This window comes from Nyctereutes procyonoides, unplaced genomic scaffold (genome assembly GCF_905146905.1).
Source record: "Nyctereutes procyonoides isolate TBG_1078 unplaced genomic scaffold, NYPRO_anot_genome, whole genome shotgun sequence".
In the NCBI taxonomy this organism is placed as follows: Eukaryota; Metazoa; Chordata; class Mammalia; order Carnivora; family Canidae; genus Nyctereutes; species Nyctereutes procyonoides.
In genome coordinates this window covers 73,886,156-74,136,316 of record NW_026575146.1, presented here as the reverse complement: position 1 = coordinate 74,136,316, position 250,161 = coordinate 73,886,156, and the positions used below count along the sequence as shown (strand labels likewise).

Here is a 250,161-nt window from a genome sequence, read left to right as displayed (position 1 = left end):
CCTATAAGGAAAGGGGATTGACTAATTTGTTCCCAGAAGTCTGTCCACCTGAGTCTTAAGACCAATGGCTGCATTAATAGTTCTTAAATGGCAGATAGAGAAGAGAGCTAAGGAGGGGAGAGGAGTCTTCCAGAACATCAAGATAGAGTCTGTATTACTCACCTTCCACAATGAAGTGAAGTGGGGTGGTTTTTCCGGTCAATGCATCATATACGTTGGAGGATTGCAAGGCTCTTGTCTCACAGGGTCCGAGAATGAATCTTGTGGACACAAAACAGTGAAGGAAAGTGAAGGTTGATTAAGTGAAAGTGAGAGCAGAAAGGAAAGAAAAAGCTCTGTAGAGTGAGAGTGGTCCCAAATGGCTTGCCACTGAGGATTTTTAGGGTCAGTCTTTTATTGAAAATTTGACCAGGAAGCTTCTGGCCTTGAGATTTTTGTGCCATCTTGGTTTGAGCAAGGGCTACTGATAACACCCTTAGTTACTTGCTTCTTTGAGATCTGGTATTTTCTGTGATTACAATGGAGCCATCAAGGAAAACTATTCTCTAACCTTCTGGGGCCAAGTGGTTTGGTCTATTCCCTAATCTCTTGTTCACTCTGGCTTAGGGCTTCTGCCAGCCAGGAATAGTTTCAGAACCTAATCAGGGACCACCTATCTCCGCCCCCCCCCAAGCTTTTAATTACTCAGCAACATCAAGGATCTCTCATCACAGGTCACCAGAACAAACATAATTCTAAGGGAAAAGGTGGAAATATTGTGAGAATACCCAAAATGTGACACAGAGACACAAAGTGAGCAAATGCTGTTGGAAAAGTAGCCCTGAAAGCCGTGCTCAAAGCCGGGTGGCCACAAATCTTCAGTTTGTAAAAAAAACTCATTATTTACAAATTGCACTTGTGAGATTTTTTTTCTCTTGATGCCCGTGGCTCTTGATCACACTGCTTTGAAGAATGAAGAGGCAGACTGGATGAAGATCAGAGGGCAGCAAAGTTTTTGGAGCAATAGTAAAGTTTATGAACAATAGTATAAACATCAGGAAGAGGAAGCAGACCTGAGAGTGCTGCCACGGTAGTAGCTCATGGGTTTGTTGGTGGGCTGTTCTAATCTGATTAACTCTCCAAGCCTCTGTCACCCAATCAGGATTTGTCCATGCACTTATCTACCTATCAGACAGTTGGTCAGGTAGGAAAGAGTGAGAGCTCCTTCTGGGGTGGTATAAAGTCCTTTTAAGAGTTGTTTCCTCTTAGGGTGGGGGCTCCTTGTTCCTGCCCCCTTTCTTTGAACTATCCTTCATTATAATAACACAAGGTGTGCGTATCTTAAAGATTCCTGTGTATTGAAAGGTCCATTTTATACAACATTAGAAATCTTTTAAACATTTCATGAAAAGTCTCTGGTGGAATAAAATTCATCATTCCCTGACATATTAAAGAAAAAAGCAACCAAGAAATGGACAGATGACATGGCTAAAGAACTCAGAAGGGAGAAAACACAAATGTCCTGAAAAGATTTTTTTTAAGTTTATTTACGTAATCTCTACACCCAACATGGGGCTCAAACTTACAACACGAAGACAAAGTCATATGCTCCCCTGACAGAGCCAGCCGGGTGCCACGGAAAATATTTTAGATTCATTACTGATCATAGAAACGCCCATAAAAGCTACTGTGAGACATCATTCTCGCCCACAATAGTGATGAAAAGAAGAACACAGGACAAACCCAAGGGTAAGTGAAGAGGTGAAGCAATGGAAACTCATAAACTGGTAAGTGAGAGGATTTGGAAGAAAACACAACCACTTTGGAAGATTATTTGGCTACATTTAGAGGAAAAAAAAAAAGATTCTAGCGTGGAATTGCTTTGAATCAGCAACCCCATTCCCTGAGTCTCATATGTGCCCCCAGAAATGAGCAGAATAAGTTGATCGTGTTATTGCCTGCTATGGGGAAGAAAGTGGTAGCTAGCTAAATGTCAGTCATCTGAAGAATGGATACATCGATCTTGATGCCATCGCTACATTAACCTGCTAGAGCAATTAACAGGAATCAATTAGGGTGCTTGGCAGGCTCAGTCAGTGGAGCACTAGAATCTTAATCTCAGGGTCATGAGCTCAAGCCCCACATTGGGAGTGGAATCTACTTAAAACAAAAACAAATAAACCCAGGGATTAATTAGAACCACACAGTAAACAAGGGCAGATGCAATTAAAAACCAAATTTCTTGAGAGATGTATCACAGCATAATACTAAGCAAATAAACATGTTTATATAATACACTTAGAAATCTATGCAGGAGGATTTAGGCCAGTTTTTGGACAGCAGTTACTGGTGAAGGGCTAGATGGATTCCAGAGGGAGTTCCACAGACAGCCTGGCTTTTATTTAAAGTATCTTATTGTTTCTGTAATCTACTCTATCCCATTTAAAAGAAAGGTTTGTATGGTGGCATAATATAAACTCTGCAAGAGTGAGTTTGATTTTGCTCTGTTCTGGCTCAGATGCCAGCTCTCGCTGTCTGAGATCTACCCATGACCAGCACAACTGCCAGAGGTCACCAAAGTCTACTTCCCCTGTGTTGTGAATTCAAAAGGAGCTTGCAAGTAGGCAATTTAAGAGCAGTCCCCCATTCGTCCCTCCCTCTCCTAAGGCCACACCACCTGCTCTTTTCATGCAGTGCTTACCAGCTAAATCTTGGTTTTCCCCAGGGTACAAAAAGGAGAAGGCAAGGCTGGTGGCTCAAACATCCCCAGGTTGCTCTAGGTTCTGTTCATTTGAGGAAGGAGTGCCCCAAAGGGAAAAGGCTGAGGTTGGGTGAGATGAGGAGTAGGGACTTCCTCTTTTTACAAAAAGCCTCATCTCCTGTTATTTATAACCTAATGCTCCTCGGATGGAGACCTGGCATCTGTATCCCTTCTCATCTGGAGTCTGCTTCTCCCTCTCCCTCTGCAGCATCCCCTGATTTTTCTCTCTGTCTCTCTCTTTGTCAAACAAATTTTTAAAAATCTTTTAAAAATTAAAATATATGTAATATTTTGATATCATAGTTTGACTAACTTTGTCAAACAACCTCAGTTTTCTTATATGTAAAATAGCAATAAAAGCAATCCAAATTTCAGCATTAGCTAGGATCTGGCTGTCATTGTCCTAATCGATGCCTGGCTTGCTGGCTTTCTTTCTTTCTTTCTTTCGTATATTTTTTATTGTAGTTCAATTTGCCAACATATAGCATAACACCCAGTGCTCATCCCATCAAGTGTCCCCCTCAGTGCCCATCACCCAGTCACCCCAACCCCCTTCCACCACCCCTCCCACTACCCCTTGTTCATTTCCCAGAGTTAGGAGTCTCTCATGTTCTGTCTCCCTCCCTGATATTTCCCACTCATTTTCTCTCCTTTCCCCTTCAGTCCCTTTCACTATTTTTTATATTCCCCAAATGAATGAGACCATATAATGTTTGTCCTCCTCCGATTGACTTATTTCACTCAGCATAATACCCTTCAGTTTCACCCACATTGAAGCAAATGGTGGGTATTCGTCATTTTTAATGGCTGAGTAATACTCCATTGTATACATAGGCCGCATATTCTTTATCCATTCATCTGTCGATGGACACTGAGGCTTCTTCCACAGTTTGGCTATTGTGGACATTGCTGCTATAAACATCGGGGTGCAGGTGTCCTGGCGTTTCACTGCATCTGTATCTTTGGGGTAAATCCCCAGTAGTGCAATTGCTCGGTCGTTGGGCAGATCTATTTTTAACCCTTTGAGGAACCTCCACACAGTTCTCCAGAGTGGCTGCACCAGGTCACATTCCCACCAACAGTACAAGAGAGTTCCCCTTTCTCCACATCCTCTCCAACATTTGTTGTTTCCTGTCTTGTTAATTTTCCCCATTCTCACTGGTGTGAGGTGGTATCTCATTGTGGTTTAGATTTCTATTTCCCTGATGGCCAGTGATGTGGAACATTTTCTCATGTGCTTGTTGGCCGTGTCTATGTCTTCCTCTGTGAGATTTCTCTTCATGTCTTTTGCCCATTTCATGATTGGATTGTTTGTTTCTTTGCTGTTGAATTTAATAAGTTCTTTATAGATCTTGGATACTAGCACTTTATCTGATATGTCATTTGCAAATATCTTCTCCCATTCTGTAGGTTGTCTTTTAGTTTTGTTGACTGTTTTGCTGTGCAGAAGGTTTTTATCTTGATGAAGTCCCAAGAGTTCATTTTTGCTTTTGTTTCTCTTGCCTTCATAGATGTATCTTGCAAGAAGTTGCTGTGGCCAAGTTCAAAAAGGGTATTGCCTGTGTTCTCCTCTAGGATCTGATGGAATCTTGTCTCACACTTAGATCTTTCATCCATTTTGAATTTATCTTTGTGTATGGTGTAAGAGAATGGTCTAGTTTCATTCTTCTGCATGTGGCTGCCCAATTTTCCCAGCACCATTTATTGAAGAGACTGTCCTTTTTCCAGTGGATCATCTTTCCTGCTTTGTCAAATATTAGTTGACCATAGAGTTGAGGGACCATTTCTGGATTCTCTATTCTGTTCCATTGATGTATGTGTCCGTTTTTGTGCCTGTACCACACTGTCTTGATGATCACGGCTTTGTAGTACAACCTGAAATCTGGCATTGTGATGCCCCTGGTTCTGGTTTTCTTTTTCAATATTCCCCCTGGCTATTCGGGGTCTTTTCTGATTCCACACAAATCTTAAGATGATTTGTTTCAACTTTCTGAAGAAAGTCCATGGTATTTTGATAAGGATTTAATTAAATGTGTAAATTGCCCTGGGTAGCATTGACATTTTCACAATATTAATTCTTCCAATCCATGAGCATGCAATATCTTTCCATCTTTTTGTGTCTTTGTCCATTTCTTTCAGAAGTGTTCTGTAGTTTTTAGGGTATAGATCCTTTACCTCTTTGGTTAGGTATAGTCCTAGGTATGTTATGCTTTTGGTTGCAACTGTAAATAGGATTGACTCCTTAATTTCTCTTTCTTCAGTCTCATTGTTAGTGTATAGAAATGCCACTGGTTTCTGTGCATTGGTTTTGTATCCTGCCACACTGCTGAATTGCTGTATGAGTTCTAGCAATCTTGGGGTGGAGTCTTTTGGGTTTTCTATGTACACTATCATGTCATCTGCAAAGAGGGAGAGTTTGACTTATTCTTTGCCAACTTCAATGCCTTTTATTCTTGTTTCCTGATTGCTGAGCCTAGGACTCCTAGTACCATGTTGAATAGCAGTGGTGAGAGTGGACATCCCTGTTGTGTTCCTGATCTTAGGGGAAAGGCTCCCAGTGTTTCCCCATTGAGATGATATTTGCTGTGGGCTTTTCGTAGATGGCTTTTAAGATGCTGAGAAATGTTTCCTCTATCCCTACATTCTGAAGAGTTTTGATCAGGAATGGATGCTGTATTTTGTCAAATGCTTTATCTGCATCTATTGAGAGGATCATATCGTTTTATTTTTTCTCTTGTTGATATGATCTATCACGTTGATTGCTTTACAAGTGTTGAACCAGCCTTGCATCCCAGGGATAAATCCCACTTGGTCATGGTGAATAATCCTCTTAATGTACTGTTGGATCCTATTGGCTAGTATCTTGTTTAGAATTTTTGAATCTGTGTTCATCAAGGATATTGGTCTATAATTCCCCTTTTTGGTGGGGTCTTTGGTTTTGGACTTAAGGCGATGCTGGCCTCATAGAATGAGGTTGGAAGTATCCCATCCCTTTCTATCTTTCCAAACAGCTTTAGTAGAATAGGTATTGTTTCTTCTTTAAACGTTTGATAGAATTCCCCTGGGAAGCCATCGGGCCCTGGACTTTTGTGTCTTGAGAGGTTTTTGATGGCTCCTTCAATTTCCTCCCTGGTTATTGGCCTGTTCAGGTTTTGTATTTCTTCCTGTTCCAGTTTTGGTAGTTTTGTGGTTTTCCAGAAATGCTTCCATTTCTTCTAGATTGCCTAATTTATTGGTGTATAGCTGCTCATAATATGTTTTTAAAATCGTTTGCATTTCCTGGGTATTGGTTGTGATCTCTCCTTTTTCATTCGTGATTTTATTAATTAGAGTCTTTTCTCTTTTGTTTTTAATAAGGCTGGCTAATGGTTTATCTATCTTATTAATTCTTTCAAAGAACCAACTCCTGGTTTTGTTGATCTGTTCTACAGTTCTTCTGGTCTCTATTTCATTGAGTTCTACTTGAATCTTTATTAGCTCTCTTCTTCTGCTGGGTGCAGGTTTTATTTGCTGTTCCTTCTCCAGTTCCTTTAGATGCAAGGTTAGCTTGTGTATTTGAGTTTTTCCCAGTTTTTTGAGGGATGCTTGTATTGCGATGTATTTCCCTCTCAGGACTGCTTTTGCTTTATCCCAAAGATTTGGAATGGTTGTATCTTCATTCTCATTAGTTTCTATGAATCTTCTTAATTCTTCTCTAATTTCCTGGTTGACCCTTTCATCTTCTAGCAGGATGGTCTTTAACCTCCACATGTTTGAATTTCTTCCAAATTTCTTCTTGTGATTGAGTTCAAGTTTCAAAGCATTATGGGCTGAAAATACGCAGGGGACAATCCCAATCTATTGGTTAAGACCTGATTTGTGAAAAGAATAAAAATTAAAAAAAAAATTTAAAAGACCCGATTTGTGACCCAGTATGTGGTCGATTCTGCAGAAAGTTGCATGTGCACTTGAGAAGAATGTGTATTCATTTGCGTTTGGATGTAAAGTTCTGTAAATGCATGTGAAATCCATCTGGTCCAGTGAATCATTTAAAGCTCTTGTTTCTTTGGAGATGTTGTGCTTAGAAGATCTGTCATTTGCAGAAAGTGCCATGTTGAAGATTCCCAGTATAAGTGTATTATTATCTAAGTATGTCTTTACTTTCGTTATTACTTGATTGATATACTTGGCAGCTCCAACATTAGGGGCATAAATATTCATGATTGTTAGGTCCTCTTGTTGGATAGATCCTTTAAGTATGATATAGTGTCCCTCTTCACCTCTTACTACAATCTTTGGGATAAACTTTAAGTTATCTGGTATGAGGACTGCTACCCCTGCTTTCTTTTGAGAACCATTTGAATAGTAAATGGTCCTCCAACCTTTCATTTTCAGGCTGTAGGTGTCCTTAGGTCTAAAATGAGTCTCTTGGGATCCCTGGGTGGTGCAGCGGTTTGGCGCCTGCCTTTGGCCCAGGGCGCGATCCTGGAGACCCGGGATCGAATCCCACGTCGGGCTCCAGGTGCATGGAGCCTGCTTCTCCCTCTGCCTGTGTCTCTGCCTCTCTCTCTGTGTGTGACTATCGTAAATAAATAAAAATTAAAAAAAAATAAAATAAAATGAGTCTCTTGTAGACAGGAAATAGATGGGTCTTGCTTTTTTATCCAGTCTGAAACCCTGCATCTTTTGATGGGATCATTAAACCCATTCACGTTCAGAGTTAACTATTGAAAGATATGAATTTAGTGTCTTCATAATACCTATTCAGTCCCTGTATTTTTTCTTATTTCTTTGGGCTTCCTCTTTCTTTTACAGAGTCCCCCTTAATATTTCTTGCAGAGCTGGTTTGGTGGTGACATATTCATTCGGTTTCTGCCTATCTTGGAAGCTGTTATCTCTCCTTCTATTCTGAATGAGAGCCTTGCTGGATAGAGTATTCTTGGCTGCATGTTCTTCTCATTTAGGACCCTGAATATATCCTGCCAGCCCTTTCTGGCCTGCCAGGTCTCTGTGGAGAGGTCTGCTGTTGATCTAATATTTATCCCCATATAAATTACATTTAAGTAATCTCTGTTCCCAGTGGGGAACTCGAACTAACAACCATGAGATCAAGAGTCAAGAGCTTTACCAACTCAGCCAGCCAGGTGCCTTAACAACCATCTTACTTTGCTCTCAGCAACTTTAGCTTCAATTCCTTTATGTGGTAATAATAATATGTTGATTATCACCATGCTTTGCTTGCAGATGAAAACTGCAAGCTGATATACAAGTTATTTTAAGTATAATGCATTTTATTGTAAACTGTGTTTAGATTTTCATCATATTTTCTCAAGTGCCAATTTGGTTTTTTTTATTAATTTATTTTTTATTGGTGTTCAATTTGTCAACATATAGAATAACAGTGCTCATCCCATCAAGTGCCCACCTCAGTGCCCATCACCCAGTCACTCCCACCTCCCGCCCACCTCCACTTCCACCACCCCTAGTTCGTTTCCCAGACTTAGGAGTCCTTCATGTCTGTCTCCCTTTCTGATATTTCCCACTTATTTTTTCTCCTTTCCCCTTTATTCCCTTTCACTATTTTTTATATTCCCCGAATGAATGAGACCATATAATGTTTGTCCTTCTCCGATTCACTTATTTCACTCAGCATAATGCCCTCCAGTTCCATCCACGTCAAAGCAAATGGTGGGTATTTGTCGTTTCTAATGGCTGAATAATATTCCATTGTATACATAAACCACATCTTCTTTATCCATTCATCTTTCGAGGGACACCAAGGCTAATTTGGCTTATGACAACTTTAAAGTTTATTTGAAAGACATGTAGAACATAATCATCTGCCTTCAGCTCAGGTCATAATGCCTAAATTCTGGGATTGAGCCCCACAATGGGCTACCTGTTCAGTGGGGAGTCTACTTGTCTTTCTCCCTCTCCCTCGCACTGCTCATTCTCACTCTCTCTCTCTCAAATAAATAAATAAAATCTTTAAATATAAAAATAAATAAAATAAAATTTTCCTTTATTACAAAATAATACATGTTTTTAGCCATGTGCTTTCCTTCTTAGAGGTAAACAAAATAAAACCTTTATTTTTCCCAATCTAATTGTCAAGGACTATCAGACTAGGAAATGTCCAAACTGTATATTTATCAAACAATATAATATGTGTGTCACTACTGTCATATTGTGATTTCTTTCTACCATAATTTTTGTGATTTCTATTTTGCCTTCTTATTTTAGGATTCTTTCTTTAACCTTTCTTACTTTATGTTTGATTGAGAATGTTTTCTTGTTCCCTTTTTTTCTTTCTTTCCTGGCTTTGATAATAATCTCATTCTCAATTTTTTATGATGACCTGAAAATTTTAGGACACATTTTTTTAATAAACCTTTTTTGCTGTTTTTAAAATAAGCTCATAGGGGATCCCTGGGTGGTGCAGCGGTTTAGCGCCTGCCTTTGGCCCAGGGCGCGATCCTGGAGACCCGGGATCCAATCCCACGTTGGGCTCCCGGCGCATGGAGCCTGCTTCCCCCTCTGCCTGTGTCTCTGCCTCTCTCTCTCTCTCTCTGTGTGTGTGACTGTCATAAATAAATTTTAAAAAATTAAAAAAAATAAAGTAAAATAAAATAAAATAAGCTCATAGCTCAATGTGGAACTCAAAATAATAACCTCAGGGTCAAGCATTACATGCTGTATAGACTGAGTTAGCCAGAAGCCCCAACACCTTTTTTTTTACTTTATTTTATTTTATATTATAGATTTTGATTATTTTATTTTGTGGGAAGGGGCAAAGAGAGAGACATTCTCAAGCAGATTCTGCACCAGGAGGCAAGCCCAACGTGGGGCTCCATCCCACTCCTGGAGATCATGACCTGAGCTGAAACCAAGAGTCAGACATTAATCAACTGAGCCACCCAGGTGCACTCTCAACACCTATTTTAAACTTAACAAATTCTCTATCCATCATAGGAAACAAACTAAGGGTTGCTGGAAGGGAGAGAGGGTGGGGGATGGGGTAACTGGGTGATGGACATTAAGGAGGGCACAAGATAGAATGAGTTCTGGGTGTTATATAAGACTGATTAATCCTGAACTCAACCTCTGAAACCAATATTACATTATAGGTTAATTGAATGGATTTAAATAACATAAAAAATTTTAAATGATATTAAGATACAGTAATAGGTATTTGCCAAGTTACAAATCAGTCCTCAATAAAACCTGTGTGATGGATAGGTGTAACTTGGACCCCTTTTGTCTTGGACACTGAACTCAAGATCACATATTCATCTATCCATTTTCTTTCTTTTTTAAAAAAGACTTATTCAAGTCATTTGAGAGAGAGAGAGAGAGAATGGGAAGAGGGGCAGAGGGAGAGATCTTAAGCAGACCAAGCTGTGCACTGAGCCCAATGTAGGGCTCAACATCATGACCCTGAGATCAACACCTGACCTGAAATCAAGAGTCAGATGCTTAATACACTGAGCCACCCAACCAACAAGCACCCCTGTTTGTTCATTTTCAGTGGAGAACAATGGATTCTCTCTTCGTGAGTATCTACCTGAGTCACTGTTGTAAACTCTACTGGCTGAGGTAGGACATCAGGTAAGGATCTCTTCTATGAAGGCTTTGAAAGAGAATCTCCAGGGCCTGGTGCCCTTTCTTCTCCACCATCCTTAGCAAGGTCTCATTCCTCCACTGCTGTGTAGGGCGCTGCTGCACCAGCTCCTTCTCTTCCTCAGTGAAGACCTCACTGTCCTGAAGGTCATCCAGTACTCCATTCAGGTCTCCCAGCCTGGCTTGCAGCTGCCGGCGGTGCTCCTTCAGAAAGGCCTTACCTGGGCAGAAGGAAGAGTTGAAGACTCAGAAAGGGATAGCACTCTTATAGAGTTCATGACCTATGCCCAGCTTAAAGACATATTTCCTTTTTTTTTTTTTCTGAAGTAAGCTCCATGCCCAGTGTGAAGTCTAACTCAGGGCTTGAACACATGACCCTAGATCAAACCCAGAACTGAGATCAGGAGCCAGATGCTTGACTGATTGGGCCACCCTGATGGCCTTTAAAGACATAATTCTCGGGGATCCCTGGGTGGCACAGTGGTTTGGCGCCTGCCTTTGGCCCAGGGCATGATCCTGGAGACCCGGGATCGAATCCCATGTCAGGCCCCTGGTGCATGGAGCCTGCTTCTCCCTCTGCCTGTGTCTCTGCCTCTCTCTCTCTCTCTCTGTGACTATCATAAATAAATAAAAAATTTTTGAAAAAAAAAGACATAATTCTCTGTGGAGATAGTGTTCATTCTCTTTTGCATGTTGCCCAGACAGACCTTACATGCACATCTTCAGGATTCCCAGTCCATTTTCAGGGGACTATGAATTTAGGGAAACTCAATGATTCCTCTACTTCAATCCTATCCCATCCCCTCCCTCCCGTCTTGGAGCGCCTCTCCTTCATCACTTTCCAGTTTTCATTGGAATCCTAGAGAGGCTCTATCTTGCTGTACACTCATCTATTCATCTTCTAACAATCTTCAAGTTCATACATTGATATGCATGATACCGGAGGTGCAGGTGGTCTAGACTAGCTCCCCACCCTCAGGGATCTTCTTAAAAAGTGTATAGAAAGAGATGTAAGTGGTTAAGTACAACACAGAAGGGACCAGGATCACTGGAGAGAAGAAGGTATTTTGCATCATACTGACTCAGGGTTCATGCTGATTCCCATATACAATACCTCTGTGACCTTGGCCAAATCGCATTGCTTTCTTGTTCTTCAGTTTCTTTAATAAAACCATGACTGTTTTTAGGCTTTCTTTTCTTTTCTTTTTTCTTTTTTAAGAGAGAGAGGCAGCACCAGCAGGGGGAGATGGGTAAAGGAAGAGAGAGAGAATCTTAAGCAGGCTCCATGCTCTGCTTGGAGCCCAACTCAGGGCTCCATTTCGTGACCCAGAGTTCATGACCTGAAGCCAAAATCAAGAGCTGTATAGTTAACCAACGGAACCACCTAGGCACCCAAAAGCATGATTGCTTTCTAAATTCACCTCTTGCCTCAAGAACTTTTAGTCTTAACATAGTGGTGCAAATCATTAATACCCAGTCATCTGAGGCTGTGATCAAACAGCTTAATTTAATGATGTGATTTCTTTGAATATTGGTGATTATATTGGAAACTAATTGGAAGTATATATTCAGTGGCTCCTGAATTTGAATGAATGAAGTTGCTGTTCACGGAAAGATTCTCAGCTTAATCTATTTTGCTGCCCAGATGCTTTCTACTCATCTATTTGTTTAGCAACTTCTACTCTATCTTCTTAGCTGGACATGAATTTCACTTTTTTTTCTCTCCTGGATGCACTCTGAAACATTTACCTCCCACAAGGTTAGATCTAAGCACCTGTCTTATCCTCTCCTAAATCCTTTTAATTTTCTTTGGGACATGTAAACAACTGCATTTTGATAAACACTGTGAAATCACCTTCATTGTTTTCATCTGCTGGAATAGAAATCCCAGAGTGTGGGTTGTGTGTCCATGTCAGGATACACTGTGAACAGGATTGTTACTTCAAAAGTCACTGTTAGCTCTGAAACTCCTCCGGAATTCTCTGGGAAACCAAGCCAAAATTTATTGACACGGATAGATGTAAGCGGAGTATATAAAGTACAAATATACATACCTGAATACTTAACATGCCACAGGCAATCAGTAAGCTGCATTTGTCATCATTATACTTTTAATTACCCTGATTTCATGAGGGAAAAATGCAACCAAAGCCTTTGGGTCAGAAAGGAAAGGATGACTAGACTTTAAAGCAAAGTCTTCATGGAAGAGTTAGTATCAGAAGAAGATCTGAAGGAGTAGGATCTTGTATGAAATACAAGATGCCACCAGGCCAAAAGGAAAAAAGAGGAAAAGAGATGTCATGCTTCACAGTGCATGGTGGCCAGAACGGGGATTTTGCTGGCAAAGATGTGGGCTGGCAGCAGCTTCTGAAGGGTCTTCTAGAGAGAAAAAACCAGGTTCAGCTTTATCTTGTGACAACGGGTGACAGATATCTCTTGCTCAAGAGCTTGCATAATAGGAAGGGTAGAGACCTTTTGCTGGTGCCACACACTCACAACCTGCATAAATCCTTTTCATTTTCTTTGTGAAATCATCCTTAGCTCATGCTTAACCAAGATCTGTGGTTGGTTTGGAACCCAATTGTGACTCCAGGTGTGGGGCCTGATTTTCTTTAGCTAGTCTGCCTCTCTGGACCTCCTGACACCACCACTAGCTGGCCAGGAAATGGGTCTATTGCCATTTCAAGCCAATGTGACACCTGAGGAGGAGTCTTCTCTTCACTGAGGGGCATCAGGAGATGCTATCTTTCTCCTCCTGGATGATCTGTTTTGAGATAGGAGGACTGTCACTTTTACTACGTGGAGCCTGACAGTCAAAGCCAACAACATGGAAGGCAGAAGGGAGTCCCTTGATCTTTATTCCTTATTTTATTTACTTATGTTAAAAAGGCTTTATTATTTTACTTTTTTAGTAATCTCTACTCCGAGCATGGGCTTGAACTCACAACCTCAAGATCAGGAATCACAAGTTCTTCCAACAGAGCCAGCAGCCAGGTGCCCCTTGACTCCTTACTTTGAATCATTTCTTTCTCTGCTACCTACCAACTCCAGGAACCTTAACCAATGCCCAGCTAATCCCTGTTCTTGATTTTTACAGCAGCCTCATAACCCGGTTCCCACTTCCTGTCCGTTCCTTGCCCACATTCATCCACACTCTTGAGAAAAGTGAATGCATTGCTACCTACCCTGCAAAAGTCCCCCGTTGGCCTTCAGCTTAATGTCCAAAAGATTTCAACCATCATCCTTATGCTTTCAACGTCTGTTTCTTCCCTGCCTCTCTGGTCTCATGGGGCCTCCCTCCCTCTAAAGTTTCATGTCCAGCCATATCAAACTACTTTCACCTATAGTTCATCAGGTGCAATGTGTGTTCCCCAATAAGATTGGTTGCATGCTCAGAGTCTCTGCATATTACACCCCCCCATGAATTTGTTCCCTGAAGTGGCTCAGGCTCCTTCTTTGTCTCTGACACCACTGAGTCTTTGTAAATGAAGAGAAGGTATGATCTCTCATTGAGCCACATCACACCATTCAAACACCTCCTGAAATCAGACACATCCTTTTGACTTTTGGTGGAAGCATTGCACTCACCTGAGAGAGGAGGAGGGGCTGCTGCAGAATGAAACTGGAGATCCACTAGGAAAGGAGGAGAAGTTGGAGAATGAAATGAACCATATACCTTCATCTAGGTGTTCTTTTCCTTTTTTGTAAGTGGTTTGTTCTTGTTTTATTCATTTAGTAATCTCTACAGCCAACATGGGGCTCAAACTCACAACCCCGAAATCAAGAGTCACACGTTCTTCTGACTGAGCCATTCAGGCAACCCTGTAGTTTCTCTGGTCTTTGATGTAACCCACTAAAATAATTTAACTCCACTTCCTAACTTGAAGATTCCATTGAAACATCATGTATCAATGGCACCCAATTAAGTAAATATCACTTACTGCCTATTAAGGAAATGCATCCAAGGAGGGAATTCATTTTTCCTTTCTATTTCTATTTCTATCTAGAAGTCAGTGTGAGGAAATGGAAAGGTACAGTAAAAATGATCATACTGTTTGTCATTATCCTCTAGGTAAATGTATTTTGACATGAAATACCATCATTGAGTGAGTACATTTGAACAATAAGTGTCGATATTCTTTAAACTCTAGAACACCGAAATTGTTGATAGTACAGAACTTGTAAGTTGAACACACTTGTAAGTCGGTGGGACATTTGCTGACTGGAGCAACCATTTGGGAAAATAACTAAACTGTTTATCATTAAGCCTTCAACATGGTCTTATGTTTTCTTTCTAAAAGTCCTGCTGTTGTTTAAAGTTCTGAGAAATTTTGTGTTCTTCTTCCTTCAGCAGCTGCTTAGTCTCCATTGATGCCAACAAGTATAAAATTGCCCAAAAGATAGAATTAAACCAACTTTATGCACCTTCTGATTCTTATAATTAGCATCTCCTGTGCAACATCTCCTAGGTAGGAGAGGTTCCAATTTTCAACACCAACAGCCACCCCTATCCCAGGCACACAAGACCAGTGCCAATGCTTTTGTTTCAATTCAACAGTCACTATAAACAGTGTGGGACCATACACAGACCTTCTCCTCTGACACACTTCACTACAACCAAGGGGAGAGAGGTGCATGATTTTTTTTCCTCCCCCCAAATTTTTGAGCCCATCAGACAATGTTCCCAGTGGCCCACTGTCTTCCCTCTTCCCTCCTTACCTGGGAGGGAGATGATGTGGGGGACGTGGATTTCAGCAATGACCTCCTCAGCCTCCACAGTTATCTCAAACAAAGGCCCTGCCACCATCCACTGCTCCTGGTGCTATAATGTCAGGCCCAGGTGGATTCCAAGAATTAAAAGCAATCTTCACAGTCACTGCTGCTGTTAGCAAGAAGCCTTGACTTCTAAGTAGGCCAAGCAGTAGGCTTACTAAGGCCTACTGCTGACCATAGATAGAAGCCAGCCACAGGAAAGTGGGCACTGAAAGGAACCAGAGTGATAGTCATGCTGGCCAACCCCAGAACTTTGATTGAAAGAACACAAGTGCAGAGAGATGTGGTATTTGGGTGGACCCAGGTTCAAGACCCATCTGTGATTTTCACAACTGCAGAAACCTCTGGGGACTTCATTAGGTTTTCTGGGCCCCAGTTTCTCTGTATTCTACATATGTTGAAATTAAAATACCAACTCAGTACATAGAATACAGAGAACACTGACAAAATTTCAGATGTCCATGGGGATGGATCATGTATCCTATCATGTAGGTGTATACGAGTAAATATCACACAGCATTTACTTCCTTTATAGTAGAATTCTTTGAAACAATTAGCATCTCCCATTCTTACCTGTATCTGTTTGCAGAGATACAGGAAATGAATATCCACATTTCCTTCAGGTCCCAGGAACTGATAACTTTTACAAACTCGTTCAAACCCAGCAGACAGTTGAGCAGCCTGGAGGGGCACTAGTTTCTCCACTCCTAATGTAGTATCGTCTGAAAAATAAACATTGCTGTGTCAAATGCAGACTCTTAGAAAAGGCATGATCTGAAGGAGTCCTGGAGGTTCAATGGCACACGTTTGGAATCTAGATGTCAGAGAGAAGGATGTGTGACAAGAACAGGGGAATTTGATCTTCAAACCCATACAAAGAAAAACACAAAAATGTTCCTTGTTACTACTGAAACTGCACCCCCAAATTTAAGAAGGGACCCAAGCTCAACACTTTTGGTGGGAGGCAGTTTCACTTCAGGCAGGCACCACAGTAGCTAAATTTCTACATGGTGCCAAGGAGCAGCTAATACCTGATGCTGGTAAGAGAACACAAGTCCATAAAAGGAACAAGCATGAAAGCAGAAGAAGCAAAGACACATTCATCACCCTAGTGCTTGCCACCATCTATCCTGAGGCACCCCAGACCATCTCTTGGTTCCCTAAGCATTTTACTTCCAGCTGGGAGAGCCTTTCCATCACCACTTGAAGACCCTCCGCACACATGCTGCAGAAATCCATTCTCACTGCTCAGGCTGTGGGCGAGGATGATAGCATAAAACAAACATCTGTATCTTGGACTATAAGTCTCTGATATACTGTACTCTGACAAATCAGTTTCTCAAGAATTATATATGATTGAATATCATTTTACCAAGAGTAGGGATTTTGTATAGGAAAAATGAAAAGACTCAAAGAGTAATATAACCTCTCCAAGCTTATTTCTCCTGTATAGAAGTCCTCTGAATCTTGGTACCTGGTTGTGTGGGTCCTTGAAAAAAAGCACACAATGTCAACTATTAATGTGAATACAGATGAGGTTACCCAATCACCACATGTCTGGTAAGCACAGGAGATCCATTGAGCATCAAGACACTGTCAACACCAGTGCCCTGCTCTTCCTGAATCTCACGTGGCTTTCAAACTACATCACACCTGTGGGACAGTTTCCAACCATGAGCACACAGAGGTGGAGCAAGTATTAACATGATGTAAAACAGTCAAAATGGGTAAAGCTTTCCAACCTAACACAGTGAGAATTGGGCCAGTCTAGGTGCTGAATTTGAAGATGGAGTCTATAAGAAAATCCTAGTGGTGAAATGAGGTCATAAGAAAGAACTCTTAATCCAACAGGACTGATGTCCTGGTATCCTTATATGAAGAGGAAGAGAGATGAGATCTTTCTGTCTGCCCATCTCCCTGTCTCCCAGTCTGTCAGTCTCTCTTGATACATAGAGGAAAGGCCATGTGAATCCCAGAAGAAGGTGGCCATCTACAAGTCAGGAAGACAGCCTTCACCAGAGACTGAATCTGTCACACCTGAACTGAGACTTCTAGCCTCCAGAAATATGACAAAATTAACTTTTATTGTTTAAGTCCCCTAGTCTGGGTATTTTATTAGGCAGCCCTAATAGACTCTTGCAATAGGAATGTTTCCTAGCCCAAAGCCATTCAGAATACAAATGACACAAAAGGTCAAGACCCCTAACCACACATTGCTCATTCTTTGAGGTTTTATCATGGATTAGGATGAAAGAAAATAGGCCCTTTTTAATGAACCTGGACACAATCCAATGCTGTCACACCTCATCTACTAGCTGGTATGCTCACCCCTAGGTATGCTTTCTTTGTCTTTGAAATAGAGACTATATGATCCACTAATAGAGTTTCTATGGATCATAAAAAGAGAATGTGTTTAATGTCTCTAATAGAGTGTTTGGAATATGGGATCCATTCCAGAAATAACATCCAAGATTAAAGCTACTTCATATTCCCATTTAAGTTGTGTTACAGGTAAGAAAAAATGCTTCTGATTGTCACAACCACAAAGGACTTCAAAACTGTCTTCTGCATGTAAATACACTGGAAATTTCCATCAGCCCAATACACACACCCCTGGTCATCTCTATATTAGACAATTACCTGATTCTTGTATTTGTAAAGACTCCTGGTCTTCTGATTCACTGTTGGGAAGGGCCCTTGAGAGTCAAGAATAAGGACAATATTAGAAATCAGTTCACAAGTGGTTCCTGACAGTCAGTGGAGCATGTGGCTCTTGATCTTGAGGTTGTGAGTCTGAGCCCCACACTGCGTGTAGAGATTACTTAATAAAATCTTAAAAACTAAGAAATAAATCAGTTCACCCAAAGAAATGAGGGGTATGTGATTACAAGCTAGAGCTGTTTTGCCCAAACATGGGCCACTATCTAGAAAAGGCCATTTAAACTTTCAATTAAATTAAATTGAATTAAATTAAATTATATTGTTAAAACTGAGCTCTCAGCTGTACTATCCACATTTCAATGCTTAATACCTACATGTAGCAAATAGCTACCATATTGGCTAACACAGGCAAGAACATTTCCATCATCACAGAACGTTCTCAGGGACAGTTCCATTAGACTCTCAAAAAAGAGATGATTTGGACAAAGAGAGATTTGTTAACCAGACATATGGAGAGTAGAGGGATCTAAGGGGATCTCTTTAAGCAAATGTGTCTTAACCGTCTACATCTTCTCTATTATACCAGCATCCAAAGTGGTCATATCTAACTTCTTTTGTTTAAATTGCTTGGATTGGGGACACCTGGATGGCACAGTGGTTGAGCATCTGCCTTTGGCTCAGGGTATGATCCCAGAGTCCCAGGATTAAGTCCCACATCGAGCTCCCTGCAGGGGAGCTCAAACTCACAGCCTCAAGACCAAGTCATATATTCCTCTCACTGAGCCAGCTGAGTGCTCCAGAAAAGATTTTTGACTCATTAGTGATCATGAAAGCATTCTTGCCCATAATAGCAATGAAAAGAAGAACATAGGACAAACACAAGGGTAAATGAAGAGGTGAAACAATGGAAACTCATAAACTGGTAAGTGAGCAGATTTGGAAGAAAACACAACCACTTTGGAGGATTATTTGGCTACATCTAGAAAAAAAATCAAGCATTTAATTGCTTTGGATCAGCAACCCCATTCCCTGTGCCCCCGGAAATGAGCAGAATAAGTTGATCATGTTATTGCTTGATTTGGGGAGGAAAGTGGTAACTAGCTAAATGTCAATCATCCAAAGAATGGATACATCGATCTTGATGCCATCACTACATTAACCTGATAGAGCAATTAACAGGAACTAATTAGGGTGCCTGGCAGGCTCAGTCAGTAGAGCACTCGACTCTTAATCTCAAGATCTTGAATTCAAGCCTCACATTGGACATGTAGCCTACTTAAAACAAAACAACAGGGATCCCTGGGTGGCGCAGCGGTTTGGCACCTGCCTTTGGCCCAGGGCGTGATCCTGGAGACCCGGGATCGAATCCCACATTGGGCTCCCAGTACATGGAGCCTGCTTCTCCCTCTGCCTGTGTCTCTGCCTCTCTCTCTCTCTCTCTCTCTCTCTCTCTCTCTCTCTCTCTCTCTCTCTGTGACTATCATAAATAAATAAATTAATTAATTAAAAAAAAAAACAAAAACAAAACAACAAACAAACCCCAAGAATTAATTAGAACCACAAGGTAGACATGGGTAGATATAAAAAGAAAAAAAAAACATAATACTGATTAAAAACCAAATTACTTAAGAAATGTATTACAGGGATCCCTGGGTGGCGCAGCGGTTTGGCGCCTGCCTTTGGCCCGGGGCGCGATCCTGGAGACCCGGGATCGAATCCCACGTCGGACTCCCGGTGCATGGAGCCTGCTTCTCCCTCTGCCTGTGTCTCTGCCTCTCTCTCTCTCTCTGTGACTATCATAAATAAATTAAAAATTTAAAAAAAAAAAAAAGAAAAAGAAATGTATTACAGCGCGATACCAAGCAAATAAAATTTTTCAAATAATACACTTGGAAATCTATAAATAGTGCAGGAGGATTTAAGCCAGTTTCTGGACAGCAGTTACATTCCAGAGGGAGTTCCACAGACAGCCTGGCTTTTATTTAAAGTATCTTATTGTTTGTGTAATCTACTCTACCCCATTTAAAAGAAAGGTTTGTGTGTTGGCATATAAACTTTGCAAAAGTGAGTTTGATTTTACTTTGTTCTGGCTCAGATGCCAGCTCTCGCTGTCTCAGATCTACCCAGGACCAGCACAACTGCCAGAGGTCACCAAAGTGCACTTCCCCTGTGTTGGGGATTCCAAAGGAGCTTGCAAGTAGCTAGTTAGCAGCTAACAGCATTCTCCATTCATCCCTCCCTCTCCTAAGGCCACACCACCTGCTCTTTTCATGCAGTGCTTACCAGCTAAATCTCAGTTTCCTTAGGGTACAGAGAGGAGAAGGCAGGGCTGGTGGCTCAGATATCTCCAGGCTGCTCTAGGTCCTGTTCATTTGAGGAAGGAGTACCCCAAAGGGAAAAAGCTAAGGCTCAGTCAGATAAGAAGTAGAGACCTTCTCTTTCTACAAGAAGAATCCCCACCTCCTGTTATTTATAACCTAATGCTTTCCCAAGGATGTGTGGTTATAAGAACAACAGTCAGAAGAATATGGGCAGGGACAAGGGGCCCCAATCTAGGCATTAATCAGATTTAAACAGCTCACCACAAGCCCATAAAAACCCCTAGACTTAGCAACTCCAGTGGCAACCCTCTCGGGTCTCCTCCCTCTTCATGTGCTTTGTGTTATTGCTCAATAAACGTTGCTATCCATTTCTCTTCATCTGGTATATCTCTTCATTCTTTGTAGCAGAGCGATCAAGACCCACAAGCACTTAAGAAATAGAAATCCTGCAACAGTTACTGATACTCAATTTTATTTTTATTTCTTAAAAGATTTTATTTCTAAGTAAACTCTATACCCAAGGTGGGGCTCAAACTCACAACCCTAAGATCAAGAGTCACATGCTCTACCAACTTAGGCAGCCAGGATCTCCACTGATACCAATTTTAAATATTTTATAATAACAATTTTATATTAATGTTTGTTTTTTACATTAAAAATTTTGAATTGTTCATGGAATACTATAATCATTAGAAGGAAACTATTTAAACTGAAATATCTAGGGAAGCCTGACTGGCTCAGCCTATAGAGCTTATGACTCTTGACGTTGAGGTCATGAATTCAAGCCCCATGTCGGCTACAGAGATTGCTTAAGCAAGTAAATAATTCTTTTTTTTTAAGACTTTATTTATTTATCCATGAGAGACAGAGAAAGAGAGGCAGAGACACAGGCGGAGGGAGAAGCAGGCTCCATGCAGGGAGCCCAACGCAGGATTCCATCCTGGGTCTCCAGGATCACGCCCTGGGCTGAAGGCAGCGCTAAACCGCTGAGCCACCCAGGCTGCCCAATAATTCTTTTTTTTTATTGAAATATATATACAGGGATCCCTGGGTGGTGCAGCGGTTTAGCGCCTGCCTTTGGCCCAGGGCACGATCCTGGAGACCCGGGATCGAATCCCACGTCGGGCTCCCGGTGCATGGAGCCTGCTTCTCCCTCTGCCTATGTCTCTGCCTCTCTCTCTCTCTCTCTCTCTCTCTCTCTCTCTGTGACTATCATAAATAAATAAATAAATAAATAATTAAATAATAAATAAATAAATTTAAACAGGAAATCCAGTTTAAAAAAAAAGAAAGAAATATATATACAATATTTTTATAGCATGGCTTGACTAACTTTGTCAAACAGCCTCAGTTTTCTTATATGTAAAATGGCAATAAAAGCAACCCAAACTTCATTGTTGGCTAGGATCTGGATGTCATTGTCCTAATTAATGCTTGTCCTTTTTTTTTAATGTTTAAGTAATCTCTGTACCCAATGCAGGGCTTGAATTCACAACCTTGAGATCAAGAGTCAAGGGCTCCACCAACTAAGCCAGCCAGGCACCCCAATGCCCATCTTACTTTTTTTCTCAAACTACACAGCTTCAGCAGCTTTAGCTTCAATTCTTTTATGTGCTAATAATGATAATACATTGATTATCTCCATGTCTTGTTTGCAAATGAAAACTGATACATAAATTATTTAAGTATATAACACATCTTATTGTAAACTGTGTTTAGATCATCACCAAATTTTCTCAAATGCCATTTTGCCTATGGCAACTTTATTTATGTAATTTATGTTTATTTATTTGAGAGAGAGAGAGCACAAACAGGAAAAGAAGCATAGGGAAAGGGACAAGCAGACTCCTCGCTGAGCTCAGAGCCCAAGGTGGGGCTTGATTCCACGACCTTGAGATCACAACCTGAGCAGAAGTACAATGCTCAACTGACTGAGCCACATGGGCCCTGGCTTTTTAACAACTTTAAAGTTTATTTGAAAAACATGTAGAGGGTGCAATTCCACCTGGGCAAAGATACCTGATAATCAGTGCAACAGGCTCCTACCCAGAAGACCAGCAGGAACTTCCAGCTAATACCAAGTTTACTGGTCATAAAAGTGTATAAAATTCCAGCTCTTGGGGAAATAAGTCTATAGAATTTGTGGCTTTTTCTTATTATGCTTTAGTCCTTCTATTAAATATATTATTTTCCTTTTCAGTTATTTTCTTATTTTATCAATGATTTGTTAAAGTCCTTTTTAATTTTCATTTTTACACTAACATTTTTTTTCATTTTTGGATACTTTCCATTGTATTCAACTTCATTTTCATCTATATATATATATATGTGTTGTGTTCTTTCTTTCCTATTTGGGGATATAGTTTCCTCTAACAAACAGACCAAAATACACCCAAGATCTAGTTTTTTGTTCTCTTCTATTCAACTTCTTTGATTTTATTTTCATTTTTATTCTTTTCCTTTTGGTTTCTGTTCTCTTCTTTTTTTTTTCTCTCTTTTTTTTTCTGTTCTCTTCTGATTTGTGTGGCGTATATTTTTCTGGTGCCATTGTTGTATTTTTGTATTTTTCTCTCTTTCGTTTATTCTTTTCTGGATATAATGACACGATAGAAGAACTCAGTCCCCCAAAAAGGAGAATAAGACGCAGTACTCATGCCAGGGAGTTAATAAATAGGCATATAAGCATGATGTTGGAACTAGATTCAAAACAATGATTACAAAGATACTAGCTGGCTTGAAAAAAGCATGGGGACACTAGATAATCCCTTCCTGGAAAAATAAAAGAACCAAAATCTAATCAGCTCAAAATCAAAAAAGGCTATTACTGAGCTGCAATAAAAAATGGAGGCCCTAACTAGGATAAATGAGGCAGAAGAGAGAGCCTGGGATATAGAAGACAAAATTATGGAGAATAAAAAAGCTGAGAAAAAGAGAGATAAACAACTACTGGGTCACCGGGGGAGGATTTTGAGAGATCCATGATACCACAAAGCAAAACAATATTAGAATAATTGGGGTTCCACAGGAAGATGAAAGGTGGGAGCAAAATGCTTATTTGAACAAATTATAGCTGAGAACTTCCCTAATCTGGGGCAGGAAACATGCATCCAAGTCCAGGTGGCACAGAGAACCCCCCTCAAAGTCAATAAAAATAGGTCAACACCTCAACATATAACAAGTGAAACTTGTAAATTTCAGAGATGATGCAGAAATCCTGAAAGCAGCTCTGGATAAGAGGTCCTTTACCTATAAATATAGAAACATACGGCTGGCAGCGACCTGTCTACAGAGACCAGGTAGGCGAGAAGACTGGCATGACATATTCAAGGTGCTAAGTGAGAAAAACGTACAGGCAAAAATATTTTATCCAGCAAAGGTGTCATTCAGAATAAAAGGAGAGATAAAAAGTTTCCAGGACAAACAGAAACTAAAATAATTTGTACTCACTAAACTGGCCCTGTAAGAAATATTAAAGGGGATCTTTTAAGGGAAGAGAGCCCAAAAGGAACAAAGACCAGAAAGGAACAGAAGAGTATACAGAAACAGTGACTTTACAGGTAATACAATGACACTAAATTCATATCTTTCAAAAGTTACTCTGAATGGAAATGGGCTAAATTACCCCAATCAAAAGACACAGGGTATCAGATTAGATTTTTTTAAAAAAGCAAGACCCATTGATATATGGGTCTTGAAGAGATTCATTTTAGGACCAAAGACACCTCCATATAGAAAGTGGAAGGGTGGGACCATTTATCATGCTAGTGCACATCAAAATGAACTGGGGTGGCAATCCTTATATCAGACAAACTAGATTTTAAACCAAAGGCTGTAATAAGAAATGAGGAAGGACACTAGATCATAATTAAAGGGCCTATCCAACAAGAAGATCTAACAATTATAAATATGTATGCCCCTATCTTGGGAACAGCCAATTAATAACAAAATAGAAGAAATACATTGATAATAATACAATAATAGTAGGGGACTTAAACACCCCACTCATGGCAATGGACTGATCATCTAAGCAGAAGATCAACAAAGAAACAAGGGCTTTGAATAACACACTGGACCAGGTGGGCTTCACAGATATATTCAGAATATTTCATCCTAAAGCAACAGAATACATATTCTTCTCAAGTGCACATGGATCATTCTCCAGAATAGATCACATACTGGGTCACAAATCATGTCTCAACTGGTACCAACCAAAAGACTGGGATTATTGCCTGTATACTCTCAGACCACAATGCTTTCAAACTGGAACTAAATCACAAGAGAAACTTTGGAAGGAACAAATACTTGGAAGTTATAGAGCATCCTACTAAAGAATGAATGGGTCAACCAGGAAATTAGAGAAGTATTTTAAAAATTCATGGAAGCAAATGAAAATTAAAACACAATAGTTCAGAACCTTTGGGATGCAGCAATGGTGGTCCTAAGAGGGAACTATATAGCAATATAAGCCTTTCTCTCAAGAAACAAAAAATATCTCAAATATAACCTAACCTTACACTTAAAGGAGCTGGAGAAAGAACAGCAAATAAAACCCAAACCAAGAAAGAGAAGAGAAATAATAAAGGTTAGAGGAGAAATCAATGAAAACCAAAAGAACAGTAAAACAGATCAATGAAACTAGGAGCTGGTTCTCTGAGAGAATTAATAAGATCAATAAACCCTAGTCAAACTTATCAAAAACAAAAGAGAAAGGACCCAAATAAATAAAATCATAAATTGAAAAAGAGAGATCACAACAAACACCAAAGAAATACAAAAAAATTACAAGAACATATTATGCACAACTATATGCCAATGAATTAGGCAATCTGGAAGAAATGGATGCATTCCTAGAAACATATAAACTAACAAAACTGAAACAGGAAAAATAGAAAAGCAGAACAGACTCATAACCAGCAAGGAAATTGAAGCAGTCATCAAAAATCTCCCAACAAACAAGAGTCCAGGACTAGATTATTTCCCAAGGGAATGATACTAAGCATTTAAAGAAGAATTAATACCTATTCTTCTGAAGATATTTCAAAAAATAGAAATGGAAGGAAAACTTCCAAATTCATTCTATGAGGCCAGGATTACCTTGATCCCAAAACCAAAGACCCCACAAAAAGGATAATTACAGACCAATATCCCTGATGAACATGGATGCAAAAATTCTCACCAAGATACTGACCAATAGGGTCCAACAGTACATTAAAAGGATTCTTCACCACGACCACGTAGGACTTATACCTGGGCTGCAAGGGTAGTTCAACATCCACAAATCAATCAGTGTGATACACTACATTAATAAAAGAAAGGACAGGAACCATATAATCCTCTCAATTGATGCAGAAAAAACATTTCACAAAATACAGCCTTTCTTGATTAAAACCCTCCACAGTGTAGGGATAGAGGGAACATACTTCAATATCATAAAAATCCATAAATGTAAAGCCCACAATGAATATTATTATCAATGGAGAAAAACTGAGAGCTTTTCCCCTAAGGTCAGGAACACAACAGTGATGTCCACACGCACCACTGCTTCCTAGCCTCAGCAATCAGACAACAAAAAGAAATAAAAGGAACCCAAATTGGCAAAGAATAAGTCAAACTCTCACTCTTTGCAGATGATAGGATACTCTATGTGTAAAATCCAAAAGACTCCACCCCAAAATTGCTAGAACTCATACAGGAATTCAGCAAAGTAGCAGGATATAAAATAAATGCACAGAAATCAGTCACATTTCTATACGCTAACAATGAGACAGAAGAAAGACAAATTAAGGGGTCGATCCCATCTACAATTGCACCAATAACCAGAAGATATCTAGGAATAAATCTAACCAAAGAGGTAAAGGATCTATACTCTGAAAGCTATAGAACACTTATGAAAGAAATTAAGGAGGACACAAAGAAATGGAAAAACATTCCATGCTCATGATTAGAAGAACAAATATTGTTAAAACGTCTATACTACCTAGAGCAATCTACACATTCAGTGCAATCTCTATCAAAGTACCATCAACATCTTTCACATGGCTGGAACAAAGAATCCTAAAATTTGTATGGAGACAGAAAATACCCCAAATACCCAGAGGAATGTCAAAAAAGAAAACCAAGCTGGGGGCATCACAATTCTGGACTTTAAGCTCTCTTACAAAGCTCTAAGCATCAAGACAGTATGGTACTGGCATAAAACAGACACATAGATCAAGGAACAGAATAGAGAACCCAGAAATAGACCCTCAACTGTATGGTCAACTAATCTTTAACAAGGCAAGAAAGAACACCCAATGGAAAAAAGACAGTCTCTTCAACAAATGGTGTTGTAAAATTTGGACAGCTACATGCAGAAGAATGAAACTGGACTATTTCTTTACACCATACACAAAACAGACTCAAAGTGGATGAAAGACCCAAATGTGAGACAGGAGTCCATCAAAATCCTAAAGGAGAACACAGGCAGCCACCGCTGTGACCTTGGCTGCAACTTCTTGCTAGACACATCTCCAAAACAAAAGCAAAAATGAACAATGAGGACTTCATCAAGATAAAAAGCTTTTGTACAGCAAAGGAAATGGCCAACAACCTACATAATGGAAGAAGGTATTCGCAATTGACTTACCAGACAAAAGGCTAGTATCCAAAATCTATAAAGAGCATATCAAACTCAACACTCAAACAAATAATCCAGTCAATAAATGGGCAGAGGACATGAACAGACATTTCTCAAAAGACATACAAATGGCCAACAGACACATGACAAAACATCACTCGGCATCAGGAAAATACAAATCAAAACCACAATGAGATATCACCTCACACGGTCAGAATGGCTAATTTTAACAAGTCAGGAAACAACAGATGTTAGTGAGGATGTGGAGAAATGGGAACCCTGTTAGTGGAAATGCAAACTGGAGCAGCCACTCTGGAAAACAGTAGGGAGTTTCCTCAAAAAGTTAAAAATAGAGCTTCCCTATGACCCAGCAATTGCACTACTGGGTATCTACCCCAAAGATATAAATGTAGTGATCCAAAGGGGCACCTGCACTCCAAAGTTTACAGCAGCAATGTCTACAATAGCCAAACTATGGAAGGAGCCCAAATGTCCATCAACAGGTGAATGGTTAAAGATGTGGTCTATATATATACAATGGAATATTACTTAATCATCAAAAAAAATGAAATCTTACCATTTGCAATGACATGGATGGAACTAGAGGTATTCTGCTAAGTCAAATAACTCAGTCAGAAAGACAATTATCATATGATTTTTCTTATATGTGGAATTTAAGAAACAAAACAGAGGATCATAGAGGAAGTGAGGGAAAAAATAAATAATAAGAAATCAGAGAGGGAGACAAACCATAAGAGACTCTTAACTATAGGAAACAAACCAAGGATTGCTGGAGGAGAGGAAGCTGGTGGGATTGGGTAACTAGGTGATAGACATTAAGGAGGGCAGGTGATGTAATGAACACTGGGTGTTATATAAAACTGATGAATCACTGAACTCTACCCCTGAAACTCATAATATGCTAAATGTTAATTAAGTGAATTTAAATTAAATTTTAAAAAGAAAGGCATGTAGAACGTAGAGTACCATTGTTAGTTCACCAGTGAGTGACATGGGTGGCAAACGATTTGCCCAGAGACTAGAGCCAACGGGCAAGATAGAATTGGTTGCTTTTCCTATTGGAACCTCAGTGTTTATGTAAGTTCTCTGCACAGTGGTTAGGTGTGGACAACCTCTTCCACCCTCTCTATAATCTCTAAGAATTTTCATTAGATATATGTGCATTCTTTGCACTATAACTGTATTTATTTTTATAAGTAGGCTCCACACCCAACTATGGAGCTTGGACTCATAACCCTGAGGTCAAGAATCGAAAGTCATATACTCTACCACCTAAGCCAATCAGACACCCCTGTATGTGTACAACACAATGATTTGACAACTCTATGCCATACTCAGTGCTCACCACGATGAGTGTCATCCCCAGCTGTCACTATAGAACATTATTACAATATTACTAACTGTAATCCCTATGCTATACTTTTCATCTCCTTAACTTTTTTTATAACTGAAGATCTGGACCTCTTATTCCCCTTCCTCTATTCTGCCCATGCCCCATCCCCTTCTCACTGGCAGCCTTGAGTCTGTTCTCTGTATTTGTCATATAATCTGTACACTCAAACCTTCATCTCCATTTCTGTCACTTCCTCCACTGCTTTTTGGATCTTTTCTTCAAATTGACCTTCCAGGCACTGATTATCTGTTCTGGTATTTTTTTTTCCTGAAATACATTGCTGAATCCACCTATTCAGATTTTACTGTCATGCTGTTCTTCAAAGATAATATTAGCTAATAATCGAAAAGCACAATGTTTTCTTGCGCTGGTGAAGAAATCTCTCCCTACGTCCATTTGTGAATTTCTTTTCCAACCAAGCTGCACCAAATCATAAGCCCACTGAGCTGTACATGTCTGTGTTTTCTTGTGAAACCATCTCTCCTTCTAGTATTTCTTCCTCCCCTCTCTGAGTGTTTCCCCACATTTCTTGTTGTCTCGTCTATTTCCGACATAATTAGAATTATGTGCATGCTGGTGCCAGGATGGTAGAAAAGTCGCTAACAGTGCAAACATTGCTGAACAAATCCACATCCTCAGACAACAATGCAGAGCTAGGCTACCTTGTGCAACATTTTACTGTAGTTTCAACATCCATCCACAGTACAAATGCAAGAGATACATGAACTAGTCTGGGGCTCTTTGACCCAGAGAAGAGAAGACACGGTCATGACTCTTGTTACCAAATCTTTGAATTAATATCCTGGGGAAGACTACATTTGTGTGTTCCCAGATGGAGTCTGAGGGGTAGCACATGGGCACTGAAATTTTTGGGAAGGGGGTGTTAATCAGCCACCATAAGCAATCCGCGCATAGTGGCTGTCAAAAATTCCAATCCGATTTAACTCGTTTCCACCAATACAGCTGATGGAAAGTAGTTCATGACAAAATTCAGTCCGTAGACATCATCTGCAGGCTCCGTAGGTAGGGAGATATACCATTCCAGTTGGTATGGTCCAGCAGAGTTTAAAAATTCACTGCCAGTGAAGCTGTCCTTGGTCAAGGATCCAATGTCCTGGAGTTGAAAATTTGGAGCACATGTGTGTCTATTCATTAAGAGAAGGAATCCTACTTTCTTCTGGGTCTCTAACTGGTATGCCATTCTCAAGACTTGACCTATCCCTGATCTGGCAGGAATGACTGGCGGAAGGGAACATGGAATTATATATTATTGAATTTAGCACTGGAATTGTATAAAGTTCTGTCTTTTGACTGCTGTGTAGTTTCCATTCTCAAAATCTTTCTCCACCACAACCATACTTCCCATTTCAGTGAGAACACAAGAAATAGCTTTCCCACTTTGTTTTAATTCTGTTGACAACTCATTATAACAGAGGCTCTTCCCTGAGGAGTGGAGACTGTGGATCTACTTGTACTTGCTTTGGCTCTTCTCACCATACTCTGTGACCCTCCTCTCTCAGACTCTCTCTGTCTCTTTCTCTCTCTCCTCATCTTTTGTGTTCATGCTTTCTCATACTTAGATGCCCCAGCATCTCCCAGACCCTAGTCCCATTCATTTCTTCAGATATTCTGAGTTGGAGTTGGGAAGATTTCATAATCTAGCCAGTATAGAACTCATAAAGAAGCTGAATTCTTGTAAAATAACTTTAGTTCCTAGAGGCAAAACCAGTGACTTGGAAGTCAGTGAGTTACATACGGACTTGGGACTCATGCCTAGGGTTCTATTCTTTTTTTAAGATTTTATTTATTCACGAGAGACACAGAGAGAGAGGCAGAGACATAGGCAGAGGGAGAAGCAGGCTTCCTGCAGGGAGCCTGATGTGGAACTCAATCCCAGGACCCTGGGATCACGACCTTAGCCAAAGGCAGGCGCTCAACCACTGAGCCACTCAGGTACCCCTCATGCCTAGGGTTCTACTCCTAATGGAGCTATATCCTCACTCTGCAAATAGGTCTATATGGGCTAATCCCTCTGGAGCAGGGGTGTGAGGAAAAAATGGGGATGAAGTGTGAAAAAGATTCACTGTAAAATATGACTAATTGCCATATTCATTGTTACTGCAGTAAGAAAGGAAAATCCAACTTTCAAAAATAGCTCATTGTCCAGGAAATTATTTCTCAAACTCTAATCCAAATCCTTTGCATTATAAACTCTCAGCACTCATCATATTGACACAAGAGACGAATCTGACATATCAGAGTACTCTGACTCACAGAAGGAAGGAATCTACCATAGATAAACAGCAAATCTATGAATAAAAAACAGAACCACGATGTTATCAATTACATCACAACTTTTTTTAAAATGGAAATACAGGCCACCTTCCCGGCTGCTGGTTGCTGACGGTGTAGGGCCCTGTGAAGTGAAGATTTAATTCCAAGGTCATGGCAAAATATCCGAAGTTCATTGCCAGGACTGTGATGGTACAGGAAGGGAACGTGGAAGGTGCATACAGGACCCTAAACAGAATCCTCACCATGGATGGGCTCATCCAGGACATTAAGCGACGATCGTACTATGAAAAGCCTTGTCGCAGAAGACAAAAAGAAAGCTATGAAACCTGCCAGCGTATGTACAACATGGAAATGGCTCACAAGATCAACTTCTTGTGAAAGAACCGGCCGGATCCATGGCAGGGCTACTGAGGCCTGTGGATAGTAGGCCCAGTATGAAAATGCCTATCCAGCTAATCTCCTTTCTTTCTCTGATCCCATTTTCTCTTATTTTTCTTGTACTAAATTCAGTCACATATATGTAAGAAAGCCTGCATATGTAGAGGCAGTCGCATAGTTAACAATGGACCCTGTCTTTCATTACATGAAAAAGAAAGTAAGTCAGAAAGTAGTCTAACCCAAAAAAAAAAGAAAAAAGAAAGTAGTCTAAGAGTAGAATGGTAGTTGCCAAGCACTGGCTGGGAGTGGGGCATGGGTAATTAGTGTTTAATGGGTACAGAATTTTAGTTGGGGAAGCTGAAAAACTTCCAGAGACAGATGATAGTGATAGTTGCACAACACTGTGAACATGCTTAATGCCTCTGAACTGTACATTAAATGGTTAAAATGGCAAATTTCCATATATTTAGCTATATTAAAAATGTATTAGGGAGGGAAAAGCGGGGGAGGGGAAAATTTATTAAATAGTCTAAGAGAGGTGAGGAACTTTTCTAAAATGTAGTGAAATTTCCTACCCAATTCTTATGAAACCCAAAGCAGGACATTATTGGAAAAGCATCTGTTACTCTTTACTGAACTGTCCCCTTCTACCAACTGTTAAATAAAAGGAGAGGAGGCATCTATGTATGTGGAATAAGTTGCCACTGAAACACCCCAAAAAAAATGGAAATACAGAGGAGATTACTTTCTCTTGTCTTGTTAAAGAGTACATTTTAGGTATGGTACCAGTTGTGTTCTGGAATCATTTTGAGAACAATAATTTAGAGTTTAAAGAAAAATTGACTATATATTAGTGTAGACATGATGAAGGTTTTTTAAAAGATTTTATTCACTTATTCATGAAAGACACAGGGCGGGGGCAGGCAGAAACACAGGCAGAGGGAGAAGTAGGCTCCCTCCTGGGAGCCCCATGTGGAACTTGATCCTGGAACCCAGGATCACACCCCAAGCTGAAGACAGACACTCAACCACTGGGCCACCCAGACATCCCTGATGAGTTCTTTAAGGCCAAAAATCCTTCCTTAGAATTTTTCAAACAAGACTAAAAGGCCACAGAAGCATCTCACAAGAGAAGTAATCATATTGCATATTGTGGCAAAGCTCACCAAAGAATAGCTGGAAAATTACTAAAGCCTAGAAGAGCTGACACTGCTGCATTTCTGCAGGGTATAAACTCAGCTCAGAAAAATAAAGCCATCATGTTGTGGAAATCACACAGAAACGAGATGGATCCCCACTTGAAATTTTGTCCAAATATTAAGAGTGATGATCCCCACCACACTCCCCCCACTCACATATACCCCAAAGAGACTATGAAAGCTTTGTTTATCACTCACATATCAAGAATCTTGGAGACAGCAGAGTGATTCCCAAGCAGGTCTAAAAATAGCATGAGAGAGCAAAGAAGGAAGACTGACTTGAAGGTTTCATGTCGTTAGTGAGTGGCTGGGGTGAGGATTCCCACTCACAGGAAGGGGCTCTTGTGCCTTGAACTCTCACAGGCAAACAAGCTTGCCCAGTTGAGCAGCAGAAGAGGAAGGTGTCCGCAGTCAGACATCAAAAAAATGGAAGGGGGATCAAGTGGCGCTTGGCTGGCTCAGCCAGTGGGATACGCGCCTGCTGATCTTGGGATTGTAAATCCAATCCCACATTGGGTGTAGAGATTACTTTAAAATAAAGTCTTAAAAAAAAGGGTCAAATTCTTTATCACACGCTGCCATTTTCCAACACTATGATAACTTGCTAAAATAGAGATTTTGCTTCAAACGTGAAGACCAAGTCAGTATCTGGAGAACTTTTGCCTTAAGGAAAATATATAGCCAAGGCTAATTATCAAAGGACATCTTATCTGCTCTTATAGACATGCTTGGTAACAGGCATTGCTAAAGTAACTATTTTGAATCTTCTGGTTTATCCTGAGCAACTACTATGGGCATTTGCACTGCTGGTACTGTAGCACAAATCAAGGCAGTGGTGCAAATAAACAAGGCCATTCCTTGTATTCTTCACCACCATGCACTTACAAAACAAAACAAGTCAGTTTCACTGAAGTCCTGGATGAAGCAAAATACACATTATCAGTCTTATTAAATATCACCCCCTGAATGCAACCCATGTACAATACATACATATACACCGAAAACTTTCGAGGAGGTATGCATAAAGTCTACCTGCTGCAGAGCAAAATATGCCATCCACTCAAAGAAAATTAACTTTGCTATTTAAAAAAAATCCTTGGGACACCTGAGTGGCTCAGCGGTTTGAGTGTCTGCCTTTGGCTCAGGGCATGATCCCAGGATCCGGGATCGAGTCCCACATCGGGCTCCTTGTGGGGAACCTGCTCTCCCTCTGCCTATATCTCTGCCTCTCTCTGTGTGTGTGTCTCTCATAAATAAATAAATAAATAAATAAATAAATAAATAAATAAATAAATAAATAAATAATATTTGTAAATCCTTTTTTAAAATTTTTTTAAAGATTTTATTTATTATATAACAGATAGACCAACTGTGGTTGTTCAGACCTGAGTATTTGGTGAATATTTTCTTGAAGATCAACAAAGCCTGTTGTTTCAAGGAAAATAACAAATAGCACACTTCGCCAATAATAAAATTTGAGGGGTGCCTGGGTGGCTCAGTCAGTTAAGCATCTAACTCTTGATTTCTACTCAGGTCATGATCTTAGGGTCATGAGATTGAGCCCCACATGGGCTCTGCACTGGGCATGGAGCCTGTTTGAGATTCTCTCTCTCTCCCCCTCTGCTCTTCCCCCTTGTGCTCTAAATAAATAAATAAAATCTTTTTAAAAAATTATCTTTATTTCTAGAAGTTGTATATTATGTGTGTTTCCAAGTTGTTTCTTGTTTATGCATCTTTAAAAAAACTCAATGTTTATGTCATTGAAGATCGACTTATTTATTTACCAAATTATTTTGTATTTCTCTTTTCAAAAAAAATATTTTATTTATTTATTCATGAGAGACACACAGAGAAAGGCAGAGACATAGGCAGAGGGCGAAGCAGGCTCCATGCAGGAAGCCCAATGTGAGACTTGATCCCAGAATTCCAGGATCATGACCTGAGCCAAAAGCAGATGCTCAACCACTGAGCCACCCAGGTGTCCCTATTTTGTATTTCTGATAATTTCAGAAGACATACAGCTTCAGGCTATTTTAACATCTGAAATTCCTAGGATTCTTTTTTTTTTTTTAAGATTTTATTTATTTGACACAGAGAGAGAGCACAAGCAGGGGGAGCAGCAGAGGAAGATGGAGAGGGAGAAGCAGGCTCTCCACTGAACAGAGAGCCCAACACAGGGGATCCTCTATGACCTGAGCTGAAGGCAGACGCTTAACTGACTGAGCCACCCAGTGCCCCTGGATTAAACTTAATTTAAACCATCTATTTTTTTTCCATGGATTCAGGCATCTATTCTTCCATGGTGTCATTGATTTAAGGAAACCTCCCTGAAAATAACTCTATACCAGGCTCTGAGCATAGTATGCTTTCTCAGATAAATCCTAGTCTAGTAGTAAATAAACTCTAGGTAGCAAATAATAATCAGCAAAATGAACTACAGAGAATTTGTCTAGAATTGTTTTTATATTTTTTAAAGATTTTAGTTACTCATTTGACAGAGAGCATAAGCAGGGGAAGCAGCAGAAGGAGAGGAAGAAGCAGGCTCCCTGCTGAGCAGAGTCCGATGAAGGGCTCCATTCCAGGAACCCAGGATCATGAGCCTAAAGGAAGGCAGATGCTTACCGGACTAAGCCACCGAGGTGCCCTAGAATTTACCTTGGACTGAGGCCCATGGTACTGACACAAACTTTTCTCCATCTATAGATGCATTTCTCCAAGCAACTCAAGACTACTGACCTAAGGAATCAGTAGCTGCGGGTGAGGTTAGCGGGTCCCATATTTCTGGGGTTAACATCTTGTCGGCCCTGGTTATCCCAGACTACCTAACAAGATCTCGACCCTTTCAGACTGTGGCCTGGAGATCTGGTGTAGGCTTCTCATTGCTGCTCTTGGAACTTCAGTAAGCCTTGACATTTAGCCCATGCCTTCCACCAGTAATCGTGATAAATTATCTTGATATTTAAATGTTCAGATTTTCAAGTAGATAGATCCACCCTTCATACCTCTTTCTTCCGTTAGTTGTATTGCCCCCCCCAAGACTAATCGATCTGAGAGACTAACTACACAGAGTTTTCTTAGACCTACAGAGATTTATATGAAAGATGTGCTTGTTTTGTTTCTCTTAACAAGGCTTACCCTAGGGGGATCCCTGGGTGGCGCAGCGGTTTAGCGCCTGCCTTTGGCCCAGGGCGCGATCCTGGAGACCCGGGATCGAATCCCACGTCGGGCTCCCGGTGCATGGAGCCTGCTTCTCCCTCTGCCTGTGTCTCTGCCTCTCTCTCTCTCTCTCTCTCTCTCTCTCTCTCTCTCTGTGACTATCATAAATAAATAAATAAATAAATAAATAAAAATTAAAAAAAAAAAACAAGGCTTACCCTCAAAAGATGATCGGTTTCAACATTTAGCTGAGCCCGAATGAAAAGTCAGAGCCTTCACTGGGATGAAAATTATTTCAAAGTGGGATGGACCTTGAAACAGAGCCCGTGCTTCAACGTTAAAGGTAGTTATACCAATCTGATTTAAAATCTTCCCCCAAAAAAATAAAAATAAAAAATAAAAATAAATAAAAATAAAATCTTCCCCCACATACACAGTCTCTCTTCCCAAGGAAGGAACACGTAAGATCTTCAGGGTGCTCATCTCATTCATTACCAGGCAAAAAATTAAATAAGCAACAGAAAAATGAATCAGCCCAAAGAAAATCTCTTTCAGCACACCTGGGATGTATGGAGACAAAAGAGGAATTTTGCCAGGTGACCAGCTGAGGTGATGGATTACCATCAACTTTCATGAATTGTTTTGTTGTGTTGTTTTGAGAAGCAATTGAGTCAGTGGGTATGTACTTATTAAAGTTGTATCCTTCCATGCATGTACTTGGGAAACTCATAACAAAATGCCAATTGTACATGTAGTTAATCTTGATAAATTGATAAATTGATTGGCCATTTTAATGAAAAGACTTCCCACCCCCCATCTTGGTTCCTCTAAAGAAGGTGCACTGGGGGAATTGGGAGAAGGTTTTGTCACTGAACTGCCAATCAAAGACCACCTGGGGTGCCTGGCTGGCTCGGTCAGTGGAGCATGTGACTCTTGATTTTGGGGTCGTGGGTTCAAGTCCCATGTTGGGTATAGAGATTGCTTAAAAATAAAAATCTAAAAAACAAAGTATTAGTTATTTAGCTTTGGGATCTCAAACCCCCTATTCCTATTCCAGAGCTCTTTCTTTGTATTCCATGTTGGCTAAAACACAGCCCAATAAACCATGCTTCCTGCAGCTGTCATAACAAACTATCACAAATTTGGTGGCTGAAAACAATAGAAATGTCTTCTCTCACAGCTCTCAAGGCCAGAAGTCCCAAGTCAAGGCATTGGCAGAGCCCCACTCCCTCTGGAGGCTCCAGGGCAGAAGACTTACCTCCTCCAGCCTCTGGTGGCCCCAGGTGTCCTTGCTCTGTGGCTGCAATGCCCCTCCTCCATCTTCCCATTGCCTCTTCCTCTGTGTATATGTCTCTCTCAAAATCGGTCTTGTGAGGCAGCCCGGTTGGCTCAGCAGTTTAGCGCCGCCTTAGGCCCATGGCCTGCTCCTGGAGACCTGGGATGGAGTCCCACATCAGGCTCCCTGCATGGAGCCTACCTCTCCCTCTGCCTGTGCCTCTGCCCCCCCCCCCGTGTGTGTGTGTGTGTGTGTGTGTGTGTGTGTGTGTCTCATGAATAAGTAAATGAAATCTTTAAAAAACAAAAACAAAATCTGTCTCGCTTTTCTAAGGATCCATGTGAACTTTGTTTAGGGCCCGCTTGGATGACTGGGCATATGCTCCTCTACTTAGGGTCCTTATTTTGATCACCTCTTTTACTACTTCAGGTCACAAACACTCACAGGTTCCAGGGATTTGACATGGATATCTTCAGAGGGGCCATTTGCCAACCTACTCTAAATGAGAGACTCTTTTGGTAGATTTTGTTCAACTTTCAGCCAGTAAGAATATATAGCAAGCTGACTTCATTGTCCTGAGATTTCTATTTTTACCTAATGGATGATTTATTGGCATTGTTTTTGGGTTTTTTGGGGGGAAGGGTGTTTGTTTGTTTGTTTAAGGATTTTATTTATTTATTTGAGACAGAGAGAGCATGTAGAGGAGCAGAGGGGTAGAGCAGAGGGAGAGGGAGAAGCAGATTCCCTATGGAGCAGGGAGCCCGCCAAGGGGCTCCATCCCAGCACCCCGAGATCATGACCTGAGCTAAAGGCAGACACTTAACAGACTGAGCCACCCCAGTGCCCCGGCATTGTTGTTTTAATAGAAAATAATATTAATAGGCAATTCGGTACTTACATAGCACATATTATACACCAAGAATTTCCCAAAATTTTGTGTTGTGTGTATTGACTCCTTTAATCTGCAAAACAAGTCTACGTTGTGTTTATAATTATTAATCTTAAAAATAATAATTATTATTATTATTAATCTTCATTTCGTAGAAAAGTAAAGTAAGGCACAGAAAAATGAATTAATGCTACCGTGGTCATATATCCAGGGAGCAGTGGGTCCAGAGTTTAAGTCTAACTTCTGTCCCTCGGTCCAGATGGCAACCACTCTATTTTTACCACCTCTCCCACCTCTGATGAAGTATCCATCCCTTCTAGGCTATCATTACCCCAGGATAACTATTGGATAAAAATATCATTTGTATTGTTTATTGGATTACTATGTCTTAACTATCTGATTTAGTAGCTTATACTGCGATTGAATATGCACGATGGAGTTACGTACTAGAAGACAAATTCAAAAATTGAAATATTTTGAAATATTTGAAAAATAGTCTTTGAAAATATTTATATAACCCAGAATATCGACACATTAGAGATTTCTGAATTTCAGAGGTCTTGAATACAAATTAATTTGATCTCTTCAGCTAAACTCATGAGTATTAAGACCATATCTTAGGCAGGTTTTGTTTGGAATAAAGACTAGTTATAACTAACATCCAAGAATAAAGTCTGCTATTCTTTCTAAATAGCAGACTTTCTAACCTATTAAATTTCTGCTTAAATGATGGGCATCATGTATGGTAAGCCTTAGAAGCTATGAACAAAGATATCTTCTTCAAGAACAGGTTCTAATTTTCTTATCAGCAGATAGAATGGAGATACATTAACTTAACCTGATCCAAGACAGCCTGATTGATGCTGGGCTGCACTACCTGTTTTCACCCTCTTAAAAGTTACCCAGTGATCATAATGGGATATTTACCAGAACTACTACTGATTGGTTTGTTCAGAAATTTGATGATTTACCTTTGATATGGACCATTCTCATGAAGTAACAGTGAGTTTGATTACAGCCTTGTGGACACAGATTAAACAGATACATATTTTTTAAAGCTTTTATTTATTTATTCATGAGAGACAGAGAGAGAGAGAGGCAGAGACACAGGCAGAGGGAGAAGCAGGCTCCATGCCCGGAGCCCGAGGTGGGACTCAATCCCGGGACTCCAGGATCACACCCTGGGCCAAAGGCAGGCGCCAAACTGCCACCCAGGGATCCAACAGATACGTATTTTTTATATGGCTTGTCTTCTAAAACTCACCGTATCTATGAATTTTAAAAGCCTCATTTGCCCATTTTATTCTGTACAGCATTGCTTCTGACAAGGAAAATCATTTATCATGAAGAAACTGTAGCAATGGGCTTACACTGATAGAATTCGCTAGTCTTGTTCTGTGTCCATCACTAATTAAGAACTGGCAGGTAGAAACAGATATAGTCTATTTAAAGTTAATTTATGGCACCCTGTGAAGTTTGAGTGCTTCCTAAAAAGATGTGGTATATGTCCAGAAGGCTGTCAAGTTCTCAAAGTCACAGAAGGCCAGACTTGAGGAAAACTGATAAAGAAGAGGCACAGAAGGACACCTGGGTGGCTCAGGGGTAGAGCATCTGCCTTCAGCTCAGGGTGTGATCCCAGGGTCCTGGGATCAAGTCCTGCATCAGGCTCCCCAGAGAGAGCCTGCTTCTCCCTCTGCCTATGTCTCTGCCTCTCTCTCTCTCTCTCTCTCTCTCTCTCTCTGTCTGTCTCTCATGAATAAATAAATAAAATCTTTAAAAAAAAAGAAGAGGAACAGAGAATATATTTATTTATTTATTTATTTATTTATTTAGCACAGAGAATATTTTGAAAACTGCTGCCCAGCCCTGGCTCAGCTCTCCCCACATTCTATCTGCCTGGCTGATAAAAACAGAACCCTATTCTGGGGGCGGATATAATCTGGCACATCTATACTTACTTTATGTGCGATGTCTGACATAAAATTAAAACTTAATACGTGTGGGAGGGGAAAACAAAGAGATATATAGAGCCAAATCTTTCAGAACTACCAGGAGAGAGTGACAAGCCAATGATTTTTGTTTGTTTGTTTCATTTAGTTAAGTAATTTCTCCACTCAATGTGGGGCCTGAAATCCAAAACTCCCAGATCAAGACTCACGTGTTATATACCACCTGAGCCCATCAGGCACCCTTTGACAAATCAATGATTTCAAAATTGTTTTCTCAGGTTATATTCACCAATCACATATAGTAAAATAAGAAATCAATAATAAAATAGTAATCAAAAAGATAGAAAAGGAAACTTAATAGGCAGAACAGAAACAGGAAAATACAACAAATAATCAGAAAAAAAAACTGATGTTGGAAACAGATTAATATATTTATTATCCAGATTGAAGTGACCAGACATACTTCAAATTAACTATTGTCGATTCGTAAAATAAAATAGAGAACAAGATCGAAAATGGGTAAAATAATGGTGAATTTCAGCAGAGAACTGGAATCTCTAAGAAAGAGTCAAACCAAGAACTAGGGATGCCTGGGGGGCTCAGTAGTTAAGCAAATGTCTTTGGGCTCAGGTCTTGAACCCAGGGTCCTGGGATTGAGTCCCACATCAGGCTCCCTGCATGGAGCCTGCTTCTCCCTCTGTCTATGTCTCTGCCTCTCTCTGTCTCTATCTCTCATGAACAAATAAATAAAATCCTTTTTAAAAAAAGGAAAGAAAGAAAGAAACAGAGGAGACTAAAGATATAAAGGCCACACACATTCAAGAAGCCATATATACACAAAACTAGAGTACCAAAGTGAGAGGAGAAAGATATTGAGGGAGAAGCAAATTTTGAGGTATTAGTGACTGAGCATTTTCCAAAATTGATGAAAGACATTAACTCGAAGATTTAAGAAACTCAACAAAATCCAAACAGGAAATATAGAAAGAAAATCACACTTGGCTCATCAAAGTATTGAAAGGTCAAAGTGAAGGCTAAAATTTTTTTAAGATTTTTTTAAAAATCATTCATGAGAGACACAAAGAGAGAGAGAGAGGCAGAGAGAGAAGCAGGCTCCCTGCGGGGAGCCTGATTCAGAACTCGATCCCAGGACCCCGGGATCATGACCTGAGCCAAAGGCAGATGCTCAACCACTGAGCCACCCAGGAGCCCCTTGAAGACTAGATTTTTAAGGAAGCCAGAGGACATTTAAAGTTGTTTCTACTTGTCAGCTGTTGTGAATAATGCTGCAGGGAACACAGGGGTGCAAGTAGCTCTTCAAAACCCTGATTTCACTACCTTTGGATACATTCTCAGAAGAGGAATTGTTCTAGTTTTAATTTTTTGAGGAATCTCCATACTCCATAGCGGCCGCACCAATTTATGTTCCCACCAGCAGTGCGTGAGAGTTCCTTTTTCTCTCCACTTCTGGTTTCGATTTGCATCCCTGATAACTAGTGATGCTCAGCATCTTTTCATATACCTATTGGCCATTGGTGTGTCTTCTTTGGGGAAAAAAAAAATGTCTGTTCAGGTCCTTTGCCTATTTTTTAACTTGGTTATATCTTCTCAACTTCCTGAAGTCAAGCACAGTGCCATAAAATCACAATATGTCATGCCAGTCATAACTGAGTTCATTTTCTAGAAGAGCCCTGTCCAATAGAAATATAATAAATACAAGGTACATATGTAACAGTAAAGTTTCTAAAAGCCACCTCACAAAAAGTAAAAAGAAAAGGGCAAATGTAATTTTAGTTACATATATACATTTTATTTCAAGATTTTATTAATTCAGGGGCGCCTGGGTGGCTCAGTCATTTAAGCGTCTGCCTTCAGCTCAGATTCCAGGGTCCTAGGATCATGGCCCAAGTCGGGCTCCCTGCTCAGCAGGGAGTCTGCTTCTCCCTCTGCCTCTGCTCCTTTCCCTGCTCCTGAGCTCCTGCTCTCTCTCTCTCTCTCTCACTCTCTCTCTCTCAAAAAAAGATTTTATTTATTTATGAGAGAGAGAAAGCAGGTGCGGGAAGGCAAGAGGTAAAGGGCAGAGGAAGAAGAAGCAGCAGCAGGAGAGTCCCCATTGAGCACAGAGTCCCATGGGGGGGCTCCATCTCATGACCCCCGAGATCATGACCTGAGCCAAAACCAAGAGTCAGATGCTTAAAAGCTGTTCCAGCAGCTTTATTTTTTTTTAAGATTTTATTTATTTATTTATGAGAGACAGAGAGAGAGAGGCAGAGACACAGGCAGAGGGAGAAGCAGGCTCCATGCAAGAAGCCTGACGTGGAACTCGATCCCGGGTCTCCAGAATCACACCCTGGGCCGAAGACGGTGCTAAACTGCTGAGCCACCCGGGCTGCCCTGCTCCAGCAGCTTTAAAGGAGTAATGGTTACATGAACATTTTTTTGAGGAAAATTCACTAAATATAAAAATCAGTAATAGGGCAAACTTTTCCTTTCTCAGTGTCCCGTGAAACAGCCTCCAAACGTCTTTGCCATACTTTAGGGAGGCGGTTCACTTGCTATGGATGCCCTACCTGGTGCAGACTAAAGATGAGTCATGACCATGTTTGAAATGTCACAAATTCATTCCCTCTAGCATGACTGCAGGATTTTCTATCCATCTTTCTTTCACTCACAGATTCAGGGGAAAAACTATTTATACATGATGCAGGGATGCAAGACAGTCTGTGTTGTTTTTCTTTTTTCTTTTTAAGGTTTCATTTATTTGAGAGAGATAGCATGAGTGGTGGGAGAAGCAGAGTGAGAAGCAGATTCCCCACTAAGCAGAGAGCAGAATGCCCGCCTCAGTCCCAGGACCTTGAGATCATGACCTGAGCCGAAGGCAGACGTTTAACCAACTGAGCCACCAGGCGCCCCTGTGTTGTTTTTCTAAGTCAGCATACACGAGGATGGCCTCCCGACTTCCCCGGTGATTGCCCTAGGTAGGCATTGCTGCCTGCCTCCTGGGAGCAGGAGGCAGCATTAATGCATTCTGCTCGAACCATTAGCTAAACTCCTGGATAATAATCAGGATGCTGCTCTCGTATTTATTCTACCAAAAGATCCTGAGGGTGGCAAATGCAAATCTTCTGAAAGGAGCCTGTGGTACAACCTACTTTTTCTTGAAACTTTGATATTTGGGGAGATAAATCTTTCTTTCCTTCCAATCCTGCATAAGCCTTGCATAATGAAACATTTTAATTTAGGGAAGTATAAGCTGGGTGAGAGATTAAAAAAAAGATATTCTGATGATCCAGCAATTTCACCCCGAGGTATCTACGCTGGAGAAATGAAAATGTATGAGTACATAAACCCTGTATGGGAATTTTAAAGCAGCTCAAGTCATAAACCACAAAAACTAGAAAGTACCCAAATGTCCTTCAGTGGCCGAATGGATAAACAAACTTTAGTAAGTTACTCAGAAATAAATGGGAATGAAGTTCTCAAACAGTCATCCACATGATACATCTCAAATTCTTCATGCCCAGGGGGAAAAAAAAAACCCTGTCTCAAAAGCCTTCAGGTTGTGTGACTGCATTTAGGAGATGTTCTAGCAAAGCTATGGGGTTAGAGAACAGATCTGTGGTTGCCAGGAGTTAGGGCTGAAGAATGTTTGGCCACAAGGGGGCAACACAAGAAAATGTTTCGCCAGCGACTGGAGTTCCCCTACCTTCTATGTCTCAAGTCCGGTGGTAGCCATAAAACTCTCTGCATTGTCAAAACTCACAGAGCTGTATCCTCAAAAGCATGCATTTTATTAAATGCACATTTTGTTTTACGTATATTTTTAAGATTTTAAAGTCATCTCTACATCCAACAATGAAGCTTGAACTCACAACCCAGAGGTCAAGAGTCCCTAGCTCTGGGTTCCCTGGGTGGCTCAATGGTTGAGCATCTGCCTTTGGCTCAGGTTGTGATCTCGGGGTCCTGGCATCAAGTCCCACATCTGGCTCCCTGCAGGGAGCTTGCTTCTCCCTCTGCCTCTGTCTCTGCCTCTGTGTGTGTGTGTGTCTCTTATGAAAAAATAAAGTCTTTTTAAAAATACTAAAAAAAAAAAAAAAAAAGAACTTAGTAACATAATCCTCTTAATTCACTGGTTCCCAAATATGTCCCCACAATGAAACACCTGAACATACTCATTAATCAGTCACTCCTCATGCGTCCTTCCTCCAGCTCCTGGTAACCACTAATCTGCTTTCTATCTCTGTGATTTGCCTATTCTGGACATTTCACAGAAATAAAGTCCTTTTGCTGCCTTTTGTGACTAGTTGCTTTCTTTTTTCTTTTTAGATTTTGTTTATTTATTTGAGAGAGAGAGAGAGAGAGAAAGCATGAGTGGGAGGAGGGAGAGGGAGAAGCAGCCTCCCCATGGGGAGCCTGATGCAGAACTCAGTCCCAGGACCCTGGGATCATGACCTGAGCCAAAGGCAGATGCTCAACCACTGAGCCACCCAGGTGCCCCAAACTAGAGGATCTCTTGAAGCCACATAGATATTTAATTTCTAGAGCTTAGTTGAGGCAGAGAGACGACAACAGAAATGTGGGTAATAAGCAAGTCATTTCTGTATGTCTCCTGGCCATCAATATGCAAACGAACAATTCTTTTTTTTTAATATTTTTTTCTTTATTTATTTATGATAGTCACACAGAGAGAGAGAGAGAGGGAGAGACACAGGCAGAGGGAGAAGCAGGCTCCATGCAGGGAGCCCGACATGGGATTCGATCCCGGGTCTCCAGGATCGCGCCCTGGGCCAAAGGCAGGCGCCAAACCGCTGCTCCACCCAGGGATCCCGCAAACGAACAATTCTTAAAATTAGCCCTGACACAAAGTCTCACCGGAAAACAATGTTCAAGCAGCTGCCTTCCCCCAGAGTTTGTGTAGAGAAAATTACCCAGGAGAATTTTTCAAACACACACTTTCCATTGCATTTTAGCTACTCCCCGTGCTCTCCTCCGTTGGTTTTTCCTTCTGTGAAGTCAGGTAAATGCTTTCCATTTTGGAAGATACACACACATCCAGATCCATCATGTACTTGACATCAGATTCAGCCATGTGAAGACAAATTTGCCTTTGCTTTCTAATGTGGTCCTGATTTTCTCTCTCCCCTATGAAGTTGTGATCCACAGGCCATAGCTCTTCTCCCACTCACCTTCCTGGCTCATTTTTTGATCCTGGATTTCTCAATCTTTATGTAAACTTAAGTAAAATCATTTAACATAAATGTCTTTGGAGATCATTATCTTGTTATGGTAGACAGGCAAAATGGCCCTCCAGAGATGCCCATGCCCTAATGCACCAAGCCCATAATTTTGTTACTTCCCATGGCAAAAAGAATGTGACAGAAGTAATTAAGCTGAAGACTTCGAGATGGAAGATTTTCCTGGATTTTCTGCATGAGCCAGAAACGAAAGAGGGAATCAAGAGTGTCAGTCGTGGAAGCAATGGTTGAGTAGAAGTAACAATTGAAAAGATGCACTTTCGAAATGGACCCAAGGGCCATAACCAAGGAACCCAGGCAGTCTCTAGCCATTGGGAAAGGCAAGGAAATGAATTGTCCCCCTAACTTGGTTCTAGTACCAATTCCAATGTGTGTAGTGAGGGAAGGGAGGGCCAGGGCACACCAATCAGCTGAGGTCCTATAACTCAATTCAATTCTTTTTTTTTTCCCCAAGATTTTATTTTTAAGTAATCTCTACACGCAATGTGAGGCTTCAACTCACAACCCTGAGATCAAGAGTTGCATTCTCTACTGACTAAACCAGCCAGGTGTGCCAATTCAACTCAGTTCTGACACTGTCTACCCATAGATGTGTCAGATCTCACAGGTCGGTGGGGGGGGGGGGTGCTCAGTCCTACAAGACTATCTCCACCCCTTCAGATGTCAATTGCAAGCCCAGGTTTTCACCTGCACTTCTAACCAATTGGTTATAGATCAAAGGTTCCTAAGATCTCCTCCTTGGGCTTGATTAATTTGCTAGAGCGGCTCACAGAACTCAGAGAAGCATTTTACTTGCTAGATCACCACCTTAATATAAAAAGACATAACTCAGGAAGAGCAGATGGAAGAGACGTGTAGGAACTGGGCTTCAGGAAAGGAAGCAGAGAGCTTCTGTGTCCTTTACAGACCAACTACCTCCCCACTCCCCCCATGTTCATCAGCCCAGAAGTTCTCTGTACCCTGTCCTTTTGAAGTTTTATGGAGGCTCCCTTGCAATGTCATGATTGAGTAAATCACTGGCCATTGGAGATTGATTCCACCTCCAGCCCCTTTCTCCTCTCTGGAGGTCGGGGTGCAGGGTGGGTGGGTGAAAGTTCTAACCCTCTCATCACAAGGTTTGTTCCCCTGGCAATCATCCCCATCCATTGGTGCTTTCCAATAGTCGCCTCGTTAACATAACAAAAACATCTTTCTCGCTCTTCTCACAGGAAATTCCAAGGATTTTATTTTATTTTTTAAGATTTCATTTATTTATTCATTAGCGACACAGAGAGAGAGAGACAGAGAGGCAGAGACACAGGCAGAGGGAGAAGCAGGTTCCATGCCGGGACCCCGATGTGGGACTCGATCCTGGGTCTCCAGGATCACTCCCTGGATTGAAGGCAGCGCTAAACCACTGAGCCACCAGGGCCACCCCAAAGGAATTTTTGTATGTTAAAGTAGACTTACAGGATCCTGGGGGTCGGGATAATATTGCCTTTTGTCCTTAGCAAAGTATTAACATTGAGGCAGTTGAGTCTGTAAGGGAATGTCCCTCAGCCAGTTTCAAGGACTTGCCAATAGGCTATAGGTAATAAGGAAATGTAATGTTTCTTTGACTTTGTTTCCCACATCAGGTTAAGCACCCGGGGGCCTGCAAATTAAAGCAACAAAAAGACAGATGCCCAGAAGAAAAAGCACACAGTTTTTATTACTCATACTTCATACTTCATACTCAGCAGTTCATAGGAAAGTGATGCTCAAAGAAGCAGTAGGAAAGAGGGTTTGAACCCTAAGGGACACGATCTAGTGCGGGAGGAGTCTAGGGGATATAGGGAGGACCTAATGGAAGACACAGGCTACTTTAGTAAGGTCGGTTTATATAAATCCATTGTCCTGTTGACTCCCCATCCTCCACAATAAGAGTTGCTTTTCTCCCTCTGATACAGAGCTGGGAGGCAGGGGGAGCTGGTACCTTCCTAAAAGACAAATTTGAGGTCTGCTTTCAGGTGTTTAAGGGAAGGATAGAGAGCTCTTCTTGCATCTACCAATGCTCAATTGCCTTTCGCTCAAAATAATCCTTTGGCCAAAGTGATGTATTTTGGAGTGGCATATTCTTTACCTCCCCCAACTTTATGGAGCTATTTTTGACATATGATACAGGTAAGTTTAAGGTGTCCAGGTGTACAACGGAAATTGATGCCGTGCAATTGAGCCCATCAGTCACAAAAGAATTCTAGCTCAGTTGGTGGAGTGTGGGACTCTTGATCTCAGGGTTGTGAGTTTAAGCCCCAGGTTGGGTGTAGAGATTACTTAAAAATAAAATCTTAGGGGGCTCCTGGGTGGCTCAGTTGGTTAAGTTTCTGCCTTCAGCTCAGGTCATGGTCCCGGGATCCTGGGAGTGAGCCTCACTTCTGGCTCCCTGCTCACCAGGGAGCCTGCTTCTCCCTCTTCTACTCACCACTCCCCTGCTCATTCTCTCTCTCTCTCTCTCTCTCTCTCTCTCTCTCTCTCTCTCATCTCTCTCTCTCAAATAAATAAAATCTTTAAAATAAATAATTTAATTTAATCTTTACAAAAAGAATTCTTGAGACATTTTACAGTGCAAAAAGGTGCTTTTATTATAACATGCGGGTAGGAACTGGGCAGAAAGTTGCACTGAGGTTGTGAGGTGGGAATGATTATATATTTTTTAAGTTGGGAAGTGGGTAGGTAAAAGTAACAGAGGTCTCTAAAGAGATTTCCCATGTGTTAAAGAAGACTTGCAGGGTCCTGGAGGTCTGGCTATTGTCAGGGTAAGGTCCCTATTAGTCTCTAGAAAAGCATTAACATTAAGGCGGCCATGAGTTCCTTGAAGATGGCCATACTCTACCCATCTCTGGTATCTATCACTGGGCTGCACACAGTAAGGAAATTTAATTTTATCTCCATTCCCCCTTGCCTTCATTCTCCTCATCATAATGATTTTGTAAGGCAGGACATATTCTTCTATCCTTCAGGGTCTTCCAGCAGGACTAAGAATTAGATTTGCGCGAGACAGATTAACATGAGAACATAGTTGTATTGAGGGTATATTGAGAAGCCCACAATGAAATTGAGTGAGACCTAAATAAATGACCAAGGCAGGCAGTTTTTATACTTTTAAAACTTTTAGAGGCCATACATCTGTGAGGAATATGTAGGATAAGGAAAATAGGTGTTTGGGAGTTTTAATTAGGAAGGAATTCTGGGGGCACCTGGGTGGCTCAGTCTGTTAAGCGTCTGTCTGCCTTCATCTCAGGTCCTGATCCTGGGGTCCTGGGACCGAGTCCCACATCAGGTTCCCTTCTCTCTCTCTCTCTCTCTCTCTCTCTCTCTCTCTCTGTCTCTGTCTCTCTCTGTCTCTCTCTCTCATAAATAAATAAAATCTTAAAGGAAAAAGGAAAGAATTCTAACTGGAATTAGGGCCTAGGTAGACTAGGAAAACAGGGCCAAGTTTTTGGGTTTGTTTGTTTTTACAGTCTTGGAACTTTAAAGTCCCTATCTCTGGTGATAAGGATGTCTTTTTTACATCTTAGTACAGGGAGGGGACCTTTCAAATGGGAGATTTATTTCCTGCTTTTAGGGGGACAGAGAAAGGCCTGAGTGTCCTTGCACTGACTGTTTCTTAAGGAACTTTTACTTAAAATAACCAATGGTTGGGGCCGCCTGGCTGGCTCAATCAGTAGAGCCTTTGACTCTTGATCTCGGGGTTGTGAGTTCAAGCCCCGTGATGGGTGTAGAGGCTACTTAAAATAAATAAATAAACAAATTTAAATTAAAAAAATAAAATAGCCAATATGCCAAAGTGACACATTTTGGGGCGGCCTGCCCTTGGCCCCTACAATCTGGTAGACAAATATATTGCTAAATGATTATGGGGTGGCATATTCTGATCCCTTGTGCACTAGAACTGCTGTAAGTACTGATGTCAGCCTTACTGTGACATCTCAAGTGACCTCAAAGAGGAATCTGGAACAGGAAGAACCGGAAAACCAGTTAAGCAGAGGCATGCTAACATGCCTGGAACATAACAACATTGGCTGAAAAATGTACAATTTCATGAAGAGTGATTATTTTTTAAGCATAAAGGGAAAGTATTTTTTCTCCCCTTCTCTTTTAAGTAAACTCTCCACCCAACGTGGACCTTGGACTCACAACCCCAAGATCCAGATCCACATGCTCTGCCGACTGAGCCAGCCAGGTGCTCTCAGATGCTCCCAGGTGCTCCAGGAGTAGAGTATATGGAGCCCAGAGTGGGGGCTCAAACTCATGACCCTGAGATCAAGATTTGGACTGAGATAAAGTCAGATGCTTAACACAAGGAGCCACCCAGGCGCCCTTCCAGGAGTAGAGTACTTTTGAAATCTTCATCATTTTATGAAAATGCATAAGGGGAAACTTCACTATAATGGATTCAGGAGGCTAGAAGGGGGAGCTCTTGTGCTGTACTAAAGCGTTCCCCCTACCATCCCACCCCGACCCCAAATATCACCTGACGCAAAGGACTTCTGTGCAGGCAGTTTATTTTGGGGAAAGGTTGAACAGAGAGAATAGATGTGGGGGCACTAGGGAAAATGAAATAAAGAAAGGAGGAAAGCCAAGACAAGGCTAGAATATTGAATTGGTTCCCACTTTAAACAACAGTGCAACAACAATTCTGGGCATCTTTTGAGTTGCTACATAGAATTTACTCACAACTGCCCCAACAGGGGCGCCTGGGTGGCTCAGTCAGGTAAGCATCTGCCTTTGGCTCAAGTCATGATCCTGGGATCCTGGGACTGAGCCCCAAATGGGGCTCCCTGTTCAGGAAGAAATCTGCTTCTCACGCTGCCTACCCCTCCCCACACACATTTTCTCTCTCTCTCTCCTCTCTCTCTCTCTCTCTCTCTCACACACACACACACACACACACACACACACACACATTCTCAAATAAACAAAATCTTAAGGAAAAAAAAAAAAAGAACTGCCCCAACAGAGGGCAGTAGGCTGGGGCTTTTTCTCACTGGTTCCTGATAGGGGAACAGAGGAAAGCACATTGACAAGTCCTTGAAACAAGGAGAGTGACATTCCTCTACAGACTCAACTGCTTTGATGTTCATACTTTGCTAAGGGCAAAAGGCAATCTTAGCTAGACCCCCAGGATCCTGTAAGTCTGTTTTAACATATAAAAATTCCTTTAGAGGGCAGCCTGGGTGGCTCAGTGGTTTGGCGCCTGCCTTCAGCCCAGGTCGTGATCCTGGAGACCTGAGATCAAGTCCCATGTCAGGCTCCCTGCATGGGGCCTGCTTCTCCCTCTGCTTGTGTCTCTGCCTCTTTCTCTGCATCTCTCTGCGTCTCTCATGGATAAATAAATAAAACCTTAAAAAGAATTCCTTTAGAAATTTCCTTTATCTCTAAACCCCCAAGATACATATTGGCGATCATCCCCCAATCACATGGCCCCCAGATATACATCTGAAGGGTCTCAAAACTCAGGTTTTATTAGACGGTAGTAAGTGACTTTTTCCCAACAATAGCTAGCCAACTCAAGGTCCTGGACACCTTGCTTCCAAAATTCCTTAGAGAGTACACTATCATCAAGCCCCTCCCAACTCCCAGGTATATAATCAGCCATCCCTCACAGGCCTGGGGCAGCAGCTCTTCCTGCCCATAGACCCTATCCCTGTGCTGTAATAAAACCACCATTTCGCACCAAAGACGTCTCAAGAATTCTTTCTTGGTTGTCAGCTCCAGACCTCACCTATAATTCCAAAACTTTATCAGTTCCCATGACCCCTCAGTCAGAGGCTGCTGAGAGTGTTTGATACCTTCCCACACTCAGGTTTGCATACACACCAGTGTTAATGGCCACGCAGGTGCCCTAAGGATTGCTTCCTGCATCAGCAGAGAAAGTCTGGGGTGAAGCATGAGATGAAAAACATTTTTATAACTAATTTTTTATTAGTTTTTATGAGTAATCTCAGATTACACACAGCTAAAGTAAATAACAACTAGAAGGTTGGTAGGGGACGAAAATCCAAAATGGAGCTTAGAGCATAAGACAAAGGAATAAAAATAAAAAATAAAAATAAATAGATAAATAAAAAAAACAGAAGAAGGGGGTGCCTGGCTGGCCTTAGTCAGTGAGATGTATGACTCTAGATCTCAGGGTATTAAGTTTAAGCCCCACATTGGGTGTAGAGATTACTTAAACATAAAATATTAAAAAAAATAAAGCTTAGCAGTATTGGGGAGGGAGGTAGGGAGTACATATTACCTTTAAAAAATAAAAATTATGACAGCTGAATTCCCAATAGAAAGATCCAACCACAGAGAAAGTATGGAATGATGTCTTTAAAGTGTGAAGGAGAGAATACCAATCCAGAACTCTATACCCAGGAAGAATAGCTTTAAAAACAAAATGAAACGGACCATTTTGAGGCAAGAATTTGAGAGAATTTATCACCAGCTGTCCTACTCTAAAAAAAAGAAAAATAATAGCAGATGAAGCAGAGATGCAGAAAGGACAAAAGACACAAAGAGAAGAATAAATATCAAGGGAAATTTAAATTAACAGTGGTTGTATAAAACATCAATGATAGCACCTTATAGGATTGAAAATGTGTATTGTTCCAAAATATATAACACAATAGGTCATAAATTGGGAGTAAGTGAATTTAACTTATAAGGTCTTTACATTATCTTCAATGTAATAAAACTATAATTTTATACTAGATGTTTATGTCAAGAATGTCTTTTCAGGGGCACCTGGCTGGCTCAGTCAGTGTAGCATGCAACCCTTGATCTCGGGGTTGTGAGCTCGAGCTCTGAGTGTTGGTTATAGAGATCACTTAAAATAAAATCCTAAAAAAAATGTATTTTAAGATCTCTATAGTAACTGGAAAAACATTTTTTTAAGATTTTATTTGGGATGGCTGGGTGGCTCAGCGGTTGTGCCTCTGCCTTTGGCTCAGGGCATGATCCTGGAGTTCCAGGATGGAGTCCCACATCGGGCTCCCTGCATGGAGCTGGCTACTCCCTCTGCCTATCTCTCTGCTTCTCTGTGTCTCTCATGAATAAATAAATAAAATCTTTAATTAATAAATAAATATTTTTAAAATTTTTTTTAAGATTTTATCTATTTATTCATAGAGACACAGCTAGAAAGAGAGAGAGGCAGAGACACAGGCAGAGGGAGAAGCCAGCTCCATGCAGGGAGCCCCACATGGGACTCGATCACAGGTCTCCAGGATCATGCCCTGGGTTGAAGGTGGCACTAAACCGCTAAGCCACCAGGGCTGCCCCTAAATAAATAAATTTTTAAAGGGTTGGGGGGACACCTGGGTGGCTCAGCAATTGAGCATCTGCCTTTGGCTCATCGTGTGATCCTGGAGTCCCTGGGTCAAGTCTCACATCAGGCTCCCTGTATGGAGCCTGCTTCTCCCTCTGCCTGTGTCTCTGCCTCTCTGTGTGTCTCTCGTGAATAAATAATTAAAATCTTAAAAAAAAGAATTTATTTATTTGAGTTAGTGAGAGAGAGCAGAGTGGGGAAGGGACAGAGGAGAAGGGGAAGCAGACTCCTGGCTGAGCAGGGAGCCTAACATGGGGTTTGATCTCAGGACCCTGAGATCATGATCTGAGCCAAAGGCAGATGCTTAACCAAGCCACACAGGTGCCCCTGAAAAATATTTTTAAAACACTGAATAATTTAGAGAAATGTTATAAAATAATCCAAGAGTAGGTAAAAAAAAATAGAAAAAGGAACACAATAAGGAGAAAATATAAATAGTAAAATGACAGACTTAAATTAAATTATATCAGTAATTACATTAAATACAAATGGATTGACTCCAATTCAAAGACAAAATCTTTCAGATGGGATTTAAAAAATTCAATTATAGAGATTATAGAAACATGCTTTAAATATAATGATACCAGGGGCACCTGGGTGGCTCATTCAGTTAAGCATCTGCCTTCAGCTCAGGTCATGATTCTGGGGTCCTGGGATAGAGCCCCCATCAGGCTTCCTGCTCAGCAGAGTCTGATTCTCCCTCTCCCTCTGCTGCTCCACCTGCTTATTGTTGCTCTCTCTCTCTGTCAAATAAATAAAATATTTTTAAAATAAAAATAAATACAATGATACGATACCAAAGAGTAGAAAGCAAAAGCTTTAAAATAAATTATGGCATAAAAACACTTCTAGGGGATCCCTAGGTGGCTCAGTGGTTTTGGCGCCTGCCTTCGGCCCAGGGCATGATCCTAGAGTCCCAGGATCAGGTCCCACATTGGGCTCCCTTCATGGAGCCTACTTCTCCCTGTGCCTCTCTCTCTCTGTGTCTCTCATGAATAAATAAATAAATCTTTAAAAAAAAACTCTTAAAAAAAAACAAAATTGGTGTGTTTATACACACACTTTTTTTCTCAAGATCTTTTTTAAAGCAATCTCTACACCCAATCTGGGGCTCGAACTCACAACCTCGAAGTCAAGAGTCCCCTACTCCATCAACTGAGCCAGCCAGACACCTCTGTACACCCAGGTTTATAGCAACATAATTCACAATAGTTAAAAGGTGAAAATAACCCATCAATGGATGAAGGGATAAACCAATGTGGTGTATCCCTACGATGGAACATTATTCACCCATAAAATGAAATGAAGTATTGACACATACCACATCATGGGTGAACCTTGAAAATATTGCATTAAATAAAAAAGCCAGATATAAAAAGGACAAGTATTATATGATTCTGATTCTATGAGGTACTTAGAATTGTCAAAGTCTGGGGCACCTAGGTGGCTCAGTGGTTGAGCAGACATCTGCCTTTGGCTCAGGTCGTGATCCTGGGGTCCTGGGATCAAGTCCCGTATCAGGCTCCCTGCAGGGAGCTTGCTTCTCCCTCTGGCTATGTCTCTGCCTCTCTCTGTGTGTCTCTCATGAATAAATAAATAAAATCTTTTAAAAAAACAAAAAGAATTGTCAAAGTCATAGAGTCGGAAAGCAGAGGTTATTCAGGGCTAGGGGGAGAAGGAAACGGGGAACAGGTGCAAAAATCGCGTTAAGTGACTTATGTCAGCCTTCTGTGACCATCTCAGGTGACCTCAAAGAAGAATCAAAAACAGAACTGAGAAACCAGTTAAGCAGAGACACACAAGCAATATTTTTAAACAATCAGGTATAATAAAAACATATATATTGAGATGACCTGAGAGTCTTTCTCCTGCCTCCACGGAAATGAGCAAGCCTTAATATTTACAACTGGAACAAATTACACCTTGCCAAGCTCAAGTATTTTGAGAACTGCTTGCAAGCAGCTTACCCCTCTCCCTTCTGTATATATAATCCCCTGCAGCTAACAAGTTTTGGAGCAGTTTTTTTGTTTTTGCTTTTTTGTGTGTTTTTTAAGATTTTATTGATTTTTTTTTTTTTGAGAGAGAGCACAAGCAGGGGAGGGGCAGAGGAAGAGGGAGAAGCAGACTCCCCACTGAGCAGATACCTGAGCAGAGACACATCTCAGTGTCCTTGGGATTTATGGGAGCCTGACTCTGGGCCTTTCCCTTATTTTTCCCTGCCTAGCCCTATCTGTCCCCCAATGTGGGACTAAATCCCAGGACCCTAAGATCAGGACCTGAGCGGTAGGCATACACTTAGATGACTGAGCCACCCAGGTGCCCTGGAGCAGTTCTTCAGAGCAATCAGAAAGACTGTTTCAAAAGCTATGGTGGATAAAGTCGGTTTTCTTTCAGCTGACAGGATTTAATGTTTAGTGTTTAATGGATACAGAATTTTAGTTTAGAAAGATGAAAACGTTCTGCAGATGGTTGCCCAACAGTGTAAATGTGCTTAATGCCACTAAACTGAACTCTTAAAAATGGTTAAAATATTAATGTCTGTTACGTATATTTTCATCACAACAAAAAATTGATTGTAGTGTAGGTAGGGGTGGAGGGAAAGAGATGAAGAGATAAAATGCAGAGGATTTTTAGGGCAGTGAAAATACTTGGTATTGAAGGGGGAGAGTTTGGTTCTTTTCTTTCTTTCTTTTTTCTTTTTTTTTTAAGATTCTATTTATTTATTCATGAAGACACAGAGAAAAAAAGGTAGAGACACAGGCAGAGGGAGAAGCAGGCTCCATGCAGGGAGCCTGACATGGGACTCAGTCCTGGGACTCCAGGATCACACCCTGGACCAAAGGCAGGCGCTAAACCACTGAGCCACCCAGAGATCCCCGAGAGCTTGGTTCTTGTCTCACAGAGCTGAAGAATCAATCTCCAGGACAAAGGAGAGTAAAACGATAGAAGTTTATTAAGTGAGGATACAGAGAAAGCTCTCAGGAGTGAGAGGGGTCCCTTCAGGGTTGCCACTGGAGGTTTTTTTGGTTGGCGTTTTATAGAGAATGTGACCAGGGACTCTATGGCCTTGAGATTTCTTTTGCTATCCTGAGTGAATGACATATGACTGTTTTTGAGTCTCGGTGATTACTTTGTAGCAGGCAAAGGAAGATACTCCCTAACATTTTGGAGCCAAGGGCCAGATGTACTTCTTTATCTGTTTTTGTTGCATCTCAGTGTCCTTGGGATTTATGGGAGCCTGACTCTGGGCCTTTCCCTGCCTAGCCCTATCTGTCCCTAACTCAATATACTACCGCAATGGAAATACATCATTATACATTTGTCCAAATCCATAGAATACACAACACCAAGAGTGAACCCTAAGGTAAACTATGGACTTTGATTACTGTATGTAGGTTCATCTCTGGTTTAAAAAAGAAAGAAAAGTAGCATTCTGGTGAGTAATGTTGATGAGTCAGGAGGCTATGCATTTCTGGGGTCGGGGATATATGGGAAGTCTTCATAGTGCCTCAGTTTTTTGTTTTTCTTTTTTTTTTTTGTTTTTCTTTTTAAAGATTTTATTTATTCATTCATGAGAGACACAGAGAGAGAGAGAGAGGCAGAGACACAGAGGGAGAAGCAGGCTCCATGCAGAGAGCCTGATGTGGTACTCCATCCCAGGTCTCCAGGATCACACCCTGGGCTGAAGGCGGTGCTAAACCACTGAGCCACCCAGGCTGCCCTGCCTCAGTTTTATTGTAAACCTAATACTGCTCTTTTTTTTTGAGATTTTTTATTTATTTATTCATTAGACACAAAGAGAGGCAGAGACGTAGGCAGAGGGAGAAGCAGGTTCCCTGCCGGGAACTTGATGTGGGACTTGATCCCGGGACCCCAGGATCAGGACCTGAGCCAAAGGCATATGTTATTCAACCACTGAGTCACCAGGCGCGCCCCCCCCCATACTGCGTTAAAAAATAAAAATAAAATAATAATAATAATAAAGTATTTTTTTTAAAAAACGAGTTTAGGGGGTACCCAGCTGGCTCAGCAGTGGGAAGCATGGGACTCTTGATTTCTCCTGATCTTGGGGGTTGTGAATTGGAGCCCCACTGTGGGCGCAGAGATTATTTTATATTATATTTTAAAATGAGTTTAGGTATATATTAATATTAGGCCATGAAAGCTTTAGAGTAGAATTGCATTGCTAGAAATGAGACACTGCATAAAAATTTAATTGATTTCATTGACTTTTAGCGGTTCTCTGCCCTTCTTTCCTAGAGTCGGAGGAACAGGCTGCGCTGGCCTCGATCTTTGGGGGAGGGGCAGAGGGCGGGGACGGGGTGGGGGGAGCAGGTGACGTGGGGGTGGGTGGGGGCGAGAGGATGTAAAACCAAGTCTTGCCACGGACCATCCATAAGAAATTCTCGGGTTGAGGTTAAAGGCTTCATTCCGAATGCTCTTCCCCGGGCACCTGAAGATCAGGTGACGCTCCAGCTTAAACTGATCTAGATGTTTTGCAGCTGAATGGTAGGCAGCTGTTTTCTTTCCCTGGAATTTGGGATTGGAGGTCGCGACTGTTCTCGCCCAAGGGTCTCTGGTTCAATTCCAGTAACGATCAGAGTAGTATTTTCTGAACTGTTGGTGCAAACCTTGCGGCTTATCCGCTAGTTAGCGCCTGCGGGGTGAAGAAGGTTGCCAAAGGAAAAGAGGGAGGAGGGGTGACAGGGAGAAAAACTGGGGACCCCTCCACCCGACTGTGACCTGCTCCAGCACAGGGAAGTCTTCCTTTCCTTTCCCCGGGAGGTGGTTCTCATTTCTGGAAGCCTCCAGGGAGCAGAAGTGGCTGGGGAGAAAGTTCTGCGGGATCCTGGGTGCAAGGGTGGGGCGTTTGGGTGACAGGGCCCGGGCAGGGCAGCAGGTCCCGGGATCCCCTTCCTGCTGGCTCCTCCTCCCCCGCCCCCCCCAACTCCATCCCTTCCACCACCGATTTGGAGGCGGTCGGGAAGCAGGTACAAAGGGCCTGGGCTGCATGAATCTGTCGCCGATCTCTCCTGGGAGGCCCGTTTTATTTTGTGTATTTAGTTATTATTCTTAGAGCCCCATCCCTCTCGTCTGCAGTCCTGCAGCCGTCTATCCAGCACGGGGAACCGGCTCTTAGGCTGTGCACAGACGGACGCGTCCAGAAGCCCATGCTGCCGAGATGGTGAGTGTCGGGTTGCGGGAGAGTCCACACTGCGGGAGGGAGCGGGTCGGGTTCTGGAGGGTCGGGAGCAGCTGCCTGGGGAAGCCCGACTCCCCCGGCCCGCCCGGGAGGAGAGCGGACGGAGGAGAGCGGAGGCCGAGAGTGACCTACGTTGAGCCCCAAATGCTCCCTCCGCTTGACCCAGGAGGCAGGGACCGCCCCCCAACACCCTCCCGCCCCCACCCCCACTGCAGTCCCTGGCGTGGGCAGGGGGGTGCCGGCGCCGGGCAGATGCGGGGCTGGAGGGAGCAGCTGTTTGGGTCCATGCGGGTATTGGGAGTCCGCTGTGATTAGAGCGAGCTGACAAATTCTGAGCATAGACGGAGAGGACGCCGTTGGGTTCTCTTCGAGAGAAACGATTGCCTTCCTTGGGTTTGGTCCACTTTCTTCCTTTCTGGGGGGACTGAGAGCTCCGTGGAGGGCATTTTAAAAGGATCCAGGATCAGGATCAGGATCCGAACAACTTGCCTGTTTGTCATTCATCTACTCGGTTCAGCCTGGTTCATGGAAAGCACAGGGCAGGTGGGGATGTGTTTCATCTGCCAAATGTGGATGTTTTCCTTCTACCTGCTCACCTCAGCCCACCCAGAATTATGCATTCCCTTTGTTTTAGGGTGTGTTTTTGTTTTCCCACTGTCCCAAACAAACGTGTGTGAGATGGCCAGGGACTTATTGGTTTGTTGCAAGGGAGAGAGATCATATTGCACCTAGAGGAACCTGGCAAATGAAAGCAGGGGTGAAGTCCTTCATTATAGGATAACCCCGGGACAGGAGAGGGTGGTATTCAGGGTAAATGTAAAGGCATCCCGGCTTAGTTAGGCTCAAGCTGAACTGCACAAAGGAATTACCTGGTCTGGATGGTCCCTTGGAAACCACAGGGTCAGATAGAGGCGGAATGTTGTGTCCCAAACCCCTTATCTGAAGCTCTCTTTGCCCAGGGTTGCAGATTGAGGCTGCTTCTCCGTCCAAATGACTCAAGATGCCCCAGGCAAGAATGGGATGTTCTTTTCTTACTGATATGATGTCAAACGGCAGCATTTTTTGAGGGCTATGATTTTTCAGAGAACAAAGTTTATCTGTGAGTTAGAAAACAGCCAAGTAAGGGGGGGTAAAAAAGAGTCCTTTTGACTTTGCTACTGGTTTCATCCACATCTGATCTCTTCACCGAATGGATGCAGGGTGGATTTTGCATCCTTGCATTCACAAGGACAGGTTGCCTATAATCTCCAGTTTGCCCAAGCACTTAATAACTTTATAATATTCAGTGTCACATTTCTGTTTGGTGAAAACCTGAATTCACGCGAACCCCGGAGTAGTGAACGCAAGGGGATCTTGGGGGACCCTACATAACTGTTTGAAATTTTTGAAACCAAAGTATTATGGTTGCCTATTTCCTAAGAAATGGAGTCAGTATATTTAAGAAAATGTGGGTACTCCAGTTCCAACTTGAAGAACACTCTGACATCTGGCAGGTGGTTTACACCCCTAGAGAATTTTGAAATATAAAAGCCATTAAATCGGGGATCCCCCCTGGGTGGCGCAGCAGTTTGGCGCCTGCCTTTGGCCCAGGGCGCGATCCTGGAGACCCGGGATCAAATCCCACATCGGACTCCCAGTGCATGGAGCCTGCTTCTCCCTCTGCCTGTGTCTCTGCCTCTCTCTCTCTCTCTCTCTCTCTCTCTCTCTCTCTCTATCATAAATAAATAAAAAATAAAAATTTTTTTAAAAAATAAATAAATAAATCGGGGATCCCTGGGTGGCATGTGGTTTGGCCCCTGCCTTTGGCCCAGGGCGCGATCCTGGAGACCCGGGATCAAATCCCACGTCGGGCTCCCGGTGCATGGAGCCTGCTTCTCCCTCTGCCTGTGTCTCTGCTTCTCTCTCTCTCTCTCTGTGTGACTATCATAAATTAAAAAAAAAAGCCATTAAATCCCATCAGTAGAAGGAATTTTTATTTTAGCTGGAAAAGATGACTTCAAGGTTAAAAAAAAGTCAACCTCATCAATTGCATTGTAAACCATTTAATTGTAAGCTGTATTTCGCTTAATATTTTATTTCTGGAATGTGTAATAGATTAGTGTGTTTAAAAAGTTGCAAGTTGGTTAGGGTAGACCTTGAAGCCTTCCTCCATCCACCCTGGTTCACTCTGTTCTAGACTCCTGGCCACCCCAAAGCAACCCCTTTTGTAGATTCTTGCATATCTTTTCAAGGTTCCTTAAAATCCTGAAAATGAGCTCGTTGGACACTCTTCTGCAGCTAATGTTACAGATTTTAAAAGACTCAAGTAACCAAATGCAGTATGTGGGTCGTGGGAGACAGACTAGGGTATTTGATTCTCTAAAAACATTACTGCTAGTGTTTCTCAGCCTGATAATGTTGCAGCCACATTTTAAAAGATTCTTCACGCAAAAAAAAAAAAAATTCCTTATGCTTTAGAGATATATAATGAAAGTATTTGAGAATGCAATGCTCTGATAGCTGGACTTTTGTTTACAATAGCGCAGTAAGAGAAGGACAGTGAAGTGGGATGGGAAGAGGTGGCAATGTGTGGAAGCTGGTGGATTTTTTTTTTTTTTAGATTTTATTTATTTATTCATGATAGAGAGAGAGGCAGAGACACAGGCAGAGGGAGAAGCAGGCTCCACGCAGGGAGCCCAACGCGGGACTTGATCCCAGGACTCCAGCACCGTGCCCTGGGCCAAAGGCAGGCGCCAAACCGCTGAGCCACCCAGGGATCCCCAGAAGCTGGTGGATTGTGATCGATGGCTTGCTTGCATTTCATTTTCCCTGTATTATATCTGTTCACACTTCCTGAGATTTAATGCAAATGGTTAGAAAGTTCTTTTATACCACTAAGCTTTTTTTTTTCCTTCTCTATTTAAAGATTTTAAGTCATCTCTACACCCAATGTGGGGCTCAAATCCACAACCATGAGATCTAGAGTCTCACAATCCACTGACTGGGCCACCCAGACACCCCTGAAGATGTTTTTAATATGTAAAAACATACACCAGTCCTTGATATCATCTGACTTTGTTTATAAGTATATTTAATGTATATATTTTTTTAGTTTCTAATCTGAAATGTTTCAAATTTTGAAAAAAAACTGAATACAAATTGTAAAAATAGAATTTTTGCAAAAAATTTTGTATTCTGGGATCCCTGGGTGGCGCAGTGGTTTGGCGCCTGCCTTTGGCCCAGGGCGCGATCCTGGAGATCCGGGATCGAATCCCACGTCGGGCTCCTGGTGCATGGAGCCTGCTTCTCCCTCTGCCTGTGTCTCTGCCTCTCTCTCTCTCTCTCTGTGACTATCATAAATAAATAAATAAATAAATAAATAAATAAATAAATAAATAAATAAATAAAATTAAAAAAAAATTTGTATTCTAAGGAATACAAATGTAAAAAACACAATAAAAAAATTCTCCAAATAGTGGGACACCTGGGTCACTCAGTGGTTGAGTGGTTGAGTGTCTGCCTCGGCTCAGATTGTTATTCCGGAGTCCTGGGATCAAGTGCTGCATCGAGTTCCCCACAGGGAGCCTGCTTCTCCCCTGCCTGTGCCCTCCTGTGTGTCTCTCATGAATAAATAAATACAATCCTTAAAAAAAAATTCTCCAAATCTCTAAAGTCACTAGAAATCAGGGCATCCAGGATACCAAACACGGTGTTTTACAGAAAGAGAGAGAGAAAATAACTCAAGATATCTCTAACGCCTGTCCAGAGTTTGAATTCCAGTAGTCTCTACCAAAAGGTATCTTTCAGAGTTAGATTTATTTTTTTTTCTTTTTAAGATTTTGAATTTTTTTTTTTTACTTTTTATTTATTTATGATAGTCACAGAGATAGAGAGAGGCAAGGCAGAGACACAGGCAGAGGGAGAAGCAGGCTCCATGCACCGGGAGCCCGATGTGGGATTCAATCCCGGGTCTCCAGGATCGAGCCCTGGGCCAAAGGCAGGCGCTAAACCGCTGCGCCACCCAGGGTTCCCTTTAAGATTTTGATTATTTATGTATTTTAGAGATAAAGCATGAGCTGGGGGAAGGGCTGAGGAAACGGGACAGGGAGAGAGTACTTGTCTCCTGAATCAGTTATTTCATCAGGGTGCAAAATGGTGGCTCTTCAATGCAGTCATTCCTATGAAGTTTTTTAGCTGGAACTCTGTAGGGTTTTCTGTCATCAAGAGGAGTATTCAGTTACTCGAGTTACATTCCTAGGAGAAAGGCAAAAGCTTAGGGCACCTGGCTGGCTCAGTCAGTTGAACATCTGTCTTTGGTTCAGGTTGTGATCTCTGGGTCCTGGGATCGAGCCCTGTGTCCCGGCTCCCTGCTCAGCGGGGAGTCTGCTTCTCCCTCTGCCTCTGCCTCCTCTTTGCTCATGCTCTCTCTCTCTCTCTCTCGCAAATAAATAAGTTCCAAACAAGCAACAACAACAAAGAAAGGCAAAGACATTTTTCCTTTCATCACCGAAGTTTTAGACTAAGGGCTAAAAGCAGCCTCTGGTGGCCAGAAATGCTCCCCCCAGCCACCCACTTTGGTTTTCCCATTTGGGTGTTATTAGGAGTTCATGTGTTTTTAGTATCTAGTGTGTTTCAATCAGTTCCTATTTTACAGTTCAGAATTTCCCAGATGGAACCACTCGGAGACCCTGACAACTAGCCTCTGTGCCTCTTCACACCGTGTAGGGTGGCTTCTCTGCCTTCTGACACCACAGGATCGCTCAAACTCACACTCCGCATTTTCTGTTCACAAAGCAGCTATTTCTCAGTGCTTCCTGCTTATTATTTCTTCTGGGCATTTTCTCTGCAGAGATTGGCTGGGCAAGTGTGTGTGTGTGTGTGTGTGTGTGTGTGCGCGCGCGCGCGTGCAAGCATGCGTGCGTTATATGTGTTTCTGCTGATATTTTGTCATGATGTTGACCTTTTTTAACTTCTAAAAAAACATTTTTTTAAGTTTATTGATTTAAGTAATCCCTACACCCAATGTGGGGCTCGAACTCACAACCCCTAGATCAGGAGTTGCAGGCTCTTCTGACTGAGCCAGCCAGACGCCCTGACTCTTGTAATTTTATTTATTTATTTTTAAAGATTTTATTTATTTATTCATCAGAGACACACAGAGAGAGAGAGGCAGAGACACAGGCAGAGAGAGAAGCAGGCTCCATGCAGGGCGCCCGATGTCGGACTCAATCCTTAGACTCCAGGATCATGCCCTGGGCCGAAGGCAGGTGCTCAACCACTGAACCACCCAGGCGTCTCATCTCTTGTAAATTTAAATTTGAATCTTTCCTTCTCAGACTAAAAAAAAAAAAACATGCTTCCTTATTGACATAATCCCTTTGCCTGATCCTGCAGGGCATGTAAAACATCTGTAAGAAGCAGTGTTAGTATTGACTTAGTAATAACGCCAAGATCTGATTTCCTTTCTTTTGTACAAGAGACTATTATGTGCTAAGGTGGTAGCTATCATCTCTCAAATTAACTTTTCACTCCAAATGGTTAACCTGCCAGCTTGATATACCCTTGCTGTCATTTAGTTGAGTTTCCCTATTTGAGGGATTGTTTTCTTTTTTTCTTTTTTCTTTTTTTTTAAGATTTATTTATTTGACAGAGAGAGAGAGCCAGAGAGCAGCAGGCAGAGGGAGAGGGAGAAGCAGACTCCCTGCTGAGCAGGGAGCCCAACTCAGGACTCGATCCCAGGACCCCAGAATCATGACCTGAGCCCAAGGCAGGCGCTTAACCGACTGAGCCACCCGGGCAGGTGCCCCTGGGGGATTGTTTTCTTACTGAATGTGTGCACATTACCAGGTTCCCAATGAAAATGTATGTAACAAGGTTGTATTTAGACACGTCTTTCTTCTGTTCCTTCCTCTCCCACCTGTTCCTTTACTGATAAGTCTGTGGTTTTTTATACATTCCTGTGCCTTTTTTTTCCTTTTGCTTGAAATATAAAATAGGGGCACCTGGGGGGCTCAGTCGGTTAAGCATCTGCCTTCGGCTCCTGGGATCAAGTCCAATATGGGGCTCCCTCCTAAGTGGGGAGCCTGCTTCTCCCTTTTCTCCCCACTATGCTCTATTTCTGTCTCAAATAAATAAAATCTTTTTAAAAATACATAAAACATATAATCTGGAGAGCACATATCACTTTATATCTGTATATAAGATATCTGGCTCATTCTTATCTGCGGCTGCAAGTTTCTTCATTGTGTGGGCATATCATACTTTTATAAGGAATCCTCATTGTTGAATATTTGGGATAGTCTCCAACCTTTTGCTGTTTTTTTTTTAAAGATTTTTATTTATTCATTCATGAGAGACACAGAGAGAGAGAGAGATGCATAGACACAGGCAGAGGGAGAAACAGGATCCGTGCACGGAGCCCGAGGGCTCGACTGGGTCTCCAGGATCACACTCCGAGCTGCAGGTGGCGCTAAACCGCTGCGCCACCGGGGCTGCCCCAATCTTTTGCTGTTATAAAAAACCTTTAATCACTCCTTGTGTGCACATATCACTTGGCTTTTGGGCTAGGGTAGTCTTGGAGTAATCCCACAAGGATAAATGCTGGATCAAGGGATGAATACCAAGAATACCAATACAGTTTTGGTAAATTATGTCTGATTCAGACTGGAAGTGGGACAGTTTTATGTACGACTTATGAAGTCCTCTCCTTAGCTTATAGACACTTCACTCCGGTCCCCACTCCTGTCATCATGTGACATTCCTCCCTCTGTGTGTCTGTGTGCAGATTTCCTCTTCTGAGATATCAGTCATTGGAATAGGGCCCCTCCACTACTCTGGCATGACCTCATGGTACCTCTTTACATCTGCAAATGCCTTATTTCCAAATCAGGTCACATTCACAGGTACTGGGTTTAGGACATTGGCACATCTTTGGGAGGGGAAACAATTCAACTCCCAACAGTACCCCAAATGGGTGTGTTGTTTTAGGATCCTGTGACCTTCACTGATGTAGCTGTGAATTTCACTGAGGAGGAATGGGCTCTGCTGGACTCTACGCAGAGAAATCTCTACAGAGACGTGATGTTGGAGAACTGCCGGAACCTGGCCTCTGTGGGTGAGGATCTCACCCTCCAACACTTATTCATGGCTGGGACCAAGGCTGGGACCAAGGCTGGGACCAAGGCTGGGACCAATGCGAGTCAGGCCCTTCCTGTGTTCCCAGAGATGTAGATGAGGCTACTGCCCCCCGGTGGTGGACATAAAGTTTCCGCCGAGAAACAGGAAATCTGTCCATTGCATTACATGTTTATTCTCTTCATCATTAACAACAGCCCTTGTGGGATCCTTAAGTGGGTGAGCACAGAGCATAGAGAGTTTCAGTGCATTCACAAGGAAAATGGAGGGACTACTTTTTGTGCCATACTCATAGCTGCTTAGCTTTGGAACCCTTGTAGACCACAGCATGCAACCTTGTTTCATGGAAAGTCCTGGAATCACTCCCTTATACCATGCACAGTCCCATTTCCCAGTGACCGGGATCTCAAAGGCTCAAACCTAGTCTGGTCTCCCATTTGGAGCAAGAAGCGGGTCTGGGAATGGTGTGGGGGGATATTACCTAGGTACTGTGCACCTGTGCTCTGGGCAGATATGAATCTTTATGAGAGAGGATTTTATTTTAAATTTTTTAATATTTTATTTATTTTTTTGAGAGACAGCACAAACATGGGGAGGGACAGAGGGAGAAGCAGACTCCCCATGGAAAAGAAGTTGAAGGTGGGACTAGATCCCAGGACCCCAGGATCATAACCTGGGCTAAAGGCAGACATTTAACTGACTGAGCCACCGAGGTGCCCCCATTGCCATTTTTCAAAAGAAAAAATCCATTGCATTGGGGAGGCAAGCTAAGATTCACCTATGGTTTCTTTTGTTTTTCTGTTTTTGTTTTGTTTTTTGTTTTTGTTTCTTAAGACTCACCTATGTTGAGCATTGTCCTGTCCATACAGGTTTTTTTTATTCCAGCTGTGCTCTTTTTTTTTTTTTTGTCCCAAAGACTTGTGCCCCTTGGTGTTCAGAATTACATGTCGACTCTGTCTTAGTCTGTTTGGGCTCTGACAACAGAATGCCACAGTCTGAGTGACTTACACACAGACCCTTATCTGTCACATTCTGGAGGCTGGGAAGTTCCAGGTGGAGGTGCCAGCAGGTTCATTCCCAGTGAGGTCTCTCTACCTGGTTTGCAGATGGCCACCGTCTTGCTATGTCTTCATATGGTAGAAAGACAGCAAGTTCTGTTCTTGGCTCTTGTAAGGATGTTCATGCCATCGTGGAGGCCCCACTGTCATATCCTCATCTAAACCTGATTGTCTCCCAGACAACCCACCTGCAAATACCATCACATGGAGGAGGGGGGTTAGATCTTCAACATACGGATCTGTGGAGGACATAAATTCAGCCCATGATAGATCTTTGTCCAGTTCTCTTCCATATGGCATTCCTGATTACACTCTCAATCCCCACAGAACTGTTTCACAGCAGCTTCTGTTCACATAGAACCCATCCTTGCCATAGTCAAGCTCCTGACACAGTCCGGAATCTGCTTGCTGGCTCACTTACTCTTTCTTCCCTTTAATGTTTTCCTCACATGTGAGGAAATGTGTGAACATTTGAAAAGAAACCCACATGGGCATTTGCCTGTTTTAGCATCTCCAACCCACCTTAACTCTCAACAAGGAATTTAATCTTTGTGTCATTTTATTTCAGATTTGATGAGTCAGCATAAAACCCAAAACTCAACCCCACAGCAGGACATTCCTGCTGAAAAGACACTTGATGAAGCATATAGAGTGTGTGCTGTGAACAACAGTTCCCAGTTCTCCCTGTTGGGAAAAGACTGGAAATGCCACAAAACAGATGAGCCACCCAAGCAAAGGGAGCAAAAGTTCAAGCAAGTTGCTGCTGTGCACAAGAAGGGTGAGTCTCCAGTTAATATCTGTGGATATCATGAAATGGGAGACAACTTTATACCTAGCTCAAATCTTGGGCCTTCATGGAGAGATTCCACAAGAAATTGTATCCAAACATGTGCCTCAAATATTGTGAAACAAAATCCTGTCCTAACCAGTAATCCAAAGATGTATAGAAACAACAAATATGATAGAGTCTTGTGGCCAAGCATTGAGCTGACCCCGCCTGTAGGATATCGGACAGAGTCAGAGTCACACACATGGACTGACAATCAGAACAATGTGCTTCACATACGTAAAAATATCTGCATGGGGGTGGACGTTCATGAATGGGATCCATTTGGAAAAGCCTTTGGTGAAGACATTTCCCTTAGGACATATAGGACTCATGCTGAAGAGAAAACTTATGAGTCTAATCCATGTGAAATCACCTTCCAAAATAGCTCGATCCATGATGTGCAGAGGCAATCCTGTACAACAGAGGCAAATCATGAGAATAATCAAGGTGATAAAACCTTTGCCCACATTGCAAATTCTGACTCAAACAGGAAGACTAAAACTAGAAGGGGGAAATATAAATGTCAAGACTGTAGGAAAACTTATGTATATCAGTCATTCCTTATGAAACATATGAAAATTCACACTGGAGAGAAACCCTATGAATGCAAGACCTGTGGGAAAGCCTTTAGATATTCCCTACACCTTAACAAACATTTAAAAAAGCACAATATGAAGAAGCCCTATAAATGTGGAGCATGTGGGAAAGACTTCAGTAAGTCCTCAAAACTTAATGAACATAGAAGAGTTCACAGTACAGAGAAACCCTATAAATGTGAGGAATGTGGGAAAGCCTTCACCAATTCTTCCAGATTTAAAAACCATCTGAAGACTCACAGTTGAGGGATGCCTGACTGGCTCAGTCAGAAGAGCATGTGACTCTTGATCTCAGGGTTGTGAGTCCAAGCCCCATATTGGGTGTAGAGATTGCTTAAATAAGTAAATAAATAAAACTTAAAAATAAATAAATAAATAAAAATTCACAATTGAGAGAGTTCATGTGAACGAAAGGAATGTGGGGAAAGCTTCATTAATTTTCTCAAAATACTGAACGCATAAGAACATATTGGAAGGGGGTTGCCTGGGTGGCTCAGCGGTTGAGTGTCTGCCTTCGGCTCAGGGTATGATCCTGGAGTACTGAGATCAAGTTCCACATCGGGCTCCCTGCATGGAGTATGCTTCATTCTCTCTGCCTGTGTCTCTGCCTCTCTCTGTGTCTCTCATGAACAAATAAATAAAATCTTTTAAAAAAAAAAGAACATATTGGAAGGAAGCTCAACTTCCCTGAACGACAGAAATGTGAGAATTCATGCATTTACATATTCACACCTAAGAAACTAAGGTCTGTGGAAAGCTTTTAACCTTTCATCTTTATGATTTTTTGTTATTAATTTAATTTTTAAAAGATTTTATTTATTCATGAGAGACACAGAGAGAGAGAGGCAGAGACACAGGCAGAGGGAGAAGCAGGCTCCATGCAGGGAGCCCGACGTGGGACTCGATCCCTGGTCTCCAGGATCACACCCTGGGCTGAAGGCAGCGCTAAACCGCTGAGCCATCCAGGTGGCCCAATTATTAATTGTTAATTTTTTAAAGTAGACTCCATAGGCAGTGTGGAGCCCAATGTGGGGGTTGAACTCATGATCCTGAGATCAAGGATCCAATGCTTAATGCACTGAGCCACTGACATGGCCCCTTCTGTCATCTTCAGTAGATATTTGTCCTCCTGTTGGAGAGAAACCCCATGAATCTAAGGCATATGGAAAAGCCTTCAGTGTTGTCTCTGGGTAATCCCTATAGGAACTCACATTGTGGAGACTCCTCACAGGAGTAAAGAATGCGGGAGGACCTCTTTAAATACTCATCCCTTAAATTACACAAGCAGCCACATGCTGGAGAGATACTGTGATTATAATAGACAGAAGAAAGCCTTCCAGGGACGCCAGGGTGGCTCAGCAGTTAGGCGGCTGCCTTTGGCTCAGGGTGTGATCCCAGGATCCAGGATCGAGTTCCACATCGGGTATCCTACAAGGAGCCCTCTGCCTATGTCTCTGCCTCTCTCTGTGTGTTTCTAATGAATAAATAAATAAACAAATAAATCTTAAAAAAAAAAAAAGCCTTCCATTCCAGCTCCTCACAAGACACAGATGAGTACCTAACAGGAGAGAAACACAGTAAATGTTATGATTGCTGCTGTTACATTGGCTCATCCTTCAGCTGGGACTAAATTTCATGATTCTCCAATTTTTCTTCTCTAATGAAATCCTATGAGATGATGAAAATCCCTCTATATGCCCTCGCAGTTCCCCCGTGTGAATTTTGATATATAGGGGCTTTGTTAGAATTTACATACAGTTGGTCTCACTAACATGAAGCCCTGTTTGAACTTCATTTAATTTAGATTGGGGTTTAGCGTGCTCTATGTTAACTTTTTTTTTTATCATTTGATTGTTACTGGTCAAGATTCAAATGCATTATGGTCAGATTATGTGGTCTTGATGCCTATGGGACAGATGTTCTAATGTTCATTTTAGTCTCATGGGGCTGATACTGTCAATTGCCTGGCCATATTAATTTTTCTCATCCTCTTTACTGAGGGTGCGTAGACTTGTTTTTCCAGAGTTAGCACTGTTGAAGGTTTTTAAATGCATTTTCTTGGAACCCTGGGTGGCTCAGCGGTTTAGCGCCTGCCTTCGGCCTGGGGCGTGATCCTGAAGATCCGGGATCAAGTCCCGCGTGCGTCAGGTTCCCTGCGTGGAGCCTGCTTCTCCCTCTGCCTGTGTCTCTACCTCTGTGTGTGCGTGTGTGTGTCATGAATAAATTAACAAAATCTTTTTTAAAAATGCATTTTCTGTTTCTTCATAATTGATGGTGGGCGGAGCTTACATCCTTGACAGAATTCACTGGCTTGGGGTCACCTGGGTGGCTCAGTCAATTAAGCATCTGCCTTCGGCTCAGGTCATGATCCCAGAGTCCTGGGATCAAACCCTGTACCAGGCTCCCTGCTCATCGGGGAGCCTGCTTCTCCCTCTCTTTCTGCTCCTCCCCTCATGCTCTCTCGCTTGCTCTCACTCACTCTCTCTCTCTCTCTCTCTCTCTCAAATGAATAAATAAAAATCTTTAAAAGAAAATAAAGAATTCACTGGCTTGGATTCCTAGAAAGCTATGGAAAGAGGTGAGTATTTGTCATTCTTTTTCTCTTAACTAAGTTCCCTTTGTTCTCTTTCCCAGTTGCTCTCTGGGAAATTGGATGAAATTCCCTGAATTAGCACAAGCAACTTTAGGATCATTGAGATGAAGGTCACGTTCCCAATAACACAACCCTCAAAACACAGGAGTCCTCACTCCCTAGTAGCATGTTTTTGGGTGTCTATGGCTGCAACAGATTGCATTTCTAGATTTATTACATGAAGCCGACACTTAGTTTTATTAAGAAGCATTTTAGAGGAGTTTTTTTATAACTTAGGAGTTAAATGATAAATGATAAACCTGGTGTCAGGAGTTTTTTTATGATTGATTCTAATATTTAAAAATACTGAGTTTCTTTGATGTTGGGTGGGATGAGGGCCCAGTATATGTCTGAATGGTTAAGCTTCTGGAGTGTTTTACATTCTCTTACAAACAAAATTTTTGACTCTTGATCTGTCTTTTATTGAGCAACCTTATAATACAATATCTTACTAGAGAAGCAGATTATCAAAATATTACAACTTTGTCAATTCTTGGGTGATGTATTTGTAGACAATGTTATTAGATGCATAGGAGTTTGGGCATTTTCTTTATTGCAAGTGAGTTTTCTGTTTAGTCTGTTTTAACCACCTTTTCTACTAAGAATTTTTTTGTTCATTCATGTAATATGGATGAAAATTTATGCACCTCTTACTGTGAGCAAGACTTTACATATATCACCTCGCTTATCACCACTCCAAAAATAAATGCTTATCATCTTATAACTCAGGAAACAGGCACAGAATATAAGGAAACTTTCTGATATTAAATAGCTTCTTTTGAGTTCCAAAGCAGTAGGTGTTTTCATTGTCAAGCTTGGGGTTTAGCACCTGTATTAGTTTCCTCTTGCTGCTGTTGCTGTTACAAATTGCCACAAATATAGTGGCTTTAAAAAACTCAGATTTATCATCTTACATTTCCGGCAGCCAGAAGTCCAGAATGGGTCTCACTGAGCTAAAATACCTTTTTTTTTTTAAAGTAAGCTCCACACAAAACAAACTTTTATCTCATGTTTTCTGGTGGATACAAGATTTATAGAGGTGTGGCTCTCTCCTGATTTTTCATCTCCTCAATTTTTTAAGATTTATTTAGTTAGTTAGCTATTCATGAGAGACACAGAGAGTCAGAGACATAGTCAGCAGGAGAAGCAGACTGCCCGTGGGGAACCCAATGTGGGACTCAATCCCAGGACCCTGAGATCACGACCTGAACCAAAGGCAGACACTCAACCACTGAGCTACCCAGGCATCCCTCTTCTCAATTTTTTAAAAAACTGGGAAACATAGCTACCCAAAAGTATATGAATATGTACAAATAGAGTTAAAAGTCAATAAAGAGATCACTACACACTCACCATCCGAGCCCATCACCAGTTCATTAAATGCCCTACAACATATGTCTGTACCTACAGGTGTTGCCTGCAAGTTCCAAGTGGAGACTATTATTGGCCATATGAATATTTATTCCTTTGCTCATCTTTGTTAACAGCCTTTGCATAAATCCCCAAATACCTTTTCTGATTTTGCTTATTTTTATGCTACATCACAGTGACTGAATATGTCTTTGTGTCCTGCTTTTTTCCAAAGAAAGAAAGATTTTTTTTTTTTAGATTTTATTTATTTATTCATGAGAGACACACAGAGAGAGGCAGAGACACAGGCAGAGGGAGAAGCAGGCTCCGTGCAGGGAGCCTGATGTGGGACTCGATCCCGGACTCAGGGTCACGCCCTGGGCTGAAGGCAGGTGCTAAACCGCTGAGCCACCCAGGGATCCCCCAGAGAAAGAAAAATTAACTTGGGTGATTGGTTCTTTTATTTTCACTGCTCTGTGGGTTATTTTTTAGTCGAATTCATTAAAGAGACCTTTGTTGATCACTGTAAATATTATAACCATTGTTGCTAAAACCAATTTTGATAAGTCTCTGGATTGCAATAAACTCCTGCACTAGAACCACTGGGTTATACAATCTGCATATGTTCAATAGAAAAGTATTTTAGGGGGCACCTGGGTGGCTCAGTCTTGGTAAGCATGGGACTCTTTTTTTTTTTTTTTTTTTTTTAAGCATGGGACTCTTGATCTCAGCTCAGATCTTGATCCCAGGGTGGTGAGTTCAAGCAAGCCCTATGTTGGGCTCCAGGCTGGGCTGGAGGCTAATTTTAAAAAGCTGGGGGGGGGGGGGGCAGGGTGGCTCAGCGGTTAAGCACCTGCCTTCAGCTCAGGGCGTGATCCCAGAGTCCCAGGATTGAGTCCCACATTGGGCTCCCTGCATGGAGCCTGCTTCTCCCTCTGACTATGTCTCTGCCTCTCTCTGTGTCTCTTATGAATAAATAATAAGACCTTTTTAAAAAAAGGGGGGGGTATTTTAGGCAGGATAGTATAGCATGATTCCATTTATATGGAATTCCCCGAAGAAGCAAATCTGTAGAGACAAGATTGCTGATCAGTGGTTGCCTGGAGTTGGAGGTGGACAGGAAATTGACCGCAGGCTGGCACCAGGAAACCTTTGGGGATGGTGGAAATGATCATCACGCTGGACTGTGGTGATGATTGCACAACTCTAATAAAAGTTTGTGAATAAATCATTGAATATTCACTAACTTTTATGTCTGTAAACTGTGCCTCAATGAACCCATAAAGGCCAGAAAGGAGGAGGAAAGGGGGAAGGAGAGCAAAAGACATCACAGGTCTTCTAGAGTGTCCACAGGTACGTGGTGCCCAAAAGCTCTGCTAAGTTCAGCTTCGGGTGTTTGGGGAGGACCTAGGGGCAGGGGACCCAGCCTGTGGATGAGAGGGCTGTCCGGCTGGGCCCCTTCCCTGCAGCCTCACCGCCTCTGTTCCCACTCACTGCTCTGTCCACGAATCTGGGTGCATTCAGGCCCTCCCCATCCGCCCCAGCACCATGCCGAGGAAAAGAACTCTGCCTGGGTGTCAGAATCCCTGGACTCAACCCCAAGGAGTGGCGGGCGGGGCGGGGGGGGGCAAGGCTTTGGGGAGTCCTGCCACCCCCTGCCTACATCCTCAGTTCCTACAAGTGCAACATGGGAATTTGTAACAGCTGGTGTAACAAACACACCAAGCCCCTCCTAAATGCTCTACAAATACTAATTCGTTTCCTGCCCGTGACGCCCTGTGCCCTGCGTGTTATTTCCCCATTTTGGAGCAGGGAAAACGGAAGCACAGAGAGGGTAAGCAAGCTGCCCGAGGTCACACAGCCCCCGGGGCGGGGTGGGGGGGCGGGGGACTGCACCCCGGGCTGTCCCGCACCACGCGAGCCCCGAGCCCCAGGCGGGGAGGAGGCCTGGTCCTGGCGGAGGGAGTCGTGACTGAGGGTCCCTGTCTGTCCCCCGCACCGGGATGCGGGCTCTGGGAGCGGCCACGCTGTCTGGCGCACAGGGCGAGGCACTGCATGAACCCTGCAGAATGGAGCGGGGAGGCCGCCCCAGCCCTCCCGCCGCGCTCTGCTGGGGGAGCTGTGTGCCGGGCCGGGGCCTCCAGCACCAGCAAACGGGATCCTGGCGCGACTCGGGACCCGGAGGAACCCGGGGTCTGGCCGCGCGGACGGAACAGAACGCGCTCGCGGCGGGGCACGCGCGCCCCCTGGCGGCGGAGTCCTGCCAGCACAGCGCCGCCGGGAGACCGGACGGTTTGCTCTGGGCGGGTGGGTCGGGCCCAGCGGAGATGCTCTCGCCAGGGTTCGCGGCGGGGCCTGGGAGTCTGGGAAGCTGGCGGCGTCTCCCAGTGGCTTCCAGGCTTTTCTGTGATGCACAGTAAGATATGATTTTGCAATAACACAGTTTCAGGAAATGCCCCCCTATACGGCCTGATTTATTTTTTATTTTTTATTTTTTTTTTTAATTCTACTCTGTTCCTATTTTAAAATGCTCATCAGGAAAAAAAATTTTTTTAATTAAAAAATAAATAAAATTCTGGTCAGATAAATTGATTTAAATTGATTTACTGACTAACAAGTCTCAACTGATAATCTTGGAAACTGTTTTCTACTCCCCTAGATTATCCTCAGGTTTTGGGGTTCGGTTTTTTTTCAGCTGGCAAAGATTATGCTGGAGAAAGAGCACCCAGACAATTCCCAAGCAGTATCATTCTATCACCTTGTGCTGTCGCCAGGGATTCCCCTGCCAGCTCTGATTTCAAGATAAACTGGGCTCAGAGGGGTGAAGACATTTGTCCAAGGCCACACAGGTTGTATGTGGCAGTGCTAGTTTCTGCCTCACTTCTGAAAGATGGAATTCACTAAATGCTCCAAATTTCACTGCTATTAAGTACAGTTTAATTTGATCCTCTCTCCACTTTTGCCAATAAGATGGAACTGCACTGTCCTGCTGGTTTTTTATTCTGTGTAATGTAGATTAATGACATTCCAGAACTCCTGCTTAAAAACTCAAGTCTTGGGGTGCCTGGGTTGCTCAGTCGGTTAAGCATCTGCCTTCAGCTCAGACCATGATCTCAGGGTCCTGGGATCAAGTCCCGCATTGGGCTCCCTGCTCAGCGGGTTGCCTGCTTCTCTCTCTCCCTCTGCAGTTCCCCTGCTTGTTCTGCCTCAAATAAATAATTTTTTTTAATGCGAATCTCTGTATGGAACAGAGTGAATCTAAGATGGCAATCTTTGTTGAGGTGACAACCCATAGCACCACTAGCATCTCCAACACCAACACTTTCACCACCAATACCATCACCATATTTCCTTCTCTGTCACCACTGGCTCATCAGCATGACCATCACCATAACTGCCAACCACATCACTATGCTCACTCTCACTAGCCCCACCACCGCTGTTACCAGCAGGACTATTAGCATGGTTCCCAATGTCACTACCATCACCACCACCACCATGAAAATGCCCCGCACCTCAAACAGCATTCAGGAAGCCACTCATTTTGTCACCTAGTGACAGCCTTGGCCCAGCAAGCCTGCATTCTCCATCCCTCTCTCCACCCAGGGCCAAAGGGAATGTGACTGTGACATTGAGGGCAGTGCTTCCTTCTTGGCAACCAAGAGCCAAGTTTGATTCGCCAACCAAGAACCGGTTTGATTCTCTGACTTCTCTGTAAGTGGCTTTGGATGTATTCTGGGCTTGTTGCCTCACAGTGACCATCTACAAATGGCGAGCCCAGCCTTGGACCATGGGAAAGGCAGAAGAGGGTCTGTTCAGTGTAGGGCTAGGACCCTTGAGGGGTTGAGAGTTGGGTTCAGCCTGAATCCCTCCTGCTAGAGTGGCTCATGAGACCTTTGGAGGAGGAGGCCCTGAGGGCGTGGGATCACTGTGTTCACTGTTCTGTCTTCAGGAAGATAGAGGAAGTCATTGTAGATGGCAGGTAGGGCAAGTAGTCATGACTTTTCTTCACACCAAGATGTGACTCCCTGCGTCCCAAATGTAAGCTTTGCTTCCAGAAGCCAGGGGAGCTGCTATTCCCTTCTCCTTCCTGAAATATCAGCTTTTAAATTTCTTATTCACTGTTCTGTCCCCAGAAGCTACTACAATGTATGGCACATAGTATGCACTCAATTTGTCAAACTAATGGGGGAAGAGGGAGATGGCCTCTTTCCTGCAACTGTAGAGAAAAATATAGTATTTTTTATCATAAAGTTAATTCAAAGGATCTGAGTTGAAAATGTGTAAAGAGGAAAACTTTTACAAAAATACGAATTTTTTCTGGTGCACTAGAGAGATTGCAGAAATTAGTAATTTGCTCCAACTTGCCCTGTTCCTTATTAATATTACTCAGAAGCAACATCAACAGTGTTTTCTGGGATGCTAAAAACTATAGAAATTGTGGTCATGTCCAGTAGCTGTTCCCTCTGGAAGATTTTCACCTGGATGAGTGGTCTTACTGGATTATTTGCAGCCTGGCTGACTTCCTGCATGCAGACTCTGCAAATGCAAGTAAGCTTTCTCATCAGATCAGAAGATCAATAGCCCTTTCCTCTTTTCACATATGCATGTGGAAAATTAAATCCCATGACTCTGATGGATTAATTATTTTACAAATTAAACTAGTGAGCCTGCCTTGAGTTACATGGCGCCAGATCAAGCACAGCAGAACTTCCGGGATGGGTGAGCATGGAAGGTGGCGACCCCTGTTGGCTGTCCAGACAACACGGGCCCCCTGCCAAGCTTGTTCATTCCAAAACAGGAATTTTCTTTTAAAGTCTGAAAGGTACACCAAAATACTCTACAAAGGTTTGAATTAAGACAGAACCTGGGGTACCCAGGTGGCTCAGTGGTTGAGCGTCTGCCTTTGACTCAGGTCATGATCCTTGGATCCCAGGATCGAGTCCCACATAAGGATCCCCACAGGGAGCCTGCTTCTCCTTCTGCCTATGTCTCTGCCTCTCTCTGTGTGTCTCTCATGAATAAATAAAAGTTTAAAAAAAGAGAGAGAGAGAACCTAATTTCTGTTATTCTACCTCATATTCTCATTTATTCTTTTTTTTTTTTTTTTTAAGTAGGCTCCATGCCAAACATGGAGCTTGAACTCACACCCCTGAGATTAAGAGTGGAGTGCTCTATGGTAGGACCCAGCCAGGCGTTCCTGGGTCCCCAAAAAACTTTTAAATTTTTATGTTTGTTGACTCAGAAAAAAAGTAATATCCTTCCCAGAGTCATCCAGAAAATGTACTCCCATACTGTTCAAATGTTTTTGTTTCTGTTAGGAATTTCTTCGTAAACTTTGTACCTAAAATTCTGTACCAAGAATTCATCACTTGTACAATAACAGAATGATTGCAGCCTCTTAGTCTTGCTATGAAAATATGCATGTATACTTCCATTGACAGAATTTCACCGATTGAGAACACACAGTTTTTTGTCTCTGCCTCTCTCTGTGTGTCTCTCATGAATATTTTTTTAAATCTTAAAAAAAAAAAAAGCCCTCTGTGATCTAGCAAAGAAGCAAAAATGGAGTTTTCCTGCATTGGCATTTTTTTAAGATTATTTATTTGAGAGAGAGTGAGTGAGAGAGAGAATGCAAGCAGGGGGAGCAGCAGAGGGAGAGGGAGAAGCTGACTCTGCTGAACAGGGAGCCTGATGAGGAACTTGATCCCAGGACCCCGGAATCATGACCTGAGCCAAAGGCAGACGCTCAACCACCTGAGCCACCTAGACGTCCCTTAATCCCCATGTTTAGATTTTTTTTTAAGGATCAAGCCAATAAGGTCAATCAAGCACCATCCATTTAAGAGGAGCTGGTTGACCTCCTGGAGGTCAGAGGTCATGATATTCCACTAGAAAGTTCTCCCTGCTCAGTGAGGAGTCTGCTTCTCCCTCTCCTGCCCCTTCTCCTGCTCATGTTCTCTCTCTCTCTCTAAATCTTTTTTTAAAAAGTCTTCCAGGCGTGAACTATTATCAACCTATTTTAAGGAGAACGAGACCCAGAGTATTACCTTCCTTGATTAGAAAGGTGGATGATGGATTATCCATCTGGATTTGGCCAGATTAAATTAAACAGGGCATTCAGGAGGACCGGAAAGAGTGACCCCTGCTGTTCTAATCCTCCTCCCTCCCAAACCGCCCACAGCAGGAAGAGGACAGTCGGCTTTATCTCTGTGACTCTGGCGTCAGGGAGGGCCTCAAATACTCTTCCTTCTCTCCTTCCAGGCACACTGACAGATTGCATGTCCCACCACCCCTCCCCTTTGAAGTTGTGCATCATCGAATGACCTACTTGAGTCAACAAATGTGAGTGGAAGTGACATGTGTCATATCCAGATAGAAGCTGTAAGAGTCATTACAGCTTTGCCATTTTCTCTCCTTCCTTGTCACAAAGAATTGACAACACTCTGGAGAGATGCTCTTCCATTGGCCTGGGTCACAAGGATGATGTAGAGCAGAGCCCTGAGGTGACCACAAAAGACCAGTTACACGGGCAAGTAATTAACCTTTGCTGCATTAGGCCACTGAGATCCTGGGCTTGTTTGTTACTGTAGCATAACCCAGCCTATCCTGACTGATACATCCTAGTTTTCAGTAGAGCCTGAAATGTGGTGGTCTCAAAAAAAAAAAAAATAGGGTCACCTGGGTGGATCAGTCAGTTGAGCATCTGACTCTTGGTTTCGGCTCAGGTCTTGATCTCAGGGTCGTGTGATCAAGCCCCATGTTGGGCTCCCTGTTTAGCAGGGAGTCTGCCTGAAGATTCTCTGTCCCACCCCACTCACTCACACACTCTCTCTCTGTGTGTGTGTGTGTGTTTCTCTAAAATAAAAAATGACTCTTGAGTGAATGAATGAATGAGTGGCAAGGAATAGGGACAAGGTCATAAATTTCTGGGCCGGAGGCAGAGGAAACAGCCAAGTCTCAAGCTTGCTCTGTCACATATACACTTGGAACCAGGCTGGGGTAAAAATCAGGCTCTAACCTTTATTTCCTAAGGTCACAGCTCATGCTGACCCTGACATCACTGCTCCAATTCCTCCCCCACTACTCAGCCATACTGAGGGCTCCTGCGGAGCACGAGGAATGAGGAGCTATAGAGACAGGGATATGAGGTACAAGGAGAGCCTGAGTCTGGGAAAGGGGATTCGAAGTGTGGAAGCAGAAACAGGAGGCAGGGAGACAATGGGAGGGCTTAGTACAGAGCTGGGGAGAGAGAGGGGGTTGCAGGACAGAAACACATGAACGAGAAGCCGGGAGAACAGGGACTGAGAGAGACGCAGGGAAAGGAGGGTTGGAATAGAAAGGGACCAGGAGACAGCAGAGGACATAGTGAGGGGTGGGTGGAAGCAGATGGGGATGTGGTGCAGGGTGGGTGCAGACAGATATGGTGCTAGACTCACAGAGGCCCAACACCGGGAGAGAAATGGAGAGTCACGGGCCAATCTTGAGGCAGAGATGCCGAGATGGCCATCCAGAAGCCCCAGGCAGAGTGGGCGCCCTAGTCTTTGCTGGTGGTGGAGCCCGGGTCGGTGCTGGAGGTGGGGCCGGGGCTGGAGACCTGGCCTCTGCTGGAGCCGAGGCCTCCACTTGATTCCGACCCGGTGCCTCTGCTGTCCGCACCTGAATGGCTTTCGTGGCCTCTGCTGGATCTCAAGTACCCAGTGGACCCCAGGTAGCTCGTAGAGCTGGGGGTCCTGAAGGTCACGCGGCCTCCCGTAGAGGCCCGGCTGGAGAGTGGGGCTCCCTTGGCACTGGTAGAACCGAAAGTCACATGGCCCGTGCTGGAGCTGGGCTCACCAAAGGTGACACGGCCGACATTGGAGCTGGTGGCTCGGCCTCCACTGGATGCCAGGATGGACCCAGGGATGGCATTGGGGCTCCTAGCAATCACCGTGGGTGTCCCCGAGGTGACTCTCTGGGTACCAGAGATGCTGGGGACACTCAGGGAGCTGTCCGCCTTCCTCACGGCCTCAGCCAATTCCTTCAGCTGCTGCTCCCGGGCCAGCTCTCGCACCTCCAGCTGCGGCAGGAGGCAAGTTAGGGTCCCAGAGAAGGGCTGAGGGCCTGCCCCAAACCCAGCAGGCTCCCATCCTCACCAACTTCGTCACTTGGTTCTGCAGCTCTTCTTTGCTCATAGGATAGTCATCTTTGGCCTCAAAGCCTGGGGTGTCCTCCCTATTGTGGGGTGGGGGTGGAGGAGACAGGAAGGGGGGACACTTTCAGCCACAAAAGGCTGATGGCTGCTCACTGCTCTACCCAGAAACCTTAGCCAGGCTCTGGCCAGCCTGAGGGCCTTTTGCTTTTCCCATCCGCCTGGGGCCAGTTCAGTCCCCTGGAGCTCCTACTCCTTCCAGTCCCCCCACATCACCCACTCCCACCTTGTACTCTCCCCATAGCCACACCCACCCTCTGGTACCCAAGAGCCCCCCTCCAAACCCTCCATCTCATTCATTGCCCCCTTGGCCCCCACACAATCTCCTTCCCCTGCTCCTCCTTCCGGCCCTGTGCCTCACTGATTGTCAGGGAGCTGAGGCAGTGCCATCTTCTTTGGAAGGTCCTCTGGGCTCTGGCCCAGAACCAGGAGGGCAGCGTTAGCCAAGCTGGGGGAGGTGTAGCTCTGTAGGATGGATAAACCAGCTGTGGATAAATCAGCTCATCTCCAAGGCCCTGGCCTCCAAGATTCTGGCTCCCTGAACCACCCCCCAGACCCCCTGACTTCTGCACCTCCACCTGAACATCTAGGTAGGCCTGTACTGTCAGGAGTTCCACCAGTCGCTTCTCGATGAGACCCAGGAAGAGGCCTATGTCCTGGTCTCGCATGTGGGTCTTGACCCCCAGCAGGTCTTGGATGATGGTGCTGTCACACTGTGCCTTAGTGAAGAGCTCCTGAATATCTGAGGTCAGAGGAGACAGGCTGTCACAGACTCAGCGTCTGCTGGACGCCCCCCTCTCCTGCCCTGGAGTCTCAGCTGCCCAATCGATGGAGCCAATAAGCAAGGCTCCCAGGTGGAAAGCCACTTGCCTGAGGTCAGCCAGCCAGACAGTAGGAGAACATTGCTGTGGCCATGGGGCTCATAACCACAGAAGGCAAAGAGTGAGGGGGGTCAAAGGGAAAGCAGACAAAGGCATCACCAGCTGAAGGACGTCTTCACGCAGCTCAGTCCGAAGCCTTGACTTCCATCCCACCCCACCACCCCACATCGCTGGATCTCCCCAGAGAAGAACTCACACAGGTGCTCCACCGGAGAGCTCAGAGGACATTAATGGCACCACCCAGGCTATCTTCTCTGTTGTTCTTTTAATACTGGACTCTGCTGCACCCAACTGGGTTAACCATGGCCCTTGGCTGGCCCACCAGCCACTGTCATGACCCACTGTTGTCTCTCCCAGCTGGCCCATGCACTTATAGCTAGCTATTATTTAAGTGGAACTAGCTATTGTTAGTGACATTAGAAGGCACCCATTACCTTGACACAAATCTGTAGCCCATGGCACTACGTCTCCACCACTTGTCCTGGAGCCACCTCCACCTGAGCTCTAGGCTCATATATAGTTTGCTCCTGGGGTCCCTCCCTGAACATCCCCCCACAGTGCTCACACTGGGCTTGGGGGCATCCCCAAACCCACTCCTTCTTCCAAGTTCCCTATCTCATGGAGGGGCCTTACCCTCCCTTCCCAGCCCAGACCCTGTGCTCCTCATTCCTCCCCCCACTACCCATCCATCCAATACCTCTGGGCCCTGTCCCCTCCTTTCCATCCTCCTCCCCCAACCCCCTGTCCACAGCCTCTCCTGCTCAGAGCCCTCCCATGGCTTCCCAGTACCCCAGCCTGGCACCTCTTCAGAACTCACTGCCCTTCACCTCCCACTCACACCCTTGCACTCCTTCTCCACACAAAGCCCATATCCCTAAAGTACCTCCAGCCCTTGGACCCACCTGCTGGGAGTACCACCCACCCCCAGCTTTTCAGTTAAATACTCATCCTTCAAAATCAGCCTCAAGCATCACTGCTTCCAGGAAGCTTTCAGCCACCCCAGCAGCACTGGTTTCCGCAAGCAGCAGGAGCAGTGGCTCTAGGCCCCTGCACTCAGAAGGGCCTTGCCTTGGGCTTGGTGCTCTGCTGTGGCCATCTTGGTCAACAAGGGGCCCCACCTTTTCATTCTATACCTGGCCCAGCAAATTACGGCAGAGTTGAGGCTCCCACAGGGTCCTCCATCCTAGCCCCTGGGATTGTTGTGAGTATCCAGCGCCCATGCTAGTCTCCTCTAAGTCTCCCTGCCCTTAAGGCCCTCCTCACTTAGCACAAGACGTGGTGCAGTGGTCACGGTCCAAGGTCGTGGTCATGATCAGGACAGAGAAAAGGAGGATCTGCCGGCACAGGGCTCATACTGTGACCATGAGATGGCTCCTCTACTTGCTCGCCAGCACCCTGGCCACCTTCTTAGCTTCCCATCAATCAGCCCATCCAAGTCTCATGACAACCCACAAACTACTTATGCACTGCCATCCCCCTTCCAGAGAGGCTGGGGCCCAGGAGACCACACACCAAGGTTCCCAAGTGATAGAGCTGGCTTCAAATCCAGGGCAGCCTGACTCTTGAGCGCTCTACAGCAGAAGGATGGGAGGATGGATGGATGGATGGATGGATGGATGGATGGATGGATATGGGATGGATGGATATGGGATGGACAGATAAAACAGCACACAAAGTTACTGTGGAAGATCTCCCTGTGGCCAGCTGGGAGACCAGCTCTCCGGGTGGCTCATCGCATCCTCCCACATGAAACAGCTGGACCAGGCACTCACCCGTCTTGAGCTTCTCCAGCTGTCTCCGAAGGTCCTGGAAGCGAGCCTCTACCCTGAGGGCCTCCTCGCGCACCTCATCGGTGCGCTGCTGCAAGTCCCTCCGTTGCTGCTCTTCCTGCTCTTGCCGGTTACCCTCCCTGGTTCGCATGCTCCCCAGGGCCTCCTGCATCTGTGGGGCAAGTGCCCATTGCCAGGGGTAGCTCCGGGAGGGGGGTGGCTACAGGAGGAGGAGAGGGGGACAGGAGAGGGCAAGGGAAGGGGGGCCTCACTCACTCACCTCCTTGATCTCCTCCTGCAGGTGCTCCAGCTCCGAGTTCTGCTCATTGATGAAGGTGAACTCTGCGAAGTTACGCTCCTCCACTAGAGAGAGGAGGGAGAGGCAGGTCCAGGGAGCCAGAGACAGAGGGCCCACGGGACGGGAAAGAGAGGTGTCGAGAAAGACAACACAGACACCAACGGAGACAGAGAGGGAGACCCAGAGGTGCAGAAAGCTGGGGTGGGGCACCCAGGAATGCAGAGCGAATCAGAGTAAGAGCAACAGAGGGCGGCAAAGTCAAGAGAGACTCAGAAGTGTGAGACACAGAGACCCGGAGGAAGAGAGGAGAGAGGGAGAGAAAACAGCAGAGGTAGACACAGGTTGAGGGAAGATGTGGAGAGAGACCAAGAGGCTTGGAACCCAGGAGGAGATGGGGCATGCAGAGATACACAGCCAGAAACCAATGGACATAAAGACACACGGAGGGGACTGAGGGGTGCAGGCGGGAGAGAGACACACACAGAAGTTAGGGCTCAGGAGGCCCGAGACAGAGAGCGAGAGAGACCGGATCGGGTCGAGAGGGGCAGAGGCAGGGTGCCCGAAGAGAGGCAAGGAGGGCGCACCTGACACCCCGAGTCTGCAGCACAGGTACGGGGGTCCCCCGGGCCTGAGCAGAGGCCCCGACTGACCGTGTAGGAGCTATCAGCCTGCGCCTGATTGCGGGGAAGGAGGGTGCTGCCCCCCCCTCCCCCGCACCTGAGCCTTCCCGCCAGGCCTCTACTAACTCTCCAGGTACTTCTCCACCAGTAGGTCCGGGTCGCTCTCCCCAGTCAGCTGGGACAGTTTGTTCATGGCATCCTCGCAGCGCATCACCAGCTTCTCCTGGGAGGTCTTCCGAAGGCCTTCGGCCACCTCCCGGGCTGGGGGCAGAGGGGTGATGAGGTCGGCGGCGCCCCCCCAGGGGCGCCCGGGGGCGCTTAGGGGCCCGGGTGGGCTGAGCAGAGATCGTGCGAGCCCACCCGCTCCGCCCTGGGAGACTCCAAGCCTCGCCCCGCTCCGCCCCGCGGCGCGTGCGGCCTGGCCCTGGCCGCGGGGCTGCAGAGGCCGCGGCTCCAGCCTCACCGCGTTTCTCGCGCTTCTCCAGGATGGCGGGGTCCGGCAGCCGATCGTTGTTCTTAAGCTTGAGGAAGCGGTGCAGCTGTTCCAGGTGCGCGATCTGCCGCTGCAGAGTCTGCACCTCGGTGTCGTTCTGGGCCACCTCCTTCTCTGCCCTCTCCCGTAGCAAGCCCATCTTGCTCTTTGCCTCCTCCCTGGGTGGGGGGTGGTGTGGGGGTGTGAACCCAGGGGTCGGGGATACTGGGGATCCGGGTCAGCCTGGGGTCAGCCTGGGGTCCCAGGGCTGCGGCAGAATCAGGTTGCAGTTTTCTCCAGGCCACAAAGGGCAGAAAGCTTTCTAGGTTCCGAGAGGTGAGTCAGGTTAGTTGGGGGGAATCCAGGCCTGGGGGTAGGGGTGCCCTGGGCCATTGAAAGGGACTGATGGCCTGGCCCACAGAGGAGCACTGCCGCAGTGTGGGCACAAGGGCACGCGGGAGCCCGGGGCATGACGGTGTAAGCCATGGAAAAAAGAGGCAGAATGGCCAGGACAGCACAGCTCCACTGCCAGGAAATTCTGGGGCCAGGGAAATCCACTGACACACAAAGAAAACTCCAGCTAACCTGGGAAGAGGGGAAGACACAGTGACTGCTTCATGGGTACCAGCTTCCTTTGGGGTGAGGAGTGTTTTGGACATAGAAGTGAATGTCCTAAATGCCACCGAACGGTACAATTCAATGCGGTGAATTTTGCTACGTGTGTCTTAATGACAAAAAAGGAAGAAATCCCAGTAACCATAAGGTAGATTTGGGCTATCACAAAGGTCATGAGGAGTCATGTGCCATAAGTAAGCAGCAGTCACAAGATAGAAAGAAGATACCAGACAGGATGAATAGGAGGACACAGGAAACCATTGGGAGCAAACGACCAGGGCAGGCGGAAGCTCAGAAAGAAGCAGAGCTGGAGTGAGAGAGAGCAGGGAGCCCCTACCAGCCCCCGAGGCAGAGACAAGCCAATACATGCACAACAGCAAGTGCTTCTGGATTCCACACTACATAACTCCGTCTGAAAGTGACCTGAGATGATCTCTGTCTCTTTCAGCCAATACTGATAAGTAACAATCTACTCTCGGGGCCTGATGCTTCCCCAGCCCCTGGCTCCTGACACCAAGATGGCACCACATGTACCATCTTGATACATTCTCCACACACTCTGAGTGTTAAGTTCCATGAATAGACTGGAGCCAAAGAGGTTATCCATATAACCAATGAATGGGACCTTGCCCAAGGAACTGGAATATCCATGGAGGACAGAGAGGTGTACTTTGTTTAAAAAAAAAAAAGTCTTAACAGTGTATTTCTGGAGTCCTGAACCCTCCTGCAAGGTATGTACGGTACGGTGTGAGCACAGTGCATCCCCAGAAGGCCTTGGTGGCACCCTACCTGACAGTGTAGGCAGCTGCAGAGGAGACCATGAGGGAGCTGACCATGTGTCGCAGAAGCTTGATTTCCTGCAAGAGAACAAAACCAAGGTTCTTCCTACAGCCTCCCCACTGTAGGGCTTTCGTTTAAGGCCCCGTGGCCCCCCTGAAGAACGGGGACTCCTGCTCCTTCCAAATATGTGGACCTTCCCAATGAGCAGTCACCAGAGAAAGGGATCTTACAGGTACCAGGTACAGGAAACCCAAACTGATGAGCTGGAATGCCGCCTCAGAAGGCCTCTCCCAGTAAAACCCTCATCCAAGAACATTCCTAAGAGCATCGACCTAACTTTGTGGACTGGTGCAGAAATTTTTGTGGATTTCATAATGGTGACCACACGGATCTGTTTTCCAGTTCCAAAGAAATGTCTTTGCAGTAGATGGGTAAAAAGGGTTCTTTTGGGAGAAAGAAGGGAGGAAAGTATATATAGTGTGTATGTGTGTGCACATGCATGTGTGTATATATATATTATGTATACAATATACAAATATACACATATATAATGTATACACATGTAGTCATTCATATACATATGTATATAAACACATGTACACACACACACACGGAATGAAGTAGAAGAGATGGAGAGGAAATAGTGTTTCTCTGAGATACCTTCTGGAGTAGTTTTCATTTGGAAACCCCTCTTAAAGGGTTAAATATTCAGGGGCGCCTGGGTGGCTCAGTCAGTTAAGCATCTTCCTTCAGCTCAGGTCATGATCCCGGGGTCTTGGGACTGAGTCCCACTTCGGGTTCCCCAATTGCTTCTCCTTCTTCCCTGCTCCACCCCACTTGTCCCCTCTCTCTCTCTCTCTCTCTCTCTCTCTCTCTCTCTCTCTCTCTCACACACACACACACACACACACACACACACGTGAAAAAAATAAAATAAAATCTTTTAAAAAAATAGAAGCAAATTAACCTAACTGTACTTGCAACAAAAAGACAAGAGCAGGGATCCCTGGGTGGCACAGCGGTTTGGCGCCTGCCTTTGGCCCAGGGCGCGATCCTGGAGACCCTGGATCGAGTCCCACGTCAGGCTCCCGGTGCATGGAGCCTGCTTCTCCCTCTGCCTGTGTCTCTGCCTCTCTCTCTCTCTCTCTGTGACTATCATAAATAAATAAAAATTTTAAAAAATTTTTAAAAAAAAGACAAGAGCACACACAGACAAAAAAAGAAAAAAGGAATTAATTCAAGTGCCTTGTGAATACAATAATTTTGGATGGATAGCTAGATCTCCATACCCTCAGAGGGCAAAACACACTTCATATCTTGAATTCTGCTTCTTAAATTCAGGAGGTGGAGGTACAGTGGTAGCAACTATAGACCTCTTTCGTGTACACTGTAGGACTGAGCAAATGAGTAAGTATACCAATGCTACTGAGAGCCAGGCTTCCTACTGTGGGAGAAAGGAACAGTGAAAAGATGAAAATAGGGAATGTTCAGGAATAACCTACCCAGTAAGGCTGGATTGGAATTAGGGGGAATCAATGTGAAATCATGGTTTCATAATATATGTGTGTGTTCCTTAATTGTCTCCAGAGAGAGGGCCTCAAAGCAATGATGCCCTGGTAGCAAAGAGGATGCTAGCAGTACCTGTGTCTTCATTTCTCAAAACCTCCTTCCTACCAGAGGGAACCAGGACTCCTTGGAGAAAGGGCTAATTCCTGGGTAGGGGCAGAACAAGAACAGAAGAACTTGGACTATCTTCCTGTGCCAGAAAGTAAGGAAATGTTCAAAAAGAACCCACAAGGGGTGTCTGGGTGGCTCGGTTGGTTAAGTGTCTGATTCTTGGATTCAGCTCAGGTCCTGCTCTCATGGATCGTGGGACTGAGCCCTGCATCCAGCTCCATGCTCAGTGAGAGTCTGCGTGGATATTCTCTTCCCCTGCCTCATCCCCCTGCTCATGTGCGCATGTGCCCTCTCTCTTTCTCTCTCTCAAATAAATAAATAAATCTTAAAAAAAAAATAACCAACAACCATGGGGCACATCAAAAGCACACAGAAGCCAGCTTGAAGAGCTCCCACTAGCCAAATCTGGGACAAGTTGAACATCATCATGAGTGATGACCACCGCAGAGTGAAATAAAAATCCAGATGCTTACTGATAACACACACATGCACAGGGGAGAATGAAAAGCTCTTCCTTAAAATGCTTCCTTACAAGTATAGGAGAAATGATAGAGGTAGAAAAAAAATCACCATTGGCAGCTAGTGACAATCATTCGGGCAAGATCATTAACGGACACCAAAACAACCGAGTAAAAAGGTGTTGGGGAACAAGATATTTACATGGTCTTCGAGACTCTCCACTTATTCATCACAAAGGGAAAATTGCCCTACAGAAACATGACTGACCAAGGGACCAAAGTCAGTATCACTAGTTATGGGACCAACTGCCATCATGTGCCTCCTACATAATGTGCGCCAAGCATACAACATCCCTTCTGTGATACTCCTCCTAAAATGCGCAACACAAATCTCATTGCGAAGATCAATCAGACAAACCATATTGAGGGACTTCGTACAACACGACGGGCTTCCAAAATATCAAAGTCAGGAAGACAAAGAAGGGCCAAGGGATGGTTCCAGATAAACGGAGCCTGGACAAGCAAAAGCAGTGTGGAACCCTGGCTTGGAGCCCGGAACAGGAAAATCAAATTTGTTATAAAGGACCATCAGAGAACCGTAAACAGGGACTATTCAGAATTGTAATAACATTGGGGCACCTGGGTGGCTCAGTGGTTGAGTGCCTTCGGCTCAGGTCATGATTCCAGGGTCCTGGGATGGAGTTCCACATCAGGCTCCCTGCTTAGCAAGGAATCTGCTTCTCCCTCTCCCTCTGCTCCTCCTCCTGCTTGTGCGCTCTCTCTCTCTCTCTCTCTCTCTCTCTCTCTCTCTCAAACAAATAAATAAATAAAATTTAAAAAAAAAATAAGAATAAAATGGTCTTATTCTTAGGACATACACCCTGAAGTTCTTAGGGGTATAATGTCTGCAGTGCGCTCTCAAATAGTTCAGCAATCATAATAATAAATTGTTTTCAGTAAAAAATAATAATTAGAGTGTGTGTGTATATAAATATGGCAGATTATCAGTCTGGGTGAAGGACAGAGTTCCTTGTACTATTCATTCAGGGCAGGGAAAGTAGAGGAGAAAGGGAAGGGTCCTCAAGAGACAGCAAAGGTTCTGGAGATACCCACAGAATGTCACCTGTCTTGCTTGCTCATCCACTGACTGCCCTGGCTGATGATATTCAAAGTGACATCTCTGGCTTCTGCAAGTCTAAACGAGGCTGCTTTCTTTTTAGAGGCAACCTGGAACATTTTCGTGGCCTCCATTCCCTCTGGACCAAAGTAAACCTATGACTCTGGCCGATTCCACATTTGAGGTCAGAGTATTGTTGGTGGTGGGGTAACTCTTGCCTCCTCCTTCCTCTGCCTGGGCTGGGCCAAGGGGTCCCAGGGTTCAGGGCCACTTACCTTCTGCAGCTTGCGATCCACATTCAGATAGCGGCTCCTCTCAATGCGCAGGAGATCCAGCTCCTCCCGCAGGGCCGCATTCCGTACCAGCTGGATGTCAAAGCGACAGGTGACCTAGGGGGCGGGGGGGGGGGGTGGACAGGTACAAAAGTCTGTCTGAGACCCGGCCTATCTCCCTCATCCATGCTCAGCCAAGGAGAGGGCACTTGTGGAACCTGTTCCCAATCTGGGGATCCTTAGAGCATTGTCCAACTGCCCTAAGAACCCAAGCATCAGTCTCCTTTCCTTGGGTTGACCCTCCAGTCCCTCCAGGGTTGTGTCTCCTGATCCTTCTCTGGGAGCCCAGTATTTCAGGCCTGCCTCCCTCCAGGACTCTGGCCTATCATTTCTGGAACTTGACCCCATGCTCAGTTTCCCCTCCAACCCCCAGAGATCAGGTCTGGAAAGAGTCAAGAGGCTGACCCCTCACCCTGTCCAACTGGTCTTCTAGGATTTTGATCCTTCGCTGAATCTTGACCTTCTGATCCAGGATGAGTCCGGAAGGCCTGACATCCTTACTAGGAGCAGAGATCCGGGTCTCCCACTCCTGGATCTGGAGGAAAGAGGATGATACCTATTTGTTGGCTGAGTGTGTGAGAGACTGAGGCACCAAGAGAGGGTGAGTGGCTGAGTGTAGCAGCCATCTGTTCTACCCTTCTTCTGCTAACAACGCTTAGCCTTCCACTGGGTTCTGGCTTCCAAACACAACAAGCCACGCTGCCAGCACGTGACCCAGGCCCCGACAATCACAGTCATTGTCCTAGAGATAGACATGTTAACCCAAGCTGAGCCAGTCTAAATCCCTTCCCAGTATTTTGGGGGAAACACATGAGCTGGATAGATGGGACTCTAGGACTTGGGCTGTCATAATCTGCATCACACGGAGGGTCCTGGGAGGGGGAGGTCAGTAGACAAAGTGGAGACAAGAGACTGAGCAATGGTGAGAATGAGCTCTGAGACCATTAGAAGCCCTAGGTCTGGTTATGCATGAAACCACTTCCAACCTGTCTTCATTTCTGTATTCATCTTTACTTATTTGGGGAATGCTGACTCTCCAATTAAACTGGAAGCTCCACAAGGGCAGATTTTTGACTTTGTGTGCCTAGCACAGAGTAAGTTCTCAATAAAACATGCAGATCAAATGAATACATGAATTGCTTAAGACTATGTTTCCCAGGGGCGCCTGGGTGGCTCACTTGGTTAAGCATCCGACTCTTGATCTCAGCTCAAGTCTTGATCTCAGCGTCCTGAGTTCGAGCCCCATGTTGGGCTCTATGCTGGGTGTGGAGTCAACTTTGAAAGAGCGGAGGGGGCGCCTAGGTGGCTCTGTAATTGAGCGTCTGCCTTTAGCTCAGGTCATGATCCCAGGATCCTGGGATCAAGTCCTGCATCAGGCCTGGATGGAGGGAGTAGGGAGCCTGCTTCTCCCTCTGCCTATGTTTCTGCCTCTCTCTGTGTGTCTCTCATGAATAAATAAATAAAATATTTTAAAATAAAATAAATTTTAAAAAATTTTTAAAAAGACTGCATTTCTCAATTTGTGTGCCATTATGGGTTGGATAGTGTCCCCGCCCCCTGCCTCCTGCAAATTTATATGTTTAAGCATTAATCGACTTCAGAATGTGGCCTTATTTGGAGACAGGGTCTTTACAGAGATAATCAAGTTAAGATGAGGTCATTAGGGTGAGCCCTGATCCAATAAGACCAGTGTCCTTATGCAAATGGAAAATTTGAACACAGACACACACATAGGGAAAATGCCTCCCTGCCAATGGTTGCTCCATGTTGGACTCCTAGCCTCCAAAACAGTGGAATAATAAATTCCTTCATTTAAGCCACCCAAAGTTTGTGGTACTTTGTTACAGCATCCCCTAGAAAACCAACACATGCACGCAGGCACCCCAGAGCATCACAGCGAACTCAAAGGGAACACCATGGGGATATTTTAAGTCTTGAGGGAGACACACAGGACATGGGTCAGACATCCCATGAGCTACACGTTCAAGACAGTTCACAGGTTCAACACAAGACAGCGCTGTGTTCCTTTTGATGAGTCACATCTTTGTGAAACTGCATTTTTAGCTGTTGCTATGATAAAGAGCCAAATATCCAAAAATGTTACCAGTGGGGGAAACTGGCCAAAGAGTACAAGGAATTTCTTTGATTATTTCTTCCAATTGCATGTGAATCTACAATTATCCCAGTAAAAATTTCAATTAAAAAGGAAGAAAGAAAGAAAAGCAAGTACTGCACAGAAATCAGCATGACTAAGAGTGGTGAGTCCAATCTGACTCCAAGCTCCAAAGGCACAAATATCCCCCAGGTAAGTAATTGTGGTTTTGGAAAATGAAATCCAGTTTTTTTTTTTCTATTTGTGTTTTTTCCCCCAAAATGGCCTCTAGGTTGCTAGGACGAAAGCACTGGTTTATTTAAAGTAGAACTGTTAGCAGTACAAGACTGGACCCTGGGACAGCTCTTAAAAGCTAGCTGATTGTTCCATTTTCAGGAATTATATAAGTTCAATTGTTGGTAGCTTGAAATTAACCACTGTATTTGTTTTTCTATTTCTGCATAACAAATCACCCCAAACTTAGTGGCTTAAAACACCCATCTATGATCTCGAAGTTTCCGTGGGTCAGTTCAGCTAAATCCTCTTTGCAGGGTCTCGCAGAGTTGCAGGGCTGTGGTCTCATCTGGGACTCACCACGTGGTCTCCTGCCAGATGGCCTGTCCAGGGCATGGCAGCTTGCATCTTCAAGGCCAGCCAGAGAGCACCTCTCTTCAGTCTACTAAGGGCCAGTCTTATATAGCACACCTAATGAAGGGAGTGTGACATCCCCTCACGGGTGCTGTATTTTTTTGGCCAGAAGCAAGTCACAGGTTCCGCCCCCACTAATGGGGTGGGTATTAACACAGGGCTGTGACTCACTGGAGGTCACTTTAGGATATGTTCACCACAGCCAAGATGAGAGGACAGGTTTCCCCATTATCTGAAAGTACAGCATTCCTATAAGACCCTTCATAAGCCAAACTGGCATAAAGTGAAGAAGAAATGATCACTAATTTATATGGAAAAAATATATAGCATTCCCCTACCCCCAAAAATAACCTCTCTCAGGCTTTTCTGATACCTTAGGACACATCTTGCTGATGGATGCACAAAATAAACTAAGATAAAGCACAGATGCTCACAGACAGCACAAAGCTCTAGCAGCGGGATGATGCTGACATGCTGAGTATGGGCCCCAGGAAGGAGTTTGTGGGGGGGCACTCTCACCATTCGGGGTGCATGCTGCCTCTAACAGCTCACTGCAAAGCAAATGCTGAAGGCTATGTTCTTTTTTTGCCCCTCCCCTTTTTTTATTTTGTAAAAGTGCAAATGCTCTTCAGATGTCTCTTGCTTAGTGAAATAGGGTACTAAAGCAGGTCTTCTGTAAAAGTGAAGTGGCATAATACGCAATTTCAAAAAACAGGGGATACCTTCATTTGTTATGAAAATCAGCCAATGCTATAAATTGGGGGTGCTTTTTCTTCCTAACCGCCAGCCTTCGTGGCATACCCCCGACTGTCAGAGGTTACTTTGGGGCTAAAAATATTTCTCAGAAATTAAGGGTTCCAAGAACAAGGAAAGTTTAGGACTCCCTTGTTCAAGAAATCCTTCCCAAGGTTAGAAAACACTCTCCTCCGGTTTGTAAAAGTATTCAAATTTTGCTTTTCCCATTTGGGCCTCTAATACAACTAGAACGTATGTTTTTATTTTTTTTAAGATTTTTTATTTATTTATTCATGAGACACAGAAAAAGAGAGAGAGAGGCGGGATACATAGGCAGAGGGAGAAGCAGGTTCCTTGAGGGGAACCCGATGTGGGACTCGATCCTGGCACCCCAGGATCACGCCCTGAGCCAAAGGCAAATGCCCAACCACTGAGCCACCCAGGTGTCCCAGAACTTATGTTTTTAGATGATGTGAGGTAGGAAACTTTTTTGACAGCTTTGCTAAGATACAAATAACATACAATAAAGCCATGTATTTAAAGTACAGTTTGGTAAGTTTGACATCATTGAGATTAGTAAATACATCAATCATCCCTAAAAGTTTCCTCATGTCCCTGTTTCATTCCTTTGGCCACTTGCTTCATGCAGCCTCCTACCACCCACCCCCAGCCCCCACAGTCACCCATGTATTTTCTGTCACTAAGGAGTTTTATAAATGGAGTCACATTTATAAACTAAGGAGTTTTACAAATGGCTGGCTCAGTCAGTAGGACATGTGACTCTTGATCTTGAGGTTGTAAGTTCAAGACCCATGTTGGGTCGTAGAGATTACTTAAAAATATAAATACATACATACACAAATACATAAATAAGTGGAATCACAAAGTACATACTCTTTTTTTTGGGGGGGTGGAGGTCTGACTTCTTTCACCTAGACCAGAAAATTATTTCAAGATTCATTCACATTGTTGGGTTTATCAAGAGCCCTTTCCTTTTTCTTGGTGAGTAGCTTTCCATTGTATGGAATTTGTTTATCCATTCACCTTTTGGTGGGCATTGGGTTGTTTCCATTTTGAATTTTACAAAGCTGTTATGAAGATTCATGTACAATTCTTTGTATGAACATATGCCTCCTTTTGGGGGGGTAAATAGCTAGGAAGTATAATGTCTAACCTATATGGTAGGGTACATTTAGTTTTTTAGAAACTGCCAAACTGGTTTCCCAAGCGTTTGTGCCATTTATATTCCTCCCAGCAGACTAAGAGAATTCCAGTTCTTTCATATCCTCACCAACATTTGGTATCGTCTTTTAAATTTTAGCCATTCTACCGGGTGTGTAGAAGTTTCTCATGATTTTAATTTGCATTCCCTTAATGACTAACACTGTTGGGCATCTTTCACTTGCTTGCTGCCATCTTACATATTTTCTGGTGAAGTGTCTGTTCAAGCCTTTCACTGATTTTTCCTAATTGGATCCTTTGTTTTCTTATTGAGTCTGAAAGTTCTTCATATTTTCTAGATACAAGTTCTTTTTTTTTTTTTAAGATTTGTATTTATTTATTTATTTATTTATTTGAGGGAGAGAGACAGAGATAGCAAGAGAGAGCATGAGTGAGGAGAGGGAGAAGCAGGCTCCCACTGATGCGGAACTCGATCCCAAGGCCCTGGGATCATGACCTGAGCTGAAGATAGCCGCTTAACTGAGCCACTGAAGTGCCCCTAGATACAAGTTCTTTATCAGCTATACATTTTGCAAATATTTTCTTCTATTGTGGGGCTTATTCTCTGAACAACACCTTTTGAAGAGAAGTTTTTAAATTTTATGGAGTTCAGTTTATCAAATGGATCACACTTTTGATGGTGTAGCTAAGAAATCTTTGCCTAACCCAAGCTCACAAAGATTTTCTCTTTTGTTTCTTTCTAGAAGAGAAGCTTTATAATTTTAGATTTTACATTTAGGTCAAGGATAGCCAACATCTTTTTTTTTCTTTAAAAAAAGTCACTGTGCACAGAAAAGTGCACAGATGATGTATCTTTTAAAGATTATTTATTTGAGAGAGAGAGTGTGTGCAAGTGGGGGCAGGGGCAGAGGGAGACAATCTCAAGCAGACTCCCTGCTGAGCCTCCATGTAGGGTTCAATTTAATGACCCTGAGATCATGACCTGAGCCAAAATTAAAAGCTGACACCCAACCGAGTCACCCAGTTGCCCCTTTATTATGTATTTTTTTAAGATTTTATTCATTTATTTATAAGAGACACAGAGAGACAGAGAGAGACGCAGAGATACAGGCAGAAGAAGAAGCAGGCTCCATGCAAGGAGCCCAACGTGGGACTCGATCCTAGGACTCCAGGATCACGCCCTGGGCCGAAGGCAGGCGCAAACCACTGCGCCACTCAGGGATCCCCTATTATGTATTTTTAACTGAACATCCTTGAGCCACCAACTAGGTCAAGAACCAGAATGCTGGCAGCACTGAAAATGCTCCGTCTCATCATTCCCACCTTCCTCTCCATAGACATAGCACTACCCTGCCTGTCAGTTCCTATTGCTGCTGTAACAAAGCACCATACATTTACTGGCTAAACACACAACTTTATTTTCTTCCAGTTTTGGAGGTCAGAAGTCTGAAATCAGTTTTGCTGAGTTACGAATCAAGGTGTCAGCCAGCTACATTCCTTTTGGAAGCTCCAGGGGAGAAATCATTCCAGGGGAGAATTCTAATGGAATGAATTCCAATTTCTAGAAGCTGAATTCCTTGATTTATGTATTCCTTAGCTCGTGGCCACTCCAACCTCTGTTTCCCTTCACATATTCCCTCTCCAACATCACATTATCTTCTATGATTTTGACACTCCTACCTCTCCCTAACAAGGACCCTTGTGATGACATTGGGCCCACCTGGATAATCCAGGGTAACCTCTCCATTTCAAAATCCTTAATCACGTTTGCAGGGTTTCTTTTGCCATGTAAAGTAACATACTCATGGGTACCCGAGATTACAGTGTGGATATCTTGGAGAGGGACCATTATTTTGTTTACCATATTTCCTCAAGTGAAATTCATTTTTTTAATAAATTAATTTTTATTGGTGTTCAATTTAACAACATATAGAATAACACCCAGTGCTCATCCCGTCAAGTGTCCCCCTCAGTGCCCGTCACCCATTCACCCCCACCCCCCGCCCTCCTCCCCTTCCACCACCCCTAGTTCGTTTCCCAGAGTTAGGAGTCTTTATGTTCTGTGTCCCTTTCTTATATTTCCCACACATTTCTTCGCCCTTCCCTTATATTCCCTTTCACTATTATTCATATTCCCCAAATGAATGAGAACATACACTGTTTGTCTTTCTCCGATTGACTTACTTCACTCAGCATAATACCCTCCAGTTCCATCCATGTTGAAGCAAATGGTGGGTATTTGTCGTTTCTAATGGCTGAGTAATATTCCATTGAAATTCTTTTTTTTTTTTACTTTTCTTTATAGTTTTATCACCCATGCATGTACCTCTAAGCAAAAGTTTAGTTTGGCCTGATTTTGAATTTTATGCTAATAAAACCATGCTACCTATATGTTTTATGTCTTGCTTCCTTCAAATGTGTGTGTGATTCACCCCTGTGGCTGTCTGTAATTGTGATTCATTTTTCATCCCTGTATACTATTTCCTGATACAAATACACCACAATTTATTTATTCATTCAAATACTAATGGACATTTGGGTTACTTCCAGTTTGCAGCTGGCTAATGTGAATAATGCTTCTTTTAACATTCTTTTACATGAAACCTGGTTCCAGGGCATATGCTCAGAAGTGTACTTGCTCGGTCGGAGAAAGAGTTAACAATAGATCTAAACCTGTTTCCTATTAGAAGGTGACTTTGGCTTACTTTCTTCTAACATGGTTTCCATGGAAACATACTGGGTTAAGGTAAATATGGAATGCCAGCTCCGTTCCCAGGCAACAATGTTTATTATAAAAATGACCCCTGATTGGTGAACTACATTGGAATGGAAGGACTGTGAGTAGGCTTATAGATCTCAAGGGCCTATGTGACTGGGCCTAACAGAAACCTGGTTTCTCTGTAGGTTGTTTTTTTGTTTTTTTGTTTTTTTTTTAAGTAGGCCCCATGTCTAATGAGGGGCTTGAACTCACAACCCTGAGATCAATAGCAAGATGCTCAACTGACTGAGCCATCAGGAGCCCCTGTGGGGTATTTCTTATCATTGACTATGCTCCTGATGGGGGCTTAGACTTAGACCCTATTCTCAGGAGCTGTTGCAGAAGTGGCTCCTCTTGTAAATGAAGCCTCCCTATGCCAGTGAGCAACACCCACCAGCTCACGTGGCATCTCCCAACTGGAAGTGCTGAGAAGCAGTCCCTGGATGCTCAAGGAAGGTGTGTTTGATGCTGTCGTGCCCAAATGCAATTGTTTCCTGCCACCTATCATCCTACAAAGTGAACCTGGTACTGAGTTATGTAGCCTGTGAGCATGACTGTCAGGTGGAACCCAAGACTGCTTCTGATGACCATGCCAAGTGAATTTGACCCCAAATTACAGGGAATGTCTATCTTTAAATGTAATAGATAATGGGGATAAAACTTTTTAAAATACATGTGAGAATTTATACCCTCAACAACAGTCATTAGGAGTTCCCGTTTGCTCCTTCTCTCCCCAACACTTGGTATTTAGGGACACTAATTTTTGAAAATTTGGTGAGTGTTTAATGGAATCACGTTGTGATTGTCATTTGCCTCTCTCTGATTACTAATGAGTGATGAGTAATTTCTACATTTATTGGACACGTCTTATTTTGTGATGTCAGCTCAAATACTTTGACTATTTTTTTTTAAACTGGGCTGACTCTTCAATAATTTGTAGGCATTCCTTGTATGCCCTTTTTTTTAAGATTTTATTTATTTATTCATGAGAGACACAGAGAGAGAGAGAGAGGCAGAGACACAGGCAGAGGGAGAAGCAGGCTCCATGCAAGGAGCCCGATGTGGGACTCGATCCCAGATCTCCAGGATCACACCCCAGGCTGCAGGCGGCGCCAAACCGCTCCGCCACCGGGGCTGCCCTCAAATATATTTTCTGTAGATGTTTTATAGTTATCCTTTACCAAATTCAGGAAATCTCTTTTGTTCCTGGCTTTCTAAGAGTTTTTTTGCATAAAAGGATACTGAATTTTATCAAATATTTTTTTCTTTTTTTTTAAGATTTATTTATTTATTCATCAGTGACAGAAAGAGAGAGGCAGAGACACAGGCAGAGGGAGAAGCAGGCTCCCTGCAGGGAGCTCAATGCAAGACTCAATCCCAGATCCCAGGATCACGCCCTGAGCCGGAGGCAGACACTCAACCACTGAGCCACCCTATTTTTATTTTTACATAGACCAGTGCTAAAAATGGGTCCAAGTCAAAGGACTGTCATCAGTCTCTCATATGGTAGGCTCAGAAAATGAGAGTGAGCATTTAAGCAAGCATCAGAAATGGTGTTTTGGGGTGCTGTTAAATGCATGTATCAAGCCACAGAAGGCACAAGCCTTATAAAATTAAGGAGTCGGTAATAGATGGGAAGTTTTAAAAGTTGGTCCATTAACACATATAATTTGAGAAAAACTATGTCTAAGTCTACTTTATTTTCTTTGCCAGAAAATGTCTATTCTTTCACATTTTCAGATGATTTTTATTATTATTATTCATGAGAGACACAGAGACAGAGAGAGAGGCAGAGATGCAGGTAGAGGGAGAAGCAGGCTCCATGTAGGAAGCCTGATGTGGGACTCGATCCCAGGACTCCAGGATCACGCCCTGGGCCGAAGGCAGGCACTAAACTGCTGAGCCACCCAGGGATCCCCTAGATGATATTTTTATTGGGCATAAGATTCTTTTCTCATTTTTTTAAAGATTTTATTTATTTTATGTCTGTCATGAGAAACACAGAGACAGAGAGAGAGGCAGAAACGCAGGCAGAGGGAGAAACAGGCTCCATGTAGGGAGCCCAACATGGGACTCGATCCCGGGACCCCAGGATTACACCCTGGGCTGAAGTGGCGCTAAATCGCTGAGCCACCTGAGCTGCCCTCTTTTCTCATTTTTAAAGATTTTATTAATTCGTTTGAGAGAAAGCATGAGTGGAGGAAGAGGCAGAGGGAGAGGCAGGAGCAGACTCCCCACTGAACAGGGAGCCTGACACAGGCCTCAATCCCAGGACCCTGAATCATGACCTGAGCCAAAAGCAGACTCTTAACCAAGTGAGCCACTCAGGCACCCCTTGTTGAGTATAAGGTTCTAAATTGACAGCTTTCCCTCTTAGAACAGTGAAGTTATAATTTGTTTTCTGACTTCCAGTATCTCTTTTTAAAAAATCAGTTGTCAGTTTAATTGTAGTTCCTCTGAAAGTAATCTTATTTTTTGGCTACTTTTATATTCTAAAACTTCCCTGTGTTCTATATAATTTTTTTTCCATCCTGTTTTAGACTCTAAGGCATCCTTGACTCTGTGGATTTGTCCTTTTATCGGTTCTGGAAAATTCTCAGATATTTTTTTAATTTATTTATTCATGAGAGACACACACAGAGAGAGAGAAAGAGAGAGAGAGAGAGAGAGAGAGAGAGAGAGAGAGAGAGAGAGGCAGAGACACAGGGAAAGGAAAAAGCAGGCCCCATGCAGGAAGCCTGACGTGGGACTCGATCCCGGGTCTCCAGGATCAGGCCCTGAGCTGAAGGCGGCCCTAAACCACTGAGCCACCCGGGCTGCCCAGATATTATCTTATTACACATTATCTCTGTCCCATTCTCTTTCTGTTCTTCTGAAACTCTTTTTTTTTTTAAGATTTTATTTTTTTTAAGCAACCTCTACATCCAGCACGGGGCTCAAACCCACAACCCGAGATCAAGTCACACACTCCCACTGAGCCAGCCGTGCACCCCATCTTCTGAAATTCTCATCAAACATATACTTAACTTCACTCTATCTGCAATGTCTCATAACCACCCTCCCCCTATTTCTATCTTTTTGTCTCTCTGTGGTGGATGCTAGGTGATTTAAGCTCAATAAATTCTTTCTTCAGCTTTTATTTGGCTTATTATCTGTCTCTCCAGGAGAATGTAAAATACATTAGAGCAGGGTCCTTGTCTGTTTGGTTCACTGCTGTGTCCTCAAATACCAGGGCCTGGCACTTAGTAGGCACTCCCATAAATACGTGTTTGATGAATGAATGTCACCAGATAACTATAGCTTATCTTGACCTTACAGGGAATTTCACAGAGCTCTACTCTAGAGACCCTATCCCCCAACCTGATCTACAGTTTTCCATAATCAAGGCTGTTAGGGCAAAAGAATCCATGGAGCCAAGATCATAAAATCATCCTGCTTGGGCCTGACTCTGATGAGTTTCCATGAAAGATGGAGGAAAACCAATTCAAGCAGCCAACAACACCCACTAAGCCACTGCACTACCATGAAACAGCCAAAAGTTTGGCATGTGTGAAGCAGAATTCAGCTTCCAAAAGGCAGCTCAGGGAGCTACTGAGAGGTGAACAAACACACTGATTGAAAGTCACAGGCGTCTGGGTGGCTCAGTGGTTGACCATCTGCCTTTGGCTCAGGTCATGATCCCAGGGTCCTGGGATTGAGTCCTGAGTCAGGCTCCCCACAGGGAGCCTGCTTCTCCCTCTGCCTATGTCTCTGCCTCTCTCTGTATCTCTCATGAATAAATAAATAAAACCTTTATTTTTTTTCTAAAGATTTTATTTATTTATTCATGAGAGTCACAGACAGAGAGAGAGAGGCAGAGACACAGGCAGAGGGAGAAGCAGGCTTCATGCAGGGAGCCTGATGTGGGACTCAATCCCGGGACTCCAGGATCACTCCCTGAGCCAAAGGCAGGCGCTAAACTGCTGAGCCACCCAGGGATCCCCTAAATAAAATCTTTAAAAAAAGAAAGTCAAATGTATGAAAACTACATGGTAGGGGCACCTGGTTGGCACAGTTGGTTAAGTGACTGATTCTTGATTTCCATTCAGGTCATGATCTCGGGGTCATGAGATCGAGCTTCATATCAGGCTTCCCTCTTAGCACGTGGAATCTGTTTAAGTTTCTCTCTCCTTCGCCCTCTGCCTTCTCCTCACCGCCTCTCTCTCTCTCTCTCTCTCTCTCTAAAGAAAATAAATAAATCTTTAAAAAATACACAAAACTCTGTGGTAGACAGAATAATGCCCACTTGCCCACATGTCTACATCCTAATCCCTGAAACTTGTGAATAAATGACCCTAATGGCCAAAAAGGACTTTGCAAATGTGATAAACTTAAGGATCTTGAGATGGGGAGATTATCCTGAATTACCTGGGTGTAATCACAAAGGTCCTTACAAGTGAAAGAAAGGCACAAGAGAGTCAGAATCAGAGAGGCAAGAGGTCAGAGTGATGCACAAAAGAAAGACTCAGCTGGCCACTGCTAGCCCCGTAAAGAAAGGAGCCACAAACCAAGGAATGCAGACAGCTTCTAGAAGCTGGAGAAGCTCCAGAAAACAGAGTCTCCTCTGAAGCCTTCAGAAAGAATGAAGCCTTGCCGACACTCTGACTTCAATTTACCCCGGTAAAACTCATTTTGGACTTCTGTCCTCTACCACTACAAGATAATTTTAAGATGTTATTTATTTATTTGAGAGCGAGAGTGTGCACATGCAGGGGAAGGGGCAAAGGGAGAGGGAAAGAATCTCAAGAGGACTCTGTGCTGAACACAGATCCTGATGCAGACCTCAGTTTCTTTGATCTCACAACTCGGAGATCATGACCTGGGCCACCCAGGAGCTCCTAATTTGTATTACATTTTAAGCCACCAAGTTTGTGGTCATTTGTTACATCGAAAATAGGAAAGTAACACAGGCCACCAAGATAAGTAACCTTCAAAGCCCTCTTTGTGATCCAACAGTGTGCAAGAAATCATTTGGTCCAGGCAAGCAATTTTTTTTTAACTAAGACAAGAACAGGAAACAGCAGGATGAATTTCACCCAGAACAGAATAAGGATTACCTGGTGAAACTTCTCTCAGCTGTCTATGCATGTTTACATCCACATGTATACAAACTGCCTCCAGAGACCATGATCACAAAAACCTGAGCGAACACTGACCTACAAAATTTATATTGTTTCCAAGGCCAAGATCTTGAGGTAAGTCAAACTGAAAATCTGTGTAGGCTCTGCTGCCTTACCAACTCCGCTTTCTGCAGTTAAGGAAATGAGGGCCCAGAGAGGTAAAGACTTGCCCATGGTCCCACAGCTCTGATGCAGCAGGGCCAGGATTCTAATGCCAGTTTGGCTGACTCCGGGAGGTGCATCTTCCCCCTTTAACCACACCACCCCCTTTTAGGATGTGTGGAATTGTGCTAAGCAAGAAACACCTGCATTCCTCCTAGAGCCCGAGCATAACTCTCCTAGGTGGATGCTTTCAATAAGCCTATTTTTCAGATGAGGAAGCTAAGGCTCAAAGCAGTCCCAATACTCGCCCCTTAAGGGGGATCTACAGAGTCTGGTCTCAGAACCCACCTGCTTGTCCAGGGCTCTGGTCTGCTCCTGTAGCTCCTTGACCTCGGCCTGCACTTGGACCCGGCACTTCAGCAGATGGCTCATGTTCTCCAGCCTCTCACTATCTCGCAGCCGCTTAGCCTGGCTCTGGGCGACTCTGATCTGCACCTGAAGTTTATCCCGCACTCGCTCCAGGCGCTGGATCTCCTCACTGCCCAGGCAGGGATGGGGAGAGCAAGCCAGCAAGGGGCAAAGCTCATAATCACTAAAGGCCAGACACAGGGCCGGCCCTCCCTGCCTCGGACCCCAACCCTTGTAAGAGCCCCCTCCCCAGCTCTGGTACCAGGCACTGGGCTCACAGTTGCTTGTTGATGCGCTGGTGGACTTCCTTGCTGTATGCCCGCCTCTCAGCCTCCATCACTTTGCATTGCCGCTGTAGTCTGCTCAGCTCCCAATCCACTGAGGGCAGGACAAGCCAAGGGGCTCATTAGGAATCCAGTAGGCCCCAGCCCCTGCCTCTCCAGGACCTAGGAATTCTGGTTCCCTTAGTGTCCCACAAACCGCAGCTGAAGCGCAGACCCAGTCCCCAACACCCCTCTATCACTGCATTTCAGCTCCTGTGTCCCTCATACTTCCTCACCCCTTGGGATTCCTGGGCCCCAGGATTTTTTTCCCCTAAACCTACTCCTACGCCAGGATTGGGTACACATCGGCTTCCCCACTAGAGGGCGCTCCTGGAAGACCTCGCGGTCCTCAGGGACCCCGCCACATAGGACCTGAAACTTGGGGAAGCTGAGGATAGGTGCCCAGACCTGGCTGGGGCTGGCAATAGCATTCTTGCTTCCTCCCTCCCCTTCAGCCCCCATCACCCAACAGTCCTCGGTCCCATCCTCCTGCCTTCTCACTCTCAGCCCACCCCCTAGGTTCGGGCTTCAATCTGTCCTGCCCGGAACATCATCTCGGCCTCCTCCCCAACCTCTTGGCCTCCCTTCACAGCCCCAGAGCGTCTTTCTATACCCAGAGCTGACCCTGCCCCTCCCCAGCTCACAGGCCTCCCCTTGGAGCTCCAGGGCCCCCAGGACAAAGTCCCAGTTTCTCAGCCTGGTGTTCAAGGCCCCATATGATCTGACCCTACCCACCTCTGGAGTCTGGTCCACCAGCACACCACCTCCCACCTTTTCAACCAGCGATTCTGGCCCACGTAGACAGCTAGCAATGTCTGGAGACATTTATGATTGTCACCATGTGGGGACAGGGCAAGGGAAGGTGCTCGTGGCATGTAATGGATGGAGGTCAGGGATGCTGCGAAGCATCCACAATGCCCAGGACAGCCCCCATGACTAAGAATGATCTAACCCCAAGTGTCAATAGTGTGGAGGATAAGAAACCCTGTTCCAGGCACACGCTGTTTTCTCTGCCAAAACACTCTCCCCTTCCGGCTCCCATTGGGAATTCCTGGGAGGAGTTCCAAGCCCCACTCAAACGTCTTCTCCTTCAGGAAGTCTTCCTGGGGGGATCCCTGGATGGCTCAGTGGTTTAGTGCCTGCCTTCGACCTAGGGCGTGGTCCTGGAGTCCTGGGATCAAGTCCCACATCAGGCTCCCTGCATGGAGCCTGCTTCTCCCTCTGCCTGTGTCTCTGCCTCTCTGTGTGTGTCTCTGACTCTCTCTCTCTCTGTGTCTCTCATGAATAAATAAATAAAATCTTTAAAAAAATAATAATAACAGGGGATCCCTGGGTGGCGCAGCGGTTTGGCGCCTGCCTTTGGCCCGGGGCGCGATCCTGGAGACCCAGGATCGAGTCCCACGTCGGGCTCCCGGTGCATGGAGCCTGCTTCTCCCTCTGCCTGTGTCTCTGTCTCTCTCTCTTTCTCTGTGACTATCATAAATAAATAAATAAATAAATAAATAAATAAATAAATAAATAATTAATTTTTAAAAATAATAATAATAATAAAAATAAAAAAAGGAAGTCTTCCTGGACCGCCCCACTGCCCAGGCTTGACCTATCCCACTGCCCTGCTCTACCTCCATTCCCCTTCTTGTGCGTTCTCCCTAGAGGGCTCTCCTTTGGAAGGCCTCCCTGTCTTCACCGTCCTGCACCACAATACCTGGACACTTGGGAAAACCGAGGAAAAAAATGAGTGGAAAAAAAGCAAATTACCCATTCCGTCCAAGAAGGCATCACTTCCATCCTCCGAGCGGGCACTCCCTGCAGAGTGTTCCAAAGGCATCTTGTCCAAAGAGGGTGGGACTCCTGTAGGGAGTGATACAGGACCCACGTAGACGGCAAGCAGGAGAGGGCCGGAAGGTGGGTGGGGGCGAACCGCGAGGGGCTAGGAGTTGGAAGGTGACCCCAGAACCACCTCTGGCCTCTCCTGGAATCCCAATCCTCCAATGGGTTGGAGGGGGAGCCTCTCGGGTCTCTCCCCACAGCCCTCCCAGCCTCCCACCTCTCATATTTTCTGTGTTGACTCTGACTCTGGCGGGGGGTGGGGGACAGGACCCCTAGGCTCTCGGTATCTCTGCGGCGGCGTGGTGGTTTTGGGAAGGAGACGCGGAGGAGGGGGAAAGCCTGGTCGGCTGTGGGGAGCGCGGCCCGGTCCCTACCTGCTGGAGTGCCTGACCTGTCCTCGGTCCTCCAAGCTCACTGTTGTGGCCTGGTTACTGGGGAGATGAAGGGCCAATGAGGCCTGAGGACAGCGGTCTGGGTGGGGCTGAAGTCTTGAGGAGGCCCGTGGGAGGTGAGGCTGGGGAGGAGGGGCCGTGGGAGGGGAGGGGAGGCCGCTGGGGAGGAGGGGCCGCTGGGGAGGAGGAGCCGCTGGGGAGGGGAGGAGGGGCCGCTGGGGAGGAGGGGCCGAGGAGAGGGACCCCTGGGGAGGAGGGTCGGTGGGAAGCGAGGCTGGGGAGGAGGGGCCACTGGGGAGGAGGGACCCCTGGGGAGGAGGGTCGGTGGGAGGCGAGGCTGGGGAGGAGGGGCCACTGGGGAGGAGGGGCCGTGGGAGGCGAGGCTGGGAGGACGGGCGGAGGCAGCCAGAAGACCTGAGAAGACCTCGGGAGTGGAGAACAGGCCGGCTGCGGGGCGGGGCTGGGAGCCTCGCGAGGGGCGGGGCAGGGGAGGCCTGGAGAAGGCTGGGTGGGCCTTGAGGGCGGGGCTTCAGCGCGGGAGCCGACCCGGAGCCCCGTAAAGGGCGGGGCTGGCGGGGCCCGCGAAGCCTGGAACGGGTGGGAGGGGCACGGGTACCTGCGGGGACGGCCCCGGGGCCCGGCGCCCGGCGCCCGTGGCCGTCAGGGGCGGGGCTATGGGGGGGCGGCCGAGGGAGGGAGGGGCCCTGCGAGGGGCGTGGTTAGAAGAACACGTGAGGGGCGTGGCGGAAGGGCGCTTCCGGGGAGCCAGGGGCTGGGAGGGCTGGGCTGCGTGCTTTCGGGAGGGAGAGGCAGGAGCTGAGAGGTCCTTTGGAGCCAGGGCTAGGAGAGAAGCGTCTGGAAAGCTTTGGAGCTAGGCCGCGGTCCTTTGGGGCGAGGCCCGAGGGATGTGTGTCTTAAACTAAGACCGCATTATTTTGAAGATTCGTTAGGAAGACAGTGCCGATGCCGGGAGCTGTGACGGGGAGGAACGCTCACCGACTCCGGTCCCTGCAGTGACTCACTACGCATGCGCGGCCAACGGTCTCCCGCGACGCCGCCAAAAGCCTCTGGCCGGCTGGGGCCGCGCTCCGAGAGGCGGAAGTGGGCGGGGCCGCGCGCCCCGCCCCGCCCCCGCCTGGCCACACCCCTTCGCGCCGCGCCGCCGGGCACGCCTCCTGAGCCGTAGGCTGCTGCCCACGTGGGCCTCCCGGAGCCGGCGGGCAGTGGGCGCCGCTCCCTGCAGGCTGGGTGTGCCTGAAGCCTGCGGTTTCCTGTGGGAGGAAGCGGCCCGCGGGCGCTCAGCTCAGTTCTTAGCCTTGGAGGCCCAGGAGGGGGAGACCCCGTTACCGCCCGCGGTCTCGCTGATTTTCCCCCTTTCACAGGGTGCTAGCTTAAGGGACCTCCGCTCCCGCCCGCTCTTCATTCCGGGGGTACCCAACTGTGGCGCCGATTCCGCTAAGGGTCCTTGAAGAGTCCTGGTTTCCACCTCCCTAGCCCCTGCTTTCCACGCTTCTTCCAGGGCCAGGTCTCGTCCCCTTCGTCCCCTTCGCCTACGCTCCATGGAGAGCACGTGACCCTCCAGCCTCTGATTTTTCCCTCACTGACAGACTTTCTAATTTCCCCGGGGTTCTGGATTCAGACTCCCAGTCTTTGTCCCCAGGAACCCTCATTTTGTACTCCCAACTCAAGCCTTGGGGCAAAGGGGTTATTTGTAACTTATCCAAAATCACAGCTAATGAGTGAGTACAAGCTGCTTGGATTTGAATCCAGCCCATGTGCCTCTATAGACAGCTGTACTGGTGCCCACTTTCTGGGTTTCCCGAGTACCCCACCGAGTCCCTGAACTGTTCATCCCTAACCCCTTCAGGGAGTTGAGATGACCAACCACTCTCCTGCCCCCTAGCCCTGGCCCCATCAAGATACCCAGACATCCCCTGGTCCAGTTTCCTTTCCCCGCAAGAACCTAGGATTTCAAGTCTCCCAACTCTCAATTCCCTTTCAGGACCTCAGACACCTGGTTCCCTGTCCCTCACTTTTTACTAGCACCCAAACCTTCCAAGAGACCCAGGTATATAGTAATCACATCCCATTCTAATTCAATAACTCAACAGTCAGCGATAATAATAGTGAACACTAAGTCCCTGGTACTGCACTTCTGTTTAAAACCCTCCACCAGGGATCCCTGGGTGGCGCAGCGGTTTGGCGCCTGCCTTTGGCCCAGGGCACGATCCTGGAGACCCGGGATCGAATCCCACGTCGGGGCTCCCGGTGCATGGAGCCTGCTTCTCCCTCTGCCTGTGTCTCTGCCTCTCTCTCTCTCTCTCTCTCTCTCTCTGTGACTATCATAAATTTAAAAAAATTTAAAAAAAAATAAAAAAATAAAACCCTCCACCGGCTTCTCACTGCCCTCCGAATAAAATCCAAATTCCTCCCCTAGTCTTCAAGGGCCCTCTTTGATTCCCCTTACTACCACTCCCCTCCAACTCCCTCTATTCCAGCCACAGTGGTCCCTCTGTCTCCTCCCCAAACAACCTGAGCTTGTTCTTGGGAGCCTTGCATTTCCTCTTCCTCCCAGCATTGAAATGAGTCCTGCCCTCAGGTCTTAGCTCAGATGTCACCTCCCCAGGAAACCTTGTCTGATCACCTTGTTTTATTTTTTTTTAATTTTATTTATTTATGATAGTCATCACAGAGAGAGAGAGAGAGGCAGAGACTAGGCAGAGGGAGAAGCAGGCTCCATGCAGGGAGCCTGACGCGGGATTCGATCCTGAGTTTCCAGGATCGCGCCCTGGGCCAAAGGCAGGCGCTAAACCGCTGCGCCACCCAGAGATCCCTGATCACCTTGTTTTAAAGTAGGTTCCTCCTACAGGGTCATTATCACCTCTGTCTTATTTCCTGGAAAGCACTTAGCACTGTCTGAGAAATTTATCGTCTTCATCAATAGATTTTCTCTTTATGGTCTGCCTGCCCCTACTGGGAAGGTAAGCCCCATGATAACAGCAGGCATCACATCTATGTTCTTTATTATGACCTCCTGGTTCATAATAGATGTTCAATAAATGTTTGATGAAGGAATGAACGTGTCGCTGTGTTGGTGTACTCGTACTACCGTATTCATTTAGAGCAATTATCTGAATTATGACTACCACTATTAATACATTGTCAGTATTATCAGTATTACTGTATCCATGTCACAGATTCAGAAAAAACGAGGCTCAGAGAGTCGAAATAATCAGTCGAGGTCCCCCAGGCAGGAAATGGTGGCCCTGGGATTAACTTCCCACCCACCCACCCTCACCCCGACCCCTGCCCCTTTCCAGATTTTCCACCTCTGACACACATGTGGGGCCAACTCCCCTCAGCTCTCAACCCATTCCACACAGCAAGAATCTGGTGTCCTTCCCCAGACCCCCATTCTTCAGAGCATCCAGTCCTAAGCCCCATCAGGGAAAGCAGACATCGGGTCAGGGAGGAGACCCAGACTGGAGGCCTGAGAGTCGGACCCTCCCATTCCTCGATGCTTGCCCCACCCTGGCCCTGCCCGGCTCCCTGGGTTCCGAGGAATTGTCATTTCAACCCTGGGAGGGAGTCCCCAAAAGATGCCTGTCTGGGGGCAGTGGGTGGGGACCCAGAGAATGAGGAACCCGAGTGCCTAGTCCCTCCCTCTGGCTGCAGACCTCAGCTGGGTGCGGTGTGGGTGGGTATAAAAGGGTCAGTATATATTGAGAGGAGCAGAGAAAGAAACCAGGAGAGTGAGAGAAAGAAGGAGGTATAGGCAGTAAGGGCTGGAGAGAGAAAGAGGGAAGAAAGGAGGGAGAGAGAAAGAGAGATCTCGATTGGAGGGGAGAAGGACGGAGAGAGCCAGAGGGGAGAGCAAGCGAGGGAGGGAAGAAGGCGGTGAGAGAGGCGGGGGCCTCGGCGGGGTGGAAGGAGGGAGGAGTAGGGCGGGGCACGGAAGCCCCAGCAAGGGACGAGACTCCAACTCTGACTTTCTGCCGCTCTCGGTAAGTTTCCAGTCCGTTACTGGACTGAGATTTCTTTATTTACTTGGGAGTGCAGCAGTTTGGGAAGGATACCCCCAGGCTGGGAGAGACACCCCCACTCTCAGACCCCATGGAAATCCTTGTAATTTAAGAACTGATCTCTTAGCACTTGGGGTGGAGATTCGGGAAGGGGTGGGGCCCGGCAAGGATTTGGGGTTCTCAGCAGAGCCCTCCACTGGTAAACTTCTTTTAGTTTTTCCCCATGGCTGTCCACTCTCTCCTGAGGACCCTGAGATGGGGGCTTTCCCCAAGAACACCACAAGTCTGGGGGACCTCCAGGCACCCCCTTCCTGGACACTGAAGGGTCCTGGAAGGCTGGCTCCTTCTTCTCAGACTTCGCCCATGCAACCCCCACCTCCCACTTCCAACATGAATCTTACCCATTTTCCTCACAAAATGTCCAGCAGGCACCAGTCTGGCAGCAGGGTGGGGTGGGGACCTCATGGGCATAGCCAGGGGCTGGGGTTTCCCTGGTTCTTGGAGGGAGGGGGGTGGGATGAGTCATTGGGTGACTCACTGGGTCCCCCTCCTCCCCACCCCAGGAGAGGAGTGGGGGGTGAGTCAAGGATGCCTGTCTTTGGGGGAAGCCCCCAGCTTCTGATGACTCCGGAGGGGTATCAGCTTGAATTTTCATATCCTGGCCCATATCTGCCCAGGGTCCAGACTTAGGAGATGGCGTGGGGGCGGGGGCGGGGGGTGCACACTGCTAGTCCTACTCACTCCTGGACCCAAGAGTCCATCCCTAGCTTGTTCCAACCTCTGGAGAATTCAAGAGTCCTGGCCTCCAGCCTTCTCCCCATACAGACTCAGGAGTCTGGGCCCTCGGCCCTCGTCTCCATCACCCCCAGGAGTCTGGACTCAGCTCCCTTCAACACCAGGATTGGAGCATCCCACCCACCCTTGTGCCAATCTCTTCAAACAGTCATCTCCTGACACCCCCCAGCCCAGGCTTCCACAGCAGCCATGTCACTCCTTCTGCTGGTGGTCTCTGCCCTTCACATCCTAATTCTCATCCTGCTTTTCGTGGCCACTTTGGACAAGGTAAGCCTACTCCAGCAGCAAGACATCTTCTGCAGACTCCCGCCAGCCTTGTCCTTCTTCTAAAGTCATTTAGGCCACTCCCCTTTACCCTAGCATCTACTCTTCTGCGTTCTGCCTCTGATGCCTCTACCCTATCCTTTCCCCTGACTGCTCCCCACTTCTTACTAAATCCATACTTTCCCCAGTTCAATGCCTCCCAGCACCTCATCCTTTCCCTAACCCTTCCCACAATCTCCCTGACCCCGCCCACTTTCCTTTTCTAACCCTGCCTTTGTTTCTCCTCCATCCCAGTCCTGGTGGACTCTCCCGGGGAAGGAGTCCCTGAATCTCTGGTATGACTGCACATGGAACAATGACAACAAAACGTGGGCCTGCAGTAATGTCAGCGAGAATGGTGAGGGGCATCGGAGACTGGTCTACAAGGGGAAGGGTAACCCCAGATCTCTTCCAGGGACCAAGAACTAGGAACCCCTCAAAGTTTAAGTGGGCAGGTCTAAGCCCCACTGCTGAGTGAGTGGGGCTGATTATGACCCTCTTATCTGGATGGTAGGGGGGGCAACGTGCTTATGTTCAAGAGAGGATGGACCAAGCCTCCCTCCCCTATGGTTCAGAAAGAGTGGAAACCACATGCTATAGGTTTAAGGAATGGGGAGAAAGTTTCCAAGATTCTGAGAAGGTAGGATTATGTTTTCAAAGTTCTAAAGAGATGGGACTGGTGTTCAGAATGAATGTCTGGCACCAATTTGTCCAAATTCCAAGAAATTGAGGCTAGAATCACATTAAGGTTCCAAAGGGGTGGGGCTCATCTGAGTTAAGTTATACAGGGGGAGAGCTGCATTCTTCTAAATTTCTAAGTGAAAGAAAATGAAAGAGGAAATGCTTTTCCCTAAGAATGAAGCAAGAATTTCTGTTCTCACTAGTTCTATTCAGTGTTGTATTAGAAGTAGCCAATGCAACAGGGCAAGAAAAATAAATAAAGACATCAAGAGGGAAGAGGAAAAAGTAAAAATGTCTCTATTCCCAGTGGACCTGGTCATGTAAAAAATCCTAAAGAATCATGAAAACAGCTTCTAGAACTGATAAGGCAATTTAGCAAAGTTATAGGACTCAAGGTCAATCAATATAAGGGATACTCCTAAGTATCCAAGTTTCTATGGCTCTAAATTGGGTGGGGCAGTGAATGATGAGCAAGCTGGTAGAGCTGAAACTCTGGACATACTGTAACTTCCACCTCTATCTTATTGTAGGTTGGCTGAAGGCGGTTCAGGTCCTCATGGTGCTTTCCCTCATCCTCTGCTGCCTGTCCTTCATCCTGTTCATGTTCCAGCTGTACACCATGCGGCGAGGAGGACTCTTCTATGCCACTGGCCTCTGCCAGCTTTGCACCAGTAAGCACAGTCCTCAGGGAATTGAAGGGAAGGGAGGGGGACTGTTAGAGTGCTGGGGGCCATAAGAATGGACATCGGGTCAAAGAAAACAATTATCGGCAGCCCAAGGACCACTTGAAGTACCTCCATAGGCTACCTTTCTAGCTGGGGACTTACAGGAGTTGTACTTACACTGATTCAGTGGTTTGTGATGTGTGTCTCTGAGTCATGTGGAAGCTGACACTTAGAGCTTCAAGGAGCTGGGGCTGGGAAAGGTGGTGTGGGCAAATAATTTAGATCCCAGGGACAGGAGGGCCCAGATGGTTGCTAAGTAATAGTCCAGGAGAGGACTCTGAATCATAACAGTAGTAATTTTATAATCACAGCCAGCTTCTGTTTCTGGTGGACCTACTGTGTATCAGACCCTTCAGTGAGTTTATATACTTTAAATTTTTTTTTAATTTTTATTTATTTATGATAGTCACACAGAGAGAGAGAGAGAGGCAGAGACATAGGCAGAGGGAGAAGCAGGCTCCATGCACCGGGAGCCCGACGTGGGATTCGATCCCGGGTCTCCAGCTAAACCGCTGCGCCACCCAGGGATCCCCTACTTTAAAATTTTTTTACTTCAAGTGCAAAGAGCTGAGTTAGTATAGTCCTCGGTTTTTGGAATACTCTCTTCTTAGGTTCCTTACAAAGTCCCTCTTGTTTTTGTTTTTAAAGATTTCATTTATTCATGAGAGACACAAACACACACACACAGAGAGAGAGAGAGAGACTGAGAGGTAGAGACACAGGCAGTGAGAGAAGCAGGCTCCATGCAGGGAGCCTGACGTGGGACTGGATCCCTGGTCTCCAGGATCACACCCAGGGCTGAAGGCAGGCACTAAACCGCTGAGCCACCCAGGGATCCTCAGCCCCTTTTGTTTTAATTCACTATTTTCGTGCTTGGCTTGCATAAAGGCGCTAAGAAATATTCCTTGAAGGGATGGATGGATGGATGATGATGGATGGATGGATGGATGGATGGATGGATGGATGGATGGATGGATAGTATCGTCCCATTTTATGGATGAGTAAAGGGCACCCAGCTAGATTAAATTGCCCAAGAAGAGTATGTGGTCGCCTTATTGCGCAGCTCAGGGAGAGTGAACCACAACTCCCAGAAGGCAGCGGTGCTGCGCCCTGGCCTTTCTGCGGCGTTTTTTTGCCCCGTGGCTTATTGGGAAATGCAGTCCTCTTGCGGGTGCGGCGTGACACCTGGTTCCCGTCTCCCCGCAGGCGTGGCGGTGTTTACCGGAGCGCTGATCTACGCCATTCACGCCGAGGAGATCCTGGCGGAGCGCCCGCCGGGGGGCAGCTTCGGTTACTGCTTCGCCCTGGCTTGGGTGGCCTTCCCCCTCGCCCTGGCCAGCGGCGTCATCTACATCCACCTGCGGAAGCGGGAGTGAGGGCCCCGCGTCTCGCTGCCGCCCCTGCCCGCCCCTCGGTCTCAGCCCCGAAGCCCCCGCCCCCGGCCTCCTCCAGAAAATAAAACCGTTTAACCGCCTGATCCGCCTTTGCCTCCTTCCTTCCCTCTGCCTCCTCCAGGGCCCCAGGCTACTTGCGCCCGATCTCTCCTGAACCTGGGACAAGCACCCCAGCAGCAGCCTTCAGAACGTCCTGCTCCAGGCCCTCAGTTCCTCCCGAGGACACGGGAGGCCGGGGTCCCAGCCTCCTTTCCCCCTACCCGGATCTGAGGCCCTGGGCCCTCCCCTCTCAGGATTCCTCCGGAGTCTAGACCTCTAGGCACTTGTGGGGAAGAACCAGGCATGTGGGTTTCCTGTCCTCCCTTTCCTTGTACAAGGGTGTCTTTCTCTCAACGGGGCAGGGTGTGTGTTGTTCTAGATTGTTGGTCTCTGCCCCCCACCTCTGGGAAGACACTTTTCTATTTCCCTCTTGGAACTCAGACACCTTAACACCTTAGTAAAAACTAGATGCCATCCCCCACCAGCTCCCCTCCAAGCTTACCAAGCCCCAAAGGGACATAGGTGGGGGACAGGGAGATGGCTGGATTTTACAACCGCCCGTGCCCTGGCTGTGCCTTTGTGCAGTAAACAATTTGCACAACTGCACGTGGCTGTCCTATCTCCCCGTTCATAACACCCAGTCTTTTGGGGAACTAGGGCCTCTTCTCAGGAACCAGGTCTTCTCTAAGATCCTCTTCTGTTACCCACCGCCAATCAATTTCACCAACTTCCAACCCAGTCTCTGCTTAGGACTACAGCTTTCTCTGCCTAGGCCCCACCCAAATGCCTTCAGCAAGACGGAGTCTTCTTTCCAGGATTCTGATGCTTTCCTTCTCTCTGACCCCTGCAGGTACCCGACTCATTCAGATTTATTAAACATGATTTATTCCTTTGGGAGAGGGGACAGGGGAGAAATTGACAGACCAATAAATATTGCACAGGTCACTGGTAGAAGATCCAGACCGAGGTAGTTTCTGCAGAAAGAGTGAGGGGCCTGGGCAGGGAAGGCACCTGAGGTTGTTGGGGCCTGAGTGGACATGAGTCTTGAAGTGAGGATGGTCTCTGGTTCCTCCTGACCCACGGCCGTGTGCCTGACACAAGGCTCCCAACCCCTTGAGCCTGGACCAGCTGATCAGCAGTTGACCTGCCTTTTGAGCAGCGGTAATTGACAGAAAGATTAGGTTTCCTTTAGACGTTCTGATTGGTTGCTCCTATGCAGCGACAACTGGCAGCCTCGGATGGAGTGCCCAGCAGCTGTCATTGGCAGTTGGCCAGAGAGCTGGGCTGACCCGCTCCCATTGGCTGCAGACTGGGGCTCCGCCTTGGTGGACGCGTTGGGCATCTTGCCCGGAGCGGGCTAAAAAGACAGTGATCTACGGCCTCGGGAGAGTACAGTTCAACAGCGGTGCCTGGTGGTTTGCAGCACCGAACGGCTGTGATTGGCTGACACTCCTCCTCAGCCGAACTCTGGGACTAAGGGGTGGCCTAGAAGCAGAGCCAAGAAGCTCCGATTGGCTGTTCAGGGGCGCCTAGCAACTGTAGGCTGCCTCAATCGCTGGCCAGTAACGGAAGTGACTGCCATTGGTAAGTGGAAGTTGGGGCGGGGCGAAGCATGGTAGCTTTGATTGACAGCTTATCGTGGAGGAGGCGGGGCTTAGCCCCTCACCGGGTGGCTAGGCCAGGCTGGGCGGAGGTTTCCCTCCAGGCTCCTCACTGCTAGGTGCCGGCTGGGGGGCCTCGGAAATGACCGTAGGCAACGGGTCTAGCTTGGGGAGACCCGGGGGTGGGAACATCCCAATGCTGGGGGTCAGGGCTTGCAGGTGGGCCAGGGCCCGAGTTCCGTTGAAGGCCACGGCACAGCCTGACTGGGCCAGGAGCCAGTTCTCTACCTCCGACTGGAGCCACTGGGAGGTCTCTACAGGGAAAGAAGAGATGTGAGGAGGTGATCGGGGCCTGGGAGGGCCTGGGAGGGCCAGGAAGGGCCAGCAGGGAGGGCACAGGGCAAGGAACATGAGGGTCTGGGTTTGGGAGAAGCCTAGGGGTATGCTTGAGGTTAGCAGGGAAGTAGGACATGGCCTAGGAGAGGGTCCAGCTCTGGGGCTCTCATCTAAGGACATCAGGGACTCTTGTTCCAGATGGAGGTTTCTGTTGGCAGGTGGCTCAGCATTTTAGCGCTGCCTTCAACTCAGGGTGTGATCCTGGAGACCCGGGATCGAGTCCCACATTGGGTTCCCTGCATGGAGCCTGCTTCTCCCTCTGCCTGTGTCTCTGCCTTTCTGTTTCTCTGTGTCTCTCATGAATAAATAAATAAAATTCTTAAAAAAGAAAAAGAAAAGGAGAAATCCTGAGGCTCACATAGGGAGGGGACAAGAGTCTCTTTTGGAAGAAGCACTAGGGAAGTCTCCAGCACAGGAGGGCATGCCACACCAGGAGTCTGATGATCCAAGACCCTTTTCAGGATAAGATCAGGATAGGGAGGTCACTGCAAGGAGGGACAAGGTCTATCAATATCTGAAGCAGAGTTGGGGGAGACGTCTCATCTGCTGCCCACCGAGGTCATCTCAGAAATATGGTCAGATTCACCAGTGGAAGCTGGGAGTGCTGGGCCTGCAGCATGGGGTTGGTGTCTCAATGGGGTGGGGGTCACTTGGGACTCAGTGAGGGGAAAGGGGAATGTCTTGACCTTGTAGGGACAGGATAGAGTCTGTTCCAGGTGGGGCCATGTCGATGCTGGGTTGAGATGGGATGGGGGCAGGGCAGCAAAGATGGGGGGGCAGTGGCGGGGCGGTACTTAGGGCAGGGCCATCTGGTGCAGGGCCCCAGGGCCCCAGGGCCAAGTCCTACCTTTAGACGGGCCGTGTGCGCCCCGGGGCAGCCGGGCCAAGAAGCTGTGTGCCAGCAGTGCCTCCTTGGCATGTTCATCCTGTGCCCGCAGGGCCAGGGCACTGAGCAGCTCCGAGTTATTGGAAGTGCTGCGGTAGTAGAGCATGTGTGCCAGCTCCAGCGCCTGCACACTGCGCCGCTGTCCGAACATCTGCAGGTGGGACAGCACCCACGGGCTCAGATGAGGAACTGGGTGGGAGGGGCAGCATCCCCTGGGACCCCATGCCCCCGCCCATACACCACTATCACCACCTCCCTACCCCCTACCCCAGTTACTCAATGCTGGACTGGTCCTTCCCATGGCCCTCCCCAGACCTCTTGGGTTCAGGTCCCCAGGACCGGGGCCTGGATATTTGTATTTTTAACACACACACAAACACACACATACACACACACACACCCTCTAACCCCAATGACTCTGAGGCCACCAACAGCTTTTAGCAATCGCTTCACTGGTTTGCTTATCTGAGCCAACTATTAATGGATTTGTTCAAGGATTTCCAGACGATTTGAGCCTTAGCCTTGGAACTTTCTGTTATGATTATTTTTTTAAGTCCTTATCTTTTAGACACATACTAAAGTATCTCCAGGCGATATGTTTAGGATTTGCTTCAAAATAACCCAGTGATGGGAGAGCAGGGGCTGTCTTTGGGTGAAACTCGATTGACTACAGAGAATTATAGATGCTGAATGGCTGGCTACCTGGGAGCTCACTGTGCTGTTCTATTCCTGCATTTGTTTGAAGTTTGCCATAATAAAAAGGTTTTAGGGATGCCTGGGTGGCTCAGTGGTGAGCATCTGCCTTCAGCTCAGGGCGTGATCCCGAGGGCCTGGGATTAAGTCCCACATCGGGCTCCCCTCAAGAAGCCTGCTTCTTCCTTGGCCTGTGTCTCTGCCTCTGTGTGTCTCTCATGAATAAATAAATAAAATCTTTAAAAAAATAAAAATAAATAAAAATAAAAAGATTTTAAATATTAAATTGTCAAGAGAAGTGTCAACAGAAAACAAATACTCCAAGCCTCTTAAGGGAAGGAGACTGGGGGAGGGGCAAGTCTGGGGCCCAGCTGCCTATTAATAGGTGGCCCCCTCCCCCACCCTTTGCCCCCTCACCTGGATCCCTTACCTCATCCTTGGTGTCCCTACGGAGGGAAAGGAGAGAGCTCACAGGTGCCCCCAGAGGCTCACACTAAACACCTTCATTCCAATTCTTCCATTCATCTACAAAATCAGTTCCAGCCTGCTGGGTCCTACAGTCAGGATGCCTGGGGGCAGGCCCAATTGTGCCCCCCCCCCCCCCGCCAGCTATGAGCCATTGGCTAAAACCTAAATCCTCAGGGGGCACTATCAGTGGAATGAGGTGGAGGATAGGAAAGGTTCCAGAAATCAACATGAGGTTTATGAGATGTTAGGCACTGTGCCAGGCCCATAACAGGCATTGCAACATGAGCCACTACGGAATATTTAGAATATTCATCTGTCCACACTCCAAGCTCAGTGCCATCTTTTAAAGGCACGGGCTACTTGCCCATCTTACATGGGAACCCAAGGTGAAATCGCTCAAATGACCTGCCCAGGACCGATGACATGGCTGTGTGTGCCTGTGCTCTGCCTTGTTACAGGCACTGCACGGTCAGTGTGTCCCTGCGTTGGAACCAATCACCAGCTCTTCCGTGGAAGGCGAGATGTGAGAAACCGCTGTTAGGGACCGTCTGGGATGAAACACACTGGGGTTTTGCATCTATTCCCGCCAGCTCGTGCAGTCGACTTCTCAGACATTAAGTGGGCTGGTCATGCCACTCCATGGCACAAAGAACAGGCCAGCCCTCTCTCCCTGGAGAGGACACAAGAGCTGCCACCTGGGTATTCCCTTCAACACCTACCATGGCCCCTCATCCCACCTCCTCGTCTACCAGTTCTCCCTTCTTGGGCTCCAGATCTGGGCCTCGCCATCTATCCCGTCACAGGCCAGACCTCTGGCAGCATTCTTGCTCTCAGTACGTAGGCCCTGTCCCCTCCTCTCCTACCTGCCTGGTGCATGGCCTCCTCCTGCCTCCATCTGCCCCTTCCAGTCTGTCTCCACACAGCCCCAGAGCTGACCCTGCTCTTCCTTTGCTCACAGCCCTGTCATGGCTCCCCAGTGCCCTCAGAGAGTCCACACTCCCTGGCCTGTTGCGTGGCCTGGCCCCTGAAGATTTCTCCCGCTCACCTCCTGCTCCTGCTCTCTGAATACAGCCCATGTTGATGAGCCAGTTTACCCAGAACATTACCCCAGGCTGCCCTCTCTCTCAGCCCAACCCAAGTCACCCCTGGTCTGTTCTTAGAAAATACTCACTGCCGCATTCTCAAGGTTCAGGGTGGACACTGTCCCACAGATGAACAACTGTGTTGGCAGGCTCCCGCAGGGGCCACTGCAACCTCTGTTAGACAGTCCATCTGCGTGCCCCGCACCTCGCCCTGCAGGGCAGGACCAGCCCTGACACATCTCTGGGATGCCTGCTTCTCAGCAACCCCAGGCCTGCTCTGTGCTCAGCCTGGGTATGACGGGAGCCCACAAGGGGCACCCCCCAGGCCCAAGAAGGCTGGGAAGTTTTCCTGGAGCCTCTGAGCTGAGGATAAAGAGTGAGCAGAGGATGGTCAGCCCAACCAGGAAGAAAGGACATTGAGGTCAGAGGGAATAGCATCTGCAAAGGGGAAAGCAGTGACGGGGAGCAGCAGAGTGGGCAGCAGGAGGGGGTGCTGGCAGTATATTTTGGTGGAGCTAGAGCACACTATTGTGTTGCACGAGGCTGGGGAAACAGGTTTCTGGGGCCAGGCTGCGAGCAAGGAGAGAGGCCGACTCTGGGGCCCTTGGGATGGGCTGGAGGGCTGGGCAGGACTGACAGGAAGGCTGGGAAGGCCTGGGCTGGGGCTAGGACAGAGGGAATGAGAGGGGCACAGAATTGGAACAGGAAGGACAGGCTGGGTACTAACAGACTGGGCGGCAGGGCAAGGGCCATCTCCTGGGGTCTAGCAGTGACTGGGCACACAGGGCATTCTACAGATAGAGAACCAGGATCAGGGTTGGGGTGGGGGCAGGGGGCTGCTGCTGGAGATGCCTGTAAGGGGCCCCCCAGGGGGGGGACTGCTCCTGAGTTGGCCAGCTCCAGGCAGAGTGGGGAGCCCCAGATCTAAGAGATGACAGAGAGCTGCCTGTGGAAACCACACAAATGGATCCTCTTTCATGGGGCAGAAAGAGGGATGGGTGTACTGCAGTGAAATCAGCGCCCAGGCATCTGATCTGAGACAGGGACAGGGACTCGGAAGAAGGGGGTGCAGGGAAGAAGAATCCTGGGCTCAGTGGGATGCAGTGTCCGTAGGAAGGGCTTAGGCACTCGTCGAGGGAGCAGGCAGGGACAGGGGTCTGGACACTGGGAGAAAAGCCTGCATCAGAGACAGATACCTGGGAGTGACTGACACACAGGAAGGAACAAGAGAATGTAGGAAGAAGGCTCAGAGGACCCACATTTAAGGATTGGAGCTTAGCCGCTTAGCCGGGAGCGTGGGAAAATATTTAATGGATGCACTCAATTAACTAGGGAACATGGTTTTACACTGGACCCTGCAGCGCTTGAGAGGCTCCACAGCCCCTTGGGGCCTCAGAGAGGTGGGACTCTGGGTGCCCTCCCAGACCAGCTGACACCCCTCACCAGCACCTCCAGGCCACTGGCCTCACAGAGCCTTTCATGGTTGCTACACTCCCTCTGTGCTCGTGACTCTTCCATGGCAACTGCTGTCCTGTGGATAAAGCCTAGGGTCCCTACTCTGCCATTCAAGTCCCTTGACACCCTCTGGGGCCTCACTTCTCCCCCCTGTACCCCGGACCCCAGCCCTGTGAGATTCCCCAAGCTCTGCTTGCTCAGCCCCTTCTCCACCAGAATCTTCCCCTTTCAAAGCTTCCTTTAAATCCCATCTGACCCCTAGGCCTCAGCAGGAGTTGCTATCTCCCCACTCCCAGCCCTGGACCCTCTCAGCCTGGCTATTATCTGTGGGACTTATTACCAGTCTTCCTAAGACCTCGCTGGGATGGCTGGAAATAGCTTGGAAACCAATGAGCCAGGGAGTGAATGATCAAGTACAATGGATGCCACATACCAATACACACCACTGGGGCCAGTGCCAGCCCTGGGGAGAATGGGTCATAAGCAGCCCCTCTGGGGCCCACTCAGCCTGGAGATAGCACACATGGCACAAGTGAGGTTTCAGCCCCCACCCTGTCCTCTCAGCCATGAATCCTTGGATGGTGAACAACCTGCACAACTGTATGAAGCAGCCAAATACTCACATGTAGCAGAATCAGGAAGGGAATGTGTTAAAAATATAGTTTCCTGGGACCCAGTCCCAGAGTTTCCTATTTAGTCCATTTGGGCTGGAGCTCAGGAGGCTGCATTTATAAAACAGCTCCCCTAGTGATAAAGAAACCCTGCCAGGATGAGGAAGCCCAGACTCAGAGAACAACAGCCCAGTTAGTAATAATAATAACAATAATAGTAATAATAATAATCATAGCTAACTCTCATATAGTACGTTTTGTACTATATGCCAGGCTCTGTTCTCAGCATCACATACATATTCATCCAGTTAATCCCCACAACAACTGTATGCTTTAAGTTCTTGTCATCCCCACTCTCCAGGTGTGGGAGCTGAAGCACAGAGAGGTTAAGTGGCCTGTTCAAGGTCACACAGCTAGAAGATAGAAGAGCTCCATTCAAACCCAGGCAGTCCAGTTCTAAAACAACTTCACCAATTTACTAAAACTGCCTCTAAAACAGGCACTTAATGGCTGGCTGTGAACACTCATACAGCGCCTACTGCACACCAGGCACTGTGCCCAGTGCTTTTCATGGCATCAGGAAAACAATCTTCGGGCATACAACCCTACAAGGCAGGTCTTACTCTTGTCTCCATTTTCCAGGTGAGGAAATGGAAGCACAGAGAGATCAAGAAGCCTGCCCAAGGTCATGTTGGGGTACACAAGGTAGAGAAGGAAGGGAAGGAGGGAGGGAGGGAGGGAGGGAAAGTAGGAATGACACGAAGCAGGAATAACACACGGAATAAAACTATAGGGTGGCCTGACCTTCTGGCCAAACACCCAGCAGCAGGGGCCCAGGGAGCACATTGGGTAGTCTGCTTACCTTGGAGGCCCGCAGGCCCATGAAAATAGCAAAGAGTAGTAGCAGCAGAGAGGTGGTCATCTTGAGGTCTGTCAGCACCACCATGCCCACGTTGACGAACAACGCCATGCCCGAGACAAAGAGCGTGAGGTTGAGCAGGGCACGCTGCATGGCGGATGTGCGCACCTTTAGCTCTGGCAGCAGCTGCTCCAGACCCTCCAACGGCGTGTCCTTGAAGCTCTTCAGCACCAGGTGCCCCCGCTTCGTTCGGGCTGCCAGAACCACCCGCTTAAAGTACCTCCTGATGGACAAAGACGGGAGGTGGGGGTGGGGAAGTGTCAGGACCACCCCAGGGAGCCCCTCCAGCCCCAGGACACTCTCTCTACCTCTGTAGTCACGTGATCATTGCAAAGTCTACTTAATGGTGGTGGGAGGAACATACAAAGTAAACTAAGTGCCCAACAACAGGGCATCAGTTAAATAATGCAATCCCCTGTTACTGGACACAGAGGTTGCTTCTGGTTTCGTGTACTTGGTAAAGGAGAGCGAATAAAAAGCTTTTTGTTCTTTTTCAAATTCGGAGTCTACTTTTAATTTAGAGTGGCTGCTAGGAGCCAGGGCATGCTATTAAGCTCTGGAGAGACAGCAAGATGAGTCAGTCGCTGCCTTTGTGGAGCTTATAGTCCAGCGTGAGAGATAGATAATTAAACACACAGTCTGCAAGTATAAATATCTCCTTGGAATAGATTCTTGGAAGTGGAATTACTGAGGGGCATCTAGGGATATGAGGGGTTTGGGTTTTGTTTTGTTTTGTCTTTGGGTTGTTCTATTTTGTTTTGTTTTTTTGGATTCGTGACTATATCCGATAAATGGATTTCCAGAAAAGACTGGGTAATTTACAGGCCCAAGATATCCAGCTCTCCTGACCCTGCTCTGTATTAGAATAGCCTCTGTTAAAAATATGATGTTCATCAGAGTCCTTGCTGTGCCATTTTCTCAGAATGTGACCGTCCCTTTCTGAGCCTCAGCCGTCCTCATTTGGAAAACAAGAAGTATCCCTACCCTTTCTCTTCCCCCAGGCATTGTAGTTCTTATATTTCCCTGGGAAGAAAAGGCAGCATTTGGGTGATCTCCCCACCCCTTTCTTGACTTCCCTCACCAGGCCTCAGACACCCAAATCCAAACACTGACCTGTCAGTCCCCTCTCGACTCTAACCTTGCTCCCTCTCGCTGCAGCTGGGGAACAAGGGCTGCCTTACCTCTCTGTGGGGGGCGACCTGCTGAAGAAGCCACGTTTGGAGCCCACGCTGGACTTACGGGGCATCTGCCCAACTCGCTGGCCCAGGGCCCAGAACTGCATGTAGATATACTGATCCAAATTTATTGTCACCTGGTGAAGGAGACAAAGGAAGCAGAGGCAGCTGAGCATGGGCTGGGGTGAGAGTACAGGCTACTAGAATTAGATGCCCCACCCTTCAAGGATTTCTACTCCTCTCCAAGGCTTATCATCACCCAATGTCTAGGCAGGGTGGCCACATATAGTTGCTCATGTTGTATACTGCACAAAGCATACTATGCACGATGGCACCATTTACCTCATAGTCATTTTTATTACCACATTTCCGAAAATCTAAGAGGCTACTGATTTTAAGATACTCTATGACTTTTTAATTGAATAAATATGACCTGTCACACTGTGTAAGCTTAAGGTACATAACATGTTACTTTGATACATTTATATATTGTAATATGATCACCAATGTGGGATATTCCTTATTTTATGAAGCAACTAAAAAAGGGAAAATATTGCCAATTCAAACTTTGCCATACCACCACTTATAAGTCATATCCCAATTTCAGACAATAAAATATGACTTCAGAAAAAAAAAGTAAGTCTTAAAAAAAATCACTAAAATGGGGGACTTTGGAAGATTTTAGTATTTTTATTATAATTTTGTTGACTTTAAGGACAAAACGTTTTTGTATTATTTATTATTACAGTTTTCTGGCCGATGGTGTTAAGGTATCTGGGCCTAAGAAGCTTGGTATATTATGATACTTTTCCAACAGATGGCAGTACGGTGACTGGGAAAAAGGTGCCTTATTCGAATTAACCAAAAAATGCTCCATAGTCTCATGCTCTGTGCTCAGGACAACTCCCAGCAGCCTCTGCTTCCCAAAGGCTCCATCCCTACCCCAAGGCCTCCCAGGAGTTTTGGTTCTCCCCTGGAAGACAGGCACCTGGACCTCATCCTGAGGGTGATGGACCACCAGAGCGTAGGCCAGAGTGTCCTCAGAGAGTGGGGAGAAGTTAGCCTGGGCCAGCAGGGGCTCCAGGGCCTGAAGCACTTCCTGCTCATTGGACAGACGCTGGGGGTCCGTAAGCGAAGGCTGGTCGAGGGTCTCCCTGTCGGGGTTGATGGGGTCATACAAGGCCTGAGGAGAGAGTCAGAGGGAAGAAAACTGGGCTAGTGCACAGCATGAGGGACTGTCCCTGGCCCATACTTTAGGTAACAGGGTGCCCCGGGGCTTGTATTGGGTCCTCTCCCCGTTCCTCTCTTCCAGCTCACTTTGAGTCACCTCATTAAAACATCACTCTGGGCATCTCTGGGTATCATCTCTTTGCGGCTTTGCATCTCTAGCCCAGACCCAGGCTCCAGGTTCCAGACCTAATATCCAGTACTGGGGCATGAGCATCTATCTATCCTCCTCCTCTCCCCAGTCACGGAGGGGAAGGGGATACACAGGAAGGCATGGAGAGAATGAGTTTCCCAGCCTCCCTTGAGTCTGGATGTGGCCAGAAGATTTGTCTCATCCAGCTGAAAACACCACTTTGCCCACAGCTTGATTTTGACCACAGGGAGGTGAAGGAAATGTTCTAAGGAACGGCACCGCAACACAATGGAGGGACCCTGGGTCCTAGAACAGCCTCATGTGGAACCCTGGCCCACTTACCACAGGACCGTCAGGTGGGAGAGAAATAATCCTCCACTTCCTTTAAACCATCATGTGGTGAGATCTGCTTGTTATAGCAGCTAAGCCTTTATGCTGACTCATGCAAACTCTCTGGTTGACATTTCTCTTTGGATGTCAATCACCTCAAAGCCAGCAAGTTGAGCCACAGGTCACATCCCCCTGTCCCCATCTTCCAATAAAAACGCCATTCAGGGATTCTTCTCTCATAGTCAACAATCTCTTTCACCCCTTCCCTATTGGAAACAGCATCTCACATCCAACATGACCCAAGGAGAATGCTCCATTTCTTCCTCTCCTTCCTCCACCTCTCATTTCAGGAAACAGCACTACCCAATTCTACAGATGCTCTCATCAGAGATCTCAGAGGCACCCTTTTTTTTTTTTAAAGACTTTATTTATTCATGAGAGACACAGAGAGAGGGGCAGAGACATAGGCAGAGGGAGAAACAGGCTCCATGCAGGGAGCCCATTGTGGGACTTGATCCTGAGACTCTGGGATCACGCCCTGAGCCCAAGGCAGAGACTCAACCACTGAGCCACCCAGGTGTCCCATGGAGGCATCTTTGATTCCTTCCTTCTCTTCACTACCTGCCCTCCCCACCATCCAATCCTTTAGCAAGTTCACTGGCTAGAACCCCTGAGTCACCCTTGAGTCCATCATCCCCACCCTCCGTCTCCATGGCCACCTTCTCATCCGGCCACCTTCTCCTCCTACCTCAACAATCATGTTGGGCTTCTGTTCTCCCTGCTTCTTCTCTGGCCACTTCTAAAGCACTCTCCATAAAACTGCTACAAAGAGCTCATTTAGACTAGAAACAGATCCCACACCCTCTCCCCACAGTGGCTCCCTGCTGCAATTGTCCCACCACCTTCAAGGTCGCCCACAAAAGGGGCTCCGCCCCACCCACCTCATCTTATGTACCTACCACTCCCCCCACACAATACATACAAGAATTGTTGACTCAGGGTCACCTGAAGGGCTCAGTGGTTGAGCAACATCTGCCTTTGTCCTGATCCCGGGGTCCTGGGATCGAGTCCCGCATCAGGTTCCCTGCAGGGAGCCTGCTTCTCCCTCTGCCTGTGTCTCTGCCTCTCTCTGTGTCTCTCATGAATGAATGAATGAATGAATGAATGAATAAATAAATAAATGAATGAATGAATGAATAAATAAATATTTTTAAACAATTGTTGACTCAGTGAATGAATAAGGCAGTGAGTTTCTGGGTGCTTGGCCTCTGCTTGTCTCAGGATGACAGATGACTTGACCCAGACCATACAGTGAGCCTCACAGGGATGTCACTGACCCAGAAAACAAGCCCATTAACAAGCACATAAACAAGCCTGTCTCTCAGGAGAGGTAGCCTGAAGGAGGAACTTGTCTAGGCTAGGTACAATTTTGAATTGAAGGAAAGAGGTACTCCAAGTGGGAGGAACACCCTTAGCAAAAGTTTGGAGGTGGGAAGGCCCAGGGCCGTGGAAACAACCGAGCAGGACAGCCAAGCCTAGCAAATTCCCTACTTCTTCTTCTTCTACTTTTTTTTTTTAAGATTTTATTTATTCATGAGAGACACACAGAGAGAGGCAGAGACATAGGCAGAGGGAGAAGCAGGCTCCCTGAAGGGAACCCAATGCAGGACTCGATCCTGGGACTCCGGAATCATGCCCTGAGCCAAAGGCAGATGCTCAACCACTGAGCCACCCAGGTGCCCTGCAAATCCCCTTCTGAAGGAGCTCCCAGGGCCGGGGAATGCTGCCTGGAGGACGGACTCCAGCCGAGAACAACGACCTGTGCCAGAAGTCCTTCAGGTCCCACAGGCCAAGTTCTCAGACTCACAGAGTGACCTTGAGAAATTCTACTTCCAGGACTGAGCTGTAGTTTGAGAGGGAGGGAAGCTCAGAGCTGGAGGAGAGAGAAATCTGCATTCATCAGGCATCCGCTGCGAGCCAGATTCTCTTCTGGGCATTTCACATCCACCTGTGCCCAGGACTCCGGGCCAGAAACCTGGATATCACAGGTGACCCCTGTTGCTCCTTTCCCCCACACAACGAGTTCTGCTGATTCTATTGTCCAAAGTGGATCGCCACTTTGCCCCCTAGCCCTGCCCCATCCACACCACCATCTCCTCCTCCTGCCCGGATAAGTCTAACGGCCTTCTCAATGATCTCCCCAAATCCCCTCACCCCCAACAATCTGTTTTCCACACAGCAGCCAAGATTCTATCAAACCATAACAACAGCAATAATAAATGATAGTGCACGTTTATATAGTGTCAGGGACTGTGTGAAACAGGTATACACGGTCTCACCATGTGACAATGGTACTTTTGTTATCCTCATTTACAGATGTGGGACCTGAGGCACAGAGAGGTTAAGTAATTGCCCAAGGTCACACAGCCAGGAAGTGGCATACTGGGAATTACACATCTAACCATGTTGATCTCCTGCTAAAATCATTCCAAGGCTCCTACTGCCCTGATGAAGTAGGACCATGCTCTGTTCCATGTCCTTCAAGGCTTCTGAGGACCTAACACCACAATCCCCCTTGGTGGCTCAACACCAGCCACACTGGTGTAAGTTCCTCCAGGCAGAGGGACATTGCACCAGCTGTTAAGAAACTCTCCGGGCCCCTTTCCCTTTCCACTACTGAAATCCTATTCTTCTACAATATTCCACCTCCCTTATCACTCTCAAAAAACCTTCCTCTGCTCTTTAGGCTGAGCAGAGCTGCCTTGTGAGGTTGGGCAGAGTGTATACTGCACAACGGTGCCAGATCTAATAAGTACCATTTTAGATGCTGCAGACATATACATTTATCCTAACAGTCACCCTTTCAGATGGAAATAAAGATTATAGAGCAGCAACCATCCAACAGAACAATGATAGAAACATCTAGATCTGCACCATCCAATAGCTTACCGCTGGTCACAAGTGGCTACTGGGTACTTGAAATAGGGTGAATACAATGGAAGAATGGAATTTCTGAATTTTATTTAATTTTAATGATCTCAAATTTAAACAGCCGCATGTGGATAGCAACTACCATAAGACACCGCAGCATCAGAAGAGGGCGAGGGGCACGTTTTTTCAATTTGCACACAGTTCCGTACAGAAACCAAGGTCAGCTTTGTTATCTGCTGGCAACAAACCATGCCCAGTGAGTTCACTGTCTGAATCCATCTGCTCATCAGAGGAGAGTGTCTGACTCACAACTGTCCCCACCACCCAAGCTCAGCTGCCTGAGGGCAAAGTACAGGCCTGAATTTGCTGCTGATGTCATTCATGAACTCTGGACTTACACGCCAAGAGCCCACTCAGTGCTTGCCCGCAGATGTCTGACAGGCCTCTTGACACTTCCATGCAGGCATCTAATGGACATCCTCTCAAACCCACTACATCCCAAACTGGGGTCCCGACACTCCTCCCCAGACCTGCTTCTCCCACCACCCTATCCAGCTCAGGAGAGGCCAAGTCCATCCTTCTAGGTGCTTAGGCCCAAAGCCTGGGCTCCTCTATTTCTCACACATTGAATCAATTAGCAAATCCTGATGGCCCCACATTGAAAACAGATCCAGAATCTGACCATTTCTCACCACCACCCTCTCATACCCCACTTACTCCAGGCCTGAGCTACCCTCACCCCCTGGACTGTTGTGATGGCCAGACCACTGATCTCCCTGTTCCCATTCAGCAGCCCCAACCCAATCTATTCCTCAGGCAGCCACCAGAGGGCACCTATTGTCACTGAAGTCGGTTCACAGCTCTCTGCCCAGAGCCCTCTGGTGGCTTCCACCTCACTCAGAGTCAAAGTCCTCACTGTCCCCAGGAGGCTCCACAGGATCTGGGCCCCAGGCCCATCTCTGCCCTCATTTCTAGCTGTCTTCCCATTGCTCACTCAGCCTCTTTGCTGTTTCTCCTACACACCATGCACACTCCTGCCACAGGGCCTTTGCGCTTACTGTTCCTGCAGATCTCATAGCTCATTCTTGCCTCCTCCTGGTCTCTGCTCAAATGTCACCCCCTCAGTGAGCCCTTCCCTGACGATTCTACCTAAAGTTACAAAACATTCCTGCTTTCTTTTTCTTCTTAATTAGGGTTACCAGATTTAGCAAAAATAAATAAATAGATAGATAAATAAAATAAAATAAAATAAAATAAAATAAAATAAAATCAGTACACCAAGTTAGATTTGATTTCCAGATCAACAACCAACAATTTTTTTGGTTTAAGTACATCCCATGCAATATCTGAGGGCTGTATGATATAGGACATAATTATACTACAAAATAAATTATTCATAGCTTATCTGAAATTCAAATTTAACTGGATGCAGAGGGTTGAACGGTGTCCTCTAAAAATTCATGTCTCCTCAGAACCTCAGAATATGACCTCATTTGGAAATAGGGTCTTTGCAGGTCTAATTAGGTAAGAATCCAAGGATGAGATCATCCTGGATTAAGGTGGGCCCTAAATCCTATGAGAGTGTCCTTTATAAGAGACGGAGAAGGACATGCAGAGTAGCAGAAGAAGGTGATGACAAGATAGGAGACAGAGATTGAACTATTGTTTCTATCAGCTAAGGAAGGCCAAGGACAGCGGCAACCATGAGCTAGGAGAGGGGCACGGGGACAGTCCCCCCGCAGAGCCTCCACAAGAAATGAATCCTGCCCACACTTTGATTTCAGACTTCTGGCCTCATGAACTCTGAAAGAACAAATTTCTGCTGTTTGAAGCCATTCAGGTTATGATAATCTGTTATGGCAGCAGTCGGAAAGGAATAAACTGGGTGTTCTCTACTTTATCTGGCAATCTTATCACTAGAATGTGATCCCATGAGGCAGAGATACACATCTGTCAGGCTCACCACTATGTCTTGGGACCTGGAACAATTTGGAGGACACAGTAGGTGCTCAATAAATGCCCACGGAGGGGCACCTCGGTGGCTCAGTCAGTTGAGTGTCAGACTCTTGGTTTCCACTTGGGTAGTGATCTCAGCGTTGTGGGGTCGAGCCCCATGTTGAGCTCTGTGCTGAGCCTAGAGCCTGCTTGGGATTCTCTCTCCATCTCCCTCTGCTCCTCTCTCTATTGACTCTCTTTCTTATCAATCAATCAATCTTTAAAATACATACATACATACCCACTGAATGAATTCAATGATAAACAAGGCAAAGGAGGTGCAGAGAGAGGTCACCTGCCAAGGTCACTAGCGTAGCTCATAAACAATGAAGTCTTTTCTGCACAATGAAGTCTTTTCTGAAATTCTTTTCCTGCACAAGGCAGTTTCCTCAAGGGACTTAGGTCACCAGTAAGGGTCCCCTATGGTGTCTCACCTGCCTCTGCTTCTACCCTGCTTTTTTCCTCTTAGCGTCTCAGTTTAAATAAGACCTCCTGCCTTAGTGGGAATAATCTTCACTGTATATGTATTCTGTGTCTCTACATATTAAATGTTTATAGAATAAAATGATAGATTTTTTTTAAGATTTTATTTATTTATTCATGAAAGACACAGAGACAGAGAGAGAGAGAGAGAGGCAGAGACACAGGCAGAGGGAGAAGCAGGCTCCATGCAGGGAGCCTGACGTGGGACTCGATCCCGGGTCTCCAGGATCACACCCTGGGCTGAAGGCGGCGCTAAACCACTGAGCCACCAGGCTGCCCAAAATGATAGATTTCTAAGTAACATTTTTTAAAAGCTCTGCCTTGGGGTTCCTGGCTGGCTTGGTTGGTTAAGCGTCTGCCTTTGGCTCAAACCATGATCCCCGGGTCCTGGGATCTAGCCCCACATCAGGCTCCCTGCTCAGAGGGGAGCCTGCTTCTCCCTCTGTCTATGTCTCTGCCTCTCTCTATGTGTGTATCTTATGATACAATAAATAAATGAAATCTTTAAAAAAAAAAATAAATAAACAAAAGCCCTGCCTCTCCTGGACCCCAGGCTAGGGCTCAGAGGCAGTCAGACACGGGTGCAAATTCTGGCCCCAGCCGGCCTTCCCAGAGCCTCAGTATCTGTCTCTGCAAATGGAACTAACGGCAGCTCCCTCTCCAGGCCACAGGAATAAGTCCAGGAGCCTGACCCAGGGTGAGTGCTTAGCAACAGGGGTTGTTGTTGTTACTATTCAAAGCAAAGAGGGAACGCACAGGAGGGCAGTGGCGGTGTGCAGTAAAGGGTTGACTAGAAGGCCTGGGTTGTCCAAACCCTGAACATTCCAAAGGACCGGCCCTTGACTGGCTCCTAAGATAACTATCTAAGCCCTTGGAAATGTGCTTGATAAGAATCTTTGGTTTTACCTGGGGCCTTGGGCCACAGCAGCTAGTCTAGGCTAACAATGGGATTTATGGTGGGACCTTGGGCCAGGAAGTAGCCGTCTGATCTCTGGAGGGGCGCTGGTGACTGAGCAGCTAAAGTCAGCCACACAAACGCTGACCGACCCTCAATAAAGATCCTGGACACCAGGTGGGGTGCGCAGCTGGATTGTGGGTTCATGCCTCACACTGAGTGCAGAGATTACTTAAAAATAAAATCTTAAAAAAAAAGTCCTGGACACTAGGGCTTCAGTGAGTTTCCCTGGGCAATACTCCATGCATGCTGGCACACCTCACTGACAAGAGAACTAAGTGTCATCTTGCAAGACTCCTCTAAGAGAGACAACAGGAAGCTTGCCTGGCCTCTCCTGGACCCCATTTCCTGGCCTTTTTCCTTTACTAATTTTGTTCACTATCCTTTTGTTGTAATAAACTATTACTGTGAGCATTACAGCTTTTCTGAGCTCTGTGAGTCCTGCACAGAAAATCACTGAGGCTGATCACTGATCCGACACAGCCAGGATCCCAAGAGGGGAAGGAGGATGTGGAGAATGTGGCTTGCCAACATTACTCTTTCCTGGGGTTCCACTTCTCTTTCTGGCTGCTCCTTGGCTGTCCCCCTCACGGGTTCCAGTTCCCCTTCCTGATCTCAAGGCTAGCATGTCCCAGGGCTCAGCTAATTCCCCTGATGATCTCATTTAGTACCGTTTATATGCTCCCAGGGGCTGCTGCTCAGCCCAGACCCCTCCCACGACCTCCAGAACCCCTATTAGCCGCCATCTCTCCACCTGGCTGTCTAATAAGCATCTCAGGTTCCCAAGTGCAAAACTGAGCTCACGTCTTCCCCACAGATCTGCCTCCCGCCCCCGCCATGTCTTCCACATCTCAGCAAATGGCAGTTCCATTCTTCCAGAGGAGCAGGCCCTAACTGCTGGAGGCACCCCCTGACTTCTTCCTTTCCCTCATTGCCCTCCCGCACAGCCAAATGCTGATCCCTTCCAACCATTACCAGCGTCTGACCGCTTTTCCCCACTTCCACTGCTATTACTCTTGCTGGGGCTGCCATTATCCCTCACCTGGACAAACATAATTGACTCTGAATAGATCTCCCTGCCTCTGACAGTCTGTTCCAGAAGGTTCCTATTAACACCTAAATCAGCACACATCCCTCCTCTGCACAGAGCTCTCCTGTGGCTCTCAGCTAACTTAAAGTCAAAGCGGAGTCCTCACCACTGCCCACAGGGCCAGACAACAGTGTACCCTCAATCCCTCTCTCCCTCACTCACACCCCTCCAGCCACAGTGCTCCCTTCCCCATTCTTCCAACTCTCCATATGTACCCCAGGGCCTTTGCATTCGCTTTTCCCTCCACCTGAAATGTGCCTACCTCCCCCACCCCCACCCCTGTCACCAGATATCCATTGGGTTCTGTCCTTACTCAGGTCTTAAATCACCTGTCACCTCCTCAGAGAAGCCTTCCCTGATCACCCTAAAACAAGCCCTCATGTCATCCTGCTCTATCCTGCTACTATGCTCCATTGCTCTTCACAGCACTTATGGCTCTGGGGCATTCCATTTTATATCTATCTATCTATCTATCTATCTATCTATCTATCTATCTATCTATCTACCTACCTACCTACCTACCTACCTACCTACCTATCTCCCCAACCGGGTGCCTGCTTCACAAGGACGTGGCTTCATCTGTTCCACTTACTGCTGCATCCCCCATGCTTAAAAGAGGGCCGGGTTCCAAGTAGACGCTCAGAAGATTTTTACTGAATGAATGGATAAGCTAACAAGCACATCAAGGTTCAAGGGGCCTGGTCCTCACCTGCAGCCGGGCCAGGGTGTGGTGGTAGTGGAACAAGGTGCAGAAGTCCACGTGGGCTGCAAAATCCTCCAAAGCTGCCTTCTCCGCAGGGCTGGAGTGGAATTCCTGTTACCTCAGGAAGCAAAACTTCTCTTTAGACTTCTTTCCCCCTCCTTTTGGGGAGGATTTCTTTCTCTGGCAGTCCATATGCCCGAGGCTTTTTAAGATCTTGTTTTGCTTGGGGTGGGGGACAGCCAATTTTACTGACCAAGAAACTGAGCCAGCCCAGTGTAGCAGAAAACAGACAATGGAAAGAGCTAGAAGATCAAGTTCCCACTTTGACACTCACTCGCTGACATTCACACAATGCTTATTGTGTACCAGCCTCTGTTTGTTGGCATATTTTTCTCCAGAGGCTGTACAGAGATGGAATTATCACACCCACTTTTCAGAAAGAGAAACTGAGGCTCAGGGGAAGTCGCTTGCTGAGGGCCACAATGTTTGTATAAAGAGAAGCTGAGACTCTAATCCAGACCTACCTGACTCCAGAACACACATATTTAATCGCCTCTTTATGCTTCCCATCTTGGTGCTCTAAGTGAATGTCTTCATCTCTCTGGACCTCTCCCCTTATCAGCAACAGAGGATCATACCCTCTTTCTCAGAGAGTGATGGTGAGAATTTGATGCAATTCTGTGTTCATATACATACCTGTGTGTTTGTGTATGTGTGTCAATATCTACGTGTGTGCTTGTGGATAAAGTCTAGCACAGGTCTTACTTAGTACATACAGAGGTGGTCAATAAATGATTTTTAAAGGAACAATAATCCTCAATAATGACAAGTAGGATGATGATAGTCGGTTAAGAGCTTAGCTCTGGTGTCAGATCATGACTTTCAGAGTAGAGCAGGTGCCTAACGCCTCATCAGAGACCATAGTTGCTGCCTTCCTCTGGAGTCAGACCATTTGTGTTCTAACTTGGGCCACAACAACATGGCCTTGAGTAAGTAACTTTCTTTCTCCTCTTGCTTCAGTCACCTCATTTGTAAAATGGGAACAATAGTAGTCTCTCTCTTACTGCGTTGTTCTGAAGATTCAACAAGGCATGGAAAATGCTTAGCACTGTGCCATACAATAAGAGCTCAAACAATGTGATAATTATGATTACATCTTCGCTGGCATAATTATTACTAAGTAGTAGTAATAGTTATGATAAGAATAATTATTCTGCCATTTTGCAGAGACAAAACCATGCCCCAGAGAGGGTTGTTCAAGCTCCCAGAACAAATCCAGAATTGCTGCTACATCAGCATCTCACAGGTCTGTCCCTGCAGTCCAACGCCACGCCCACCTGGGAGAAGAGGAAAAGGAACTACAACTCCCAGGAGGCACCGGAACAGCCTTCTATAGCACGCAGGGCTGTGCCGCCGCGATGCCTGCCGGGAGTCGTAGTCCCCCGGCTTTTGGACCCGGGACCGGAGGTACCTGTATTAGGAGGCGGAGCAGCTGCTCCTTGGAGAACGGGATGAACCGCTCGCGGTACTGCTGGGCCCAGTCTCGGGGCTCCGTGGGGTTCCACATCTTGCGGTACTCCCCCATCTTGGTCGCCAGTGACGACAGGGCCCGGGGGGGCCCGGGGAGCGTGGGCAACAGGGACCATACTCGGACCCTGGATTCCCAGACCCCCCGGGTCACATGCAGCATGGCCAGACCCTTCCCCTGGAGCCTGAACGAGGGAAAAGGACAAGGGTCAAAGGCCATTTAAAGGAAACGCACCCTCTCCACCTCCAGGGGCTGTCCCTGCCCCGGGCAGGGCGCCGAGCCCATCTGCCCATCTTGCAGCCCGTCTTGCCTTGGTGCCCTCCCACAATGCTCATTTTGGCCGGCGCCCCAAGCAGGGGTCATTAGTCTTGAATCCTGGGGCGTTTTTCGGGCCCAGAGACCCTGCAGTGGTACAATGGGCTTCTGAGGGGTCTAGGCGGCAGGTGGATCTGAGGAGCATAGGAGATGGTCGGAAAGACTACCTAGGGGGTGCAAGGCGGCCCTCCCCCGGCCATGCAAACCTCCGCCCTCTCCCTCACCTTAGCCAACGCTCGACTGTCATTGAGCCTCCTGCGCATGTGTAGGAAGGCGTCCTGGGTCCCTAAGGTTCGGCTTCAGCCTGCAGTAAGACGCATGCGCGCAAAGCCTGGGTCACCGAACGCCATCTTTCCCCTAACGCGCTGTCTCAACTGCGCGTGCGCAATCTTCCAGCCTTTCTTCTCTCCCCTTGTTTGAGCGCAGCGCATGCGCTGCGGAAGTGTCTCCTCGTCCGCGAGCTTCAAAGGGAAGGGGGCGGAGCGGGCGCGAGACTCCCGGGAGGACTGGAGCGGGGCAGAGCTCCCGCGCGCAGCCAGCCAACGGCGGGCGGCCCAACGTCCGCTGAGGCCACGCCCCCACTCGTGTCAGCTCCCGAGTAGGCGGGGAAAGGGCGGGGCGGGACTTGGACGCAGCCAATCATCTGTGGAGGAGCGAAAAGGCGGGAAAAAGCGGAACCAAAAGGAGGCTGAGGTGGCGCCAGAGACCAGGAGGGGAGGGTGGGCGGAAGGAAGAGCCGGCCTCCAGGTGACGCAGACTGGGCCTCCAGAGTAGGGGTGGCCCTTTGTCAGACAGCATCACCCCCAAGCCCCACCACCCCCATCCCAGGTCCTTAAAGGGAAGACTCCGATTCTAAGAAGGTAGCCTGGTGCCTGCGGCCTGACCTCCTAATTCTGAGGGGAGAGCTCAGTTCTGAGACCGTGTTCCCCGCACATCTGAGGTCCAGACCCCCCAGCTTGAGGAAATGCACTCTTAGGAAGATGGACTTGAATACTAAGGGGAGGCCCTTATCCTAAGAAAATAACCCCAAACCACGAGGCCAGCCTAAAAATACACCCTGACACCCCTGGGTTCTTCATTATGGGGGCTGTCAGCACCTTGGAAGGGATTCCTCTGGCTCAGACCTTCCAGGGGTTCTGGTCTACATTCTGGCACCCCCTTGTCCCTGGAAGATCCTTCTCTAGACTTCCCACCCAGAGCACATAGTCCTCAGAATGACCTCCCGGCTCCCGGGTCAAGGATGTGACCCCAGTCTCCCAGCCTTCTCCGCACGCCTTCTCCCCGGTCTGGGATCCCCTCGCCCTGCACCTCCACCTCCGGGTACCCGGGCAGCCCCCTCAGCCGACAGCCTCCTCAGCCTGCGTTCCTGACCCCTGGGACTCCCATTCCTGGGAGCCCCAGCAGCCCCTTCACATCGTGTCCCCATCTTTGGAATTCTCAGAAGCTCCCTTCCCCTTCACCTCATTCATGGGACCCTCAGCCACCCTCTCGCCCTGCACCCCCACCTCTGGGACCCCCAGCAGCCCCTTCACCCCCAAGCCCCAACTCCTCAGAACCCTGGTAGACCCCACACAACCTCATTCCTGGGACCCTCCAGTACCCTCTACCCCGTGCCCCTCTTCCTGGGACCCCTGGCAGCTCCTTCACCGCACGCCTCTGACTCTGACCTCCCACCATCCGTCTTGTCTTGCAGCAGCCGAGCCCAGGGCGGGCCTGGAGCCTCTGGACAGCGGCACCCAGCAGGCAGCACCCAGCATCCCCCCTCCCGCCCCCCAGGGACCCAGAAGCAGCCGCCATGCACATCCCTGAAAGCCTCCAGGACCTGGCTGATAGTGAAGCTGTGCAGTTTCTGAAGAGACCAAAGACAATCACCCGGATCTTTGCAGGGGTAAGGCCCTCCTGTGGGGCTGACTGCCCCATGGGTGACAGGAAATAGCAGTTCTCCCCTCTCAGACACAGTGTGGAGGGAGTCAGGGGGAAGTCTGGGCTTTTTTTTTTTTTTTTAAGATTTTATTTATTTAGGGATCCCTGGGTGGCGCAGCGGTTTAGCGCCTGCCTTTGGCCCAGGGCACGATCCTGGAGACCCGGGATCGAATCCCACGTCGGGCTCCTGGTGCATGGAGCCTGCTTCTCCCTCTGCCTGTGTCTCTGCCTCTCTGTCTCTCTCTCTGTGTGACTATCATAAATAAATTTTTAAAAATTTTAAAAAAAGATTTTATTTATTTATGAAAGACACAGAGAGAGAGAGAGAGAGAGAGAGAGAGAGAGAGAGAGGCAAAGACACAGGCCCAGGGAGAAGCAGGCTCCATGCAGGGAGCCCAATGTGAGACTCGATCCCGGGTCTCCAGGATCATGCCCTGGGCTGAAGGCAGCGCTAAACCGCTGAGCCACCCGGGCTGCCCAAAGTCTGGGCTTTGTGCTGTGCCACCTCCACTACTCTCCTTTGACAGAGCTGGAAACTGAGGGCCAGGGAGATGATGAGACTTGACTGGGGTCATGGGAGTAGATGAATCAGATCCAGGGTCCTAAGCCAGAGCCTCTCCTTCCAACCCCTTCTGGAACCTGTGGATGGAGAAGGATCCAAAGGGCCTGGCTTAGAATCCTGGCTCAGCACCATGCTGCCCACATAGGGTGGCACACTGCCCGCTTTGCCTGGCCTGGGCCTAATTGAATCAGCGGGATTGCCACCTTTCCTTCCCAAAAATGCCACATTTTGTTGGATAACGTACCCAGTCACCCTATGTCTGCATGACCTTGAGGAAATGACTTGATTTCTCTGAACCTCTATAGCCTTGCGTATAAGAGGCCCTGCTTGTAGGAAAGACCGTTCTGAAAGTGAAACCAGTTAATGCCCCTAAACTGATAAGCGTGAACCTGGAAGGTATTAATCGCGCTTTGAATTTGGGGGACTGAGGGTGAGGGGCACTTGTGTTCTCCCCCAGGGGAAGGGGGGAATTAGGAATTCCACATCCAGGTTCCGAGTCCCTCACGGGCAGTTAGCCCTTCTGCTCCTCACCACAACCCTATGACATGAACATGGCTACCTCTGTTTGACCCAAGGGGAAGCTGAGGTTCGCAGAGGTTGAGTGACTTGCCCAAGGACGTCACCCAGCTGGCGGGCAAGTCAAAAGATTCTCACACCTCCAAGGCTCTGGAAGGAAAAGCGGGTCGTGGGGGGAGGAGGAGGCCCAGCTGGCGTGGAGTGGCGTGGGGAAGGGGGAGGGAAGGGCCACGGACTGTGCCAGACGTTTTGGTCACGGACTCTGCCCGCCGCCTCCATCCTCCCTCCCTCCCTGCCCTCTCCTCCTTCCCCCCTGGCCTGGCTCCTCAGTAGGGAGTCTCTGGGCAGCTGGTGCTCTTGTCCTTCTCACTGCCGCCTGCCAGCTGGTGTCTTAACTGATGAATCTTTGCTCCTTCCCTGGGGATGGGCCAAGGAGGGCGTGGAAGGAGGTTGGACTCTGGCTTCAGAGGGCTCGGGTCCCTCCAGCCCAGCTGAGCCCCCTCCCTGAGTTTCCAATGCCCAGGGTTCAGGCAAGCAGCCCAAGGTTTTCAGGGTCGGTGGACGGACAGCCCACAGGCCCGGAAGTCAGGAGAACCGGATCCCAGTCCCCACCTCCTTCGCTGACCTTGAGAGGATGCATCCCCTCTCTGGGCCAATCATGAGAACTACCATCAGGCCTTGGCCCCACCCCCTCTTCACAGCACAGAGACAGACTGGGAAACTGAGGTTCCAAGAGGTGAATGATTTGCCCATGGCCACACAGCTGGCAGAGTCAGACGCGTCTGGCTCTTTCCACTCCACCATAATGGCTTCGATTTATCACCTGTGAAACAGAAATGAATCAGTAACATCTACCACGTGGGGCTGGTGCGAGGGAGGTAGGGCAGGTAAAATGGATACAGGCTCAAATGATGGATGGGCCTTCCAGTCCTCGACCTGGCTCTGTCCCCAAGCAGCAGAGCAAAATGCTCCCCTTATGTGGACTCCTAGCTCCAAAACAGGGGATGGATGTGGACAGCCTTGGAGAATGTTAAAGTGCCAGACAAAAAAGGGACTCCTTGTCATTGTTATGTTATGATTTTTATTGAGAGAAGGCAATTAAGGGGAAGGATGGAGGGGGATGGACAGAAGCTGAGGAGTTTAGGGGCCAAACATTTGCCTCCTCCATCCTCATCTGAAGGGCAGGGCAAGAGCAACACACATTGGCTGAGGTCCAAGCTGGTGGTGGGAAAAGAGAAAAGCAGTCCCTATCCAGGTGGAGTTCAAATTCTAGTGAATTCCTTCCTCTCACCTACTCCCCCACTCCCGTCCCCAACACCGCCACATCCAATCAATCACCAAGTCCAATTTTACGTCCTAAATATCACTGGACTCCCCAGAGCTCTGACCTCAGCTCAGGTCTCCACATTTCTGCCCAGGCCTTCCCACCAATCCCCTCTCTGGTCTTTCGGCCTCTGGTCTTGCCCCCTCTGATCCATCGCGACCCTAGATATTGTGTCTGACTCCAGGGCCAAGTTTAACCCCGGCCACCCTCTGCTCAGAACCCTTCCGTGCCTGAAGTTAAATCCAAGTAAGAAATTTCACTTTCCATGGCTCCCAAATCCAGGCCTCTCCATCTGGTGTCCAAGGCCTCTGAGGCTCTGGCTCCCACCTACTTTTCCAGCCTCATCTCACACTCCATCCCTCGGGTGAGATTTCTCTCCAGTCCCCGAAGGAGCCCCCTTCTGCAGCATCTGGCTTTTGCAAACACAGTTTACACCTCCCTGGAATGCCCTCCCTCCCCTATCTGCCCGACAAACTCCTCATTCTTTAACATGCAATTCAGGCCTCACCTTATTTCCTCCTGAATCCAGCCCCAGAGCTATGGTTCTGGCTCAAACCTCAACTCTCTCCCAGACCCCAGGCTGCAGCCTCCTCCCTGGCCTTCTGACCTCCAGACTCACCCCCTCCAGTCTATCTCTACCCAAGGCCTCAGATCTGCCCCTGTCTTCCCCTACTCACAGCTCTGCTGTGGCTCCCTATTTGCCCTCCAGACAACCTTATTGTCCTGTACTACTCCATACAGCCATCACCTCATACAGAAAGCCTCCCTGTGGCAACTCCCACCGCCCACCTCATACACGTTAGTCCCTTCTGTATCTGGCATGGACCTTGCCCCACTGTATGGTGACTGTCTGGGGCAAAGCATGGAGCTTAACATTTTCACTGAGTGGCACCGCTAGGAACCCCTGCTCTCCAGGCGTCTGGTTCAGCTTGTGGCAGTATAACAGGGCCTTAAAGTGGGCTCAAGAGTTAGGCAGCTTCTGTTCAAATCCAGGCTCCGGCACCTACCAGCCCATTGGTTTGGGGCAACTCCTCAGCCTCCCTGGGCCTTGGTTCCATTTTCTAAAGAAATGGGGCTGTTAGTAGTAACCCCCCTCTTAGGGTGGCTGCAAGGATGGTTCAGGTGTGAAGTGCCTGCATGGCATTTCATAAATAAATGCCATAGAAGACAAGTGGAGACACAGACTGTGACACTACAGTGTGCTGTCTGCAGCAGGCACAGGTGAGAAGCTAGTGTATCAGGGATGTTGTATTTGCTTTTTTAAAAAGTCCTGGGGAGGGATCCCTGGGTGGCACAGCGGTTTGGCGCCTGCCTTTGGCCCAGGGCGCGATCCTGGAAGACCTGGGATCGAATCCCACATCGGGCTCCTGGTGCATGGAGCCTGCTTCTCCCTCTGCCTGTGTCTCTGCCTCTCTCTCTCTGTGACTATCATAAATAAATTTTTAAAAAATTAAAAAAAATAAAAAATAAAAAGTCCTGGGGAAAAAAGGGGGGGAGGGGAAAAATGAAAAATGGTAATGTTCGTTAGGTACTGAATGCTACATCTCTGACTGTACTTGTGTGTGTTTGAAATGCTTCACAAATTTATTTTAACAAGTTGAGAGGAACAAGGGGAGTGGGGAGGGAAGAGGAAGAAATGGCAGGCCTAGGGAAAGGCCTGGCAGGCAGAGATCATCACAGGGGTGACAAATGCTTCTGGACCTCCTCACACGCCCCAGGCACTGCTAACTATTTTGTATGGGCACCTGGGTTTGGTGGCAGGTACTTGTTTGGGGTGGCAGAAGGGGAGCATGGATGAGGTGGGGGAGGGAGGCAGGGAGTGGAGAGAGAGAGACGAAGATGGAAAAGTGCAGGAGGGCAGGGTGTGGAAGGACCTCTGTGGAGGCTTGTGGGAGATAGGCAGAGGGGTGAAGACTGGAGGCAGGGAGGCCAGGGAGGAGGATCCAGTGGTGGGGAGAGGATGAGACCTGAACCAGGATGGAGAGAGGAGGTGAGGAGCTTTAGGAGGGATAAGCTTAGAAGCCCTGCTGACAGGGTGACAGGGTGAGGTACAGGGCCCAGTGTTCCCAGACAGGGACCCAGGGGGTTGTGCAGGTTCTGTGGACACAGCTCTGCTCTGGCCCACTGGGATTGGATTCCCCCCTCCTGCACCCACAGGTCTTCTCCCTCATCGTCTTCTCCTCCCTGTTGACCGATGGCTACCAGAACAAGACCGAGTCCTCAAAGCTCCACTGCGTCCTCAATGGCAACAAGGTGGCCTGCAGCTTCACCGTAGGAGCTGGCCTCCTGGCTTTCTTCAGCTGCCTGACCTTCCTCGCCCTGGATGCCCACGAGAGCCGCATCGGCAGCACCCGCTTCAAGACGGCCTTCCAGCTCCTGGACTTCATCCTGGCTGGTGAGCACCAACTCCCCACCCCGGGGATGACCCACCCAGAGCTGCCCCTTTAGCCCCTGGAGGCCCCTGGGGGCCCCTGGGACACCTCCCTTCGCCACCCAGCTGGCCCACCGTCCTCCACACGTGACCTGAAGCCTCACCCCTCCCTTCTGGAAGCACTTCTGCACCTGCTGTTTCCCCCCAGGGAATTATTACTCATCCTTTAGACTCAGTGTAAGGGTCACCTCTTCTGACCCCCAGGCTAATTCTAGAAGCCTCCCTTCTGCCCTGCTTTTTCCTCACATTCACCTCCCTTCTTCACAGAACATTTCTTGAAAAGCCACCCGGTGGGGGGAGGTGGGGTTCCAGCACAGAGCCAGGCCAACGGGAGTTTGAAATCTCAACTCAGGCGCCTGGTCGCCCCGTGGGCTCAAGCGGCTCTCTTCCCCTCTCTGAGCTTCAGTAGAAGCTGGGATGAAAACCCCCACAATGCAGGACTTTTTCTGAGCACGAAATGAGAGAAAGGAGGCCTGGAGTAACGTTGACCTTCTCCGGGCACTTCCCACATGTCAGGCCCAGAGCCAGGGGCTCCATGTGCCTGGTCTCATTGATTCCCCAGACCCACCTGAGGAGGAAAGTCCTGCTCCTCTCCCCATTTTGCAGAAGAGGAAACAGGCTTGATGAGATTATATAATTGGGCACACAGCTGCTGATTGGCAATCCCAGGCTTCAGAACAAAGTCTTGCCTCCTAACCACTGCCCAGTACTCTAGATAGAGACTGGCACACAGTAAGCACCAAATAACTGAGTTCCTTTGCCCCAGGACCTGGGGTTCCCTCCTCGCAGTCTGATGTTAACTATCCCCACCTCCTCCTCACCCTCTGCACCAGGCCAACCCCAGCGTTCCAGGGCTGGGAGGGCCCTCAAAGGCTGTTGACTCCAGGGCCATCCAAAAGAACTTTCTGTGAAGACAGAAATGTTCCATAGCCACATTCCCCAATTATGGGAGCCACTGGCCACACGTGGCCACCAAGCACTTGAAGGGTGGCCAGTGCAACCTGCATTTTTAAATCCTATTTTAATTAACTGATATGCAGATGGCCACATGTGGCCAGTGGCTCCCGTAGTGGACAGCCCACCTGCACTCCAGCAGTGTACTTTATGGAGGGCATGGAGGGAGAGACCCCTCAGCCAGCCTCCAGCCTCACCCTTCCTGAGCCAGGCTACCCCTGTCCCTCTTCTCTCTTGCAACCGCCAGTCCTGTGGATAGGCATCTGGTTCGTGGGCTTCTGCTTCCTGGCCAACCAGTGGCAGCATTCACCACCCAAAGGGTTCCTCCTGGGAAGCAGCAGTGCCAAGGCCGCCATCACCTTCGCTTTCTTCTCCATCTTCACCTGGGTGAGGATGGGTCCCCTCTGCAGGGTGGGGTTGGGGGGCTAGAACATTCCCGCTCTCAGCTCCTCCGGGAGTGAGGGATGGCTCCGCCCAGGGCCTCTGCTAGCTCCTTCTGGGATGGGGCAAATTGGAAAGAAGGCTCCCCTTAGGGTGAGCAGATGCAGCCCAGCCTTAGGAATCATGCTGTGCGCCCTTGTCCAGCGAGCAGTGAGCACAACCGTACCCGTTGTCCCCCTCCTGGACCAGTCCCCAGCCCCAGTCCCTCTCTCCCCTAACCCAAGCCAGCCTTTGGCATGCCCTTTCCTGCCCACAGATTTTCCAGGCCTACCTGGCCCTCCAGGACCTCCGGAATGATACTCCAGTCCCTTACAAGCGCTCCCTGGATGAGGGTGGCGTAGTGTTGACCACCCTCTCCCCGCCCTCTGCCACCAGCCCTGTGAACACGCCCACCACTGGCCCCAACAACCTGAGTTATGCTGGTTCTGCCCCGTCCCCCTATCTGACCACTCCGAAGGCCCCCCGCCTCGCTATGATGCCTGACAACTGAACATCCTCCTCTACATCAGTAAAGAGATAATCCTCCCTCCAGAAAGGTTTCTGAAAACAGCCCTCTGTCCTTCTCATGTCTGTTCCTCTTTGGAGTGGCCAGGGGTGGGGAGAGATCCTGAGGTCGCCTCAGAGTCTCTGCAGTGGGCCACCTTTCCACACCACCTCTTGGACTCTCCATCTGGGTACCAATGTGATGATAGCACACCCCAGTGACAGGAAGGGGACATTCCTTGTGGCCCCTTCAATCCTCACACGGGCAGTAGGAAGGAGGCACGAGGCACTCCAATGCAGTCAAGTAAGCTAGTGTTCAGAGAAAGAGAAAACGCTTCTGCCTGTGGAGAGAGTACTAGGGAGGAAGCAGGGCCAATAAACACTGGGAGCAGCCCTTCCACTCACCCCAGTGACAAGGGACCCAACTCAAAACCAAGGAACAGGGGATGGTGAGTCCGTAAATGAGAACAGGGGAGACTCCTGTCTGCAAATATTTATGAGGCTGCCTTGGGGAAAGAAGAAAGGATTTTATTCTAGAACGCAGAAGGCAAGTGGGGACTTGTGCCCAGGCCGACAGGAGACCCCAGTGAGTGAAGCACTCTTTAAGGGAGTAGTGGGGACAGGGGGTGTCTGGGAGTGGCAGCCTTCACTCAGCACCCACCATTCAGCACCACGGGCCTCAAGTGCCTTAGGGCAGCGCTGTGCAATTAAAATGTAATGCAAGCCAGGGGGCAGTGAGGGCCAGAATATGAAACCTTCTAGCAGCCACATTAAGGAAAGTAGGATGAAACAATTGAAATTAATTTTCACATATTTTATTTAACCCAATATATCCAAAATATGATCATTTAGTTTATTTCAACATGTCATCAATATAAAAATTGAGGTCTCTCTTACATTCTTTCCTATGAAAATTCTGAAATGCACAGACACCACAGCTTAAGACCCACCACAATTCAAGCGTGGAGCTAATGCCTACAGTATTGGGCAGCCGAGCTCTAGAGCCTTCTGGCTTTTCCAGAACAATCAGAAACCCCTTTCTTTTTATGTGGAGTTCTTTGGCAACGGGTAGAGCAAGAAAAAATGTTAATGTTATGCAGGCCAAACAAAACACACCCACAGGAGGGCCCCTGTGGCCTGCAGAGCATTCATTTACAAACTGGACAAAGGGATACTAGTTGTGTGGGGGGGTCACATGTGGATTCTATGGTCCCCCGCAACCTTTTTTTTTTTTGAGGTTTCCTGGGTGGCAGGCCCCATGCTCGGGACTGAAGTTACAAAAATAAATAGGATGTGGTCCCTGTGGGCATCTAGGGAAAGAGCAGCAGGGCAGTGGAGTGGGCAGTGCTCTGATGTTTGAAACAGGAAGATCCCAAGCACTTATCCTCACTCTGTCTAGATGGATAAGCTGGGATGTGGCACTTAATTTCTTTGGGCCAAGCTGTCTTGGCCGGAAAACTAAAGACTCGGACCAGATTTAGATTGATGGTTTTCAGACTGCATACAGAGAGGTGCCACCACCCCATCACGAATCAACCCAAGCAGCCCTGTTTCTGCGTTTTCCCTATCAGGCTTCTGGGTAAATTCCCGTAAGTGGAAGGTGCTTTGGCTTACAAAAAAGAGAGAAACAAAAACAGTTGAAAATCCACACAGCGGTGGCGAAACACATAGGCTGCAGCATCAGGAAGCCCAGGTACAAACGCCAGCTCTGCCACTCACTTGCCCCTACGCATTGGTTTCCTCCTCCACAAAGTACCCCCCCTTTGGGGGTGCTGTAAGGGTCCAGAGAACTCATCCACATAACATACACGCTGGCTGGTACTCATGCTAGGCAAACACCAGCTACCCACCTCCTAAAGCTTCCAGAGCCATCCTACAGAACCGAACATGGTTCGAGAAGGTCTTTGGGGGTCATCTAGCGAGTCTGCCTACACCAGGGGGCAAAACTCCAAAGGCTGACAAAGTCCAGGCAGGTAAGGCAAGTGAAGGAAACCAGCCAGGTGTGAAGCCAGTCCAGAGGGAGACGTGGAAAATACTGTGTTTTTAACTGCATGAAACAAAAACAAAATCACAGCACCAGCCAGATAATGAATGGTAGCAACCCCTCAGCCAAGTCCTGGGGATTGTGATGGAAGGCTCACACCCCATCCATTCAGCTCCAGCCATCTGTTGCCACCCGGAAGCGAGGACCCACATTGTCAGATTGACAGATTTTTTTTTTTTCCCCAAGAGAAGCCAGAAATCCAGATTTCAATGTGAAAATCTGATTTTTAAAAGCTGGCAACAGATTTTATTTATTTATTTATTTATTTATTTATTTATTTATTTATTTATTTATTTATTATTTATTTGTAATGGCTCAGCAAAATGCCAAATGAGGGTAGGACGGGGGCTGCCCATTGGTGACCTCTAAAACATGCTCTTGAAAGTCCTCTGCCACCCTGGGATTCGGGAGAACAGCCAGGGAAGTTCTGTGCCAAGATAAAGAGAATCTTCAAGACTTTTTTTTTTTTTTTCTGAAACCTCTTCCCCAGCACAGCTGTGAGGAGGGTGGCGCTCTGAGTCCTAGGGAACCCAGTTTCTCACCTTCCTGCTCCTCCCAGGACTTGGTTGCTGGCAGGCCAGTCAATGGGATAAAGCAGAAGCCGAGGGAAGGGTGAGGAGGGACCCCACAAACACCAGAGAGAGGGCAAGGAGTAGCGAAAGAGGCATCATTTTCCTCGGTTTATTTCAAGAGAACAAAGAATCAACCATCAATTCTGTACAAAAACGTGGCTATTGAGCCAAATGGTGACCCTCAGGCCAACCCCCTTGCCATGCCCGGCCCCTCGTCCCCCCTAAATTGTCAAAAAATTAGGATAAGCCCAAAAAACCCAAACTCTGGAAAAAAATTATATTGAAAAATCAGGGAGACTGTTCCTCCCCTCCTCCCTCTCCCCAATCCTGAACTTTGAGGGGGGGTTTTGTGGGGGAGGCTGTGTTCATGGCCATGGTGGGAGGTCAGACAGGTGAGTGTCTGCAGATTTAGTGTTTGGCAACTGGCGAGGCTGGAGGGTAGGATCTGGGAGGGAGCCGAGCGGCTTGGAGGAGGGCAAAGATATGCTACCCTTCCCCATGGGACACTCAAAAACAGTTTATAAAAATTGGGGGCCAGAGAGTAGAAGAGAAAGGAGTCATCAGAATCAAAAACTAAATAGTGGAAAGATTTTTTTTTCTTTTTTAAAAGGCAAAAAACTACAAACACCCCAGGTCCTGAGCTCCCCAAGACTTGGGTCCTCCACCACCCCCCTGAAACCTGGCAGGAGGGGGGCTGGGGAGTGCGGAGAGGTTGGTTCTTTAAAAAGTCACCCCTGGACGGGAAGGGAAGGCTCTTCGTCTTTCGCTGCCTTCCTCTGCGTCTCTCGGGCTGCCGAGGAGAGGGATGGCCGAGCCCAGGGCTACGCCGGCAAACTCAGCTTCTTCCCCTTCAGGACTGCAAGGAGACAGAGGGAGTGGACATTACCAAGGGGCCCTGCAGCAGGGATGACCTCCCACACCCACTTGGACGCTGGGCTGGCGGGGCATCCTGGAGGGTCAGCCGCAGGACCCTGGATCATAGCTGGGAGGACAGGCCTGAATTGCCCAGGGGTGAGCTAGGCAAACAGGGAAGAGGCACTGCATTTTTTCTAGTGCCAGCTTCCCCAACCACCCTCAAAAGACATTTGGGTTCCAGGTCTCAGAAGGATAGGGTCCAAGGGCCCAGTAGGGCTGGCCAGGTGCCACCACCTCTCCCACCCTCCCAGCCTCAATCCAGAGAGGCCACAGGCTGCCTCCACACTCTGCTCTGCTCTTACTGCCTCTTCTTTTTTTCTTTCTTTTCTTTTTTTTAAAGATTTTATGTATTTATTCATGAGAGACAGAGAGAGAGATAGGCAGAGACACAGGCAGAGGGACAAGCAGGCTCCTTGTGCAGAGCCTGATGCAGGACTCGATCCCAGGACCCTGGGCTCATAACCTGAGCCAAAGGCAGACAGTCAACCACTGAGCCACCCAGGCGTCCTCCCTTCTTTCCTTCACACTGACCGACTCCTCATGTCTCAGCTCCCTGCTTCCCACCACCTCCTCAGAGCATCCCCCATGTAAAGCAGCCCCCTCACCCTCCCTGATTGTTCGCTGACATATCCGTGGTTTCTCTGAGCTCTTCCTGCTGTTTGCAACCATCTCTCTCTCCTTGTTCATTCACCATCACCCCCTACTAGAACACAGGGGACGGGAGGGCCACCTTTTCCTTCTGCTGCAGCCCTAGAGTCTGGCCAGGGACACAGAAAGTACTGAACACATTGGTTGGTTAGTTGGTTGAATGAATGAATCTTGATGGGCCTGAGTCTCTGAGGGGAGGACAGAGACCAAGCAGCAGAGAGGAGGCCGTTCCTTCTCTGAGTGCTGCTGGGGTCGGGGAGATAGGAATTGCTTTTTATGGGATCTGGAACCTCAGAGCGGGAGGGCCTAGGACAGAATCTGAGAGAGGGAAAGTCAGAGGCCACTCCTGCTCTCTCTTTGTCCTGTCTCAAATGCCCAGGGGCTGGGAAGAGGGTTGCCAGCTCTGAGTGGTCAAAGGAGGAAGCTGCTTTGCAAGCAGACAGCCCCCTGTGCCTCGCCGCTCTTTCCTCAGGGATGCAGGGCCTAGGAGAACAACGCCTTGGTTCTTAGGTAGGCAGGGGCTGGACATCTGAAATCCCAGGAGGGCAGTGAGCCTGGGACCCCAGAAGCTAGGAGAGGAAGCCTTCCCGCCATTGAGTGATCCAGGGCTAGGGAGACGGAACTTGGCCCCAGGGAGGGCAGGAGCCGGAGAAAGAGCAGGATCCCCTACAGCCGGCCCTCCATGCTGCCTACCTTTGGTGATGTAGAGGTAGAAGAAATCGCAGTAGAGGACAGTCTGGACTAGGCCTGCTACGATGGCAATGAGGTCGAAGAAGCCTTCGAAGTGGTAGCGCCAGATCCAGTTGAAGAGATAAAGCGTGCGGTAGACGCCCAGAGCAAACAGGTAGTGGCTGGTGATGGTCTCTGCCTCACCCGTCTTGCTCACCATGAACAGCTGTGGCAGGATGGCTACCGACTCCAGGTAGATGGAGAAGGTCCAGAGGATCTATGTGGAGGGCAAGAAGCAGGGGCAGACAGTAGGGTGAGACAAGGGGACAGGGCAGGAGAGAAGGTGGGGGATGGTGGAGAGAACGGGAACAGCGATGCTGACCCAGCACCCACTGAATGCCAGACACCACCCTGCCCATGTCACATGTACCCTCCCATCTATTTTTTTAAAGTTTTTATAGATAATATTCTGTTTATTTTTTTTAAAGATTTTATTTATTTATTCATGAGAGACATGGAGAGAGAGAGGCAGAGACACAGGCAGAGGGAGAAGCAGGCTCCCTGCAGGGAACCCAATGGAAGACTCAATCCAGGATCCCAGGATCATGACATGAGCCAAAGGTAGACGTTCAACTGCTGAGCCACTAGAGCATCCCTGTACCCTCCCATTTAATCCTCACCATCAACCCCATGAGGGAGATCCTGTCATGGGCATCCCCATTCTACGGATCAAGAAACTGAGGTTCAGAGATCTGTCCGAGACCACATGGCTAGGAAGCAACACAGCTGCGATTCAAACCAAGGGTTTGGAGGCAGTGCTCATGAGCATTTTGTAGCCATGCCTCCAAAGGCAGACCAGGCTGGAATCTCAGCTCTGAGATTTTCCCTCTATGAGACCTTGGGCAAAAGACCCAGGTTCTCTGAGCCTCCACTTCCTTATTTCTAAAATGGGGCTGATTTTCCCACCCTTAGGGGGGTGACATTCAATGTGAAATCTTTAGAGACATAAATCAAGCTCTATCACTCCTGGTCACTGCTTCTTATCACAACCAGAGTAAGATCCAGATTCTTAACTTTGGCCGTTCCAGCCTAATCTCTTACTCGCTACTTTGCTCTCCGGGATGCAGTCTTCTATCTGGTCCTTCAATACACTACACTCTTTCCTGCCCCCGGGCTTTTGCACTTGCTGTTCCCTCAGCTCTTCCCCCAGAATGTCACATTTGGCCTCTTCTACTTCCTTACAGCCTCATTCATCCATCACCTCTGAGAGAGGCCTCCCCTGACCAGTCCTACCCCTAAGACTGTCACATCACCCCCTCTATTCTTCCCAGCAGCTCTTGCCAGAATAAGAGCAAGCTCCATGAGGCCCAGGATCCTATATCTTGTTCACTCCATGGCCACAGGGCCAGGCACATATTCAATGCCTGAATGAACGAGTGAGTGAAGCTCCCCATGTGCTTGTCTGTTGCTGGCCACCATTTAGGAAACAGTGACAGTCATCACTTGTGAGCAGGACAGGGCATCGTAGGAGGGGGAAGGAGAGACTAGACAACCACCCGCATCCTCTCAGTCCTCAGCAACCTGAAAGTCCCACCTGGGGTGACTTCCGGTCTGTAGACCCACTGAAACCTCCCCTCAGAGAATAAGACCACGTGGCAGTTGGAGCTCCTCCTCAGTTGTTTTGGTTTGTGAGAGAAAAGCAGGGAACATCAGCGTGCATTCACAACTCACGCTTACGTAGCCTTTACCATATCCAAGGCATGGCTCTATCTTATGGGTAGTTAACTGGCTTATGTCTTAAACCTAGAAAGTGAATCCTATCGTTATCCCCATTATACAAATAAGAAGACTGAGGCCTGAGGTCGCACAGCTACACTATGGGGAGAAGCAGATTCCTACTCAAGCACTGGACTCCAGCGCTTGCTCCCATAATCACTCCCATAGCACAGCTCTTAGCAAGTCAGGTTTATTGAGGCTCTCAAAAAATGCCCTCATTAAATTGATGCACACCCACCTATGACCCCCGGGGTCACCCTTGAGGAAGAGAATTATGACGTAAGAGGAAATGGAAGGTCACATTTTCATCACGTTTATTTTATCTATGATGTCTCAATTCTTAAAGAGTAGTTTTCTTCTAGGATTCACTAATATTTTTTTTTTTAGCATGCACCAATTAATAGCCTGGGCTTTGCAAGCAGGTGGACCTGGGTTCCAATCCTGTGAGCTCTCCTCTCTGAGCCTCATCTCAGCTCCAAGAAATGGGGATAAGGATGTCTGCGTCCTGGGTGCCCAAGGGGTCAGAAAGGACGACATATCTAGAATAGCCAGCACAGAGCTGGACACACAGCGGGTGCCAATACTTTGCACAAGTGACCTCCTCCCTCTGAATGAGGGAACTGCAAAAGCTAGAGTCAAGTGTCCTAGGTTCCAGTCTGGCCACCTCCATCTAGAACAAGCCCCTGTGCTTTCCCTGAGCCTCTGTTTCCACATCTGCAAAATGGGTAAGTGCACCGGAAAAGTGACGAGGATGGTATGTTTGCAAAGGCCAGGGCTACACGCAAGCCAGGGTTCCTGCCATAGCACAGCAGCCTCCCACTCCCATCCCTGGGCTAAAGGTGCCCTCAATCAAATTTGTCTGGCCTACACAGTGGTTTTAGAAATATATTTTGAAAAAAAAAAAAAAAAAGAAATATATTTTGAGGGGAGCCTGGCTGACTCAATCCAAGGAGCAGGCAACTCTTGATCTCGAGGTTGTGAGTTCGAACTTCACTTAGATGTGGAGTTGTTGGGTTTGTTTTTTTTTTTTTTTTTAAAGATTTATTTACTCATAAGACACACACAGAGAGAGAGGAAGAGACACAGAGAGAGAAGCATGATGCCTGTGAGGAACCCGATGCAGGACTCGATCCCAGGACCCCAGGATCATGCCCTGAGCCAAAGGCAGATGCTCAACCACTGAGCTATCCAGGTGCCCCTAGATGTGGAACTTACTAAAAAAAATTAACTTAAAAAAAAAGAAAGATATTTTGAATATGTGGCCAAATTTGTCAAACAATCTTTCAGGATAAGTCCTAAATTGTGGCCTCTGTTGAAAACAGCACATCTGGCCACTCCGACAAGGCCGGAGGAGGCTCAGGGGAGAGAAGGCTGCTCTGATTTTCTGATTCCTGCAGAAGATCACAAACTTAGCACAGGCCATCTCAAAATTCAAAAACCCCAGGAGTTTGTACAGGTGCTACTAAAATGCCATAGAAAAAAAAAAAAACATGATTTTTAGAAGTTTCAGCATGATATTAAACTTTAGTCATGAAACTAACATTGACACAGTACTTGCTACCTAGTGCCAGACACTGTGCTTTACCAATATGAACCTCTTTTTAGAACCTTATGAAGTAGGAACTGATTAGCCCCATTTTACAGACAAGAAAAATCTACAGAAAAATTATAGACTTGCCCAAAGTCTCACAGCTGCTAAGTAGTAGAAGCTGGCTTTGAGTCACCCTCGCTCTGTGGTTCCACGGTCTATATGTTTAACCATGAGATCATGCCACATGATCAGTAAATCCTCACAATGAACTGATCGGAACTTTACAGATAGGGAAACCAAGGCACAGAGAGGTCAAGTCATATGCCCAAGGTCATGCTAATAGAAAGTAGCAGATATGGGATTCAAATCCAAGTAGCCTGAGCCCAGAGCCCCCATTCCCAATTCTTGAGCTACTCATGAAGCCAGTGACCTTGGACAAGTCACTTAAACTTCCTAAGCCTCAGTTCCCTCATCTGTAAAGTGGGGCTGCTGTACACAGTAATGAGTTAATGTACACAAAATGCTTAGAGCAGCACCTGGAATGCAGTGAGTGCTGCTGTTAGTGCATTAATATCATTCCACCTCCCAAGCCTGTGTGCTGAACTCATGTATCCTAAAATAAGGAAGTCTGGCGGCGCCTGTGTGGCTCACTCGGTTAACTGTCTGCCTTCGGCTCAGGTCACGATCCCAGGGTCCTGGGATGGAGCCTCACCAAGCTCCCTGCTCAGCACGGAGTCAGCCTCTTGCTCTGCCCCTCCCCTTGCTCATGCTCCCTCTCCCTCCATCAAATAAATAAAATCTTTAAAAATAATAATAAAATAAAATAAGGAAGTCTGAGCAAAACCTGCACAAGGAAGCCTTTGAGAGGGTCCACTGTCAATAGCTGTCCTGCCATCCACCACTACAGGGACCGTGCCACATAGCCTACCTCTAGAGGGGTAAAGTCATGGTTGACCAGGAATGCCAGGATGGCCGTGGGAACAACGAGGAACTCCACTCGGAATGTGTCATGGTTCCCATCATAAGTGGCTTTGAACTTGCTGTAAATCATCCAGACTGTGGTGAAGGAACAGGCAATGTAGACCACCTGTCAATGGGGATGATGAGGAGGGCACTTCAGCTGAGCACCCAAGATTCGAACCTAGGAGTTTGGAACTCTGGCCCCCTCCTCCCTCAGACCCAGGAGTCCTCACCTCCAGCCCCTCCTCCCCCAGCCCCTGGAGTCCTCACCCCCAGCCCCTCCTCCCTCAGACCCAGGAGTCCAGGCCCGCAGCCCCCTCCTCCCTCAGACCCTGGAGTCCCCACTCTCAGCCCCCTCCTCCCTCAGACCTTGAGTCCTCACCTTCAGCCCCCTCCTCCCTCAGACCCAGGAGTCCAGGACCCCAGCCCCCTCCTCCCTCAGACCTTGGAGTCCTCACCTCCAGCCCCTCCTCCCTCAGACCCTGGAGTCTTCACTCTCAGCCCCTCCTCCCTCGGACCCTGAGGTCCTCACTCCCAGTCCCCTCCTCCCTCAGATCCCAGAGTCTTCACCCCCAGTCCCCTCCTCCCTCAAACCTTGGAGTCCTGACCCCCATCCCCTCTTCCTTCAGACCAAGGAGTTTGGAATCCCAGCCCCTTCCTCCCTCCGGTCCAAAAATTTGGGATCCATACTCCCTCCTCCCTAGGACCCTCACTTGGCTCCCCCTTCAGGAGGGGCCAGCACAGGGGCAGAGCCTTTACCTTCATGCACGTGTTGTACAGTGAGATGTAGTTGGTGAAGAGGTCCAGGTACCGGGCAGTGAAGACCACAGCAAACAGGACCTGGCTCTTCCCTGAAATCCCTGTGGTCCAAAGAGAGAGTGGGGGTAGGCTGGGAGTGGGCTGCCTGAGGAACCAACCACCGCCCAGCGCCGGGGACGGCCCAGAGTCGGCCCGGAGCGCAGCTGTCCCTGGAGGCCTCCCCAGCCCTCCCCGCCGGAGCAGGGCCCTTTCCCACGGCCCACAGCCAGGGGGCAGCCCGGCCCCGAAGCTACTCCAGCCCGAGGCTCTGTCCCAGGCTAGGCCTCACGGCCACTCCCGGGCCCCTCAGGGTCCTCCCACAGTCCGGACGCAAGGTGGGGGCTCCGAAGGACCCCACTTGACCTCGGCCCCTGAACCGGTCGCCGCTCTCCCGCTCCCGTCCCGGCCGCCACGGTCCACGTCACCAACTCCCAGCCACCTCCCTGCCTGCCACAGCTCCCGGTTCCCAGCCCCGAAATCCCGGGGCCACCCGCGAAGGGCCAAGGGGAGCTGAACTGGGTGCCTGGAGCCACCCCCCACCAAACTGCACACACCCCGAGTCTGCGGAAGGGAACTGACCCCCCGGTGACCCCGGACCTGGAAGGGGGATCCCCTGTAAGCAGTGGGGGGGATGGGCGGGGAGACCCGTCCCCCTCGTGCCTCCAAACCCTTCCCCGAGTCGTGGGATGTCCTCCGCACTCTCCCCCCTTCTCCCGCCCCATGGGCGTCTCACCGGCACAAGAGCGGGACTTCCAGATTTTGAGCAGTAGCAAGATGATGGCTAGGAGGTGGGAGAGGTCTCCCAGGAATCGGAAGAGATTCATGCTTTGGGGGGGTCTGGCAGGGCTGGGCTGGTGGGAGGCAGGCTGGGCTGGTTTGCCCCCCGGGGCTGATGTTCTGGCCGGGTGGCTGGGCTGGGGGGCGGGAGAGGGGCCCTCCGGTGGGCTCCACTCCGGGGAGGGGGCTCTGGGAGGGGGAGCCGAGGCCGGAGCTGGTGGCCGAGCAGGAGCTGGGAAAAGGGAGGAGGGCGGGAGGGGGAGGAGCCCGGAGGGAGGCTCCGCCCCGAGGGCGGGGTTCCGGCTCTCCGGCGCCCCCTATCCCGCACCTCCCGGCTTGCAGAATCGGCGCTAAAGGCTGCCAGCCCCAAGCCTGCCTGCTAGGAATTTGCGGGGTCGATGGGATCTGAAAGTCCCAGAGCAGGCGCCTGCTCCTCCAGGCAGTAGGTTTCTCAGCAAGGGTGACAGCTGCGGCTACCAGCCTCTGCCACTGCCAGGGATTCAGGTGGCTGGTCTGTGAGCTTTAAAAATCCTAGACAGGGACCCAGACGCTGGCCTTTCAGGGGCCTCCAGCTCCAATCCACCCAAAAGACAAGAAAGCAGCCCCCAGCCCCTCCCTGAGACCAGGGAGTCTGGACCCTCAGCATCTTCATCCCCTAAGACCCAGGAGGCTGGAACCTCAGCCCCCTTCCCCCCTCAGATCCAAGAGTGTGGGCCCCCTTCCTTGAGACCTCAAACCACTTGTGTCTCCAGCATTCTGGCCCAGGAACCTAGATGGACAATCCCTTCTTTCCTCTGGGACCCACAGATTCAGGTCCCCAGCCTCTTCTTTTTAGGTATGTGAGCCTTCACCCCAGCTCTCCCAGACCCTGGAGTCAGCAACCCATAGCCCCGTCCCCTCACAGGCACATACACACTCTCCTGGGCTCTGCTCTCAGGGGCCCAGGTGTCCTGCACTCCACTCCACTCCACCCCAGCACTTTAGAGAAGCCTGGGCTCAGCCTCTCTAGCATGAGGGGTAGGAGCTGGGCTGCTGGCCTGAGAACCCCTCCAGGGACCAGGTTGTGTCTAGGAGGAAGCTTTCCTCCTGGATATTTGAGTACCCATGGGTGACAGAGGCCAGGGTGCTTCAGTAATAGAAGTGATACTGATTTCTTCAGAGGCCTGGATGGATCAGGTACCTGAGGGTGACATGCATGAGTCTCAGACTTATGGGTGCCTGAGGATGGCTTGTGCTGGGGGATCAGGTTGTCTGAGTGCCTAAAAGGGATGGGGCCTGAAGGAGGGACCCAGAGGCCTGTACTCTTGGATCTGAGGGAGGAGGCACCGGGGACCTGGACTTGAGGGTCTGAGGGAAGAGGGGGCTGGGGACCTGAATTTCGGGATCTGAGAGAGGAGGGGGCTGGGAGCCTGGACTCCTGGCTTCATGAGGTAAACCTAGTTTGCAATCTGGCCTTCTGGGGCAACAGAAGCCAAAAGATGGGTCCGAGCATGGCGGAGACTTAAGTCTGGGAATGGCCTCCTGCTTCCCAAGCCTCAAAGTGGGGAAGGGGCAGAGGGCAGCAGCCCCTGGGGCCCTGGAGTCCAGGGCCGAAGCTGCTGTGTCAAAGCTGGGTTCTGAGTCCCTGCCTCCTGCCTCCCCACCCACCCACCCCCAGCTGGCCCCAACACACACTTCCTCCCTTTTTATTTGCGACCCTCATTCTCTTGTCCCAGGAGGCAGGCAGGAGCCGGGAGCTGGGGGCAGGGTTGGGAGCTGGGGGAGTGGGGGGGGTGCCGGCCCCCTCCCGCAGCCCCGGCAGGAGGAGGGGTCCCCAGGGAGGCCAAGAGGGGGGGCTGTGGGTCTCCCGGCAGGGGCGGACGGGGACTGAATGTTAATCGCATCCCGAGTGAGTGTGTGTGTGCGAGAACAGAGCGAGTGTGCGAGTCCCTCCCGCTCCGGCTCCTCCAAGCAGCGGCAGCCGCCGCCACCCTCCGCCCGCAGCCGCCCTCGGCCACCAGTGCCCAGCTGGGGGGTGTTGGCCTGGGTGGGTCCGCCCGGCCCCCAGGGGTCTCTCGTGCGTCTGCCATCTGCCCGGTGAGGATCTGTGTGTCGGGGTGTCTGGGGCTGCGCTGGTGAAGGGGGGGTGTGTCTGTAAGGGCTGCAGCGGCTGAGGGAGGGAGGGAGGGGTCTGTCTGTACCGACCCGGAGCCTCCTGCCTGGGTGCCATGGGCCCCCCAGTTTCCTCCCCCCAGCCCCCCAAACCCGGATGAATGGTGTGTACCTGGACTCTGTGCCTCCTGCCTGCGTCCGGCTGGGCGTCTGGCGTCCCCAGCTGCCTGTGTCCTCCTGTCTGTCCGAACAGCCCCGGACGGCAGAGGCAGCCCGGCCCCCATTGGACCCCCTGTGTGTGTGTGTGTGTGTGTGTGTGTGTGTGTGCCCGCGCCTCCCTCCTCAAGCTCCGGGGGTGTTGAGGGGGAATCCCAGGGAAGTGAGGTCGTGCGTGTGTGCGTGTGTATCTGTGTGTGCTTCTGCCTGGCTTTGAGTGTGGGGGTGCTGGGGGGGTCTGGAGGTGGCCAAGCGAGGAAGGCAAGCAGTTCCCCCAGACAGGCAGCCTCCCTCCCCTTACACAAACACACACACACCAGCCACAGGCTTCAGAGGTGACCCAGACAGACAGACAGACAGACACAGACGCTGGAGGGGGGGGGCGCTGAGGGCACAAAGGGTGGGGGTGCGAATGAGCCAGGGAGAGGCGGGACCGGACACATGGACGGGGGGAGGAGCCGGAGCTGAAGCGGCAGAGGGGGGCACCCCAGGTGGGCGGAGGGGGGATCCCCACGGGGTCGGGGCGGCGAGAGGACACCCCGACAGCCTCTGCAATGTCCGGGGCCCAACTTCTAGCGCAACATGTGTAGCGGCGTCCTCGCCTAGTTGGGGTGGCCGCAACCTTGGGGGACAGACAGGGCAGGACGGGACCGAAGACGAGGAGGGAGAGCCGGAGCCAGGGACGGGCAGGAGGTCCCCACCGCCGCCACTGCCACCGCTGCCACCGCTGCCACCGCTGCCGCCACCGCCGCCCTGGGGCCTGGCCCCCAGCGGTTCCCTGAGCCCTCCGCGGAATCTTCGGGTCGCTGGACTCTGGGCTCCGGTCCTGCCCCCCCGCAATACCCCCCACAGAACAGGGTCATGAAAAGGTAAGGCCCGAGAGGGACTGCGGGGGTGGGGGTATGTGGACCCCCAGATCTAGGACAGGGAAAGTTGGCCAGGGGCCTCAGGGAAGGAGGGGGGGATTGCATGGTGAGCAGGGGTCTCTGCCCCTGGCGGGCTCCCTTGTCTCCTGGGGACTCTCCTCTGCCCCCTCTTTCTCCCTCTCTGAGCCCCTTTCTCCTGGGTCCCCGCTCCTCAGACCTCCTAACCCCCCATTTCTCTGACACTTTGCGCCCTCTCCCCAGCCCCGCATACCTGACACCCCGTATCTCTATCCCCCCATCTCTCCATCCCATCTTCCCTCTGCATCCCCCTGCCCGCATTGGGCTCCCCCCTCGCTGGCTGTCCCTCTCCCTCTCTCCTCTCGCTCTCCCCTCCCTTCTCAGAGCTATGAGTCTGCTATTAATACCCCCGCCAAGGACCTTGAGGGCATCCAGGCCCCAAGCACCCCTCGCCCCAAGCTATCACCCCTTCCTCAAGCTTCTGGAATACCCTTCCAGCCTGTTCTGAGCACCGGATTAGGGTGGGGAGAGAATGGTGCTGGGGGGGGAACGGAATGCCGTCTGCAGCACGACGCGAGGGGGGGCGGGCTGTTGATCAAAGTGGCCTCTCCTCTCTTCTGTGATGGGCTGTGGGGGGGTAGTGTTGGAGACAGGGACACCCCAGGAATCTCTGGCACCCTCCTCCTCCTCCTTAGCTGGGGGACAGCTGTGCTGTGTCCAGGACCCGAGTGGGGCGACAGGAGGCTGGAGCTGGCGGGGGAATGGGGGGGTGCTCACAGGATGTTGGGACTGATGGAGTTTGAGGCATAAAGGGGATCCTTAGGGGAGGAAGGGGCTCTGGGCCTGCACTCCTGGTTTCTGGGCAGAGGAGGCTGGGCACCCAGTCTAGGGGCAGGAGGGAGCCAAAACTCCTGGGTCCTCGGAGAGGGCAGAACTGAGCCCCTGGACTCCTGGGCCTGGGAGGAGGAGGGTGCCGAGAGCCAAGACTCTTGAGTCTTTATGGGAGAAGTTAGAGCTCCTGTGTCTGAGGGAAGAGGGGGCTGGGGGCCCAGCCTCCTGAGTCTCTGACAGGGCAAGGGACAAGGAGGGTTTGGCTCTTGGGCCCCATGGAATGGATCTGGGGACTGAGACGAGGTGGAGGTTGGGGGCCTGGGGAATGTGATCCCTGAGGGCATAGGTTCCATTGGGCCTCCAGAGTCCCCCAGCAGCTGGGGCCACTACTTAGATCTTTGAGGGGTGGGAGACTGTCCTCCCCAACAGAGGACTGGGCATCCAGTTTCCTAAGAAGGGTGGGGCAGGAGCTACCTTCCTGGGCCTCTGTAGGGAGCAGGACCCTGGGGTGCCCAAGGACAGAGGCCAAGCAGGGGTGGGTCTGGGATAGGCAGAGGAGGGTCTGAGGGAGGAGAAGCCACCAGGAAGGGAGGAGAGAGTGAGTGTTAACCCCGCAGGGGCCAGGCCACAGCTGTGGTTTATTTTGGGGTGGGGTGGGGGCTATTCTGAGCGCTGATTGAGCCAGCTGCTTGGGGAAGGGCAGAGGAGAGGAGGGGCCAGGGGAGCCAGGATTTGGGAGGGATGGGCACATTAGGAGTCCCCACCCCCATCCCTGGGGAGACAGTGATCCAGGATCCCTGGGAAGGCAGGTGGGGGGGGGGGAGTGAGGCCTCTAGGCAGGGGAGGGGGTGTGGGCCTTTCCCCCACCCGGACTATCTGTGGGGTAGAGGAGGCCTGTGCTGCCATGGCAACCGGACAGGAGCCTGATTGACAGCCAAGAGAGAACTCTCCCCCATCTGGACCCTCACCCTTTCAGGAAGCCCCTAGTGCACGCTCTAATCTCTCTCTGGGAGCTGGGAGTCCAGGCCCCTGGTGCCAGGAGTCTGGGCTCCCCGCCCGACCACCCCAGGCAGCTAGCATTCAACAGGGGACACAGGAAGAGATGGCTGTATTTCCTCTAATTTACTAAATTGCTCTGGGCTGGGAGCCAGGGACCCCCGCCCCACCCCCCCACCCCCGGCTCTCACAGCTGTGCCCCCCAACCCTGCAACCCAGCCTGGGCCGCTGTTCTCTCTAGCTTTCACTGACAATGGGGGGATAGGGACAGAGTAAGGGGACAAAGACAGTTTGGGGGTTGTGGTCGAGGTGGGGGGTAAGGTCCTGGGGGTGTTCTCTCTCCTTGGGATGCTCCGCTCATTTCTTTTTCTCTCTTATTTCTCTCCCCCCACACACCTGACCCCTTTTCCCTTTCTCATTTTTTTCCCCTCACTTTTTCTTCCTTTTATTTTTGATCCCTCCTGCCACCCGCCTTCCCGGCCTTCCTTTCATGTCTGTGCTGGGCACCTCCCTGGTGGGGGTCTTGATCTTTGCCTTGGTTCGCTATTTCTGTCTTCCTATGTTTCCTGTCTGCTCTGCCTGCCTCCTCCCTCAATCGGCTCTGCCTGTTTCTCCATCTCTTGTGTGTCCATGTCTCTTGGTGGCCGTGGGGTCCGTCTCCGTCTTTCTGGGCTTCTTTCCATCTTCCTTTCTCCGTCCAACTTTCTCGTCTCTCTTATCTCACCCGCCCTCCGTGTCCATCTCCGCATCTCCCCCTGCCTCATCATTCCCTCCCTATTTCTGTCACTCCGTCTTATCTCTCTCTGCCTCCTTCCTCTGTCCATCTCTGTCACTCTGAGCCTCTCTATCCCTATCTCTGGATCTTCTCTGTCCCCATTACCCACCTCCACTTTCCCTGACTCGGTGTCTCCCCCTTTGTCTCTGCTCTCCCTGGTTCTGGCTCTCCCTTGGCCGGTGTCTGTCTCCCTCTCCGTCGCTCCCCGTCTCTATTATTCCAACCTTTCCCTCTCCTCCCTATCTCTGCGCCTCTCCCTCCCTGTGTCTCCTCCTCTCCGTGTCTCTCCACACCTTGTCCCCTGTCTCTGTCTCCCCCTCTCTGTGTCCTCCTCCCGTTTGTGTCCCTCTCCGCTCCGGGGGTCTCCACGGCTCTGCGCGCCCGCTGCCCCCGCATCAGAGGCCGCCCGGAGGGGCCCGCAGGCGATGCGCGGCGCCGGTGGCCCCCGCGGCCCTCGGGGCCCCGCTAAGATGCTGCTGCTGCTGGCGCTGGCCTGCGCCAGCCCGTTCCCGGAGGAGGCGCCGGGACCGGGCGGGGCCGGCGGGCCCGGCGGGGGCCCCGGCGGGGCGCGGCCGCTCAACGTGGCGCTCGTGTTCTCGGGACCCGCGTACGCGACCGAGGCGGCGCGCCTGGGTCCGGCCGTGGCGGCAGCCGTGCGCAGCCCCGGCCTGGACGTGCGACCGGTGGCGCTGGTGCTCAACGGCTCGGACCCCCGCAGCCTCGTGCTGCAGCTCTGCGACCTGCTGTCGGGGCTGCGCGTGCACGGCGTCGTGTTCGAGGACGACTCGCGCGCGCCCGCCGTCGCGCCCATCCTCGACTTCCTGTCGGCGCAGACCTCGCTGCCCATCGTGGCCGTGCACGGCGGCGCCGCGCTCGTGCTCACGCCCAAGGTGCGCGCGACCTGCGGGGGGCGGGGCCAGCCGCGGGGGGCGGGGCCAGCCGCGGGGGGCGGGGCCAGGCCGGAGGGTCGGCGTCGCGGACCGAGGGGGGCGCGGGGGTGGAGTCAGGTCCGGGTAAGGGGCGGGGCCTTCACGGGGAGGGGGGCCTGCCGGGGTACTGACCGCCCAGACCCGTTGAGGGTCTACGGGAGTGAGCGGAGGGAGTGGAGTCTGGGGAAGAGGCGGGACCGGGAACAGAATGGGACCCGCCTGAAGTGGCAAGCTCTGAGGGTGGAGGGGGATCTGGGGATTAGCAAGGGAGGGGTCAGTTGGAAAGGAATGGGGTTCAGGAGGGGGTGAGATCTGGTGAGGAGACAGGAACCAGGAGGGGAGAGGGCCAGGAAAGAGGGTACTGAGGTCAGGGTGGGCTTCGGCCAGCTGAGCGAGAGGGCTTTAGAGGTCTAGGTACGAGGATGGCGCCATCCGGTGAAAGGAGGACTGGGAGAGGGGAGAGGTCGCGCGTGGGCTGGCGAAGGGCAGACCAGTTGGCCAGGAAGTGGGGCGAGGGCAGTTAGGGAAGTGGCATGGAGAGAGGCCGGGAAGATGGCAGGGCTTATGCTCTGGGCTAAAGGGGCGGGTCTAGGGTGGGCAACAGTCCCGGGAGTGGGGTTCACACAGCGGCATGCCCCAGCTGTGAGGCGTAGGAAGCGAGAATCCGGGGAGTAGGCCTGGCCTGGGAGGATGAAGGCCCACCAGAGAGGCAGGCCCAGCCAGTGAGAAGTCAAATCCAGGAGCCTGCAGGAGAGAGGGGGCAGAGGCTGGAGCCGGCTGTGGCCTGGAAAGAGGCCTGCTGCCCGAGGGCACAGGGGGACCAGCTGGAGTGGACTTCTGGTCAGAAAGGATAAAACTGGACCAAGCCTGGTGTGCGCATTGAGAAGAAGAAGGGATAGGCTAAGAGGTGTCTGAGAAGGGGCGGGGCCTGCTTAGGGGTGGGGCCAGTGTAACGGGGCGAATGGGGCCATCTGAGTGGGTGGAGCCTAATCCCCACTACTTCCCTACTGTAAGGGCCATTGGCTCTAGGACATCCTGGGACTTGTAGTTCTCTCCTGTCCAGAGCATTCTGGGAAGGGCCTCTGGCCAACTTTCTTCCTTTAGACAGGAGTTGTCCAGAGATTTGTAGGCAGATCACCTTCAAGTGATCTTATAGCTCCCTGGCTGCCACCTTTATGGCATACCAAGAGATGCGGTCCCTCCTGCCTCCATTGCTGCTGAGAAGTGTGGGCCACTGTTGATTGTCATCTGGGAACCGTGGCCCGCTCAGTGTACACTTGTTGCCTTTTGGCAAAGGTAGTCCTTTCAGTATCTCTGGATGGAAGAAAAAGTGATCCTCACAGAGCCACCGTGCCTCCTTTGAATGCTGGGAACGTGATCCCCTCAGCACATCTCCACTTGCCAAGGATGAGATCCTCTCAGGATTCTCTTTGCATACTCATCGGCTCAGGACAACTGCCCTATCTCCTACACATATAACCATAGGTACATGCCTAGGAAGAAAGTCCACTTTCTCTTATCAAGAGCTGACTCTGTGTCAGGGCTGTTTTAGGTTCCAGGAAAATCTAGTTATGAAAAGGGGAGGGGAAAGACAAGATCCCTGCTTTTTTTTTTTTAAGATTTTATTTATTGATTCATCAGAGACACACAGAGAGAGGCAGAGACATAGGCAGAGGAAGAAGCAGACTCCCTGTAGGGGAGCCACCGAGGTGCCTCAAGATCCCTGCTCTTAATGGAGCTTGCATTCTAATGGACAGATAGAAAGCAAATAACAAATCGTGAAATCTGTCCTGGAGGAAAGATAGGATGGCAGTCAGGAGAAGCCTCCCTGAGGAGGTGGCAATGAACCTGGACCTGAAAAATGAGAAGTGGTAGGTCTAGCATGGAGGAGCTGGGGGAGAGTTTCCCTGGGAAAGGCAACAGCTAGAGGCCAAGCCCTCGAAGCTGGAAGGAACTTGCTGTGTTTGAGGAAGAACAAAGAGGTGGGGGTGGTGGGAGATGAGGTCAGAGAGGCAAAGAAGGCCAGATTGTGCAGGGCCTGTGGGCCACAGTAAGGGCTTTGGCTTTGACTCTAAGGTAGAATTATTGGAAGATTCTCAACCGGGAAGGGATTCGATCCAATTAATATTTTGAAAAGATGACTCTGGCTGCTGATGGAAAATGGGCTGGAAAATGCAAAAATGTGAGCAGAGAGGGGTCAGGAAGCTATTAAAGTTGTCCAAGCAAAATAGAGATCACAAAAGTTGGGACGGGGCTGTCATGAAGAATGAGGTTATGTTTTGAACAGGGAGCTGAGAAGACTAGAAGATGGCCTGGACTGGGCGTAAGGGAAAGAGGGGGAAAGGGTGATTTGACTTTGGTAACTGAGCAGCTGGGTGAATAAGGAAAGGAAGATGAGCAACAGGTTTGAGGCTGGAGTGGAGGCAGTGTAGAAGATCAAGAATTCTGGTTTCGATATGGTAATTTGGGGATGCCTCTTGGAAATCCAAGAGGAGATAGATGTTGAGTAGAAAGGGGGATAGGTCTTGTCTGTCTGGAGTTCATGAGAGAGGTATAGTGACTGATGAGAGGCAACATCAACATATTCAATGCGAGGTAATAGAACTTTCTGCAATGGTAATGATGGTCTCTATCTGCTCTGTCCGGCAGGCTGGCCACTAGCCACGGTGTGGCTATTGAGAACTTGACGTGTGGTTAGTGCAGTCAGGGAACTAAGTGTTATTTAATTTTAATTAAACGGATGGCTAGCGGCTACCATATTGGATAGCACAGAAGACGGTATTTAAACACATGGGTCTGGCTGAGATCACCAGGGAAGGAGGACAGAGAAGAAGAGAGAAGACTAGGGCACTTCTGCATTTAGAATTCTGACTGAGGAAGTGTCCAACAGAGGGAACAGAAGTCAGGGAGGTAGGAGGAAAACCAGAGAAGGGCAAATCCACTCAGCAAAGCAGCTTCCTGCTGGACAGGACAGTACCTTCAGTATCCTCAGTGCATTCTGGGAGATATAGTCCCTCAGTGGATGCTGGGGACTGTAGTTCCCTCCCTGGATGCTGTGTGTGTTCTAGGGTAATGTTATCTGCTGTAACAGATAAACCCGCATGTCTCAGTGGCTTAACCCAATGGAAGGTTGTTTCTCACTCATATAAAATCCAAACAGGCATTCCTGACTAGAGGAGGCTCTTCTCCCAGTGATGACTCAGGGACTCAGGCTCCTCCCTCTTGTGTCTCTGTAAGCCCCTGGGAGTTCGGAGTTCTTTCTCTTCTGGGGCCACTGCATCTGTTCTCAGACAGGGAAGGGAGTAAGGTGCATGGGGGAGTGCTTTTACCGATAAGTCTAGAACTCAGTCACATGGCTAACCGTAACCCAGGCCCAGCTCTGTGCATCCATGGGGAAAGGAGAGAGGTTTGGTGAACAGCTAGTCAGTTGCCATATCGAGAGCTGTGACACCCTGGTGGCCACTGGGAGCTGGGATGCCCTCATCAGTTGCTGGGAGATGAGGTCCCTCTTGACCACTGGGAACTGAAGGCCTCTACTGATTGCTGGGACCTGTGGTCTCCACCTCAGGAGGCCTGACATTCCTCCTCCTCCCCCGCAGGAGAAGGGCTCCACCTTCCTGCAGCTGGGCTCCTCCACAGAGCAGCAGCTCCAGGTCATCTTCGAGGTGCTGGAGGAGTACGACTGGACATCCTTTGTGGCAGTGACCACGCGTGCCCCCGGCCACCGGGCCTTCCTGTCCTACATCGAGGTGCTTACTGATGGCAGCATGGTGGGCTGGGAACACCGCGGGGCACTGACGCTGGATCCCGGAGCAGGCGAGGCTGTGCTGGGTGCCCAGCTCCGCAGTGTCAGCGCACAGATCCGCCTGCTGTTCTGTGCCCGGGAGGAAGCCGAGCCAGTGTTCCGGGCAGCCGAGGAGGCTGGCCTCACTGGGCCTGGCTACGTCTGGTTCATGGTGGGGCCCCAGCTGGCTGGAGGCGGAGGCTCAGGCGCCCCTGGAGAGCCCCCTCTTCTGCCAGGAGGCGCCCCACTGCCTGCCGGGCTGTTCGCAGTGCGCTCGGCTGGCTGGCGGGATGACCTGGCCCGGCGTGTGGCAGCCGGTGTGGCCGTGGTGGCCAGAGGTGCCCAGGCTCTGCTGCGTGACTATGGCTTCCTGCCAGAGCTCGGCCATGACTGTCGCGCCCAGAACCGCACCCACCGAGGGGAGAGTCTACATAGGTGAGTGAAGTTGGTGTAGGACGCCTGTGGGAAGGCTCCAGAGCTTGACTACCTGGGGCTTCTCACTGGCTGAGCAACGTCAAGTGGGTCAAGTCCCCTCTCAGAGCCTTGGTTTGCTTTTCTGTAAAATGGATATAGTTGAGTCTCCTGTCTGGGGCTAAATCAGGTAATTTGGAAAAAACACCGAAGACACAGTGAATGTATTATGATATTTCATGACTTAAAAATGAATTTTTTCCCACGTTTTTTTTTTAATATTTTATTTACGTATTCATGAGAGACACACAGAGAGACAGAGACATAGGCAGAGAGAAACAGGCTTCCTGCGGGGAACCTGGTGCGGGACTCAATCCCAGGACCCCGGGATCACAACCTGAGCCAAAGGCAGATGCTCAGACACTGAGCCACCCAGGTGCCTCTCCCCATGGTTTAATGTCTTTGAAATCAAGATACACCTTACAAAAAGAAGAAGAAGGAGGAGGAGGAGGAGGAGGAGGAGGAGGAGGAGGAGGAGGAGGAGGAGATATATCTTACAATTGATGGCTTATCATGGTTTCTCCAGCAGCACTTTTATCTTTCTTTGTGGTACCTAAAACTAGAGATATATCCTATATTTGATAGCACCTCAAGAGATGACGAAATTCCCTGGAGTAGAGGCTGAATTTCAGTAACAGAATGACCCAGCCACACAGGGGCCCAAACAAGATAGAAGCTGTTCTCCCTCACTGAACAATCCGGAGATGAGGGGCCCCTGGCTGGCTCACTTGGTAGAGCATGCAACTCTCCATCTCAGGAATGTGAGTTTGTGCCCCACATGGGGGTGTAGTAATCACTTAAAAATAAAATCTTCAAATAAATCTTAAAAAAAAAAAAATGGGATGCCTGCATGGCTCAGTGTTGAGTGTCTGCCTTCGGCTCAGGGTGTGATCCTGGGATCTAGGATCAAGTCTCACATCAGGCTCCCTACATGTAGCCTGCTTCTCCTTTTGCCTATGTCTCTGCCTCTCTCCCTCTCTTTCTCTCTCTCTCTCTCTCTCTCTCTCTCTCTCTCTCTCTCTCTGTGTGTGTGTGTGTGTCTCTCATGAATAAATAAATAAATCCTAAAAAAATAAAATCTTCAACAAACAAACAAACAACAACCCAGAAATCAGTGTTTCAGCTATCAGGAGGCTCTGTCAGGGACCTAGGACCCTCCCACCTTGTTGCTCTGCCACCTTCTTTGCGCATTTGAAGCTGGGTCTGAATTCTAGCTCATGAGAAAGGGGGAAAAGAGAGAAACTGGGGAGCAAGCAATTTCCTTTGGGGCAAGGGACACAACGGGGATGCAGTCAGGCGGCCAGGGCTGCCTTATTGGTTGCTTACAGGCGCATCCGTGCAGTTGGTTAGACTTCCATTCTGCGTGACTAGTACCTGCATGTGGCCTGGGCTAGCTGCCCTGAGGACTGGGAAGTGCATGCGGACTCTAGCTGGACAGGTGTGTGCCCCGGCTTGCACGCTGTTGTTTTAGAAGAGAACAGGGTTTGGTGGGAAACAGCATCACCACCATAGGAAGCTTTGGCAATGAGAAATTGATGAGTTTGGTGATGGAACAGTGGAAGGGGAGGCCTTTCATCTGGAAATGAGAACAGGCTGAGCTTGGAAAGAGGTGATGAGTGGAGAAGACAACTGAGGGGAGGAGAATTGAGAATCGGGTGACATGAGGGACAGGACCCCGGGACAAGAGGGTGAGAAAAGCATCCCTCGTTCATAAATACTTACTGAGCACCTGCTAGGAACTAGGGCCCATGCTGGGCGCTTGGAACATGGAGATGAATAAGACCATGGACTTCTCTTCAAAGAACACAGGGTCCTGTAGGGGTGACAGACAGGGATGGGATAATGACAACACAGTGGGATGCTTGCAATCATGGAGGTGGCCCGGGCATTGTGGGAGCACCAGCAGGAATTCTGTCTGAGCCTGGACATTTCTGGTTGCAGGAAGCAGAGTCTCGTTCAAGTTTCCTAAGGGAAAAGGGGGTTTATTGGAAAAACAAACACGCACAGAAACCCAGACACCAGGAATCGAGGCCAAGCCTGGGGACCAGCTACGCTTTCATCTCTTTCTGATTGTCTCCCTCTTACTCTGTCTGCCCCTGCCACTCCCTCTCTCTCTGTCTGACTTGCCACTTCCAGAGGCTGTCCAGTTCTTCTCTTTGCACAGAATTTCTGCTCTCTGCTAATACTCACCATTTCATCCCAGCCTGTCTACCACCCATCCCCCACCCCAAGTCTCACAGCCAACGTCTTCCCAAAAGAGGAATTTCATTGGCCCCAATCAGGGGTGCTTGGGTGGCTCAGTCATTTAAGCATCTGTCAGCTCAGGTCATGATTTCAGGGTCCTGGGATCAAGCCCCACATCGGGCTCCCTGCAGGCAAAGACCCTACTTCTCCCTCTCCCTCTGCCATTCCCCCCTGCTCATGCTCTCTCTCTCTCTCTCTCTCTCTCTCTCACACACACACACACACTCTCTCTCTCTCTCAAATAAATAAACATAATTTTTAAAAAACAAACAAACAAACTAGGCTACTCAGTCACAGGCAGCCTATGGAGTCAGGGAGGTCTCCAAGAGGAGGAGACATCTATAAGCTGAGACCTGACAGATGAATTGCTCATTCATTCATTTATTGAATGAGTCTTTATTTTATGAGAGTCTGCTATGTGCCAGGCACTGCTCTAGGCACTGGGGTACATGGTGTTGAACAAGGTCCCTGCTCTCACAGAATTTACAATCTCCTACGGGGGACAAATGAGACAAAGAAAAAAAATATTAGCAGGTGATAAAGCAGGTAGAAGGTGATAAGAAATACCCAGGGTGCTAGGTTAGGTCAGGTCGTCTGAAAAGGTCTTTCTGAGTAGGTGAAATTTGGAATTAAAAAAAAAAATGGGTAAGGAGAAAGAGCCAACTGTTGGAAGATCTGAATGAAGAGAAGGGAGGGGGAACAGCAGGTGCAGAGGCCCTGGGGCTGGAATTGCCTATTTGGGAACCTGAAACAAAGCCATTGTGGTTGGAGCTTAGTGAGCTAGGCGGGGGACAGAGTATAGAGAAACAAACGAAGCCCATCCAGACCCAAGCTCATGTAGGGCGTTTTTGGCCAGGCTAGGGGGTTCAGATTTGATTCTGAGAGCAGTTAGGAGTTCTCCTAAAACAGTGAGTATTCCTAGGCAAGGGGAACAGCATCGCGCAAAGGCCCAGAGAGGAGAAAAACTCAGGCAGGCTGGCAGGACTGCCATAGCTCAGGGTGGATGAAGGGTAGGAGAATTAGGATTGGGGGTGATGAGGCTGGGAGGTGGGGGTACATGAGGCCAGCTCACAAAGGCCTTGAATCCCTGGACTTTGTTCTGGAGCACTGGGGAGCCATGGGTGGGTTATGAGCAGGAAAGAAGTGGAGTCAGTTTTGTATCCAGAAAGACCCCTCTGGAGGGGAGTGTGGAACAGATTGGAAGAGAAAGAATGGAGGTTGGGGGCCAGGCAGGAGGCTGGGGCACAGATCCAGGGGGTCTGTGCTGATGGAGAGGAGGGATGACATGGAGAGATCCTGGGGGTAGGAAGGTGGCATTTGAGGACAGATGGCCTGGGCAGGGGGGCTGTTGAGAAGGTGAGGATGGCAGTGAGGGTATTTCACAGTGACCAGGGCCATGGGACAGGCATTCACGGTACAGGTACCATTGCATCGTGAAGATTATCTAGGGGTGCAGAGACCTCCTGGGGCTCCTCCCAGAGAAAGAGACGCTTGAGCTGAATCTTCAAGACATGAGTCAATCAGGGTGAGAAGGGAGAGAATAAACATTTTTCAGGCAGACAGACACCTACAATGGCCTAGAGATAGGAAACCGCTTGATATGTTTTGGGGACTCTTTGCATTCAGGGTCAGTGTGATACAAAAAGGGCTTGGGGTAGAAGGAGTGTGAGGGGAGGCAGAGATCAGAGATGGGGCTGCGCAGGCAGATGGGGCCAGAACACACAGGGGCTCTAAGTCAGGCTAAAGGTCTGCGACCTTGATCAGGAGGTACTGGGCAGCGAGCAGAGTGCTAAACACCAAAGAGGAGTATTTGAGTGTTCAGGATCGTTGGAGAGAAATTCCAGCTAGGGGTTGGGGCTGGTCAGTAGAGAGGAGATTTTCTCTGTCTTCAGCCACGTAGGTGCAGTCCAAGTACCCACATGTCCCCTCCCTTCCTCCTGGGCAGGTATTTCATGAATATTACCTGGGATAATCGGGATTATTCCTTCAATGAGGATGGCTTCTTGGTGAACCCCTCTCTGGTGGTCATCTCCCTCACCAGGGATAGGACTTGGGAGGTGGTGAGTCCCAGCCCCGACCTCAGGCATGGGAAAGGGGGTGGGGCCCAGGCCCCTGGGCCTGACAGAGATGAGAGCTGAGCCCACGGAGTCTGGCTTCTGTGGGAGAAAGGAGCCCAGACTCCTAGGTCCTGGGGAAATAAGTGGGAACCCAGACCCATGCATTCTAAGAGGAGGAGGGAAATGGGGCCTAGACTCCAGGACCTAATGGAGAAGGAGCTGGGAGCCCGGGTTCTGAGGATGGAGGGCCGTGACGGCCAGGACATCCGGCAAAGTCCCGGCACCGGAGCCTGAATCTCTCTGTTGTCCAAGGTGGGCAGTTGGGAGCAGCAGACTCTCCGCCTAAAGTACCCGCTGTGGTCCCGCTACGGCCGCTTCCTGCAGCCAGTGGATGACACGCAGCACCTGACCGTGGCCACGCTGGAGGAGAGGCCCTTTGTCATTGTGGAGCCGGCCGACCCCATCAGTGGCACTTGCATCCGGGACTCCGTGCCTTGCCGGAGCCAGCTCAACCGCACCCACAGGTGACAGCCCCGGATCCGGGAGTTCGTCTTCAAAATCCCTTGAAGCCCAGCAGTCCTGGCCCCAGCCCCCTCCTCCCTCGGAACTCAGGACCCACAGAGCCCTCCAGCTTAGTCACCTTAGACAAGTCACGGAACTCCTTTGAGCCTGTTTCCCCAGAAAGCGCTAACTATAGTTTTTAGCTGCTGCTTGTCTCTCCCTCCATACCCTCATCTCATGGGAGAGTCTGAAGTGGGGGGTCCCCAGCATCCCCAAGCCTGCTCGTTCCCCGCAGCCCTCCCCCGGACGCCCCCCGCCCAGAAAAGCGGTGCTGCAAGGGCTTCTGCATCGACATTCTGAAGCGGCTGGCGCAGACCATCGGCTTCAGCTACGACCTCTACCTGGTCACCAACGGCAAGCACGGAAAGAAGATCGACGGCGTCTGGAACGGCATGATCGGCGAGGTGGGGCGCGCCTGGACCAGGTCCGGGAGGGGGCGGGGGCGGGGCGGGGCCACGGCGCTGGGGGCGGGGCCACCCCAAGGCCCGCCTTGGCGGGGGCGGGGCCACCAGAGGGACCTGTGGGCGGAGGGGCGGGGCTAGATGGGTGGCCCGCCTAAGAGAAGGGGCCGAGAGGATGGAGCCCAAATCCCGAGAGCTTTTTCTGGGAGCATGCCCTGGCCTGGGTCTACTACCTCTTTCCACTCCTGACTCTCACCTCCTTTCCTGCTCCACTCTGCGTCCCCCTCAGCTACCCTGCCACCCTTCCAGCCCTCTCTCTCACCCTGTCACTGGCCCGCCGGGGCCAGTCTTGCCCCACCATCCTCCTCCATGCGCTCGAGCCAGCCAGGTTCCTTCACCCGCCTCGTCCTCACCCCAGGTGTTCTACCAGCGCGCGGACATGGCCATCGGCTCCCTCACCATCAACGAGGAGCGGTCCGAGATCGTGGACTTCTCCGTCCCCTTCGTGGAGACGGGCATCAGCGTCATGGTGGCGCGCAGCAACGGCACCGTGTCGCCTTCGGCCTTCCTCGGTGAGCCGGAGCCCCGGGGGCGGCAACGCTGGGGCGGCTGTGTGCCCAGTTCCCATCCCGGGATTGCCCGTCCCAGCGGTGTGGCTGGCGAAGCGGCATCCCTTCTGAGCTTTGGTTTCCCAGTCTGTAAAATGGGAGCAGCAGGTTTACCACGAGGCCAAGGAAACTGGAACTCAAGGAGCCTTCGCTTGTGCCTTCTCTTCAAGGCCCTGCACCGTGTATTCTCCTATTTGTAATTTTATGTTCTCTTTTCTTAAAGACAACCCTCCAAATTGTAGAAGCTTCAGGCCCCACAAATTTCAATTCTTCTCCTGTATATATGAGAGGAGGGAAAGAGATTGACATGAAAGTGGCACAGGCTAAGTGCTCTGCTCACTTCTCAGTGTTTACTGAGCACCTATCATGGGCCAGGTGCTGGGGTGTGCACACAAGCTCCTCTCCTCTAAGAGCCCTTGGCCTCGTGGGGAAGACAAAATCATCTCCTAAGGGGATTCATGGACAAGATCACTTCAGGTGGTGATGAATAGTATAAGAGATTAAGCAAGGGTGAGGAGTTGGAGAGGAAGGGATTGGTGCTGCCAGGGATGGGCAAGAAGACCCCTTTGGAGATCGGGCTAGAGAACCTGGCAGAGATCCAGGTAGAGGGATCAGCTGAGACAAAGACCCCCAAGGTAGGAATGTGTATGGAATGTTTGGGAAATGTCTGGAAATCTGTGTGGCTGGAGGGGGCAGTGAGTGATGGGAAGGGGTGGGAGGCAAGGGTTAAGAGGGAAGTGCAGGGCCTTGGTGGCTCTGGTAAGACAGCTGGGTTTTACCCTTATGGCAGTGGCCAAGGTTTTTAACTGTAGATAGTGGGGGAGGTGATATATGATCAGATCTAGGCTTTGAAAATATCCCACTGGAGACAGTTGGGAGCAGGAGGCCCACGAGAAGGCAAAGGTCTGTGCAGAGGAGGTGGGTGTGGGATAGGAAGATGGCAGTGAGAGTGAGGCGAGGAACCAGGCTTGGGGTGTGGTTAGGAAGCTGGTACCCGATGGGTTGGTGGCCGTGAGTGGATCGGGTAGGGATCTCCCTGAATTTGGAGACAAAGAGAAGGCAAAGTGCACATCAGGCCAAGGAGCAGGTCACGTCAGTTCCCTCTTGCTCTCTGAAGTCTGGGCAAAGCTCCTGGGAATGGGAAGGCTGGGAGAAGGGACATCTCTTCCTTTGTGTTTGCTTTCTGTATATTTTGCCAAGAGCCTCTCTGTGGCTGTCTGTTTGCCCCAAGGTCTCTGCAGGGCACCCTGAGATGCACGGCATGGGGCCCCTGCCTTCCGCAGGGAAGTGACAAGGTCATATTTCTGTCCCATCACATTGCCCAGTGGAAGCAACAGGAATGTCCCCAAGATGCCACCGTGACAGTCCATGGTGGTGACCCTGCTGTGACAGGGGCAGTCCTGGCTGCCTGTGCTTTGGCCCAGGGAGGTCAGAGCACCTGGTACGAATCTCAAGGAAGTGGTGATTGGGTTTATTGTCAGTGAACTCCCAGACGCAGTGTGAGGAGGAGACACTTGGACGTGAGTTTGTCTGGTAGATAGGTCAGGATGGTGCCCCTGGCAGGGGAGTGGTGGAGATAAGGCAGGGAGGGTGAGGCTTGTTCTGGAACTGTGAGTTCTGGCCCGTCAAGGCTGTGGGTTCTTGAGAGAGTCATCAGGCCGGAGAGGAGGATGGCTGCAAGGCTGAAGGACATTTACTTTGTTATGGAGGCGCTGGGGAGCCACAGAAGGCTCTGAGTAGGGGAGAGACCAGGTCACCTCTGGGTGCAGGAGGAGCTTCTAGGGCTGCAGAGCTGGGGTGCGGATGCCCCAGAGGAGAGGATGAGGCCTGAGGCTGTTGGCTGAGAAAATGGGGAGGGAAGGCCAAAGTGGGGGGCAGTGGTGGGGGGACAGGCTGGAGCTGAGGGGGGAGGGAAGGAAGGTGGGGACAAGGCTGGCAAATGGGGTGGGTGGGTTGTGACTGGATGGAAGGTGGGCCTGGGTGTTGGTGTAAAACATGGTGAGTGGCCCTGGTGGAGGCTTGGGTCTGGGACTCAGGAAACATTTAGGATATATTTGGCTCAGGAAATATTTAGGGTATATAATGGTTGAATTGGCTGTCTTTGAGAGAGACTGTCTCCCAGGGATCTGAACAGGCAATGAGGCTGTCCCTGAGATGGGGAGCCCAGGAAGGGGACAGATGGACAGGGTCAGATCTGCAGTGCATTCTGTTCACATGTCTGTGATCCCCCCAATCCTTTGCTTGGCCAAACCATGACCCCATACCCCTTTGCCCCCAGAGCCCTATAGCCCTGCCGTGTGGGTGATGATGTTCGTCATGTGCCTCACTGTGGTCGCCGTCACCGTTTTCATCTTTGAGTACCTCAGTCCAGTCGGCTACAACCGCAGCTTGGCCACGGGCAAGCGTGAGTCCCCTTCTTCCATTACCTCAGAGCACCCAGACCGCAGAGAGAACTACATTTCCCAACAGCCCCTGGGGGAGAGCCCGGCAGTGCCAAAGGTCTTGGGGGCTCCTGGGAATCGTAGTTCTTTCTGCTCCCTCATGGAGTAGAGGGGATTTGGGGTCCATGTCCCCCCTCATGGCCCCCTGCAGGGCCTGGAGGCTCAACCTTCACCATTGGGAAATCCATCTGGCTGCTCTGGGCCCTGGTGTTCAATAACTCCGTGCCCGTGGAGAACCCCCGGGGGACCACCAGCAAAATCATGGTGCTGGTGTGGGCCTTCTTCGCTGTCATCTTCCTCGCCAGCTACACAGCCAACCTGGCCGCCTTCATGATCCAGGAGGAGTATGTGGACACCGTGTCCGGACTCAGTGACCGAAAGGTGTGTGTGTCCGGGGAGAGGGGAAGTTGGCTATGGTTGAAGGTCAGGTCAGAGTTTGGCACCAAGGACATCAGAAAAGGATTCCTGGGGGTATTTCCCCAGAAAGAGTTCCAAAATGGTAGAATAGAATGTTCTGGAAGAGAAAGATGATGTTTCATGTTGAACTTTTTTTTTTTTTAAGATTTTATTTATTTATTCACGAGAGACACAGAGAGAGAGAGGCAGAGACATAGGCAGAGGGAGAAGCAGGCTCCCTGTGGGGAGCCTGATGCAGGACTCAATCCCAAGACCCCAGGATCACGACCTGAGCCAAAGGCAGATGCTCAACCACTGAGCTACCCAGGTGCCCCCACGACAAACTGTTTAAATATTCCCAGGAGAAGAGTGACCCCAAATGTTCTGGGGGGCAGTTGTGTCAAATGGGATATTCTAGACCAGTACTTCTCTCAAACTGTGAAAAACGACTAAACTGTGAACTTTCTCCAGTGGAGATCAATGCTTTTGTAAAGTACAATAGAAACAAATTGTGAGAAAATAAACATAAAATTGGAAACCAAGACATGCACAATTCAAACCCAAATTTTTATGTAGTTTCAACAGACTTAAAATTGTTATGTCAAATTGCTCTCAACTGTGTGGTGCCCAGCTAGCTCCATTGGTAGAACATGCAACTCTTAATCTCGGGGTCATAAGTTCGAGTCTCATGTTGGGTGTAGAGTTTACTTTAAAAATAAATAAATTTTAAAAATCTTTTTCTTTTTAAATTGCTCTAAGTGCTCACTCTCTCAGTTTCCATACTTACCTCATCACAGATCACAGTTTATTCGGGGACTGGTGGTTTGCAGAGCACACTTTGAGACTAAAGCGGTTAACTGGGTATCATCATGACCTATTAAAAGGCTGAAAAACCAGTTCAGTGGATTGCAACAAGCATTTTTTTCCCCAATTGAATAGAATAGAAAATATGTTTGCATCCTTGTTTTAATCATATATGCATTGAGATGCTTGACATGCTTGACATTGAGCCAGCACAGACTTGTATGGCTATGTCTCTTGTTAAAAGAGTAAACTATCGGGGTGCCTGGGTGGCTGTTAGGCATCCAACTCTTGATTTCAGCTCAGGTCATGATCTCAGGGTTGTGAGAGAGCCCCAAGTTGGGCTCAGGCTGAGAATGGAGTCTGTTTAAGATTCTTGCTCTCCCTCTGCCCTTACCCAGCCCACCTTGCAGCTCACACATGCAGGAGTTTTATCTCTCTGTAAAGAAAAGGGTGAACTATTTCTGAATGGATTGGTAAATAGCAATTGCCTCTGCCTCTGGGGCTTCCCATGATCCACCAAGTGAAGGGTTAATGACTGGCCATCAGAGACCTCTGAGACCCTTCTTGAACTCTGTAGCCAGTGTCTTTTCTGATTGGATCATGATCAGGCCATGGTGGGTTTTAAATATTTCAGTGTTACTCCTGACTATGTATATATACGTGAGCATGTGCATGTGCGTGTCTGAATGCATATATGGGAATATCTGCAGAGGTATCTGCTGGGTGGGAGTAGAAAAGGGTCATGGTGAGCAAATGTGAGAAACACTTCTGGACCAGGGTGCCTGCCAGTTGACAGGTGTCCCCCAGAATAGAGCATCTGGGTCAAGGATATTCTTGACCCAGATGGTCCCAGGGGGGCGCCCTAATAACTTCCCATCCTGCCCCAGTTCCAGCGGCCCCAGGAGCAGTACCCGCCCCTGAAGTTTGGGACAGTGCCCAATGGGTCCACGGAAAAGAACATCCGAAGCAACTACCCCGACATGCACAGCTACATGGTGCGCTACAACCAGCCCCGCGTAGAGGAAGCGCTCACTCAGCTCAAGGCAGGGTCAGCGCAGACTCGGGCTGGGGGGTGGGGGGCCACTGGGGACCTTGAGGATGCTTGAGATTGTGAGGCACCAGGGGTCACTCATCAGCTTCAGAGGTCAGCTGTGGTGGGGGTCAGCTTGGAGGGCATAGGTCATTGAGGGAGAACCAGAGTCCTCATGATGTTTTCAGAGATCTAGTACTTAGAGATTCTGGAGCCAGACTGCCAGGTTCAGATCCTGACTCTGTCTCTTCTTGGCGGTGTGACCTGGGGCAAGTTACTGAACCACTCTGAGCCTTGGTTTCCTCCTCCGTAAAATGGGGATAACAAAAGGACCCACCTTACAAGGCTGCTATGAGAATCATTATAGCTATTATTACTGGTTTGTAGAATATATTATTTGCTGGCAGTAGTGCCGGCACGCTGTGGGTGTTTGCTGCTATATTATTATTTTCATAGATGATCACTAGATCTGAACTCACTGGAATCGACACTTGGATTAGGTTGTGGGTTTTTTTGTGTGTATTTTTAATGTCAGTTTCTCGAATCAAGGAGGTAGAGTTAAGTTCAGGCTCCGAAGTACAGACCAAGGTTACCACAAAGCTGAGCACAGTAACTCTCTCCTTGGCCCTCCCAGATTTCATCATTCAATATGCATTTGTTTTCTTGGTCCCTAGTCTAAGCCAGGCAGTGAACAAACAGACCACAATCCCTGCTTTTAAGGGAGCTTAGGGTCCAGAGGTGGAAAATGAACAAGAAACGTACAAGTGGAAAAATCAGCATGATCCACAAAGGGATGGTGAGCCAGGGCATGACCGAACTGGGATATATTCACCAGGGTGTTCAGGACCGGCCTCTTGTAGGTGACTGGAGCAGGGCCCTGAGGAAGGTGAGGGCAAGCCAGGTGGATTTGTGGAGGCAGAGCCTTGCAGGCAGAGGAAACGGTGTGCAAAGGGCCTGAGGTGGGAGTGGTCTTGGATTATTGGAGGACAAGCAAGAAGGCCAATGTGGCGGAAGGGCAGAGAGCTGACTTTAGGGGGAGATGAACATAGGCCATGGGTGTGAGCTCTGAGGCAGAGGTCAGGGCTGGGTTTTCTTTAAAGGGCAGGGAGAACCCATGAGGAGGGGAGAATTCAAGTAGGGGAGGGAGGTGATCTGATTTCTGTTTCCAAATGCTCCCTCTGGCTGCCAAATGGAGAATGGAGGGATGGGCCTCAATGGGATCGGTGTGGAGGCTATTGTGTCCTCTGGATCACCTTTCCCTATGGCCACCTTCTGCTCACCCCTCAAGTAGCCACTCCTTTTTACTCCTCTGGCTTGCCTGGATTTGTTGAGCTGCAAGAAAGAAATCCAGTCGACCTGGTATAAGGAAGATGGTTGGGTCAGCATCGTGACTCAGGGGAGGCTCTCAGAACCAGTTGCAGAAGAGAAACCTAGGCTTTGTGGGATCATGAAAGTCATTCATTCATTTTAAAATGTTTTAAAGAGCACCAACCCTGTGCCAGGCAGTTCCTGCACTGGATAGCCATAGTCGACAAAAGAGGTAAGTCACCTGGATCCCTAGGAGTACTTGAACAGACAGAGGTTTCTTTTTCCTCTCTCAGTAAGAAGTCCAAGGCTGGCACGATAGCTCAGAGATACAATCAACGATCCAAACTCTTTCCATATATTTGTTCTACCAACCTTGGTGCATAGACCTTCTTGCTCATTGTGATTGCCTCATGGTGACAGAATGGCTGCTGCCCCGCATATCTTGGTTCCAGGCTAGAAGGAGGAGGAAGAGTGAAAGAGTGGAGGATCTTCTCCTGGCAAGGCCTTATGCTTTTATTGGGGAAAGTATGCCTTTCGGAGGACCTTCTGGCTATTTCACAGCCTGCGTCAGATGATCATTCCCAGAGGCAAAGGCAAAGTTGGGACTGTGTTAGCTTTCCAGTCTCCGTCATAGACAATGGCAGAGGGAGAGGTTGCAAATGGAGATGGTGCCAGCCGAGCCATCAGCCCGAGTCCTGCCCTTGTGGAGTTTGTATTGTGTCACCCAGCAGCGTTTCCCTTGCCTCTTTTCCTTCTCTGGGGCCCTACCTCCTCTCTCTCGACTTCTGGGAGTCACAAGGTCTCTTGTCTCCATCTCTGCCTGTGCCCTCTCTGGGCCTTCTTCCCCTGAAAGCTTCTTCTCATTTCCCACTCGGTGGGCCTCAGCCCCTTCTCATCAGCCACCTTTTCTCTTTCTCTGCCCTACTTCACCCCTGCAAAGAATTGCCCCTTCCTCTTCCACCCTCTCCCCCTTGAAGCACCAGGAAATCAAGGCATTTGGGGTAACAGACTTTTCTTTTTTACCCTGAGACTTTGAGCAGTCTCACGAACGTTTTCGGGGCTAGCAGAAGAGTCCAGAGGCTGCACTCTAACTATTGAAACTTGATCAACCACACTAGCCAGCCATTCACTATGTTGGGTCTTCCTGCCTTGACAAATGGACCTTCACAAACAGAAAGGGTAAACGAGTTCAAGTTCAGAATTCTGCCTTCCACGAGAGCACCTGACTCCTGTCTTCCCACCCAAATCTCTTTCCTTGCCTCTCGCAGCTTCTCAAGGCTGCCTGCATTCCTTGGCTCATGGCCCTGGATCCTTGGAACTCTGCTTGCATTGTCACGTCGTCTTCTCTGCTTGACCTTCCCCACCTCCCAACTTCCTCTTGAAAGGACCTTGTGACTACGTTGGGTCCACTGGTATAATCCAGGATGATCTCCCCACCCCCAGAGCCTTTATTTATTCACATCTGCAAAGTCTCTTTTCTAGTGTAAGATAACATATTCACAGGTTCCAGGCATTAGGGTGTGGATATCTTTGGGGGAAGCTTTATCCTACCTACCCCAGGTTCCCAGAGCATAATCTTCAACAGAGGTGTGGGGTCTGGATGGGCACAACTCCTTGGCCCCAGGGACTCCTCTGGGAATGGGGGGTAGCATGGGGGAGTCCTCAAGAGCATGCACTCCCTTGCCAGAGGTCTAAGATGGGTATTGAGTTCAGAGAATCCTGGGCAGAGGTGTTAGGACACAGAACAGAACAGGAAAAACTGCTTTTTAAATTGTGCATAAACCTTCTTGCTCATTGCATGAATGCATGCATGCATCCATTCTTTTCTCTAGAGACCACTTGTCCAGATCTTCCCATATAATGTGGGCGTGCTGGTGTCCCCCATGGCCTGGGAGTTCCTAGTAGTATCCTGGGGGGTGTTTAACAGCACTGATTTTTTTTAAATATTTTATTTATTAATGAGAGAAATAGAGGCAGAGACATGGGAAGAGGGAGAAGCAGGCTCCCTGGAGGGAGCCTGATGCGGGGACTGGATCCCAGGACCCCAGGGATCACAACACCTGAGCCAAAGGTGCCTCAACAACACCTCAATCACTGAGCCACCCAGGTGCCTCAACAACACTGATTTTAAAACCAGATAGTCCTGGGTTGCAATGGGGACTAGGGGACTGGTGGGCAAACAAAGTCTTGCACTCCCTTCCAGAACACCCTTCCTCCACTGGCCTCCTGCACTTTCTGCAGCTGTGAAGGCTGGTGGGCCCCTTTGCCTCACCCCTTTCCTAGGGCTACCCCATCTGGAGGACACCTCTTTCTCTGTGCCTGACACCCTTTGCCTTCACATTCCCAAGGCTCTGGAACAATGTTTCCCTTCCCCCAAATGTCTTTTAACCTCTCTTTAGCTGTTTTATTTGCATAACACCTTGTTAAAAAATAATAAGGTAAGGGGCCCCTGGGTGGCTCAGTCAGTTAATGGTCTGCCTTCTGCTTGGGTCATGATTTTGGTCCTGGGACTGAGCCCTGTGTCAGGCTCCCTGCCCAGCGGAAAGTCTGCTTCTCCCTCTCTCTGCTCATTCTCTCTCTCTCTCTCTCTCTCTCTCTCTCATGTTTCTCTCAAATAAATAAATAAAATATTTAAAATTAATAACAATAAAAGGTAAAAAGAGAAGATAGCTCCCTCTCCCCTCCTTATGTACTGTTCATGATTCCAGGAGTTTTTTCTAGCTTTTTTTTTTTTTTTTTTTTTTTTTGTAGAGCACAGCTGGGGAACCATATATAGTAATTTAAATTTTTCTATTAATTTTATTGATATATTGTTTTTACCCCCAAATCTCCAATATATGATTTCAATATGTAATATAAAAACTAACGAGTTTTTTGGTTTGGGTCTTTTTGGAAGTGTGTTATACTCAGCACATCTCAGTTTGGACTGGCCACATTTCAAGTGTTCAAGAGTCACATCTGACTAGCAGCTGCCCCTGAGGACAGTGTCAATCCAGAACTTTGTCTTTTTACCTTTTTTTCCTTAAGTTTATTTATTTGTAATCTCTGCATCCAGGGTGGGGCTCAAACTCACAACCCTGAGATAAAGAGTCATGGGCTCTCCGGACTAAGCCAGCCAGGCATCTCTTTTATCTCTTGTGGTTCCTTTTTCTTCCCTTTCTTCTTTTCCCTACTTCATCCTCCTTCGTGTCCTCCTCCTCCTCTTCTCTTATTTGTACTTCTTCCCCTTCCTGGTCGTCTTCTCTGCTTGCCTCACCCGCAGATGTCATAGAGGATCTCCCTTCCCCTGAGGATCACGATAACATTGGCTCGAAACAACCCTCCAAAGAAGTCTGCAAATTCCTGTGCTTCTTAGGCTCACTCTGGTTTCAAGCTCCTCTTTGCTGGATCTAATTTCGCTTTCTGGAGCATCCCACTGGCCCGAGTGTGTCTTCCCAACCCCACAGCCATTAACCAAAATCGGAGCCCACCCCTTAAATCCGCATAAAAGCCTCCACTGGCCTCAGACCTGGGTGTCCAGTGCTGTGATTGGGGGTGAGCCTGGGAAAGCAGCTGTCCCCCAGAATGCAGCGTACGCTGCAGCGCGGTTCTAAAGTTTTTTAGTGGCCACATTAAAAGACGTAAAAAGAAACGGGTGAAATTAATTTTAACAATGCATTTTATTGAACACAGTCTATCCGAAATATTATTGCAACACGTAATCAGTATAAAAATGGTTGAGACCTTTTACGTAATCCCCCACCTCCACCCCCTGCGCGCGCTCCCCCCGCACGAAGTCGGGCGTGCAGTTTACACTCAGCACATCTCAATTCAGATGCTCAGCATTCAAGTGCTGGGAATAGCCACTTGGCGTGCAGCTACCCTACTGGGCAGCCCAAACTACGTCATGTAAATGCAAATTTTCCTAGTGAACCTTTGGAACAGCCCTGGCCTCCACCCCCAGCCCCCCGAGACTCCCGCTTCCTTACTCACCCCTAAAGGATCCTCCCCAGCCAGCCAACTGACTCATCTCCCCCACCCCCCCGCTTCCGGTTCGTCCTCAGCCCCTCCAGGAAGACCCCTGGGAATTCCAGATCCTGTCCTGTTCTGCAAAGCAGGGCAGCTTCCCCAGGCTCTGCCCACCCACCCCTTCTACGGGAGCAGGACGGGCTCTTCCTTGGGATGCAGAGGGAATGTCTACCTCTTGTACTTCTCCAGGTATGCGTCACATACTCGGTCTATTTCCTCACCGTCAAAGAGCAAAAATTCAGACACTCAGGGGGACCCCATGTCCTAAATCCATTTGGTTCCCGAGTTTTGGAGGGCAGCCCCATCTCAAAACAATGAATCCGAATCTCTCCCGCCCCTGACTTCAGAGAATGATGAATACCTGTATTTTTTTTTCACCCAAATGTCAGCCACAACCCCCCACCCTTAAGTAAAAAGTTGCTTGAGGCTTCATTTGTGTCTTGTTGTTGAGATAGACTATGCATGCAGATCTTAAGTGTGAAGCTCATGGATTGTCTGTATAACATGCAGATATGTTCACATGGCCAGATTAGGGTATGGAACAATTTCCAGTTCCCCTCCAGTCAGGGCAGGTTATCACAATAAACTAGGGCTGCCTGGTTTTGACTATCACATGAACAGAATCAGTGTACATAGTAGCTTTTGTGTCTGGCTTGTTTTGCCCCATGCTCTAGCAGGTTTGCTCGTTGCTGTATCCCATTGAGCATACCACTTTATGAATATACCAGAATTCGTCCATTCTACTGTTGGTGAACATTTGGATTGTTTCCAGTGTTTGGCCATTATGAATGCTCTACTATGAACATTCTTGTACAAGTCTTTGGGGGACGTACACATTCATTTTTCTTGGGGAAATCCCCATGGGCGGAACTGTAGGATCACAGGGAGATGTAGGCTTAGCTTCAGAAGATACTGCCAGACATCTTCCAAAGTGGTAAATGCCAACTTACACACCAGCAGTGCAAAGTTCTACTTGTCCCATATCCTTGCCAAGGCTTGGATCGTTCCCATATCTTTTTTAATTTACTATAGTGTTTATTATATATCAAGTTCTGCTCTCATTTAATTAGTTTTTTAAGTTTTCTTTTTTTAAATTTTTTTTTATTTATTTATGATAGTCATACAGAGAGAGAGAGAGAGAGAGGCAGAGACACAGGCAGAGGGAGAAGCAGGCTTCATGCACCGGGAGCCTGACGTGGGATTCGATCCCAGGTCTCCAGGATCGCGCCCTGGGCCAAAGGCAGGCGCTAAACCGCTGCGCCACCCAGGGATCCCCTCATTTAATTAGTTTATTATTAGTTTTCTGGGGCTATTGTAAATTTGTTGCCTCACTGTTCTGGAGGCTAGAAGTCCTCTAGGCTCCTCAGGGCAAGGGAGGGAACTCTCCTTGGCTTGTGGATGGGCATCTTCCCCATCGTCTTCCATTTATGTGTCTCTGTGTCCAAATTCTCCCTTTTTGTAAAGACACCTTTTCTTTTTTTAAGATTTTGTTTATTTATTCATGAGAGACACACAGAGAGAGAGAGGCAGAGACATAGGCAGAGGGAGAAGCAGGCTCTCTACAGGGAGCCTGATGCGGAACTCGATCCCAGGACTCTGGGATCATGACCTGAGCCAAGGCAGATACTCAACCACTGAGCCACCCAGGTGCCCCAGGACACCTGTCTTAATGGACTAGGTCTCACCCTAATTGCTTTATTTTAACTTGATTACCTCTGTAAAGACCCTATCTCCAACTAAAGTAGGACCTCCATATACAACTGTTAGGAGAGACAGTTCAACCCTTAATACTTTAGGGGTGAATATTATCATTCCCACTTTATAGATGAGGAAATTGAGGCACAGCCACAACCCATAGCTACTGAGTGGCAGAGCTGGAATTTGTTTTTTTTTTTTTTTAATTTTTTTATTTATTTATGATAGTCACACAGTGAGAGAGAGAGAGAGGCAGAGACATAGGCAGAGGGAGAAGCAGGCTCCATGCACTGGAAGCCTGACGTGGGATTCGATCCCGGGTCTCCAGGATCGCGCCCTGGGCCAAAGGCCAGCGCCAAACCACTGCGCCACCCAGGGATCCCCAGAGCTGGAATTTGAATCCTGGCTGTTGGATTCTGAGCTCAGCCCCTCAACCACTACACTACATTGCCTCAGGTGGGCAGTGAAAATCCCAGAATTACCCTCTTTGTGCCCCTCACCAGCAGCCTCTTGGATTCACAAAGGATACTGTGTATTTCTCACTGTCACCTCTTGCTCTGATTTCCTGCTTCAGCTGAATTCTTTTTCCCCCAGTATTCCTTTTTACATTTCCCCCCCTAACTTTTAGTTCTATTTTTATCAGAGTTAAACATCCACATAGTTTGGAGAGTCAAATACAAGATTTTTTTTTTTTTAATGAAAACCAACAGTCTTCCATCTGCCTACCCCTCCATTTCTCCCACCTCAAGGGAATCTTTTACCTTATTTATTGTATCATCTTGTTGTTTGTGTCCCTGTCTCTAAATACCATGTTTGTATGGCTACCTCTTGATTTTTCAATTTTAGGTATTTTCCATTCACTGCTTACTATGGAAGACACATACTCATACTCTTATTTAAATTACTCCAGCCTCCCACACTGTGATTCTGGCTAGATGAATATGCAGTGTTTACATGTTATGACTGTATAAATGCTCCCACAGCTGCCAGAAGTAGTAAACCATGATTACTTTCCTCTCCTACACAATTCTTTGTTTTTCCTGGAGTTAATAATTGTCTTTTTTTTTTCCCAGTTACTTAGTGGCTGAGTTTTCTTTGTTAATTCAAAATTCTCTGTTAACTATGTGAATCTCTTCTCCATATACTTGTTCGCATCAGGTACTCCATTAATTTCATCATATCGAAGAAGTTTCTCCTGTGGCCCCTGGCCTGCTCCAGTCGGCTGCATAGCTACCATTTTGATGCCTTCACCTGCCCCCTGGTTTGGTTCCTGTCATATACTAATTCTCATTCTTCCTGAGTTTTTCTCTCCTCTTCTGACAAAAGGCACAGGGTGGTGGTGGGGCAGGTAAAACTTTAGAGACACTGTGTATCTGAAAACATCTGTAGTCTAGATAGGCCTTCTGACTGGGTATAAAATTCTGGGTTAGAGATCATTTTCTTCTAGAATTTTGAAGGCATCATTCCTTTGTCTTCTATTTTCCAGTATTACTGTTAAAATCTAAAGTCATTCTGATGCATAAGGCTGTGTGTCACCTGTTTTTCTTTCCCTATTCTCAGTATGCTGACATTTCTCAGCAATATGTCTTCATTTATTTTCATTATTGAATCTTTCCATTATATCCTCATGGCATTCATTCTGGGAAACTTCCTTGATTTCTTTCAATTACAATTTCCCCCTTCCCTCCATTTCTCTCTAGATCTCTTATCCTTTCTTCCTGGAACTCTTATTAATTTGATATTGGGCTTCCTGAACTGACTCTTTATCCTCTCTTATTTTTCCATCTCTTTAACTTTCTGCACTACTTACTGAGAGCTTTTCTTGTCCTTATCTTCCACTCTTTTATTAAGCTTTTCATCTCTGGTATTATATTTTCAATTTCTAAGGACTCTTTTTCTAAGTTTATTTATTTTTATTAATCTTTACACCCAATATAGGACTCGAACTCACAACCTCCAAATCAAGAGTCACATGTTCTTCCAACTGAGCTAACCAGGCACCCTATTAAGAATTTCTTTTCTGATCTCTAAATTTTATAATATTTTGTAATATTACAGTATTACTTGACAGTAGCCTACATTTTATGATATGCTATTCAGAGTTCAAAGTTGAGTATCTTGTTTCTCTGATGATATTGGTTGTTGTTGGGTTTTTTGCATTTTTTTCCTCTCTGCATAATCTGTTTCCTCCCTTCTCATGTGTTGGTTTTGCTTCTATCTTATTGAGACTTTATCGATGTTTAGTAATCCTTGGTAGTCTGTTTATACTTGGGAATAGAAGTCCAAAACTCTGGAATTGGTGGGCCTGTGATTACATTAGTGGGGTTGTTGACTGAACTTCACAGTAGGTGATCTGTCTGGACCATTTTTGTTGGGGAATTCAATGTTGATATTTTTTTGTCTTGTATCTCAGTCATATATATGTATATAATATATATGTATGTGTGTGTATGTGTATCATATACATATTATAAATGTAATGTTTTATTTATTTTATTAAAGATTTTACTTATTTTGAGAGAGACAGAGAGCGAGAGAGAGAGCATAGCAGGGAGGAGAGGGAGAAGCAGGCTTCCCACTGAGCAGGGAGCCTGAATGAATGTCTTTTAACTTTCATGTCATTAAGGTTTATTTTGTCAAGGAGATCATGATTCAGTATTTGTTTTTCTTGTTCCTCTCCATATTAAAAACATTACAAGGGCACCTACATGGCTCAGTTGAGCCCCGCATCAAGCTCCTTGATCAGCGGGTAGCCTGCTTTCTCTCTCTCCCTCTGCTTGCCGCTCCCTCTGCTTGTGCTCTGTCTCTGTCAAATAAATTAAATGTTTTTAAAAAGATATTCATTCAGGGACGCCTGGCTAGCTCAGTTGGAGACCATGTAACTCTTGATTTCAGGGTCATGAGTTCGAGTCCCACATTGGGTGTGGAGATTACATAAATAAACAAACAAACAAAAAAGACATTCATCCAATAAGTATTTATTAAGATCTTCTTGCATCAAGCACTGGGTAGGTGCTGAAAGGGTATAGCAGTGAACAAATCAAAGTCCTTGGGACACCTGGGTGACTGAGTGGTTGAGCATCTGCCTTTGGCTCAGGTCATGATCCCAGGGTCCTGGGATTGAACCTCACATGGGGCTCCCTGCAGGGAGTCTGCTTTCCCTCTGCCTATGTCTCTGCCTCTCTCTGTGTGTGTCTCTCATGAATAAATAAATAAAATCTTAACAATTTTTTTAATTTATTTATGATAGTCACAGAGAGAGAGAGAGAGAGGCAGAGACATAGGCAGAGGGAGAAGCAGGCTCCATGCACCGGGAGCCCGATATGGGATTCGATCCCGGGTCTCCAGGATCGTGCCCTGAGCCAAAGGCAGGCGCCGAACCGCTGCGCCACCCAGGGATCCCTTAACAATTTTTTTGAATTTTTAAATTTTAATTAAAATTTAAACTCAAAGAGCCATATATAGCTTGTGGTTACTACCATGGACAGCGCCAGGAAACCCCATCCTTACAGAGGGGTGGGAGGGAATTGGCAACCTCATGTGGTTCTGGCTGGCTCACATACCAAATGTGGTCTTGCCCTACCACAGAGGGCAGACAAGCTCACAAGAAGAGAAACAAAATACATCTCTTAGAAAGAAATGCAGAAACACAGCTTCTCCCAGCCAGTTCTGGAAGCCCATTTGGTGAGAGATATTCAATTTTTCACTCACACAGGAAGGGCAAAAAAAGAAACCTCATGTCCCCTTTCCATAAAATAAGCATTATTTTTTTACCTCTCTGATCAATTAAACTGTGTGTGCATACACACATCTTTATATATTCCTTACTGAAAGCACACACTGTTCTCATCTTGCTTTCTCCATGGAGAGGCACCTCTTGGCATCTCTTCCATATGAATGGGATCTTACCTCTTAGCTTCATGCCTGGCCCACAGAACTTCCACCTCGACCCAGCCTGAATTCATTTGTTCATCTACCCTTTATGAAGCACCTGTTGTATGCCAGGTGCTTTTCTAGACCATGTGGATACAGCACTGAACCAGACAGACAAGATCTGTTGCCTCATGGAATTTTTAAAAAATATTTTATTTATTTTATTCATGAGAGACACAGAGGCAGAGACATAAGCAGAGGTAGCTCCCTGCAGGGAGCCCGATATGGGACTTGATCCCAGGACCCTAGGATCATGAACTGAGCTGAAGGCAGACGCTCAACCACTGAGCCACCCCCCTTCATGGAATTTAAACTCCAGTAGGAGGAGATGGACGATAAAATTAATAATCAAGAACATGTCATAGTTACAAGGGGATATGTGCCATGGATGAAAATACAGCTGGGTCACTCACCCAAGTCTCGGAGGCTTGGGGAAGCTACAGGTCGCAGTATTACATATGTGCTCAGGAAAGTGTCTTTTGGGCAAACACTTGCAGGAAGTGAGGGACAGAGCCAGGTGGCTATCTGGAAGAAAAATGTTCCAGCCTAGGGAACAGCCAGTGCAAAGGCCCTGAGGCAGGAGAGTGCTGGAGCCATCCAGGAACTGCATGTGAAGGCCAGTGGGGCTGGGGCAGGGTGAGTGAGGGAAGCATGGGTGGGAGATGAGGGCAGAGGGGTAGGAGGGATACAGGGGTGTCTGGTGCCTTACGGGCTTGTAATGTGAGGTAACTCCATTTACTGAGTAAAGTGGGAAGCCAGGGGAGGGTAGTGAGCTGAGGAAGGACCGGATGCTGACTCAAATGTTAAGATCCCTGTGGCGACAGGGCAGGAATAAACAGGAAAGGAAAGACAGATGCGGGGATTTTTAATTTTTTCCAAACCTAAGCCTTATCAAAGGCCGTAAAATGGGGCTGAGTGTCAGTAGGGGTTTAGTGACAATGGGAGGGGATCAGGAGTAGGGGGCAGGGAAGGAAGGTAGGCGTCATATTGCCTAAGGACTGAGCAAAAGGTCACAAGTGAAGGCTCTTTGGATCCCCTCTTCCTGTAAGCCCCCTCAAATCTCCCTGCCACTAGAAGCCTTGATTTTTGGCTCTGTCTGCAATGGAGAGACCTGGGGGGGTCTCCCCACACACCTCTCCCTTGCATCCCTTGAGGACTCCTGGACACCCTTCTTCTGTCTCATCCTAGTCCTCAGCCCCTCCATCCCTCCTCTTCATCCTGACTCCAGAAACCCTCAGCTCCTTCCACTTAAACCAGGGAAGCAATTCACCTTTCTCTCCCAAGGGCATCTTCCTAAACAAAGAAACCTAGAGAGGAATTAGTTTGCCTACAAGGCAGCGGTGCCCGCAGGCAGTTGTGATATTTTTCATATATATACACACACACACACACACACACACACATATATATATATATATATATGTTTCCAGATGGCAGCTGGGATCTCCCTGCTTGTTAGGATCCATATGAAATTAATTCATACCCCATTCTCCAGCCGTGGGATGGTGACTGCCCTCCCCAATTTTGTGCTCCTGGAGGAGCTTCAGAGTCTTTGTCTCACCCCCAAGTTTTTGCTTCAGCTACAATCCTTTCCAAGTGTGGAATCTGCTGTCTGTCTCCCCATGTGGGGTCCGTGGACTACTTCTAGCCTTTTCCTTCATTTCTCTTGCAACCAGTCATGTACACGAGGCATTTAGGTGCTCATGTGTGAGAGTGTAGACAGGGCTTTATTGAAAATTTGGGGTCACGGACGCATTTACATCCACAGGTAGGCAAACCGCTCCAAAATTCCTTTGCCTTCTCCACGTTCCAGTGTCCAGTCACGTGCCTTCATCTCTCTTGTTTTCCCGGATCTGCACTGTCCAATACTATTTAAATTTCAATTGATTAAAAAAAGTTAATATTTTATTTATTTATTCATGAGAGACAGAGAGGGGCAGAGACACAGGCAGAGGGAGAATCAGGCTCCCTGTGGGGAGCCCAATGTGGGACTCCATCCCAGGACTCCGGGATCACGACCTGAGCCAAAGGCAGCCACTCAACCATTGAACCACCCAGGTGCCCCTCAATTAATTAAAATTAAATAAAATTTAAAGTTCCGTCCCTTGGGTTCAACTGGTCACGTTTTGTGTGCTCAGAAGCCACATGTGGCTGGTGGCTGCCACACTGGATAGTGCAGAGAGAACATGCTCATCATTGCAGAATGTTCTTTTGGACAATGCTGGACAAGACAGGTACCTCCCTCTAAGACCTAGTCTGGTGTCTGCAGTAGAGATGACCAAAATTGCACCCCACAAAACACATCATTAAAAAAAAAATTAGAGTTATGCTCTGTATGGGATTCCAGGACTCCTTTTTTTTTTTCCTCCCATGGATATACCCTGGACATCTTCATGTCAGATCATAGGCATGTTTCTTGTTTCATAGAAGAGTTACACAGTGTTCCCCACCGTGAATTAATTTATTCACTTGTTCACTTATTCCCCAAATATTTACAACCACCTTCTTTGTGCTAGGAACTGTGCTGTGTCCTAGCTGGATCCTGCTTGAGTGGTGCTCGCAGTCTAATTGGAGAGGCTGAGATTAATCAAATAATCACAGAACTACCTGTACAGTGGCAGCAGTTGTGAAGGAAGTGACACGTGGCATGTGCCACAATGTATTCATCTGCGAGCACTAATTCAATCTCCCTGCTTGTCTTCCCATCAAAGTTCAGAAATTAGGGCCTAGTGGGAGAACCGAAGCAAAGTGAGATGCGTGTCTGGGCCTGCATTTCCCATCTGAATGATGGAGATAAGTTTCCAGCTCGCAGGAATGTGGAGAGGATGAATGAGTTATTACGGTAGATGGAACAGCATTTCACAATAGAAGTGATCGATAGCATTATTGCTATGTGTACGCATTCCCTTTCTGAGCCTCAGTTGTCCCCTGTAACATGGAGGAGTTTGCAGAACCTTCTGGGGAGGGCTTCCCTGAAGACTGAACGGATCAGTCATAGCTACCATGTTTTCAGCACTTTCTTTGCACCAAGTGCCATCTTACCTTTACAATGACCTGGGAAGGGAGGTGTTGCTGTAATCCCCATTTTATAGATGGAGACTGAGACACCAAGAAGCAGTACAGTGACTTGCTCAAGAGTTCACCACTAGTCAGGATTTGGAGCACTTGGAGGTTAGGGGTGACCGGGGTTCCGGGCTGGGCCATGAGGGCATCTGGGTGGGACTGACCCTGCCTTTCATGCCCCCTGCCCCCAGGAAGCTGGACGCCTTCATCTATGACGCGGCTGTGCTCAACTACATGGCCCGCAAGGATGAGGGATGCAAGCTCGTCACCATCGGCTCAGGCAAGGTCTTTGCCACCACGGGCTATGGCATCGCCCTGCACAAGGGCTCCCGCTGGAAGCGGCCCATCGACCTGGCGCTGCTGCAGTTCCTGGGGGATGGTGCGCTGTACACAGGGATGCCTCGGGAGTGGGGTGTGGGGGACCAGAGCCCAGGGTCCTGGGCAGAGGAAGGGAGGAGGATCAGGACACCAGGGTCAAGGGAAGAGGGGGCTGGGTGCCTAGACTTCTATATCAGAGAAGACAATCCTTAGATGGTGCCTGTGGAAAGTGACCTATGACACTGTGCCTCCCCACTCCGCCTTTCTCCAGATGAGATCGAGATGCTGGAGCGGCTGTGGCTCTCCGGGATCTGCCACAATGACAAAATCGAGGTGATGAGCAGTAAGCTGGACATCGACAACATGGCAGGTGTCTTCTACATGCTCCTGGTGGCCATGGGCCTCTCCCTGCTGGTCTTCGCCTGGGAGCACCTGGTGTACTGGCGCCTGCGGCACTGCCTGGGGCCCACCCACCGCATGGACTTCCTGCTGGCCTTCTCCAGGGTAGGGGGGAGAGAGGGAGGCAGAAGGGCAGAGCTGGGGGGAGGCAGGCAGGGATGCTGGAAGTGGAAGAGCCCCGGGCCGAGGTGCGGGAGAGGCAGGAGGGGCGGAGAGGGTAAAGCTGGCGGTCCCCGCAGGCCGCGCTGACCCCGCTTCTCTCGCCGCCCCCACAGGGCATGTACAGCTGCTGCAGCGCGGAGGCCGCCCCGCCGCCGGCCAAGCCCCCGCCGCCGCCGCAGCCGCTGCCCAGCCCCGCGTACCCGGCGGCACGGCCCGCGCCCGGCCCGGCGCCTTTCGTGCCCCGCGAGCGCGCCGCGGTGGACCGGTGGCGCCGCGCCAAAGGTGCAGGGCCGCCGGGGGCCGCGGGCCTGGCCGATGGCTTCCACCGCTACTACGGCCCCATCGAGCCGCAGGGCCTGGGCGTGGGCGTGGGCGAGGCGCGCGCGGCGCCCCGGGGCGCGGCCGGGCGCCCGCTGTCCCCGCCGGCCGCGCAGCCCCCGCAGAAGCCGCCGCCCTCCTACTTCGCCATCGTGCGCGACAAGGAGCCGGCCGAGCCCCCCTCGGGCGCCTTCCCCGGCTTCCCGTCGCCGCCCGCGCCCCCCGCCGCCGCGGCCTCCGCCGTCGGGCCGCCGCTCTGCCGCCTGGCCTTCGAGGACGAGAGCCCGCCGGCGCCCGCGCGGTGGCCGCGCTCAGACCCCGAGAGCCAGCCCCTGCTGGGGCCCGGCGCGGGGGGCGCGGGGGGGCGCGGGCGGAGGGGCCCAGGCTGCGCCGCCCCCGTGCCGCGCCGCGCCGCCCCCCTGCCCCTACCTGGACCTCGAGCCGTCGCCGTCGGACTCGGAGGACTCGGAGAGCCTGGGCGGCGCGTCGCTGGGCGGCCTGGAGCCCTGGTGGTTCGCCGACTTCCCCTACCCGTACGCCGAGCGCCTCGGGCCGCCGCCCGGCCGCTACTGGTCGGTCGACAAGCTTGGGGGCTGGCGCGCCGGCAGCTGGGACTACCTGCCCCCGCGCAGCGGTCCCGCCGCCTGGCACTGCCGCCACTGCGCCAGCCTGGAGCTGCTGCCGCCGCCGCGCCACCTCAGCTGTTCGCACGACGGCCTGGACGGCGGCTGGTGGGCGCCCCCGCCCCCGCCCTGGGCCGCCGGACCCCCGCCCCGGCGCCGCGCCCGCTGCGGCTGTCCGCGGCCGCACCCCCACCGCCCGCGGGCCTCGCACCGCGCGCCCGCCGCCGCCCCGCACCACCACCGGCACCGGCGCGCCGCGGGGGGCTGGGACCTCCCGCCGCCGGCGCCCACCTCGCGCTCGCTCGAGGACCTCAGCTCCTGCCCCCGCGCCGCCCCCGCGCGCAGGCTCACCGGGCCCTCCCGCCACGCGCGCCGGTGCCCGCACGCCGCGCACTGGGGGCCGCCGCTGCCCGCCGCGCCGCACCGGAGACACCGGGGCGGGGACCTGGGTACCCGCAGGGGCTCGGCGCACTTCTCCAGCCTCGAGTCCGAGGTATGACGCGGCCCCGGGGGCCCCCGCGCCCCCTCGGTCAGCGCAGGCCACGGCCCGAGGGGGCGCCCGCAACGGACAGGACCCGCGTGGGTTGGGAAGGAAAAAAAAGGACCTGGCCGGACCCCGCCTGGAGCAGCGTCCTGCGCCCCCTCGCTTTGGGGGCATCACGAGCCGGAAGGGATTTGGTCCCCCAAATCTCACCCAGCCTGAAAGGTGGGGGTCTCGGAGCCCACTGGAGAGTTTTTTTTTTTTTAAACCCGACAAGGGCTTTTTAACGTCACCAGATGGGGCGGGAGGTGGGGGGGGTCACGCCACGCCCGCGCCCCACCCCCACGCCCAGGGCCGTGGCCCCCTCATCACTGTGCAGCTCCCCGGCCCCAGCCACGCCTCCGGGGGAGCCCGTTTTTAACCTTTCATCCATTGGGACTCAAAACTGTGAGACGCGTTCGCCAAACTGTGACCCCAGACCTTGGCCCCGCCACACAGAAACCCCTGACCCCAGACTGTGACTTCCGACCCCTAAAAATGGTCATCCGACCCCAGACTGTGACCCCCGACCCCCAAACTGTGACCCGAATCCCAGACTGTACCCTCGACCAGACTGTGACCCTCGACGTCCAACCGTGACACACTCTCCTCCTTTTCCACCTTCGGGCCGCTTTTCCTTATCTTTGACCTAGGACACTCCCAACGGAAGCCCCGCCTCCCCCCTGCCCTAGCGAGGATCCCAACCTACACCTGGCCAAAGTTCCCACCCTGTCATACCTCCGTCTCCCACCCCACGTGCCACCAACCACAGCCCCTCCAAATCCAGCCTTTATTTCTGACCCACCCCCTCCCCCCAAAGCCTCCTCTTCCTAGATCTCCAGCCGGGTCTGGAGCTGGGCTGTGGAGGGGACGGTCTGGGAATCCACGCCCACCACCATCCTCCCCTCCCACTCTCCCGTTACACATTGCAGTGTTTGGAATAAACCACGTTTTTATGCCTCCTCAGTCCCAAGTGTGAGCTCCGTGTTTGTCTGAGCCGCCCTCAAACTTCTCTGGAGGAAACAGACCCTGAGAAAAGTCCCACAGAGGAAGAGAGGGGAGAAAGAAAATGATATTGAGAACACTGACCCTGGAGGGAGGTGGGAGACAAAGACCCAGAAGGAAGCTGTCAGAAAAGAGCCTAAGAAGAGGAGAGAGAAGGGGTGAGGGCGGACCCGAGACCCAGAGAGGAGGAGGAGCAGCAGCGGTGATGTCAACAAAGATCCAGGATCAAAACATTTTAGGATTAAGTCTAGGGTCCCATCCCCATGGCTGCAGGCAACGCGGCTTGCTAGACTCTTTATATCCTGTTCATGCAAGCGAGGGGAGAGTGTGAGACGGTCCAGCCAACGCACCTACCCTGCATGCCGTTAACCTCACCAATGAGAATCTATTTCTAGCATTTCATTGTGCCAATTAGCCAAACCTCTGGTGCTGACGAGCGATAAAGAGAGACAAAGCACTCTTAATAGAATGCTCCAGAGGGCTGACTTTCTGATTAAGTGCTCGCTGACCATAGCTGCAGTGTGAACGCCTGGTTAGGCAACTGACTGCCCCAAGAGGGCAAATTCACCCGACTAACTCATACATATCATCCTGTCCACACTGAAGCATTTTGAAGTGAATTAAAGCCATCATAACAAGGAGGGGAAAGGAAACGGGCTTTATGAGTCCTCAGGGAGCAAAAACCGAGTCTCCTTGCCAGTAAGAACTCCTATTTGTATACACGAATAACGTAGCGGAAAGGAAGCGCTGGGAGTCAAAGGTGGAAGATGGCGTCGGGGCTCGGAACTCCTCCAGCAGGAGAAAACTGGCCTCGTACAGAACTACAACTCCCAGGAGGCCTTGCCACTGCTCTGCGGAAAAGCGCCGCAAAGTCACGCGAAGGGTGTAGAGTCTCCGAACCCGCAGGCCTCGGTCGCTAGGCTGGGACGCCGTTACCTTAGATCTCCTTCACCCTCTCCCCGGCGCCCTCTTAATTGGTGAGCTGGGAGGTTTCCAAGGCAACCGTGCAGCCGGGCGGATGTCTAAAGGAGGAAACCGCAACCCGGAAGTGACGTCCGTACCTCGCGCCGGCGGTGAGAGGGTTCGAAGATGGCGGCGCCCAATGGTAAAACGCGCACGTGTGAAACCGGGGAACCCATGGAAGCCGAGTCCAGCGGCTCTTCCCAGGTCTACCTGCCTGGCCGCGGACCGCCGCTGCGCGAAGGAGAGGAGCTGGTCATGGACGAGGAGGCCTACGTGCTGTACCACCGAGCGCAGACCGGTAGGGCCGGGCACCAGGACTCCTGGGTCCTGAGTTAGGAGGGGACCGGAATCTTGAGTCCTGAGCGGGGCTGGTCCTGAGTATTTAACTTACGAGGCACTCTGAGAAGAACACTGAGGCATCAGAAGGGTGAAAGCATCACACGCGAGAGAACTGAGATCTCTGGCCCATCCTAATTTCCCAACCCCTTTTTCTGTCCCCAGGAGCTCCGTGTCTTAGCTTCGACATAATCCGGGATCACCTGGGAGACAACCGGACAGAGCTTCCTCTTACGCTTTACCTGTGTGCTGGGACCCAGGCGGAGAGCGCGCAGAGCAACAGGTGAGTGAGACCCGAGGTTTTATTTAGGACCAAGAGTCTGAGCCCCCAGCTTCCCCTCCCACCAAGATCTAGAAGTTGGGGTTTCCAGCTTCTCTCCTCCCTCCGTCCTAAGGATCCTGGCATCCAGTGCCTCACTCACGCCACGCTTTCCCGCAGACTGATGATGCTTCGGATGCATAATCTGCATGGGATAAAGCCCCCGCCATCAGAGGGCAGTGATGATGAGGAGGAAGACGAAGAGGATGAAGAAGATCGGAAGCCTCAGCTGGAGCTGGCTATGGTGCCCCACTATGGCGGCATCAACCGAGTCCGGGTAGATACCGTCCCAGGAGCCTACTGTAAATTCTCTGACCTCCCCTGCCAACCCCCTTATCCATGCTTTTTAGCTTTTAGAAAAGCTCCTGACATGTAATTGTATATACGAATTCATTGTTCCTATGCTAGGAGCAACATGGGGCTGTTTTTCAGGTTCTTTCCTCTTCAGTAAAATGGGGAACATTGATTGCAAAATTTGCCTGATGGAACTGACTGGAAGGTAAAATGGAAAACATATGGTTATTTCAGGTGCCTAGAGACAGCACCTCATTGTAGCGTAGAGATGTGTATTTTCTGTCACTGCCCAAGAACTGTCCTGGGCTGTGGGGTCACTTTTGTGCTGCTGAGTTACAGCACCTTCTGAGCAGGCTGATGCGTAGATTTGATCAGATGATGTATGGACAGCACTTAGGGCGGCGCATGGCCCATAGTCCTTGCTGTGGGTTCCCATTTGCGTGTTACCACGTCAGGCACCGGAGATTTGACAGAGCAAAAGGTCTCTGGTTTTGCGAAACTTGCATGCCAGTGGAAAAGGGAACAAGAGGAGGCTGAGTAAATGTGCAGCACATCTACAGGTGCCGAGTGCTGTGGAGGAGAGTCAAAGCAAGGTGGGGGAATTGGGATGTTCCTAGAGGGGATTGGCTATCTTAAATAGTGCAGTCAGGGAGGTATTTGGGATAAGCTGCCATTCGAACAGACACCCACAGGAAGTGAGGGAATGAGCCAAAGATCTCTTGTCCAGAAAGGGTTTGTTTATTTTTAAAGATTTCATTTATTTATTCATAAGAGACACAGAGAGAGGGGCAGAGGCAGAGGCAGAGGGAGAAGTAGGCTCCCTGAGGGGAGCCCGAAGGGGGACTCGATCCCAGGACCCTAGATCACGCCCTGAGCTGAAGGCAGATGCTCAACCACTGAACCACCCAGGCATCCCCGAAAGGGTTTATAGGCAGAGGGAACAAAGTACCAGGGCTCTGTGGCAAACTTGGTGTGTTGGAGGGAGTTCAAGGGAAGGCAAGGAAACCAGTGCAAATGGACGACAGGAGAGTGACAGCATTGAGGGGTGGGCAAAAAGGAGGTGATGGGTTGGATGGGGCTTGTTGGCTGATGTAAGGACTTGGCTTTTACTTGGGGAGAAATTGGGAACCATTGGGGGGGTTTTTGAGTTTATTTTTGAGAAAGAGAGAATTTTTTTTAAGATTTTATTTATTTATTTATTTATGAGAGAGGCAGAGACACAGGCAGAGGGAGAAGCAGGCTCCATGCAGGGAGCCCGGTGCAGGACTCGATCCTGGAGATGAAGGCGGCACTAAACCGCTGAGCCACTCAGGGATCCCTGACAGAGAGAGTCTTAAGCAGGCTTCACACCAAGTGCAAAGCCCAACTCGGATCTCGAACTCAGGACCCTGAGGTCATGACCTGAGCTGAGATGGAGAGTCGAATGCTTAACTGAGCCACCCAGGCGCCCCAGGATCTGACTTGTGTTTTGAAGAGATTCCTCTGACTGCTCTATTTAGAATAGACTGCAGAGAGGTGAGGGCAGAAGGACAGCCCTGTGGGGGAGCCATATTGCAGGGAAAGGAGGACAGGACTAGCAGGAGTGGCTACAGTAGAGGTCGGGGGAGTTGGAAGTGGTGCATTTTGAGCGTAGTTAGCACCAGGTGGGTGTAAAGAGGAAAAGACAAATCAATGAGTCCCCCAGTCTGGGGCCCAAGGCGGGGAGCCCCAGGGTGGAGGAGGTTGCAGATGGCAATCAGGAGCTCGGTTTTGGATCCATCTGAACAGTCAGTGTGGTAGGAGCTTAGAGCTGAGGAGAGGTCAAGAGTAGGGACCACTGGAAACCTTGAGGCTGAATGGGATCTTCTAGTGAGCAGATGTACAGGGCAAAGAGAGCCAAGGATGATGGCCGGTGACTCACCAACATTTAGAGGGTTACAAGGACTGGTAGTCTGAGCACCTCCCACCCCTTCCAAGGGTTGGTGGAATGCCTCTACATAGAATGGGAAGTTGTCCCAGGTACCAAGCTGATCTTGCAGGCTGTGATTTTTGTCCCCACCAAGGCTTCTGGGAGCTGGAGTCCTAGCCCTGGGACTGTAGTTCTGCTTCTTGGAACTGTGAGGAGCTGTGGTCACCACCCTGAGCCTCCTGTCCCTTCCCCTGCAGGTATCCTGGCTGGGCGAGGAGCCGGTGGCTGGTATATGGTCAGAGAAGGGCCAGGTGGAGGTGTTTGCCCTGCGGCGGCTCTTGCAGGTGGTGGATGATCCCCAGGCCTTGGCGACTTTCCTCCGGGATGAGCAGGCCCGTGTCAAGCCCATCTTCACCTTTGCTGGCCACATGGGCGAGGGCTTTGCTCTTGACTGGTCCCCCCGGGTGTCTGGTGAGTCCCTGGGGTGCACAGTTGGTCCTGGGGGTGTGAGAGGGAACAGGATCTGTAGGGAAGGTGGGGGCTAAAACTGCTGGAGAAGAGGGAGCTGTGGCCAGCTGGGCCCTGATACTTTCCTGACTCCGTTTCCAGGGCGCCTGCTGACCGGAGACTGCCAGAAGAACATCCACCTCTGGACGCCAACGGATGGTGGCTCCTGGCATGTGGACCAGCGGCCATTTATGGGCCACACACGCTCTGTGGAGGACCTACAGTGGTCCCCAACTGAGGACACGGTGAGGGGGGCTGGTGGTCTGGACTCCTGGGCCTTGAAGGAGGATGGGATAGGAGCTAGGCATAGTGAGGGGGCACTAGTCCATTGCTAGTCGTCCTTGGGGTCCAGGCTGGGGTGGCAGGTACGCCGAGGTCACCCAGGCCCTGCCTTGTCTAGGTGTTCGCCTCCTGCTCGGCTGATGCTTCCATTCGCATCTGGGACATCCGGGCTGCCCCCAGCAAGGCTTGCATGCTCACCACCACCTCTGCCCATGATGGAGATGTTAATGTCATCAACTGGAGCCGCCGGGAACCCTTCCTGCTCAGCGGCGGGGACGATGGAGCCCTCAAGATCTGGGACCTGAGGCAGTTCAAGGTATTTTCCCAGCAGGCCCTGGGATTTGCAGGCTTCCCTTCTTTAGGTGCTTGTTTACACCGGAGCTGGGAGGGCCTGTCGAGTTGGGGTCCAGCCCTTTTGGGGTGCAGATGAGGAACAGGGCTCAGCAGGAAAAGGCTGTTCCTGGTGGAGGGTGGCTTGACACACACACCCCCCCAGCTGGAGAGGTGACAGGAGACGAGCGGCCAGGTACCAGCAGAGACTCCCCATTCCCATCTACCCGCTGGCGAGCAGAGCAGCTGGCCACGTGGCCCAGGGCTTCTGGAGTCTCAGCGAGCTGTAGACTTTATGTTAGTGAGCTTTGTGGAATCAGCTGAGAATCGGAGCCCACATCGCTCATTGCAGGAGAGGAAACAGGTACAGGAAGGACAGGGACAGATGTGACATCACACCCAGTGACAACTGACTATAGAGATAGGAGGGGCTCTGGACATGAGACATTGCATCTTCTCTCTCCTCAGGTATAAGGATTTCTATAGCGTCAGCTCTGAGGAACCTTCTAGAAACCGGTTCCAGCCCCCAAGGCAGGTGTAGGGCCAGGTTCCATGGCCAAGTTGATTGGCCATTGGGACTTTGGAACTACTTCTCCAGTTTAGAGAGATTCCGGTCCTCAACTGCACCTTTGAGTTAGCAGAAGTGCTGCTTTTTCTTTCTTTCTGGACCCTGGGAGCTATGGTTCTGTTTTCTTTAAGGCCTTCATAGAATCAGTAGGGAGAGAGCAGTTTGAGAACCACTATTCCCCTCCTTTTTAAAGATTTACTTATTTAGGGATGCCTGGGTGACTCAGTGGTTGAGCGTCTGCCTTTGGCTCAGATGGTGATCCCAGGGTTCTGGGATCAAGTCCTGCATCATGCTCCCTGCATGGAGTCTGCTTCTCCCTCTGCCTGTGTCTCTGCCTCTCTCTGTATCTCTAATGATTAAATAAATAAAATCTTTAAAAAAAAAAAGATTTATTTGGAGAGAGAGTGAGTATGAGTGGGGTGAAGGGCAGAGAGGGAGAGAGAATCTCAAACAGACTCCACACTGAGCACAGAACCTGACGTGGGGCTTGATCTCACAACCCTGAAATCATGAGCTGAAACCAAGGGTCTGCACTTAAATGACTGAGCCACTCTGGGGGCCCCCGAGAACCACCCCCTTTATAGGAAGGGAACCTGAGGCATGTCCAGGGAGGACCTGTGGTGGGGACTTTGTGACCTGGAGCTGGAAGGGCTTGGCAGGTGAAACCCCAGTTCCCACAGCCCCTAGGATATTATGCCTCTATTACCAGATGTACTTGGGCCTCTGCCCCTTTCAGAGAACCTGGGCTTGTGCAAGTCCCAGGGGTGGGGCCCCAGTGGAACCCCCAAGGCTGGAGAGTGGTGAGGGCTCCCTGGGAGTCAGGCTGAGGTGTCCAGAGCCCCTGACTCCCCTCTTCCCATAGTCCGGCTCCCCGGTGGCCACCTTCAAGCAGCACGTGGCCCCCATCACCTCTGTCGAGTGGCACCCCCAGGACAGCGGAGTCTTCGCAGCTTCAGGGGCAGACAACCAGATCACACAGTGGGACCTGGCAGTTGAACGGGACCCCGAGGCAGGCGACACGGAGACCGACCCTGGGCTGGCGGACCTTCCCCAGCAGCTGCTGTTCGTGCACCAGGGCGAGACAGACCTGAAGGAGTTGCACTGGCATCCACAGTGTCCCGGGGTCCTCGTTAGCACCGCCCTGTCAGGCTTCACAGTCTTCCGCACCATCAGTGTCTGAGGAGGCGGCCGCCACGGCCGGGACGGCCCTGCAGACCTGCTGAGCCTCTCTCCTCCCAGAGTCAGGCTTCACTGGACCAGTGAGCTGCCGCGATGGATTCTGTTTGACGTGCTGTTCTTGGAAAGGACTTAGTTTGGTCCCCTGACCCCTCTTGCCCATGCATCTGGGTCAACCCATGACTGTAAAACTACCTGGTTTGGTTCAGGGAGCCTTCCAGCCAGAGGGCTTGGTTTGACTCCTGTGCCCCCTCCGGTGGAAAGATTTGGGTTTGGCTCCGGCCATACCCCTCCCCCCTCAACCTGTCCCAGGACCTGTTGGCCTCTTTCCCAGGTGGGCCAGTGTGGCCAGCATTGCTGTGGATATTGCTGTCAGGCTTTGACCTCTCGCTTACAGGACCCAGTTTTGGCCACTGGCCTCCCCGCCCCGGAGAACTCAGAGCACTTTACAGTGGGCCCAGCCAAGGTTGAAGGGTGGGTTCTTCCAGCAGAATCTGGTTTTGTCCCCACTTCCAGCCAACAGGGTTTGGCCAGGACTTCCGAGGGGTGGGGGTAGGGGGCTGTATGGGTCTTCCTCCCTCCTGCATCCCAGGCAAGCGATGTGCAGGGAAGGAGGTCCAGGGCCCCCAAGGCAGTAAAGGACCAGAATGAGGCCTGATGTATGTGAGACTCATCCTGTTGGCTGCTTCCCTATGAAGAAAGGGGAGGAGGATGTGGGACCCAGGTTCCCAGCTGTCCAGAGGCCACCGAGAATCCCTGCTTCATGGGGTCTCCCTGCCCATTGGGTGCTGTTTGTACACCCCACCCTGAATTTTATTCACATGGAGCCCAGTCCAGGTCTCTGGAGGGGTGGCTCACCTGTGTCCCTGGGCTTTTGAAGTCGTCATCTCAAAGGGAACTGAGGAGCCCATTTTTCTGTCCTGCCGCTGTCCCCTTTCTCCCCTTCTGTTCCCTCCTCTGTCCCTATCTCCCCGTGTCTCCCTATCCCCCTCCCCCCTCCCGTTTCTTCACCGCGTCTCCTCTCCAGCCTGCTTGGGCTGCGGCCCAGCTGCCCTGCCTGGCCATCCTCCCTGGCTCCCCCTCTGCGGCTCTGGGCTGGCCCCACCCCCTGCCCCCCCTCAGCCAGGCCTCTGATCCGCCTGTGGACACAGGTCGGGCGCCCAGCACAAGGCCCCTGGGGCCCAGGACATACTGCTGCCCCTCAGCACCCACGGGGGCCTCCCTGTGGCCCTAGCAGAGGATCCCCCAGCGGAGGGCATGGGGGTGGGCTGCCCCACCAGGTACGTGCCTCCATGCAGAGGTCCTGGGCTGAGACCATCCCACCTCCCCCCACACCCTCCTTGCTAGGGCCCCTCCACCCCACATTCCCTGTCTTTGCTGTCCCCCAGGAAGGTCCTGCTTCCCCTTCAGTGACCGATTCCAGCCCCAGAGCAACCTCTCCCCCACCCCACCCCCGTCAGGCGCCTCCATCTCTGACCCCATCTCCATCTGCCTTCTGCCCCTTCATCCCTGTCATCGTGAGCCTCTCTCACCCTGTCTCTGTCCCCAGCTCTGGCTCCCTGTCTTCCCATTTCCTGATGCATCATCTCCCCATCCCAGCTGCTACTAGTCTGCCTGTCTCTCCTGTCCCCTCCCACTGTGTCTCTGACCACCCCCTTGTCTCTGTCCTGCTCCCTCTGGGCATCTGTCCTCTCTCTGCTTCCCTGCCTGTGGGATCTGTCGTCCCTCTGCCTCCCTCAGCGCCCTTCCTGTCCACTCCAAGCCTCTGTCTTTGTTCAGACTGTGTCCCGACGCCCCCCTGCTCTCCTGCCCTGTCAATCTCTGCCCCTCAACCTGCTGTTCAGGCCCTGTTGTTGGGGGTGGGGGTGGATAGCCAGGGTCTCCAGAAGAGTGTGAAAGTGCTTTTTGAGGGGGAAGGGAGGCGGGGGCCCGGGGGTGGAGCTTCTTGGCCTCAGATTAGACAGTGACTTTGACACCAAGTTGACACACCTTAAGCCCCGTGTCTCCTTTATATGGAAACATTAAGCTGCTCTGGCAGGTCAGGGGGAGGATGGGGGAGGGCTTCAGGCTCTGGATCCTTTTCCCTCCTGTCCTGCCTTCCTGCAGGGGGGGTGAAGGAGGGTGCTTGAACCCGTGTCCCACCCACCCTCTGTGAGCTGGGCCCCATTGGACACAGACAGGGCCCTCTGGAGGTGAAAGCCCCCATCTAATTTGTGAAATGGACAAGGTCACTTCCGCCTCACAGGGCCTAGGTGGGGACTGACGCAGAGCCCTGCGTTGGAAAGGCTCAGGACCCGACCTGGCACCCTACCCTCAGCACTGTGTGGGTCTGGCCAGGTGTCCGAGCCTATTCCCCACCCTGTGAAGTGGGGCAGTGATCTTCCCAGCGTCCTGGACAGTCGAAGTGAGGTGAGCAGTGGGGTGTTGTGGAGTCTGTGGGTGGGCTTTGGGCATCCCCTGAGCTCAGGCAAAGCCCAGGACATGGTAGGTGCTCAGGAAATGAATCCCCCCCCCCCCGAGGTCTGTGGTTTGTCACTTGGGCTTTGGCACCTGAGGACCCTGGGGGGAGTTCAGGGCTTCTACTGTTCAGCTGAGGAGACTGAGACAAAGTTTACTGTGGAAAACAAAGCCCCTTGCATCTAAGGGTTGTGATTAGACATGAGTGAGCAGGTGTGGGAGGACCCAGCCTGGGGCCCACCTCCCCTACCCTGTTGGCCCCTGGTGGGACCAGCACATAGTGGAGACTTACTGACAGAGGGGGCTACACATGCAGGGGTCAGGGCCTGGATTCAAAGCTGTCCCCTTCAGTATGTAGCCTCAGTTAACCCCTTTTTGGAAGAATGAGTTCCCAACTCCCAGGATTGTTGAGGGTAAGAAAAGAGTCAAGATTGGGGTATATCGCAGATGCTCAACACAGGCCCAGTCCACTCTGACCTAAACCACAACTTTTGTGTCCTCAGAATGCAGCATGTCCAGGTGGTTATAGGCAGCAGGTGCAGAGCTCAGTGACCAGGGTGGGGGACAAGGGAGGTGTGCTGGACCCACTGATGTTGAAACTGGTATCAGTCAACAGCCCTCTCCGTTTGAGCACCTCTGGCCTTGTCCAGAAGCCTGTGAGGATCCCAGAGCCTGGTGCAGGGTGCACACAGTACATTAGGTGCTTGGTAAATACCGATGGACGTGATAGCCGAATATCTAACCCCTAGTCCAGATGGGCCCTCGAAGTCTCTCCTCCACAGCTGCTGGATGTGGGGTGATGAGGTCCCCATCCATGCCCCACTCTCCCTCATCTCTCTCCCATCCTGTTGAGTCGCTGAGATTCCACTTCCCAGATGAGGGAGCTGAGGTGACTTGCCACCACTCCTAAAGTCAGTAAGTGACAGGGCTCAGATTCACCCTAGAACTGCCCAATTCAAAATCCCAGGATCTTTCCACAAATGAGGCTCCAGAAAATGAAGCCAGTGGTTCCAGAACACATAGTTGGCCAGCAACTAAGACAGGACTGAGTCCTTGATCTAGATGACTGGAAGACACTTCCTAACCTCAAATCCCCCCTTTTACCGTTGAAGAAACTGGTTAGATTTGCCGAAGATCTGAGGGTCAGGGCTGAGCTTGGGCCTTTTTTTAAACAGCTTCATTGAAATATGTTAGGAAAGGGGCACCTGGCTGGCTCAGTCGTGGAGCATGGCACTCTATCTCTCCAGCTCATGCATTCGAACCCCATGTTGGGTGTAAAGATTACTTAAAATTTGAAAAAAAAAAAAAAAACTACATAATTCAGATAAAATAAAGCTGACACATTAAAGTGTATAATTCACTGTGTTTTTTAGTATTTTCATGGAGTTGTGCCACCATCACCACAGTCAATTTTAGAATATTTGCATCACCCCAGCAGGAAAACCCATGTCCTCTGGCTATCACTCCCCACATCCTGCATCTCCCCAGCCCTGGGTACCACTAGTCTCCTTTCTCAATGTGCAGATTTCAATATAAATGAAAGTAGGCAATATGTGGTCTTTTTTTTTTTTTTAAGATTTATTTGAGGGAGATGGAGGAGCAGAGGAAAAGAAAGTCTTACGCAGAAACTGTGCTCAGCATAGAGCCTGACTTGGGGCTCCATCTCACGACCCTGAGATCAAACCTCAGCCAAAACCAAGAGTCAGATGCTTAATCAACTGAGCCACCCAGTGGCTCAATATGCCCCAATATGTGGTCTTCTGCATCTGGCTTCACTTACCATGATGTTTTCAGGGTTTGTCCAGGTTGTAACATGTTAGTGCTTCATTTTTTTTATTACTAAGTAGTACTTCATCATGTGGATATACCACATTTATTTATCAGTTGATGGCTATTTGGGTTGTTTCCATCTTTTGGCAATCTCGACCAATACTATTAGGAGCATTTGTGTACAAGTGTTTGGACATTTGTTTTATCCTGAGTAGATACCTAGACTTGGAATTGCTGGGTCATAGGGTAATTATGTTTAACCATTTAAGAAACTGCCAGATGGTTTTGCAAAACAGCTGCACCACTTTATATGCCGCCAGAAGCATTCAAGGGGGCCAACTTCTCCACATCCTTGCCAACACTTGTTGTCTTCCCAAGTGGGTGGAAAATAGTGTCTCGTAGTTTTTATTTGCATTTCCCTGATGGCTAATGACGTTGAACATTTTTTTATGTGTCTCTCATTGTATATTTTTCTTAGAGAAATGTCTCTTCAGATTCTTTGCCTGTTTTTTTTTTTAAAGATTTATTTGAAACAGCACAGAGGGGAGAGGCAGAGAGTGTTAAGCAGACTCCACGCTGAGTGCAGAGCCTGATGTAGGGCTTGATCTCAAGACCCTTGAGACCACAACCTAAGCCAAAACCAAGAGTTGTACAGAGTTGGATGCTTAACTGGCTGAGCCACCCAGGAGCCTCTCCTTTCCCTATTTTTAAATTGTGGTGTCTTTTTGTTATTACCTTATTGAGGTCTTTAGATATTATAAACTTCTTACATATATGATTTGCATCTATTTTCTTCCATTGGTGGGTTGTCTTTTCACTTTCCTGACAGTGTCCTTTGAAGCACAGTTTTTTTTTTGTTTTTTTTTTTACTTTTTAAAGACTTTATTTTTAAGCAATCAATCACTACACCCAACGTGGGGCTGAGACTCAAATCCCTGAGATCAAGAGTCCCATGCTCCACTGACTGAGCCAGTGGGGGGCATCCCTCAAAAGTTTTTAATTTTAATGAATTTCAGTACATCCACCATTTTTCCTTGCGTTGCTTGTGCTTTGTGAGCCTGCTTTGAGCCATGGATGGCCTAGAGCCCCAATTCATCTCTCCATAGGGATTCCGTGCTGACAAAGGGTTACCACTTTGCCGATTCTGGCTTGTTGACGCCCAAATCTTAGTTTACTCAGCACCGACCTTGAGCAAGTTAGAAGTTTTGTGCCTCTGTTTTCTCATCTATAAAATGGAGATAATAACCTCTACATTGGTGTTAGGTTCAAATATGTTCACATTCATGTAAAGTGCTCACAGCAGGGTCTGCCGCTGTAGAGACGTCTGCTCTAACTACCGTGGCCCTTGCCATAAGGTCATGGCTATGACTCTGTCGCTGTTGTTGCTACACCAGCATCTCCTATGATATCACCATCCTCGATGCTGTACTCTTCCGACTTTTAGGGTGGGTAATATGCCACCCGCTTGCCAGGTGAGGCCACCATGGCCCAGCGTGCATGCCCGGCCGAGGAGCCCACCGTCTCTGGCATCCCTGACATTGCCACCCGTTTCTCGTCTCCGCAGGTTTGGGGCGCCCGCCCCCCACTAGGCCAAGTGGAGGGGGTGCCCCCGCCCAATGGGCCTGGCCAGGGCCCTGCGCCGCCTTAGCGGCGCCCTGGAGCCAGGGGAGGGCCGCGCCGGCGACGAGGAGGAGGCCGGGCCGGGGCTGTGCCGCAACGGGTGGGCGCCGTCGCAGGCCGGGCGGCGCCGCGGGCGCTTCGTCAAGAAGGACGGGCACTGCAACGTGCGCTTCGTGAACCTGGGCGGCCAGGGCGCGCGCTACCTGAGCGACCTGTTCACCACGTGCGTGGACGTGCGCTGGCGCTGGATGTGCCTGCTCTTCTCCTGCTCCTTCCTCGCCTCCTGGCTGCTCTTCGGCCTGGCCTTCTGGCTCATCGCCTCGCTGCACGGCGACCTGGCCGCCCCGCCGCCGCCCGCGCCCTGCTTTTCCCACGTGGCCAGCTTCCTGGCCGCCTTCCTCTTCGCGCTCGAGACGCAGACGTCCATCGGCTACGGCGTGCGCAGCGTCACCGAGGAGTGCCCGGCCGCCGTGGCCGCCGTGGTGCTGCAGTGCATCGCCGGCTGCGTGCTCGACGCCTTCGTCGTGGGCGCCGTCATGGCCAAGATGGCCAAACCCAAGAAGCGCAACGAGACGCTTGTGTTCAGCGAGAACGCCGTCGTGGCGCTGCGCGACCGCCGCCTCTGCCTCATGTGGCGCGTCGGCAACCTCCGCCGCAGCCACCTGGTCGAGGCCCACGTGCGGGCCCAGCTGCTGCAGGTGCGGGCCCAGGGGCGGAAGGGAGGGGCTCATCGCGGGGGCATTGTGGGAGATGTAGGCCCGAGGGTAGGGTGCGCGGTGGGCCTGGAGGGCGCGTGGACTACAATTCCCAGCGGTCTCGCGCCGGGGAGCCCTTCCGCCCTCTATGTGGCCTGAGGCTCCTCGGATCAGTTAGAGGAGCTGGAGACCCAAAAGGGAGGTCTGTGACCTGTGCTGACTGGAGACCTAGGCTTGAAACGGGGGTTGAGACATAAAGAACTTCCTGTGGCTTGAGGATGGGCCCCCAGTGGGGTTGAGAGCTAGCTAGACCCGAGAAGGCCACACCTGGCCTGTAAAGGCTCTGAACTACAATTTCCAGAAGGCTCTGTGGGCGGGGAAGGTGTCCAGAAGGGATGGTCTGAGCAGATGATATATTTTTGTGGGTGGTGTAAACCATGGCTCTGGTTTATAATTACCAGCCTACATGGTAGTACCAAGAATGGCCTGTGACTTGAGGCTAGTCCCCTATGGGATTGTGGGAGATGTAGGGCCAAGGATGGGGGTGCAAGTCACACCTTCAGAGGCATGGAACACAATTCTCCGTGGCCTCTGGGTAAGGAGTCTTGCAGCCTTTGTGGGAGACTTCATTCCCCATCTCAGTGGCCCAGTTGGCCCCATCAGTCCCCTGCTCAGAGGCTTCCAGGGCTGGAAAACACCCTTAAATTTGTAGCATATCACCAAAACAGACAAATAAAACAACTACCACCCCCATTGGCCCCTGGGGTAGGAGCTCCCTCTGGTGCCCTGAAAAAGGCGCCTTAGTGTTTCTCTAAAATTATAGTTAAACTGCCCAAATCCTAGGGCAGTAGTTGTCCTTGCCCAAGTAAAGACATTTAAGAACCCTGGGGTGAGGTTGGACTTTGAAGAGAAGGTGGGGAGAATGGTGGTGGGAACTACAACTCCCAGCAGCATCTGAGGGCTCCTTCTTGCTGCAAGACTAGGATTCAGGAGTAGGAGAGATACCCTCAGATACTCCCAGAAGTCTGCAGGGCGCTGACAGGGCTGGGGAGGTTGGGTATGGAGCCAATGAGGGGATGTGGGAGGGAAGTGCCAATTGCCCCCACACATACACATGCATAATGGGGCAGAGGGGCTTGTAGTTGGGTCGGTGGGGGATAGATAACCCAGGGGCTAGCCCAAGGCTGGGGTGGAATAGAGAGTATTGAATGGGTTGTCATCTTGATTTATCCCTCAATGGCCATATGTTGAAAACCATTTTTCTTTTTCCTCCCTCTCCACTTGCTGCTTGGACTTTACTCTTCTGTTGTCTCTTTAACTTCGTCTCTGCCTTGCTGATTTCTGTGACTCGATGCCGATATCATTGTGCCCCTCTGTCCCCTCTCTTTGTCTCTCTTGTATTTCTATCCCTGAACCCTTTGAGTCTCTGTCTCTCTCTCTTGATCTCTGGCTCTGTCCTCACCCTTCTCTGGGCCTCCATTCCCCTCTCTCTCTGGGTCCATGTTCTCACCCCACGACCCCTGCCTATTTCTGCTCTCCCCTTTCTCTACATCTCCATTCCATTCTCTCCTTGCCTCTGTCTCCATTCCTCTCCGTGCTCCCTGCCAATCTATCTTTGGCCCCTCCCTTCTTGACACAGCCTCGTGTCACCCCAGAGGGTGAGTATATACCACTGGATCACCAGGATGTGGACGTGGGCTTTGATGGTGGCACTGATCGAATCTTCCTTGTGTCTCCCATCACCATCGTGCATGAGATCGACTCTGCCAGTCCTCTGTATGAACTAGGACGTGCCGAGCTGGCCCGGGCTGACTTTGAGCTGGTGGTCATTCTTGAGGGCATGGTTGAGGCCACGGCCATGACCACACAGTGTCGCTCCTCCTACCTCCCTGGGGAGCTGCTCTGGGGCCATCGTTTTGAGCCAGTCCTCTTCCAGCGTGGCTCCCAGTACGAGGTTGACTATCGCCACTTCCACCGCACTTACGAGGTCCCAGGGACACCAGTCTGCAGCGCCAAGGAGTTGGATGAACAGGCAGAGCGGGCTTCCCACAGCCCCAAGTCTAGTTTCCCCGGCTCTCTGGCTGCATTTTGTTATGAGAACGAACTTGCACTGAGCTGCTGCCAGGAAGAAGATGAGGAAGAGGAGGCCAAGGAGGGGGAGGGAGTGGAGGCAGAAGATGGGATTGCCAGCCCCCAAGTACTCACACCAACCCTGGCACTGACCCTGCCCCCATGATGCCAGCTGGTGTCTCCCTCTTTGTACCCCCTTCCCAGAGATAGAGAGATGGAGAGTTAGGGCCCTCTCCTGGGATGGGGGCAGGTGTTACCCAAGACCAACAGGCCTGCTGGGTAAACTCTTAGCTGGTGAAATTCTGCCATGGATAGGGGACCCACCACAGACATGCTGGATCTTAATTCCTCTGTGTTCCATGCTCCCTCTCGAGACCCCTTTATCAGCCTGATGCCTGAGTCTCCCCAGAGCTGGGGAATCCAGGATTCTGGACCACCCAAGAGACAAGGACTGGTGGTTCTAGATTCCTCTGTGTGGCTGGGTTGGGTTGTTGAGCAGGGTCAGGAATCGGTGGTACATTTCCTCCAGGGGCAGCAACAGACATTACGTTTGTAGGTCTGGATTGACCTAAGATTCAAGGGACTGTTGCTTCTAGACTCAGCTAACCAAGTAGCAAATTATTTTTTTTTTCTAGACCACGTAAGGAGGGAGAGTTATGGAATGCCCCAGGAATTCAAGATCGTCTTTATTAACCAATGACAAAGATTGTTGACTGCAGGTCAAGAAAAGACCTTATGGTTCCAGAAGGCCCAAGAGTTAAGATTCTGTGAATCTAGATTGACCACAGCGATAAGCACTCATGGTTCTAGAACAGGTTTGAGCTAGAATGTCGACCTACAAAGGAAAGTAAACAATAATTTTTCTAGAATGCACAAAAAAGAGTGTCTGTGGTTCTGGAAGGGCTACAGTGACAGCTTGGGAGTTCTTGATATTAGATAACTCCTGACCACCGGCTGTAGAAAGAACATCAAACCAAAGAGATCGTCAATGCTTCTTTATAATCCACGGGTTTGTTTTTTTTTTTTTTTAAGTGCCATTCTAGAATGTCCAAAGGAATCAGGATTCTGTGGCTCTAGATTGATCACAGAGTCAAGGAAGGAGTGGCAATGCTAGATGTTTGAGATTTACTGGTTCCAGTTTGCCCAGTGGAGCTGAGAACCTCGATGATTCTTTGTGGTTCTGTAATGCCAAAAGGAATCGAGGCTCCAGGGATCCAGAGTTGTCTATTATTAAAACCTGGAAAGTTGAATCAGCTCCTAGGACTCGGTAGTTCTGGGAGGTGGACTCAGGACTTGATTGGCAGCATTTCTGGGCTGATCTAGAAAGGGAGGGCCCATGCAAGACCCTGTGGATACAGGGCTGGTTGTCAGGCAAGAGAGGGAGAGGCCAAAGGTTGATGAGTCTACAGTGCTCTGGAAACCTATACCTAGTGATGAGTGTCTATTTCTTAAAGATGTTATACATATGTGTATTATATATATATAATATAAATACAGATATCTATCTATACTTTGCCATGTTTTGTACAAAAGGGTTAGAAACTGAGCTTGAGTTGATTAGAATGGAGTCCTTTATGAGGATCCAGAAAGCTTTGATCTAAATCCCAACTCTGCCCCAACTTACTGCTTGAATCTGGGCAGACCACTCCCCTCCTTCTTGCCTCAATCTCCCCATCTGTAAAAATGGGGCACTGGAACTTGAAGTTCTCCGAGGACTTTTCCACCAGGATGATTCCTCACTTCATTGAAAGGGATGGCTCGTGGTGGGAGTGAAGGTGCTATAGTTGGCCCAGCTCCCCCTGGTCCTGAAATGCATGACCTTCCAGGGGCAACTGGGATAGGAGATGCTCTTGGAGGCCAGCTCTGAACTTGGATGTGTGAACGACAGGGCAGGCAAGGGGTAGCGGGGGCGGTGGCTAAGGGCCAGAACCTCCCCCCACCCCCTGCCCCATTCCAGTTTAGGGGACAGGAAAAGGAAAAGGGAGCTCTGAATGCCAGGAGGAAGTATGTGTTCAGGGGGAGAACTGTGCCCCAGATTAAATCATTGGGAGTCCTGGTGGTGTGTCGGTGAGTGTGCTTCTGGGGCTTGGTTCCTCATGCCTGTCCCCCAACCTCCACCATACTGTTATCCAACTAAGTGCCCAGCAGGCTGGGAGCCAACTGCAGAAGGAGCCAGTGCCAGGGAGGAGGATACATTGCCATTCGTGTCCCAGGACAGCGGGCAGGCACTGTCATTGCTCATTAGCTTGCCCCAGTGCTGCATCAACCCAGGTCCCCGCTTGTGGCTTCCCCACCTCCCTTTATCCTTCAAAATCCCCCACTTAATAACCGGATGGGATTAATTAGCTAGCTGTTCTCCCAGTGCAGGTGTCTGAGGTAGGGACAGGGGTGGGGGTAATGGAAACACCGGCATGGGGAAGGATGTTAAGTTAGGGGTGAAGGGACAGGAGGGGGGTTCTGCTTGGAAGGAATTAGAATGGGGCCAGGCTGGCACACCCTAGCTTTCCACGAGGGGAGGACAAGACCCAGGCCACTCATAAAGGTCAGGGAGGAGATTAAGAGGCTCCGTGTCTAATCTGTCAGCTTAACCAGGTCCTGGCCCTGAATCTGTCCCCACCTGCCTAGCCCAGGGACAGCAAATGAGGACAAGGCCCAGTCACTACCTGAGACCCAGTTAGGGACCCACCCATGACAGTGATGCCCGGGTGCTCCATCCTGGCCAGCTGCCTGCACTTGGTTTTTCTGCAAGGAATGGAAATGAGAGGCTGGGGCGGAGGGGGAGGGGAGAGAAGGGTATCATAGGTGGGGAGACTCCGAGAGGAGGGAGGAGTTTAAGAAGAGGGGGAACCTGAAGGGAGGGGAGGCAGAGAGGACGGAAAGGACTTTGCGAGCGAGGAAGGAACCGGAGAGGTGGGAGGATGTTGAGGAAGAGGAGCCGTTTTAGGGGAAGGATGCTAAAGTGAGGGGAGGAGTATGAGGGAGAGAGGGAGGAACTCGAGAGGCAGAAGGCGCCAGGAAGGCGTAGCCTTCCCCAAATGTCCCACTCTGCATGACAGATACCCAATAGCGTAGAAAGAATGTCTTTTGTTTCACCACCCCTCGGCTCGCAAGAGGCTGAAGTGGCTGGGGAAGCCCTGAGAGGGGTTAAAGAAAGGATCTGGAGATCAGAGAGGCCAGTAAGGGGAGGAAGGAGGCCAAAAGACAGGCCAAAGCGGCTCCCAGTTGCCTGGCAACCGCTGCGGTCAAAAGCCTGCTGCGCGGGCCGCGGAGGTGTGGCTCCCGGAAACAGCAGACAGTTGTGGCACCGCCCCCTGGCAACGAGACTAACAAAGTACCGCTCCCCGGCAACCTATCACTAGAGGCGGGGTCGACTGGCCTAGCGTCCTTCCAGAGCCCTTGCGCAGGCGCTGTCCTCTGGCTCGCGCACAGTCCCGCCTCCATGCAACTCCTCTCCGAGTCTTCTCATTGGCAGGCACACCAGTCACAAACCTTCTTTTGTTTCGGGGGCGGGGCCCGACTCCCTGGCCGCACTCTGATTGGCCCTACCGCCCGTCTATCTCCGGCCGGACGGTGCTACGTCTGTTCCCTGTGCGCCTATTGGTCCTGGAGGACGATCCTTTGGGGTCGGGGGCGGGGCAGACGAGAGGGCTCTCCATGGATTGGACGGTGTCAAAACGAGGGGCGGTCCCTATTGGCGGGGCGGTTGGGAGGCGAAAGGAGAGTCTTTTCAGCGCTGAGGACTGGCGCTGAGGAGGCGGCGGTGGCTCCCGGGGCGTTTGAGCGGGCTCACCCGAGCCCGCGGGCCAACGCGGATCCAGGCCCGACCGGCGGGACCGCCCCGGACTCCCCGCGGGCCTTCCTAGCCGCCATGGAGGACGGTGTCTATGGTAGGTCAGGGAGGGGCGGGGCCGGCTGGGAGCGGATGGAGCGTTTGGACTGGAACGTTCGGCCGCGAACGTCCCTCCCGGCGCGCGCCGCGCGGCGCCTTGGGGCCCCGTCGAAGCCTCGCTTTTGTGGGGCGCGGAACGGGCTTCCGGCGGGGCCCGAGAGCAGGGCGTTCCAGGCCATTGTGTGGGCCGAGTCTGTTTCCGGTGGCGGCGGGAGGGGCGGGATGGAGCGGCGGAGGCGCGGCCGGGGCGGAACCATTCCCGCTGGAAGGGCCGGGCGAGCCCAGTGCCTGCTGGGAGCCGGGAGGGGGGCTTCTGGGGCGCTTGGCTGGGGAGAAGTCTTGGGGGCTGCGGGGATCCCGCGAAGGCGGGGCGGGAGCCTTCGATGCCCCGCCCCCCTTCCCCGACTCTCAGGAGCTGTCACCAGCTTTCCCTGCCGTAGTTACTTTTCATGGACCCAGGAGTCCGGACACCCAAGCTCCCAGTTGCCTCGCCAGGAATGGAGGCAGAGAACCAAGGCCTCACTCCCCTTCCAAGTAATGGACCCGGAAGTTCGGCCTCCCAGCCCCCTTTGCCTCAGACTCAGGAGTCCTGACCCCTAGCCTCCTCCTCCCCCAGGACTCAAGAGTCTAGATCCGCAGCCCTTCCTTGTCTGGACGTGCTGCTTTACAGATGATGAAACTCTGCCCTTGTCTGGGCTGAGAAATCTAGACTCCCAGCCCCTTCTTCTAGGAGTCAGAGGAGGCCCAATCCTCATCCTCCCTTGCAACCTAGTCCTGCCCACCCCAGCTCGGTCCTCCCCCAGATTGCAGGAATCCAGGTTCCCAGCCCCCAGAACTGACCTCCAACCCCTGACCCTGACCCACAGAGCCCCCAGACCTGACTCCGGAGGAGCGGATGGAGCTGGAGAACATCCGGCGGCGGAAACAGGAGCTGCTGGTGGAGATCCAGCGCCTTCGGGAGGAGCTCAGTGAAGCCATGAGCGAGGTGGAGGGTCTGGAGGCCAATGAGGGCAGGTGAGGGCTGGGGTGGGGAACTTGGGGGTCATGGGGCCCGGCCAGGGACGCCCAGGCATTGAGCCTCCATCCCTTGCTCTCTCCTGCAGTAAGACCTTGCAACGGAACCGGAAGATGGCAATGGGCAGGAAGAAGTTCAACATGGATCCCAAGAAGGTGCTTGGGTCACAGGGCTGGGATCAGCCAGGCAGACATCCAGACAGGGGCTTCTGGCACTTTCAGGTTCTAGATCTACTTGAGGTGGACACATGTGGTTCTCATTCCGGGATTCAGATATTGGCAATCCATTTGTTTTCTGAACACTAACGGAGGTGTCCCCGCCTCCTGACCTTTGCGTGTCCTGTGTCCTCTGCCTGGGAGGCTCCCTTCTCCTTTCTGTTCATATTTCTGGACCCTCTTGTGGTGCCACCTAGAGTCTCAGGAGGAGCTCGAGTGTGGTAGGAAACATGGACCATGACATGCCCAAAGGAGGGTTGACCAGTGCCACTTCACAGAGGTACCAGGGCTGTGGACCTTCATGGGGGAGCCTCATAAAGTTAGGGCTTTCTCGAGGAGAGGATGTTCAGGTCCGGTTTAAAGGACGAGTCAGTGTCCACCCAGTGCAGAGAGATGTTTGTTTACTAGGTCATTCATTTCACACATTCTCTGTGGCCTCCCTCGAGCTTGCCCGTGTACTAGGCAGGGCTGGAGACCCAGGACAAGAGCTGGCCCTGCCTTGCCTTCGGTGAGCCCTTAGACATGGCTGCCACACTCCAGAGTTAGGTGTAGCTCTCCTGGCCCAGGGCGAGCCAAGAAGGCCCCTGAGGCTTGGCCCTCACAGCCGGTGACATGCTGCTGCCTACTAACAGTGTCTGACGGTATTCTTGAAGCCCAAAGCAGTTGTAGTTTGTCACACATTCAGCAAACTCACTGGGCTCCTGTTCCTTGTGGGACTCTGCCCTTGCTGCTGGACTAACCAGGCAAAGGCAGAGGGAATAGTAGGTGTGAAGGCTCTGAGGTGGAAGGGATGGTATTTAGGGACCACTGTGAAGCCCCAAAACAAGACTTGACCCAGTTCTATCCAGGCTGGGGGTGGATGCTGAGGTCCTTGGGGAGGCAGTGGGGCGTGGCTTTCTGGCTGTTGGGGCTGAGACCTGGTCCCCACCCACCAGGGGATCCAGTTCTTGGTGGAGAATGAACTCCTGCAGAACACACCTGAAGAAATCGCCCGCTTTCTGTACAAGGGCGAGGGCCTGAACAAGACCGCCATCGGGGACTACCTGGGGGAGAGGTGAGACCCTGCCCAGCTCCCTGTCATCCCCTGTGCCCAGCTCCTTTTTTTTTTTTTTTTTTTTTTAAGATTTTATTTATTCACGAGAGCCACAGAAAGAGAGGCTGAGACACAGGTAGAGGGAGGAGAAGCAGGTTCCATGCAAGGAGCCCAATGTGGGACTTGATCCCAGGAATCTGGGATCACGCCCTGAGCCGAAGGCAGGAAGCACCCACTGAGCCGGCCAGGCGTCCCTGCCCAGCTCCTGCCTTTAGGCCACCAGCTTTCTCTCCTGAGAGAGGCCCTGATAGACCTGCCCTCTGGCTGGATTGTGACAGGGGAGTGATGGAGGGGTCAGTGGAAGCCTGGGGCTGTCTGTGCTCATCTTGGGGGCATGGGAATCTCTGGCGGATGCCTGAAAAGTTGAGGACCATCCATTTATGTCTGGGGACAGTGGAGAACATCTGTAAGCCTTGTGGGGGCATGAGAATTGTGAAGACAACTGATGTGCATTGGAGTTACCTGGACAGCTAGGGAACATAGGGACAAGGATCATCAGGGAGCACGGGCACCTGTGGACACCTGGGGTACGAGATCTGTGGATATTAGGGGTGCCTAGGGATTTGTGGACATCTGGGCTGATATGAACATCTGAGGGACACAGGATTGTCTGGATGTCTGGGTTGCTTAGGAATTGTGTGGACATCAGGGAATGTATAGAACTTTCTGGACACCTGGCAAGTATAAGGACTATCAGATTGTTGGGATTATGGGGATTGTATGGATATCCAGAGATGTTTGGGGGCCCTCTGGACATCTGGGGCATATGGGGATTGTTTCAGGAGCATCTGGGGTGCATGGGGACAGCCTGGCAGGTGTGGGGACCATTTCTGGACATCTGTAGAACCCGGGGACCATCAGAGAGGTGATAGTAGGTGGGACACATCTGCTGTATTCCTCTTAACTACAAAGGTTCAGCTAAACCAGGGATGATCTTGCAGCAGATGGTCTTGCCAAGAGCGTGTTCTGAGCATTCCTGTCCTGGGGCCAGGCCTGTGCTGGGGCCAGGCTAACATCTCGCCTGCTCCAGAGGCAGCCACTATGCAGAAGCTGTGGCTGAGACTCCCCAGTGTTTGCTTCCTGTCCACTCCCACTCCAGCCTCCTTCCTGTGCATGACTCTGTCTCTTTCCTCCCAGGGAAGAGCTGAACTTGGCAGTGCTCCATGCCTTTGTGGATCTGCATGAGTTTACTGACCTCAATCTGGTGCAGGCCCTCAGGTGAGAGGGATAGGGTGGGAAGGGCAGGAATGTACCTGTCAGTGCTTTCTTTACAGATGATGAAACTCTACTCAGGAAAAAAAAAAAATTAGGGGATCGAGCTTTTCATGTAAGGGATAAGTCCACAATAGGGCCTCCTTCAGGCACACCTGTATCCAGGTGCTCAAATGGTGTCTGAAGGTCGATTTTTCTCTTTGGGTTGTCCTTGCCACTGTGTTGGCATTGCTCTCTGTAGACCCTCTTCTCACATGACAACAGAAGCCCTTGGTGACCGCCAGACCTTTCTAGCAACCTTAGCAGAAAGAAGGCTTTTTTTTTTTTCTGTATAAATCCCCCAAAAGGCTCACAGCCAGTGCTCATGGGGCAGCTTGGATCCATACCTGAGACAGCTGCTGAGGCCGCAAGGCTATTACTGCTTCCTGACACGGGGAACGAGAACAGGTAGAGGTTTCTGCTGGTCCTGGCACCCACACCCGGCTCCCCCTCTAACTCAGGCAATTTCTCTGGAGCTTTCGCCTCCCCGGAGAGGCCCAGAAGATTGACCGGATGATGGAAGCCTTTGCCCAGCGATACTGCCTGTGCAACCCTGGGGTCTTCCAGTCCACAGGTGGGGGACCCAGACTCCTGGGGCCTGGGCAGGCGGGCCGGGGGGCCCACTGACCTGTGTCGTCACCACCTGACTGTCTGGTGCAGACACGTGCTACGTGCTGTCTTTCGCCGTGATCATGCTGAACACCAGCCTTCACAATCCCAACGTCCGGGACAAGCCGGGCCTGGAGCGCTTCGTGGCCATGAACCGGGGCATCAACGAGGGTGGGGACCTGCCAGAGGAGCTGCTCAGGGTCAGGCGCTAGCCCCTTCCCCTTCCCTGCCGCCCCCCAGTGCCATCCCTCTTCCTACCCTGGGCCCTCCTCCATGTTGGGCCTCCTGGTGCCTGAGTTGTCCAGGGTGATCATGCCAACCTGTCCGTTTCCTTTTCCCTTCCTCCCTCCCAGGCCAACCTCAGTCTCCATCTCTCTATCTTTTCTGTCTCTTGAGCTTTGCAGACTGCTGCAGCTCTGCCTCTTTTCTTTGTCTTCTCCCTCTGCTCCCCAGGCCTCCCTCCACCCGTCTGCCTCCTCCTCCCCTCCCCTTCCCCGGGCCACTCCACCAGTGGTCCCACCGCCTCCCCCCTCCTCCATGGCCAGGTAGCCCTGGGAGGGTCCCTGGGGCCTGGTGTTGCTGACTGCACCTTCGCCCCTCAGAACCTCTATGACAGCATCCGAAATGAACCCTTCAAGATTCCCGAGGATGACGGCAATGACCTGACCCACACCTTCTTCAACCCGGATCGGGAGGGCTGGCTCCTTAAGCTGGGTACGTCCCCTCCTGAACCTGCTGGCTGCCTCTGCAGGGGGACTTTAGGGGGCCCAGGCTCAGGACCTGGCTTTCACGTGCATTTGTGGTGTGATCTTAGGCCCGTGATTTGACCTCTCTGAGCTTTGTTTCCAAATCCTCAAAATGGGCCTGAAAACAAGATGAGGCCTGTGTGCTGGGCCCCAGCACAGGCATAGAGGAGGGGCCCCATAAATATGTGTGGCTATAAGGTAGGCATTGGAGAGCACTGAATAAATGCCAGGCTCTGCTTATGAATGTAAAGTTCCCAACAGGGCTGGAATGAGTGGGATGGGGCCCATCCCCCAGGAAACACGGGGTGCCAGCCAATTCAGGATACATTGTTAGCAGGGGGGGTGTCAAGCAGGTGCCTCTTTCCATGGGGTTACCTGAGGATTGGAGTTGTGCCCACCTGTGGCTTCATGGGAGATTCACCTGGGAATTCTTAAAAGCCCAGCGGCCAAGCCGCAGACTCAAAGCCAGGATTTCTGGGGCAGGATGGGTGCCAATCATGTTGAAAGCCCTCTGGCTGCCTTCCAGGGCAGAGCCAAGGTTAAGAGCAGCTGGCTGGGAGCCATGCCTGGGGATGGTGGGTACCAGGGGAGTGCTAGCTACGGCTCTTTAGTGAAGAGGTAGCGGATGGCTGCTCCGGAGACACAGGGAAGCTGAGGAGGAATAACAGCCAGGAGCAGACAGTGGAGGCTGCTGGAGCAGCGGGAGGGCCCAATGCAGGGATTGGAGGGGCGGGGCAGGCAGGGCTGTGTTCCCTGCACCGTGGAATTTTGCTTTTGAGCCAAGACCTGGCTTCCCCAGCAGCAAGCAGGGCCCCTGACTGGGTGCAGAGATGTCCTGGTAAAAGTGTAAACTGCTCTTTCTAGCCCACAGCGAGTGGCCAGATTCCTGCATCAGCCGCAGGGGTGGGGGCCAGATGAGTCCGGAGTCAGTTAGATTTCTCTGGAGGCCAGGAGGTGCCCCTAGCCAAGAGGGTGGGAAAGAGGAACTCTGGCAGGGCAGCTTCCCAGGAGCTAATTCCCCTGTAGACCTTTCCCACCCACAGGAATGCTTCCCATTTCCCAGATGAGGACTTTAAGGCTTGGTCACTGTCCAGCAGCTACAGGGCAGGGGTAGCTTGGGGCCCAGATTTCTGACCGGAGTGTAGCACATGCTGAACTGGATCAAAGGGTGGCGGGGGGGGGCTGTGTTCACCAAGATGCTTAATGAAAGCCGTTCTTAACTGTTACTGTCTAGTCCCTTGGGGACCACAAGGAACCTAGAGGCAGGTCGTCTTGAGTGGGAAGGTATGGGTGCAAGTGGGTCTGGAGACTGGAGCCCAGAGAGGGCAAGAGGTGGCCCTGAGGTCACACAGCCAGTTTGTCCTGGAGCTCACATGGGTCCCCACAGCCACCTCAGGCCAAGCACCGGGGGTTTTGTCCTTTTCCCTTTGGGATGACCTTCTGGGGGTGAGATCTCTTCCCTGTGGCAGTGGAGGGCCTTCCCAGCCGGCTGAGGACCTGTCCCGGGTGTGGGGAGGCGCCAAGCAGCGATACCAGGAGGTGTTGGGGGGGCTCAGGATCTTTAGCCTCCCTGGGAGGGAGAGGGTCATGTCGATGTAACTGGTTTTCTTCCTTCTCTTCCCCCCACCCCTTCCCTCCCTCCTTCCCTGCGTCTTCCTCTCTGCCCTCTCTCTTTCCCACCCCCCTGTGCTTTCTTTCCCTGGCCCGCCCTCTTTCTGTTGCCTGCGGCTTTGGGGGGCACCCCATTCTCTGCCTTCCCCTCTCCTCGCCTGGTCCTGCCTGCTTTCTCGCTGTCTGCCCCAGGAGGTAGGTACGCTGCCGACCTGACACCGACCTGACACGGGAGGGGCTGCCAGGGGCTGCCGTGGCCCTGGGCCATAGGAGGGGGCTGGGCACTCAGGACTCCCAGGCGCTGGGCAGACAGGCAGGCTTAGAAAGTGCGGAGCCCCACGTTGGGAGTGGGCGGGATCCTGGAGGGGGGGCCCCCTGAACACCTGTCCCTGCTTGTCTCTCTTCCCCCGCATTTCTTCATCCCAGGCCCTGCCAGCCCCGCCTTCCCTGCGCTCACTCTGCCTCTCAGTCCCCTCCCTGCCTCCCGGAGGCCCTGTCCCCCCTGTTGAGCCCAGGCCCCCTCCCACCCCTTCCCTTTCAGGGGGCCGGGTGAAGACGTGGAAGCGGCGCTGGTTTATCCTCACTGACAACTGCCTCTACTATTTTGAGTACACTACGGTGAGGGCAGAGCTGGGCTTGTGTCTGCGGTGCTGCTGGGAGGAGGGGCTGGGGGTCAGGCTCTGGGGTCTGAGGGAGGAGGGCTATACCAGTCCACTAGCGCTGCTATGACAAAGTACCACAACCGGTGACTTGAACCACAGGCACTGCTGGGGTTGGGGAGGAGGAGCTGAGCAAGGACTGGAAAGTCTGAGTCCTGTCCACCTTGTTCCTTCAGGACAAGGAACCCCGAGGAATTATCCCCCTGGAGAATCTGAGCATCCGAGAAGTGGATGACCCCCGAAAACCGGTAAGACCCTCTCTGTGCCCCTTCCTGCCGTGGTAGCACCTCCTCTGGGCCCAGGGCCAGCTCTGACCTGCCATCACTCTGTTCTCATGTCTCCCCAGAACTGCTTTGAGCTTTATATCCCCAACAACAAGGGGCAGCTCATCAAAGCCTGTAAAACAGAGGCCGACGGCCGGGTGGTTGAGGGGAACCACATGGTGTACCGGATCTCGGCCCCGACACAGGAGGAGAAGGAGGAATGGATCAAGTCGATCCAGTGAGCCTGGGCTCCGGGGTCCTTGGGTGGGAGCAGAGGGTGTGGGGAGCTGGGCTTCTTGGCCCTCACCCTGGACCCTCCCCTTCTGCAGGGCAGCTGTGAGTGTGGACCCCTTCTATGAGATGCTGGCGGCAAGGAAGAAACGGATTTCTGTCAAGAAGAAGCAGGAGCAGCCCTGACCCCCGCCCCCAACCCCATTATTTATTACGGAGCTGCCCCACCCGGGTGGCCGGACCCCTGGGCCCTGGGGCTGCGGATCCTGGTTCTCTGTTTGGAAAATTCACCACCTCTAGCTCCTCTCTCGTTATTTGTAATTAACACACTGTTGGTAATCTTATTAATTATTTAACCACTCGCAGCCTCGGACCCCTCCTTTCTTGGGGTCGGCAGGGCTGAGGGGCTTGGGCTAGCCAGCCAGGTGGCCCATGCATGTCGGGGCCAGGAGCTTCAGTCTTTGCTGGGAGCTGTTATGGTAGGTGAGGAACATGCTATCAGAGGGTGCAGCCACGGGGGTGGGGAGCGGGTCAGCTCCCATATCTGTACCTTCTGGTTTTACCTTGAGCTTGCAGGCCAGGGTAAGGGAGGGAGGAGTATAATGTGGCATCAGTGGGTGTGGAGTTAGGATGGCGTGGCATTGAGGATGCAGATGGGCACAGGTTCTGGGGTGAGGCCCAGCATTTGTAAGTTCTGGATGTTACTTGACAACCAGGAGCTGCGCAGGTGCTGGTGCTCCCCACTGCTCTCACCTGGCTTGCGTCTTGGAGGGCGACAGGTAGTATCTGAGGGGTTATGAGTGAGGCCAGTGCTTGGAAGGGGAGTAGAGAGCTGTACGAGCTGTAGGGAGACCTACTGTGGGAGCACAGGGGATGGATGAGCCCGGAAAAGAGGAGGCAGGCCTTGCCAACTGGCTATCCCTGGGGCTCCGCAAGGGGTTGCTGGTATTTGAAGTGGGCTGGGTGGGAGTGGGGGATGGGGGTGGAGGACTTGGGGCCAAGAAGCTAAGACTGTGGTCCGGTTGAGCCAGTTTCTCAGCCACCAGACGCTGGTCCTCTGGTAACTTTTTACACCGACCAAGGATAGCTCTGGGAACCTGCATTATTATATCTCCTGTCTGGGGAATCAGCCTCTGAAGTGCAAGGTCTTGCTTTCCTTGAGGGCGAAGGCTTAAGGAGTTGGGGGGCCCCTGAGCCCCTTCCTGCTTGGGATATGCTTGGCTTCCCCAAAGAACAAAGGCACAGAGATCCTGAGGGGGGTGGGTTGGCAGGGTGGGAGACCCTGTGTCACTCTCCTATGGCCAGATCTGCAGTTGAGATTTGAGTGTGAGAACCCACAAAGTTGGGCAGGCCCCAGGACCAGGTCAGGTTGAACGGGAAGACCGGCCCCTAGTTCCTCCCTCCCACATGCTGTGTCTTCAAAGGGTCCAACCCCTAGCTGAGTGCTCCTGGTGGTGTGGCAAGCACCCCAAATCTTGGGCCCTTGGCCTCAGGCAATCACCTGCTCCAAGCACCACCCGCCCAAAGTACCATAACGATGCTGCCACCCTTGAAGGTGGCCCTCTTCTCAGTCCTGCAAAAACCCTTGGACTACAATTCCCAGCAAGCTGTGCGGTGCTGGCCACCCTGCCAGTGGGAGAACCAGTCTCAAGGTCTTCTGGGAGTTGTAGTTTCCCAAGGCTCCAACGTGGGGCTTACTGTAGCCTGGTCTATCCTAGTGTGCAGGTTGGGGAGAGAAGCCCTTGGCCACTTCAATCGCCAGGCACTGATGGGAGATGGAGTTCCCAAATGAAAAGGGAGTCATCAGCCCAAGGAAATGAGGTCTCTGGGTAAATAGAGGGTCCCATCACTACCTCACTCTATCCTGCCCTCTGGGGCGTGGACCCCATAGGTACTGAGTACTCACTAGTTGGGTTGGCAGAGATGGCCTGGGAAGGCATTGCGGGCCCAGGGAACAGCATGAGCGGAGGCAGGAAGAGTCATGCTGCACTGGAGTAACCAACAGAGGGGCTTGTGTCCCTGCATGGTGGGACTGGGGAGGGAAGTTGATAAGAGGTGGGAGGCAGACCTGATCTTCGGGAGCGCAATCCACCAGGATAGGGACTTTGGATGTATTTTTAGTTGATGGAAGCCATTCAAGGGTGTGGAACAGGCATGCGACGTATTTGGATTGAGGCTGCTGTAGGAGGGGCCTCTGGCTGCTGCCAGAGAATAATTTGGAGCTGAGTCAGGGCAGCAGCAGGGAGGTGAGTTAGGACGCTGTGCAGTTTTACTCTGGGGGCAACAGAGGAGCCAGCAGGATTTACTGAGTGCGGGACCAACTCCAGGATTCTAGGCTTGAGCCACTGGTGAATGGTAAGGTCATTTATCGAGCCGGTCGGAGAGGGAGTTTTGGAGGTGGGGAGTGGGGCGTTGGTGGTTCTGCTTTGGCCAGCTTAAGCTGGAATTGCCTGTGCAGCGTTCCAACCAGCCTCATCCCCTCAAAATTGTCCTTGAGTTTTGGCCCCAAATCCATCTCCCCCAAAGACTCAGTTCTAGCTGCCAGCTCCCACCTCTCCCAGGACCCCAAATTCCCAACCTCGTTGTTACGGGTTGAATCATATCAGCCTGAAATCAGTATGTTGAAGTCCTGACCACCCCCGTATCTCAGACTGTGGTCTTATTTAGGAATCGGATCATTGTAGATGCAATCAGGATGAGGTCATTAATGTGGGCACGGATCCAGTGTGTCTAGTGTCCTTATACAGAGAAACTTTGAACCCACAGACACACACACAGGGAGAAAGCGCATGAAGGTGAAGGCAGAGATTGGGGTGATGCTTCTACACACTAAGGAGCACCGGCAGCTAGGCGAGTCATGGAGCAGATTCTCCCTCACAGCCTCAGAAGGAACCCATCCTGCGGATGCCTTGATCTTGCATTTTCACCTCCAGAACGGAGATGGTGTCCGTGGCTTAAGCCACCAGATTTGTGACACTTTGTCAATAGCAGCCTTAGTGAACTAATACAGCCCTTCTCCTTCAGACCCGGGAGTCCTGCCCTCAAAACCAGGGGTCCTGGCCCCCAGCCCCCTCTCCTCCCTCAGACCCAGGAGCCTTGGTTCCATCAGCACCCACCCTGGGCAGGTGTGTCCTAAGATCAGCTCAAGCACCCCACAGTGGCTCTGAGGCAGAACCTAATCCTCACTCTCCCTTTCTCCATCCCCCAGACTTAACAAGTGACCCTAATGCCTTCATCACCTTAATTCCTAAGCCAGGAGTCCACAGCATCCCAGCTGGGTTCCCACTCCCGGCCCCTTCCTCCACTCTCATCCAAACTGGTACCAAGGGGAGGGGGGGCAGGTTGCAGCCAGGAGATCAGATACATGATAGACTCGTCAGAGGAGAAAGAGAGGGAGGTAGCATCAGTCCGGAGCCCCGGAGAAACGGAGAAAAAGAAATTGAGACAGACAGACACTGCAGAAAGACATAACGAGGCAGGCAGGCGACAGGGAGGCACGGAGAAGGAGAAACGTGTACAGATGGAGAGACTCAAAGAAACAGAATAAGGAGGAGGGCCCCAGAACTCGGGCCAGGTGGGGAGATGGAATCCCACGGGAGGTGGCCGCTCACATGCAGACACAGGTAAACTGAGGCACAGCCACCGCGGGCGGTGGGGGCACAGGGCAGCACTGTTCTGAGGTGTGTGGCGTGTGGCCAGGAGCCACGTGGGTGCTGGCTGGTCATTCCTGAGCACCCCGGGCGGCGCTGGGACGGCCTCTGGCCAGCGCCGCAGCTGCGCGGCGGCCACACGGCTCCTCCGACCAGCCTCGCGGGCTCCGGCCGCCTCTTAGCCGGACTCGGTGCTGCCCCCAGCGGGCGGAGCGGGGAGCCAGAGGTGCGAAGCCGCAGCCGGGCCGCTGCGCCGCGTGTCCGCCTTCCTGAGCCTCGAGCTGCCCATCTGTGAAGCGGGCGGCCGCCGGCGACTTCTCCGGGACCCTCCCCCGATCTTTGCCCCGAAACACGCACAGGCCCCCGCATTCCTCCAAAAAGTTGTTTTTGTCTTTTTTAAATAATGTGAAAATGCCACGCGAAGGTTTGAACCAGAGGCCCCTCCAGGGGCCGGGCTGGGGCGGGGAGGGGAGACGCGAGATGGGGGGTCCAGGTCCCCGAAGCCTGCAGCCCCTCGCTGGGGCCAGGAGTGGGTAGGAGGGGCCTCCGCTGTGCCGAGGGGCTCCAGGCCCGAAAGAGTTCAGTTCAGTTCCAAGAAAGGCGGCTCTCCAGGGAGGGATGAGGGGCTTCCTGCCTCATTTGGCACCGAGGGGGTCGGGGGGCTCGGGGGAGCCGTCCGGAGGGCTGGGGGGTGGGGGGCCAGGGCCTCCCGTTTGGCACATGGTGGGGGAGGGGGAGGGCCCAGCCTCAGGAGCCTCCCCAGAGGCGGTGTCTGTGGTGGTGGCAGTGGCTCCGTCGTCCACAGAGGATTCTACTCTCAACCCCTCTTCTGGGGGTGCAGGAGGGTGGGGTCTTCGGGGAGTCAGTTCTCCACGGGGCCTGAGAAGGAGGGAGTGGAGAGAGAAAGTCAGTTACTGGGCAGACAGGCTCATGGCTCTGTTTCTCTCTCTCTCTCGAAGTGAAAGTGGAGCCCTCACCCAGGCCCACAGGGCCCCAGATAATCTGTTCTGTCCCACTTCTGTCCTCACCTACGCCATCCCCCTCACTCACTCCTCTCAGGCCACGCTGTCCTTGCTGTTCCTCCTCGGCTCCAAGCACAGTCCTACCCCAGGGCCTTTGCATAGCAGTTCCAACCACCTGGAATGCCCTTTCCTCATCCCTTCCCCTGTAAGGCAGGCCCCTTCCTCAGAGGTCTTCCCTGGCCCTTTTCAGTCAAGAAGTCACCATTTTACACCCCACCTCCACCCCCCAGTCACTCTGGTTATTCTCCTTCATGCTTCTCCCCTGAGACACCCCAGTCACTGTCTGCTAGCTGCCTGTCTGCCTGCCTCTCTAGAGTAAGTTCAGGGAGGATGGCCCTGTGCTTGGTCACTGCAGCATCCCCAGCGTCCAGCACAGGGCCTGAAAGCGCCCTGCCACCAAACTGCCCCATGACCCCTCCTATCCCAGTGGAACGAAAGCCCCCACCCATTCCACGGATTCAGAAAACCAAGGTCTGTGGGATGGAGGATCTCACCGCGGGCCACACCCACCCAGCTGCAGCACGGGTATCTGCGGATGGAAGGAAGGGATTTGGGGTTTCACAGGACTGGGCCCTCCCTCTCCTCTCCTAGTGAAGTCATCTTGGCACGCTGGCCCTGCTGGCCTCAGCCTTGACTCACCACTTGGCAGTGTCCCCATGTCCTGGAACCCACCCCACGCTGTCCTCATGGAGGCCTCAGAGAAGACCTCTGGGAGGAAGTGACATTTGAGGTGGAACCTGAAGATGTAGCCAAATGAAGAGTCTGCCCTTGGCCCTGTCCTTCCTGCCCTGAACCCTGCCTGTACTCTCCTCTCCCTCCTGGACCCTGGCACCGGCCTCCTCTCCAGCCTCCCAGTCTCCAGTTGGCCCCCACGTGACCCCAGAGGGGATCTTCCTATACCAGCAGCTGGTGCTGTCCTTTCCCTGGTCACAGCTGACATGGCTCCCTAGTGCCCCCAGGACGAAGTCCCTCTCTTCAGCCCACCCACAAGCCCTGCATAGTCCTCCCTGCCCCCTCCCCCTGCCCCACTCCCTAAGTAACCCCCAGACACACATGCCTCCCTTCTGTTCCCTGAACTGGCCAAGGTCTCTCCTGCCTCAGGCCCTCGTGCAAGCTGTTCCATCTGCTAGCACACTGTCCCCTTCCCCTTCACCTAGTTAATGACAGTCAATCCTCGAGTACCTGATGAAGTGGCACTGCCAAACAGACAGACAAAGCCCGTTCCCCTTGCCATTTGCTTCTCCAGCAACCCTGAGTTTGCACTTACTCATTTACTGCCAGACTGTGGGGTCAGTGTCTGCGGGTGGGGTAGGGTGGAGGAAGGCTCGTGGATCTTGCCCCACTTGGAATCCCCTGCGCCCAGCACAGCACCTGGGCTTAACCAACACTCAGTGGCCATCTACTTCCCTAAGTGCAGTAAGAGCTACCAGTTAGAGACCACTGCTGCATGCATGTCCAGGCTGGGCTGGGCTGTGTGTATGTGTGTGTGTGTATAGGATTAAACCATTTAATCCCCTCAAGAATCTTAGGAGTTAGATCTTGTGATCATCACCACTCCACGGATGAGGACACCAAGGCACAGAGAGGCAAAGGGACTTGCCCTGGGTCACACGGCCAAGGAGTGGCAGGGCCAACGACTGGACTCCACCATGATTTGGGGGAGCAGGAATGCGACCCTCTCTGAAAGGGGCAGGTTGCACCTTCCACCTTCTCAGCGCTATGCTCTGGGAACACCTGTGCTCCCCAGCCCCGCGCAAGCTGTGCATCCGGAGGTATTCTCCGGAGCGGCAGCAGGAGGCAGCAGAGAGCCCGCAGCGAGGATTCTATCGGTTCAGACGGGCAAGCACAAAGTAGGGCGCATATAAGGACTTGTTACTACTACTAGTAGTACTGTTGTTGTGGTTATTGCTAGGGACTCCCTGACCATGTTCCGGTTCAACTAGCCAGCTCTGAGCACACTGGGTTTCCTCTCCCTGACTCTGATCAGCCTGTGCCCCCAAAAGGATGTGCGATCAGGATCTGACAAGTGCCAGGCAAGAGACGGGGCCAAGATGGGCAAGATCCTGAGGGCATCCTCCCGGAAGGGCAAACAGGCTCAGGGAAGGGGCGTGACTGCCCCGGTCTATCTGTGGGGCACTGCCTGGGTTGAGCTGGTTCCCGAGCTGGATGGGGAGAGAAAGGCAAGGAAATTCGGGGATGGGGACGGAGAAAGGCAGAGGCGGGGCAGGCCGGAGGGTCTGAAGCACCGTACCTGCGGGTCGGGCGTCGGGGGCCCGGGCGGGAGGCCCCGGGGTCTCCAGCGCAGGCGAGACGGAGAAGCGGGAGAAGCACAGGGGGGGGCCGGGTGGGGGGAGGAGGGGGAAATCCTCCGCCCATTCGAAACTGCCTCCTAGGGGTGGGGGATGGTGAGGAAAGAAGAGGGGAGGACGCGGTCAGACCCTCCGGCACTTCTCGAGCCGCTTTTAGCTGTAGACCCTCCTCAGGCACCTACATCACGCCGTCTACACCATGGGCGGCGCCTCAACACCCCGCCCCGCCCATTCAGCCCCCGCCCCCTGACCTGGCCTCACCACTGTCCTCCTCCAGACCCTGCCTCTCTCTTGCCCTCCAGACCGCGCCCCCACCGGGCCCCGCCCCATCTCTGCCCCGCCTCTCTCTTCCCCTCCAGGCCCCGCCCAGACCCCCGCCCCCATCGGGCCCCGCCCCTCCTCTCTTCCCCGGCAGGCCCCGCCCCATCGGGGCCCGCCCCATCTCTGCCCCGCCTCCAGACCCTGTCTTGTCTCTCTCTTCCCCTCCAGCACCTCGCTTCACCTCGGCCCCCTCCAGGCCCCCCTCAGCCCCTTACCAAAGCCGCTGTCGTTGCTGGGAAACCCATCTCCGGGGGTGGCGGGGTGGGGAGGCGTCGGGGGCGCTGGAGGCGTTGACGGGTCCGTGTCCCCCTCGGGGGGGCCCTGGACGCTCAGCTCGTTGGTTGGCGTCTCCTAAGGAAGTGGATTAGGGGGCGCACCGTCACATCCCATCCACTGTATTCCCAACGGGCAACACAGCCTGCTAACGCTTCTGGGGCTTCGGGGACCCCAATTTACAATCGCAGTCTCTCAGAAGGCGGTTGGAGCCCCTGATCTGCCTTGGAAACCTCAGATCATCCCTTAAATCCACCCGAGGCTCCTCCCTCGACCGCGGACTCCCGCCCACAGCTAAGTCCCCCGCCGCGGGAATTCTCTCCTTGCTTCTTTAGGCGACGCTTCCACGGGAGCCCCCTAACCCAACACCATCTCCATAAGCCCCGCCTTGTCTCCATTGACCCCTAACTACCGATATCTCGGCCGCAGGAGTCCGAGTTCAGGGCGCGGAACTACGGCCCCGACGGTCCTCCACACCCCCACCCCATCCTGCGCCTTCGACCCCCCCCCCCGACCCAGCCCCTGAGCCCTGCCCTCTGAAGTCGCCCCGCTCCAGCCCTCCACCTCCCACCCCCGTCCGTTTGCTTAGTGGCCCGGGCCAGCCTCATCTTAGGACCTCAGCCCGGTGCGCCCCCTCCAGGTCCACCTGGACCCATCCACACCCGTCTAGCCCCCGTCCACAAGCATCATCCCGCCCTTTCCTCTTCCTTTTCAACACCATCCTCTCAGCCCTCGTTACTCCTCGCACGATCCTCAACCCACGCTCTGGGTCCCGCCACAGTTCATGAGCTCTGTCCATCTCTGAACCCGCTCCTGAACTTAGTATCGGAACCCCAAGCCGCGTCTCTTCAGCCCTACCTGCAGCCTCGCCAAGGCCCGCCCCAGTGGGTAAAATCCGCTGCCTCCCGAGCGCTGGAGCGCGGGTGGGCGGACCCCGCCCCAAACTCCGCTTGGCCCCGCCCCAAACCACGCCCCAATTCTCTCAGCACTTTCTCCGAGCCTCTCCGGGCTCCGCCCTCACTAGCAGGTATCTCCCTCCCACCCCTAGCCTTCCAGCACCCTCCCCACAGGCCGCACCCTACCCCTCACTCCAGGCCCCAAGTCCGGTCCAGGTCCCCCCGCCACACTCCCCCCCCCCCCCGGCCCCGACCTCCCCAGGATGGCTCCTCCTCCCCCAGACCCCGCCCCAACCTGCCCCGCCCCGCGGCCGCGCACCTGGTCGAAGAGGTAGACGGTCACGTCCCCGTGGAAGGAGACCATCTTGCGCTTCCTCTCCAGCTCGCTGTCCTCGGGCTCGTCGGCCCCGCGCGGAGACTTGAGCAGCCCCCGCAACGGGCGGGCCGCGTCCGCGTCGGCGCTGCTCACCACGACGGGCACCGGGGCTGCCCGCGCCCTCCCGGGGCCCCGCGGCCCCGCCGCCGCGCCCGACGCTGATGCCTCCTCGTCCTCCTCCTCGTCCTCGTCCTCGTCCTCCCCGTCCTCCTCCGCTGGCCCCGGCGCCCCCGCCCCGCCGGCCTCCCCGCCAGCCGCCCCGGCGTCCGCGCCCTCCCACGGGGGTCGCCGCGGGCCCGGCCCCGGGAACGGCGTGAGCGTGAGCGGCGGCAGCGCCAGAGAGAGCCGCGAGAGCTTGGCTGCGAGGGGAGAGACCCGGTGAGCCCCTGCTCCCGGGGAAACTGAGGCATGCCCTCCTGCCCCGCTGTGTGTCCTCAGGTCATCTCAGGCCACAGTATGGGCCTCAGTTTCCCCTCTTGTGAACCCAAGGGCTGCTCCGGGGCCTTTCTCCACGCAGAGTAGGAGATTTCTTCCCCCTACACCAGGGGTTAACCCTCTCCACGACTCCCCAGAGTCCACATCACAAAGCCCCAACTTCTCTCTGCCACCCACCAGGCCCGAGTGCCCTGACCCTGCTGACCTCTCCAGGCTCTGTTCCCCAACTCATTCTGACTTGACCTCCAGCCAGTCACTTGGGCCACCTCCCTGTTCCTCCCACCTCTGAGCCTTTGCTTAGGCTGTTCCTTCTGCCTGGAACTTCCTTTCCTAATTCAAGTCCTATTCACCCCCTTCCTGTCTGGACTTTCCAGCCTTCAGGGCCCTCCCAGAAGGTCACCCGCTCTGCACCCCACAGCACCAAGCACGGCTCCTTCCAAGCAGCTGATCTCAGTGTGTAACTGTCCTTCTGTGGCAACGTGATTCGTGTTTGCCTTGCCACAGAGCAGACTTGACTTGGCCTCCTGCTGGCTGCATCCCCAGCATGTAGAAGTACTCAGGCAATATTCGTGGGATTAATGAATGAATGTTCCCTGCTATGTGATGTTGACCAAGGTCCTCTCCCTCTCTGGCCCTCAACTGCCAGATAAAATTGGGGCGTCAAACCATCTCCAGGGTTAGACGCCCCAAAGCCTCTCTGATCTCAGCTTGCCGGAAGGTAAGGACTCCAGGTCCCTGGAGGAGGAAACCTGGCTTCAAATCCCAAGCCTACCCTGCTGGCTTGCTGTGTGCCCAGGGGCAAGTAAATCCACCTCTTTGTGTCTCTGTCTCTTCACTAGTAGATTAAGAGGGGCCACTCATCCCTCCCTTAATGTATGGGAACAATGGTGGGGATGACAGGAGGGTCAGGGCAGAGCGGGGAGAAAGACTGGATGTGGATCGGGTCACTCTCCTCCCTTCATTCACTCCATTCCAGCTTCACTGGCCTTCTGCTGTTCCCCGAGCATGCCAAGATAGTGCCCATCTCAGCGCCCTCCACCCGAAACACCCTTCCCCCAGATATCCACCCAGCTTACTTCCTTCACATCTGCTCAAAAGTCACCTCCTTGAGGCCTTCCTTGACCATCCATCTCAGGGCGATGGGGTTGGGGGCTGTGGGAGCTCTCAAGGAGCTCTCAGGAAGGACAGGGTGATAGCCTTTGGAAATCAGGAAGGCTTCCCAGGGAAGGGGAAATTTGAGTGGGGTCTTGAAGGATGAATAGGAGTTCATGCATTTTTTTTTTTAAAGCAGGCTATTCCCAGCATCTTCCCACCCAACCACACCCTCCCCGCCTCCCCCCACAATCCTCTGAGGCATCTTAGCTGCTCATCCCCTGACATTTTCATGCTGTCTGGGGCCTTCCCTGACAGCTGGTTGCAAATTCTCCACATCAATCTCAAGGAAGTGATAGTGTCCTAATACCATGGGCTGTAAGGATGGAAAATTCTGTGCCCAGCCCCATTCCTGACCTCTCCCTCCTGAGCTGCAGGCTTCTCTGGCAAACAGAGATGATAACCTTTTCCTCAATGGGGGCTGTGAGATTGCCAGTAAAAACCAGGGCCCAGTCCTTTATAACTTTCATACCACTACTTAAGGCCTCTGGGTGATTCTGGTGGAGCTACAGAGCCTGTGTCCCCATCTGAACAGGGGCCATTTAGCTTTCTCTTAAGTCTACCCCCCTCTGTGACAAAAACACTTTCTGTGTTCCTACCAAAACTCAGTTTCAGAAGACATTTCTACAGTTTTCAGGTCACTGATACCATGGTTGGCCGGGGTGGGGGTGGGGTGTCTGAAGCTCCCCAGGTCCCAGTTTGGGGCAGCTCAGGGCCTGGCACACAGGAGGCCTGGCACACTGCATGGATGCCTCCACTTGTTGGCAAGTTTAAACCAGAGATCACACGCTGGCCGCCCAGCCCACAGAGAAGGTCCGTGTGAATCGGCTTCAGCCATTAAAACACGCAGAACTCTGGTTTAAAAGGGAAAAGCAGCACATTTGGCAACGCCAGGTGGGCAGTCCTGACTGGGGCTGCATTTCCTTCCCCAACTCCCACCCCGCCACTCCCAGACGACGTCATTCATTTCCCAATACTATCTGGCCCCCGTGGTCCTCTGAGTTTGAGACCCAGGGTCTAATGGAATTGGGATCAAAGCAGGCGCTTGGGTGTGCCAGGCTGTGCTAGAGGCTTCAGAAGTCCTAACCTTCTCAAGCCTCTCTGCCCTATTAGGCAGGTGCTATCCTCATCATCCATTTTTGGCGGGAAACCGAGGCACAGATATGTAAGGTCACTTGTCCAGGGCCACAGGGCTAGAGAAGGGGCAGAGCCAGGATCTGAGCCCAGGCGGTGGGGCTCCAGGGTCTGTGCTCACTATTGCCAGCCTGACCCGTCTGCTCCCCGGAAGCCTGAGACTCTCAGCTCAACTGTACGTCTCGGAAGGAGCCAGGCCTTGGCCCCCAACCTCGCTCCCCTTGCTCCCAACAGCCTCCTCACCTTTGATCTGCTCGCTGTTCCCCTGAGGAGGTCCCAAGTCCAAGAACAGTCGTGGCATCTCGGGGCCCTTCCTCTCGGGTTGGGGGGGGTCCCCGTCTGTGCTGGGTGCTGTGTCTCCGCCGGCCCTGCTGTCTGGGGCCCCGGGCTCTCCCTCGGATGCCACCTCCGGCCTGGCTCTCTGGGGCGCTGGCTCCGGCCTCCTCGGCTGTGCCTCCGGCGGTGGCGGCGGTGGCGGCTGTGGCCTCGTGCTGTCTGCCCATCCGGCCTTTGCGTCCACGCCGCTTCCGAGGCCGCCGCCGGGGGCCATCCCCGTGCCCGCTGGGGCTCGGCCCCCACTCCCGAGGTCCGGCCTCCCAACCCCGGGGGCTCTCGGTGCCCCCCCAGTCTCGGGGGCTCTCCTCTCGGTCCCGGGCTCCAGCACCCCGCTCTTGGGGGCTGGGCCAGTGGGGCCAGGGACTGTCTCCCCGCCGTTCCGGGACAAGGCCACTGCGCCGGGCTCGGGGGCTCTCTCCAGCAAGGTCTCTGGGGCTGGCACCCCACTCTCGGGTGCCTTCTCCCAGGGCCCTGGGGCTCTCCGAGGCCCAGTCTCCGGTAGCCTCTCCATGTTCCTGGGGGGTCTCAGGCCCCCATCCTCTGACACCTTCTTCTCGATCTTTGAGGCTGTCAGTCCCCCATTCACCAGCACTTTCTCTTCTCTCTCGGGGGACCTCAGCTCCCCATTCTCCAACACTTTCTCCTCCCTCCTTGGGGGTGTCACCTCCCCATTCTCCAGCACTTTCTCCGGCACTTTCTCTTCTCTCTCGGGAGTCCCGGGGGCCCCATTCTCCGCCACCTTCTCCTCGATGTCCGGGGCTCTCTGGCCCCCGTTCTGCACCGTCACCCCGTTCATGGGGAGGCTCGGCTCCTCGTTCGGGCTTGGGGCTTTCTTCCCGCTGCCCAGGACTGTGGGGTCCCTGCTCGGGCCCTGGACTTTCTCTCTGTTCCCGGGGCCTCTCCCCACCTTCCTGGGTCCCGTCTCTCGGGGGTTTGCCCCCTTCTCCCCCAGGAGGTTCCTTGTCACATCCTCCCGCAGGGACATCAGGAGCTGCTCGGTGCTCACTTGAACTACAAAGGTCGGCTTCTCCCGGGTCCCCGGCAGTGGGTGGGGACCCGGGTCTGGGGGTGGCCGGGGCGCTCCCGGGTCGGGGGGCTCGGGGGGAGCCCGCGGTCGAGGGACCCCTTCCTCCTCGGCTGCCCCCCCGCCGGGGAAGGCTCCCTCGGGGGAAAAAGGGGTCTCGGTCTCGTAGCCGCTGTCCCCCGGCTTGGGGCCCGGAGATGACAGGCCGGAGCCGGGACTGGCCACGGCCGAGGGAGGGTCGGGGGACACGGCTGGGTCCGCGGGGGCCCGGGGAGGTGGCGGCGGGGGGGGGGGAGCGGGAGGTGGCCCCCGCCCGGGGTACTGGGGCGCCGCCGCCCCCATGAGGGGGTCCAGAAACTCGGGGGGGGCCGAGGCGGGGGGGGCCAGGGGCAGGTCGGCTAGGGAGCCCCGCTCTGCCCGCAGGGACGAGTCGTCCTCGGGGGGATGTGGGCAGCCAAGAGCGGGGTGGCCCCCCCAGCCAGCCACTGCGTCCCCCCGCTCCAGGGGCAGACAGGAGCAGGCCCCCTCCCGGCTGCACAGGGGACAGGGCAGTGGGCCCCGGCGGCTGGGGCCACCCCCGAGGCTGCTGCTGTCCTCCCCCGGGGAGCTGCCCTCCTCCTCCTCCTCCTCCTCCTCTGCCCATGGGGCAGTACCCCGCTCCCCCAGCACCTCGGCGGGGTCTCCCGCCAGGGTCTCCCCGGCACCTCGGCCCTCGGGGTCCCAGCCGCTCAGGAGGAAGCTGCCTGATGCCGAGGACTGGGCGGGGAAGGGCCGGGCCGCAGGGAAGAGGGGGGAGGCCCAGGTCTCGGACACCAGCTGGGGCACCTCGGAAGGGGCCTGGGAGGCCTGGGGGGCAGGCACTCCTGGGTCCAGGGGGTCCCAGTCATTGGGGAAGAGGGGCTCAGGCGGGGAGCCGTGCTCCTCAAGGCGGATGTAGTACTCGCTGCTCACAGAGGGGCTGCGGGCGCTGATGACGGGCAGCACGCTGGGCGTGGACAGAGCCTCGTAGAAAGGGTTGGATGGGTTGGCATGGGGGGCCGGGGGTGCAGACGCCGGCTGCCAGGGGGGCGCTCCCCCACCGCGGCCAGCTCCCCGGCGTGCCTTCTCCCACAGGCATTCGAGGTTGAGGCCACGGCTGCTCTCAGTGACCGTGAGCACATCGTCTGGGTCAGCCCCGGGAAAGCCATCCAGGAGGGGGAATGGTGAGGAGAGGGTGCCTGGGCGGGGCGCGCTGTGCTGCGGGGGCCAGGGCCAGGGGAAGGGACCGTCTCGGGGTGGGGGGGGGTGGGGGCGGGGGCCGTGGGGGTCGCTCAGAGAGCAGGTAGGTGAGTTGCAGTTGGAGATCGGAAGCTGAAGGGCGCTGGGCGGGTGGCCGCCAGCAGGACTGCAGGATATCGTACCTGGGGGACAGGGAGGAGGCACAGGTGAGAACAGAAGAGTCCCTGTGTGTGTGTGGGTGTGTGCATGCACACGTGTGTGGAGGGGTCACTGGGGTCAGGGGAGACCCAGAGGGGGAAGAGGACTGATATCTCAAGGGAGGCGGACAGAGAGGAAGATCAAGACCCAGAGAGACGAGGACAGAGCCCCAGGGTTTGTGTGTGACAGAGATGCGGCAGCGGGAGGGGTGGGGTGGTGAAAAACGGGGTACAGCAAGGCAGATGTAAGGGGATGATGGTTAGATGGTCTTCCTCTCTGGGCTGTTTGCTCTGGAATCAGAGATAAGCAAGCAGCAGGGGTTTTGCTGGAGTGGAGAGACTAGGGTTCCCGAACCAGCGCTGCAGCTCCCCAACTGTTTCACCCCTTCCAAGCAGCAAAAGGAGTGGGGACATCCGCGCTCCACTCTAGGGATTGTGGCGAGTGCTGAGTGAGATTGTGGGTGGTGTGCCAAGAGGTGAGGGACTTTGGGACATCCTGGGATGGGATGGGATGGGATGGGAAGGTCAGGGGTCGGGGGTCAGGCTCTGCCCTCACCAGTAGTCGGCATAGGGCAGCTTGAGCCTCGGCCGGGCCAGCTTGACATGCTGCTGGCGGACCACGAAGGCGAGGACCTCCTCGTCTGACAGGTGGCGGTAGGGCTGAGCCCCAAACTCAAAGAGCTCCCACAGGGTCACCCCCAGGGACCTGCGGGGAGCAGAGGGAGGAGAGAGGTCAGAACCCTGCCCTGCCCCGCCTGGGGGCCTCTCTTCCAGCCTCTGTTTCCGCAGCCGGGAACCGTGACCCTTCTTCCACCTTCCTCGCCGCCCCGGCCCCGCGCAGCCGGCAGTGGGGGGCCCCCTCACCAGATGTTGCTCTCGCGGCTCTGGTCCACCACCATGAAGGTCCCGTGCAGCTCCCCGAGGAGCTCGGGCGCCGCCCAGCGCAGCGGGATCCACAGGCGCTCGGGGGTCAGGTAGTAGTCCTCCTGGGGGGCGCGCCGGAGCGGGGTCAGGCGGGTGGGGGCCCTCCCCCCGCCCCCCGCCCTGATGGAGGGCGGCCCCCACCTTGTAGTTGCTGTGGGCCAGCCCGTAGTCTCCGATGCGCACGGTGAGGTCGGAGGTCAGCAGGCAGTTGCGCAGGGCCAGGTCGCTGGGGGCGGGGCAAGGACGTGAGGTGAGGAGGGGGCAGCGGGGCGGGGGGGGATAGCTGCCAGCCCCGCCCACCGCCCACGCCCCGCCCCTCTCCCTTCTTGCCCTTACTCCTCTTCCCCTGCCCTGATTCCTCCGCCTCCCCAAACCTCCTCCTCTCCTGACTCCTCCCTCTCCTCTGTGACCCCTCCCTCTCCCTCTCTCCCCTGTGACTCCTCCCCTCCGGGCCTCCTCCCCTCCCGACTCCGCCCGCGGCTCGTGCTTTCTCCCCAGGGTTGCGCCCCTTCCCTGTGGCCCGACCTCCCACCCCCATAGCCTCGACCCCTCCCTAAGTAGTGCCTCCACCACCCTCTTCCCCGTGGCTCGCGAGAGCCACCTGTGCACGTAGTTGTGGGAGTGGAGATGTGCCAGCCCGCGGGCGATCTCCAGGCCCATCCTCTGCAGTGTCCGCAGGTCTCGAGGGGGCAGCTCAGGGGATAGGCCCTCAGGGGGTCGCTGGGCCCGGAGGTAACGTTTCAGGTCCCCCTGGAAGGAAGGAGGGGTGGGGTCAGGAACCCACACATCCAGCCTGTCTGAGGCGGGGATGGGGGGCGGCCTCTGCACTCAGTGGGCAGCTCCCCTGAGCCTCAGTTTCCCCTGCTGCTTAGAGGGGCCTAACCACAGAAACCCCCTCGCATGCTAGTTCACTGCCGTCTGAGTGAGGGCCCATCTACGGCAAGCGCTCAGGAAAGGTCAGCGCACGTCCCGCGTGTTATTGCCAAAGATTCCGGGGACCCTAGGCTTGCTGGCAGCCCCGCAGCCCGTCCAGCCTCCACCCTGCCCTCCCTCCGCAGACCCTCACCAGTTGACAGAACTCCATAATCAGCAGAAAGGGCAGTGTCTCCACACAGACGCCCAGGCACTGGAGGACGTTGGGGTGCTGCAGGCTCCTGGGACCAGAGTGGGGAGGCGGCAGGGTCAGGAAGCAGCCGCTTTCAGCCCACCACAGACCTTTGTCCCACGCACCCCAGCCTCCAATATGTTGCTCCCACCTCTTTGGTCTCGGTCTCTTCCGCCTCCAGTCTACTGGCCGCACCCCCACACTCAGGCCCCCTCAACACGCACCCTCCCTCTCTCCCCCTCATCTGGAAGGGGGTCAGCCCCACTATCCTCCAGTACCTGGGGGTCCTTGCCCTCCTTCCTCTCCACCTCACCTCTGCTCAGCCCCTTCCCTCCCCACAGCCTGACTGGAGCCTCCTCCTCACCTCCTGGACTCTCTTCTCAGCCTCCTCCCGCCTCCCTGCCTCTGACCTCTCCCTTGTAGTCCGTCTCTGACATGCCACTCGCCTGCTCACAGCCCTTTGTGGCTCCCGCACACCGGGGGACAGAGCAAGGCTCACAGCTGAGTCTTTCCTGCCTTTCCTCACCTTGGCTTCTCGCCTCCTGCCCTGCACATCTCCCCAGACACACAGGCACCCACTTAGGCTCCAGGCCTTTGCACTTACACTTCACTCTGTAAGGAGCCCTCCGCTCAGCAGAGTCTTCCTCATCCCTCGGGCCTCAGCTTCAACATCATTTCCCAAAGAAACATCACTGCCCCAAGCCCCCTCCTTTAGCCTCACACTGTGGGTAATAGTCAGGCTGGAGGGCCAGCAGGAAGGTTGAATCCTGAGTCCACCTTTTTTTTCTTAAAGTCATCTCTACCTCCAGTGTGGGGTTCGAACTCACAACCCCAAGATCAAGAGTCACACACTCTGGGGCACCTGAGTGGCTCAGTGGGTTAAGCACTTGACTCTTGATTTCAGCGATCAAGTGGCAATCTCAGGGGCACAGGTTGGAGGCCCAGGTCAGAGCTCCATGCTGGGCATGGAGGGGGCTTGGGGTTCTCTCTCTCTGTCTCCCTCTGCCCATCTGCACTCATATGCGCTCTCTATATATATAATAAATAAATCTTAGAGGCGCCTGGATGGTTCAGTAGATGAGCGTCTGGCTTTGGCTCCGGTCGTGATCCCGGAAGCCTGGGATTGAGTCCCACATCAGGCTCCCTGAGTCCCACATCAGGCTCCCAAAAGGGAGCCCGCTTCTCCCTCTTACTGTATCTCTGCCTCTCTCTCTGTGTCAATAATAAATAAATAAATAAATCTATCTTAAAAAAAAAAAGTCACATGCTTCACTGACTGAGCCAGCTGGATGCCCCCTGAGCCCCACCTTTGCCATGTGTGAAACCCCAGAGAAATCATTTCACCTCTTCCTGCCTCAATTTTCCTCAGCTGTACAATGGGGACAGCCACAGTCACCCCGCAGCCAGTTGCAGAGAGGAATTTAATGAGACCAGAGAAGAGCCAGCACATAGTGGAAGATCCTCACTATTATTACAGCTTTTATGTGAACATGTTAACATATTGTTTGATTTTCATATCGCCCCACATTCTCCTGCCTTCCCATCTTTGCAGCTGCTCTTCCCTCTGCCTGGTACATGCTTCCCACAATGCTTGCGTGCCAGATCCCTCCCAGTCCACCTCACCTCCCCCCATGATCATCCATAGCTCCCCTCTCTGTCACGTGCTGCCTCACTTCCTCATGGCACCTGCCAGTCTCTGACATTTTCTTCCTTAAATTTCTTTCCTCGTTTATTGCGTGTCTCCTCCACTAGGGGGGGAGCCCCACTAGGACAAGAATTTGGGGCTTTCTGTTCAGGTGCCATGTCCCCGGTGCCTAGACAGGTGCTCAATGAAAATATGCACCATGAAAGACTTTACCCCGATACGAGGCCTGGGGTCTGTAGGAGAATTAAAACATTCCAGACTGGGACACCTGGGTGGCTCAGCGGTAGAGCATCTGCCTTTGACTCAGGGCCTGATCCCAGGGTTTGGGATCAAGTCCCACATTGGGCTCCGGCAGAGAGCCTGCTTCTCCCTCTGTCTATGTCTCTGCCTCTCTCTTTCTCTCTGTCTCTCATGAATGAATAAATAAAATCTTAAAAAAAAAATCCAGGCTTGTACCCAGGGCCTGGCTCAGAGGTAAGTGTGCAGTGAGTTATTTTCCCACTGGGGTCTGGCAGGAGGCAGGGGCTACTCGTGTGCTGTAGGGGCAGTGCCCAAGCTCACTGCCTGTGTCCAACCTTCTCCCCTTGGGACAACAGTGCCTCCAGCTCCTGCCTGGTCGAGGAATCATGAGACAATGTGGTCATAAACCACTGGGCTGTACTGGGGCCTTGCAAAACAGCTGGAGCTCTGAGTGTGGGCTTTAGGATGGGGGATATCAAAGATTGCTTGGATGCACCCCATACCTACCAATCTGAGCCAAGGTTGGCCGCTTCTGCTATCAAACCCTCCCAGAACCTTGCTGGGCAGGATGATGTTCCCCATTTAATCCAGAGGAAACAGAGGCTCAGAGACATAAAGCGATTCACCCCGGGCCACACAGCTGGTAACCGTGGCAGAGTGGGGACTTGAGCCCAGGTTTCTGGCTCGCTCAGCAAACGTCTGCAAAGGGCAGACCCCCCGAGCTGCCAGTGTGGTCCTGAGCTCTCCGAGAGAACTTTCTGTGAGAATTTCTGTGGGAATGTTCTAGATCTGAGCTGTCTAACATGGGAGCCACTGGCCATCTGTGGCTACTAAGCAATTGAAATGTGGTGCATGTAGCTGAGGCAATGAATTTTTCATTTGATTTCATTTTACTTAACATAAATTTAAATAGCCATATGTGGCTAGTGGTTGCCAGGATGGGTCTAGGGAGAGGCAGGCAAATAAGCAAGTAAACAGATGAAATATGTGTTACGAAGAAAATGCACGAATTGGTGTGATGGAGCCTCCCAGGGCCCTCCTTACGTGGAGTGTGTGTGTGTGTGTGTGTGTGTGTGTGTGTGTGTGTTTGTAAGGGAAGGCCTTTCTGACCAGAGACCTGAGGAGGGGAAGGGAGCCCACTGTCTGGAGCCAGGGGTGGATGAGCCAGGAATATTCTAGATAGAAGGAACAGTAAGGACAAAGGTCCTGAGGCAGGAAAGAGACTGTTATGGGAAAGGATCAGCGAAGAGGCCAGGATGGCTAGGCCAAGGAGCCCAGTGGCAGGAAAGGAACAGAGCCAGGCCTTGCAGGGAGTGTGGGCTATACAGAGGAGTGGAACTTTGTCCTGCTGGCAACAGGGAGCCATGGGAGGCTTTAGAGCATGAGGGTGATAAAGTCCAGTGTCTGTATCTCTCAGGGTATACCCACTTTTAAAATCATTTGAAAAGGGTTCTCCGTATACAGATCCTTTCCACGACAGGGCAATTACTACCTCAGGAGGCGTTTATGTAGCAAGTGTTTACCTAGTTCTTGCCTAGAAGTCCTTAGAGCAGAGGGGAGACCAAGCAGGGGAGGGACAGGGTCCTGCCTTCCCAGACCTAACAGCCCAGTAGGATGTTTGGGCTTCCTGGACTCACTTCCTAGATGAAGATTCTGAGGTTCAGGATGGAGAGGGGCAGGCCTCTAGCTCAGCTTCTGTGCCCTTCCCATCACCCTTGTCACACTGCCCCTCATTTCATGTCCCTGGCTCACGGTACTGAGGAGGAACCCAAGGCTTGAGGCTCAGAGAGGCAAATTCTGTCCGCCAAGTCACACAGCCAGGAAGAAGTAGATCCAGGATTCAAACCAGGTTTAACTCCATGCTCTACTCCTCCCACTCCCCCCACTCCCAAATGTCACCTCCCTGAGGTGCAAACCTCCCATCTTTGGGCCTCCACGGCCCTCATCTGCTGAGAAGCCCCCGATACCTGTAGGGCTGCGCTTCTGAGATGAACTTGCGCTGCTCCAGGGGCCCCGCGCTGGCTCGGAGCTCCTTTACCACCACTTGGGCTGGGGTGTAGTCGGAGAATATCTCTCCCAGGATCACCTGGTCAAGGGGGAACCAGAGAGTCAGCGCAGTTGACTGTTTCCCCAGCCCAGGCCCCAGGACCACCTCCACCCCACTGCGTGGCTTCAACTCCCCCCACTTCTTGCCAGCCTCTCCCTCCAGATCCCACCACCCTTGTCATCCCCCCTCCCCCATCAGACGCAGAGTGAGAGACTCACGGGCCCAGAGTCCGATGGATGCAGGGACGGATGGAAGGATGGACAGACGGACGCGTGGAGAGCCAGGTGGCGAGGCAGAGTGGTCAATGGAGTGAGGAGGGAGGCGCTGACTGACAGATGTAGGGGGGTTGGGGTAGGTGGGAGTAGGTGAGGGGCGGACAGAGGTGAGGGTGCTGGGGGGCTGAAGGGCAGGGGACAGATGAGAAGTGCTGGGAGCAGGGAGGGGATGGACACAGAACAGGAGCACAGCCCTGGATTGTATGGATCCCCCTCCCTCCCAGCCCCAGCCCCACTCACCTTCCCAAACCAGCCACTCCCAATCTCTTGCAAGTAGCTGAGATGCTGGCGGCTAAGGCCCAGGGGGGTGGTCATATCTGGGAGGAGGTGGAGGAGGGCAAAAAGGGGAGGTCCCTTAACCTCTCTTCCCCTCCCAAGTGCCACTGACACCCCCAAACCGCCCCCCCTCCGCCAATTCAGTGGCACCTGGGGGGGGGGTCAAAGCAGATACCAGTCTCTTTTCATTGGCTGCCCCCAAATTCCCTGATGGATCTCAGCCTCCTCATTGGCTGCCCTCAAGTTCCCAGCATCCAACCCATCCTTCCCTTTGGCGTTTCAAGATCCTGTGACCTGACTTCAGCCTGCCATTGGCTGCCTCTGAGACTGAGATCTAGGCTGACCTCACCACTCACTACCCCGTAGGAATCCCCGAATCTGGCTGTGGATTAAGCAGTGGCTTTCCTGGAGATGATCTCTGACTCCCTTTTGGCCGCCTCCAGGATTCTGTGGCTCCCACCTCTGCCTTTCCCCTTGGCTGCGGGCCCCCCTCAGCTCCCTGGCCCCCCGAGGGAAGACTCTCCCGTGGGGGCGTGGGATCCTAGTCTAGGCGTGGAGAGTACCTGAGTGTGAAGGCTGCGGGGCAGGCATCGGCAGGGAGACCTCAGCCAGCGGAAGAATGTAGACATCGGGCAGCGACTGTGAGGAGGAGGTCTCCTCCGCCGGGGGAGTGTACTCCCCGGAGCAATCCTCCCCTTCAGGGTTCTCAAACTCCTGGGGGCCGGGAGAGGTGAGGGGTGGGAGAACACAGTGCTGAGACACGCCATCATCCTTTTCATCCGTGTGTCTCCCCGTCTTTCTTATAACTGTTCCCCGATCTGCATCCCAAGACTCCAGATCTTGCCAGAACTTCAGGCTGGAAGGTGCTGCCAGACTTACTGCCCCTCTCCCCCACCAGCTACCTGGGTTGAGGGGCAAAGGAGGCTTCTTGGAGTCTTCCTCCCCACCTGAGTCCCCATGCACCTCACCTTGAAGCCGACATCACCCCGTTTGCAACACAGACAGGTGAGGAGGAGAAAGATGAAGGCCAACAGGCCGGAGCAGGAAATGAGGACCACGGCGTAGGGAGGAGCCAGAGGGGCCCGGCCCAGGGCGAATCCATCTGTGGGCACAGGACTGGGCTGGGGTCCCGGCTTCTAGCCCCAAGCTCCCAGACTCCATCCTGGCCCCCACCCCTCCCATCCTGGCCAGGATTGACTACAACTCCCACAATGCCCTGCAACCAGGGTCTCCTTGGCAGAGGAGCCGGATGGCCCAGGGCATTGTGGGAGTTGTAGTTTGAGGCCTTCTCAGGTGGTTGGGTTGGGGGTGGGGTCCCTCCTCTCACCCCAAGCTAGGACCCCCCCCCCCATCACTTCACCGCAGGCTTGGATGAATTCCAGTGAGGACTGAGGGAAGGAAGTGTAATAGTGGAGCCTGGTGCTCTCAGAATTTAAAATACGCTCCAACGGGGAGTCTCATTACCCCCTATTTGGGCAAGAGGATGAGCCCCCCAGCTGCAGGCGGGGAGAAGATTCCTGCCCCACGCTGGATCCCTCTAGTTACGGAGGTTGAGGCCTGTCTCTTTTAGGGACTGGTGGAGTACACACACGTCCTCCGTCCCCAGCCCAAGCCCCTGAGAAGGGAACTCCGCAAGCCCTGGGTCTCCCCCAAAGCTGGAGGCAGCCTCCTATGCTGTGTCCCCCTTAGAAATAGTATTCCTCCCCTCTGCCCCCAATTCTCCCAGAGGCCCCATCCTTCCTGGGCTCCCTGCACACACCTGCACGCACACATGCGTGTGCACACACACATGTTGCCCAAACGGACCCCCTCCCCACCCAGCCCCCAGCCTTCCTCCCACAGGCCCTGCTGACAGAGGCACCGTCGCCGCGGCTGCCCGGGCCCTGGCTCCGCTGCGGGGAGACGCGCACGCAGGTGATGGTGGAGCCGGAGCGCCGCGGACCGACCCCTGGGCAGGCCGGGGTGGGGGTGGGGGGCCGCCGGACAGCCGGATGGCCAGACAGACTCACCGGGGTGGGCCGGGGACGCCAGGCAGCCGGAGGCGGAGACGGCCGCGAGGAGGATGAGGGCGCCGGGGGCAGGCATCTTGTCGAGGATGGAAGGGAGGTGGAGGTGGTGGCGGCTGGGGAGGAGGGGGGGGCGGGCCCTCAGCCCCCAGCCATGGGGACCCGCGCGACCCTGGCCTCCCCCCGGCCCAGGAGAGGGGCAGGAGACGCAGGACAGGGGGAGGGAGGGGCTGCTTACTGGCTCAGGTACCCCCCTCCCCCTCTTTGAAGGGACAGACAGATGAAGGGATGGAGAGGCGGACAGAGGAGAGGAGCTGGGGAGCCGGGGTTGCTGGGGTGGGGGGGAGAGGGTAGGATGGGGGGGGAGAATGAGGGCCCCGCCCCCGAGGGCAGCCAGGATTGGGGGAGCAGAGAGCCTGTCAGAGGAAGGGTGGGAGGAGGGAGGATGGAGGGAGGATGGAGCGTCGTCATGGCAACTGGCTCCCCAGTAGCATTGGCTGCCAGGAGGGAGGGGAGGAGGAGGGACAGACAGGGACCAGCAGACCCTTGTGGGGGGGGCACAGGGCCCACAGTGCCTGGCCCGGGCACTACTGTGACACGCCACCAGCACGGACACGTGTGCTCCACGCCAAGATGCAGATGCCAGGCACACGCAGCCCACACATGCCTGACACACGTCGCAGAGACCCTCATAGACAAGCACATCACATACAAAGGTGGACAGCCATCGGCAGACGGGGACACGTACACGTCACACACAAAGACGCAGGGACGACGGGCTGCACTGGGTACGTACAGGCAGGCCGGCCCCCGGCACAGATGCACCCTGTCACACAGGAACAGCAAAGCATCACAAAGACCCACACCTGCCACAAAGTAAAGCCCCGAATACACAGACACCCACCCCACAAAGATTCACGCGGACACCACGGGGACATGCTGAGGCACACAGTCACAACACACAGACATCTTGCACATGGGCAACAAAGGACACTAGCAGACACCAGCATGACATACACGGATACACAGACTCTCACACCACACACATACACACAGACATCACTTTCACAGAGACAGACACACACATGACATGCACTAACATAGATACACCTATCACACGCACGAATATCCACAGACACACAGTGGGTGCATGGAGAGACATGTATGTCACCAACACGAAAACACACACAACACACACATATTCACAGGTACTTAAAGGACACACACGGCTCTCACACACACCCACGCTTGACTTACCTGAACGCATGGACACATGTCACATACCCAGATACACATCAACCATCAGAACTGGATACATGGATATAGACACAACACATTCAAAGAATTACACATGCATACGAAGCTACACAAATCACAGGCAAAAATACCCATAAGTAACATCATACGCGGACACACACAGACACATATCGTTTCTAAGTATACTCAGTCATCTGCATTATACATAAACACACAGACACACAACACAGACAGATCCACACATCACATACTTAAGCACATGGACAGACCCATTGCAAATATGCACACATTTTATACAAGGTCACAAAGACACCTTGCCCATCATTTCCACACATCACATACATAAATACACCCAGGGACACACAACACCTACCAAGATGCAGACATGCACTACACCTACAAACACGCACGCATCACAAATACCCACATTTCCTACGAGGTTACGCAGCCATGACATAGCCAGAGACGCTTGCTTCATACAAAAGATACATAATCATAGTTTACTTTATTTATTTATTCTTCTGAGCATTTACTCTGCGCCGGCAGCGTTCTCGGCGCTTTACACAACAGCCCTCTGAGGCAGGTGCTTTTATCATCCCCATCGTACAGATGAGGAAACTGAGTCAGGCGAGGTGCGGTCACCTGCCCCAAGGCACACAGCAGGGAAGTGGCAGAGCTGGGGACTGGAACTCGGTCCGACAGGGACACAGACAAAACAGACAAGGACGCACACGTCACGTGCCAGGCCGCCGCCGTCGGGGGGTTCGCACCCCACCCCACAGCACCCCGAGCTGCAGACACACCGGAAGCACCGACTCCCACCCTGCGCGCGGACGTCCCCGCGGTCCGTGAGCACCTGCGATGCGTCCCTCCCGCGCGAGGCCAGGCCGGAGCTGCGCAGCCCAGACGCAGCCTCCCAGCGCACCCGCGGCGGCGACCCGGGCCCCCCTCCCCTGCGCGCCAGCCCCGCCCCCGCCCCCCAGCGGGGGTTCCAAGGCTCTCCCCACCCAGGGGCGCGGCAGGGACGCGCGGCTCACGCACCCCGCGGCGCACAGCCCTCCCCATGGGGGTGGGGGAGGGGCTGCCTCTCGGGGTCTCGCTGGGGAAACTGAGGCAGGTTCATCGCGCGAGGAGGGGTGGGGGTTAGAGGGCGCCGGGACCACCCCCGGAAGGTGAACTGACCAGGTGCGGGTAGAGAGACGGAAACTGGGGGCTGGGGAGGGCGCTCTGAAGTTGCAATTAACTGCCCCGGCGGCTGAAGGGCACCGAACCTGGCGAGAGCAGGGGCTCATGGGAAGTGTAGTCCCAGCCCTGAGACTTGTGGGAAATGTAGTTCTGGCTCCGCCAGAAGGGCGGCTCGGGTCCATCGCCTCCGGGAGAGGAAGCAGGAGCAGGAGCCGGCGGCTGGCCGCCTGGATCGTTGGGGACAAGGTGGACAGAATTTTTGAGTCCTAGAGAACGGCAGCTACGGGGTTGCAGTCCCAACTCTGTCTCCGGCTCACTCTTCATTTATTCACGCCACAAACGTTTATTCAATGCCTACTATGTACTGAGCCCGGCCCTTGGCCAGAGTTTGGGCTTGTGGGAAGGAATGAGTCAAATCTGTCCTCTGCCCTTCAGAGAGAGGGTCGTCACAGGGGCTTTCAGAAGGTCCCCCAGAGTTTTTCAGACTGTGAGCCATTACTGCGATGTGACATCAAGCTTGTGGCTCATGCCCAGAGTTTTGCTGGGAAATGAAATAGAATAAGCTAGAACATAAGCAGAGTGCCTTGACTGCGTGGGGGAAATATCCATGCATGGGATTTTAGTTTCTGACAGGTCTCTTATCCGAAACCCCGGGGCCAGGTGTGTTCTGGATTTGGGAATTTTGAGATTTTGATAAGACCGTAGAAATATACGCGGTATGTTCCGAACAGCCTCAGTGCGGTCGGGGGTAGGGCTGCCATCACTTTAATATTTCCGTGATGAAATCTGTGGACAGCCCCACTGACAGGGAGAAATAATTTAAGATCGTGTATCTGTTTAGGTTGAATTCTGTCTCCAAACTGATTATCAAACTTTCTGGTGTGGGAGCTTTATTGATTTCAAAACCACAGATGTGGGATCCCTGGGTGGCAGCGGTTTAGCGCCTGCCTTTGGCCCAGTGCGCGATCCTGGAGACCCGGGATCGAATCCCACGTCGGGCTCCCAGTACATGGAGCCTGCTTCTCCCTCTGCCTGTGTCTCTGCCTCTCTCTCTCTGTGTGACTATCATAAATAAATAAAAATTAAAAAACAAAAACAAAACCACGAATGGCAGGACACTTCCCACTTTAGGAAGTACACTTCCCAAAGTGTGGTTCAGAGTTCCCTGGGGGTCCCCAAGAGCCTGTCAGGGAATCCAAGAAATCAAAATTGTTTTCTTTTTCTTTCTTTCTTTTTTTTTTTTTTTACAATTTATTTTTTTAGTAATCTCTACACCCTACATGGGGCTCAAACTCATGACCCCAAGATCAAGAGTCGCATGCTCTAGCGATTGAGCCAGGCAGGCGCCCCCTAGTATGAAAATTACTTTCATTCTAACACTGACACATTACCTGCCTTTCTCACTCACTCTCTGATGAGTGTACCCTGGATTTTTCCAGAAGCCACACAGCGTGCAGTATCGTGGTAGAATACGTATCACAAGATCACAAGTAGGTTCAAGGTACAAATCTTCTATTGAGCCAAGCATTACAGATATACTTGCAAAACGGTAAAAAAAAAAAAAAAAAACAATGCCACTCTTCTCACTAACTTCATTATTAAAAAAATTTTTTTAAGTTTTATTTATTTAAGTAATCACTACAGCTAATGTGGGGCTTGCACTCACAACCCTGGAATCCAGAGTCTCTTGCTCTTCTGAGCCAGCCAGGTGCCTCATTCATTTTGTTTGCTTGTTTGTCTGGAAAACTTATTATTTTTATTAACGTAGGTTTATATCTTAACACAATGGGTTTATTATTGTCATTTTTAAAAAAGATTTATTTATTTATTCATGAGAGACACAGAGAGAGAGAAAGAGAGGCAGAGACACAGGCAGAGGGAGAAGCAGGCTCCATGCGGGGAGCCCGATGTGGGACTCGATCCCGGGACCTCGGGGTCACAGCCTGGGCCAAAGGCAGGCACCAAACCGCTGAGCTACCCAGGGATCCCCCCTATTATTGTAATTTTAAAATGCGATAATAAATATTGCAAACATTTATCAGTTTTAATTTCTAACATGGTAAATATCAATAGACATAATCCCCAGAAATAATAGCCCTGTGGGGTCCTTCATAATTTTAAGAACGTGAAGGCTTGAGAGCTGCTGCTTTTTGTCTATATGTATGTCCCAGGCACAAGAAAATCATTCATTCATTCATTCATTCATTCATTCACCATGTCATAGTAAAAACTGAAATACTGTCACTGTCGGGAGAAAGTAACATGAAACTGAAGCCCCGTGGGAGTCAGCCAGAGGAAAGGAGAGGGAACAGTGTGTTTGGACAGAGGGAACTGTGCATGCAGAGAGGAAGGTAGGAGGTGGTTGTTGATGGGGTCGAAGTGAGAATGGTAGTTAGTTTGCTGTCCTCATGGGCCAAGCACTGATGCTCACCCATCTGCACGGAAACCTGCCTAGGGTGAGGTGGCCACTGGGCAAATGGTCACTCAACTCTAAACTGTGCTAAATGCAGGGCACCTGCTGGCTCAGTGGTTGAGCATCTGCCTTCTGCTCAGGGCGTGATCCTGGGGTCCCAGGATCCAGTCCCCCATCAGGCTCCCGGCAGGGAGCCTGCTTCTCCCTCTGCCTATGTCTCTGCCTCTCTCTCTGTGTCTCTCATGAATAAATAAATAAAATTAAAAAACAAAAACAAAAACAAAAACACCTGTTAAATGCATCGGGGGAGAGAATGAAGGTGTGTGATTTAGGCTGGGGAGGAGTCAGGGGAGGTTTTTCTAGGAAGGTGATGGTAAAGCCCAGATCTGAGAAGGAAAGAGTTGGGGAAGGAGCAGAGCGAAGAGTACTGGGGCAGAGGGAATAGCACGGGGGTGAGGGGGTGGGGGTGGCTGTGAGGCTGGACAGACCTTGGGGCCTCAGGAAGTGCATAGGAGGCTGGCTTGGCTGGGACTGAATGGGGAGGGAAGTAGGGACAGGAGTAACGTCAGAGAGGTGAACAGGAACCAGTCACTGGGCCAGAGGGTGAGGATTTGGGGTTTATTCTCAGCCAATGGGGAGATTTGGAAGAGTCCTGAGCTGAGGAGGGGCAGGATCCGACCTCAGAGCTAACAGGTTTCCTGTGATCAATGGTAGGAGGAAAGAGGAAAGACGAGGAAGGACGAGGTGGGAACTGGAAGCCCAGGGACTTCCAGGTGCAGGTGAGAGACGGTGGCAGCCCCAGCTCGCTAACTGGCAGTGGGCGCGGAGGGGAACAAGTGGCTGCAGGACAATCACAGGCGTCTGTGAGGACATGGGGAGGTCGGAGCCCTCACACAGCTGGTCGCTTTAGAGGGTGGTCTGGTGGCGCCTCAACAGTGAAATCAGAATTCCTCCGCGGTCCAGCAAGGCCCCTGCTGGGTATCCACCCGCAGGCGGTGACAACACGCGTCCACACAAGCACCTGTGCCTGCGTGTTCCCAGTAGCACGATTCGGAGCAGCCTGAACCCAAATGTCCATCAGCTGAGAGGCCGACGGAGGAAGCTCGGTAGATCCAGACGATGGAGCATCTTCCAGCCACACAATGGGGTGAATTTGTGATGGGCGCCACTACAGGAAGGAACGTGGAAACCTCTGTGCCCAGTGAAAGAGGCCAGACACCAATGGCCACATCTTGTAGGATTCCATTTATTTTTATTTTTTAAAAAGATTTTATGTATTTATTCGTGAGAGACACAGAGAGAGGCAGAGACACAGGCAGAGGGAGAAGCAGGCTCCATGCAGGGAGCCCGATGTGGGACTTGATCCCAGGACCCCCAGACCACACCCTGAGTAGAAGGTAGATGCTCAATCACGAGCCACCCAGGCGTCCCAAGGACTTTGATTTGTTCACTGCTATACCCTCAGTGCCTAACCCAGTGCTGGGTGCAAGAAGATCTTAATACATACTTATTGGATGAATGATCAAGAGTTACATGGTCTCTAACTGAACCACCCAGGCACCCTTAGGATTCCATTTAGAGGAAAATGTCCAGAATAGGCAAATCTGATAGAAAGTAAGTTAAGGGTTGCCTTGGGATGAGGGGAACTAAAGGATTTCTCACTGAGGATGGTGAGCGCAGGCTAAAATTGATGGTGGTGATGGTTGCATAACCTGCTGAATCTACTAAAACCCACTGAATTTACTGTGTTTTTTTTTTTAAGATTTTATTTATTCATTCATGAGAGACATGGGGAGAGAGAGAGACGCAGAGACACAGGCAGAGGGAGAAGCAGGCTCCATGCAGGGAGCCTGACATGGGACTTGATCCCGGAACTCCAGGATCATGTCCTGGGTCAAAGGCAGATGCTTAACCACTGAGCTACCCAGAAATCCCCATGAGCCACCCAGGGATCCCCTGAATTTACTGTTTAAGGGGGCCGATCGTGTGGTGTATGAATTCTATCTCAATCCAGCTGTTGAAAAACTGTTTGGGCAGAAGACTGTACCATCTTGGTAATGGTTCGGGCACGGGGCCTGAGGGAGAAGGAAGTGTCTAGATGGCTCAGACAACTGGATAGACGGATGGAGCTTTTGCCGACATCATTGGTACAAAGCACTTCACACATCTCTTGGTTAGTAGGAAGTGCTCACCAAATGTCAATTATTATTGCTGGAATCATGGAGATCCTGTTGAAACTTGAATCAGATCCTGTCCCTCCTCTGCTCAGGACCCTTCCATGGCTCCCACTCACTCAGAGTAAAAGCAAAGTCTTTACACTGGTCCTCAACTCCCTCCATTCCCTCTGAACCTCAGGTCCTACTCTCTTTGCACATCTCATGTACTCTGGCCAAATGAACTTCCAGGGGCCTCCCATATTCTACGTCAGTCCTACCCCAGGGCCTTTGCACTTGCTGTTCCCTCTTCCCTGCTATCTGCTGGTCTCCTCCTTCACCTCCTTTCAGTTTGTGCTCAGATGTCACCTCCTCAGGAAGCCCTCCCTGACCACCTCATTAATAACTGCATCCTCTTCATTTTATCTGTGGAATCCCTCTTTCTTTCTCCTTCACCATGTGACCCACTAGATCTTTGATTCTTTGCTTTGGTTATTGTCATCTCTCCCAGTAGAGCCTCATGGGGGCAGGGGACCCATCTTTCCTGTTCCCTGCTCTTTTCCTATTGCCTGCTAGAGTTTCTGGCACAATAAATAACTGCCGAAGAAAGAAAAGAATTCGAGGTCATTTCCTGTTGATGCATTTGCTGCTGGATTAAAGCCACGGCCCCTGCCCAGCCACTAGAGAGTCACCCACTTGGCGCTGCGCCAGGGTCTCTGAAAGAGAAGCTTCAGGAGAGGGTGGTATTTGGGCTCAGGTGTAACAGGAGCAGGGGCGAGGCTGAGAATGGGGTGGGAAATAGAGAAGGGAGGGCATTCCAGGCCGAGGGGATGGAGTGCACAAAGGTCTGGAGGTGTGAGACAGCTTGAAACATTTAGGAGACTTCCACCCGCCCCACCCACTGCCTCCCCCAGGTCAGTGGCTCGCACCCAAACCTCACAGTCATTGTCAAATCCTGCCTTTTTCTCACACCCCCACACCCGATCCGTCAGCTGGCTCTGCTTTCAAAATATTCCCAGAGCCTGACCACCTCTCACCACCTCTGCTACCACCATCACAGTTTGCTAGGACTGGTGCAGTAGCCTGGCTAGGGGCCTCCTTCCTCTGGCCCCACGTGTGTACACAGTGTCTTCTTGCTACAGCAGCCAGGAAAGCCTGCTAATGCCTAAGTGAGGTCACGTCCGCCTCTGCTCCCAACTCTCCTAGAGCTCGCATCCCACTCGGAGTAAAAGCCCTTTGGCTCCTAACCCCACGGCCCCTAACCCAAGGCCCTAAATGGTCTGCCCCTCAATAGTTCTCTGCTCTCATCTTTGGCCTGGTTCCCCTCCCTCCCCTCCTCCAGCCACACAGGCCTCGTTCCTGTTCCTTGAATCACAGAGTGTAAGTAGGAAACTGCCCCAGGGCTTTTGCACTGGCTCTTTTTCTCTAGGGAATGTCCTTTCCCTAGATCTCCACTTGGCTGAGCTCCTTGCTTCAACCAGGGCTCTGCCCACGTGTGACCTTCCTGGAGGGCATCCCTACCCAGCCACCAAAGCTGCAGCCCCAATTCTGGCCTTCTCCAAACCTTGGCCTTTTTTTTTTTCCCCCACCGTGCATAGCTCTGCCTGGTTTCAGGCTGAACATTTGTTTATGGAGCCCATTAGGGCAGGGTCTTCGCTTATCTTGTTTCCAGCTCTCTCCCTGATGTCTGTGTGCAGGAGGTGCTCAGGAATTGTGTGTGGTGATTGGAGGGTGATCCTGGGGTGACAGGGGGAAGGGCCCAAGCAGGCAGCAGGAGTGAGGTTGCCAGGAGGTCTTGTCTGCTGAGCCAAGTGGCTGAGCATCCATGGGATGGGGAGGGGCCCTTGCCCAGGGTGACCAGGATCGGGCATACAGCTGCCTCCTCCTTTTTGGAATCAGAGTGCCACAGGGCTGTGAGGGACTCAGGGAGGGATATTCCATGAGCCACTATGCTGCCTCAAACCAAATTTACCCCCTCCTTCCCTCATTCATTTACTCATTCTGCGACTACAGGCCTCCATCCCAGCAAGCCAGTTGGTGAGGACACAGGAAAGAAGCAGCAAGGAAAGCAGTATTACTGCCACTATTTTACTTCATTTAAAAAAAAAATTTTGTTTATTTATGTGAGAGAGAGATAGCGAGGGCAGAGGGGGAGGGGCAGAGGCAGAGGGAGAAGCAGGCTCTCCACTGAGTAGGGAGCCCAATGCTGGGCTCAGTCCCAGGACCCCGGGATCATGACCTGAGCTGAAGGCAGACACTCAACTGACTAAACTACCCAGGCGCCCAGCTTGAGTGTTTATACCAAGCTGACCACTCACCAGGCCTTAGATGTTGTCCTAAAAGCCCTCAAAGGCAGGTGTTGTTATCAGCCCATTTTACACAAGAGAAAACAGAGGCTCAGAGAGCTCATGAACCTGGCCCACAGCCACAAACACAGGAAGAGACAGGGCTGGGGCTTGACCCTAGGCCTGAAGGCGGTGCACCCATGGGCTATGCCACCAAATCCAGACATGCCTGCTGGATTTTATCTAGCAAGAGAGAGAGAGATTTGTGTGGGTTTGTCTATGGAATCTGAAGCCACACCTCCACTTCCCAGGTCCTCTCTCTGTCATTTATCTTTGACTATCATTGATGTAAATCCAAAAAAATTGGAAGCTACCTCAATGATCATTGGTAGGGAGTGGGGCTCCAGGCATGGAGCCTGCTTCTTTCTCCCTCTGCCTGTGTCTCTGCCTCTCTCTCTCTCTCTCTGTATCTCTCATGAATAAATAAATAAAATCTTTTTTTTTTAAATGAGAAGGAGCTGTGGACTGACAGAAAGAGTTCTAAGA

General features: G+C 50.4%; 11 protein-coding genes across 18 annotated transcripts; 7 read left to right on the top strand and 4 right to left on the bottom strand.

The window, feature by feature from the left end:
* The first annotated feature begins 30,560 nt into the window (after positions 1–30,560).
* On the top strand, positions 30,561–30,797 carry LOC129499704 (28S ribosomal protein S21, mitochondrial-like). The gene has a single exon (XM_055309556.1). The coding sequence runs from the start codon at positions 30,570–30,572 to the stop codon at positions 30,795–30,797; it is 228 nt and encodes a 75-aa protein (XP_055165531.1). The 5' UTR covers positions 30,561–30,569.
* Positions 30,798–77,644: 46,847 nt separating this feature from the next.
* Positions 77,645–104,522, bottom strand: ODAD1 (outer dynein arm docking complex subunit 1). 3 transcript variants are annotated; one of them, XM_055312004.1, is made up of 16 exons: positions 104,471–104,522; positions 103,457–103,513; positions 103,011–103,103; positions 101,208–101,307; positions 100,870–101,059; positions 88,258–88,380; positions 87,789–87,902; positions 84,271–84,338; positions 82,858–83,045; positions 82,521–82,655; positions 81,757–81,839; positions 81,480–81,648; positions 79,399–79,568; positions 79,188–79,291; positions 78,771–78,849; positions 77,645–78,694 (listed from the first exon to the last, which is right to left on the bottom strand). In XM_055312004.1, the coding sequence occupies exons 3-16, from the start codon at positions 103,078–103,080 to the stop codon at positions 78,173–78,175; spliced, it is 2,115 nt and encodes a 704-aa protein (XP_055167979.1). In that variant the 5' UTR covers positions 103,081–103,103; positions 103,457–103,513; positions 104,471–104,522; the 3' UTR covers positions 77,645–78,172. The 3 variants fall into 3 exon arrangements, with proteins under 3 accessions (XP_055167979.1, XP_055167978.1, XP_055167980.1); XM_055312003.1 differs by lacking the exon at positions 104,471–104,522 and having other exon boundaries at positions 103,457–103,632; XM_055312005.1 differs by lacking the exons at positions 100,870–101,059; positions 101,208–101,307; positions 104,471–104,522 and having other exon boundaries at positions 103,457–103,632.
* A 2,677-nt stretch (positions 104,523–107,199) lies between these two features.
* EMP3 (epithelial membrane protein 3) lies at positions 107,200–111,474 on the top strand. 5 transcript variants are annotated; one of them, XM_055310625.1, is made up of 5 exons: positions 107,200–107,478; positions 108,366–108,558; positions 108,850–108,952; positions 109,806–109,946; positions 111,207–111,474. In XM_055310625.1, the coding sequence occupies exons 2-5, from the start codon at positions 108,481–108,483 to the stop codon at positions 111,374–111,376; spliced, it is 492 nt and encodes a 163-aa protein (XP_055166600.1). In that variant the 5' UTR covers positions 107,200–107,478; positions 108,366–108,480; the 3' UTR covers positions 111,377–111,474. The 5 variants fall into 5 exon arrangements, with proteins under 5 accessions (XP_055166600.1, XP_055166596.1, XP_055166597.1 ...); XM_055310621.1 differs by having other exon boundaries at positions 108,322–108,558; XM_055310622.1 differs by having other exon boundaries at positions 108,306–108,558.
* An 833-nt stretch (positions 111,475–112,307) lies between these two features.
* On the bottom strand, positions 112,308–132,813 carry TMEM143 (transmembrane protein 143). Its single transcript, XM_055312050.1, has 8 exons — positions 132,634–132,813; positions 132,038–132,278; positions 130,573–130,677; positions 121,708–121,902; positions 120,726–120,856; positions 119,488–119,767; positions 114,278–114,467; positions 112,308–113,348 (listed from the first exon to the last, which is right to left on the bottom strand). Exons 1-8 carry the CDS (start codon positions 132,654–132,656, stop codon positions 113,107–113,109), a joined length of 1,407 nt encoding a protein of 468 aa, XP_055168025.1. The 5' UTR covers positions 132,657–132,813; the 3' UTR covers positions 112,308–113,106.
* A 390-nt stretch (positions 132,814–133,203) lies between these two features.
* SYNGR4 (synaptogyrin 4) lies at positions 133,204–141,050 on the top strand. Its single transcript, XM_055311631.1, has 5 exons — positions 133,204–133,269; positions 134,103–134,297; positions 138,892–139,129; positions 140,367–140,506; positions 140,817–141,050. The coding sequence occupies exons 2-5, from the start codon at positions 134,205–134,207 to the stop codon at positions 141,048–141,050; spliced, it is 705 nt and encodes a 234-aa protein (XP_055167606.1). The 5' UTR covers positions 133,204–133,269; positions 134,103–134,204.
* Positions 141,051–143,754: 2,704 nt separating this feature from the next.
* Positions 143,755–151,934, bottom strand: KDELR1 (KDEL endoplasmic reticulum protein retention receptor 1). The gene is made up of 5 exons (XM_055311228.1): positions 151,690–151,934; positions 150,918–151,018; positions 150,127–150,285; positions 145,916–146,168; positions 143,755–144,515 (listed from the first exon to the last, which is right to left on the bottom strand). The coding sequence occupies exons 1-5, from the start codon at positions 151,778–151,780 to the stop codon at positions 144,481–144,483; spliced, it is 639 nt and encodes a 212-aa protein (XP_055167203.1). The 5' UTR covers positions 151,781–151,934; the 3' UTR covers positions 143,755–144,480.
* A 6,017-nt stretch (positions 151,935–157,951) lies between these two features.
* On the top strand, positions 157,952–190,547 carry GRIN2D (glutamate ionotropic receptor NMDA type subunit 2D). Its single transcript, XM_055311227.1, is given in 13 exon segments — positions 157,952–158,416; positions 162,055–162,674; positions 166,900–167,014; positions 167,324–167,535; positions 167,808–167,976; positions 168,392–168,545; positions 170,860–170,985; positions 171,174–171,403; positions 173,110–173,270; positions 187,451–187,638; positions 187,849–188,081; positions 188,252–188,815; positions 188,817–190,547. Coding segments are annotated over 13 exon segments (3,999 nt in total). The 3' UTR covers positions 189,579–190,547.
* A 1,000-nt stretch (positions 190,548–191,547) lies between these two features.
* GRWD1 (glutamate rich WD repeat containing 1) lies at positions 191,548–197,925 on the top strand. The gene is made up of 7 exons (XM_055310283.1): positions 191,548–191,865; positions 192,069–192,186; positions 192,343–192,499; positions 194,662–194,875; positions 195,014–195,156; positions 195,312–195,509; positions 196,954–197,925. The coding sequence occupies exons 1-7, from the start codon at positions 191,694–191,696 to the stop codon at positions 197,269–197,271; spliced, it is 1,320 nt and encodes a 439-aa protein (XP_055166258.1). The 5' UTR covers positions 191,548–191,693; the 3' UTR covers positions 197,272–197,925.
* Positions 197,926–198,028: 103 nt separating this feature from the next.
* On the top strand, positions 198,029–207,315 carry KCNJ14 (potassium inwardly rectifying channel subfamily J member 14). The gene is made up of 2 exons (XM_055310285.1): positions 198,029–203,812; positions 205,449–207,315. Exons 1-2 carry the CDS (start codon positions 203,111–203,113, stop codon positions 206,043–206,045), a joined length of 1,299 nt encoding a protein of 432 aa, XP_055166260.1. The 5' UTR covers positions 198,029–203,110; the 3' UTR covers positions 206,046–207,315.
* Positions 207,316–209,578: 2,263 nt separating this feature from the next.
* On the top strand, positions 209,579–217,826 carry CYTH2 (cytohesin 2). 2 transcript variants are annotated; one of them, XM_055310287.1, is made up of 12 exons: positions 209,579–209,766; positions 210,635–210,782; positions 210,872–210,938; positions 211,934–212,052; positions 213,229–213,309; positions 213,804–213,916; positions 214,003–214,151; positions 214,554–214,665; positions 216,850–216,926; positions 217,144–217,215; positions 217,314–217,468; positions 217,560–217,826. In XM_055310287.1, the coding sequence occupies exons 1-12, from the start codon at positions 209,748–209,750 to the stop codon at positions 217,645–217,647; spliced, it is 1,200 nt and encodes a 399-aa protein (XP_055166262.1). In that variant the 5' UTR covers positions 209,579–209,747; the 3' UTR covers positions 217,648–217,826. The 2 variants fall into 2 exon arrangements, with proteins under 2 accessions (XP_055166262.1, XP_055166261.1); XM_055310286.1 differs by lacking the exon at positions 209,579–209,766 and adding an exon at positions 210,164–210,302.
* Positions 217,827–221,851: 4,025 nt separating this feature from the next.
* On the bottom strand, positions 221,852–241,985 carry LMTK3 (lemur tyrosine kinase 3). Its single transcript, XM_055311622.1, is given in 17 exon segments — positions 221,852–221,990; positions 224,385–224,522; positions 224,979–225,114; positions 226,252–226,667; positions 229,273–231,673; positions 231,675–231,789; positions 232,361–232,510; positions 232,669–232,790; positions 232,870–232,954; positions 233,330–233,478; positions 233,795–233,882; positions 237,686–237,804; positions 238,281–238,357; positions 238,880–239,030; positions 239,285–239,418; positions 240,326–240,438; positions 241,071–241,985. Coding segments are annotated over 16 exon segments (4,374 nt in total). The 5' UTR covers positions 240,402–240,438; positions 241,071–241,985; the 3' UTR covers positions 221,852–221,973.
* Between the last annotated feature and the right edge of the window lie 8,176 nt (positions 241,986–250,161).

Excerpts from the sequence above, each read along its gene's own strand:
- SYNGR4 (XM_055311631.1), top strand. The coding sequence starts at position 134,205 with ATGCACATCCCTGAAAGCCTCCAGGACCTGGCTGATAGTGAAGCTGTG. Across the intron at positions 134,298-138,891 it reads TCACCCGGATCTTTGCAGGG|GTCTTCTCCCTCATCGTCTT; the intron begins GTAAGGCCCTCC and ends CTGCACCCACAG. Across the intron at positions 139,130-140,366 it reads CCTGGACTTCATCCTGGCTG|TCCTGTGGATAGGCATCTGG; the intron begins GTGAGCACCAAC and ends TGCAACCGCCAG.
- KCNJ14 (XM_055310285.1), top strand. The coding sequence starts at position 203,111 with ATGGGCCTGGCCAGGGCCCTGCGCCGCCTTAGCGGCGCCCTGGAGCCA. Across the intron at positions 203,813-205,448 it reads TGCGGGCCCAGCTGCTGCAG|CCTCGTGTCACCCCAGAGGG; the intron begins GTGCGGGCCCAG and ends TTCTTGACACAG.
- ODAD1 (XM_055312004.1), bottom strand. The coding sequence starts at position 103,080 with ATGCCTTTGGAACACTCTGCAGGGAGTGCCCGCTCGGAGGATGGAAGT. Across the intron at positions 88,381-100,869 it reads CCAGAGCCCTGGACAAGCAG|ATCCAGGAGTGGGAGACCCG; the intron begins GTGGGTTCTGAG and ends TCTTTCCTCCAG. Across the intron at positions 82,656-82,857 it reads GGAGAAGCGCGAGAAACGCG|CCCGGGAGGTGGCCGAAGGC; the intron begins GTGAGGCTGGAG and ends CTCTGCCCCCAG.
- TMEM143 (XM_055312050.1), bottom strand. The coding sequence starts at position 132,656 with ATGACAGTCGAGCGTTGGCTAAG. Across the intron at positions 132,279-132,633 it reads ACAGTCGAGCGTTGGCTAAG|GCTCCAGGGGAAGGGTCTGG; the intron begins GTGAGGGAGAGG and ends TCCCTCGTTCAG. Across the intron at positions 113,349-114,277 it reads CGCACACGGCCCGTCTAAAG|AGACCTCCCAGTGGCTCCAG; the intron begins GTAGGACTTGGC and ends CTTTCCCTGTAG.
- LOC129499704 (XM_055309556.1), top strand. The coding sequence starts at position 30,570 with ATGGCAAAATATCCGAAGTTCATTGCCAGGACTGTGATGGTACAGGAA.
- GRWD1 (XM_055310283.1), top strand. The coding sequence starts at position 191,694 with ATGGCGGCGCCCAATGGTAAAACGCGCACGTGTGAAACCGGGGAACCC. Across the intron at positions 192,187-192,342 it reads GAGAGCGCGCAGAGCAACAG|ACTGATGATGCTTCGGATGC; the intron begins GTGAGTGAGACC and ends GCTTTCCCGCAG. Across the intron at positions 194,876-195,013 it reads CTGGTCCCCCCGGGTGTCTG|GGCGCCTGCTGACCGGAGAC; the intron begins GTGAGTCCCTGG and ends CTCCGTTTCCAG.
- CYTH2 (XM_055310286.1), top strand. The coding sequence starts at position 210,218 with ATGGACCCAGGAGTCCGGACACCCAAGCTCCCAGTTGCCTCGCCAGGA. Across the intron at positions 210,303-210,634 it reads AGGCCTCACTCCCCTTCCAA|AGCCCCCAGACCTGACTCCG; the intron begins GTAATGGACCCG and ends CCTGACCCACAG. Across the intron at positions 216,927-217,143 it reads ACTATTTTGAGTACACTACG|GACAAGGAACCCCGAGGAAT; the intron begins GTGAGGGCAGAG and ends TTGTTCCTTCAG.
- KDELR1 (XM_055311228.1), bottom strand. The coding sequence starts at position 151,780 with ATGAATCTCTTCCGATTCCTGGGAGACCTCTCCCACCTCCTAGCCATC. Across the intron at positions 151,019-151,689 it reads GAAGTCCCGCTCTTGTGCCG|GGATTTCAGGGAAGAGCCAG; the intron begins GTGAGACGCCCA and ends TTTGGACCACAG. Across the intron at positions 146,169-150,126 it reads ATGACTTTACCCCTCTAGAG|ATCCTCTGGACCTTCTCCAT; the intron begins GTAGGCTATGTG and ends CCCTCCACATAG.
- EMP3 (XM_055310625.1), top strand. The coding sequence starts at position 108,481 with ATGTCACTCCTTCTGCTGGTGGTCTCTGCCCTTCACATCCTAATTCTC. Across the intron at positions 108,559-108,849 it reads TCGTGGCCACTTTGGACAAG|TCCTGGTGGACTCTCCCGGG; the intron begins GTAAGCCTACTC and ends CCTCCATCCCAG. Across the intron at positions 108,953-109,805 it reads CAGTAATGTCAGCGAGAATG|GTTGGCTGAAGGCGGTTCAG; the intron begins GTGAGGGGCATC and ends ATCTTATTGTAG.